This window comes from Homo sapiens, chromosome 7, assembly GCF_000001405.40.
Source record: "Homo sapiens chromosome 7, GRCh38.p14 Primary Assembly".
NCBI lineage: Eukaryota > Metazoa > Chordata > Mammalia > Primates > Hominidae > Homo > Homo sapiens.
In genome coordinates, this window is record NC_000007.14 from 80680585 (window position 1) to 80968942 (window position 288358).

The following is a 288358-nucleotide window of genomic DNA, read 5'->3' on the forward strand; positions in this document are numbered from 1 at the left end:
GAAACCCCGTCTCTAAAACAAAGAGTCAATGAGGCCGGTATGAAAGAGCTGAGCTTGGAACTATCTAGGCTTAAAGTGACAGTTTGGCAGCTGTTCCTCAGCCCTAATCTTGTCTTCATTCTACATGGTTGAGGACTAGGGCATTTGTGGAAAGAGGAACCTACGTAACAGAGAAGGCTCTGAAGTAAGTGGTGAGTAATTTCACATACTCTGCCACATTAGCATTAAAGAATAGAATTCAGTTATTGGAGACTTCTGTGGAATCATCTTAGAATGGAAATACACACGAAAAGGATTTATATATCTTTGGATATAGACTAGGGAGCAGGACTCTATTTGAGAGTAGAACCAATTTGAAATACCAATGTAGGTTAATGTTGGATATGTCCTTGTAGATACTTGAAAAATTATTTTTAAATGCTGCTGTGATGAGTTTGTGAAACTATATCTATACTGGCTAATTTAGGAATGTTTCTTTATCCACTTTCATTGCCTTTCCATCTTAGCCCTGCAGCCAGCATATTCACAGTTTGTTTAGTAGAAGTACAAGTCAGCCACAAGGGCATCAGCAGAGTAATCAAATGCACAGTAGGATTACTTGGATTCTGAAATTTCTCTTGCAGATAATCTCTTGCCAGAAAGTATTGCTCTTCTATTTCTGTTTTCCATATTATTTAAGGACATTTAGCTTTGCTAATAAAGGAAACAAATGACAAACATAGATGAAACTAAGTTTAAGGAAGTAGAGTACCATGTCAGATATCAAGGAAAGCATTTATTGAACACAGGAAGAGATGGAATTGTCAAATATACTTAAGCCACTAACTGTACATAACATACTACATTTATATGGGTCAAAGAGGTGTCCCACTAGTCCCCCTGCTGGCAATATGAATAAAACAAATGACAGACATGTCTGTTCAGCAGGCCTCTGGTTCTCTACAGCTGTGGCCAGGTATACTTTCCCCTGTGTCTCTCCAATATAACAAGAATTAATTTTGACACCAGTCCCCTTCTGTATTTTGGACTCCCTTGCTTATACTCCAAATCTGGTTTTAGTAACCCCACCATTAAAAGAGAAAGTTGATGCAACAGAGAGACAGAACATATGAATATTGTGTACTTCAGGATTCATATATAGTGGGACTTTTACCCTCCTTAGTACTCTGTCCTAAACTTGTAAATCTATCTTTTCTCTTTGCCCTAGCTTCTCACTGTGCATTTGAAGTTGATCAATAAATTGTGATATTTAATAATCTTGAATTGTTCTACAATTTTTTTGTTCCTTTAGGACAGAGCTCTCGGATAGTGCCTGGTAGTGTACTTGGAGGCTAACATTCCCTTTAAGTAATTTACAGTGCAACACTATGGTTTCCATGTTGGGTTTAAATACAAAAGGTTTGTTTATAATAATTCAGCATGCAAAATATGAAGTTCAGCAGGCTTGCTAACTAAATAATGAATTATAAATATCATATGCAGTCTAAGACCTGAATGGCAAATACATTTCTTTTACCAATCATTTGATAATTGCTTGAAATCATTTAGTTGAAAAAGTCTTGAATTGGTTAAGAATTATGCATAGACAGGTCTAAGATCTGTGTGGACAAAAGGCCAAAAGAATTAGCAAGGTCTGTCTTGGGAAATGTAATAGAGAAAATCTATAGTCCTTATGGGAAGGGAAGTCTCTAAAGGTAATTATGAAATGGGCGAATTGATGTGAGGGTTTAAACATTGATACCATTAGATGAGTTAAACTTTTATAGTCAACTATTATCATTCATTGCCAGACTGTAGAACTGTCTAGTAACAAAAACTCTGTAAGTTCAATATGTATTAATAGTAGGGTTCACTTCTAAACATTAAAGCTACATTTGACTCAGTTTAATACACACGTTGAATAAAATATTTATCTGATAAAAATGTAACTAAGCAAGAAAACAGTTATTGGCAAATTTTCTGTAAAGGACCAAATAGAAAATATTTTAGGCTGTATAGGCCATACAGGCTCTGTGACAACTACTTGGCACTGTCATTGTGGCACAAAAAAATATAGCCACGGACAATATATAACAAATGGTCATGGCTGTGTTCCAATAAATCTTTATATATATATGTGTATATACACATACGTGTATATATACGTGTATATACGTGTATGAACACATACGTGTATATATACGTGTATACACGTGTATGTACACATACGTGTATATATACACGTGTATATATGTGTATGTACACATACGTGTATATATACGTGTATATACGTGTATGTACACAGGTGTATATATACGTATATGTACGTATATGTGTATATATGTGTATATATGTGTATATATACGTATACGTGTATATATGTGTATATACGTATACGTGTATATATGTGTATATACGTATATATACGTATATGTGTATATATGTGTATTTATACGTATATGTGTATTATGTGTATATATACGTATATGTGTATATATGTGTATATATACGTATATGTGTATATGTGTATATATACTTATATATGTGTATATGTGTATATATGTGTATATGTGTATATGTGTATATATGTGTATGTGTATATATACATATATGTGTATGTGTATACATGTGTATGTGTATATATACATATATGTGTATATATACATGTATGTGTATATATACATATGTGTATGTGTATATATACATATGTGTATGTGTATATATACATATGTGTATGTGTATATATACATATGTGTATGTGTATATATACATATGTGTATATATACATATGTGTATATATGTATATATGTATATATACATATGTGTATATATGTATATATGTATATATACATATATGTGTGTATATATGTATATATGTGTATTTATATATGTGCATGTGTGTATAAATATGTATATATTATATGTGTGTATATATACATATATGTATGTATATATACATATATACATACATATATACATATATACACACATATACGCACATATAGACATATATATGTATATATACACACATATATACATATATATGTATATATACACACATATATACATATATATGTATATATACACACATATATACATATATGTATATATACACATATATATGTATATATACACATATATATGATATATATGATAAGCTGTATTTGGCACACAAGACACAGTTTGTTGGTTCCTAGACCAGAAAGTGCTGGAACTTTGTAGATTTTGATACAATGGATAATTATTTGAGTGACTGGATTAGTCTGAAACTTTCCTATTGTATTAGCCAATCATAGCTATATAAAGGATATGCCATTCAGAATTGGGGCTACTAAAAAACAGATGTTCTTTAGTTGATTGAATTTCCTTGCCATGTCAGAAATGGAACTCTTCACTTTTGGGGATTAAAGTCCAGGTTACCATCCAAATGAAGCTATTCTGCTTAATATTATCTCAATGATTAAGAACTGTTTCAGTCATGAAGTCCTTGCCCATGGCTATGTCCTGCATGGAATTGCCTAGCTTTTCTTCTAGGGTTTTTATGGTTTTAGGTCTAACATTTAAGTCTTTAATCCATCTTGAATTAATTTTTGTATAAGGTGTAAGGAAGGGATCCTTTCAGCTTTCTACATATGCCTAGCCAGTTTTCCCAGCACCATTTATTAAATAGGGAATCCTTTCCACATTTCTTGTTTTCATCAGGTTTGTCAAAGATCAGATGGTTGTAGATGTGTGGTATTATTTCTGAGGGCTCTGTTCTGTTCCATTGGTCTATATATCTGTTTTGGTACCAGTACCACACTGTTTTGGTTACTGTAGCCTTGTAGTATAGTTTGAAGTCAGGTAGTGTGATGCCTCCAGCTTTGTTGTCTTGGCTTAGGATTGTCTTGGCAATGTGGGCTCTTTTTTGGTTCCATATGAACTTTAAAGTAGTTTTTTCCAATTCTGTGAAGAAAGTCATTGGTAGCTTGATCTGGATGGCATTGAATCTATAAATTACCTTGGCAGTATGGTCATTTTCACGATGTTGATTCTTCCTATACATGAGCATGGAATGTTATTCCATTTGTTTGTGTCCTCTTTTATTTCGTTGAGCAGTGGTTTGTGGCTCTCCTTGAAGAGGTCCTTCACATCCCTTGTAAGTTGGATTCCTAGGTATTTTATTCTCTTGGAAGCAATTGTGAATGGGAATTCCCTCATGATTTGGCTCTCTCTTTGTCTGTTATTGGTGTATAGGAATGCTTGTGATTTTTGCACATTGATTTTGTATCCTGAGACTTTGCTGAAGTTGTTTATCAGCTTAAGGAGATTTTGGGCTGAGACGATGGGGTTTTCTAAGTATACTATCATGTCACCTGCAAACAGGGACAATTTGACTTCCTCTTTTCCTAATTGAATACCCTTTATTTCCTTCTCCTGCCTGATTGCCCTGGCCAGAACTTCCAACACTATGTTGAATAGGAGTGGTGAGAGAGGGCATCGCTGTCTTGTGCCAGTTTTAAAAGGGAATGCTTCCAGTTTTTGCCCATTCAGTATGATATTGGCTGTGGGTTTTTCATAAATAGCTCTTATTATTTTTAAATACATCCCATCAATACCTAGTTTATTGAGAGTTTTTAGCATGAAGGGCTGTTGAATTAAAACACCAAAAGCGATGGCAACAAAAGCCAAAATAGAAACATGAGATCTAATTAAACTAAAGAGCTTCTGCATGGAACAAGAAACTACCATCAGAGTGAAGAGGCAACCTACAGAATGGGAGAAAATTTTTGCAATCTACCCATCTGACAAAGGGCTAATATCCAGAATCTACAAAGAACTTAAACAAATTTACAAGAAAAAATCAAACAACCCCATCAAAAAGTGGGCAGAGGATATGAACAGACACTTCTCAAAAGAAGACATTTACACAGCCAACAGACACATGAATAAATGCTCATCATCACTGGCCATCAGAGAAATGCAAATCAAAACCACAATGAGATACTATCTCACACCAGTTAGAATGGAGATCATTAAAAAGTCAGGAAATAACAGATGCTGGAGAGGATGTGGAGAAATAGGAACACTTTTACACTGTTGGTGGGAATGTAAACTAGTTCAACCATTGTGGAAGACAGTGTGGCGAATCCTCAAGGATCTAGAACTAGAAATACCATTTGACTCAGCCATCTCATTACTGGGTATATACTCAAAGGATTATAAATCATGCTGCTATAAAGACACATGCACACGTATGTTTATTGCGGCACTATTCACAATAGCAAAGACCTGGAACCAACCCAAATGTCCCTCAATGATAGACTGGATTAAGAAAATGTGGCACATATACACCGTGGAATACTATGCAGCCATAAAAAATGATGAGTTCATGTCCTTTGTAGGGACATGGATGAAACTGGAAACCATTATTCTGAGCAAACTACCGCAAGGACAGAAAACCAGACACTGCATGTTCTCACTCATAGGTGGGAACTGAATAATGAGAACACTTGGACAGAGGGTAGGGAACATCACACACTGGGACCTGTCGTGGGGTGGGGGCATGGGGGAGGGATAACATTAGGAGAAATACCTAATGTAAATGATGAGTTAATGGGTGCAGCACAACAACATGGCACATGTATACATATGTAACAAACATGTGCACACTGCACATGTAACCTGGAACTAAAAGTATAATAATAATAATAATAATAATAATAATAAAAAGGACTGTTTAAATCTTGAATTGGCAGGGCACTGCCATCTCCTCAGATATTCTATATACTTCTTGGACACTTAAAATTTTGATTTACTTCTCTTTTTATAGGAAGACATTTGCAAATTTAGGTTTTTGTATTTTAAAAAATGCTTCCTCAATTAGGTCTTTTATTATTACATCTATAATAATTGTTCTGGTTTCTACATTGACTAAATATAAAATCCCTAGGTTACATTTCTTTTTTCTTAGTGTGATGGATACAAATATATTTCTTGTGGCTGGGTTTGAATTCCAGGCCCACACCTCACTATGTACTTTTGAGAAAGTTAACCCCTCTGGTGTCTTAGTTTCTTCCTCTGTAAAATGAAGATACTAGCACCTTCATTACAGAGTGGCTTTGAGGATTAAATTAGTTAATGCATTTAAAGTGCTTCTAACAGTGAATGAAATAGAGTAAGCACTCAAATGTTAAGACCATGCAACTTTGATGAATCATAGCGACTATGAATTGATTGCTTAATAACCCACATTTCTCCTTTCCCCAAATCAGTAGCCCTAGAAAAATTGCTCATAGTGCTCAATCTTCAGGAAAGTGGTGAATATTGAATACTACCATGTTGTGATGATAATGGATGTCCCGGATTTGAATTTACCCTACTAATAAGTTAGTCTGCACTGTGTCATGGATGTTGGCAGAATACACATGATAATCCCGGGACAAAAACAGAAGACTTTGTTATTTACAGCACAATAAAAACATGAGTATCAGAGTCTTTTCCATCAGTTGCCCCCACTTTAAGTCTTGCAGGGGCTGTGCAATAGGGCCCAGGTGGATGCTCCACACCTTGTGGGTTTGTATCACAGCTGAGGAACACTGAGGTTCCAAAATCCACCACTTTGAGAAAAAGCAGTAAGCAAACCATCCTCTTGTTTAAGAGTAGGGCTAAGACATTGCTTCATCCCTCCTAGCTTGTCACTAGAAACATATACCTAAGAGTAGGCCCATGCAAGGAGAAATTAGGACCTTCCTTTATGGGCATACCCAGCAAGACATGTAGGAAAATAAGCCCAGGGACAACTGTCTTTTCCAACAGTATTCCAGGTGTGATATTTCATTAAAGGTTAATTTTTTTGCCCTTTCTAGATTTATGAAAAAAGTTTAGTAAATTCAGTTAACAACATTAAATTGATGTCTTCTTAGAAGGCTTCTCAGCGCCTTTACTGTATTATAAATATCTAAGAGGAAAAGTTAATGTTCAGTGTTTAGTAAAGTTTTATGACCATGGATTCCTTTTCCTTAAGAATAATTGCTTAGGAAGGCAGGGTACATTTTTTAAAAGAACAGTCTTGCTGTTACTATTTTTCTTGCTTCTATTTCCTGACTTCTCTTTTTAATCACTGTAAGATAGCCACACATTTATTCGATGCATGATTATAAAGTACCTATGCCAATAAGGGTACATATAAAATACCCAATATTTGAAATGCTGATGGTGTTCCCTATTCCGTGGCTTTCACTGACATGCTTACCTTAATCATCTGACCATAGTATTGACTGCATTGTTTTATCTTTGTGTACCACATGATACATTTCTGGACTACACAGATACTCTTTGTAAACAGAACACCAAACTTTCCTTTAATTGTCTGCTATACTATTCTAAGATTCTTCTCTCACTCTTATATGTCAGATATCTTACTATTTAATCTTTCTTTATATTCAATACTTCATTCTCTGGCAAATTTTACTCAACATCTTAAAATGTTGGTGTTAATCTATCATTACTTACAGGAGTCATCTGTTAATGCCATGAAAACTTTGCTCATAAAAAGAATTTAAGTAGGACTGTTGGCTGTTGCAGAGACAGCGGTTGTCCTTAAACATCTTTTCTGCCCCCTGCATATTTCAGACCCCTACAATTAAAAAGAATAATGCTATAAATTCTGGCCAGTTTCATGTGGATGGAAGTATCAGGCAATGAACATCAGGAGCATTGAAGAGCTTTCACATCTTTGTCAACTGTTGCAATAACTGACAGTACAGAAGAGATCACAGACTGCCATCAGCTTGGCTTCTTGAGTGACTGTGTAGAGGGCACCGCTAGGTCACACATTTGAGACATGAGATATGAGAAGAAGGATTTTCTTCAGTTTCGAAATGAGTCAGAAAAAAGGAAAAAATGAAAAAGAGTAAAGACACCTATGGGAATTACAGAACACCATTAAGCAAACACATATTCATATTACAGGATTTCAAGAAGCAGAACAGTTAAAGAAAAGGACAGTCAGATTATTTAATGAAATAATTGCTGAAAACTTTCCGTCTTAGGAGAGATAGGGCAACCGGATCCATGAAACTCAAAGGTGCTTGAATAGATTCAATACAAAGCTGTCCTGAGATGCATTATAATCAAACTGTCAACAGTGAATTACAAAGAGAATTCTAAAAGCAGCAATAGAAAAGTATCAAATCGGGCACTTTGGCAAGATGGCCAAGTAGGAACAGCTCTGTCTGCGGCTCTCAGCAAGATCAACACAGAAGGTGGGTAATTTCTGCATTCCAACTGAGGTAACTGGCTAATCTCATTGGGACTGGTTAGACAGTGGGTGCAGCCCACAGAAGGCGAACCAAAGCAGGGTGGGGCATTGTCTCACCCAGGAAGCACAAGGGGTCAGGGAACTCCCTCCCTTAGCCAAGGGAAGTCATGAGGGACTGTGCCATGAGGAACAGTACACTCTGGCCCAGATACTACACTTTTCCCATGGCCTTCACAACCCACAAAGCAGGAGATTCCTTCAGGTGCCTACACCACCAGGGCCCTGGGTTTCAAGCACAAAACTGGGCGGCCATTTGGGCAGACACCGAGCTAGCTGCAGGAGTCTTTTTTCATACCCCAGTGGTGCCTGGAACAGAAGCAAGACAGAACCGTTCACTCCACTGGAAAAGGGGCTGAAACCAGGGAGCCAAGTGGTCTAGCTGGGCAGATCCCATCCCCATGAATCTCAGCAAGCTAAGATCCACTAGCTTGAAATTCTCGCTGCCAGCATAGCAGTCTGAAGTTGAGCTGGGATGTTGGAACTTGGTGGGAGGAGGGGTGTCCACCATTATTGAGGCTTCAATAGGCAGTTTTCCCCTTACAGTATAAACAAAGATGCCTGGAAGTTCGAATGGGGTGGACCCCACCACAACTTAGTAAAGCCGCTGTAGCCAGAGTGCCTCTCCAGATTCCTCCTCTCTGGGCAGGGCATCTTTGAAAAAAAGGCAGCACCCCCATCTCCCTGGGACAGAGCACCTGGGGGAAGGGGTAGCTTCAGCAGACTTAAATGTCCCTGCCTGCCAGCACTGAAGAGAGCAGCAGATCTCCCAGCACAGCATTCAAGCTCTGCTAAGGGACAGACTGCCTCCTCAAGTGGTTCCCTGACCCTCCATGTATCCTGACTGGGACATGCCTCCCAGCAGGGGTTGACAGACATCTCATAAAGGAGAGCTCTGGCTGGCATCTGCAGGGTGCCCCTCTGGGATGAAGCTTCCAGAGGAAGGAACAAGCAGCAATCTTTGCTATTCTGCAGCCTCTGCTGGTGACACCCAGGCAAACAGGGTCTGGAGTGGACCTCCAGCAAACTCCAGCAGACCTGCAGCAGAAGGGCCTGTTAGATGGAAAACTAACAAACAGAAAGGAATAGCATCAACATCAACAAAAAGGATATCCACTCAGAAACCCAATTCAAAGGTCACCAACATCAAAGACCAAAGGTAGATAAATCCACAAAGATGAGGAAAAACCAGCGCAAAAAGGCAAAAATTCCAAAAACCAGAATGCCTTTTCTCCTACAAAGGATCACATCTCCTCACCAGCAAGGGAACAAAACTGGACAGAGAATGGGTTTAATGAAGGGACAGAAGTAGGCTTCAGAGGTGGTTAATAACAAACTCCTCCGAGCTAAAGGAGCATATTCTAACCCAGTGCAAGGAAGCTAAGAACCATGAAAAAAGGTTAGAGGAATTGCTAACTAGAATAACCAGTTTAGAGAAGAACATAAATGACCCGATGGAGCTGAAAAACACAGCACGAGAACTTCGTGAAGCATACGCAAGTATCAATAGCTGAATCAATCAAGTGGAAGAAAGGATATCAGAGATGGAAGACCAACTTAATGAAATAAAGTGTGAAGACAAGATTAGAGAAAAAAGAATGAAAAGGAATGAACAAAGCCTCCCAGAAATATGGGACTGTGTGAAAAGACCAAACCTACATTTGAGTGGTATACCTGAAAGTGACAGGGAGAATGGAATCAAGTTGGAAAACACTCTTCAGGGTATTATCCAGGAGTACTTCCCCAACCTAGCAAGACAGGCCAACATTCAAATTCAGGAAATACAGAGAACACCACAAAGATACTCCTCGAGAATAGCAACCCCAAGACACATAATCATCAGATTCACCAAGGTTGAAATGAAGGAAAAAATGTTAAGGGCAGCAAGAGAGAAAGGTTGGGTTACCCACAAAGGGAAGCCCATCAGACTAACAGTGGATATCTCTGCAGAAACCCTACAAGCCAGAAGAGAGTGGGGGCCAATATTCTACATTCTTAAAGCATTTTCAACCCTGAATTTCATATACAGCCAAACTATGTTTCATAAGTGAAGGAGAAATAAAATCCTTGACAGATAAGCAAATATGAGAGATCTTGTCACCACCAGGGCTGCCTTACAAAAGCTCCTGAAGGAAGCAGTAAACATGGAAAGGAAAAACTGGTACCAGCCACTGCAAAAACATGCCAAATTGTAAATACCATCAACACTATGAAGAAACTGCATCAACTAATGGACAAAATAACCAGCTAGCATCATAATGACAGGATCAGATTCACACATAAGAATATTAACCTTAAAGGTAAATGGGCTAAATGCCCCAATTAAGACACAGACTGGCAAATTGGATAAAGAGTCAAGACCCATCAGTGTGCTGTATTGAGGAGACCCATCTTATGTGCAAAGACACACATAGGCTCAAAATTAAGGGATAGAGGAATATTTACCAAGCAAATGGAAAGCAAAGAAAAAGCAGGGGTTGCGATCCTAGTCTCTGATAAAACAGACTGTAAGCCAACAAAGATGAAAAGAGACAAAGAAGGCCATTACATAATGGTAAAGGGAACGATTCAACAAGAAGAGCTAACTATCCTAAATATATATGCACCCAATACGGGAGCACCCAGATTCACAAAGCAAGTTCTTAGAGACCTACATTAGACTCCCACACAATAATAGGGAGACTTTAACACTCCACTGTCAATATTAGACAGATCAACAAGAAAGAAAATTGACAAGGATATTCAGGACTTGAACTCAGCTCTGGACTAAGAGGACCTGATAGACATCTATGAAACTCTCCACCCAAAATCAACAGAATATACATTCTCCTCAGCACCACATTCCACTTATTCTAAAATTGACCACATAATTGGAAGTAATACACTCCTCAGCAAATGCAAGAGAACAGAAATCATAACAAACAGTCTCTCAGACCACAGTGCAATCAAATTAGAACTCAGGATTAAGAAACTCACTCAAAAATCGCACAATTACATGGAACCTGAACAACCTGCTCCTTAATGACTACTGGGTAAATAACAAAATTAAGGCAGATATAGATAAGTTCTTTGAAACCAATGAGAACAAAGACACAACTTACCAGAATCTCTGGGACACGGCTAAAGCAGTGTTCGGAGGGAAATTTATAGCACTAAATGCCCACAGGAGAAAGTGGGAAAGATCTAAAATTGACACCCTAACATCACAATTAAAAGAACTAGAGAAGCAAGAGCAAACAAATTCAAAAGCTAGCAGAAGACAAGAAATAATTAAGATCAGAGCAGAACTGAAGGAGATAGAGACACGAAAAACCCTTTTAAAAAAAAGCAATGAATCTAGGAGCTAGTTTTTTGAAAAGATTAACAAAATAGACCGCTAGCCAGACTAATGAAGAAAAGAGAGAAGAATCAAATAGGCACAATAAAAAATGACAAAGGGGATATCACCACTGATCCCACAGAAATACAAACTACCATCAGAGAATACTATAAACACCTCTATGCAAATAAACTAGAAAATCTAGAAGAAATGGATAAATTCCTGAACACATACACCCTCCGAAGTCTAAACCAGGAAGAAATTGAATCTCTAAATAGAACAATAACACGTTCGGAAATCGAGGCAATAATTAATAGCCTACCAACCAAAAAAAGTCCAGAACCAGATGGATTCACAGCCAAATTCTACCAGAGGTACAAAGAGGGGCTGGTACCATTCCTTCTGAAACCATTTCAAACAATAGAAAAAGAGGGACTCCTCCCCAACTCATTTGATGAGGCCAGCATCATCCTGATACCAAAGCCGGGCAGAGACACAACAAAAAAATAAAATTTCAGGCCAATATCCCTGATGAACATTGCTGTGAAAATCCTCAATAAAATACTAGCAAACCAAATCCAGCAGCACATCAAAAAGCTTATCCACCACGATCAAGTCGGCTTCATCCCTGGGATGCAAGGCTGGTTCAACATATGCAAATCAATAAATGTAATCCATCACATAAACAGAATCAATGACAAAAACCACATGATTATCTCAATAGATGCAGAAAAGGCCTTTGACAAAATTCAACACCCCTTCATGCTAAAAACTCTCAATAAACTAGGTATTGATGAAATGTATCTCAAAATAATAAGAGGTATTTATGAAAAACCCACAGCCAATGTCATACTGAATGGGCAAAAACTGGAAGCATTCCCTTTGAAAACTGGCACAAGACAGGGATGCCCTCTCTCACCACTCCTATTCAACATAGTGTTGGAAGTTCTGGCCAGGGCCAGGCAAGAGAAATAAAGGGTCTTCAAATAGGAAAACAGGAAGTCAGATTGTCTCTGTTTGCACATGACATGATTGTATATTTAGAAAACCCCATCGTCTCAGCCCAAAATCTCCTTAAGCTGATAAGCAATTTCAGCAAAGTCTCAGGATACAAAATCAATGTGCAAAAATAACAAGCATTCCTATACACCAATAATAGACAAACAGAGAGCCAAATCATGAGTGAACTCCCATTCAAAATTGCTACAAAGATAATAAAATACCTAGGAATACAACTTACAGGGGATGTGAAGGACCTCTTCAAGGAGAACTACAAACCACTGCACAAGGAAATAAGAGAGGACAAAAACTAATGGTAAAACATTCCATGCTCATGGATAGGAAGAATCAATATCATGAAAATGGCCATACTGCCCAAAGTAATTTATAGATTCAATGCTATCTCCATCAAGCTACCATTGACTTCCTTCAAAGAATTAGAAAAAACTACTTTAAATTTCATATGAAACCAAGAAAGAGCCAGTATAGCCAAGGTAATCCTAACCAAAATGAACAAAGCTGGAGGCATCACACTACCTTACTTCAAACTAGACTACAAGGCTACAGTAACCAAAACAGCATGGTACTGGTACCAAAACAGTTATATAGACAAATGGAACAGAAGAGAGGCTTCAGAAATAACACCACACATCCTCAACCATCTGATCTTTGATAAACCTGACAAAAACAAGCAATGGGGAAAGGATTCCCTATTTAATAAATGGTGTTGGGAAATCTGGCTAGCCACATGCAGTAAAATGAAACTGTACCCCTTCCTTACAACTTATACAAAAATTAACTCAAGATGAAATCAAGACTTAAATGTAAGACCTAAAACCATAGAAACCCTAGAAGAAAACCTAGACAATACCATTCAGGACATAGGCATGTCCAAAGACTTCATGACTAAAACACCAAAAGCAATGGCAACAAAAGCCAACATTGACAAATGGGATCTAATTAAACTAAAGAGTTTATGCACAGCTAAAGAAACTATTATCAGAGTGAACAGGCAAACTACACAACGGGAGAACATTTCTGCAATCTATTCATCTGACAAAGCGCTAATATGCAGAATCTGCAAAGAACTTAAACAAATTTACAATAAAAAATCCCATCAAAAGGTGGGCAAAGGATATGGACAGACATTTCTCAAAAGAAGACATTTATGCAGCCAACAAGCACATGAAAAAAAGCTCATCATCACTAGTCATTAGAGAAATGCAAATCAAAACCACAATGAGATACCATCTCATGCCAGTTAGAATGGTGATCATTAAAAAGTCAGGAAACAACAGATGCTGGAGAGGATGTGGAGAAATAGGAACACTTTTACACTGTTAGTTGGAGTGTAAATTAGTTCAGCCATTGTAGAAGACAGTGTGGCGATTCCACAAGGATCTAGAACCAGAAATGCCATTTGTCCCAGCAATCCTATTACTGGGTATATACCCAAAGGATTATAAATCATTCTACTATAAAGACATATGAACATGTCTGTTTATTGCAGCACTGTTCACAATACCAAAGACTTGGAACCAACCCAAATGTCCATCAGTGATAAACTGGATAAAGAAAATGTGGCACATATACACCATGGAATACTATGCAGCCATAAAAAAGGATGAGTTCATGTCCTTTGCAGGGACATGGATGAAGCTGGAAACCATCATTCTCGGCAAACTAACACAAGAACAGAAAACCAAACACCACATGTTCTCACTCACAAGTGGGAGTTGAACAATGAGAACAATGGACTCAGGGTGGGAAACATCACACACCAGGACCTGTCAGGGGATGGTGGGGTAGGGGATGGATAGCATTAGGAGAAATACCTAATGTAGATGCTGGGTTGATGGGTATGGCAAACCACCATGGCACGTGTATACCTATGTAACAAACCTGCACATGCTGTACATGTATCCCAGGACTTAAATTAAAAAAAGGTATCAAATAAAATATGATGAAGTCTGCATTAGACTATCCGTAAATTTCTCAGCAGAAACCTTGCAGACCAGGAGAAAGTTGGATGACATATTCAAAGTTATAAAAGAAAAAAAAAAACCTTTCAGCTAAGAATACTATACTCAACACAACTGTCAATACCGATGAGAGCAAACTGAAGGATTCATTACCAGTAGAACTACTTTACAAGAAATGCTTAAGGGAGTTCTTATAGTGAAAACAAAAGGACAATAATTACTGTAATGAATACATATGAAAGTATAAAGCTCACTGGTAGAGGTAAATACATAATCAAATCAAGAATATTTCAATACTGGAATGGTGTATAAATTATACATTTCTGTAATATAAAGATGAAAAGTCAAAGTGGTCAAAAATAGCTAAGACTATCATAAGTTGTCATTAAATACACAATATAAAAAGATGTAAATTTTGACATTAAAAACAAATTGTGATGGGACGGAAAAAAGTCTAGAGCTTTTATGTTCAACAGAAATTAAGATGTTATCTGCTTTAAAAAGTAGATTATAAGGACGGGTGTGGTGGCTCACACCTGTAATCTGAGCACTTTGGGAGGCTGATGCAGGCAGACCACCTGAGGTCACAAGTTCAAGACCAGCCTGCCCAACATGGTGAAACCCCACCTCTACTAAAAATAAAGTTAGCTGGGTGTCGTGGCATGCACCTGTAATCCCAGCTACTTGGGAGGCTGAGGCACAAGAATCACTTGAGCCCTGAAGGCGCAGGTTGCAGTAAGCTGAGATCATGCCATTGCACTCCAGCCTGGGTAACAAGAGCAAGACTCAGTCTCAAAAAAAAAAAAAAAGTAGATTATAACTACAAGATTTTATACATAAGCCTACTGGTATCCACAAAAAAAATAAAAGATAGCAGATATACAAATGATAACTAGAAAAATCATAGCTTAACACTTCAGAAAATTATCAAATCACAAATCACAAGAAAGGAACAAAAAATCTGTAAAACAAAATCAAATTTTAAAATGTCAGTAAGCCTTTACCTATTAATAATAACATTGACTGTAAATGGATTAAAATCTCTAATCAATAGAGTAGATAAATAAATTTTAAAAAGATCCAGTTATATGTTGTCTACAAGATATCCACTTAAGATTTAAGAACTCACATAGCCTGAAAGTAAAAGGATGGAAGAAAATATTTCATGAACATGATAATCAAAAGAAAGCAAGAGCGGCTATATTTACATCTGAAAAAAAAAATTCAAGTAAAAAACTTTTGCAAGAGACAAAGATGGTTATGATTTAATGATAAAGGGTCAATTCATCTAGAAGACACTCTCAGTGTATGTACATGCCACAATTAAGCACCTACAGACATAAAGCCAATATTAATGGACATGAAGGTAGAAACAGATACAATACCATAATAGTAGGGGAATTTATTATCTCACGTTCATCAATGGATATATAAACAAGACAGAAACTTAAGGAAATACTGGACTTAAATTGTACTTTTGATTAAATAGACCTCACAGGCATACAGAGCTTTCCATCCAACAGCTGCAGAATATCCACTTTTCTCCAGTGCACATGGATCATCCTCCAGACCAGATCACACAGTCCACAAGACAAGTCTTAACAAATTTAAGAAGATTTAAATTATATCTAGCATCATCTCAGACCACAATGGTAAGGAACTAAAAATCAGTAACATGAGGAATCTTGGAAAAGTCAAAAAATATGTAGAAATTAAAGAACATGCTCCTGAACAACCAATGGATCAAAGAAGAAATCAAAAAGGAAATTTATAAATATCTTGAGACAAACAATAGAAATATAACATATAAAAACCTATGGGATACCAGCGAAAGTAGTTTTAAAAGGGAAGTTTATAGTAATATATGCTTACATTAAAAAAAGATTCCAAATAAATAGCCTAGCCTTACACTTCAAGGAACTAGAAAAAGAACTAAACACCAAATTTGCAGAATAAAGAAAATTTTAAAAATCAGAATAAAAATAAATAGGAATGGAAAAGCCATAGAAAGAATTGATAAAACTAGGAGTTTGTTTTTCGAAAACAAATTGACAACCATTAGCTAGTCTAGAAAAAAATAGAGAGAGAGACAGAAAACAAAACAGTGGTTACTTCCACTGTAGGGTGTGAATAGAAAGAAGGAAATACAGAGATGTAGGTCAGAGGATACAAAGTAGCAGATACTTAGGATGAACAAATCTAGAGAACTAATGCACAACATGAAGACAATGGGAAATAAAGTTGTACTGTGTTTAAGGGATTCATGCTATGAGATTTTTATCATTCTTGCCACAAAACAAAAATGGGTAACTCTGAAATGAAGAATGTTAATTTACTTTACTGTAATAACACTTTTACTATGTATATGTATCCCATAAGATCATGCTATATAACTTAAATATATAAAATAAACTTTTAAAAATAGCAGAAGGGGACATCAGAGAGGAAGTGAGAGCATTTTATGCTTGGTTAACTAAGGTAAAGAGTTAAAAATAATTCCTTTATGACAGCACCTCTCATTCGTTATGAGAATGTGCTGAGAATCTCCATGAAGAAGCTATGTTATGCAATATTTTTCAAACATATTTTTGCAGAGCAACTTGCAGGACTGGTGTTCTGCAGGGCAGACTTTGGGAAATGGTCCTCCAGACAAATTATAGTCCATACGCCATATGTAAGGGGGGAAGTGCTATTAAAGAGCAGAAGACCAACAGACAGGAGCTTCAAATTTAGTCCTGTCGATAATTTTCTTATTGGACTTTATTGCTTCATCTATAAATTGAAGGAACTGAGCTAAACAAAGTGTTTTGATCTTGAAAATTCTAAATATTTTAAAAAGCTTGAGCTAGTTATAATACACTGTCATAGAAAGTTTTCCCTAAACAAATAAAATTGTATTGTTGCTCTGGAAAGGCACTGATTATATTTTCAAGTCTGAAATTATTCAAGACATTTTAATATTTTGCATATAAGATTTATTTTGAAATTTGTCCTCTCACTTGAGACGTTTTGCCCTATTTAAGCTTCTGTTCAGATTAAAATTGAAACTCTCCTCCAATATTACACGACTGGCTTTTGATATCCTGGGCTCAACTGATGCTTCTCAAACTTTAATGGACATCCTATCACCTGCGTATGTGGTCAGAATGCAGATTCTGATTCCATAGGTCTAGAATACTGTCAGATTCTGCACTGGCCACAAACTCCCAGGTGATCATGCTGCTGTGGGTCTGCACCATAACACCAACCTGAGTTTTAATTCATTTTCTACAACTGCTCATCACTATGAGATTGATCAAGTCAATAAATATTTCTGTGCCTCTGTTTACTCATTGTCAAATAGTGATAGCACACTTGCTTTAATGGCCTCACAAAGCTATTGTGAAGAGGAATTAGATTTTATGTGATGATCTACTAAAATTTATAAACATATCCACGTTGTTCTTTTTTCTTTTTTTTTAAACACAAATTCAATGGTTCACTCAATGGGCATTTTCAAATCTTTTTTCGCATGACATATGTGATATATGTCATTATTTTCTGATTTTTTAACATAATTATGTCACCCTAGTAACTCACTGATCCATAGGAATGCTCTGATTAGGGGTTTGGAATAGTTAGATGTGGGGGAATAAAGGGAAAATATAGATGTTTAAAAATCATAGTGATTTTTACTGTATTAAATAAATACTGTATTTTACTATACTATAAATACTTTACTATAATAAAGGTAGAGTCAAAAATTTCATTGCTGAAAGTGACTTCACTTGTGCTATCCCATATGTAAATGACTTCAGTGTGTGATAGAGAAAACAAAGTTTTTAAAAGATAATTTTCCTAGGAAAAGATAATTGTCCTAGGTCACACAGCATGTTAGTCAAGAACAAGCTTGTACCAAATTCAGGATGACAGAAAACTTACTAATTTTTGAGAAAAGAAAACATCTGCCACATAAACGTGCTTAAATAAGGTGAAGATGAAGACTTTGATTATATTTCAGAAACAGTTTGGACAACCTGATGCAGGGAATACGATTTTAACATGTAATTTGTGAAAATTCCACTAGATGGCAGATGAAATCCAATGTTAGATACAGGAGCGTGACAAGGAGGAAAAATGGAAACGCTATTTCTTTATTGAAAGACTGGGCCTCTGACTTTGGCACATTTATTCAGTGTATTAATATAGTGCCTATCACTGATTTAACATATAGAGATATGCTTCATATAAAATATTTCCTACACATTTTTTAAATTGAACTAATGGCATGGCTACATACGCATGTTACTAAATGGGAAATTGTTCAATATAGTGAGAAAGCATGAAAAAAGACTTGAGTCCTGGTCATAGTTTTGACACTAAATAAAGAAGTGACCTTGAGTAAGTTATCTCACTTGTCTGAATCTCATCTTCTCACCCATAAAATGTAGACAATAAATAATAATGCACTACTAATTTGTAGGGCAGTTGAGGTTGTATGGAAATTGGCTTTATAAACTACAAAGCACAACACAAGTGTTGGTTACTGTTATTTCAAAGCCCCTTTTCCCTTTCTTGACTGAGGCGGTGGGACTGTGAGCCTCAAATCAGGTAAGCCCTCCTTCACCAACCTTCCACTCTGCTAAGCCCTCTCAGTGCCCTCAAGCTCCGGGAATCAAAATCTTTCACTCATTCTGGCTAGTGTTTATTTTGGCTCCTATATGCCTTTGGACTTCTGCAAGTTTCTCTGCTCTGGTTAAAACAGTCTGCTGTTCTATTACTGTGTGTCACAAGGACTTTCATTCCCTCTGTGGGTTAAAGTGTCACTTGGTGCTCATGGGAGAAAGATGGGGAAACTTCTTCATTTTGCTGGAGTCACTTAATTTTCAAATCTATGTGACAGAAGCCGCATAGTGTCCTACTTGTTCCTTCATACTTCCTCTGCCCTTCTAGGATTTTTAACAGCAAGTTTATGCCTCTCTGCTGGTACAGTCTAAATTCCAGTAATTCAAAGATTCATCAACAGTCCAAACTCTGTTTATATCTCCATGAATACTATTGCAAACCACATCCCAGCAATAACGTTTAGTTTAAGATTCAAATTAATGACTACAGTCTGAGACTACATAGAATATCTATTGCAGGCAACACTTGAAGAAAATTTGTGCTATCCCATATTTAAGAGGGGATAGCATGTGACTTGTCAGATCTGTAGCTGCTTAACAGAATCGCTGTAGAATATTTCCCAACGAAGGGTGTATCCAAGGCTTATTATTGGGGGATAATTCGTCACATCCATTAATCAGAGGTTGATCTAGAGACTGCATGCAGAAATAGTGAGAGTCTTGGATGATCTATGTAAAAACATATCTGCCACTTACAGGCTGTTAGAAAGGTGTGTTCTATTGTGGAAACTTTCCCCCTTCCTTTTGCTAAGAATTGTTCACAATGCAACTTAAGATCCTCAACTGTGAACATTATTATAAACACATACTTGCCCTCATTTTTGAGGGGGTGAAGTTGATCCACTGTGATTTCTCTCTGGTAGCATGCCATTCCCAGTTTTCCAGGAGTGACCCTGTATTCAAGCTTTCCACTTTTTCCTACCCATCAAATTCTACCTCCTGAACTTGAATTTACACTGAAGCATAAATACCTGATAATTTCAGAGTAAATTAATTACTTCTACCAAAGCTTTTCACATTTCAAAGCAATCAGAACCGGAAAAGGCAGGAAGAAAGGTAGAGGTTTTAACTGGCCTATAAGGCCCCTAAAATTCCTGCTGCCCTCCCTCCCACCTCCCCCAGTCCTACCCCACCATACACAGAAGACTGAGGTTTCCTAGCATCTTCTATTCATCTATATATAAACACATTAAATTTATTTTTGTTACTAAATGGTGACAAATAATTAGACAGAGTTGCAAGAAACCGAACGATTATGTTTGGAATGATTCAGTCTGAAACATAGGCCATGCTTGTACACTTAACTTTAATGGCTTCAGGAACACATCAAGGATATAAGTAGCCAGCCTTCAGAGCAGAGGCAAATGGGCTACAAATAAAGGCCCATATGATTTTCAACTGCACACAGTGCCCCATAAAATTTAGGACACTACAGCCGGGCGCAGTGGCTCAACCTGCAATCCCAGCACTTTGGGTGGCCGAGGTGGGCGGATCACGAGGTCAGGAGATCGAGGCCATCCTGGCTAACAAGGTGAAACCCTGTCTCTACTAAAAATACAAAAAATTAGCCGGTGTGGTGGCGGGCGCCTGTAGTCCCAGCTACTCGGGTGGCTGAGGCAGGAGAATTGTTTGAACCCGGAAGGTGGAGGTTGCAGTGAGCAGAGATCGTGCCGCTGCACTCCAGCCTGGGCGACAGTACAAGACTCCATTTCAAAAAAAAAGTTAGGGCACTCCATATAACAAACTGTGCTTTTAATTGAAAACTCTGAAGTTGAAAATGGTAAGAACAGATCATCTAAAATGCAAGGGCTAATATGTTATTAAACAGCTTTTCCCTTGAGCAACCCTAGAATGAATGGCAGCAGAATCATTTACATAGAGTGAGCAATAGAGAAGAGGCTAGGTCTTGAATATAGGTGGTTATATATTAATAACCTTGTCTATTACAATACTACTTTCAAGCTCAAGTTAGAGAAATGCTTTGGGAATACTCTTAAGTTTAGCAGGGTCTAAAGCAACATAGAATGGGGCTTCTAATAAGTTGAGAGAGAACCTTGGCATATTCTGCTCACCCCTCTTAACATCATTGTTTGGAGACTGAAGGACAGCTGTCATCCTGTCAGGACCATGCCCAAAGAGCCCACAAGTTTCACCCTGTAACTCACAGAGCAAACAGGCTACCCTGTCAGCAATTTCTCAGATTGCTTTTCATCCACCAGCAGGCTTATTTTCATGTATTGCCATCTAAATCTCTCCAATTTTGTGTCAGTGCAGAAAGTATTATCCTTTTTATCTAAGGTTAATTCTTCCACCTAAGCAAATGAGTGTGCTAAAATATTTTCTATCCTTAAACTAAAACAAAAATCCCTCTGCTATTGGAATTCTAGGCAAGTGGTCATAACCACCACTATCATTCTTATGTGGAAAGGATGTTTCTATCTTGCCACCCTCCTCACCCCCTACACCACAGTCTATTCTCAACCCAGCAGTGAGTGTCCCTGTTAAAATATTGTTCCATGTCACTCCTCTGCCTAAAACCCTAACTCAGGGTATAAGCCAAAGTTCACAAAATGTCCTTCAAGATCACAGGTAATTGGTCCACCTTCCACCTTTAACTCTGATCTTACTTTCTATTCCTTTCCCTGTCCATCACTCAGTTCCAGATTCCCTGATAAATTTGTCCAGTCTTGCATATGCCAGGCACACTCCCACTGCGTGGTCTTTGTGTTAGCTTTGCCCCCTGCCCAAAGGGAAGATCTACATTACTATATATACTCATGGCTTTCTTCTTCATCCCATTCAACTTTTTTGCTTAAAACTAACCTTCCCAGGCTGGACGCAGTGGCTCATGCCTGTAATCCCAAAACTTTGGGAGGCTGAGGCGAGGGGATCAACTGAGGTTGGGAGTTTGAGACGAGCCTGACCAACATGGAGAAACCCTGTCTGTTAAAAATACAAAATTAGCCAGGCATGGTGGTACATGCCTGTAATCCCAGCTACTCGGGAGGCTGAGGTAGGAGAATCACTTGAACCTGGGAGGCGAGGTTGCAGTGAGCTGAGATCTCACCATTTCACTCCAGCCTGGGCAACAAGAGCAAAACTCTGTCTCAAAAATAAATAAATAAATAAATAAATAAATAAATAAATAAATAAATAACCTTCCCATGAGGTCATCCCTAATCACTATTAAATTTGCATTCTACCTCAAGTCCACCCTTTCCTCTTTTTTCTGCTTGTGCTTATCTCCCAACAAGGTGTGCGCTCACGCTCTCTCTCTCCCTCTCTCTCTCAATAGATAGATAGATAGATAGATAGATAGATAGATAGATAGATACAAGTTTGCATGCAATTAAGAATTGTGTTTATGTGCTTGTATATGCAGAAAGAGAGGGAGGAAGAACAAGAGAACAGACATTTTAGTCTATTTGTATATAAGACCCAGCTCCTATGGCAGTGATAGGCTCATAGTAGGTACTCAGGAAATATGTGTTGAATGAAAGGAATAGTGATATTGGCATAGAGTAAGAGAGCTGACATTGGAGATGGAGAGGAGTGGATAGATTTGAGCAATATGAAGGAGACAAATGTCAGGATTTGCTGAGTAACTGGCTATGGTATGTTAGAAGGTGATGAGCTGGAAAGCAGACTGAGAGGAGACAGAAAACCCGGGAGAGGAGTGATGCAGTGGGAGTCAAAGGATGGACTCCTCCTGGGGTTTAGGGTAATGGTTAGTATTAATAGTATCAAAGTGAGATAAGGACTAAAAAAGCATTTCATTGGATCTGGTGGCTTGAATAACACTGTAAGAATAAGTTTGATATAACTCAAATGTTCTATGATCACTCTCCCACCATGCTGCTTCTTACCCAATAAGCCTCCTTTTTCCTCCTCTCTCTGACCAGCACCCATATAAATGCAGGCAGATACTTCTAACTATTAGTATGCAGCAGAAGTGATGTTGCATGACTGCCTAGCCAGGTCATAAAAGGTGACGCAGCTTCTGCCTGGCTTTGTCTTTCTATTCAGACTGTCCCTTTGGAGCACTGGTCATTATGTAATCAGCCTGGCTATCTTGAAACCACCATGCTAGACAGGCCATATAGAGGTAGAGAAATGCCTGCAGAACCCCATATCTGGTCTCCAGCTGTATGAATCTTCTCAACCCACTTCAACATGTGAGTGAGGAAGCTTTTGAGATGACTTCAGCCGCAATCACCACCCCATTATAACAACAGACTCCTGTGCTAGTCAGCTCAGCTTCCATAACAAAATATTATAGACTGGGTGGCTTAAATAATATATTTATTTTCACAGAGTTCTGGAGGCTGAAAGTCTAACATCAGGGCTCCACCGTGATTGGGCTCTGCGGAGGGCTGTCTTCCTGTCTTGCAGACAGCTGTCTTCTCTCTGTGTCCTCACACGACAGAGGGAGAGAGCTAGCCCTGGTGTCTCTTCTTATAGTCAGTACTAATCCCATTGGACCAGAGTCTCACCCTTATAACTTCAACTAACCCTAATTACCTCCAAGAGGCCCCATCTCCAAATACCTTACATTTGGGGGTTAGAGTTTCAATTATGAATTTGGGGGTGAGGGATGGACACAAACATTCAGTCCATAAACAGAAACTCCCATCTGGAATACCTACCTGAGTCCAGTCCACACCAGAACCATGAGAGATAATAATGATAAAGGATCATTGTGGTTTTATGCACTAAATTGAGGATGCTTTGATATACAGTAGAAAACCAGAACTCTTGCCAGGCATGGCAGCTCACACCTGTAATCCTAGCACTTTGGGAGGCCAAAAGGAGAGTACTGCCTGAGTCCAGGAGCTCAAGACCAGCCTGGCCAACATGGTGAAACCCCATCTCTACAAAAATACAAAAATTAGCAAGGTGAGGTGGCGCACGCTTGTAATCCCCGCGACTTGGGAGGCTGAGGTGGCAGGATTACTTCAACCCAGAAGGCAGAGGTTGCAGTGAGTCAAGATCATACCACTGCACTCCACTGTCTCAAAAAAGAAAAAAGAAAAAGAAAAAGTAAAACCAGAACTGCTGTTCATCTTTCAGACTTCTGCCAGCTATTTCTGCAGAGAAGAACTTTCTGCCCTTCCCCACTTCTTTCACCCAGGTACAAGGTAACTATACATCCTTTGTGTTCCCCCAAACATTTTATTTTGCTTTAACATGGAGTTTTCACAAATGAGAACAATTGTCTCTATTTCCTACAAGAATTGCTGGAGGCAGACAATATAGAAGTCATAAAAAATGTTGAAAAGATAAATAAGCGTTTAAAACCTACACATATCATGTCTGAAGAATAGACTTGTGGGTCTATTGCATCAGACGTGGAAGGGGCAATAGGGGCAATATTTTATACCTAAAGAAAATCAACATCAGTTTTACCCTTCACCTTCAGCCAGCCCATTAAGTGTGTATGAGAGAGAGAGAGAGAGAGTGCACGTGTGTGTGTACAGGGTTGCCCCACCTAAGAGAGAGAGAGAGAGAGAGAGAGAAAAAGAGAAAGAGAGTGTGTTTACAGTGTTGCCCTACCTGAGAGAGAGAGAGAGAGAGAGAAAGTGTGTGTGTGTGTGTGTGTGTGTGTGTGTGTGTACAGGGTTACAACTAAACTGACCCACAAGTCTCTGAATTTTAGTGAGGCACAGACCTAAAGGAGAGCATCATCAGAGTAGTGTGCTTGCTTTTCATATTATATAATGATTTAATGGAACCACAGATGGTGATTAACACTGCAAACATTAAACAGAAGAAAGATTCCAAATGTATTAACTTAATCAAAGCATATTTATTGAATATCTGCTATGTGTCTGGAACTATCCTATTTGTTTTAGGAGAAATGAGAGATGTATAAATAAGGAAGTCTTCAAGGAAGTAATTTTCTAGTTAGTGAGATAAGACAAACACAAAAGAAACTTAATAGAGGAGATAAATGGCTTATTTGAGCATATTAAGATATAATACAACCCAGCAGGAAATAATACATGTAAATAGTTTCCAAGGCTATGTTCAGAAATATTTTCTCAATGTAGTTACCAGGGGTGGGGGAAGGCAGGGGTGGGCAATGGGGAGATGTAAGTTAGAGGATACAGAGTAGCAGATATTAGGGTAAACAAGTCTAGCAATCTAATGCAGATGAGGTTTAGAGTTAATATATTGGCTCACGCCTGTAACCCCAGCACTTTGAGAGGCCAAGGCAGGCAGATCACCTGAGGTCAGGAGTTTACTACCAGCCTAGCCAACATGGTGAAACCCCATCTTTACTCAAAACACAAAAATTAGCTAGGCATAGTGGTGCACGCCTGTGCTGCAGGCTGAGGCAGGAGAATCGCTTGAACCCGGGAGGCAGAGGTTGCAGTGAACTGACATTGGGCCACTACATTCCAGCCTGGGTGACAGAGTGAGACTCCATCTCAAATAATAATAATAATAATAGTAATAATAATATACTGTATTCAGAAATTGTGCTAAATGAGTAGATGTTAGCTGCACTTGCCACACACACTGAAAAAAGGGTAACTATGTGAGATGATGGATATGTTAATTTGCTTCACTCTAGTAACCATTTCACTGTCTCTATGTATCCCATATCATGTTACATACCTTAAATATAGACAATAAAATTTATTAAAATATTTTTTTCAAACTTGGGCATTTAAGACTTGGTAATATGAGTGATACCAAGCTGAAACACAAAAGAGATTGTTATATTTACAAATTTTTAAAATATCACAATTACAAAAACAAAGATATTCCAAAATAAGAACTCTCTTGAATTTTCTAATTAAGAGAAACAGCAGTGTTCTCCTATGGGCTCTAACAACGCATCTGCATACTGATTTTCCTTTCTCAGCTTTTATATTTAAAGGACATGTATCGGCTTCTCCTTGGTGTTCTTAAGTCCCCAACACTTTCAAAAGTTGTATGTGATCTATGGGGAAATATGATTGATACCAAATTGTATTCAGGCCATCAAGTAAAATCTCAACATTTCTTACTGTTCCTTCTGAAAGTCACAATTCCTATTCCAAACAGTTATTTCTTATTCTTTTTTAGGCTTTGAGGCCCAACTTAATAACTTTGCTCAATAAAAATTGTGCTGTTTTTAGTTTTCCATAAAAAGTTAATATAAAAGTAGAAGCATAAAAAAATACACCAGAAGCATAATGGAGTATAGAAATGTGTAAAATGAATTACTTTTCTTTATCCTGTTCTTTTTATTCTTTATATTAGTGGATGGCTCCTTCCCTTACCCAGCTGTGAATAAGATCAACTTAAGTTGCTTTCAATTTAGTGGGGATACAAACAAGCAAGTAGGAAATTGTGATACACTGTTATAATCAGGGAAGGGCAAGAAGCCTGTGGAAAAATCAGACTGAGAAAATTGAAAAAAAAAAAAAAACAGGAAACATCAGAAAAAATAGTTGTTAATGAAACCAAATCAGAGGGAATTCTAAGCAGAATTAACATAGTATGAAAAGACTTAGAGAGGAGTGAGATTCACTGGAGGAGCAAAAACAAGTTTCATATGGCTGTAGTTTCCAGCACAAGTTAGGGACTGGCAAGAATGAAGCTGAGATGAACAGTGGGGTGAACAAGGAAGGATTCTGTAAATCAGGCTAAGAATCACTGAACTTGTTGAGGATGAGGTGTAAACATTGGGGGTTTTAGGAAGGAGGATGACACAACCAGATAATATTTAAAAGATCATTCTGGCTATTGTGTAACACATTTACTGAAGGATGTTATAACAAGTTCCATAAAATATATTAGTGATCAGAACAAAGGCAGTAGAAGTTCACAGTGAAAGTGGACAGTAATCAAGAAACATTGAGGGAGTTGAATTGACAGGACTTGTTGATCGATTTGTAGGATATAAGAGGATTTTTATTTAGATAGATTAGATATTTAGATAGATTAGATAGTTGGGTAACATGACATAGGCAACACAGAAGTAGACATGGTTTTGGCTGGGTGAAGTGATGTGTTCAGCCTTAGAAGTACTGCTAGGTGCATATAGAATGTAGAAGTATAACTCAAGAGAGAAAGAGACAACTGGATAAAGACATAACTGAAGCCATGGACATGAATGAAATCATGCAGGGGAAGAATATAGCATAAAAAAATAAATAAATAAATAATAAAACAGTCTAAACAAAGTCCCAAGGAGCGTTAACTTTAAAGATGGGGCTGGAAGAAGCAGCATTTCCAAAGGACTTAGAAAGAATGCCAGGAAGAGGAAGAGGAGAACAGTCACAAAAGGTAAGAGAAGAGTGTGCTTTAGGGAGAAGCATTGGTGATGAGCAGCCCCCATCCTTGTGAGAGACTGTGGAGGGAAGCAATTGCAGTAGAGTCATGGTCAAGGAAACCAGATTGCTAAAGAGTGAGTGAAGTGTTAAGTATTTAAAACATATATGAAACTCTTTCAAGAAGTATGGCCACAAAAGGGAAGTCATCAACTAATTTTCATCATATATGTAAATTAAAACACTAAAAGAAGGTATCCAGGATATTGTGACATGGAGAAAGTCTCCTAACTGTTCCTCTTTAAGGGCAACCTAAGTGAGCACACTTTATCTTATCTGCAAGCAGACTATCTTGATGAGCGTTAGAAAGCCTAAAAACCCAACTTAGCACAACCATACAAGAGTATGCTCCCACACTGTGTCCGTCTCACCCTTACCCAAGTGAAGCTGCAGTTTCTAATACCTTTGTTTTTCCTCTCCACTCATAATCAACGTAAAATTGGATCCTCCATTGTGACTGAGGTGAGGTAGTATGTAAACAGAGATCATTCAACCTAGGGGTTGGTAAGAGTCCCTCCTTTTCTTTCTTGTGGCACCAGATAGGAGGAATTTGGACTTGAACTTCTAGAGATCTCAGGACAATCACCAGAAATAGACTTAACGTGGCCAGTGCTTCATGGCATTTTAGTACTTTGAAAGCTGCAGTCAAGAAGGGCGGTGATCTCTTGATGAATTTCAAGGTTCATTTTCTGATCAGGTTGAGTAGTATCTTTTATGGACACAACTATATCTATTCCAGGAGCTTCCTCAATTGAGTTTCCTTCCTATATTTTCTTCTGGATGTTATGAAGGTGATATGATTAGGTTTTTGTCCCCATCCAAATCTTGTCTTGAATTGTCTCCATAATCCCCATGCATCATAGGAGAGAACTGGTGGGAGATGATTGGATCGTGGAGGCAGTGTCCCCATGCTGTTCTCATGATACTGAGTTCTCACAAGATCTGATGGTTTTATAAGGGTCTGACAGTTCCTTCTATACACACGATCTCTCCTGCCACCATGTGAAGAATGTCCTTGCTTCCTCTTCACCTTCCTCCATGATTGCAAGTTTCCTGAGGCCTCCCCAGCCATGTGGAACTGTGAGTCAATTAAACTGCTTTCCTTTATAAATTACCCAGTCTCGGGTGTTTCTTTATTGCAGTTTAAGAACGGACTAAAACAGAAGGCAAAGCTACTTTGGAATCATAATGTATTCTGATACTATAATCACTCAGGATAACCTATCACTGAGACAAACGTGTGCAGTGACCCTGTCTTTTCTGGGATGAGTCCACCTTAATCATTTTGATTGAAATGACTACCTACAGTGGCATTTTACCAGGTGGGAAAAAAAAAAACTATTCAAGATTGTTAATCTCCTTACAGATAACAGAAGTTTGATATCTCAAGGACATAGAAAATGAGCCTAATTTGAGGTTCAGTCACAATATCTCAATTTATTTAAAAACCAGTCAAGTTTCAGTTCTTTTTTGATGAACACTCTGTGTGATCTGATATACTGCTATGCTTGTGTAAATGTCCCTTCTCAACTTAAAAGCTTTTCTGGCCTGGCATAGGTCACCAAAATAGATGGATTTACCAGAATTAGCATCTTTTTCATATCTTTGACCAACATCAGAATATTTCTATTGAGAACATACAATCAGTATTGAATCTTTATCTTATAAAACACACACACACACACACACACACACACACACACACACACACACACTCAACTCGAAATGGATTGAAGACTTAAACATCAGACCTGAAACCATAAAAATCCTAGAAGAAAACATAGGCTAAAAGCTTCTTGATCTTGGTCTGGGCAATGATATTTGGGATATCCTACCAAAAGCTCAGGGTACAAAAGTAACAATAAAGTGGGACTCCACCAAACTAAAAAGCTTCTACACAAAAAAGGAAACAAGTACCAAAATGGAAAGACAGTCAAGAGATTGAAAGAAAATATTGCAAGCCATGTATCTGATAAGGATTTAACATCCCCAACATATAAAGAGCCTACACAATTCAGTAGCCAAAAAAAAGAACAAAAGAAAAAAGAAAAGCAATCTAATTAAAAAGTAAAAAATGGACAAAGGATCTGAGTAGACATTTTTTCAAAGGAGACAAAAATGGCCAACAAGTATATGTAAAGGTTCTCAACATCACTAATCATCAGGGACATGCACAGCAAAACTACAGTGAGCTATCACCTCACACCTGTTAAGATGGCTGTTAATGAAAAGATAAGAGATAACAAGTGCTGGCGAGAATGTGGAGAAAAGGGAACTTTTGCATGCTCTTAGGGGAATACAATTATGGGAAAAAGCATGTAGATTCATCAAAAATAAAAAATTAACAATTAATAGAACTACCATATGATCCAGCAAGTCCCCATCTGGGTATATACCAGAGGAAATGAACTCAGTACCTCAGAGTGATATTCTGCACTCCCGTGTTCATTGTAGTATTATTCATGTTAGGCAAAACAAGAAAACAACCTAAGTTTTGTAGACAGGTGAATGGATAACAAAATTACAGTATGTAATGAATATAAATAAAACTTATATAAGTTTAAGGCTACATAATACCTCATTTTGTGTGTGTGTGTGTGTGTGTGTGTATATATAAACTTGTGTGTGTGTATATATATATAACTTGTATATAACATATGTAACTTATATAACATACACACACACACACACAAAATGAGGTATTATGCAGCCTTAAGAAAGGAAATTCTGCCACTTACAACAACATGGATGAACCTGGAGGACATTATGCAAAATTAATAAACCAGACACATGGAAATTTTCTAAGAGAACATTTCAGGTGCTCTCATGACAATAATAAAGTAAGTGAGGAAATGAATATGTTAATTTGCTTATTTTATTCCATATATGTATTAAAACATCATGTTGTACATGTTAAATATACGGTTTCTACAAAAAATAAAAAATATGTGTTAAGCAAAGTGAATTATTTCAGAACCTCAATTGGCTTACATCATAATCGAATTGCACTTCATTGAGGATAAACTCCTGGAGGGAAGAGTTCTTTCCACATGGTTATCTCCCGTTTATTGTCTGGCATGTTTGCTTGTACACAGTAATTTCTCAATAAAGTTTTATGGATTTTAAATTGCTCCATAAGAACAAATGCCTAGAAACTATTGGAGAATTAGAACAAGAGAATTTTCTAGCTGTGTGCCAAAGAAGATAATATTGTCTTCTTAATATCTTAATATTATCTTATTAATATGGGAGGTACTGCAAGAATACAACTTTAATAATTGTACCATATAATTCTGATAATTTCTAGTCAGAGCTGTACTTTTTATGTTAATAGCAAGCATTTTCAAATGCTGAAAGTATAATAAATGCTGCAGTCTTGTCTGTTGTAAATGCATGTTTGTTATTACCAAGCAGCTCTAGTTTACAAATGAATTCTTACAGTGATCTAACTTCTTATATGCACAATTAACTCTGATTGGCTCCTCAAAATCCCTGGGGCACCCGTTGGCTCTCTGCTCACACTTGGTCCCCCTGTGGTGTAGTCATCACATCACACACTTCATTGTTAGGCAAACCCACATGAACCCTTTCTTCCCCTGAATCACATGCAATACTGCCAACCTCTGTGTCATCTTCTTGAGTCGCTACTCCCTAGTGGTCTTGCATCTGGAAGAGGAACTAGGAGAATCAGCAGTCAGGCCCAGAATTCCTGGATATCTCTTGTTGCCAACTGGGATTCACATTTGGGTTGGACTAATCATGTTTTTGCCATCCCTGAACTAAGTGCAGTGGACCTAACTGTATCCTGCCAACTAAATCTTAAATCCCCAAGCCTCCTGCCGTACACAGCCAAAATTTACAATTCCTAATTTTTATTCCTTATTCCATTGTACTAGGTCACTCCCATTTTCTTTATTTTAACCATTATTCAATAGGGGTAACAATACTAAATGTATCTCAAAGAGCTTTATCTTGTCAGAGGATTGAAAAGTGAGGTAAAAGAATTTTAAGGCAATAAAGAAGCTTTATTTTTTATTTTTATTATTATACTTTAAGTTCTAGGGTTACAGGTGCACAACATGCAGGTTTGTTACATATGTATATATGTGCCATGTTGGTGCGCTGCACCCATTAACTCGTCATTTACATTAGGTATACCTCCTAATGCTATCCCTCTCCCCTCCCCCCACCCCACAACAGGCCCCGGTGTGTGATGTTCCCCACCCTGTGTCCAAGTGTTCTCATTGTTCAATTCCCACCTATGAGTGAGAACATGCGGAGTTTGGTTTTCTGTCCTTGCAATAGTTTACTGAGAATGACGGTTTCCAGCTTCATTCATGTCTCTACAAAAGACATGAACTCATCCTTTTTTAATGGCTGCATAGTATTCCATGGTGTATATGTGCCACATTTTCTTAATCCAGTCTATCATTGTTGGACATTTGGGTTGGTTTCAGGTCTTTGCTATTTTGAATAGTGCCACAATAAACATATGTGTGCATGTGTCTTTATAGCAGCATGATTTATAATCCTTTGGGTATATACCCAGTAATGGGATGGCTGGGTCAAATGGTATTTCTAGTTCTAGATCCTTGAAGAATCGCCACTGTCTTCCACAATGGTTGAACTAGTTTACCTTCCCACCAACAGTGTAAAAGTGTTCCTATTTCTCCACATCCTCTCCAGCATCTGTTGTTTCCTGACTTTTACTGATCGTCATTCTAACTGGTGTGAGATGGTATCTCATTGTGGTTTTGATTTGCATTTCTCTGATAGCCAGTGATGATGACCTTTTTTCATGTGTCTGTTGGCTGCATAAATGTCTTCTTTTGAGAAGTGTCTGTTCATATCCTTTGCCCACTTTTTGATGGGGTTGTTTGATTTTTTTCTTCCTTTCTAACTTTGCAAGGCCAATTTTACTTTGGATGTGACTGAATTTTAAATTGTCAAAAGCAGGGGGAGGAGCCAAGATGGCCAAATAGGAACAGCTCCAGTCTACAGCTCCCAGCGTGAGCGACGCAGAAGACGGGTGATTTCTGCATTTCCATCTGAGGTACTGGGTTCATCTCACTAGGGAGTGCCAGACATTGGGCGCAGGTCAGTGGGTGCATGCACCGTGTGCGAGCCGAAGCAGGGTGAGGCATTGCCTCACTCGGGAAGCACAAGGGGTCAGGGAGTTCCCTTTCCTGGTCAAAGAAAGGGGTGACAGACGGCACCTGGAAAATCGGGTCACTCCCACCCGAATACTGCGCTTTTCCGACGGGCTTAAAAAACAGCGCACCATGTGATTATATCCCGCACCTGGCTCGGAGGGTCCTACGCCCACGGAGTCTCGCTGATTGCTAGCACAGCAGTCTGAGATCAAACTGCAAGGCGGCAGCCAGGCTGGGGGAGGGGCGCCCGCCATTGCCCAGGCTTGCTTAGGTAAACAAAGCAGCCGGGAAGCTGGAACTGGGGGGAGCCCACCACAGCTCAAGGAGGCCTGCCTGCCTCTGTAGGCTCCACCTCTGGGGGCAGGGCACAGATAAACAAAAAGACAGCAGTAACCTCTGCAGACTTAAATGTCCCTGTCTGACAGCTTTGAAGAGAGCAGTGGTTCTCCCAGTACGCAGCTGGAGATCTGAGAACGGGCAGACTGCCTCCTCAAGTGGGTCCCTGACCCCTGACCCCCGAGCAGCCTAACTGGGAGGCACCCCCCAGCAGGGGCACACTGACACCTCACACGGCAGGGTACTCCAACAGACCTGCAGCTGAGGGTCCTGTCTGTTAGAAGGAAAACTAACAAACAGAAAGGACATCCACACCAAAAACCCATCTGTACATCACCATCATCAAAGACCAAAAGTAGATAAAACCACAAAGATGGGGAAAAAACAGAACAGAAAAACTGGAAACTCTAAAAAGCAGAGCACCTCTCCTCCTCCAAAGGAACGCAGTTCCTCACCAGCAACGGAACAAAGCTAGACGGAGAATGACTTTGACGAGCAGAAAGAAGAAGGCTTCAGATGATCAAATTACTCTGAGCTACAGGAGGACATTCAAACCAAAGGCAAAGAAGTTGAAAACTTCGAAAAAAACTTAGAAGAATGTATAACTAGAATAACCAATACAGAGAAGTGCTTAAAGGAGCTGATGGAGCTGAAAACCAAGGCTCGAGAACTATGTGAAGAATGCAGAAGCCTCAGGAGCCGATGCGATCAACTGGAAGAAAGGGTATCAGCAATGGAAGATGAAATGAATGAAAGGAAGCGAGAAGGGAAGTTTAGAGAAAAAAGAATAAAAAGAAATGAGCAAAGCCTCCAAGAAATATGGGACTATGTGAAAAGACCAAATCTATGTCTGATCGGTGTACCTGAAAGTGACGGGGAGAATGGAACCAAGTTGGAAAACACTCTGCAGGATATTATCCAGGAGAACTTCCCCAATCTAGCAAGGCAGGCCAACGTTCAGATTCAGGAAATACAGAGAACGCCACAAAGATACTCCTCGAGAAGTGCAACTCCAAGACACATAATTGTCAGATTCACCGAAGTTGAAATGAAGGAAAAAATGTTAAGGGCAGCCAGAGAGAAAGGTCGGGTTACCCTCAAAGGGAAGCCCATCAGACTAACAGCAGATCTCTCAGCAGAAACCCTACAAGCCAGAAGACCGTGGGGGCCAATATTCAACATTCTTAAAGAAAAGAATTTTCAACCCAGAATTTCATATCCGGCCAAACTAAGCTTCATAAGTGAAGGAGAAATAAAATACTTTACAGACAAGCAAATGCTAAGAGATTTTGTCACCACCAGGCCTGCCCTAAAAGAGCTCCTGAAGGAAGCGCTAAACATGGAAAGGAACAACCGGTACCAGCTGCTGCAAAATCATGCCAAAATGTAAAGACCATCGAGACTAAGAAGAAACTGCATCAACTAACAAACAAAATAACCAGCTAACATCATCATGACAGGATCAAATTCACACATAAAAATATTAACTTTAAATGTAAATGGACTAAATGCTCCAATTAAAAGATACAGACTGGCAAATTGGATAAAGAGTCAAGACCCATCAGTGTGCTGTATTCAGGAAACCCATCTCACGTGCAGAGACACATATAGGCTCAAAATAAAAGGATGGAGGAAGATCTACCAAGAAAATGGAAAACAAAAAAAGGCAGGGATTGCAATCCTAGTCTCTGACAAAACAGACTTTAAACGAACAAAGATCAAAAGAGACAAAGAAGGCCATTACATAATGGTAAAGGGATCAATTCAACAAGAAGAGGTAACTATCCTAAATATATATGCACCCAATACAGGAGCACCCAGATTCATAAAGCAAGTCCTGAGTGACCTACAAAGAGACTTAGACTCCCACACATTAATAATGGGAGACTTTAACACCCCACTGTCAACATTAGACAGATCAACGAGACAGAAAGTCAACAAGGATACCCAGGAATTGAACTCAGCTCTGAACCAAGCAGACCTAAGAGACATCTACAGAACTCTCCACCCCAAATCAACAGAATATACATTTTTTTCAGCACCACACCACACCTATTCCAAAATTGACCACATACTTGGAAGTAAAGCTCTCCTCAGCAAATGTAAAAGAACACAAATTATAACAAACTATCTCTCAGACCACAGTGCAATCAAACTAGAACTCAGGATTAAGAATCTCACTCAAAACCGCTCAACTACATGGAAACTGAACAACCTGCTCCTGAACGACTACTGGGTACATAACGAAATGAAGGCAGAAATAAAGATGCTCTTTGAAACCAATGAGAACAAAGACACAACATACCAGAATCTCTGGGATGCATTCAAAGCAGTGTGTAGAGGGAAATTTATAGCACTAAATGCCCACAAGAGAAAGCAGGAAAGATCCAAAATTGACACCCTAACATCACAATTAAAAGAACTAGAAAAGCAAGAGCAAACACATTCAAAAGCTAGCAGAAGGCAAGAAATAACTAAAATCAGAGCAGAACTGAAGGAAATAGAGACACAAAAAACCCTTCAAAAAATTAATGAATCCAGGAGCTGGTTTTTTGAAAGGATCGACAAAATAGATAGACCGCTAGCAAGACTAATAAAGAAAAAAAGAGAGAAGAATCAAATAGACGCAATAAAAAATGATAAAGGGGATATCACTACTGATCCCACAGAAATATAGACTACCATCAGAGAATACTACAAACACCTCTATGCAAATAAACTAGAAAATCTAGAAGAAATGGATAAATTCCTCGGCACATACACTCTCCCAAGACTAAACCAGGAAGAAGTTGAATCTCTGAATAGACCAATAACAGGATCTGAAATTGTGGCAATAATCAAAAGCTTACCAACCAAAAAGAGTCCAGGACCAGATGGATTCACAGCCGAATTCTACCAGAGGTACAAGGAGGAACTGGTACCATTCCTTCTGAAACTATTCCAATCAATAGAAAAAGAGGGAATCCTCCCTAACTCTTTTTATGAGGCCAGCATCATTCTGATACCAAAGCCTGGCAGAGACACAACCAAAAAAGAGAATTTTAGACCAATATCTTTGATGAACATTGATGCAAAAATCCTCAATAAAATACTGGCAAACAGAATCCAGCAGCACATCAAAAAGCTTATCCACCATGATCAAGTGGGCTTCATCCCTGGGATGCAAGGCTTGTTCAATATACACAAATCAATAAATGTAATCCAGTGTATAAACAGAGCCAAAGACAAAAACCACATGATTATCTCAATAGATGCAGAAAAGGCCTTTGACAAAATTCAACAACGCTTCATGCTAAAGACTCTCAATAAATTAGGTATTGATGGGACATATTTCAAAATAATAAGAGTTATTTATGACAAACCCACAGCCAATATCATACTGAATGGGCAAAAACTGGAAGCATTCCCTTTGAAAACTGGCACAAGACAGGGATGCCCTCTCTCACCACTCATATTCAACATAGTTTTGGAAGTTCTGTCCAGGGCAATCAGGCAGGAGAAGGAAATAAAGGGTATTCAATTAGGAAAAGAGGAAGTCAAATTGTCCCTCTTTGCAGACGACATGATTGTATATCTAGAAAACCCCACTGTCTCAGCCCAAAATCTCCTTAAGCTGATAAGCAACTTCAGCAAAGTCTCAGGATACAAAATCAATGTACACAAATCACAAGCATTCTTATACACCAATAACAGACAAACAGAGAGCTAAATCGTGAGTGAACTCCCATTCACAATTGCTTCCAAGAGAATAAAATACCTAGGAATCCAACTTACAAGGGATGTGAAGGACCTCTTCAAGGAGAACTACAAACCACTGCTCAAGGAAATAAAAGAGGATACAAACAAATGGAAGAACATTCCATGCTCATGGGTAGGAAGAATCAATATCGTGAAAATGGCCATACTGCCCAAGGTAATTTACAGATTCAATGCCATCCCCATCAAGCTACCAATGCCTTTCTTCACAGAATTGGAGAAAACTACTTTAAAGCTCATATGGAACCAAAAAAGAGCCCGCATCGCCAAGTCAGTCCTAAGCCAAAAGAACAAAGCTGGAGGCATCACACTACCTGACTTCAAACTATACTACAAGGCTACAGTAACCAAAACAGCATGGTACTGGTACCAAAACAGAGATGTAGACCAATGGAACAGAACAGAGCCCTCAGAAATAATGCCGCATATCTACAACTATCTGATCTTTGACAAACCTGAGAAAACCTGAGAAAAACGAGCAATGGGGAAAGGATTCCCTATTTAATAAATGGTGCTGGGAAAACTGGCTAGCCATATGTAGAAAGCTGAAACTGGATCCCTTCCTTACACCTTATACAAAAATCAGTTCAAGATGGATTAAAGACTTAAACGTTAGACCTAAAACCATAAAAACCCTAGAAGAAAACCCAGACAATACCATTCAGGACATAGGCATGGGCAAGGACTTCATGTCTAAAACACCAAAAGCAATGGCAACAAAAGCCAAAATTGACAAATGGGATCTAATTAAACTAAAGAGCTTCTGCACAGCAAAAGAAACTACCATCAGAGTGAACAGGCAACCTACAACATGGGAGAAAATTTTCGCAACCTACTCATCTGACAAAGGGCTAATATCCAGAATCTACAATGAACTCAAATTTACAAGAAAAAAACAAACAACCCCATCAAAAAGTGGGCAAAGAACATGAACAGACACTTCTCAAAAGAACACATTTATGCAGCCAAAAAACACATGAAAAAATGCTCATCATCACTGGCCATCAGAGAAATGCAAATCAAAACCACAATGAGATACCATCTCACACCAGTTAGAATGGCAATCATTAAAAAGTCAGGAAACAACAGGTGCTGGAGAGGATGTGGAGAAATAGGAACACTTTTACACTGTTGGTGGGACTGTAAACTAGTTCAACCATTGTGGAAGTCAGTGTGGCGATTCCTCAGGGATCTAGAACTAGAAATACCATTTGACCCAGCCATCCCATTACTGGGTATATACCCAAAGGACTAGAAATCATGCTGCTATAAAGACACATGCACACGTATGTTTATTGTGGCACTATTCACAATAGCAAAGACTTGGAACCAACCCAAATGTCCAACAATGATAGACTGGATTAAGAAAATGTGGCACATATACACCATGGAATACCATGCAGCCATAAAAAAGGATGAGTTCATGTCCTTCGTAGGGACATGGATGAAATTGGAAATCATCGTTCTCAGTAAACTATCGCAAGAACAAAAAACCAAACACCGCATATTCTCACTCATAGGTGGGAATTGAACAATGAGATCACATGGACACAGGAAGGGGAACATCACACTCTGGGGACTGTTGTGGGGTGGGGGGAGGGGGGAGGGATAGCACTGGGATAATACCTAATGCTAGATGACGAGTTAGTGGGTGCAGCGCACCAGCATGGCACATGTATACATATGTAACTAACTTGCACAATGTGCACACGTACCCTAAAACTTAAAGTATAATAATAAAATAAAGAAAAAGAAAAAAAGAAGAAAAAAAAATAAATTTTGTCAAAAGCAGTTAAATTGTCAAAAACAGTCAACACATGATCTTGGAACATAATTTTCAAAGCATGTTAATAGTATTTACTCAAAGAAATTAAAAATTTCAACAAGGAGCTAAGTGGGCTGTGAGAGTAACTGAGCAAAGCTGGATGGAATACACAAAATTAAATCAGTTGCTTTATTGCAGAATTCTTTAGCCGTTAGTAAACAACAACACAATGTGCATACTTAAGAAGACAGGAATGCAGCGTGCAGCATTTCTTGCTTGAGCTTAGTGGGTGAGATGGGGGTTAGTGTTTCACAGAACATGGTTAGAGGAAATATTTTTCTGAGGGCATCACTACTGACAGGCTCACGTAAGTCATGCATATACATGAACTATCCAGTTGCTCATCATTTTAATTTGCTTTAGCTCCAAGACTGGGGAAGACTATCACCTGCATTATTCTCTGGTGCCTTTATGGACTCTAGTACAATAGAATACTAAGTAGTTAATTGGCTAAAATAGGTCTTGGGTCAATCAGTTAACATGTTAAGATCAATGTCAATTGGCAAGTTCTATCCAGATTAAGATGTAAAGCATTTCTACGGCAGGTTAACTAATAATCTTTTTGGTCCTACCTAGCACTTTAGCTAGTTAGCATTATCATTCAAGTAATCCATGTAAATAGGAAACTTAATAAGGAATATGTGCCTATAGGCCTAAGCAGGTGTAATTTTCTTTAAAAATTAAAAGGTTTGTTTGTTTGTTGTTGTTTTTGAGACAGAGTCTGGCTCTGTCACCCAGGCTGGAGTGTAGTGGTGCGATTTTGGCTCACTGCAACCTCCGCCTTAGGGGTTCAAGCAATTCTCCTGCCTCAGCCTCCAGATTGGGATTACAGGCATGTGCCACCGTGTCTGGCTAATTTTCTTGTAATTTTAGTACAAAAGGGGTTTCACCACATGGGCCAGACTGGTCTCAAACTCCTGGCCTAAAGCGATCCACCTGCCTCGACCTCACAAGGTGCTGCGATTACAGGGATTACAGGCTGGGATTACAGGCATAAGTCACCACACCCAGCCTAAAAATTAAAAGTTTATACTGTATTGTTCACATTGTGATGCAACTTTCCATATGTATTTCCAGAATCAACTATGTATCAAGGAATATTGAAAGCATAAAATGAGATCATGGTGAATTCTCTCCCATTGTCATTCTTGTGGTAAGGGAATGAATGGTGGGGAGAGAAGCTAAGAGGAGAATTTGCTCTGTCTCAGTGCTGTATTGCCTCCTGAAACAGAATATCAAGTTTTCTTATCTACATGTGAAAAGGCTTTCAATACTTATAAATAAGGGTATCACATTAGTTCTAAAGGATGATTTTGAGTGTTCTGCTCATCTCTTATGTTTGAGGAACAGCATTATCTCTGGTTTTGTGAGCACTACTATTTCAGGACCAGGTGTCCTGGTACTAATGAGTTGCCACACTCTGAGCAGTGGTGATATTTAACAGAGTATGCCTTAAAACAGCATCTATGGCTACAAATTGATGAGGGTGTCAATCATTCCTGAAAGCCTAGTATGCAAGGAGTCCAATTTTCTCCTTCCAAATTTAGGGAGTATAATATCAAAGAGATGGGAAGTGAAAACTTTCAGACTCAGCAATCACTGAGGATGGTTTCATCTAGACAATTCATTGAAGCAAGAAAGTGAGGACTAGGAGTAGTAGTATTACGTAAAATATTTACCGATTTTGACAGAAGTCATATAATAAAAATATATCTATGCCATACATTTATAACTTACAAAATTTTAGTGTACTCCTTATAAAATATTTATAATAGAAAATATTAAATATGTAATTCAAAGAAGTGTAAATTGTAAACATACCTTTGGATACAAATTTTAGAAAATAAAGTTAATTAACATAAGGTTAATATGACATGGACCTTTAATGAATCATAAATAATGAAAATAAAATACTATTTGATCATTGTAAAGTTCAACCTCATATATGTACACAAATTATCCATAAAACTAAAAAGTAGAAACAACTCAAATATCCATAAACTGATAAGTGGATAAACTTAAGGTGATACATCCATACAATAGAAAATTAGGCAATCAAAAAAATGAAATACTCCTATGTGCTACATATATGAACATTGAAAACATCATGCTAAGTGAAAGAAACTAGTCACAGGTGACTATATATTGTGTAATTCCATATATCTGAAATGTCTAGAATGAGAAAACCCATAGAGATAGAACATAAGCTAGTGGCTGCCTAGAGTGGAAGAAGGGGAAGAGGATTAAAACTGACTGCTACACAGTACAGGATTTCTTTTTGAGGTGATAAAAATATACTAGATTATGGTGGTAGTTGCACAATTTATGTACATCTACATGGGTGAATTGAATGGCATATAAATTATATCTCAAGAAAAGCTATATATATAACCCCGGACTAGTGTGCCTTTGAGTCATAATATTTGTACGCAATTTTTAATATGCTAATTAAAAGCAATTTATGCCTCTATACCAGTTGAAGGAAGAATGCTGAGGTATTTTAACTCCAACTATTTCCTTCTACCTTTTTATTCTTCAAATAATCCCAATTCTCCTTTGATAACTTTGGGTAGACAATTTTTTTTAAACAAGGATAACAAATTTTTATTGGCAAGAGTTGTATTTTGTTTCAAAGTACACTTTCCAGTTTGTTTTCTTCTTTCTTGGTTCATGCACAGTCAGATGCAAAAGTACCAAAAACAGTTTCTGTCATGTTGAAATCCTGTTGATTTGGTAAATCTAATGTCTAAATTAGAGAACTTTTCTTTCTTTCCTTATACTGCAAGTTACTCAATGTGACAGTACAGTATGACTCATAGAAGCACAGATCTGCCTACGACTGCAGGCTGTGGGTGGATTGGAGTCAAGGAAGAAAAAAATGGAGTAAGAGATTCATATGCTTTGAATTCAAGGCATAAGGGTGAGATTTCCAAATGTCAAAGTAACCTGGCATCACAACAAAATTGTATGTAGTTTGCAATACAAAAATGTTTTAAAATAATTTAACAGGGACAATTTTCAGAATACCAGCCTGGCAGTCATCACTGTTATTGCAACTGCACAGGAATCTGGGTGCTACTCCAGTCAGGATCACTGTGGATGACCTTGTTTTCTAAGCCAGGAGGATTCTTGAAATGAGCCTCTTCTGTCAATCACATGTCTAGTACAGCCAGGGTCTTTGACTGTCTGAAAGCCCCATCATTGTCACCTTCTTAGTCTCTGCTACTCACTGGGAAGCCAGAGAGATTCCCCGCTGCTCTAGGACCAGAAGACTTTCTTCCTTTCCTAGCCTCTAAAAATCTCCTCCCTCATTCTTCCTCCCAGTTATTGCTCTCTTCCGATTCCCCAGCATGGTCCCCTGAAAGAATTCAGGCACTAGAAAACTAAAGCCCAGAGGCAATTTTGTCGAAGCAATTTAATTTTTAATCAAGCTATGCAAAAATCTCAAGGGGCAGGGGAGTACTATGGCCTGGGAGGAGGAGAGAAAACAGAGTGAGAGCAAAGTAAATTATCTCTAATTTAACCTGCCATACTAGGACTTAATCTCTAACAGTTCACTCCAAATACTTCTTAGTTATATAGAATAAACCATGTCATCCAATTTGCTGCTGAATGACCTTTCACCATCCTGGGCTGATATTAGTCAGAGGTGGTGATTGCTTAAGGCTCAGCTAAAGGAGCTCATTTTGCTCCTTTGCTGCGTCTTTCAGTCATTCCATCAGCATGAGCCACTGCACTTTGTGCCAGTGTACTCTGTGCCTCTTCCCACTGGGCTCTGCATTACGCTTTCATCTCATCCCAACCACTGGGCTTCTGTTAGTCAAACTTGCATTCCACATGACACATTTCCCCATCTGTGTCTTACTGTGAATATTTTCTGCTGCTCTCATAAAATCTTTCACTACCCTGGGTTACTCTCATCTCCTTCATTTGTAGACTGCATGATGGTTAATGATTAGGATTACAATACATTTCTGTAATGTTAACATGGTATCTCCAACAGTCATTGTTTTGTGGCTACAATAACACATTCTGGATATATAAGATTGAAGATTAAGTTAATTCACTTTTATTTAAATGGGCTTATTTCTTTTTGACATTTGTAGTCCAGTTGTAGAGTATGAGTATGTGTATATAGGTGTGTGTGATGATAACAAATAATGGGGGAAATATTTGAGTCAATTCTCACTTGGGAAGGGAAGTTAAATCCACAATTGTCAGATAGATTCCTTAAAACCTTAAAAAGCTTAAATTACATGTCTGGATTAGCTCACCTTGGTGTAAAATGGGACATTCAAATTCCTGTCTCATTCAAGCCACATCAGTTACATCTGCATTTTAGAGGTGTTGTTTTCTCTTCCTGAGCTAGTTGTAAGTAATCCTTTAATCAACTGAACATACTTTTTTTTTTTTTTTTTTGAGATGGAGTCTCATACTGTTGCCCAGGCTGGAGTGCAGTGGCCAGATCTCAGCTCACTGCCACCTCCGCCTCCCGGGTTCAAGAGGTTCTCTTGTCTCAGCCTCCCGAGTAGCTGGGATTACAGGCATGCCACCACACCCAGCTAATTTTTTGTATTTTTAGTAGAGATGAGGTTTCACCATGTTGCCCAGGCTGGTCTCAAACTCCTGACCTCGTGATTTACCTGTCTCGGCCTCCCGAAGTGCTGGGATTACAGGCGTGAGCCACCATGCTCGGCCGAGAGATGTTTTTAAAAAGAGTAATCGCAAAAAAGAGTAGGAGAACAGGAGTAAATGCAGGAAACAGAAAGGGAATGAAGCAGAACTGAAAGGGAAAGAATAAATGAATATGAAGCAAGAGAGAATGTCACCAATAAATATCATGCTGTGAAGTTACACCTGTACCACAGAGCCCAGGTTACCCTCCAGAATGAGAAGGAACATGGCAGCTTGAATGGAAACCCAGTTTATGTGAGTGCATCACTTAACTTACCTTAGTTTCATTTTGCTTTTCTGTAAAGAAAGGGACAGAATGACCCCAAGGTTCAACAAGATTTCTTTTTGATTTAAAATTTGAGAACTCTATGAAAGGTCACTCTGTAAGCCAGGTAGCAGCTGGGCAATTCAGTCAGGCATGTGTTTACATTCCAAACATATTCCAGAAGCACCCTGTAGAGTTTGAAAAGGCCTCTGAATTTGTCCTTAAAAAAAAAAAAAATCTTCAACATGAGCTGCTCTTTGGACTTTGTTAAAGTGTTCTTTTCTTCTTTTGTAAGAGACCTCTGTCTGCAAAAGCCATCTGGGAAATATTCACCACAAGTTTTCTTGTAGGATGGAAACACTGCTGCACGCTAGCTGCCTAGAATGAGTACAAATCTATCCGATGGTCACTAACTGCCCTCAAAGCCCTAAATCACTTTCAGCTTTGAGGAGACATATGTGTTGGGATGGGTCCCATTCAATTAGTCTTTTCCAGTCAAACTCCAGAGTGAATCAGGGTTTTAGCCAACACTTAATAAATATACCAGATTTTAGCATCTGGAAGGAAGCCGATCCAAAACAAATTATATGATCCACATAGTATGTAGTTCTGGTGTGGTCATTTGATTCCTGAGTGGTGACCATACCCTGGATGTGTAGGACGAACTTTTAACCCAACAAATGACAATTTAGCAAACAACAGCTGCATAGCCCTTTCACCAGTGGAATGACAGAAACTCATATTAAATGAGTTGTATTTACAGTGATATTAGCACTTCAAAAATGGCTTTTTTGTCAGCAAAAACATAAGAAGGCCTACAGCAATTACAGGATTATGTTCCTCTTCAGGATATAAGTCATGTCCCAGAAAGGCAGATAAAATTAATGTCTCTTCTTCTGCTCAGTTGAATATTTGCTTTTATTTTTACCTCTATTTCGAATCTTTGCTAAGGAAAGGAAGACTTTGTCTTGGATGGTTTAGTTAACAACATGGCTTATGTTATGTTTTATGACTAATTAAAATGGAACTGAAACTTGCAGGATGGTGTTACAAATTAGTATGCTCCCATTTGGACCTCTCGTCTTAACTCAGCAGGTTGTGTCTTAATCCTGGAGCTCTAGGCACTTTCACGTGGTTATTGATTGAATCCACAGATTCAGTTTCATACAGCAAATGACACTATGTAGTCAGCCTCTTAATTACTTAATGCAGTATCTGTGTGTCATGACAATATGCACATTAAAACAAGTAGTGTAAATATAGCTGAAATGAGCCTGGCTGAGGCAATTTTTATAAAAGCTACTCTACGTGAATGGAAGGTGTCTCAAATTCAGTTAGGCAAAGTGTTTCAGTGAAAACGATGCACTATCCTAAAAGCCATTTGGATGATGTAATCTCTTATGACAAAGAGATTACAAAATGACAAAATGAAAAAATAATCCATAAATGTCTGTAGGTTGGGGTCTGTATGAGCAAGATAGTACTTTGCTTTGCAGCAAGTCTCCTTTTTAAACTAGAATGGGAATAATCATGATGTCTAATTACTAAGCAAAGATTGGTGGGTTCTTATTAAGGACTCTCAACATGTCCTAAACATTGAAACACATCTAAATGCTAGATATAGAAAATGAGCAGAATAACCCACAATGTAGGAAACCAACTACATAATCTGTCAGTTTCCTGTGATAGATTTAATCTTTCATTATTCTATAAATCAATTCACTTTTTAAAATTCATTGTGATTGGAGCTGATTGGCTAATTGTTAACCTTTTCTCTCTTCTTTTCCCTTTCCTCCTTTCATCTACTTTTCTCCTTCCTCTTTTCCTCTTTTCCTTCTGTTCTGTCCAAAAACATTTTAAGGAGCCAAGGGTCAAGATTTTTGAAAAACTCCTGAGCTCAGGCAGTCAATGGGTAGGAGTGGTCTTCAGTTCTTAGGATTCTAAGATTTTTAAAACATTCCATGAGTAATTGAAAGTTGTGCATATTTTCTTTTTGATTTATCATTTTATACATATGTTACCATTAGAACTTACATGTATTTTCATTAGGTCTTTTGTCAACTAATGGGTCTTAATTTTTTTTGAACTATTAAGAATTAAAACACAGTGCTATGTCTTTCAATATCCTACCCATTCCTAGTTTTTATGTAAAAAAAAAGTGCTTCTGAAACGGCAAAAAAAAATCCAGATTGTTTTATTAAAGGTTAATTATTCCCAGAATATATGATTGCTTTTATAGTCTCATTAATCCAGCACTTGAAAGTATAATACAGTCTTTTGTTATAGTTCTATTTCACATTGATCCAATGGTATGTGACAGAGGTAAAAGAAAGGGATGTGTCTACCAGCAAGAGTAAGGCAATTACCTCTGAAGGAAACTAACCCAGTTTGTAAGAATGAAAAAAATATACTAAAGGAACTAGTTTTTGATAAGGAATTTATTCATGGTACAGACATAGCCAGCATGACTTTTCAGGCTTGACTTTTGAGTCAAAGACAAGTTTTGAAATGTCTACTCTGTTGCTAAAGTCTAGCAGCTATGCTCTCTTTGCCACGTATTCATCAGTCTCATGAACTCTGAGATCATGAGACTATAACGTTTCTTTAAAAATAAAAGAACTTAAAGAATTCTCTTGTGGCATATGCAAATAATTCTCTTGTGGCATATACAACTTCTGTGCCAGTTGAATTATACTGTTGACTAGTTTCATCTTCAATAGCAGTGACGGACAAGTTCCTCTTCACTGACCCCACTGCCATCTGTCATCCTGGATTCCACCTACAGTGCATTGTATGAGCTACACTGAACAGGTTTCACCCTGGTCAAGGTCACTGCCCAGCCAATCAGAATTGATGGGGTCACTGCAAATATCCAAATTACTTCCAAATGGAGGTGCTGACAGACACTGTTAATGAGTACTGTTTTGTCAGACTTGTTGATGACCTTTGACAACATCCTTCTTCCAGACTGCTGAGATTAGTCTTTTTTTCCCTCCTTCTGACATTTAGGTGGTATCCGATACTTAAATGCACATTCGAGGGTAATCTGAATCTGTGTCAGAAGATGAATTTGCAGAAGTGATAAAACTGATGGTGTTGTTATCAATCCATTAAGGAAATATTTTATTTGCTTAAGAAAGGTCTAAGCCTGCACCTTTGGGTAACTGCTATGGAGAACCGGATGTGAGATGCACAAATCTATATTATCATACAATTACGATAGCAGAGCAAATGATCCTACTTCTAAATAGTATCAGGTACCTTACTTTTCCACTTGTGTCCCATGCTGGCCAATGAGGTGCAGAATACGAAAGAGAATAGATCACTCATAGTTGTACATTGTCATTCTAAAATAACAGTATCTGCTTACACTGGTTGGGTATTATGACAAAATTATCAGGTATATTATCAAAGAGACTCTTGAGATCATTGTCTTGCTTTTTTATATTTCTGGTTATCCTCTGTGATGAATCAGCCAAATCCCAACACCCTCAAGAAGCTACTTAAAATGATGAGGTATTAGAGAGTGTGGGGGACTGTGCAGGTAGAAACCCTATGAACAGGTAGACCAATGGGAAGTCTGCAGTTCAATAAGGGTAGAAAAGTTTAATACATCACTTTGTTCTTTAAAAATTCTTCTATCCAGCAGCTATTTCTGTTCTATATTTTCAGGTACTAGCACCCGAGGGTGTTTTTGTTAAATGCTACTTTGTTCAGCACTTCTCTGTTACAGCAACTGGATTCTTTAATTGTTCACAAACTTAAATTATGTGAAGAGAAGTCCTATCCCTTTAGCTCTATTTCCTTAGCCCCCAAGGAAATTTTTATGAGATTCGTTTTCTCTGCTTCATGGATTAGATTTAATTTCCGTTCATAAGCAGACCCTTACTATCTGTGGTCTCCCTCAGGATTCTATTGTTCACCTTTCTTCCAACCTAAATCTCAAAGGCTGCCTTACAACTAATTTACAACTTCCAGTAAAAGTACTTTAGAAATATAGGCATTTGCTCAGAATATCCATAAGTTACAAAACATTGCCTTTATTAAAAAAACTACAGGTGGTCATCGTAGAGATTTACTCTATTAGTATTCTTATTTTTAATTAACAAGACACACATGTGCTGTCTTTTTTCCTTTAAGAATCATTTTAATGGAGTCAATTTTTATGCTCCCCTCCATTTGCAATTCAACACCTATTTAAAATATTTTACTGCAAATAAAAAGGATCAAAGATATTTAGAACAGTCTTATAATCTAATGTCTAGGAAACAAGTCTGAAATTAAGTATGAGACAAAGATAAATGAAATAGAAGCCTTAATATATATTCAGTGTTCTAGAAGATGATAGAATCCTCAACATACTTTCTCTGTAATTTTTCTTGGATTATGTCATCTTTCATATAGTTTCAACTATCTCTTTGTGGAGAGTCTCTCAGTGGTTCCTCTGGAGGCCAATTGTGTAAATCTTTTCCTAGTTTTGTATTCAATGACCTCTTGTTGGGTAACTTGAACTTAGCCATGAGGGTACTTTTGTATTTATACCATAAAAATGGGCAGATGCTACACCTCAAGACTTCTTTGCCCCTCACCCTTCTCCTGGAAAGCCAGTGGTTAAAGTATTACCAATTCACCACCAGTCTTGACCCTATCCTAATTCAATTCAGGTTAAATCTCACTAAAAATAATTTTATTTTCTTTTCCCTTTGTCTTTAAAATAAGCATACCAAAAAAAGTCATTTTAATTTAGTGAGTAATTGCTATTAAAAGCAAACAAAATTAGGTTTCTTGCATAATTCCTCTCCATATATCACTCTACGAAAGATATGTAATTGTACAACAAAGAAAATTATATATTCTTAGAGTTTGCCTCACCTGTCCCAATTGACGAGTGTTTCTGTTTGCAGAGAAAGGAAATACTCGTTTCACTGTGAAGGATGAGGAGAAAAGAAGAAAGAAATTATTCTCTTTTCTGTCTCCCCAAAATCTACCTTCATCCTCTCTATCATAAATTATACAAGTAAAATAGAACCTTGTCACTCAAAATGTGGCCTGCAGACCAGCAGCCTGGGCATCTCCTAAGAGACTGTTAAAAAAATGCAGATCTCCAAATCAACCTCAGACCTCCAGAATGAGAATCTACCTTTTAACAAGGCTCACAGATGATTCAAGGACACCTGCAAGTTTGAGAAGCTCTGGATTTGCGGAGAAAAAGGCAAGGGGCAACTAGGAGAAAGAAGGGATTTGGGAGGAGAGTAGAAGATGTTGGGTTAGGGCAGAGGTACATCCATTCAGTTATCAGGCCCCAACATGCTTGCTTCTCTACAAAGAAGAGGCACAACGGAGGACACACTTCACCCCTTTAAATGAGTTTATAGATGACTTTTCTATCCTCTTCACCTGTGGCTGGTTGTCTCCTAGCACCTGTTACAAAAGACAGTGATACTGACAAGATAATTCTAAACTACTGCTAAGAAATTTGGAGAAAGTTATCATTATGATCCTGAGGATGAAGCTCTTCATTTCTTCACCAAGTTGAAAATGTGGCTTGAGGAAAAATATTTCTGCTTTCACTTTGGCCTTGTTTGCCCTGAGGCCATGTGTAGCTGAGCACAGCCAAATGAGACTGACTGAAAAAATCTGGTATAGACAGTGCAGTTGAACAACAGCCAGGCCATGAAATGGAGTCCCAGAAATTCAAGCTCTTACTTAGTTGATGCTGACAGCTGAAAAGAATAGTTTTTTTGGTCTTGCATGCACTTTTCTGCACTATATAAACCATATCTCTAGGTCACTTACGTTGACCTGGCTTTGTTACAAAATGTGTGACCTCTTTAAGTGTCTCAGTTTTGTCGGTAAAATGGTTGTGTATGACAGCTCTTGGGACCACCCTGGTCTTTCCACCTGTCCTCACACCTTTCACCCCAGAATATTCTGCCCTGTAAGAGCTATCTAATTAAGACACTTTGTTCTCTGGCTCCAGCTGTTTCAGAGAATCCTGGCAATATGCTGCCCTCATTTTTTTGAATTCTTAAGTCCTACATTTATTAAATTTGTCAGATTTTCTCAACCCTGTACAGACATAGTGAATGTGTGTACACATGGGTGGTATTTTTAACCTAGTCTTAACCACTGATTTTTCTTGTGATAAAAGTGATGTCCTGAGACATTTCAATTGTTGTGGTATCATGCTAGTTAATAAATACTCGGATATCATATGACAAAATTATATTATTGGCAAAGGCAAACATCTATAGATAGGAAGATGATGCTGGAAGTCCTCATTTACACATGTTATGCTAATATTTTCTACCAAAAATTATCACTGACATTGAAGATCACTTGAATCTCAGAGCATTTATGGATGGCACTTCATAATTTCAGCGTCGTAACTTAGAATACTCTATTCTTTTATTAATTTTGAATTTCTTAATATTATTCATCAGTTTCATCATCTGCAAAAGGCAGATAATAATAATACCTATTCCTAGGTTTGAACATGAAATTTAAACAAGGTAATCCATAAAATCACAGTTGCTGGCAATTAGTAAGCATCCCATTAATGTTAGCTTTATTGTCATGATATTTTTACTTATTCTTTTATAAAGTCTTCAAACCACAATGTTGACAATGTTCAAATGCATTCAATAATTGTTTAATTAACATCTAAATATCAATCAAGTTGCTTCTATGTGTTTTAACACATACAGCCTAATCTCAGCATGCCAGCTGAATTACTAAGAAAAGATAAACTCTCTTTATTATTGTGATTTCTATTGTTATAGCTCATTTCTAACTTGGTCTTGAGGCCTCTCTCTTAAAAGTGGCCATAACCAAGATAGCCACTCTTTAGGAAAGCTCTGACTAGTGAAAAGTTAGGCTCAGATTGAAATGTGTTGGTCAGGCAAGACAGAATGAGAAGGTAAAACCAAATGCATGGAACATAAGAAATGTATTACTTACAGGTCTCAGGGAGGTTAGGGGTGCCAACGGGAAGCTGACGGAAGTCTGGAGGTGGTAGGGAACTCAACCAACAAGCGAGGAGTTAGAGGGTGAGAAAGAGCCAGGGAAAGGATCCGTGGAACTGTGAGTTTGTAAGGTCCACGGGCACAATCCTTTAGGCTTTCCTGTGGGGGTTGTGGATTGGCTAGTTTAAAAACAAATGTTTGCACAGGGGGATCTTATTTACATGATTCTAGTGTTAACCATTGGGTTCTATCATGGGCAGCAGCTGTCGGGTATGTTGGGTTTTTTTTTTTTTTTTTTTTTTTTTTTTTTCAGTGATTAAAATGAGGAACAAGTGGCTATTTGTAAGCACTCACACAGGGAGAGGATTTTTTTTACCACACTGAAGGTGACAGGGTACAGTTGCATTTCAAACAACTTAAGTCAGGCCTAAAAATGGATGTCAAGGCAGAAATTATATTAATCAATTTTATGACAATTATGGTTCCACTGCTTTAACCTCATTGACCCCTAATTGTATTTCTCACTTCAGATTCCTTTGCGAAGCAGCCAGGGCATCAATCAACTAATCAATCAAGTAAATACTTGCTTCTCATCTCCTTCTTCTTAAATATATCTACATTCTCAAGACATCTACATTGATCAACTCATCTCAAAAACTAATAGCAGGTGTTTATTTCATTATTTACTGCATTCAAATGCATATATATCTGCCTCAATCTCTGCTATTCCCAAGCTTCAACTCTTGGAATCAATCTGTGGATTCTTTTTTGGATATTATTCATATGTTTCCACCCCCAAACCTATAGAAAAGTCCTTCTTCTACCACATTAACCTTTCACAATTCTATACTACACAGTCCATTCTAGGCTCCTCCTAGAGCAGAAGCCTCCCCTGATTACTACACTGAAGTCTCCATTCTCTAAAGTTCTGACGACTTAGGTGGCATAGGACAAAAAGCAGACGTGTTTTTTTCAGTCCTAAACAAGCTGCTTGCTAGCTGCAGAAACTCTGAGCTTATTTTCCCATCTGTAAAATTCATAGCAATGTCTACCAAATATCACTGTGCGAAATAGAGGTGATAATGAATGAATAGGACTGAAATAGCATCTTAATAGAACAAGGTAGATTTTTCATCACGTTCTCTTGTGGCCATTGTGATAGAGACCAAATTTTTTGACTGTTGTTGAAGTGTCATCTTGTATTAGTAAGTATTTTATATTTGCCTTAGCTTCCTTTTGGAGAATAGATATGATGTTATTCATTTCTTATATGGGAGTACATGGTATAATTTTATTTGCTTGCCTGATAAATTTTAGTGAGTGTTCTACTTAATGGAAATTCTATAGGTATTCAAAGCAATAAGTGTGCATTTTCTAAAATCTGTATTATTTAACAGATGATGCCCTATTCATTACATATTAGTGTCTATAAAGATTCATTATATACTATCAAAAAGGGAAGGCCCCAAACCAATTCCACACAGGCTTATTAAGCAATTAAGCACCTGTTTGGGGGCTGGCACTGTTCTAGATATAAGGCATAAAAAAGCGATTGAGATATGAAGTTTACACTCTACCTGTGCTTTTTTTTTTTTTAATGAAAATATTTCAAGGCAGCCCAAAAAGGGCTTTTATGGTTTCTTTGTCTGATTGAAAATGAAAAACAAGTGCTGACAATCTCAGAATCCGTTAAGCACGCCCCCTGCTGTTCATTGGCTACAAATATTTTTGTCTCCACCCACCATAGCCACCATCGTGGTGGCTATGGTAGCGACAGTGGAGTTTAACACTCTTTAAGGAGAGGTAAAGACATCAATCAACCCTTTCCTCGTTTTTCCTCTTCATCAAATTCATCTTCCATAAGTATTTTTATCCAAAAATATCCATACTTACTCCATTCCTAAGAAGGAAACTCAATGTGCCACCATTTTCAAAGCCTCAATGCCAGCTTTTGATGAAGGCATCTCAGGAGAGTTCAGAAATCCCCTTTGTAGGAAAAGTCTTCCTTATTTTACCTGGCATAGGAAAGCAGTTATCTGTGGTGTAGGGGGTTCCATCGTGAGGAGTTGGAACAGCTCTGGAATCACTGCTTTAATGCTGACCCCATTGCCCCAGTTAAAGACTAAGTTCCCACATAAACTGAATTGTGAATTTCACTCTTCTGAAAAAGGATATTTTACCACAAACTCCATTCTCTAAGCTTTCCTCATTCACTTAGACAGCTTGTTTCTAAATGCGGGATAAAAGTGCCATCATTTTTGCAATAAATAAAATCAGGATTAAGTAATAGAGTCATTAAGGCAGCTGGTCTTTGCAAATAGTTGGTCTTAATCATGTGGCAATTTATCTTTAGTAAGGTTATTTACTGTGGACTCTCATCCATAAAAGCAGTTTGCATCCTCAGTTGTTTAGAGTCGCTGTCCTTATGACCCAGCCTGACTTAATCTAAAGCATCCATGCAGCAGGGTCTTTAATCACTCTTTGATTTTCATCTATGATTGTTTTAGTTCTCAATATTGAAACCTATGCTATTTCTTCTTCTGGACATTACTGGGTAACAAATCCCTTGTTCTGACAGTTTCTGCATATTGTATAATAGCTCCAGCACCACCTCTAATGCTCTCTTCTAGCTTCTATTTGACCTCATTTGGTGTTCTTTTTTCCTTCTGGACCACACTACTCCCCCAATCCGTCCTTGCTGTAAGGGGATGAATACTGCCTTATAACACTCCTTCCCCTTATTTCAGAAATGCACTCCAGGAGGGAGCTATTGCTTATATTTCTGTGTGAATGAAAGTCAATACTGAAGTCTACTAGACTTTAAGTCTAAAAGAAAGTCTACACTTTTAAAAAATATGTTTCGTACTGCTAGTTGATCTTCCTATTTTCTTTATTTCCATTCTTCCTCTCAAAAAGCCTCTAAAATATAGACAGAAATATGTTATGTTGAATGAAAATCGCTCGTGTCACATCATTGGCCTCCAATAGTTTTTATAACCCTTAGAATCAAATCTGAACTTCTCACCACGGCCATCAGGGGCCAAGGGACTTGGTTTCTCCACCTTCTGAATCCCATCTCCTCCATATCCTTTGCTTTCTCACTTATATCCAGCCACACATGTTTTCTTTTCTTTTCTTTTTCTCACATCTGCCAGAATTGTTTTTACCCTGGAGCCTTTTACTGGCTTGTCCCTCTGTCTGGAATGCTCTGTTTCCTAATTTTTGCATGATTCCCTTACCTTTCTTTAATTTTCTTCATAGCACTTTCCTGAACCTAACCGATTACATAATTATTTGTTTGATTCGGTTAACTTAAAGAAAAAATACAAAATTTATAACTTTAGGTAAGCAGAAGGGGATACTTTATTTCTCACCAAGGGTTGCAGCCTGCAGGGTGTCCATTCTGAAAGGGTGGGAAATATAGCCTCCAGTCAGAAGCCAGAATCAGATACTTCCATGGAGGGGCAGAGGGAACAGGAATTTATACCAAGTAGCTAATTTCAGAAGACTGGCTACTGGACCCTTACCTTTTACCATATACAAAAATCAACTCAAGATGGATTAAAGACTTAAGTGTAAAACCTAAAACTACAAAGATCCTGGGAGAAAATCTAGGAAATAACATTCTGGACATTGGCTCAGGCAAGACTTCATGATGAAGACTCCAAAAGCAACTGCAACAAAAACAAAAATTGACAAGTGGAACTTAATTAAACTAAAGAGCTTCTGCACAGCAAAAGAAACTACCAGCACTGTAAACACACATCTACAGAATGGGAGAAAATATTTGCAAACTATGCATCTAACATAGGTCTAATATCCATAATCTATAAGGAACCCAAACAATTCAACAAGCAAATACCAAACAACCATTTAAAAATGGGCAAAGGACATGAGCAGACACTTCTCCAAAGAAGACATACATGTGGCCAAGAAGGATATACAAAAAATGCTCAATATCACTAATCATTAGGGAAATGCTAATCAAATCCACAATGAGATACCATCTCACACCAGTCAGAATGGCCATTATTAAAAATTCAAAAAACAACAGATACTGGGGAGGTTATGGAGAAAAGGGAATGCTTATACACTGTTGGTGGAAATGTAACTTAGTTCACTCCTTGTGAAAGCAGTTTGGAGATGTTGGGAATAACGCTCAAAATCCTAAGGAAATTGAACACTCAAAGGATTCTTAGCACAGCAATTATACTTCTGCGCAGAGGGGTGCTTCTCCTTGGCCAGTTGCCATGAGAGCACCCCTGAACCAAGGGGCATGAGAGCCTTTATTCCTGACGCAAGTCCTGCCCCTGTACCCTTTCCCCATTGGCCGGGGTCGGGCCGTACAATCTAAACTAATTCCGGTTGGCTAAACATTGGAACTTTTTTTTAGATAAGGTCGGCACGTAAGGGAGAGAGGGGAAAACGGGACGGGGTGTCTCCAATGAGCTAGAGAGCTAGTCTTCTTTCCACATAAGGAAAGGAATGTGAGCTGGTACTGATAACGCCTGGTACTGTGGCACGTCTGGGCATGTAACAAAGGCAGAAAGGAAGAAAAAAGAGAAAAAGGGAAAAGGGATGGGGGGTAGTATGAATAAAAAAATAAAGGATTGATCGGGCTATTTGAAGAGAAACCTCATCATATCCCACAGGAGATTTCTCAAAGAAACTACAACAGTACTACCATTTGACCCAGCAATCCCTTACTGGTTATATACCCAAGGGAAAATAAAGCATTCGACCAAAAAGACACATGCACTTATATGTTCATCGCAGCTCTATTCACAATAGCAAAGAAATAGAATCAACCTAGATGCTTATCGATGGTGGACTGGATAAAGAAAATGCGTTAAATAACACCACGAAATACAATGCAGCTGTATAAAAAGAGATCATGGCTCCATGGATGGAGCTGGAGGTCATTATCCTAAGTGAATTAACATGGGAACAGAAAATCAAATCATGTTCTCACTTATAAGTGCGAGCTAAACATTGAGTAGACATAGACACAAATAAGAGAACAATAGACACTGCGGTCTATTTGAGAGTGGAAGGCGGAATGAGGGTGAGGATTGAAAAACGACCTATAGGGTACTATGCTGATTACTTGGGTATCAAAATTATCTGTACACCAAATCTCCACAGCACAATTTAGCCACTTAACAAACCTGCACATGTACCCCTTGAACATACATAAAAGTTGGATAGAAAAAAAGGAATTTATGCCAAGTAAGGTGGCCAAATATACATATTCAATAAGCTATGGAAAGAGTCACGAATACCTGAAAGTAGAAAGGTGCACATGCGCAGTTGAGCTTCCTGCATCTCCATGTTCATAAAATGGTGATGTAAGGGTGGAATTTTTGACCCTCTGACATCCAAAGATGAAGCAGAGGACACAAAATCCCTTACTGTGCAAGCTCTGTTGACTCACCAGAACCACTCCATGACTGTGGTCTCTTAATCAGGCAAAACAAAAGAGAGGCAGCATCAGGTAGTTGGTTGATATCAATAGTGGAGTCACTTAAAAGGGTTGGTTCCTGTTTAGCCCTTAGGGAAGATAGGCTAATCGTAGTGAGTGAGGGAGGGGCCTAACACCCTCATCCCATCAAGACTGAGAATTTCATTTTCAAGTTTACTCTGGGGTCCCCTTTGTCAAGAGATCGTCTGTTTAGTCAGTTGTAGGGTTTAGGATTTTATCTTTATTTCTCATTTCTTTATTTTCTTCTCCTCTAGAAAGGAGGCTTTACAACAGCAGGGACTTCACTTTGTTCCCTGCTATGACCTCAGTGACTGAAATACTGCCAGGTGCATAGGAAATGCTAAATGACTATTTGATGAAATCATGAATAAATGATATTTCCAAAATCAGAGGCATGGTAATAAAAACAGCCAACATTTGTCTGATACTCATATTATGTCAGGTAAGTTCTAAGCACTTTACATGGATTATCTCAATTAATCTTGACAGTAGTCCCATGAGATTGATATTATGATAATGATCTCAGACGTGCAAAACTAGGAAGTACTAAGAAAGCAAGCTAAAGCAAGGTGTTCTGACTTCACAGCCTGAGCTAGATGCTACCTAGAGTCCTAGAAATCCTATTTCAAAGGCTGCTGTATATAGAATCTGTCCAAATGATCTGACTTTCCTAATAGATATTCCTGAGGGGGACTCTTGATGATGAAGTATAGAAGACGCATAAAATTTGTAGCCAGACTCATTGTTTTTCACATTTTTTGGCCTGTAGGAAGTTATTAAACTCAGGCAAAGTCTCCAAATGCTTCCAACCCTCATTTGTAAAATAGATTAATAGCATATCCTTCAGAAGATCCTGTGAAAGAAGATATTATGTATAGTGTGTGTGTTTACATAGAAATGCTCACTAAATGGCTATCTTTATGAGGAGGATGGTGGTGGAATTTGTGGTGGTGCCATGACTGCTGCAGATGAGAGGTGCATAGCACAGTGGTTAGCATCTCTACCAGACTGACTTCGACATGCTTGACCATGCCTGAGGACTGGCCAGGATAGAACTGACAGGAGGCTATGGTATGGGGTATCCAGGAGTCTTAGGAAAAGCCAAGCTCCTCATGTGGAGGATAACAGCTGACATCCAGGATGAATAAGTCTAAGCTCCAGAGAAGTCACCTCAAGGTTTCTAGGCAGATGGAGAAGGAATTCAGCTTGAGGAAGGAGTCAAGAGCCTTATCTTGGTTTGAAAAAAAAAACAAAAAAAAAACAAAAACAAGTAAGACCCACAAGGTTCATGTCCTGATAATGATTATCAGATCATCTGCCTGCCAGTGCCAGGGGGATAAGGAAATAGGAGCAATAAAAAAGATAGCAAATGGTCACTGGAACTTCTGGATGAGCTAAGGGGCTTTGTAAAGCATGTAATAATAGCACCAATTAAACTAATAATAATATCTTAATCACGTGGCAGGAATGTGATTTTATCATCACAACCACCATATGAAGGGAATAATATTATTATCCCAATTTTTCAGATGAGGACCCCAACAGGCACAGAGAAGTTAAGTAACTTTCCCAACATAACTCAGTTAGCAAATGGCTGCTGGGAGTCTGTATAAATAGAAGAAACAGAGGATTATCCTGGGAAAACCAAGGAGATGGCCTCATTGAGCCAGAGAGCCCAACAAAGGCACAAATGAAAATATTGGTACAAGTATTGAGAAGAATGATGATTTTCAAATCTTTCCTTTGAATAATATTGTAAGAGAAACTAATCACATTGCCAGCTCATTAATTAAAATAACATTTGATGATAATGCTGTGAGATATAGCCTTCAAAAGATACTTATTTGGACAACAGCTTTATAATGAAACTCCCATCTCCATTTAATTATGTAAGTACAGTTGCTTACTGTTTTCATATCTACAAAAATTAGAAATAGCATTTTCATTGAATTTAGTTTCATGCTCTCAAGTAAACTTCATCCACAAATAATTTAATTAATGGACAAAGAAAGAAGCTCCATTTATCTTATTAAATAAATATATTTTCATTTAAGATTTTTACTTTTTAATGATTTTCAAAATTTGGAATATATTTATGTCCTTTGGTCAAATTGTGATGATTTATAATTTTAATTCCAAAAAAAATGTTAATACTTAGAGGGTTATATTTCTTTTTTTTTTCTTTTTTCTTTTTTCTTTTTTTTTTTTTTTGAGAACGAGTCTCACTCTTGCCCAGGTTGGAGTGCAGTGATGCAATCTCGGCTCACTGCAACCTCTGCTTCCCAGGTTCAAGTGATTTTCCTGCCTCAGCCTCCCGAGTAGCTGGGACTACAGGCACGCACCACCACGCCTACCTAATTTTTGTATTTTTAGTAGAGATGGGGATTCACCATGTTGGCCAGACTGGTCTTGAATTCCTGACCTCAGGTGATCCACTTGCCTCAGCCTGCCAAAGTGCTGGGAGTACAGGAGTGAGTGAGCCACTGTGCCTGGCCTACATTCTTAAATAAGAATTAAATATGCATATTTTTGTTGTACATATGTATGATAGTAATCAATAAAAGACCTTAAAATATAAGACTTGCTGTATCAGGATAAAAATTTTTGAAGCAAGTAGAACAGAAATGTGAATAAGAATAAATAGAAATAGTATAAAATTTCTGGCTGTTAAAAAATTGTTAAAATTGGATCTTTTTTATTATTTTAAAATATGTTGAGTACCAAATTCCTATACTATTTTGATTTCATTGTTGTCATTTAAAAAGAGATATAACTATGTTATTTTAAAAGTTTGAAATTGATATGTTATTTTAAAAGTTTGAAATTGATATTTTACTGAAAGTTATATTCTTTGCAACTACTGACACATATAATAAGAAAGTTAGTTTTTAACTTAAAAATTATTTAGTGGCTACGTAACTTTTCAAAATTCTCTTTGAAGTACTTGAATGACAAAGGTTGAAATCTTCTCAAGCTCATGGGTGATGTTCAATGGATAATCCTTGCTCCAGAGAACCAAGGCAATGAAGAGTGAGTTGGTGGAGGTGGATGGTAAGCATACAGGGATTTGTGGGTTCTGTTTCTACCTCACTTCTGGGTTTGTGTCCTGGGACGGTACAAGATCTCCGAGGGGCAAACAACACAGACATATCTTGGTGGTTTTAGGCCGGAGAGGCTCAAATTGTCTCCCAGAATGGTGCAGGAATAGCAGAAAAATTCCTATTCCTCTAAAGCGTGTTTGGACATAATGGAAAGCTCACTTGCCCTGAACAGGCTTTCATTAGGAACAAGAGACAGCAGAAGACCTTTGTTAACTGGTGACAAAGTTAAACAGAAAAACCGATGTTATCATAGATGCCAATATGGATAAATGACATGAAATATCAACTGAACTATGTAGATGCAATCTGATGAAAAAGAGAAAAATGCTCAAATGAAAAAAATGGTTTTGCTCTCCTGATTGAAAAATAATAGCATATGCTGGAAGAACTCCACATATATTATTTTATTCTCACAACACAACTACTACATGGGATAGACATTATTATTATTTCCAATTTTAGAGAAAGTGACAATTCATCAAGAAGGATTAAATAACTTTTCCAGTTTATATCATTTATAAGTAGAGAAGCTGGAATGTGAACCTGAAGCAGAAATTGGGGCTCATTTTGGAATAATGTATATACTGAATATAGCTGGTTTGTGAATTTGCGGGCATGTAATCTGTATATACACATACACATACATATGTGTACATAAAAACATCACTGGGATTCCGCTGAATGTGCCAGGCTGGTGTGGCTTGGGTAGCATCTCCTTCATTTTATTGTTTTCTGTGGTCTGCTTTTCCTATACATGAGACAAACTGTCAATACAGAACCACAGCTTACAACACTTCCAGTTCACATCAGCTCAAAAGAAGGTAATTTATAGGTCTAATTTCTCTGTTTGACTATTCATGATTTGACAGAGAGGTAAAGATGATTATAATTTATCCCCAGAATCAGTAATAAATGGAAAAATTAAAACATATAACTTCTTTTTCTTTTGAGAAGTCCTAAGAAAGTGAGAAATTCCTTTTATCTCATGTATACTGAAAAATATCCAGAGAAACAATTGGAATGACCTTTTTCATAATTCTATCATATATTCATTTTGCCTTGCAGAAATAATTTTGTGTATGATCTCATAAAATCTTTGGGTGACTTTCTTTTCTGTGCATAATTCAGAGGAAAAAAAAACACTAAAGGAATAGAACTTCACACTGCTTTTGTACTTGGAGGTTGAGAGGTAACCTCACATAAACAGTTTTAATGTGTTTGTTATAATGTCATTCTTTAATAGCATTTTATGTAAGTAACACTCAAGCATGGCAACATAATAGCCCTGAGAAATACACAATTTAAACTATGTGGAAAGTAGTATTTTATGAGGTGAATAGACAAATACATTAGAGTCACTAGAATGAAGATGGCATTATTGTTATTTTTTTAATCTTGGAGCTAGTTCTTCCACCTCTCAATACCTGTGTACTATGAAGGCAACACTGTTATGAAACCATAAAAATTAAAACATATACCAGAGGTCCCTTAAGGAAAACAACTTATTGACAATGAATTTCACCAATTGGCATGCATGCCAGTAGAATGTGTTGTGGTTTCAATTTTGCAGAGGGGCCTGCATTCCTGTGCAAAAGGTGCTTGGCTAAAAGGATACTAGGATAAACTCTTAAGAAAAAAAAATTCCACAGTAATCTGCAGCTTTGTCATCACGCATGGAATTCAATAAAATTCTCAATGTCTCTGGTTAAATAAACATTTTTTCTTACTTAGTCTGCTTATTTTTTTTGTCTAGACTAAAGCTTTTTAACAGGCTGCAAAACAAGCTGAATGTTTCTTTTGACTTTAGCTAGCAGAATATGTGTAGGAAACTTACCATTTTCTTAAAAAATTTTTCACTTAGTTAAGACATAAATCAGCAGTACATTAAAATTATAAGAAACACATCAAATATTTTAAGACTCAGGTTAAGGTGAAATATAAGCAAGGGAGATACTGAGAAATAATGAAGCAATTAGGGAGTAGTGCAGAATTGTTAAGTTGGAAGACCTGTTAAGACAACTTTTAATTTTTGTGGTTTCTTTTTTCTTCACTGACATTATTAAACATTGAAAGCCCAGAGGTAGCAGAAAGCTGTAATAGGTCTGCCATTCAAATGTGTTAACTGGATTTTGAATTAATTTATGGTTTCTTTCCTCTAATTTATTAAAGGCTCATTTTACATGATAAGGTGTTACCTGACCCAATGACTGCAGTTTCCCCACCTAGATCATTGGCATTTAACTTGCCATAGAACACAACTGAAACATTCCTTCTTGTTCTAGCAAAATGATACCTTCTAAATAAGGCAATTTTAAGACATTTATTGAATACTTACCACGTAAAATGTTCTGTCCTAATGCTTTACTGGTATGAACTTGTATAGCAAAGGAGGGCAGAGAGAATTGTAAAAATTTCCCAGAATAAGACACTTAGCTTGGATTCAAATTCAAGCAATCTGACTCCAAAGACCATGCATTCCTAAACTGTGTATTTCTTCCAACGTAGACACAACATACTCTGAATAAGTATCTATAGATGTGAATGGATGTACAATATTAGGGAGAAAACAAATATGTATTTGTTTGGAAGTATACACAGAAAACAGATAATATTGGATGTCTTTTGGGTTGGGACTCAAATAAATAAGTGCTATTGGTACTGGGAGAGCTTCATATGTGCATTTTTCCACAATTTAAATTTTGAAATAGTGATGCATTACCTTCACAAAAAATGGATAAAGGAATCTTTAAAAATGATATGAATTCAGTAGATTCTATCATGCTAACAAGTAAGTTAACCCTACATTAAAAATAAAAGCTAGAAACATAACTGGGGAATTCAACATGTTTTATTTTGCCAGGCCAATGATTTCATCAATATCCAATTAAATTTTAGTGTGACAACTACATTTAGTTTGTTTTCTTACACAGATTGAACATTCACCATTATGACAGTTTCATCATGCTAAAATCTATTCACAAACTTACACTTTGGAAAAAAGTGTATTTCTAGAAAATTTTATGTACAATACAAATGGAATAGATATTAAGTCACTGAATTGTCAAGCTACATAAAATAAAACCAATCAACCACCAGTAGTATACATTAACAGCATTTTTGAAAAAAAATTTTCTTTTACATTCAGCAGAGTTATGTTCATGAAGAATTTCTACATTTTTAAAAGTAATGAAAGTGTACACAATTTAATAATTGTGAAAATAGAAAGAATTAAATAGCACAAATATAGTATAAAACTAAACACCGTTACTGTCTATCAGTTTGGGCTTATGTGAAATAAAGGGAACTGTGACTCTGAAACAATTTTACTTTTAACTTTGAGAATAGATTGGCCATAAACACAGAAGATGGTTTTGGCTTTACATTGACACATTTCTGTGTGTCAATGTAGAAGAGAAAAGAAGTTTAATTATACCTTTTAAGCAGGCAAACCATTATAATAAACTGCTTTAGAAATTACTTTAAAATTATACACATTTGGAACAACAGATTTTTTAAAAAATGAAGTTTGGTGTTATGTCAGCATTTTAACTATTTTTGCTATAGCGAGGCCTCCTCATATATTATCATAATTTATCATAGTTTAAATAGTGAATCATATTCTGATATTCTGATTAATAATCATATTAATTTTGACAATGATTTTAGTTTTTGAAGTTTTAGACTGCAATACTTAAAAAGGCCATAATCTACTTTAATTACCTTCATCATAGATTATTAACTATAAATAAAATGTTTATATGATATTTGGATTAGGTACATGGTACAATATCTGTTTTTACCTGGAAGCATGAAAATGTCTTAAAAGGTAAATAAAAAAGCAAAAGTAGTGTTTTTAAAATATATATGAGAGCATGAATAATTTTTTTCACATTTTTCCATCTAATTTTTATTTGGAGAAAATAATTTCAGTATGAAATTATTCTAATAAAATTATTCTAACATACAATTAGGAGATAATTATTTTATTCATCACAAAATTTACTACTTTTACACTTAGAGACCAGTGAACGTATGTACCATTACCTTTTGAAAGACAGAATGTCTCCTCATATTGTTTTCTTACTTTCTAGACATAACAAGCACCTTGCCATCACACTGAAAAGATCATAAAATATATAGTGTTGACTTAAAAATCAGTATGATATCTGAGACTGGTTTTAATAAAAGGAAGAATCATTGAATTTGAGTACTGAAGTTGAAAACTAGCCATATTTGTTATAAATTCCTCTTAAAAAATTAGTAGTTTCTACTTTGATTTTTCTTTTTGATGATTTCACACCTTATTTAGAAGTCTAATACTTCAAATTTTTCCTTCTTATATTGTTTAATTTGCCACACAGACTAGGGAATAAGAGAACAAACAGTAATAACTGAGTAGTGCCAGATTATATTCTTTGAGTCTAAAATAAATAACTTCCAAAAAAAGTAAGTGCTTTTGTTTGGAAGGTGATAACATAAGAATATAAACCAAACTGCTTCACTGATATAACTCCCACCAAATATCTTCATGGGGTAGGTTACTGATTTTTATCTTCCTGAATAAGGAAACAAAGGTCAGTGACAGATACCAGTAACTGATTATTTTTACAATCTTAAAAAAACCCCAACATATTTCATTGGAACCATAAAAACTCATCATTTTCTCTTTATGAATAACTCATGTTTTTATACAACTTTAAATGCTGTCTTCCTTTTCTATTTCTTTTGATAGCCATTCTGTCATATGCATTTATGACTTTTACTACGTAAAAGCTGTGGATTTGGAACTTGTTTTCATATACAAAATCACTGACAATTAGAATTCTAAAGCCCCAAAGCAGGAAAGGAATACCACAGGGATATGGCCCTCATTCAATTGAGGGATGCAACAATTCTAGTTTTGCAGCCACCATATCGATTTTGAAGAAAAGGTGAATAAAGATATAAATAAAATCTGGGTTAAGTTAAATATATTTATATGCACCATGAGGACCATGACATGTCTAGTGCTAGTCACTATCATACAAGAAAATGCATGCTCATTTCAGTTCGTGTAAAACTCACTTCAGGAGTAATCACCTTTTTCAGTAATTCCCCTTGGTAAAGCACAAGTTTCTTTGCTCAAAATTTGATCATTGAAGACAGAGCATTTGTTAATGGAAGCATAAGACCCACATAAGAAAATATTATGACTCTGGCAACTGATTCCTCCTGTTTCTACTTTTCCGACTATTGATGAGGGCCTTTAACTTGCCATAGTCCCCTCTCATTTTCTGTGATTCATCTCCCTGCTGATGTTGCTGCCGAGTGTCTTTGCAATATTGGTTAATCATCTGCATTTCTGAGTGGCTGAATGCCCCCATGATGTCCTTCGGGTGGAAGGGTAAAGCCCTCACAGAGCTGGCCCAGGTCCATGGGGACCATTTGTCCGTCACAACAGCCACCATTTCTGAATCTAAAACTTTGAAGTTGATCTTGGCTATGGTCTGCTTGAAACTATTTTCTGTAGCAATGCAGTGATAAAGTCCTTGGTCAGAACCCTGAACAGAGCGGATCAGGAGTCCCTGTGAAGTGGCTATTATTCGTTCATTCAGCTTAACCTAAAAGAGAGACAAATTAAAGTTACTGAAACTGAACATTATATTTCCTTAGATTATGACCAACATACACAGAATAGTCTCAACTTTCACAGATTTGGGAAAAAAGTATTGAGCACTACTTAGCATCCTTCTCAGTGGACATGAAATTTTGGTCAGTTCCATTGCCTTTTTTTTTTTAAACATGGGAGATCTTGTCACAGTCACAGGGGTATTGAATCTAATAGAGGGTGAAGATATTATCCATATCAGCAAAAATAGCTTAAAGTGCTTTCCCCTGGATAGATGTTTCTCCATATATAAGCACAAAACTTTGGTTGCCTTTGAAATTGGAATCACAGTCAATATCTGTAAATGAAACTCATAGATACTTTAAAATATCTATTCTATCCTGGTGTTCTAGTCTTTTATATTTATAAAAAATACTCGCCAGTGAAAACATGAAGCCACAATTAAAGGGTGAATTTTATCGTTTTGTTTCAATAAATGAATGGTCTTCTAAATAAAAAATACACAAGCAGAGGTAGAATTTTGAACATTATCAAGGGCCTTTTTCAATTATCCCAAAATAAACAATGTCTAAAAATTAGCTGGAATGTCATCATCTTTTAAGTCCTCTAAGTGGTTTTACTTTACAAGGAAAGGTAATAAAAAGCTATGAATTAATATTTAATTACTTTATAGGTTTTACTGGAAAAAATGATTGTTTACTGGGTATCAGTAAATGCTTGAAACCTTCCTCACAGTTCCACCTGTAGTACTGCCAATGAATAGATAAAAACCTAAGTGGTAAGAGGTTCTTTGACATGTATACTCTAGAATACTCTTTCATTGAAGAAAAAATAAATCTGACCAAAACCAAAATTAGATAATGCACGTTAAATGTTTTCCTAAATGATAAAGTTCTGTGCAAATGGACAAGATATTACTAATAATATCTAAATCAAAGATGAATTGGTTTGTGCACAAAAAAAGCACAAAAAGGCAAGTATAGTATTAAAAGATAATAGAACAGAACTAGAAAAGAGAGAATCACTTGGAGGAAGAAAACAAAATTTTGACATTAATTAATTTTACTAAGTTTAAATGTTCCTCAAAAACAAATTGTGTATAAACACATTCAGAAATTAAAGAAAGAAGAAATTTTATCCTATTTGTGCAAAATTGGGAAAATATTTTGAGTCCAATATGGTAAATCCATTAAACATGTATATAATATTTGGCACAATTACATTTTAGGAATTTAGACTATATACTCTCACATGTGTGCAGGTATTTTTGATAAGAGGAAAACAAGAAATTACCTAACAAATAGATGGCTTTGAAAAAAAACACTTAAGGTATATTCATACGATGGAATATTATGCAGCCAGGAAATATGAGCTGGAATCACATGTACTGATATTGAAGTGGGGTGTGTGTGTGTGTGTGTGTGTGTGTGTGGAGGGGAGGAAAACTATAGAACATATTTGGAGAAATATATAACTCTTGGGAACCTTACTCTGGGCAGTGGGAATAAAAACTGAGTAAGTTTTATTCCATAAGTATTAGTATTATTCAATAGATATTAAAAGTGAGAATAAGTATTGAAGTGGAGGAGGGCTTTCAGTTTTCACTTTATGCTACTTAGTATGAACTATTTGCCTTTGCTCTGTGAGCTTTTATCATTTGTCTTACTTAAAAAAATGATTAATGTTTACACAGTAGTATGAGTGAGAAGCATGTTTTCTTAAAATAGAAAGGATCAGAATAAGTTTAGTAAAATATTAATAGCTTAAAAATAAGTAAAATTGTGCTCTGCTTAAATTCTGAACAAAACAGACTTTCATACTTGTGTTAGAGCTAATGTTATGCCACTATTAAATTATTACATTCTTATGTTTTTGAGATTGGAAAAAAAGTCAAAATAGTAATATTTGAGTCTCCATATTCTTGAGCATTCTGAAACAGAACTTTGGAAATATTATTAGAGAGAATAAATCCTTAACACATTCCATTTTAAATTTTACTATTAATTTATATGGCAGATATTCAAACATATGTATTTATTTTAAATCATAGATGTTATATTCACTTATATATTATTCTATTGAACTTTCTACTGAATAAAAGAAAATTACATTTTAGTTGATCCTTGTTTAAGTATTACTTACCCAATTCACATATATACATATAGGCTTTTTCTGGAAGGATTGTTCACGTCCTTGTGTTCCTGCCCTGGCCTAACAACTCACTTGTATATAGTAATCATCATCACTTATGACTTCTAATGCAGCTTGCTCTGCAAGGTAATTATTATAATCCATATCCATTCAAAATAATTGAAAATTAATTTGACTCTAGAAATGTCAAGACTTCTTTGATAACAGATTTTACAGCAAAGAAAAGAGATCTCAAATAAATAATAATTTTCATTATTAAAATCTTTCTAAAAGTATTGTTAGCATCTTAGGCTTTAGAAGAATGATGGGGCTCTGATGTCCATCTAGCTCATCTTTCCTCCAAATAATTCAGTTTCCTCCTGCAAGTAGTCATCTGCTTATGGTTTAATATTCCAGTAATGAGGGACACACAATTTCCTAAACAGCTCCTAAGATCTTTGGGTAGACAAGTCTGAGAGTCGGAGAGTATTTTTCCATATGAAACCAACATTTATTTCCGTAACACTGATGCAGTATCTGTGTTCTACAGCTTAGGGTGGTACTCAGTCTACATACCCTTAATTAACTTAATATGTAATAACCAAATTGCCCACAACAGAAGAATACACATAAATGCGGAAGGCTCCACTTCCCCCTTGGCTCCATCAACTTTATGCTGCACAAATGGTGGTACATTTTAGACTTCCCTAAGGCTTTATATATACATATATATTTTTATCTTCTCATTTGTCAGGACAACATGACATCAATATTATGAAATTAGTTATTTACAAGGTATCACCCTATGTCATTTTACAATGTCTCCCTTATTTAAAAAAACCCAGCTCTTTCTAATCCACGAAAAGTTTCAGTAAGTGTCTTTTTATTTGAAAATCTAAGGACTTTTTCCACATCACTAAATACAGACAATGCTCCCATAAACAATGATTCCATATATTACCTAACCAAAGCACAAGAGTTATGAATAATAAAACAATGGAAACAGATTACCACACAGCAGAAAAACGCTCTTTGTCATGAAGGTTATAGTTCAGTGTAATTTCTTGCTGAGGAAAACTGAACTTTTTTTTAAAAGCCTCCTTTTATCTTGTGAATCACACAAAGGTGCCGTTGTGTGAAAACTTGGCTTCTGGATTTGCACACATCTTGTTTCTTTTACGAACGTTTCCTCACATCAATACTACCGTCTTAGCACCCAAGCTCTTGTTTCAATCACCATGTTACAGAGGTGAGCAGGCAGAGAGAATTCCTAATTAATCCATCAATTCTTAAGGACAAAGGATTTTAAGGAAAGTGGCACTTGTCATCCCAAAGACGTAAAAGATGATCATATGCCTTTCCTTTTTCCTTTGATCTGAGCCTCGCTGAGGGACAGTGATTTAATGTTCTCTCTGAAGCCCTGATGGATTGCTGCTGTGCTGCTTTACTCACCTCTTTCCTCCTGTCTTTGTCTTTCTGTAACAGCCACTTGATAGATGCCTGCGGAGACTTGGGGGCACACTCCAGAAAAGTGGTGTTATTTTTTACTCCATACTGGACAATTTCAGCTGCATTTCTGTATGCTAGCAGGCAAAAATAAAAGGCGAGAGAGAAAGAAAGAACACAACTGAATTTAGAGCACATTCTCCTGTAGAAATGCTATATACATGTTTATTTTTATACAAAATTGTGAACAACTATCGCAGCCAGCAAAAAACAGTGGTAATCATTTAACAAGCAAAATAGGATACGTTGTTCACCCGTTTTGTTTGTGTAAGGGGAAGGAAAGACTGTGAATTAAGGCAATGTTGATAAGAAAATCATGTTTATTCAAGAATTATTCCACACCAACAACTGTTCTTAATATTACTTTGTTGACTTAATTATTACAATACTCCTGGCCACATTTTCTCAGCTTTTCACAGCTGAGCAAACTGAGGCTGTGAGTTATGAGGAAATACACTTTAGTGAATGTGTCAGGCAATACCGAAGCCAGGTTTATCCCATTCCTAAAGTCCATACTCAATGTTATATAGAGGAAATAGGTAAGCACTGGGAAAGGGCAGAAAGTATTGTGGCCTTGGTGGAATGTAGTGGTTGAGAACACTGTCTTTGGAATCAGAGGAACGTAGGGCAAAATCCTGACCTTACTACTACTGGCTGTGTAACCTCAGACAAGTTACTTGATGTCTCTGTGCTTTAGTTTTACTCTTCTCTAAAACATGGATTATAGCATTTTTACATAGGTTTCTCAACGAAAGTATTAAATTAGGCAAAACATGTAGTATTGCCAGGTGGTAGCTTAGACATGGACAGAATCCTCACTAATAAAGCAGGAATAATAAGACTCTAGTATGGCTTCTTGAGCATTGAGTGAAATAATCATAAAAAAGCACTTAGCTCAGGTTCTGACACAAAGTCAGCATCAATATTTGTTTGATGTTACCTCCACTGCCATTATTCTTACCACTATGACAACTACTACTATTAATGGGAACTGATACACTTTTATAAAATAGCAAATGGAGAAATGGTAACTTGAATTTATTCCCTCAACTAGATGTATGGAACAAGTAAGCAAAATCTGTCTTAATTTGCTCTTTGCAGTTAGAATAGTTAGTAAAAAGAATGCCATTTTTTACTAAAGGAAAGCACAGACTCAAAAGGATTAGAAATAGGAGTCTCACTGTTAATTTTTGAAACAGCACACCTGTAGCACCTTGACGAGCCACAAGGAAGGTCTGCTTGGAAATACTTTTACTTGGTGGGACTGAGGCAGGAAAAGTATTGTAACATGGTAACTTCATGTCAGAATGGGAAGGAAGGAATTAGTTTAATTGAGGGACATAAAGCAGGATTGTCAACAGGCACTATAGTACACCCATGTTCATAGCAGGATTCTCACTATATCCAAAAGATGGAAGCAAACCAAGTGGCCAGTGATGGATGAATGGATAAACAAAATATGGCTTACCTACATACATACGTACATATATATATATATATATATATATATATATATATATATACACACACACACACACACACACACACACATACACACACACACATTATATATATGCACACATGATAAAATACAATTCATCCTTAAACATGAAGAAAATTGTAATATATTTTACAATATAAATGGACCTTGAAGACTTTAGGCTAAGTGAAATAAGCCAGTCACAAAAGGACAAATATTGTATAATTCCACCTATATGAGGTATCTAGAGAAGTTGAATTCATAAGAATTCATAAAGAAGTAGAATGGTGGTTTCTAAGGGCTGGAGGGAAGAGGTAATGGTTAGGTGGTATTTAACGGGTCTAGTTTCAGTTGGGGAAGATGAAAAATATCCAGACGTGACTGGCAGTATGTTGCACAACAATGTAAATATGCTTAATGCCACAGAACTGTAAACTTTAAAATGGTTAAAATAGTAAATTTTATGTTATGTATATTTACTGCAGTAAAAAAATGCTGTTCTAAGGGTTCTTCAGTGGTAAATCTTAAAATGGAAAATAGGTTTTCTTCAGAAAGAAAATAGTAGCTAAGAAAATCTGTAATTACGATCTGCGAGAAAGACCTACCAGCTAACATACTTGAAGTATGCGTGTTCCCAGACATTTGTTTTACACGATTCTCAGTATACATACAAAAAGCCTTTAAGTTTTAATTACCCTATATAAATACCCAGAATTGTTATAATAAATATTTTTGAAAGTGAAACGCCTGAATCTATGACAATGTTTCCCCTTACTGAAATGTGATACGGAGCATTGCTACTGTTCACTGAGATTGGCCATTGCTCACTTTTAATACCTTTTAGATTAAATCCTCTGCATTGAGTCAGTGGGTTTCCATGTCTCACATCTTGTCTTCGGCTCCTCCTGCAAGTGCAGAAATACATAAAAGTGACTGAGAATTATCACTGCCAATTACACCACTCTTAAAACACTGTAATTTTAAACTTTGCACCCTTTTTATTGCTAAGCTTTCATAAAATTTTTTAAAAAGAGTTCTGATTGATGCAGCTATCTCACATTTCTTATACAATTTATCAATAATGAGGGGGGGTACTTATCTTTGCTTTTCAATCTGAGTAAGTTTTCCCATCTACCATTCATGATGAAATGGCTATGAATCGCCTGCTGCATGCATATCCTGAGTAAATGCTACCTTCTCTAATTAATAGTGTAAATTTTTAGTTTAGAGAAATTCAGCCTAAATTTTCTAAAACAATAACATCCAAAGTATAAACTCCGTAGCATTTTCCTTTTTATAATAGCTTGTCTTAAATAAACATACTTGTTTCTTACAAAAGTCAATGTTTTCTGTTTCTAGATATATTAAAACTTTTCTGAAACAAGCAATAGAGATAAAAATAGGGACATTTAATAAAAAGTTAATTTCATTTACTAGAATAAGCATGTTGTCCCCAACTTTTTATTTTGAAAATTTCAAGTCTACAGAAAAGTACAGATATGAGTAAAATGAATACTGGTATACCTAGATTCACAAATTGTTATATTTTGCCACATTAATTTCTTTCTCTCTCACATGCAAATATATATCATGTATATGCTGTGGATCCACACCTATGAAAGCCTTTAGAAAATAAGTTACAGATACAATAATGCTTCACCCGTAAGTGCTTTAGCATGTGTTTTTCAACGACAATATTTCAACATAACAATATAATTATCTAAATATATTGATATTTAACAACATAATCTAATGCATATTCTATATTAAAATTTCTCTAGTTGTTCCCAAAATATCTCTTATGGATTTAAGTTAACCAGCTTCCAGTCAAGTTTCATCCTTTGCATTTAGTTGTTACGTATTATTAGCTTAAGCATTTCAAAAATTTAGTTACATTGGGCCAGGTGCGGTGGCTCACGCCTGTAATCCCAGCACTTTGGGAGGCTGAGGTGGGCGGATCATGAGGTCAGGAGTTTGAAATCAGCCTGGCCAACACAGTAAAACCCCGTCTCTACTAAAAATACAAAAATTAGCTGGGCATGGTGGTGCATGGTAGCATGGTGGTCCCAGCTATTCAGGATGCTGAGGCAGGAGAATCGCTTGAACCCAGGAGGTGGAGGTTGTGGTGAGCTGAGATCACGCCACTGCACTCCAGCCTGGGTCACAGGGTGAGACTCCATCTCAAAAAAAAAAAAAAAAAAATACAATATTTGCAAACTGGTCATTATTTAAATAAGTTCTAAGTTGTATTCAAATTATTTAATTTCGTGAGTCTTAGATTCACTAAGTACCTGACTTTCAGTGGTATTATGTAGTCTAAGAAGTCGACGTAGAGCAGCTGCAATCCTCTGAGCATCACACATTGTTAAAAGTCAGAAGGTGACTCTTTAAATATTGTGAATACCAGCCTAAATCGATTGCTTACTATCAACACCGAAAAGTATACTCGAGTGAGCATATCACTTAATTGGGTTAAATGCTAAGTCTTTCTTCATACTTTTAAAGATAAAATATTCAGCAAGAACAGAAATATTAAAAGCACACAGTAGATATTAAACTTACAAAGAAAAATTAATCACAAAGTCATTGATAGTGAAAAAAAGCTCATTTTCTAGCTAAAGAAAACACTACTTCATGTACACAATGGACTGTAGAAATCTACTTATGGTAGAATAGGTATAAAATTTTGTACCACCTAAGTATTCCTTTTCCAAAGTCACGTGACCCGTACCGATTGTGTATTTCTGTACACACGAAAACAGTGAAAGTGTTAGCCACTTTCATCTCAGGAAATATGATTAATATGGTAGTGTATTCTAGAATAGCTCGCATATCAAGTTTTTACTGCATAACATTTGCTATATTTTGAAGTCCAGCATTATTTTCCTACAGCCAACTTCTGAGTATATATTATATGAGCATCATGAGAGCGTTTTCAGCCATCTAGGCAAGCAATATCATCCACAATGGCTAAATTTATTGTCCTGTGATCAACACTATGTAATGGTTTATTCATGTATACAAACTCTCAAGCTGGGCAATCTCAATTTACAGTATCACATAGCTTCTAGACATTGAAATGCAGAAAAAAACATTGTTATGGCTTGGCTTAAATCATGAGATCAGCAAGGCAGCCATCTGAGCATTTTTTATGTGTAGATTCCCTCCATGGCACTCACATAGCATCAAAAAAACATGCTGGTAGGCAGAGTAATATTGTATTGCATGTAGAACTTGGAATTTGGTTCAAGTTTCCCATGTTTCATCCACAACAGTAAATTCTTTTGGATAAACAATGAAATCATTTTTTATAGAAAAGACATTTATTTGAAAATTGGTCTGATTATCTTGTCTTAATAAAGTTTCTAACTACTTGTCTGAATCCAGAACAAATACTGTTAGAGACTATACTGCAATATTTGATACAAATCCACAAATATTTAAGAGACTTGAGAGTGAAAATGAAAAAAATGCTTTTATTGTTTACTAGAGTTTTGTTTGTTTGTTTGTTTGTTTGTTTTTTGAGACAGAGTTTCACTCTTATTGCCCAGGCTGGAGTGCAGTGGTGCAATCTCGGCTCGCTGCAATCTCCGCCTCCCAGGTTCAAGCGACTCCCCTGCCTCAGCCTCCTGAGTAGTTGGGATTACAGGCATGCGCCACCATGCCCGGCTAATTTTGTATTTTTAGTAGAGACGGGGTTTCACCATGTTGGTCAGGCTGCTCTCCAACTCCTGACCTCAGGCAATCCGCCTGCCTCGGCCTCGCAAAGTGCTGGGATTACAGGTGTGGGCCACTGCGCCCGGCATGTTTACTATAGTTTTTTTTAAAAACGGAGACTATTGAGCCAATGATATTTACCAACTTCATTATGTCAAAGTATGGATTCCACCAATTTCCAAGTATAACTGTATTTCTCTGTTTGTACACAAAGAAAATAGTTTTTTGCTTTTTATTTCTATGAAATCCTCTAAGTGATCTTCGTGTTTTGCTTAGAGAGTGGCATCAGCACAAAACTAGGTAAATTAACACTACTAAAGAAAATAAATGTGGAAAAGTACTCCAAATCCATTATCTTCAAAGGAAAATGAAAAACTCATATGGGAATTTACAAAATAGTTAATTCATTCACTAACATGTTTTGTATTTACTATAAATACTTGCTTAACTAAGTTAGGACATAATTTGGAGAATGTAAATACCGTAGATATTTTTAGTGAAACTTCCAATATGCTAGTCAAAGATAAATACGGGTAGGCTCAGGCATATTTTTTATATATGTAGCATTTTCAGGCTTTTCATGACAGAATTAAGGCACTGCTGGAGATAATCAAGATAGCTGTTTGTTGTTGTTGTTGTTGTTGTTTTAGACAGAGTCTCACTCTGTCTCCCAGGCTAGAGTGCAATGGCGCGATCTCAGCTCACTGCAATCTCCGCCACAAGGGTTCAAATGATTCTCCTGCCTCAGCCTCCCAAGTATCTGGGATTACAGATGCCTGCCACCATGCCTGGCGAATTGTTTTTTTTTGTTTTTTTTTTTTTTGTATTTTTAGTAGAGATGGGGTTTTGCCATGTTGGCTAGGCTGGTCTTAAACTCCTGACCTCAAGTGATCTGCCTGCTTCGGCCTCCCAAAGTGCTGGGACTACAGGCATAAGCCACTGCACCTAGCCAAGATAACTCTTTAAATAGCTACTACTTTCCTTCTCTATCCATTATTCATAGTTTAATATCAGGCATGATATTGTAAATGCAAAGAACTGCATGATAGACTCATTTCTTTGTTTATTAAAAAAGTATGATTAAAATTATAATTTGTGGTGGTAGAATGACAATGTATATTTAAGCACACATCTTAGAAAGGATACCTGGGGTTGTAATAGGTGGGAAAACATGCAAACAAATGAGCTAGCCCATATTGAGCATAAACTTCTAAAATGTAAAAAAGTATATCTAGTATGCAATGACAGTCTATATACAGTATGGACTTTTACTTGAGAAATATTATTTGTTATACAAAAATGCTTGTTGGTCAAAACAAGTCTTTGCTGAGAAGGAGTACTGATGTCCAGTTTCCTTACATTATATAATAACTGGTATACCTATACAACTATGGTAAAAGTCCATTTATAGTCCCTATATCCCTTTCTTCCTTGGAAGGTATAGTGCTTCAGCTTCCTTCAGTACTATATCTGCTTAATAGATTGAAGATTATATTGCAGGTGTTAGAGAGGCAAATTTTTAGAACATCTTGCTAAGTAAATAGTATCACCTTACTAAGAGCTATGCTAATCTAATATCACTACTATCATATTTGGCAGTGAAAAACAAATATGGTTGAAAAATACCAACAGTGGCCACAAAAATCACTTATGTGAGATTACATTTGAAATTTGCCTCCCTCACACTGTCCAGGTTTAGGCCTCCAGCCCCATATTAAGATGAAAGATCACAGAGTAATGATGTCTAGAAATTCTAGATAGACATCAAAAGAAGTCAGGGACCTCCTCACTAGCGCCCAAATTAACATGGAGGAACACAGTCTTGGAACGCATCTACGAGACTCCTGGTTTAAAGAGTGGGAGTTCTCTTCCTATCTCATGCCATTAAGACTCTCAAGTGATCCAGCCCAGGCCACTCCTCTCTACTCCAGATTCATATTTCTAACTGCCTACTCAATATCCGTGTGTGAACATCTTATAGATACCATTCATGTAACATCCTCTTTTTCCTCACAAACCTGCTCCTTTCACAGTCTCTTCTTTCTCAGGAAGTGACATCTACATAAATCCTAATGTTCAGTTCTGACAACTTGGATCATTTTTGACTCCTCTATTTCTCTAACCTCCCACATCCAAATATATCAATAGATTCTGTGAGCTGTCAAGCATCAGACCATTTTTTTTTTGCCACCTCTTCCTTTATTATCCCTCTACAAGCCACCATTATATCTCACCTAGACGAAGACAGTAGCCTCCTGTCATGCAGCTTCTGCCACCCCTTCCCTTCTGCCTCCAACCTCTTCCTACCCCAGGGCTTCAATGCAAGCCAAATCCAACCAGTTATCTTTTGAAACCAAAGCCAAACAGTATCATTCACATGGTCACAGCTCCTCAGCTGTTTTCCATTTCACTTTAAATAAAAACTTTTCAATTACTTACAAAGTCTGACATCATGTGGCATTCTGACCTCATTTCTTCCTATCGTTCCTTTTCTCATTTCAGGGCAGCCTCACTAGCTTTAGGGCTGTTTCTTGAGCAATCCTGACATACTCCAGTATTAGAGATTTCTGGTCCCTCTTCCTGGAATGTTATTCTGCTAGATAACGTCTTGGTGCCATTCCACATGAAGTCCTTGCTCACACAGTATGTCCGCAGTAACGCCCTTTCTGACACCCACCCATTTAACATCACGACCTCCTGCTTACCACTTATTGTACCTACCTTCTCTGCCCTTTTTAAATTCACAGATCGTGTTATTATTTGATATACCAGAGGTTTTCCTTATTTATTTATTATCGATCTTTTCTCTTTAGAATGCATTATCCCTGAAGACAGAGATTTTTGTCTTTTTTCCTGTTATATGCCTAGCTTCTAAAACAATGCCTGGAAAATATATTTCCAGTGAAAATATTTGTTGAACTAATGAATAAGAGGATCAGAATACTTTTAATACACAAAAGCTCTAGGGTTGTTACAATCTGTCAAGGTCCTCAAAGGAATGTAGAGAATAAAAACCATAAAGCACCATCACCCCAGTGCTTTACTTGAAAGATCATTGGTGCTCATGGCTGCTACTATTTGCTCCCTCTGCTAACCCTAATTTTCAAAGGTTTTAGCCTTGTCACCATCATGACCTATGTCACTGTATGACTGAAAATACCTATGACCTTGGTTGACTCTGAATTCTGCATATTCCTTTTCAATTTCTCTACTCATGGTTCCTTCCAACTTGGTACAAGTCGATGCAGTTTCCCACCTAGAATTCTACTTGGATAAAAAGTACCCTGCCTCAGACTGACTTTCTTTCTTAACCTAACCAGTAATCATGCACTCACCACTCCAAGGATAAAGCATGGTCATCAAGGTTTTGAAAGCAAATCAAGGTATCCATGCTGAAATAATACTCCTGTAGCTTGAACTAGAACCAGCATTATAAGATAATTATATTGTATCCTTGTTTACAAGATAATTAAGCAATGTAGAGAAATCCTAGGAAGGTGGGTTTTAAGGCTACACTAAAGCATATAAAATAAAAAAGACGGCCGGGAGCGGTGGCTCACGCCTGTAATCCCAGCACTTTGGGAGGCCAAGGCAGGTGGATCACGAGGTCAGGAGTTCAAGGCCAGCCTGGCCAAGATGGTGAAACCCCATCTACTAAAAATACAAAAATGAGCTGGGCATAGTGGTGGGCACCTGTAATCCCAGCTACTCGGGAGGCTGAGGCAGAGGATTGCTTGAACCCAGGAGGCAGAGGTTGCAGTGAGCCAAGATCGCACCATTGCACTCCAGCCTGGGTGACAGAGCGAGACTTCATCTCAAAAATAAATAAATAATAAATAAAATTAAAAAGATATAAATTAGGTGATACAAAAAATGCAAAAAGCTAAATGCTACTTGAAATATTTGATGAGTCCTAGGGGAGTAGGTGTTACAGAGGAGCTTTGAAGGGAGAAAGGACTCTTTCCAAAGTACTGTACTCTGGATTTACCATATCTGTGAGAATCTCAAGTTATAACACATTACCATTTTCTTCATTCAAAGACTATGTGTGGTGTTAAACATAGCTTCTACCTTTAATGTCATTTAAGGAAACAGCAATAGAACTAATTCTAAAGATGTGAAACACTTCTGTATTGTCTGGTGTCCTACATTTGGATGTTGAGCCGAGTGTTTAGTGCTCACCGTTTCCCAGTTGGGTAGAATCTGGAACAGGAATGGCCATCCCAGGCGCAATAAGGGTCCCGCGCCAGGCAGCAGTCAGCACAGGCTGTACCATAGATGTGGCAGCGGTGCAGAGATACCTGGGAAACCCCTTCATTGGAACTCACATACAACTGTTGCTATTAAAGGAATGATGATGATTTATTTCAGATGTGGAAGTTAAAAGAAGACTTTCAGCAGGAACACATTATAATATATGCCCACAAACCCTTGGATTCATTTTGGAACCGATTAAAAACATGAAGCAAAGCACAGAAGGGTATGAAGCCAAAATAAATAGAATTTTCCTACATTAATATGCCTATAGCATTACCACTTTTCTGTTAAAAAAGAAAAGCTCAAAGCACCATATAGAATGGTAATGTGTTTTAGACATTGGGATTCATTGTTCTCTCAGATTGGAGCTAACATATTACAGATTTAAGTTATGACTTTTTTTCTTTGAATGCTGTATCTTAGCAAAGCACAAGGAAGCATTCTTATTTTTCAAGTGGGGCAACACGTTACTTTGTAAATTTGAGAAAGTCTGGTTTAAAATAAAGGGCATTTTAAGTTTAGAAGGAAAAAATGGTAAATAGTAAGTACTGGATGAAATAAAAAAGAATATTTTGGTCACATGCCTTTGAAAGTTGCATGTTACTCATTAAAACTACTTAAAAATAATTATTTAGAATAATATCGGTATTTATATTTAAACGTCTTAAAATTCTGCTTGATCCACTGATCTTCATCATCCTAAAAACCTCATGGATGAAGATTTCATCCTCCTTCAATTGTAGGATGTCTACTGCTTCCAAGATAATGGTTTGATTCCTTTAGCTGTGCATAATATGGTTCTCAGGAGCTGAAGGAATGAGTCTCTAATTGATACTCCTTACTTTCCAAAGGACTGATATAACTCAAGTTAGCACAGAATCTGTAAGCTGAAACCTGATGCAGTTGTATGGGTGTGTGTGTACTCCTCCATGTACAGATACACACACATGCACATACATATACATTTAAAAATTAAATCTCTGGAGACACCATGGGCCCGCCAGGCTCTGAAACTCTGGAACCAGACTTCCTAGATTCAAATCTCAGCTCACCTACAAATTTGCTGTGTAACTTTTCTGAATCACAGCCTCCTCACTAGTAAAATTAGGATAACACAGCACTTACCATATGGAGTTTTTGTAAGAAATAAATGTTGTAAGGTTTTCCTCCACATAAAATGCTTGGAATAGTTTCTGGCTCACAAGTTGCTCAATGAATGTTAATTAATGGTAAAAAGTACAGTAAAATACCAGTTAAACTAGCAATACATGTTTTCAATTCTAATCAATTATTTGAATCACATCTCACTCTACTACATCTAATAATTTTATTCACATCAATTGACTTTTCAGAAATTGTGCTGAAATTGACTGATCTCCAGTTGAAACATTCAAACTACAAGAAAACAACTGCGTGTTTTCACAATAACCATTTGTCCAGGCACATTTGAAATAAATGTTTATCGAGTAAATTAGTAAATAATACAGCAAATTTATCAGCTTCATTAAAATACTTTAAGGATACTAGTATATTTGAGTGTAGGACACAGGTAGTTTCATTCTAGATAGTATACTTTTTATTAAGCGTACTATTTTCTGTTACATGGAGTAAAAGAACAAATTAAAAAATAAGAGAGCATAAGATGGATAATAAAATGGGAAACACTGAGAAAGTTATTTAAATACACATAAGATGTCATTAACAATTTGTAGTCCTCTCGCACTGAAAAAAATGATGCAGTATGCAGTTGTACAAATGATTTCCAAAAAGTCAAATAATTATCCTTGCCTTGAATCTCACTGTTTTAATGAGACATTTTAAATTATCTACAATTTAAGACGTTGAAGACAGATGTAATACATAACTAAATATAGTTAAAACTTGCATACAGGATTACTATGCCACACAAATGGCTTTGTGTCCATTTTGAATCCTGCCCTGCTACTTTCTCTTTCCATTAACTACTGTAAACAAAGGGCTTCCCTGCTGACTTCAAAGACAATCCTGACTTGAGATCCACTCCCTAGGACATTAGACAAAATGACGAATGGCTTCTCGTTACTTGGGAAAATGTTTGTTATGCACCATACAAACATTTTTACAGATGAGATCGTTAGCTCCATTGTACCTTATTTATTTTCCCTCATAAAATTCAGTGATGTCAAAAGAGTGTAAGACTGACTATAAAATACCACTTCATCTGTAACAAACCAAATATGGTGAAGAGCTCCAGAATCATGTAATCGGTTGTGCTAACACATAAAACCTTTACTGTGTATTCCAAGAAAAATAGGTCTCAGGCTTTTACAGACAGCATTTACTGAGGATCCACTTTATTCTAGGTAATTTATATAAATTAACTTGTTTGTGAGAAGAGCATTACCTTACAAATGTAGAAACTCAGGTCAGTGAAGTTACATGATTTGTTTGTACATTATGGTCAGATTGGGATGCAAATGCATGCCAAGCCTATTTGGAAGCCTACTCCATTCTCACTATATTACTCTGTACCTTAAAATTTGTTTTTTAAATAATACCTTTTGGAAATGGAGAGGTACATGGTTTGCTCATGTATATATTGGAATTGTACTTTTTATTTCAATGATCATTGTATATTTACATGTGTAGGGACAAATCAGACAATTAATTTGAGGATTTCAATTACAATCAAATATTTCTTTTCCAATTCCTGAACCCTTAAATTTGAGACTTTTCTTTTTTTTGACATGTTTAAATCCTAGGAAATAATATTTCCTTAAAAATAAGCATAAAAGAATACACTGTGCATTTCAAATATGTGACAACAGCAGGAACTCAGGATTGATTACTCATTCCAAGCCTCTAACAATGTTGTGATGTTATAGAGTAGCCCAAACTTTATGCTAAATTCTTCCCAGAAAGATTATTTTTATTTCGGTTGGCTTCACACACCGTAATATTTGAGAAAATCAGATATACAAAATGTTGGAATATCTTGCTGTATATATGTTCTGCTCCGACAAACTTTTATACAAAAATAAACCTATTCGGTCTTTCACTAATACCTTGTAAGTTCTACATCAAAATTAAAGGTGACTTTGCGGTATACTTTAAGTAGTACTCTTTATTTTGTTAGTACGATAACTAATTATTCAGAAGTTATAAAATATAATTTTTCATAACAACAAAACATTTCAATAAGCAAAGAACATAAAATAGCTTAGTTTTTACCTTTTTAGATGAAATTTTCATTGTTGTTATAGGAGCATGATTCTAAAATATTAGAAAACAACATGTTAGTTGCTCAAATATTGCTTAAAAGGATTTTACATTCAGATTTTTTTTCTATTAAATCTCAAGAAGAAATCACTTTTCTTTATATATACATCTACTTTAAAATTACTTGTTATATAAAATACATTTGCATATACTTGTCTATAAAGTACACTTCCTCTTTAGAAACTAAGGATAGAGTTGTTACACAGATATATACCTAAAATTTGAGACCAGCCTCGCCAACATGGTGAAACCCCAGCTCTACTAAAAATACAAAAATTAGCCGGGCATGGTGGTGGGCACCTGTAATCCCAGCTACTCAGGAGGCTGAGGCAGGAGAATTGCTTGAACCTGGGAGGCGAAGGTTGTAGTGAGCCGAGATTGCACCATTGCACTCCAGCCTGGGCAACAAGAGCAAAACTCCGTCTCAATAAAAAAAAAAAAAAAAAAAAAAGAGTGGTAATTAAAACACATGTATCAATATAGGCATTAGAACAAAAAATGAAAATCTGAGAAGGAAATTTTTGGAATATTCAATCCGACAAATAATTCAGAATTGGATCCACGGACTCAGGTGGAGAAAGATGTGGAATGGTACACCATCTAATTCCTCCGCAACACAAGCACTCTGCATAAGACACTATTGTTCACCTGCCAGTGCTGTTTCGGAAAGACAATATATTAGGCTGAACCATACTAGTTAATACTCATTGTTGCAAACAAAAAAATATTGTTAGAAAAGGTTCTCTTTTGATAAAATGTGAATGAATGAAAGAACCTAAGAATTTTCTGGAATAGTACTATGCTTGCAAATTATTCATAACTTCACTTCTTAAAAATTATTAGTTACTTTTAATGATTAAAAATTAGACTTCTGGTGGGGTGCAGTGGCTCACGCCTGTAATCCCAGCACTTTGGGAGGCTGAGGCGGGCGGATCACCCTGAGGTCAGGAGTTCGAGACCAGCCTGGCCAAAATAGTGAAACCCTGTCTCTACTACAAAATTAGCTGAGTATGGTGGCGCATGCCTGTAATCCCAGCTACTCAGAAGGATAAGGCAGGAGAATTGCTTGAACCCAGGAGGCAGAGGTTGCAGTGAGCCAAGACTGTGCCACGGCACTCCAGCCTGGGTAACAAGAGTGAAACCCATTTCAAAAAATAATAATAATAATTAGACTTCTGGTAAAGTGATTAAGATTCATGAGCTTTATTTGAATAACTCAAGTGGCAACAAGCTCTCAAAATCAAATGTACCCCCGTTATTTTGTTTTCTGGAGCTGCATGTATTTACCAACATTTTAAAAGGGAAAACAGTGATATCTTTAATTCTCCATTGTGACAATTTTTGATCATCCCTTATAAATATGTACACACACATGCACACACACATACAAATGCTGCAACCTATAATCAGTTAGGCAGCTACTAGTAGTTATACTTCTAATTCTAGTTAAACTCAGCGGAACTAGACTTATTGTCAGAAAATGTGGAACAGAGGACTAAAAGAAGAGATTATGGTCCTGCACTGTATAAAAACAAAGCTCCTGGTTTTTCAAAGTCACATTGAATTTTCTGCAGTACATCAGTGTGACACTTAGCTAAGAAAACTTTTCAATTTAAATGCATTATTTCCTCACATGCTCATGACAGTGTATCATACACACCCAATTATTTTTACCTCACCTCAGAAATGTGACACAAACACCATGCTGAAGACAGTAACTGTATTCAGTAACTGTGTTTCCTGACTTGGCCATATCAATCACTGGCACACACATCAGTAAGAAAACTCAGACTTTTTTTGGTGTCTCATGGGCTGATGTCCCCCACGTGCATTCTGACTGACTCTGTTTTTCCACTGAGAGTTTATTATTCAAGATGATAACACCAGCATAACTCATATGACAGACCATAAGTAGTTAGCATGTGATCAGACTAACTCATGTTTCTTTCCATAACATGTATGTTTAGGTTTATGTCATGCTCACTTAATTAACATTTCCTGATAATCAAAAGGAGATATTTCAGTATTAAAAATGAAGTGCTGCTATATGACATTTTTGCTATCTTCAAGAATACTCCAGAATAAGGCACTTCGTATTATTTTAGCAAGCCAAGTTCTCCCTACTGAGTTGAATGAGAAAAAAAATATGTTCTATATAATGTGATTCTGGTTAATCTAGTGAAATAATCAATTTCTTTATAAAACAAGGCATGAAAAAGCACTTGTCTGAATATCATTGACGTCATTTTATGAGCCCGATTTTAACACACCAATCACAAAGAACCTGTGCCAAAGTTAGTCTAGCATTAAAAATTACAAATTTAATAATATAGTAGGAAACTTGCCAGAGTTCCTCAAATTTATTTGATTCTATTTTATATTTCTTTACATTTAAAATGTATTACCTAAATCTAACAGCACTGCACCCTACCCACTTACGTGCTTATAAAGTCAGTATTTTTGGTGACCGTGGGAATGTCTACTAATGAGTCAATACATTCTAAGTCTACTCAACTAAGCAAAGCAACTTGCTGGACTAGCAAGAGTCTGCTACTGGGAGTTCTCAAGTGCTACTTTTACTCAGTCATAGGCTGACTCTGGTCTTTTGTTGTGTCTGGGCCATTGTTTCTTAATTGGTTTAGTTGGAAATAGTGTTCTGCAGCAGGACTGATTCCATGCCAAACTTTCTTTGCAATTCTAATAGCTCCTCTGCTGCGCTTTACCCATCTTTCCAAATGCAGATAAAAAGCACCACTTGAACTACAGTGACTGACACTGTGAGTAGAGAAGGGCACAGCAGGACACCACAAATCCCCTCTCCTGGCTCACAGATACATAAAGAACATGCACTCTGCCCTGACCAGGTGAGATCTTACAGTACTGAACTTCCCTTGTGTATGTTTTTTTTTCTGTCCTTTTTTTCTTTTTTTATCCCAAATTCAAGGACAAGGAGAATAATACAATGAAATCTCAAGTTCTGAGTGGTAAAGAGACAACATTTGTTTTATTTAACTGAAGTGACATTTGAATTAAAGGCAATAAAATAAGAGAAAACAAAGTCGTTTTTCTTGAAATTACTGGCTAAAAAAATATAAGAAAGCTTATCTAACAATCAATAATGTGAAAGTATTTGGGTTTCAGTGGCTTGTGAAGCAAATGATAAAAGCCCTTTCATGGCAAAATCTTCCAGACCTTGACAACTAGAACTCATTTTTTAAAAATAATGATGACCACAATTCTTCAAGTTGTGATGATAGCTTAAAAACAGAAAGAATCCTTTTATCTTAAGATAACTTGAAATGTAGGAAAATACTTTGCAAAAATATTTGTTCTGTATTTCTTATTTTATCTGGTGTTTTCCTACCCTCAAAAATTCATAACATTCATTTATTTGATCTTTTATCAAATATAGTTTCCTCCCAAGTGGCTGTAAGATTAAAGAATTCCACTCATCATGCATGTTCTGAGATTAATAGAAGAGATGTTCAAACCTTAAAGACTTCCAGCTCCTCCAGAATGAGCTCGCCACTGACAGAGTTGTTAGTAGGAAGAACAACCACTTTTTGCACAGTACCCCGATCTAAATTAAAAAAAGAAGAAATGAGATGTTACAATACTTTTTAAAAGAAAGCTATTTAGACATAGGACTACTGACTTGGACCATTATTTACATAAGTATTTAGTAATCAAAAAACATTGTATGTATTAAGCCACTGCCATGTGCTGAATGTATTCCAAATCTCATAAAAATTGAAACACATACAATTCAAGGGGAACTAATATGAATATCTTATATTTTGCACATATTGGGTGTAGCTACAACTATGAGAGAAGGAAAGAATGTTAAGTCAAAAGTTCGGAACCAAATGTGTATTCTTATAATACAATACATAAGTTTTTTTTGTTTTGTTTTGTTTTGTTTTGTTTGTTTGAGACAGTGTCTTGCTCTCTTGCCCAGGCTGGAGTGCAGTGGCGTGATCTTGGGTCACTGCAACCTCCACCTTCCGGGTTCAAGCGATTGTTCTGCTGCAGCCTCCCGGGTATCTGGGATTACAGGTGCCCGCCACCACGCCTGGCTAATTTTTTGTATTTTTAGTAGAGACGGGGGTTTCACCATGTTAGCCAGGATGGTCTCAATCTCCTGATCTCATGATGCGCCCACCTTGGCCTCCCAAAGTGCTGGTATTACAGGCGTGGTGAGCCAATGTAACCAGCCAATACATAAGTTTAAGTTTGATCATTAATATTACTTTCTCCTCCACACCAACATTATAAAGTGACAATCTCATTTTGTTAACATTAAAACAATGATTTCATTATCTGAAGAAAGATGACTGCAAATGAATTTTTATAATAACTGTATAAGTCACTAGGATTGGAAAATTCACATTTGGTCTGTAACTGTGATGGACTTTCGACATGGTGAAATGTTTCACTCACCATTCAAAATCATCTTCAAAAAAGAAACACAACTGATTTTATTTCAGGTGTGGACACCTATTCATAGAAAAGTTCTACTATTTACACAATTTTATTTGTCAGTTTGTTACAGTACATAGCTAGTCAGACATGAATAGGTGAGCAGAGTCCCCCACCCCCAACCAGTAATGTCAGGCGACCAACAGGTGATGGTCAGGCAGTTATCACATGTCATGTCTCTCTAAAATAATAACTGGTTGCAGCTGGTGCTGAGGCAGGAAAACAGGGTATGGAGGCAGGGAACATAAAGCCGATTCAAACTTCAGCTATGACAGGAAATATCCTCTCCGCAGGCATACGCCGGGTAAATGACTTTGTAACTTTACTTCATCTTCTTCCTTTACATAGGGTGTACCCCAAATAGAGGGTATTTAAACTCCAAAAAATTCTGTAACGGGGCCTTTGAGACCCTATGCTCAGGCCTGCTCCCACAATGTGGAGTGTACTTTCATTTTCAATAAAACCCTTCATTCCTTCCTTGCTTTGTTTGTGTGTTTTGTCCAATTCTTTCCTCAAGACGCCAAGAACCGGACACCCTCCACCGTTAACAGTGCCAGGGAAACACAGTCTCCCAGTAGATGGAAACACCTGAAACTGGTGATCAGCAGCTTCCCAGTAAGATCTCAGGAGCTGAGTGAGTGAGCTCAAGCATGTCCATTAACAGGCAAAATGGGAGAGTTTTACTGGTATATGACCTTCCTTTAGGAATGCTAGACTGGTAAGGGAAAAACGCCTCAAGTGAGCATGGGCACAACTCCAGTAAACACACTGCGCATGCTCTCCTCCCACGTGCTGGCAGGCCACCATGCCTGCGGACAGCTCACCCCAAGGCAGGAATCAGGGGAGAAGGAGTCCAAGACCCCAGAAGTATGAGAACCTGTAACACCCTAAGTCAAAGGTCAAAACTGCAAACTTGATCTCTCAAGTCGCACAACTGTATTTTTCTTCCTTCCATTCCTGCTCTAAAGCTTTTTAATAAGCTTTTACTCCTGCTCTAAAACTTGCGTTGGTCTCTCACTCCGCCTTAGGCCCCTTGGTCAAGTTCCTTATTCTGAGGAGGCAGGAACTTAGGTTGCTGCAGACCCATACAAATTTGCTGCCAGTAACAAGTTGGCAATATGTTTCTTTGGATATCTCAAAATGTAGAGGAAATTTTGAAATTAGATGATCCAAATAAGCTGAATCAAATCAGAAATTTACTCATATGTCCCAATTACAGATAGCCAAAAATTGAGATGCCAAAATAAATATAAGAATACAGGAAATAATATTTATGTCAAGATTTATAAATGGTTTCACAAGTCATGTAAACATTATGCATATAATCATGCCACTCTACCAATCACATAAATTTTAGGTTTAAAAGACACTAGTTTAGATTTAGCAATGTGGGGGTTAAAGCAAATTTGTGAGTAATCTGGCAAAGTAAAAATATATTTACTTAAAATGTTTTTATTAACTAGTGAGTTGGATCATAAATATCAAGTTATTCTTCTTTTAAATTATAACTAAATTTATAATTTGTAAATATGCATTATCATCAACATAATGCACATTTTTAAATTCTACTGAAAATGTCATAAGAAGAATTAACTTGAACTGAATTGTACAGGACTTTACAACCAGAAATCATTTAGTGAGTAATACTATAAATTTCAAATCTCACATCTCAAGTTGGCTTCTATTCCACAGGCACGAGTTACTCTGACATAAAAGATTTTATCTCATGTTTATAGTTTGTGTTTTATGAATCCAACTGAAAGAGTCAAAGTAATTCTTAATAAAAAATAAACTCAACTTTAAAACACAGCAAACTGAAAAATAAAAATCCACTAAATTAAAAATAATGTTTATACAAAAGAGCAAGACAGAGTTTGCCAGAATAATGCCTGAAATTTGTAAGGATACAAAGTATAAGCACATAATCTTAGAAGTTGCAAAGCATACTCTGTAATTTAAAATTCACTTCTTAAGCCACACTCAAAAAAAGTGAAAATAATAATCATCCCAAAGATTTGCAGGCTCTAGTTTTAATTAAAAGGCTCTGAAATATCTGCTTTGCAGCCGCTTCCTTAGAATTACCTCTGATAGCCGGGCGTGGTGGCTCACGCCTGTAATCCCAGCACTTTGGGAGGCCGAGGTGGGCGGATCACGAGGTCAGGAGATCGAGACCATCCTGGCTAACACAGTGAAACCCCGTCTCTACTAAAAAATACAAAAAATTAGCCAGGCGTGCTGGCAGGCGCCTGTAGTCCTAGCTACGCGGGAGGCTGAGGCAGGAGAATGGTGTGAACCTGGGAGGCGGAGCTTGCAGTGAGCCAAGATCGCGCCACTGCACTCCAGCCTGGGCGACAGAGCGAGACTCCGTCTAAAAAAAAAAAAAAAAGAATTACCCCGATAACAACTTAGATGATTTTCTTGGGAGATAAATAATACAAGTAAAGATTAGAAGTGAAAAAACATTTGGGGATGGGGATGCTGTGCAGAGACCTGTCACAACTGAAAATGGATGCATGTGGTTGGAGGTGTTCCTTAATTTCTATTAACAACCTATTGGAATTAGCAGTGGAAACTTCTAGGGAAATACAACATACCAAAACACTTGATCTGAAAGCCATGAAACTGTGATAGCTAGGGCAAGATTTGTGTGTGTGTGTGTGTGTGTCAATGACCACAGGCATGTGTGTGCATATACGTTCCTGTTGAATATTTGTTGAATTAATTTGTAGGCATGAAGGAGAGAAAACTCAGAAGAATACAGATGTAAAATCTTTGTTATATGAGCATGTTATCATAGAAAGCATTTTTTTAACAAGTCTTAACAGTTTTATGGTTCCCTGCTGCAGTTTGTAAGAATCACTACCATTCTATGTGACAGCATAATCTACATTCTTTCTTGTTTGCAACTCTTTAAATTTTTTTATCTTTAATCATTATGGATATATAATAGTTGTACTATTTATGAGGTACATGTGGTATTTTGATAAAGATATACAATGTGTAATGATCAAATCAAGGTAACTGGGGTACTCATTATCTTAGGCATTTATCATTTCTTTGTGTTAGGAACATTCCAATTCCACTCTTTTAGTTATTTTAAAATATACAATAAATTACTCTTAACTACAGTTGCCCTATGAAAAGAGACTGAGTAGAGGCTGTGTATAACACAGCTCCAAATAAAACTGCATAAAAACAGGTTTTGCTTAGAAAGGTTCTGATAGATAAAACTATCAGCTCTGAAAAGAAATAAGTACTCTCAAATGAGACAACTGACTCCATATTCCCCAATGTTTTCACTTACTATGAGAGCAAAATTTTACAGAAATCCCCATTTTCTGACAAGGCTCACAACAAACATACTTTATGCATACCATTTTAAAAATATTACACAAAGAAGGGCTATAAAGATGAGCTAATAAAAAGATAATGCAGGCCGGGCACAGTGGCTCACGCCTGTAATCCCAGCCCTTTGGAGGCCAAGATGGGCAGATCACCTAAGGTCAGGAGTTAGAGACCAGCCTGGCCAACATGGCGAAACCCTGTCTCTACTAAAAATGCAAAAAATTAGCTGGGCATGGGGGCAGGCGCCTGTAAATCCAGTTACTGAAGAGGCTGAGGCATGAGAATCGCTCGAACCTGGGAGGCGGAAGTTGCAATAAGCTGAGATAGTGTCACTGCACTCCAGCCTGGGGGATAGAGCAAGACTCTGTCCCCCCCCCAAAAAAAAAAAAAAAAAAAAAAAACCACAATACAAAAGCTGCTTTTTATCCATTTGCAGTAAAAGTTACAATACCACTTTTAGTCATTTCTCTTTTCCTTTGTTATTTTTGGTCTTGATGGTAATGAGTTCCCTGTATGAGGAATACTTCTGAGGTATCCTTGCGCTGTATCATTTACTAATAATTAAGTAAGTAGTCTTAAGTTGTGTTCTATCCATTTTCACTCATTGATTCAACAAGAAAGTACTGAGTGAGTTGGGCAGTATGGATGCAAACATACATAGGCATTGGACTCAAGAGTTCAGAATCTAGAATTTATGGTTTTCTGAGTAGTAAGTGTGTTCCCATTAAAATGTTAGTCATTGAGAGACAGGCATTCCAGAATGGCCATAAAACTCCCAATTACTTATGTCCACATAAAGCCATCTGCATGCCCTTTCGTTTGAAGATGATAATATACTTATCAAATGTTTTCCTTCTGGGGGTGGTGAGAATGGTATTCCCTGAATGTATTCACAACTATAAATCCTTTTTAGTGTTCTGCAGAATTGGACTATTGCTTTTATATCCTTGGGGAAGGCACCATGTCTATGATATGGTTACAGCGAAGCTGTCACTTCTTTTTTTCTTTAAACCTCACTTTGCTATTGTGTAAAACGTAAATAATAACCATGCTTTTCATAATGGCTATCTAAAAATCCATTAAGCTAAGGCTAAAGCCTAGCCAGAATCACTTCCCTTCTTTTGGCACTAACACCCTGACACATCTTTCGGAAACACCACCTACCTCATTTTCAGTCTACCTGGTTAAGGAATGGTTTACCTCTCTTCCGGCTCCAGGGAGGCCCACATGATGTAAGCCTGGCCAATAAGAGCATACCCTTGCCCCTGTGATTCACAAAGGAACTGACCTAGAAAAGAGTGAGGGCCCTGCCCTTCCTGGGAATGAGGTAAGTGAGCCTCTTCTTCTTTCTGAAATCAGGAGCATTCAAGCTTGTAAATCTGGAGGTGCTGGAGCCATTCTTGCTACCACATACAGACTCCATTTGAGAACAAGCAATGCAGAGGAAGTAAAACTGAAAGGTTGTGAAGTAAGTTCCTGACCACATCATCTTAGCACAAATTCAGCTATGTCTGAGGCTGTGTTCTGGATTTCTCAGTTAAACGAAGAAAACAGTTATTTTGTTTTAAGTAGTCTGAGTAAGGTGTGTGGTCACTTTCAGTTGAAAGAGCTCTGACTAATAAAAATTAAACAAGTAAGACATGGAAATTGCTTAGCATGGTGTCTGGCACATCAATAACGTTCTCAGTAAATGGAAGTTATGTTTTAGTTTTAGCTCCATCGCTGAGTACACTTTTGACACAATTGTAGTCACTTTCTTTGACTGGCCCTCAATTTTCTCTTCTGTGAGGTACAGATAATAGAGATACTCTAAATACATTAAAGCACTGTGGGAATAAGCAAGACAAATCTGCAAAGTCATTTGCATAATGCAACTCTATGCACAAAGGTAACACAGCAGACTCATCAATCCATATGAGATATTTTTATTTTCTTTTGTTTTATTAAATCATTAAAGAAAATTTCCTAGACAGTCTTCCTTCCTGCCTTATTTTATACTATCTAATTTTTTTCTAATATAAGGGAGCACAGCAATTATCCTTAAACCTTTCCACTGTCTCTAGCCAAGAAATCAGCTTGCATTTATAAGTACAGTAAGTGTTGGCTGCCTCATGCGAGTGATCAAACACAGCTCACTACTAAGCAGGTCATTGGAATAGTCATTTGTATATCTATCTCCTGAGTCTTATGTAAACAGTCCTAAGGGGGTTTCCCTGGAAACTCATGTGCCAAACTGTCTGCTTTCCCCTGCGCTTCTGAGGGATTTGGGGGAACACTGCCTCCTTAATGAGATCTGGCCAGTCCCTTCCTCCTGGTTGCTAACCTATAAATGTATTCTAGTCAGGGCCAGCTTCATGGGTGTGTCACCCACAGTCACACAAGTTCCTGTGCTCTTCTTGCTCCTAGGTGTCAGCCTAGGCAGCCCCGTACACGATATTAGGGGTAAATTACTGCAAAATGATTAGTTCTAGTATTAATTTAAAGTACTATTATAAAAGATAAAATCACCATATTTACTAAAAGGCATCTCTTCCTTTTTAATAATTTTCTGAGACAACTTGCTTATTAAAATGAGGAAACATACTTTGAAAGCCCAAGAAAGAACTGCAAAATATTTGCTTGGCAAATGAATGCTTAATAGAGATGAGGGAGGTATGACTAGACACATCAATTATTAATTTCTATAATTACATACTGATAATTGGCTGCCTTATTTTATGTTAAAATACCCATTCCTAATACATTTATTTTCCTGTTAGGTAATCAAACTGCTGCTAAAATCTTTTAATAGTGAGTTTTAACATTTCAGAATAAAACTGAATCATGAGTTTATAAAATCTTTATTAGTTCACTGAATCTACTTTTAAAAGGTAGCATTCTGTGCATGTGTATGCCTTGTTACAAAAAATATGAAGTATTTCTAAACTGACTTATTTAGCACAATTTCTCACGTTTAGCAGGGTTTCTCACATGGTAAGCTTTGAATTGGTAATTGGAAAGCTGTAATGTTGACACCTTCAGCCTCAGCCCTGGGGGTATTAGAGCCCCAGTTGGTCATCGAGGGCATCTCAAGTGTCTGTATTTGAGGGGAGGCCCTTAGAAAGGCTGTCTCAACAAAAGCCATCTAATCATCTTCCCAAGAGTGTTGATGCTAAAGAGTTTATAGGGTCATATAAATTTGGAAGTACTGGGTTAAACTAGGTTAAACATGTTTTTTTTTTTGTTTGTTTTATTTTTTTCCTGCAGAGCCTTTCACAAAAGTTAAAATACTTTGTTGCATTATGAGGAAAATAGTGTACTCAGTGCCTTTCAAGTTTATTTGCTGATACCATTAATTTCACTTGGCTCCTTAGCACCTAGAGTCATGTTCAATTATACAAACAGTTTCTCAGAGTCTGGCTTTCAGATTACCTCACTCAAAGTCACCTTGGGAGTTTACTAAAAATACAGATGCTGGCTCCCACATCACACCACAGACATAATGTTTGGAGGTGCTGCATATTAAATAAGCTTTAGAGAAGAAACATGTGTTTGCTCAAACATTAAAGAATCGTGAGAGAAAAACAGTATAATTTTTTAAACCTATTTCATTTCTTGGTAGTTGTCTGCATTTAATCAAAGAGAAAGCTAACAAATTAGTTTTTAAAATAGAAATGTTACAATTTTTTTTCTATTTTTAGCTAAAATAACACATTTTCTACCACTATATTAAATTATTGACTTACTTGCAATATATTAAAATATTCAGGGGAAGTCTTCAAGCAGAATTATAATAAAGAATTTTCATATGTTTTGAAAATTAGAGTATATACGATTTATGAAATTGTAAAAATAATGATCTTCAGCAAAATGAATGATAAAGCCCAGAGTTGGCATAGAAACAAGGAAATAGAAATTTTCAAACACTTTTGGTAGAAACGTAATCAGGAAAATCTTCTGGAGGGCAATATGACCATTAACCATGATGGAGTAATTGATACTAGAGTACTTTCCTGCAGCAAGCAAATGAAAAAACTGGACAAAATGTATGAGGCCATTCTTTTTAGGTAACAGATAACAGGCAGTGCAAGACTAGAAGAAAGGATACTCACAAGCTAATATTCATGATCATTCCACACTTTCTGTCTGGGAACAATCTCAACAGAGGTTCAGAGAGCTTGTGTTTAAGCATGGTGGTCCCACTAAGATGAGGAGGCAGATATGAAAATGTGGGGCAGCAGAAAGAAATCAATTCTGTGGTACAGAGTGTCAGAGCAAGGGAGGTGTCCAGAAAGTGGGTTTCAGAAATTCACGTGGAAACACTCTGTGAGTCTCTGGTTGAGTCCTGGGCTATATATGCAGGATGAGAGCACCAGAGGCTTACCAGATTGCAGTTGCTACTCGCAAAAACTGTTCAGATAAATTACAGGTTTGGCAATTCTGGAAGAGAAAAGCTGGATGAAGTTGTTCTTGCCTCAGTCAGATCTCATTAACACCTTGTTAAAAACCCTGACATCCAGCTGACACAAGAAAGGCTGAGATTTTAAAAGTGTTGTATTCCAGAGGAAGACCTAATTTAGGCCTGCTCTAACAAAACCCATAACCTAATCTGATAAGATGTGGAAGGGAGAGATTTTGGAGTTTGAGTCCTGTAAAACTGGAGTGACATGCTTTAAGCATATGCATTCAAACAAAGAGTAGTACAAGTTCAAACAAGTGCAAAGTGATCAGCTAATAATAAAGTGCTTGCTATAATAAGAATGAACACCATTCAGAGGAAGAAAACAGAACTCAAGCCCAGGGCATTATCCATAATTTCCAGGATTCAACAACATAATTCATTATGTATAAAAAAGAGAGAAAACAGGACCAAGAGTCAAGAAGAACAAAGTTGAGATAAACCAGATGCTGGACTTAGCAAATAACAGCATTAAAGCAGTTATTATAATTAGTATAAAAACATTCAAATAATAAAACAAATATATTCAAAAACTAAAGGAAGACATGGTTTCAACAAATTAACAGACAGGAAAATTCATTAAAGAAATAAAGACTATCAGCCAAACAAAATGGAAATTTTAGAACTAAAAGTATAATAACAGAAATAAAATATTAACTCCATGGGGTTAATAGCAGATTAAAGTATTGGAGTTGAAAGAGAAAAAAGTCAATGAACTTGAAGACAGATTATAGAATTTATGCAATTGGAAAAACAGAGGGAAAAAGATTGAAGAAGGTGAACAGACCCTCTTGGCCTGTGTGTTATCAAACGGTCAACATATATGTGACTAGAGTTTCACAAGAAGAATAGAGAGATTGGAGAAGAAAAATACTTGAAAAAATGGCCATACACTTCCCAAATTTGATGAAAAACATTACATTACAGATATAAGGATTCATTAATAACCAAGTTGAAGAAATGTTAAGGGAGTCAAACCCTGGCATATTTTATGTAAACTGCTGAAAACAAACCACAGAGAAAAATCCCTGAAAGGAACAAGAGAAAAAATACATTGTCATGGGAACAAGGAACGTAATTATTGGTAAGTTTTTATGAGAAACAAGGGAAGCCAAGAAGATAATGGAATGGCATTTTTTTAAATGCTGAAAGAAAAGACAAAGTGAACCCACAATTCTATATCCACAAAAATACTCTTTTAAAAAAAGTGAAAACAATCAATAAAAGCATGGAAATTTTGTTGCCTGCAGACCTCCTGCATTTGGAGAAATTCTAAAGGATGCCTTTTAGTCTGAAGGGAATTGGTACAAAATGGAAACTCCAAAAGGAATGAGAACCCGGTATGATTCTCTTTTTGTTAGTGCCAACTGGTTTGTAGGTAGAAGTTTTGGAACTACTACAGATATTTGAGAACATGATAAAAGCTGAAATAAGAACAAAGCTGACCCATTTCTGAAAATCTTAGTGACAGAAAAATAAAACTATTTACTCTAAAAAATAAATAAAAAAGCCAAACAGACCTATATGTGATATCTTACAGAGTATTAAAAAATCAGTATTTACAATCTAATCCCTGTATTAAGTAGGGAATTATATTCTATTTTTAATGCAGGCCCATTATCTTTTATCTACAAATCTAAAAATCTTAAGTTTGTTTTCTTTTTTCTTAAATTTCTTTGGTGGCAAAATCTGTCCTGACTTGAACTAATTTGGTCATAAAACCTGACCTGCACTGACTCAGGCTATTTATGGTGGTGCTTTTTTTTACACATGGTTTGAAGATTTCTGTTTCACTGCAGAAATAGTACTGTGCATTATTATAGGGTGTGGTCCAAGGTTCTGCAAGTCATTTTACCTAATATATATGAATACATTACCTTTTCCTATTCAAATACTTCTGAGGCACATTTGGTTTCAAATAAGGGAATATAAACTGTAATTGCTTTTCTTCCTTTTTTTAAAAAAAATTATTTTCTAGATTATTTTTACAATGAGCATATGTATCTTAGGCAATAACAATATAAGAGACATAGTTAAGTGAAGCTATAGACTGAAATATATGTTCCTGTTTTTACTAAAATGATGGAGTATACATCCTCAAAAGCAGATCTACAAAGATTACTTTACTAAATCAGGATACCACTATGACGTCTGCCCAAAAGCAGTTATGTTAGAAGGAATACAACTAATTTGCATTGTTCCCTCACATGCTGAACACCGTATATGTACAAGACCGTGCTCTACAAAGGTTCTCTTTTTGCAGTTATTAATAGCCCTCAGGAGTAGATAACAATTGCTCATTAACAGACCAGTTAATGGCAGTCCCTACAATACTGCCAAGTAAATTACAAAAAAAAAAAAAAGAAAGAAAATAAAATATACCACCTTCTCCAGAATCTGCAATAATGTCCTCTATTTCCATTTTATTCATTCTCGTTTTGCACTTGCAAACAGTATAAACTAGAGTAAAACCTGCCAACTATAATCCTTTCTGTTTCTTTATAAAATCTGAATATAGTATTTGCCCTACACACCTGACAAGGTTGTTCAAGATCAAAGAAAAGAGCCTACGTGAACCTTTCTTGTAAATTCTACAGATTATAACTAATTTTACTCCCCGTAGTCTGAAACTGCCTTTCCTTATTTGTCTCTTCACCTGTTACATAAATTATTTATATACTTTTGTTATACACACCAGTGCTTTACTTTTATCTACAAATTCCAAATGAAAGAAATGCCACCAACATATTACCAACGGATTCATCTATGATGTTACTGAAGTTTTAAAAATATATTTTCTTGTTTTTGCTTTCAGCTTTTCCTAATATAGTGGGTACTCAAATGTAGGTGATGCTGGAAAATAATTGCATGCATATTGTTCATTACCATTTGTATTGCTTACAAGTATCTGAGCTCTGTGAAAGGAGATGCTTTTTTTGGTTTTGTTCACTGCTTATTTCTAGTGAACAGAACAGTATTGGACACGTGACAAACATTCCAAATACTTATTAAATGCATAGCTATATACTAATATATATGATATATATCATAGATATGTGTGATTGATTTCAATAACAGATATTATATAGGTACATGTGTGTATGTCTCTATTGAATGCTTACTAATCGCTAGGTTGTACACTCAGGCTTATACATATTTTATCTCATTTGGTCTTTAAAGTAAATCTATAAAGTCTACTTTAAAATTCTCCTATAAGAAAACTGGGCTTAGAGATGTTATATAATTTCCTCAATGTAATATAACTGATAAGTGATAGAGGGCAGGATTTAAACTTGAATGCTAAAATATATTCCCTAACCTTTCATCCAGGAATGACACTAAAAACCATTCTAATAAATTATTTTTTATTTGGGGTTTTTTTTTTAGACGGCGTCTGGCTCTGTCACCCAAGCTAGAGTACAGTGGCACAATCTCAGCTCACTGCAACCTCTACCTCCCGGGTTCAAGCGATTCTCCTGTGTCAGCCTCCTGAGTAGCTGGAATTACAGATGCGTGCCACCACGCCTGGCTAATTTTTGTATTTTTAGTAGAGACGGGGTTTTGCCATGTTGGCCAGGCTGGTCTCAAACTCCTGACCTCAGGTGATCCACCGACCTCGGCCTCCCAAAGTGCTGGGAGTACAGGCGTGAGCCACTGCACCCAACCTTGTATTTGGTTTTATACAAGGTTTTGGTGAAGTCACAACCAAAATTAGAAATGGTGACTATGGGAATATCTCTTGATCTACATACCACACTGCCATATGTTGATATAGAATTTTACAGGTGCACACACATGCTTGCATCCATCATGGCTGTAGAAAGTTTCAGAGTTAAACCTTTAGGCAGGTTAATTGAAAAATAGATTTCTGGGACAAAGCTGAAAGAGACATCTTAAGGCCAGTGGTTTTACTAAACTAGAAATTGTATAATGAGTGACTAAGTTATGTTTTGATTTAATTGAAGCATACCAAAAAATCAGAAAACAACAAAATGTTCCCTTTTAAGATGTGACTTCATACTTTATTTATTCAACTAAGGTGTCTGTCCTCATAAAAATATCTGCTATATCTAATGTGTCAAAAAGTGTTTAATAAGTTTGTATATTCTGGTTCTAGAAGCAAATTTTCTCTGTGAGGGTTAAAAAAACCCCCATAATATGGTATTGGCTCAAGTGATAATCCATCAAAAAATGAATTATTACCATTATTTCCTGTGATATAGCTAAAGAATATTCACATAGGGCCTCAGCAATCACTAAAATTAATGTTTTAGGACTTTGTGAATTACTAAAAATTACATATCACATTTTAGTATTCCTGTTTCTTTACATTAAGAATTGTTTCTATTTATATTTTAATTTCAGATAAACTGACACACCTTCAATAATGCAGGTTTATTATGTAAGTTTTTACTGATCCTACAAAGGATACAACAACTACATGTCCAAAGATGTAAATTCGGGGCTAATCTTCTCTATTTAATCCTTTACTGTTTGGGGAGAAGAATTACTCATCTGGGATTCATGAATTGTATGGTCACTCAACCTGTTTTCTTGCACCATTTTTTATCATAAGATAGGTTCTTCTGTGTTAGTTTTCAAAGTTTAAACCACATACATAAACTGGCCTTGAATATCTATCTACATTTCTAGGTGCCTGGGTAAGGAAAACATCTTTCCTCTCAGAATGTGGTCATCAAACAACCCATTTACTTGCATTGTTAACCTCTTCCTACTTCTTTCTGTTCATGTCTCAGGTCTTTCCATCTGGAATGGTTATTCTCCTGGCAAATGTTACTAGCATGTAAGAAGATAGGATGAGGAAAATAACCTACTACCAGGGCACTCAGCTATAACAGTGCCACATCTGATGATCTTGACCACCGCATCTTCCTTCCTTTTAGTGTTTGTTCTCAAGGCCACCACAATATCACATTCTTTTATTCTCCTGTTACTTGTATGATCACTCTCCATTTTCTTGGTAAATATTCTTTATTTTCCCACCCCTTAAATGAGCTCCAAGAGTTAAATTCCTTATCTGCATGGTCTCCTAGAGTGACTTCAAGCATTTTCATGGATTCAGCTATCACCCACATTGCTAATGACTCCCAGATCTCCAGCTCCAGCACAGTGCTCTCTATAACACCCTCTTTGACTTATCTGTCTGAATAGTCCACCAAATCTTCAACTTGATGTGAGATGGAACTGAGCTTGAATTTAATTATTGTTCCTACTAGCTTTGCCATCCTAAGCAAGCATTTAATGTCTCAAAGCCTCAGTTTACACAACTGTAAAATGGGGATAATGATTTTCATTGGGTTGCTGTGTGGTTTTAATGAAATAATGTATTTTAAGTGATCAATTTAGACTCTCATGCATAGTAGGTCAAAAGAGGAGATAAGTGTGCCATTTATTTTAAAAAAAAGGAATTCATTACTCTCCAAATCTGATTGCTGATTCTCTCTTACCTTGATCAGTCAATGCTATTTCTTTCCCCCATTTGCCAAGTCATATATCTACCAATCAAGCCACAAATCAATTTTTATCATCAGGTCCTTTCTTTCTCCCAAATACCTTTTAGATCGGATAATGTCATTTCTAACCCCTGTCTTAATTTATAGGCTCTCATCATTTCTTACCTATAACAGAAAAAAAGTCTCATTTTCTTTTCTCTGTCTTTAATGTATCCTCTACATCATCGTGAAAATGATCTACCTAAAAATGTGTATGGGTCATGGCTGACACACTCTTAGGTGACCCTTAATGAGTCATGCTCTTGTATAACTCCTCCTCTTGAGTGCAGGTGGAACATGTGGCTTGCTTTTAAGCAACAGAAAAATATAAAAGTGATGGTATGTCAATACCAAGATTATGATTATATGAGACCCCATCTCAGCAGATTGAAGTGAGAGACTCTACTAGCCTTGAAGAAGCAAACAACCACATTTTAAAGAGCCAATGAGGAGATCTATGTGCAAAAACCTGTGGGTGGCCTCAAGGAGTTAAGGACCTTACTTCTGCAAAAGCAAGGAACTGAATTTTGCCAAAAACCAGGTGGGTTTGGATGAGGACCTTGAACTTTAAAAAACAATGCAGCCTGGCTAAATTTTGATTACAACCTTGTGATACCCTGATCAGAGAGGCTAGCTAAGCAATCATCCTTAGGAGCTCTAAGATAATAAATGTATGTAGTCTTAAGCCACAAATTTTGTGGTAACTTGTTATACAGCAATAGAAAACTATCTCAAATATGTATCAGGCAGCCACTCCCATGTGAAATAAATATTCATTGAATTGGATTAAATTGTCTCCTCCATTGGGTCAAGAGATTCTTAAAGGAAAGTGATGTTGCCATTTTTCTTTATATATCATAAGTCCTGGAGTGCAATAAGCTCAATAAATTCTAATGACTGAATAAATGACATCTTTGTGATATATTACTATGTTATTCTATACTGGTTGAGAAAGAGCTCTAGAACATAACATGTTATCTTTTTGCATAAATCACTAAGGACATTTCCAGAGTTTTAAACATCAGGATTGATTAATCTTTGTTTTAAAAAATTATTAAAAGAAGCATAGATTAAGCCATAACTCAAAAGCTAGTTGTATTAAGTTTCTATTGCTGTCATGAACAAATTATTACCAATTTAGTGTCTTAAAAACACACATTAAAGGCCAGGTGCAGTGACTCATGCCTGTAATCCCAGCACTTTGGGAGGCTGAGGTGGGCAGATGGCTTGAGCCCAGGAGTTCAAGATCAGCCTGGGCAACGTGCAGAAACCCCATCTCTACTAAAAATAGAAAAATTAGCCAGGCGCGGTGGTGTGCACCTGTAGTACCAGATACTCCGGAGGCTGAGATGGGAGGATCACCTGAGCCCAGGGTGCAGAGATTGCAGTGAGCTGAGATCACACCACTGCACTCTGGCCTGAGCCACAAAGCAAGACCCTGTCTCATAAAACAACACAAATTTATTACCTTAGAGTTCTGTAAACTAGAACTCCATCACAGGTCTCACTGCACTAAAAAAAGATTTTGAGAGGGTTCCTTTCTGCATGCTTTAGGGAGAATGAACATACATCCTTGCATTTTCCAGCTTCTAGAGACCACCCGCTTTCCTTGGCATATGGTCTCATTCCTCCATCTCCAAAGCCAGCTAAGTCACATTTCTCTGACACTTCTTCCACTATCACATCTCTAACAATGGCCAGGAAAGCTCTGCTTTTTAAGAACTCATGTGATTAGACTGGGCACACCCAAGCAATTCAGGAAAATCTCCCCATCTCAAAAGTCTGTAACATTAAACATATCTGCAAGTTCCTTTTCACAAGTAAGATAACAAGTCCCCAGTTCCAGAGATTAGGACATAGAGATCTTTTGGGACAGAGGCATTATTCTGCCCACCCCATTAGTGGAAGAGAAGAATAAGAATGCAACTCATTGCAACACATACGACTCTAATACCACAGACTTCCTCAGAAACTCTGTTTTCAGATCTTTTCATTCCAACTTAAACTATATTTCGCATTCTATAATGAAACATTTCCTTCTATTTTCTAGAATTTGAACTTTCCCAAGTTCAATAAAAAATTTTAAAAGCCAGCTTTCTGCAAAAACCGCCACCACAACTGGCAGCTATAGCCTTCCTATGGATATTCACATAGGGAAGGCCTGGCCTGGCTCAGCAGCAGGCTGTGAATTCTTCTCCTTGGGACAAAGCCTGCCAAGTCTGCCTCAGGGAAACTTGGCAGCACATCAAGAACAAAAACTTAGTGTGGCTGTTTATTCTTGACACACAGACAATAGACTGCATCATTTAATGTCTTCAGGCTAGAAAATTTTCCTTACATTCCTATCACCAGAGGGTTAAATAGGGGCAACACTCAGGGATGTGGTCTGACTGTAATTGTTTTCAAGTCATCTAGAGAAACATCAGGGATTCAGTAGTAAATGAGCCAGTGGTGCAAAGTGAATCACTGCCCTCTGTCCTCCTGCTGAGAGCCACTAGGTCCTTGCATGATATTCCAAACTCTCCAAATATATGCAGAATCCATTTTAATTAAGAAAAAAAAATGCCAAAGAGTTTGATGGGTGTTTTGGTGAGCATGCAAGACATTTTGAATATAGATATGAGTCCCAATTTAAAACAAATTTTAAATGGGCAAAAATTTAGTGATACATCAAAAATGAAGGTAAAGTTCTACTCCCTTTCCACATCTTCCCCTCTCACCCCCAATTTTTATCTCCTTTCTTCCTAGGCATAATGTAACTGACATAAACATATCAAATTCACAGGTTAAATTCGAGCACATAAGTTAATTCACACACAAAAATTCAGTCGGTTCCAAGGTGCAGTTCGTCCAAGTCTTCTCTGTCACCTTGTTCAAGATTAATCTTGTTCACATGTAAGACTTGGTAGTAACATATGGATGGGTTAAAATGAGTGCTATCACTCAAACAAAGCAATGCCAATGCTAACGCTGACTGTCAACACATCAGGGATATTATCATGATATATGTGGATGAAACATTTAATTCATAGTAAAATGAGAAAATATAAATGAAATGAACTTCATTTAAGGAAAAAATGTAAAGTAGTTATGGTAAATGAGGTAAAAATGTGAAGAGAATAAATGCTCAATATATGAAATCAGACAGCATGGGTTTATATTCTGGTTGTATTATATATTAACTGCTATCTCTATGATATTAACTTATCTGTGATTCTGCCCAAAAACAATGACAAATAATAAATGCAACTCATTCATTCAAATAATACCTCTTGAGTGCACACTCTGAGTGATGCACTAGTCTAGGTACTAAGGATACAGCAATAAATCAATCAAACCCATATCCCTGCCCTCCATGGCACCTACATTGTTACAATTCTTCATATGATATTTATAAGGGTTGGATGAAATAATTTATTTAGCATTACTGGAAAAAGATAAGCACTGCAGATAAATTTAATTAGCATCATTATAATAGTAATAAAATATTTTAGAAATCTGTAAATATATATTTATTTGCCTAAGCCAGAATACTAAATAGTAAATGGGTAATTTGAGCAGACTAGAACCAATTATCATATATATTAACATATATATGACACATTATATGTCTATATCTTTATACAATCATTACATGAGATTTTACGTTGTCCTTAAAATAACAGGTCTCTGAAGAGTAGCTTAAAGAAAAATAATGCTGCTTTTTGAAACAAATTTTTTCAGCAATGAGCTGTATTTTTATTTTTAATAAGTTCTCTTTTTAGAGTAAAATGTAAATGACAACATTTGCCTCTAGATTAGCATTCACTCAGGGCTATGTTCTTTTCTTTCCCTGTCTCTTCACATACCTCTCTTTGCTACTCTTCTACATGATCAAGTAGTCATGACACCGTGACTTATCATCTATCTCCCATCAATTCAGCCATCGTTCCACTCTGTTCCATTAGTATTTCCTGCTGTGAAAATCCCTGTAGAATCTATGGTAAACTCTCAGAAGTTTCCACATTCTGCTTTGGAAAGCAGTGACCCACGATGTTATTAAAAATCAGTAACTTACAAAGGGTTTTTTCCTTACGCCAAAGCAAAGGAGACGTCTAGACATCCTCAGAGTGACATTCACACACAACTTCTAGCTGACAGTCATCGTTTCTGAACTCACATGCACTGCTCCAGCTATCAAATTTTACATGGGGTATTTTAAGGAGTTCTTTAAAAATCAAAATTCCTGGCTCTGCAGTTCATTAAGTGTGCCATTCCAAGAGATGCAACTGCCAGAACTGGTTAGTTACTATGAAGGCAGTTATCCTCTAATGCTACAAGGCAAGCATTTTAAAGCTTTATTCACATATGTGACACACACTTCAAAACTCCACACTTTCAGAGGACTTCCTGGAACCAATGTTCCAACTTAGTACTCCTCCAGTTAAACGGAAGCTAATAAGAAGCATGAAACAGTATACACTATATAAGAATGTTAGCAGAACACATGTATTGACCCTACACTAAAAAATCATAATAGCATTAAATCATCTTAAACCTCTAACACCCATTCATAAGAATACTCTCACTCTTTCATCAAAAACCACGTCATTCTGATTCATGTATAATGCTAAAAATATAAATTTTACAGAATGTCTCTGAACCTGACCTAGACACTTAAATATTTTCATAACTCCAGAAGCAAAAGGAAAACTGGCAAAAATCTCTTGACTGTGTTACACAGTCTGCTTTGAACAAACAGCCTGGATGTAAGCAGTAGGTGGCAAAGTTAAAATAGAAATGTTAATCCTATGAGAACCCTTGCCTGCTGTTTTATAGCCCTTCCTCAAGATTAAAAAAAAAAAAGAGAGATAAAGAACATAAAAACACCTAGAGCCCTAATGCTACAGAATAAAACCAAGTGCTGATTTTAAAATACATTTTTTCAACCTGTGATTTTTTTTTTATAGACAGTAGTATCAGGAATGGGTGGGAAAATAAATAAATGTAGTTTCCAGCTTAAATTTTAACAAAGTAGCAGCATTTTTTTTTACTCAAGATAAAAGAAGAAATATTAATTTTGGGCAACATAATGAATTACTGTATTATATCTACATATTAGAAAATAGCTTCTTGAAGAAGTATTAATTTTTTAAAAAATTTACAATTATCAACCAAAACAGTGACAAGCAAACTTTTTCTGTAAAAGGCCAAAATATATATATTTCTGGCTTGGCTGGCTAAAAGGTCTCTGTGGCAACTAATCAACTCTGCTTCTGTAGTACAAAGGCAGCCACAGATGAAATGTAAATGAATGGGTGTGGCTATATTTTAATAAAACTTTCTCTATGGACACTGAAATCTAAAAATCATATAATCTTCACTGCTCATGAGATATTCTGCTTTTTACTTTTTCAACCACTTAAAAATACAAAACAACATTATTAGTGTATGTACCATACAGAACATATGGTGGGCTAGATTTGGGCCATAGGTTATATTATTAGTTTGCCAACCCATAGACTAGATACCAGTAATGAAAACCATAAGAAATAAAAGGTCAGAGGACAACGCTCACTTTTCCTTCCTTACTTCCTCTTTCCCTTCCTCCCTCCATTTTTTCCTTTTCTTTTTAAATTAATTAATAATTAATTTTGCTTGATATCTGGTAACACAAAAAATAATCTGATGCAGTTTGATGGGAGTAGAAGGTCAGTATCTCAAATTCAGCCAGAGTTGTACACGATAATGGTATTGGGCTAACTGTAACAGTTACCAGGCACGGAGCCCACACAACTACCATGGAGATTCTGTAAGCTACAAAATCATTCATAATATTCAAAGTGAATATCATTACATGAAATCCTATTTGCATTCCAATGAACTGTCACATAAGTTTCCCCTATGGCATCTTCTTTGACAAATAATATCTTCATTGAGTTCCCCTGAATTTTCCATGATGATACAGAAGAAAAGCCAAAAGAGAAACTTGCTTCACTGTGCCAATAACTGGAGCATCATCATTCATTTATAACAGCTGAAGGGCTGTCTGACACTAGGGGACCTGGAAACACCCAAGAAATGTTTTCTCCTTCCCAAGACAGTTAGATATATAATGCTAGGAAATCCTGGGACAATGACCTGTGATTCTCCCCTAAAAAAGCTATTTTGTCCCTTTTAGTAACAAACAGGAAGAGAGAACTCTCTTTGGGAGAAATTTCACCAGAGTTTCACTCTTGTTGCCCAGGCTGGAGTGCAATGGCGCAATCTTCACTCACCACAACCTCCACCTCTCGGGTTCAAGCCTCAGCCTCCCGAGTAGCTGGGATTACAGGCATGCGCCACCATGCCGGGATAATTTTGTATTTTTAGTAGAGATGGGGTTTCTCCATGCTGGTCAGGCTGGTCTCAAACTCCCGACCTCAGGTGATCTGCTGGCCTTGGCCTCCCAAAGTGCTGGGATTACAGGCGTGAGCCACTGTGCCTGGCCACAGTAAATATTTTATACCAATATACTGGTTGTTAGAGACTCAGGTAAATTGAAATCATTGTTTAAAAATTATAATGCAGCCGGTTATGACAATAAGGTCCAGTGGCTAAGCGCGCTACCATCTCTTCAGTAAGATGCTGTTGGCAGGGGCAGTGTCACAGCACACACTTTCCTATTAGGATGGGATCCTCAAGAGACTCCTGTGGCTTTGTAAGCAATCATCAGTGCAGCTTCCACTACAATTAAAAACATATGCCTAAATATTGTTTTTGAAAATGACACAAGTGTTTAAATACCAAAATAAAAATTCTATGAAATGGTGCCAGAAACTTATGTGGTAAGAAAAGCCAAAGAATTTGTGCAAAAGTATGCTTCTTACTGTCTTCTATGAATAAATACTGCTGAACAGTTCATAATGGCTTAAAATTCCACCCATGAACTCTACATCTTTTATGGAGAAAATACACATATTTCATGTAGATTTTCATGAAAAAAAAAAAAACCAACCAACTTGGCTGTGGCATCAAAGTCCACCTTTAAGACAGGCTTCACAAGAAAAAAAAGAGAAAACAGTCATCTTTTCTGGGTAATATGAGACACTGTGGAGAGGTAATATTCCAAATTAACACGTAGCCTCAGGAAAAAGAAAACTGTTTTTCTAACACAAACTCTAAGTTGAATGATCTGAGCTAAGGCTAAAAGCAAATCTTTGTAGTCACTTACATGAAGGCTGTATCTGTAGAGAACAAACTTTATATGCAAATGAAGATTAGCTTTTACAGTCACATTTATGAATTCATATTACACGAGTAACAATGGACATAGTTATGATTTTCAATTTATCTTGACAAATATTTATTGAGTTTATCAGGTACTGTGATATGCCTAGAGAGAAATTATATAGCAAAGAGAGATTGAACTTTGAGAGAAATGTGCAGTAATGAATACAAATATGGGAGATTGGATTAACTGCTCGGTGGAGAGTTTTCAAAGAGGATAAACTGAGTTTGAAGCATGATGTTTGAAATGTTAATGGGTTATACAATGTGTGTTATCCAACAGTCAACTGTACATGAAAACACTGAGCATAGGAAATGGTAAGGAATAACAATATACATTTGGGATTTGTTTGCACAGAATGGATAATTAAAGCCAAGTGAATGAATGAGATGGACATGGAGTATCTTAAAAAAGGGGACCATAAGGCCAGGCACAGAGGTTCATGCCTGTAATCCCAGCACTTTGGGAGGCCAAGGTGGGTGGATCACGTGATCAAGAGATTGAGACCATCCTGGCCAACATGGTGAAACCCTGTCTCTATTAAAAATACAAAAATTAGCTGGGCATGGTGGCATGCGCTTGTAATCCCAGCAACTTGGGAGGCTGAAGCAGGAGAATATCTTGAACCCGGGAGGCAGAGGTTGCAGTGAGCCGAGATCGTGCCACTGCACTCCAGCCTGGGTGATAGAGCAAGACTCCGTTTAAAAAAAAAAAAAAAAAAAAAAAAAGGTGGGGGACAATAGACAGACCCTCAGGGAATACCCACATTCATGGGCAGGAGGAAGCCAGCTAAGAGGGAACCACTAGGAGGAGAGGAGAATCCTCTGACACATGACTGAAGCAATAGGTAAAGTGAGATTCTCCAATGCCAACTGATGCAAATAGGAGAGAGAGGTATTTCAGTGGTTAAAAGCCTATATTTTTCTTATCATGAGACCATGTAAGACCTTGACAAAATCTGCAATACAGCAGAGGTGGCAGTGGGTGAAGATGGATATTTAGTTTCATAACCTGGCAAGGCTTCTAAGTTGAGGATTCAGTGGAGGATGAAATGGAAGAATCAAGTGAGTAAGAATATAATTGATAACAAAAGTCCTGGAGATGGTAGGATGAGATATAAATTGAGAGCAGAGTGAGGAACAGTTATTCTGGGAAGGAAGGATTATTCCTCAGATGTCAGGCAGGCAAAGAGAGGAATAGTGAAAACTCAGATATGTCCAACCCGTGGGAAAGGATGCCAACCTAGGATGCCAAAAAGGATAACAAATGTAGTAGCACATTTTAGAAGATTCTCAGTCTCAGACCATAAAGCTGAAATTATATGAAAATGAAACATTCAGATATGGGGTTTTCAAGAATAAAAAAAGGATAAAATAAAAACCTTATCTTAGCACACTTTGGAAATTTTATTTAGCCAAGAAAAAGTACCCACATCTTAAACTGATTGAAGTACGAGTGCAATTTATCCCTTGATCCAGAACACATATTCCACCACTGCCATATTTTATAATGACTTTTACAGACGTGTTGTCTCTTTCCTAATAAACTACCTAATTTCATAAAGTATTTCTAAGATTACAACAAGACGTTATTGTAAAGAGTGTTATTGTAAGTGAAGAGATTTCATCAGTTCCTATAAGGTAGTTAGGGATGTTTGAAAATACATTTTAAATTACTGCCCGACCGACAAGCCAGGGTGTGAAAGACGTGAGTAGTGGTTCCTAACTTTAGCGTGCATCAGAATTACTTAGAGGGCTTGCGAAAACACAGATGAGTGGGTTTCATCCCTAGAATTTTGGAAGAAGCACCTCAGAATTTGTATTTCCAACAAGTTCTCAGTGATACTGATATTACTGGTCCAGGGACCACACTTTGAGAACCACTGCTCTATAACATACAATGCTAGTTATTCCCTATCATGTGGGTCTATAAACAAGCACATTTTCATTCAACTTCTATCAGAGTAAACTGATAGAATTTGTAGATGTATTAAAAGAGTGCCATCAATATTTTCAAAAAACCTGTCTATATTTGAGTCACATTCACTTCCAAATGTTATATTGAGTATGTTATCTGTCATTATCATTATCCTTAGAAAATGGCTTCATGTATTGATTAAGAAGTCACAGAGTCTGTTTCAGTTGAAAGGAACACTTACCTCCATGGCTTATTAAATAAGGGCTAAACCAGCTTCGGTTATGTCTAGATGCAACTCTAGTACTTAATCATTGCTTTTTTCTTTTTCCATTGAGACAAGAAGAAGTTTTTCACAAAGCTGGTTCATTTCCAGTTTGGATGGAAAGTGCAGCAGAGAAATCATACAAATATCTTGTAATGACAAATTGCCAAGAAAATCATATAGCCCTACCTACATATATATATTATATAATGTATATATCTCTATATATATTCCTCACAAGAACTCTATAATTTACTTTATTAGCTTCATTTTACAGATGTGAAACTGAGGCAAAAAGAGATTAAATATCTCACTAAGGGCTAGACAGACGTAATTATTGGAGTTTTTCTAGTTTCAAGATCATGGCCCTTACCTACTACCTATATTTAGTACATTCTTTTACTACACATTAAAGCATATCTTGGGCTCAAATATTTACCTGTTCCGAGAAACAGGACATGGTATCTCCCATCAGCAGCGTTCACTCGATCCACAGCTATCTTTGTATACTTGTAGTCAGTGCCAATACGAACAATCAAAGGCCTTTTGTGGATTGGGTAGATGGAATTGTACATGAGAGGATGGTTCCGAATAAAAGTGACAACATCATCTGGGAACTCCTTGGTGGTTCGCATATTGGGTGTAAATGCTCCTCCTGGACACTAGAAAGAAAGTTTTAAAGAACCAAGTTAATAAAATAGTTGTCTTGTTCTAGTAATAATCAAAAACTCTCTACTTTTGAAATCACTTAGAAGCTCCAGTTGTTTTAAGTATATCTGCTACCTATGGAAGTGAAAAGAAATAACATGATTATGTTTTACTATCTGTAGATGATTAGTACAGTGTGTATTAATTTTGAATCAGGCTAAGTCATTGTATGTTATTCTGTTTTCAGAGAAGAGCTGATGCCATCTTGTATATGAGATAACTCTTCACCCTTCTCACTCACCACTTTTCTATTTATTTTGTCCCAGACACCATTTTGTTCAGAAAACAAAAACTAGTGGACACAATCTAATGCTGCCACTTGTTAAAATAAATTATATTATTATCATTAAATTCAGTCAAACTCTGACATGTAAAAGTTTTATTTCATCTGATCTGCCCTCCCAAAAGAGAGCTCAGAAATTGGAGCTTAGGGGCTTAGGTGGCTCAGGCCTGTAATCCTAGCACTTTGGGAGGCTGAGATGAGAGGATGTTGAAGCCAGGGGTTCAAGACCAGCCTGGGCAACATAGCAAAATTTCATCTCTGGGAAAAAAGTTAAAAATTAGCTAGGTGTGGCTGTGCATGCCTGCGATCCCAACTCCTTGGGAAACTGAGGCAGGAGGATCTCTTGAGCCCAGGAATCTGAGGCTGCTGTGAACTGTGATGAAACCACTGCACTCTAGCCTGGGCAACAGAGTGAAATCCCACCTCTATAAAAAAAGGAAGAAGAAGAGAAAAAAGGAGGAGGAGGAGGAGAAAGGAGGAGGAGGAAGGAGAAGGGGAGGAGAGAAGAAGAGAAGAAGAAGAAGGAAGAAGACAGCTTAGATTGGATGTGTTAAATTAAATCTGGTAACTCCCCTCTATCAAAGATCCCATTCATTATCCTTAGAATAAAATACCAACACCTTAGAATGGCCTACAGGCCTCTGCATGATCTGGCCTGAGCCAGCCCCTCCTACTGTAGGTCTTGCTGCTCCTGAGCCTCAAGCATACTTCCCCTCCAGGATCTTAGCACCTGCTCTTCCCTGTCCGGCATACTCCTCTCCAGAACACCCCATTTCTGTTACCTCACATTCAGTTCTCAGTTCAAAAGTTGCTTCTTGAAAGTGATGACATATAAAAGTAGCTCCCCTTCTCCATCTTTACTTTCTGTCTCCTTGGCCTGCTATTTTTCTTCACAGCCCTATTTACCTAACAGTATATTATGTATCAGTTGCTTGCATCTTTATTGTCTGTTTCTCCCTCTAGAACTGCCTGTTTCTCCCTATAGAATGTAAGCTTGTGCTGACTGTAACTGGGTCTATTTTGTTATTGTTTTGCCATCAGACTTATAACAGAGCTGGTTAGTAGATAATCACCAAAGAGTAGTTGAATGAATGCATTATATCATTGATTGTATCTGGCCTGAATGAATGCATTATATCATTGATTGTATCTGGCCTGCAATTTTGGTGCCGGGTCTGTATGAAACAGGGGCCTCAATTCTGGCCAGGAGGGAAAAGTTTCAGAGCACTGAGTCCAAGGGGGCAGGCAGAAAACAAGAACGAGATCTGGAGAAAGGACTGCTGAACAGCGTCAGCAGTTCTGGCAAGGGAACCTGACAGGGCTTCTGAGGAGAAGATTCCATTCGTAGGGCACCTAAGGCCAAACTTAAGGGTAGGCTGGGAACTGCTGAAGCCAGAACTCAAACTCACTCACTAATTGGATCTGAGTGTTAAGTTATATGAGAAAAACCATTGGGTATAATATTTTAATACATACAAACATTATTACTATTAATAATGTTATTAAATACCTGTCAATATTAAATTCCTGTCGATATCTCTACTTCCAGAAACAAAAACACTATATTTTTCTTGAAACACACAGCACTATCGTGTTGGTTTTCATTTATCCTCTTTAGAGAGGTATGTGATAAAAGGAAAGTAACAAAGCAAGCTGCCTGTTTGATAGCAATAGGCACAGCATCAGTCATAAATAGCAGGATGCAATGGGGACTGTGACAAACTGGGGAGTTACGTGTTATCCAAAGATGGCAATGAACACTTATCCAGCTGACTGCTTCTAAGCAGGAATAAAATCCTCGTGCTTCCAGACCTCAGCAGAAGATAGAATGTGGAATTTTATGTAAAATCTGCCAAGTGTTTAATGTTGACTCAGTAAAAAAAGAACAGCAACATGGGGGGCCAAACAAAATATGACAATCTCCAGGTTAAATCCCTGCAACAGCTGTCCAACAGTATTAGTGCCTTTGGGCCAATGTTGTCAGGCAGGCCTCCACGTGCAGCTAGATCTCAGCAGATTACTAATATTATCTCACTCATTTAGACTGCAGCATCATGAGTGCAATATTGAGACTTACTTTGACCAGTTAACATTACCAGACTAGAACTTTTTACAGATCTGATAAATATAGTTCCCTTTTTGTAGAAAGGTACAAGGAGCAATTAAATGACTTAAAAGAGTAGCAGTAATGAGACAAGTAATAAAACGAAACCTCTCATTCTTTATTCCATTAACTAGACTTTCATCTGGAGTTCATATGTTTTTATTTTTTAAAAAGTATTATATTTAAATACACATTTACAAACTGCTCACAACAAAGACCAAAATGAGGACAAAAAATTTAATTTGAGGTTGTTCTAAGCTGATGAACGTGTTCCATACTTCTGCAAAATATAGAATTATGGGTGTTTTCTAGCCTCAATCTTCACACAAAGTGGAAAAAGGGAAATACATTGCTCACTGCATGAAAACATGGAAAGAGCAATGCATGGGTAATTTAAATAGTTCCAGAACTTTATAAAACACCGCTAATGATGGCTTGCTAAACTGAAATGTCTCCTTAAGTATTTGCAAGCATTCTCGTTTCTGAGTTCTGGAAAAATCAAAGTTAGCATATATTACTAAACAATTTACATAATTTCCAGTTAGTACAGTTTGATGTGAGACAAGCTTATTAAATGACCAGTGCCTAGTCTCTGGCTTTTACTTAATGGTAAATGAAATCCAGGTTAACAATTATGTCAAGGTTGCTCAAAACCATAGTTATTAAATAGGTAATCTAAACAAATCAAATAAGTTACTTTGCATTCATTAAAATATTCTCCACAAGACTTTTTTTAATACTCCCATGAATTTATCACCTAGAAACAAGTGTCTCCTAGTATATGTTCAAACTTACCAAACAATTCTTTTTGATAATAATTATTCTATTGATTCATGCCATCAACTCTGCTGATAAGACAGACAATGAGTGCTAATAATGTAACACAAACACAAATTGATTGCCCTTTGTAGACTCTGTCTGCACTGAGTTTGCTCAGTGTCATACTGCCAAGAATAAATCAGATGTGATTAACTTTTCTCTCACCTTGCAAAATAATAAAACATGTTTATTGAAACTTCAAGATAACATAACATCTATGTGCTAACGTAAAATATTTGTCCACTAACTAGGCTGGTGTTTCATTCTTTAGAACATTAATTTTACTCTGCAAATAGTCATTAAGTAATTTTGGTTAAACTTCTCCTTTAAATGTTTTTCCTCAGTTCTTCCAGCTATTTGTTTATCAAGCAGTGATAAGCCCTCCTTTTTTGAGTAAAGACATTTCAAGTGCTCTGATTACTAAAGTGTGATATGAAATGCTAGGAACAATAAGAATGCCATGTTAGGAAAGTAACAGCAATTGTCCTTACCAAACTTGCTTCCTATACTCAGGTATTCATAAATATCTGCTGCCTTCTGAAGTTTCTAAATGTTCTCTTAATCTTCACGTCCATTAGGTCAGTTTTCAGAATATACTTATATGTTAATATACGTATCCATTACTTGAGCATATTTTATCCAAAAAGCACTTTGATGTGCCCAGTAGGGGACACAAGAATAAAAAATTACTGTTATCTTCAGACACAAGTATTCTAGTAAGAAAGATAGACATATTCAAAGCAAAATAACAATATTATGACAAAAAGTAATAATTTGAAACAAATGTAAGATAAACAATCAATTTTGGTTTAGGATCAATTTCCCTACATACTCAAGAGGCAATATTTTTAAAACAAGTTTATAACAGTGGAGAACTTACAGCTGCCAAGGTCAGTGAAGAGGTTTAGGGATGATAAAACAAAATTTAGAGTATTTAGAGAACTGTAATTCGTAGGGCATGGCTGGATCATGGAGCCCAAAGTGAAGGAAGGAGGTAGGAGGTGAGGCTGAAGACAGATTGCAGAAAATAAATGCAAAACTAGGCTGAGAAAGAGTGACTAGCACGGTCGAGGGGATCTTAACCTAACACGTGGGGGATGAGTGGTATATAGATAAATAAAGGGTCTTGGTGGCACTCTAGAATCTATGCTTATTTCTAGTACTGGTCTATGAAATTTGTATACTGAGAAAAACTCATTTTATGTTTCAACCTTGGTAATCCAAGCCCTTTGTCTGAAGCCAAAAAAATTACATAGTTGAAGACTTGTGCTTATGTATTAGCTGACCCTCATCTTCCTTATATTTGCCTCCCCTACATATAAAAGCCCACTGCTCCAGTCCTACTAACCCACACAGAGCTTCGAAAAATCACTTATTCATTTCCATCTGTGTCTTGTAGTGTATGCTGTACCCTTCATCTGAAAACCCCTTCCTTCCTTACTCAATTTATCCACGTCCAATCACCCTAGGGCAAGCTCAATCTCACATTTTTTAATCCCTTTTCAAATCAGACTGTTTTACTACAATCTCTCTCTCCTCTAAACTTTAATAATATTTATTTTAAAAATTTTATTCACGTTTTGAATAATGATGTGAGACGATGTAATTAATTTTTCATGTCTATGTCTTATGCATTCAATTTTCTTAGAAACATTCCTAACTGAATGTTTTCAAACATCTAAGAGAAAGAGAAATACTCTAATGTAAGCACAACCAGAAGACGTATGTAATCAACAAAACTGCCAACAATGAACTTCTCGTATCCTTGCCACTACTGACTATGTGGCTCATCAATTTTCTGTGATCCTTTGCATGTACCCGACCTGTCCAAGGCATGATGATGGAAGCACATGACTCTGTTATACTTATAAAGAGATGTTAAAGTTGAACACTTTCATTAAGTTCTGCTTTAACAGGATATACAACTATACAAACAATCTCCTGCAGAAGCTTTATACATGTTGCAGCAGAATAATGTAATATGTTTGCTCGGCCACAGAGTTTTCATTCTTTGGCTGCCCTTTGCAACATACCAAAAGTGTCTTGTTTCTTCCACAAACTTGAATTACTTACGGAAAAATATAATGACACAATTGGCAGGCTTCTTCCTACTGACTTGGGCTTGCTGGTGGGGTCGTTTGCTAACAGAGCTACCAACCGTGTTTTAAAAGAAGCACCTACAGGGAACATTAGAACGAGGGTATGAGATTTCTGCCAGTCTCATTTCTTTAAGAACACAGCCATATATTTATGGGGTTGACTGGGCAACCATACTACTGTAGGGGGAAATAAAGTAGGAAAATCACAGTTGATCCTTCATTGGGAGGACTTCAGAAGCAACATTCTTAACCTTAGAGAAGAGAGAATACTTTGGATTACTTGGCTGCAGGTGGTTCGGCTACATGAGACGATATTAAACCCTGGAAGTGCAACGAAGAGACAGACACTGCCACTCTTGAGTCAGAGAGCTGACTTCATGGTGTTTTGCTGGTTGAAGGGTGGAGGGACAGAATCTTCAGGGAGGTACGCTTTTCCAGGAGGAGTTCCAAAGGTCACTCCTACCCTGCCTCTTTTATTCTCTAAGGATCACTCATCTGACAATTTTTTGATTTAAAGGAGCTGCTCTGGTCTCAACACCAGATGTAAGAAACCACATTATAGAAATATTTCTCAAATCCTGACTACTCCCTTTTTTCACGGAGTCTGTTGCAGATGTGTGTTGCTAACCCTGGCTTACTCTACACTGCTTTGGAACAGGAAACAAATGGTCATTCTTGAGAGCTAAAAAACAGTGAAAAGTGGGACTGTTAGCAGAATTTTCTAATTTAGCATTGGTTTATTCTGTTTTACTAAAAAGGGTTTAGTATTCCTACATTTTATGTAGAACAATTGCTGCCTGACATGAATGGTTTTCTCACAGTGATGCTCTGAGTTCTATACACCTGTTAAGGTGCCTTTTAAGTTGTCACGTGGGTGAAGAGCCTGATGAGAGGTAAGGTCAGAGGTCACTTTGCATGAGGAAAAAAAAAATCTCCCTGATTTGTAGCATTTGACAATTTCCATGGTGTAGATAGTTCCATGATGGCTGATTTCAAGTTACCACTCTAATGTTCTTAATTGAGAAGAGGTGTACATTATCTGCTCTTGTAACCTGGGTCCATGCTGGCTCCAGCACAGACTGCATGAGGCTCTGAGGCCTCAAACCCTGATTCAAGCAGCATGGCTCTCTTTTATCTTTTTAATATCTTTATTTGAAGGGTTTCTCTTAAGTTTTTTTAGGGGGAACAGAATTTTGTTTAGTTTGCAAATCAACTGCTCCTGTACTAACCCCATTTATATGCTGCTCAAAAGAATCACTGATGAAAGCACACGTAATCACAACCACCTCTTAATTTTCCATATTAAGATGAGTCTATGACTAGGTCAATTTCAAATAGCAAGTCACTCTCAAAAGTATATTTTTCTCTGAAAATGCATAAAATATGTTGAGTAAAATAATAACAGCCTTTGATATATAACGGAATTTGAAAGTTGTTCAGCCTCCCCTTCCTTTTCTCTTAAATAATCTCTGCTTCTTATCCAGCACTCCCCAGTCTTTTTTTGTTTTTGTTTTTGGAGACAAGAGTCTCGCTTTGTCGCCCAGGCTGGAGTGCAGTGGTGTGATCTCAGCTCACTGCAAGCTCCCCTCCCGGGTTCACGCCATTCTCCTGCCTCAGCCTCCCAAGTAGCTGGGACTACAGGCGCCCACCACCACACCAGGATTCCCCAATCTTAAAACGGCTGTATCTGCTGATGCTTTTCCCTGTTTTATACAAGATTAATGTTCTGTCCATCTTCTTTAGAGCTGCGAACATCAAAGAGAGATCATCTTAAAGGATAATATAAATTCTGTGACAGGACTTTGTTGTCACTTATAATTAAGAATGACCTAAAAATTTAATCTTTTTATGAATAAGAAGCAATTCTCATAATTTTTCCAAAGTTAATTAAAGATCAATTGTTCCACACAAAATACATATAAATGATTAAACTTTGAGCTTCCTAGCCAGGAACAAAACTTAAGCTTTAAAATTTTTGGAATAAAATATGCTCTTTAAAGGCTTAGCAAACTGTATCTTCAATTTTCAAAAAATTAACATTGGTATAATTTAAGAAGAAAATAAAGGAGCAAACAATATTGCAAATAAACTCTAATAAGAAAAATAAAATGAATCAACAATTAGTAAAAATTATATGGGATAATTATTTGGAAGAATATTAGCAAAGATAATTTCAAATTCAAGAAAAAAGGAACACCTTGTTTACATAAATGTATCTTTTGATTTTTAAAATAAATTCATTGTTCATATTTATCCATTTTATAATTATAGCCCTATTTTATGAAATACAGAGATATAAGATTATATTTCTCTTAATGTTCAATTATATAACATCTCTCGGTGTACTGTCTGACATTTTAGAAAAAAAAACTAATCAACATTCTAGAAGGCAGCATTATTATAGGCCAGATGAGAAAGAAAGAGTAGGACTGTTATCAATGGACCCTTAGAAAAATTCCGGTTCTAATATTCCAGTGCACTGTCTGTATCTTCAGCTGGAAAACTGAGTTTTCAATGTATTCCTAATACTACTAATATTGCATGATATGGATATAGCTACCAGCTTTAATAACAGTACTTCTAGTTCAGACCATTCCTAATTAGAAAGCTGCCTATAGTTAAATAGTTCTAATCTGTGTTACTTCAGTTACAAATATTTTATTTTAAAAATTACATCTCATTTGTTGTAATTATTTGCTTACACATACATTTTCTTCCTATGAGATATATGTAACACAATTTCTATCTAAATAGATTCCTAGAAATGGAACTATCTCTATGTGAAGTATCTCTAAATTATTTCTCACATGGTTATTCCTTAATTAAAACAGATATTCAGGCCGGGTGCGGTGGCTCACGCCTGTAATCCAAGCACTTTGGGAGGCCAAGGCGGGCGGATCACGAGGTCAGGAGTTCGAGACCAGCCTGACCAACATGGTGAAACCCTGTCTCTACTAAAAACACAAAAATTAGCCGGGCATGGTGGTGCATGCTTGTAATCCCAGTTACTTAGGAGGCTGAGGCAGGAGAATCGCTTGAACCCGGGAGGCGGAGGGTGAGGTGAGCTGAGATTGCACCACTACATTCCACCCTGGGCAACAGAGTGAGACTCCGTCTCAAAAAAAAACCCCAAAAAACCCCACAGATATTCATTACCTGTTAAATGAGTTTTTATAAAGCATCATAACAAAGAATTTTCCCTGGATACTTACAGTTCCAGGGCGAGGATATGGAATTCTGCCCTGATAGGAAATCAGCTGATGATTGGGCCCTTCTTTGTGGGCAAAAGGCCCATTAAACACAGTCTGTATATCAGATAAATGATACACACACACGGCTGATCCTTTGAAAACTGAGCTAAAAAAGAAAACAGAAAAAGGCATTTTCAAATTTTTAAAATTAAAATACAATTTAAAAAATATATGGTAAAATTTATGATAAAAAGTTAATATAATCCACCATAGAAAAGTTAAATGTTATCGAACACATGTGAAAAGCTGAAAAACTTTGAAAAAAGGTATTGATACATAAAGCATTACAATACTCAATTCATCCATGGAGTCAGTAGACAATAAGTTATAGTAAAGTCCTTTTCAATGTTTCCAAAATACAGGACAACTCAAAAAAGTTTCTAACTAGTTCATCTTAGCAGCAAGAAAGTATACTGATGATTTTATTTAAAAATATGAATTTGAATTCCAAATCACTATCAATATAACCTATCACAATTTAACTCAAAGAGATGAATCTCATTAATAATTGAACACCATATCTTTTTGTGTTATGATTATTTTAATATGAGAGTGTTCTCACATGGTATCCTGAATACTAGTTGGAGAAGTCTATGTTGTCACGGTTTAGGTACTTCCCCTGTTGGTCACAGAACAAAAAATAGGGGCCCAAAAAAAATTCATTAAACCATCTTTAGTCAATGACACCTCATAAAATTTGTTTGAATCTTTAGTAAGAAATATTTCCATTGTCCTATGGCAGGTTGGCTGAAATCAGTATTTCTCTGACTCACATATTTATTTCAAATTAGACGTCTAATGAAAAAAGGTGCATTCCCATAAAAACAAGTAAGATACATTGTTAATCATTAGTATCAATAGGCAGAATGATGATTTTGAATTTTTTGATATTAAAGTTACAGGTACTGGAAAAAACAAAACAAGAAAAATCGTTTTATTGAAAACAACATTTTCTTAAGAATTTGATTTTTTTTCTTTGTTCAATTCTTTGTGAGTTAAATCAAGACTACTTAGAACAGGAGTTAAACTCATCCTTAAAGACATCTTTTTAGACATCTTGTGGGGCAACTGCAAATATTTAAAAACAACTTACTTGTAAATTTCTTTTTCTTTGAATAGCTCATTGCAGTTTACAATTATACTATGTTTTCCCATTAAAGAAAAAAAACAGCTAAAACCTTTAGATTTTTGCTTTGTAGTTGATTGTCTAATCAAAGGGACCCATTATCTTCCACAGTGGCTGAGTTACAGCTTAACTCTAAGGAATATGCCTACTATAAAATTAATAAAGAAAAATATGAGCAAGATTAAAAAAAAGATTTTTTATCTTGAAATACGTACTTTAATTAGCTTGGGCATCCCAGAGAAGTGAGAAAACATTAAACTAATTTTCAAATACATAAAATAATCTCACATAGAATAAGAAAATTGGCCAGGCACGGTGGCTCATGCCTGTAATCCCAGCACATTGGGAGGCCCAAGTCAGGCGGATCACGAGATCAGGAGTTTGAGACCAGCCTGACCAACATGGTGAAACCCTGTCTCTACTAAAAATAAATAAATAAATAGAAAAATTAGCTGGGTCTGGTGGCACATGCCTGTAATCCCAGCTACTTAGGCGACCGAGGCAGAAGAACTGTTTGAATCCAGGAGGCGGAGGTTGCAGTGAGCTGAGATCATGCCATTGCACTCCAGCCTGGGCAGCAGAGCGAGACCCAATCTTAAAAAAAAAAAAAAATGGCCGGGCGCAGTGGCTCATGCCTGTAATCCCAACACTTTGGGAGGCTGAGGCTGGCGGATCACGAGGTCAGGAGATCAAGACCATCCTGCCTTGAACATGGTGTAACCCCACCTCTACTAAAAATACAAAAAATTAGCCAGGCGTGGTGGCGGGCGCCTGTAGTCCCAGCTACTTGGGAGGCTGAGGCAGGAGAACGGCATGAACCCCAGAGGCGGAGCTTGCAGTGAGCCGAGATCGCACCACTGCACTCCAGCCTGGGCAACAGAGCGAGACTCCATCTCAAAAAAAAAAAAAAAAAAGACAGAAAAAGAACATTGGTTCAGTGTTTTGTCAGGTCCTAAATAGTCATCACTTTACTTCAGAAGTAAAAAGTATTTTTACTGAAATGCGTAATTGTTTCCAGCTTTCCTAAGGTATAATTGGTATACAAAAAAATACTGTACACAATTAATTAATGTATACAATGTCGTAAGTTCAGACATATGTATACACTTGTGTTACTGTCACTACAATCCAGGTGATAAACATTTATTACCTCTGATAACAGCAACCAAAAAAATGCCAAAAGTTTTATTTGCTCACAAGTGCTCAAATTATTTTATTGAAAAAATCACGTATTTTTTCCTACATTATAATTCATTATTTTGATTTGTTTGATAAAAATATCATGCAATCATTACAAATACTCTCTACAAAAGTATTTGGAAAGCATTAGTTTAGCTCCAATATATTTTGGTAATCAGGCAAAAGTAAATAAAATGGAAGGATTACATCCCAAATGACATGTAAAATTAAAAGTTGCAGAGAAGAATGCTTTTATAATAATTACTGTTACTCCATGAAGTTTATTGTTTAACTCATAAAATGTAACTGTTGAATAATTACCTTGATGTTGTAAAAATGCCATACACTAGTGTTGTCCTCGGGTTATCAGTTTCCAGCAGAAACACATCCTCTATAAAAAGGAAAATATTCTTTTAAAGTTTCTAAATATTAACTTCTTTGTTTTGAAAAATTTACCCTAAGAAAATAATTTCAACTCTGAAAAGTACTCTGCAAAAAGATATTCCTGTACCATTATGGTAATTTGGAAACAAATAATGATAGAAACACTAAATTAAATTAAATTAATACAGATACTAATGGAATTTATGAAAATTTTGTATCCTTGTGAAAACCATGCTAGTAAAATAATATTATGGGGAAAAAGTACAATGATATATTACATAATATGGACTAGAACCATATTAACCTTAAAAATATCCATCAGAATATAAGAATAAGATTAACAGTGAGTGTTACAAGAGGCAAAGCTGTAGAAATATTCTGGTGCTTCTTTCTAAATATCCTTTAATGTTAATATATTACTGTTTTAATTAAAAAAATTACAAATCTCAATTTCTTTTTGATCTAATCTTAGGAGCTGGAAGATGGAATAAAACTTTTTCACGGTAACTCATCTTACCATCAAATAGAACTTTTTGTGGCATATGGTCAAAATTGCTAGTGATACTTTTATTTAATGATAGCTCCTCTAACAAAAAGATGTTTAAAGTGTAGTAAGGCAAAAACAAAAGTATGCACAGTGAAGTGATAAATAACAGAATATGAAAGTAGATTTCTGATAGAAAACTCCAATTAATAATCAATTGCCATGATTATATGAAAGGCCCAGACATAGTGACAATCTTGCTAACAGAATTATTACTGAGAAACACAAAGAAATATGTATTTATTTTAAATTAAAAATGAATTTAAATGACCTCATAAGCAATAAATTTATAACCACTCAAACAACAAATTAACAATCACTAGTCCTTCCATATGTGAATAAAGGCTGACAATGTCTAGCTCTCCCTAAAAAAAAAAGAAAGACTGAAACATAAAATATATTCCCAAACATTCAGGGGAGTAGAATGAGCAAGTAGCCTGTTTCACAAAATGATACTTAGAACTTTTCTCTAGAAAAGCTTATCTAGAAACTTTTGTTCCATAATCAACATAATGGTTTTTGATCAGAAGAACGATATAGTTCATTACTATTAGAATCAGTAAATTTTTTCCACATGGTAACACAGATTTATAACTTATCACCTGTCTCAAAATCTGAGAATGACCATTATTTTACCTTCTAATGAATTAAGGTGAAAGAAAAGTCATTTACAAATGACATTTAGTAAATATGATGTGCCCTGGGATATTCAGATTAAAAAAATAAAAAAACTGTTCCTTGGCAGAGGGAATCAGACTGTCAGTCCTTATTCGACCTGGAAAGTGTAAGCCTCCTCATGTCACATTGAGAATATCTAATCTCAGAGTCACCAAGCAGAACTAAGAAGGGAACACAAGTCTCCAAATTTCTACTCTGACACTTTTTTCCATCCAAACTCTATCCTGTCCATTAGCTACAATAGTAAAAATATATAGCTGTATTTTCACACAAAATCAGAATATTAGATATTCTAATATACATGAAATAAATATTCATTTATAAAAACACAAACATATCATTACCTATACACACATTATACAAGTTACACCCCCAAACACACACATTCATTCATATATTATGGTGAATTCAATGAGCTAAATGTTTCAGCAGTGCACTCATGGGCGTAACAGATTACAAAATACTTAAGAAAATTTATGAACAGTATCTAGATAATTATTTTAAATTAGCATATTATTTATGCTGAAAATATGGAAAGTACATCTTCTTTTGAGACCTTATTTAAATATATAAACTTTACAAGCCTTCTTTCAGAAGCATTTTTCAATCTCATATGTATGTACCTAATTCATCAAAGTGTGTTTCTGGGCCGTCTTCATCTGTTACCGAGCACACCAGCCTCGCCTTTAAGAAAGTGGTCCACTTGTTGACAAGGCTACGCAGTCCACCAGTGTCATTCTAAAACCATTTTGTAAACATAATTCAGATTGCTTAAGTAAATATTGAAGCACATTAAAAATTCGACTTGTACTCTAGTTGCTTGGAGGATGAAAATCTGAAGAATGGATATGTTAACCACTTCTGCACATCAGTTGTCAAAGAGGAATATTTATGACTTATAGTATTTTATACAATAGTTATACTATTATTCTCTTATAGCATGATGTCAGCTGAAAATACATTTATTTGATAAATGTGTGACATAATTATTTCTAATTTTAACGATGTACAATGGAAGTATTTATATAATGTTATAGAAAATAGATCATTTAATCTGCCTTTCCTTGATAATTTATTGTCTTCAATTTGAACATAAATTATTATACACAGTGAGTTTTGCAGATTGTGGTCAGGAGAGTGATTATATCTTTACACAAAATGGTCCCCAACAGTTTTACATTCACTCCTTCATTTATCCAAATTATCACATAATTTTCAGTATTTCTAATCTGATGCCTAATTATACATTATAAGGAGAAATGGCATTTGGATCATTCACAAATAGTCTCCAGTGAAGACATTTTCTTCCTGTGTCCAAAGGCCTTTTACCCCTTCTGCTGACTTCGCTGCCTTGTTGCAAATGACTGAGAAACAGTTGAGCTCCATGATCAGTGGAGTATTATAATATATAAACTATTTTAAACACTAAGCACTTTAAGAAACATTTTTTCACAAAGGATGCTAATCATAAATAAGTCAGGATAAGTCTGTAAAACTCTATTATAGAAAGGACATCACAAATTTTCTTGTGTTGCTATGTATACTTATTGTTTCTACACAAGAGCATTTTGGTTACTGTTTTTAATTAGAATTTTATTAAAGCTTTTCTTAATTTTCACTATTTATAAATGGTTCCTTAATAATCATCTCTTACTGAGATATTTACTGTATTTTATTGACAACAATCAGTTTCTTTAGGTAATATGCAATTTAGCTATTGGTTTGAATACCAATGCATTAAATGAATATGCAAAAATTTGTCAGAAGTGTTTATTTGTTCAAGAACAAAAACAAAATATTTTCTTGAATTAAGATTTTTACTAAAATAGGGTATGTTTATCTCATATAACTTATTGAGGGTTAGAATTTGGGTTGGGGTTATAAACACTATATTCAATATAAAATGATGAATATTAAATATAATAATGATGATGAATAAATGTTACATTAAATGCTTCCCTCAATATTTTATTTATTTGTAATGGTTGATAATAAAAGCACGGAGATAAACCATAATTTGAATTTCTTGGTCTTTCTTCAAATCGGAACAGCATTAATACTTACAGGACATATTCGAGCAATCATGGAATGAATCTGTTTCGTGCTCCTGTTATTGTCAGTCAGTTTTTCTTTGAAGAAGAAGTACACCTTAGCATCATTTGGATCAGTACCATCTGGGATGACATGTGCATCTACAAACATAGGTTCTAGAAAAAAAGGTAAAAGACTAGGTATATATTCATTATGAAAATCCATCTTCTGTCATCCAAGTAGACCACAGGCAGATGCCTTCCCCATCTTTGGTAGAAAAAAACAATTCAACATTTACAGGCACATTTCTAAAAGCAGTAATTGCATTCACACACCATGCCACATTTGGAATGTCGAGTACCACAGGAAGTGCAGGAAATGTGAAAATTATTTGTGCACCAATGAGTTTCAAAAAATTGAAAAACTTTTCTACCAGTTATTTCCTAAGGAATCTGATGGCTATTTTATTGAAAAAAAATATTTATTTTTCAAAGTATGTTTTTCAATCTAGCACATATAAACTCAAATTTGTTGAAGCAGAATGAGGAGTTGGAAGTCCAAACTCTGAAAAACATGACTTTTCTTAAAATGCAACATACGAAATGAAGGGGAAACTTTTCAAGGAAAAACAGCGTCATTAGTCATTTGGAGACATACAGGGTTTCCTTATTTCAAGAACAAAACAACTTTTAGAATATTCTATTTCCAGATGTACTGGAGGAATAATCTGAATAAGTAAATGAACAATCAATGCTTTCTTGTGCTGGCCTATCAGCGAAATAGGATGCTTCACTGTGGTGATTCATGCTTAACTCTGCAATGTTAAATGAATTGCCACATTTAGGGTCAGCTAAAAATTTTCTCCAGGGTGAAATGACAAGAATCTTCGTTTTTTGTTTTTGTTTTTGTTTTTTTAATTGCTCTAAACAACAGCAATTGATTGGAATAATACGGTAAACCAAATGAGCACCTTTTTTGATGTGAATTCCATATGACTCCAAGAGCTGGAGGCAACTGAATATGGATAATCATAGTTATCATTCCTATGATTTCTACTGAATATTAGTCCATTTATGAGAAAATACATACCAGTTTTGTAATTTTAGAATCTAAGTATAAAACAAAAAGAGAGGAGGCCCCGGCTATACTCTGTTCATTGCATCTCAATGTCATACATTTGGGATAATTTTTAGATTTGGTATTGTTAAAACATACAAGCAGATTAAATGAAGTAAAAAGCATATTTAATTGCAATATGTTACAATTAAACAACTGGAGAAGATGCTTGGGTACTGAAATATAAATTATCACTGTCACTTTTATTTATTCATATTCATATGATAACTGTAGGATGATTAATAGAAATAAAGAATCGAAATATGGACTATGAGCTATTCAATTGTTTATTTTCCCCGAATATTTTAAATCATAGGGTACAGAATTACCATTATTCATGTAATAGCCTGCTATTTTAGTTTTTAACCATTTTCCCTAGTTGTTAGGATAGAATTAAATAAGTTAGTTTAACACGATACTAAAAAATAAATGCATCAAATGCTTTCTTACCACTTAGCCATTTGGAATTATGTTGATCAGTTCTGACCGCATTCCTCTTGGTTAAACTTCGAAAAATAGCAGCATCTGTCCCCATGAAATCTATATACATTCCAGAGAAAAGCTCCTCATCTATGAAAAAGAAAATATCAATGAAATGTAAATTTTTAAAGCTATTTTGAAATTCTAGGTGAGTTTATTTATTAGGAGATCACCACAGGTATTACAGTGTTATGATAATTGGTTATAACAAATATTAATTGGTTTGCATTGTCCAGCAAATCAATAAATTTTATAAATTTTAATCTTTTCTCATTATTGCCTGAATGATAATTACTATGTTTTTTAAAAAATCAAACCTCAAAACAACTTTATTCTATGTAAAAGTGAGAGTTCCTCTACCTGTACTTAATTATACTATATATTAATTTTTATATAGAGTCTATCAGAAATGGCAGACGTATAATAGATAACAAAATAGCTTAACTGTTTACCTATAATACATTTAAAAGAAAAACACTGTAAGAGTCAGAAAACATGGTTTCTAACTTTGGTAATCCCTAACAAGCTGGGAACTAGTGCTAAGCTATTGAACATCTAGAGTCTCAACCTTCTAATCTACAATGTATGGGAATTAGATTATGATCTTAAAAGTTCTTAACACATATTAAAATTTCTAAGATCATCCTAAATGGATTGAATATAATAGTTTTAAGAATTATTATTATGACATGACAAGGAGGCCACATTATAACTGTCAAAACATTATCAGTGACTAAAAAATGTAATCACTAAAAGTACATATTTTGATCTTTAGTGCTAGAAGTTTCCTGGTAAGGTAAACAAAGTGCTACTTTTTCAACTGCAACTCAGCCATAAAAATAGAATACGATAAGAAAGAAAAGATACTTAAAATTAAATAAATTTTCACTATTAACAGAATCAGATGTATTAATCTATATATACATAACATTCAACATTTACCTTATTGTTTGAAGATCCATATTACTTTTCATCTAGTAAGGAGCAGTAAGCATTGAATTGGTAACAAACGTGACCCCTGAGTATAAAACAGTAGCTAAATATCTATTATAAAAAGCATGAAATTTATCAGCCTGGCCCACTGAACTGCCATGCAGCTGCGTTCCTTGACTGTTGTTCTAGGATTACTCCCTGGGCTACCTTCAGACCGTGGTCATTTTGGCAGGATTGGAACATTTCAAAGTACTCTAAGCTCACTGTTTAGTAATAAGCAGTACCAGTCGGCCCAGCATTGAATGGAGAATGGAATGTATCTAATATGTGCTCGCCAGGTTATGAACTGGACCCCTACCAGTTAGCAAGCTGGTGTGGCGGGCATTTTGTTGCTCAGCTCTGCTTCCTAGTAGGGGTTCTAGGCCCAGGGAAACAGATTATAGGGAGATAACAAAAATGTGTATGAAGGCTTTTTTTTTTCTTTACCATTTTAGCTTCTTTAAAATTCTAAGAACATTTGTGAGGCTTATATACACACAGATCTAGCTATTAAATTGTGGCAACTTTGTAAATAATTATTTCACATTTTTGTATATTCAATTAACCATTAAACTGTGGATTATACATTCCTGCTGTTCAACAGATTGATTGGCACAGCTATCAATTGTCATATCTGTTTTCAAGCAGAAAAAGAAAAAAAGATACTAAGAAGTTAGTGTATGGCAGAGAGGGCTAATTCTAATCCTACTTCATACCACCTTATTAGTCATGTCTCAAACATTACATAAGCCTGCACATCTAATTGGCTTCATTTCCTATCTTAAATTCGCAGTAATTTTAACAGCAAGTAAGGAACTTTCTGCTTCATTTTATATCAATAAGAAATTTTTGATAAATGTCACTTTGGTAACAATCTTGAGAGGATTTTTTGCATGACCTTATGCAGAAATAAACTTGTGCCTTTTAGCTTTATTTCAAAAACATTTTGCTTTCCAACTGTATTTCTACTGACTAGAAAAACTTCATAAAGTTATGTAGGCTCTTTAAAAGATAACATCTGACTTCGTTGTTGCCTACAGCAGTGACTGAAAATAGCAAAAGCACACTGAACTTGCAAAACTACATCATGAAATTTGGAATTCTAATTCTTCAGGTTTCTGGTCATTTAATAGATATAAATATCTTAAGCAATCTGTGCTTTTATTAGCACACTGCGCTTGAATGGAAATGATAAAGTACTATTACATGGTTAAGGGAGATGACCACAGAAATCACAGGAGATAATTTGAGAGGGATAATCAATTGGATGAATAAAATGATAACTACAATCTTATAAAGCTTTTTGTTCTTTTTACTGTCAGTTTTCAAGGCAAGCAAATTGTTTAGTGACTTTCATTTGATTACAAAATGTAAAGTTACTCAAATGTTAAAAGTAGTATAGGAACATGAGCATAGGAATTCAACTCTCAGGTCCTTGAAAAACAAAGAAGGCCAATGTCTAACTCCTATTTTGGAAACAAATCCAATTCTCTAAGGGCAAGACTATTAAATGACTTAAGATAATTTAGCAAGAAAATTTATAATGCCTTGTTCTAATCCTTATTATTCTAAAGAATATTCAATGAGATAAAACTCCAGTAGCAGCTATGTGAACAGATCCTTGAGGTTTATTTTTGCAGCATTTAAAAGGAAACAAATGAAAACTATATATATATTTAATTACTATCAAACACACCACATGGTTTCTGAAGGTGAATAAAGTTTCCTTCCTAATGGAGAAAAGAATTTCCAAAACACTGCTTCTATTAAATATTTGGAAACATGCCTTGCATAGGTCATAATTGGATAACTTTGTAGTTTCAAAGCTAACTTTATGTCCTAAATGATATACTTTTGGCTCCTCCCTGTCCGACTTGAATGCCGATATTCAAGCAATTCACTGAATAACTTCCAAGGTTTACCTGTCTTAATGTAATTTCCAGATATGAGAAAGAAAGATGAGTTATCTATTTAAATGAACCAAAGCAAGCATTTTGAACACAATAATTATTTTTTACCTGTTCTATGGTTGAAAGATGAAATTTTAATGCTGGCAATACATTAAAAAAAAGCAAAGAGGAAAAGACGTCTACTATACGTATGACATACTAAAATCCAACATTTGTTACTTGGTCAACACATGACAACTCAGAGACAGAGTTTCACTCTTGTTGCCCAGGCTGGAGTGTAATGTCGTGATCTCGGCTCACCACAACCTCTGCCTCCCAGGTTCAAGTGATTCTCCTGCCTCAGCCTCCTGAGTAGCTGGGATTACAGGTGCACGCCACCACGCCCGGCTCATTTTTTTGTATTTTTAGTAGAGACAGAATTTCTCCATGTTGGTCAGGCTGGTCTCGAACTTCCAGCCTTCGGTGATTCACCCACCTCGGCCTCCCAAAGTGCTGGGATTACAGGCATGAACCACTGTGCCCGGCTAACTCAGACATATTTTTAAAGTGTCTCAATCAAAAGAGAATGTTGTTTAAGTGAGTCATAGGTATTCAATGACTGAGGTTTAAAAATCGTCTTGTCAATGTGTGGATCATTAAGCAATTAGGCCCGCTGCTTAACTGATATTTTGTGTAAAGTGAAAAAATGAAAAAATAGCTTTATTACCATCTCCTTTTTGGCATAGCAATTTTTAGACAATCCACAGAGAATGAACTTGGCTAACACGTGCACTTTGTTCATCTTTCCTTTGAAAAAACACCCCTTTAACCATTTCTAAAAGATTACTAAAACACAGGAGTGCAGACAACTCTTTGACATACTGGTTTCAATTCCTTTGGATATATACCCAGAAGAGGAAATGCTGGATCATATGGTGATTCTACTTTTAGTTTTTGGGGGAATGTTCATACCATTTCCCAAAATAGCTGTACTAATTTACATTCCCACCAACAATGTACACAATTTCCTCTTCTCCATATCCTTCCCAATGCTTGTTATCATTTGTATTTTTGATAACAGCCATTCAAACAGGTGTGAGGTGGTATTTCATTGTCTATACTCCCATGTTCATTTCAGCATTATTCACAAAAGCTAAGACATGGAAGCAACCTAAGTGTTCATCAACATATGAATGGATTTTTAAAAACATGGTACATATATACACGATGGAATACTATACAGCCTTAAAAAAGAATGAAATTTTGTCACTTATGACAACATGGATGGAACTGGAGGACATTACACTAAGGGAAATAAGCCAGGCACAGAAAGACAAATAAGGTGTGATCTCACTTACATGTGGAATCTAAAAAAGTTGATCTCATAGAAACAGAGGGTAGAAAGGTTAATTATCAGGGGCTGGAGGACAGAGGGAGGGGCAAAAAAAAAGATGTTTATCCAAGGAATCAGTTTTAGTGATCTACTATACTGCACAGTGACCATGGTGACAGTAAATAAAATTTATTGCATATTTCCGAATTGCTTAAAAATAGATTTTTAACATTCTCACCACAAAAAAATACGTGGGCGAGGTAATGGATATGTCAATTGGCTTGACTGAATTCTTCCATTATGTATACATAGATCAAAACACCACATTGTATCCTATAAATATATACAATTATTATTTGTCAACTAAAAACAAATAAAAAATAATGAAAGGTAAAGAAAAAAATACTAAAACATGAGAAAAAGTGGGTGTAGTTAATACTACAAACAATTACAGAAAACACTGAAAACTACTTTATGATAATATATAAGTATACATATACACACTTATAAAAAATGCTTGGCCTACTCTGGGAATGACAAAACTGTCATAAGTTACATGCTTATTATTTAATCATAAATATTCTTACAAATGAGAAACTGAACTCTCTATTTCTCAGCTCACAACTTTCTTCATATTATTTTACTCACATACTATCATCCACACAACCATCAAGAATAGGTATACCATGTCAAGCTAATTTTCCATGTTATTTTATGTTTAATCCTCCCTCTTTCGTTGTCTACTTACTGATCATAACAGACACCGTGTTCACGTTGGGGTTGAAAGAGCAGCGTCCTTTTCCAGATTCACACTTGGAGTCAATCATGAAAACTTGGTCCTTTATTGTAGATAAAATTTAAAATGTGGCAATGATAACTTATTTAGTGAAGACAATTGTTCATTAGTAAAACAAAGCATCATTAAAATTAATATGCTTTCTAGTTGGTTGCTTATTATGCCTTCCAATTTACTACATTAAGATTTACTCAAACTATGAGAAGAATCGATCTGTAATTACAAGCTAACCTCAGCAGGGCTAGCCCTCTTTCTATTGCACTCCCCAGAGAGCTGATCCAAGAAGTCGTTCTCCTCAAATCAACATCAGCAAAAATCACTTGAAAACCAAGTATTATTATAAATCTCAACTAGATGCGTTGAACATCAGCCAAAAGAAGAAAACTGTCCACAGAGGAACAATCTATGTAAGGACTATACTATTTTCAAAATAATTAAGATTTTTTTAAAAATAGCATTTTATGTTACTGTTTAATTTTATCATATAAAGCATTGTACAAGATTCAACAAAATAATTCATAATTCATATTTAAAATGTGTCATTTACTCATGACTTTATTTAACAAAAATTCACTGAGCATCTGCCATGTACCAGAAACTGACTAAACACTGGGGATATTGCAAACAAAATACACTAAAATCTTTGTCCTCAAGTAATTTATAACCTAGTAAGAAAGGTAATAAATAATTAAAATATGGAAATATGGAATATGTTAGATAGTGCTTGCTACTGAGAAGGAAAGTTAAGCAGGAAAAGGGAAGAGAGAAGACTATAGATTGGGGGCAATAGATTCAATGGTTTTAGCCTCACCAAGAAGAAATATCTTGTCAGTATAAATATGTACCTTTTTCTTACATAAAGTTAGTACAAGCCCCCTACCAAAATTCAAAGTAAAAAAAAAATGACCATTTTAATAAGGTCAAATAAGATGATAAGGAATCTTAATTATCAAGCTAAGATTTTTGAAAGTTATCCTGAAAGAAATATGAAGTCAATAATATTTTTGAGTGTGGAAATGGAAAGATCAAAACCTTGCCCTAGAAAGTTGGACTTTATCTTGAGCTTTAAGGAGATTGGGAATGAAATGTATAAAAACAGGCACTGCATTCAGGAAAATTGGTTAGTTTCCTATTACAAGAGTCCAGAGATTAGGAGGTAATAATCTGACATGGCATGTTTTCAGTGGTCAAGGTAAGAGCAGCAGAGATGTAAGAAAATTTATATAGTCGCAATCAACAGAGGTGGGCATCAGTTATAATTCAGTGGTTCTAATTTCATTGTACTTGTTGTCCTTTTCACATTGCCTCCACATCCTGAAAGGATACATCTATTACATTCTCTGTACATGCCTCCAAACTACTGTTTTGTAAAAGGTAACCTAAAAAGGTAAATCCAAACAACTATATATTTGTGATAATCAATCACAACCAATTTCTAATTGATCATACTCAGGAAAACAAAGATGATTCTAAAGTTTTGACTCCTTGAAAAAATAAAGCTAATACATAGTTGTTTGAGTTTCTATACTACTGCAGGACCTCCCTAAACATAATAGAGAATAATAGAGCCTAAAAAGAATCACAGTCCTCCAGCCTAAAAAGGTTCTTTCTGAGCATCCTAAGATCTTCATCAATGAAGTCACTCTACAGGTGATGAAAAAATATGACTTGTCCAGAAGACCACGTAGTTAAAGGCTGATAATAGCACAATTTGAATTCAGTCTCCTGACTCCTAGTGAATCCGATTTCCAAAAGATCTTCATTCATGTAACCACTAAACTAAATCAATAATCATAAACCAGAAGAAAAACAAACAACAAAAAAAATAGTAAGCCTTGTTGCGGTTCTAGAGCTGGAGACTGATTTGACCAAATAAGTGAGAGTTCGTCTTGCAGGAATTGGTAAGGTTGTTTAGGTACCATTTGCTCTCAACTGACCTACTCCTACATTGCACAGCACTCTAGATCTAGATCACCCCCACCAGGAGCAGATGTGGTCTACCTAATAACTATCTCAAGCACCCTGAAATAATTCCTAAAACTTGTCTCCTGAGAAATCTTCTCTGTTTCTCCCCAGTTCGTTAGGCTTTTCTCTTTTTGACTTTGATTGCATGTTTTTGTTGTTGTTGTTGTTTGTTTGTCTTTTAAAGACAGGGTCTAGCTCTGTCACCTGGGCTGAAGTGCAGTGGTGCGATCTCGGCTTACGGCAACCTCCACATCCCAGGTTCAAGCGATTCTCATGCCTCAGGCTCTGGAGTGGCTAGGACTACAGGGAAGCACCACCACGCCTGGCTATTTTTTGTATTTTTTTTTTTTTTTTTTTTTTTTAATAGAGACGGGGCTTTCGCCATGTTCCCCGGGCTGGTCTAAAACCCCTGGGCTCAAGTGATCTGCCCGCCTTGGCCTCCCAAAGTGCTGGGATTACAGACATGAGCCACTGTGCCTGGCCAGATTCCATTTTTAATTTCAATAAATTTTTTAATTTCAATAAATTTTGACACAACATTCGATTCCTTGAATGTATGACTTTTTTCATTGCATCCACACCCTAAAGGAATACATCTATCTACATTCTCCATACTTGCCTCCAAACTACTAAACATTTTGTAGAAGGCAACCTAAAAAAGTAAATTCAATACATTACAGATTTGTGATCACCAACCACAAGTGGATCCCCTACAATGTACAGTGGCCTTTCAAAGATTCTCTTATCACAACTGGTTCTGTCATCAAAAATTTCAGGCCTTTGCCACTAAAGCCAAATCCTGATTTTTCTGATCCCCTAACTTATTCTCAACTCACATTATTGCTACTTTGCAGAGAAAGCAAAGCCCTTAAATGATATATCTTCAACTCCTCACTACTAAACACACAAATATCATATTTAGTAATGTAATATTATATTGATATATCCACTAATACATGAGACTAGTTCTCTTACTTTGAGGCCAATTCTTTGGATTTCATTGCTTTGGATTTCATCTTATCTCGTCTTTTTAGGCACCTTAGATTTCCATTATTCCTTGTGTTTCTTTGATACATACTTTCATCTTAATAATTGGAGGCTTTATGCCATTATTTAAACAACCCCTTCAGCTCCCATATACCATTCTCCTTATAAACCACACTTCTCAGGGAATTACGTACATCCTCACCACCATTTTCTGACTTGTCATTTTATTTTCAATCCACTTTAATTCAGCGTCTAACGTCAATTATTGCATTGAAACACTTATTGATAAGATCTTTAATGACAATTATGGTACAAAACTCAGTGCTTATTTTTTAGACCTCATTTTACTTGGATTCTCAATGGCGCTTGGAATAGTTGAAAACTTCTATGTTTTTACAATGACTTATTTTTATTTCCCAGAACCAACATAGTCTTTTTTTCCCCACCCCTCTTTCTCTGTTCCTTTTTTTTTTCTTTTTTCTTTTTTTTTTTATTTAAGACAGAGTCTCGCTCTGTCGCCCAGGCTGGAGTTCAGTGGCCACGATCTCAGCTCACTGGCGAGCTCCGCCTCCCGGGTTCACGCCATTCTCCTGCCAGCCTCCCAAGTAGCTGGGACTACAGGTACCTGCCACCACGCCCAGCTAATTTTTTGTATTTTTAGTAGAGATGGGATTTCACCATGTTAGCCAGGATGGTCTTGATCTCCTGACGTCATGATCTGCCCGCCTCGGCCTCCCTAAGTGCTGTGATTACAGGCGTGAGCCACCGCGCCCAGCCCTGCCTGTTCTTTTTAGGCTTGTTTGTAAGTTCATGTTCCTCTAATTGGCCATTAAAGTTAGGAGACCCTCAAGTCTCAACCACCGTCATTCTTTTCTTTTTACTCTAACTCCCTCTCTGCATAATTAAATCCACACTTTTCTTGGGCTCCAGTTACTCTTATAAAACAATGACTCACACGTGTATATACTCAGTCTTATATTTAACGGCCTACTTGATATCACTAATTGGATCTTTCCATGGGATCTCTCATTCAACAGACCAAACTCAGGCTTATAATCTTTACCCTATACATGGTCTCTTCATTCTCATCTCAGTTCATGGCAACTACACAATTAAAGAGGCTGAAAATAACAAACAAGAAAAGTGTCAGCATTTATATCATTTCCTTTTCCTTATCCAAATCCATCAACATCATCTATACTATTTTATACTTCATACCATTTTATACTCTCTGTCACCATTGCTATCACCTGAGTACAACGATCTCTTTTGTGGTCTTCTATGTCAACTCTCAAACTAATCTCCTACAACTTTTCCACCCCCCACGCACCGTGCCACAAATCATCTGTTACCTAACACATAAGTGACAACACAATTCTGTTCCTGCCATTTTCTGCTGAAGATTGTTCCAATTTACTTCTCTGTTGACATATAAGTAGCCTTTAAAGCTTTTAAGGTCTTTAAAGCTTTAAAGTAGCTTCAACATGATTTTGATTCTGCTTTTATTCTCATTAAATGAATATTTCTGGATTGAACAATGAGAGAAAATAATAGAGAGTAGGTGGTGAAAAATTAAAAAGTAGGCATAGCAAAGTGTCCTATGGTCACAGACGTCAATAAAGGCAATGAAAAATACAGAGCATGAATGGTGGAATTTAATGTCACAGATCGTTCTAGGAGAAGGGATACAAAATGAGGGAGTCAATTTGGTCACTGAGGAATCTGCCATTAATTAAACAGTTTTAGTTAATGTGTAGGAGTGAAATATTAGAAAGGATGAATAAAGGCATAGAGATTAGGAGCACAAAAGCTGGAAATTCAGCCTCCTACTCTGAGAAGCTTAGTAATGAAGTAAAAGAGAAAGGAGAAAATTAGAAAAAAGAAGTCACAGAACCAAAAAAAGGATTTTAAGGGAAAGAAACCCAATCCTTTCTTTAAATGGGCAAAAAAAAAAAAAAAAAAAGTAAATGTAGAGGAAAGGGAATGAAGATATAAAACAGAGTGATGAAGGTTATTTATCAAAGAACTTAATACAGAAAATGTATAATTTTTCTTCTGAAACAGAAAAAATCCTACAAAAAGATACTGAAACAGACTAGATTGGTGGCAAATTTCATTCAAAAAGCATAGGGGATAATTTTGATACCTATGACACTCTTGGTCACCTGTGATATTCTTGGTCAGTCTAAGGTAAAGTTATCTGCTTGATAAGGGTCAGGGTCAGGGGAGCTTAATTGGTATCTGGGTGTTGAAACAGATGTTATGAAAACATCTGATGAAATCAAAGATAAGATGTGGTAATATTCCAAGAATTTGTTGCAAAATTAACCAATCACCATTTTTGTTGATGTTTTATTCATTCATTTAAAGTCATGATTCACTTGTATTGCTTTATCTTTTTCCAGGAACAGAAGACAAGGAGTAAAGATAGTAGACACAGGAGAAGAACCGTGGTTAGGTCTTCATGTAGCAAGGATTCCAGGCTCTTTAGGTGAGTGAGTACTGTTGAAATCTCAGAAAGCTCTGAATCAGTCTCGCAAATAATAGAAGAGAAATGGGGTATAACAAAAGCATGTGATGCTCCAAACACGAAGTAGGCTCATCAAATATTCCCCTAGAACCAATGAATATCTATGAACACAGACCAATGAAGGATGGTAGGTAATGTCCCAGATATAAAACTGAATAATTAAAGTAACTCTGCCAACCTAACTTGGTTCACCTTCTATTCAAAATTAGGTTTGAATAGATGAAAAATGTCATCTCTTAATAATAATACAAGAGGGTCAGCAGTAAGTATCACCCATGGTCATTACAAAATACAATCTTAGTGATAGAGAAGAATTCTCTCAAAATAAAACTTTCTGCATCACGTGGTCATTTTATGCTAGGAGATCTTTTATCCTAAACTAAAAGAAAACAAATCCATTGTAAGATTGATTAAACTGTGTAGTTCTATATTTACAATATGGCTTTTATACTACAAATATATAAAAGTGATGTTATGGTGAAACTCTCCGACTAGAGTGAACTATCAAGGACTACATTTTATAAAGCTTAAAAATCATAACCCTGTTCATACCTAAATTGGCTCTTAAGATGTTCACGTATTATTTCAGAGATTCATTAATGAAACTGCTTCTCCTTTGAAACGTATCTTTTGAAGTGAGACTAAAGTAGTTCATATTTAGCAAAGTGATTAAAATGTATTCCATGCTGGTTTTCCAAAGGAGATTATTTTTTTGGACAGAATTTCCAATTAAGCTTTGAAGTGCATAGTGGGCAATTCGTACATGGGAAAATAATTTTATTTGAAATCTGTGCTCTGAAAATGGCTATGCTATTGTTGGCCTGTACAGTGACTGCACAGACTTCAGGGAAGTGTCTGACAGATTGCAGACGTCTAAGGCAGTAGTTTACTTAATCAATTGATCACAGGCATGTGGTTTTAATGACAAGCTCAATGCAGCCAACTGTATTCTTCCAAAAAGCATAACTTTACTTTTCCTGTAAGAATTGTAATATTTCATAGCATCTTGAACCACATTAAAAAATGTCTCATTTTGGGGTCAAATTATAATTAGTTATTTTTAAATGACTTTTTATTCATTAAAAGATACTTATGTATAAATTACATGTCTGAAAAACAACTTAAAAAAACATTGTTCAGTCATATTAGAACTAAAATAGATTAATCCTTGTTAAAGGAAAATAAGCTTTAGATCAGTAGACATATTTATTTTTTTCAAAATTCTAATCTCTAAAATCAAATTAAAATATTATTTAAAAACTGGACTTTCTATATTTAAGTTGCATAATAAAACCAAACCAAGTTTGAAAATTCAGTTTTTAAAATAATTATGTTAAGTAAAACAACATGTTTGACTAAAAGAATGAGTAGTAACTCTCTTGGTGTAATGTACTTTCCTTAGTCAACAGCTGTGGACTGGGATAACAAAGACAGGCTTAAGTAGCACAGGTGAAGTTCAACCAGCCTCATATTTGACTATACATTAGCTATATATTTGACTAGTGTTTAGCAAACATCATACCATAATGCCGCATATCACCTTAACTAATTTAAGAATAAGGCTGGAATAGCCTAATGTAGGATGATGTTGGTCTAAGATAAAAGTATGATTTGTTAATTACATCAAGTTCTTTTCAGCAGACACTTGGCATCCCACTTTATACATCTTTTACAGATATATATTTATAAAATTTTATTGAATTTGAAAGACAAGAAATTACACTAGATTTGAGAAGGTTAAGTTTATGCTACAATATTTCTATAATTTGGAGCAAATATTATTACTGTATTACATTCAAGTAATCTTGAAATTATAACATTTTTCTTTCATCTTTTACAGCTTTACAAATAAAATAGATATACTAAAAATATATACATATACACTAAAACTATATAGTTGCCTCCAACTAAAAGTATACACACACACACACACACACACATATAATACACATAAAAATATATATACTTTTTTAGCTGAAGGCAAAAGGTGATACTTCAAGTAACTTGGCAGACAGGAAAAAATGTAATATAGTTTGTATTTAAAGGGCATGAAAATATTTTATGAATATTGATATGTCCAAGTTTTTACTCTAAAATACAGTTTCAAAAATCCTTGACACTAATATCAAAACTAAGAATGTTAAATAGTTATACTTACCTCTGATCTCCTCCCTCTGTTCAAGTAAGTACAGACAGGACTGAAAGCGCCACTCCCACAGACATACAAATGTGTGCGATTGAAAGTCTGAATTACACGGACAAAGTTCCCACAGCCGTGCTAAAAGAATCAGTAAATAAGCAGTTAGTAACTCAATGACTTTCATTGTTATTTCAGTTAGCTATGTTAACCTGAGATCTTGTATGATAAGTAACAATGAGGTGACATAAACTTTTGATGTATTAGTCCAGGGGCGTCCAATCTTTTGGCTTCCCTAGGCCACACTGGAAGAAGAATTGTCTTGGGCCACACATAAAATACGCTAACACTAACAATAGCTGATGAGCTAAAAAAATAAAAATAAAAATAAAAATCCCCCCAAAAATCTCATGTTTTTAAAAAGTTTACGAATTTGTGCTGGGCCACATTCAAAGCTGTCCTGGGTTGCATGAGGCCCTTGGGCCACAGGTTGGACAAGTTTGTATTAGGCCATATCTTTGGGGAACTATTAGTATATTTGCACCTCTTAAAGGTAATTTGAGAGTACTTATCTAACTTGTAGAAGTAACAAATCAAATATTAAGAAAAACAGTGGCTCAGGAATAGTCAAAACATTATTACAGAAACAGTCAGTCAACAAACATTTACTGATTACCTACTATTTGCCAGGGTATAGTCAAATTCTCTGGGCATCCTTACTGAGAAAAACACAAAAATCTCTACCCTTGTAGAATGCAATTGAACAGAGTTGTCATACATGCCCTGCTTTTTCTATTTCTGTTTTAATCTGGACTAATTCTAATACTTCATTTGAAAATGCTCTCAAATTTATACATATCAATGCAAATATTATTTGGCAATACTTTGCTATACATTTTCCTTTCTGCTCCATTTTTTTATTGTTAAAAGACGTGTTTCCAGAAATATTAAAACAACATGGCTTATTCCACTGATTTATTTCAAGAGAAATATAATCCACCGCAGATAGTAAGTAAAATGCTATATTTCATTATTCTTGTATTACAACACTGTCTAAATTTTTACATCCTGAAACTTTATAAATGTATTCTTTACCTGAGAAAGTTTACAAATTAACACACAGAAGTTATTTTTCCTTAAGTTTTCCTTAAAACATTGAACACACACACATTATACAAACATGTTCTGAATGCACCTGTGCCTATACAAGTTCCATATTACCATTAGTGCACAATGGCAGACACTATTCACCTTAAGAATTGGCAAATAAAACTAATCTCCAACAAAATGCCAGCATAATGATTGCCTTCTATGAGGAATGACATAATCAATCTCTTTGCCCTGGATCTCCTAAAATACTCCTTTCTTCTCTTGTAGAAACTCCTTTCTCACTTGCTCCCAGTTCAAGTAAAGGCAAGGCTGTCATTTATTCACCCAATGAAACAGAATAATTATTGTAATTCTCAATTGACTGTGACCTTGCTGGAGCACAGAAACAGTCAGCCCTAGATGCAGATCTCTGTGACCAAATTAACCACCAAATGTTCCACAGTTACTAGCTTCACTATCCTTTGCTGACTATAATTCAATCAAGCCTGAGATTGAATGACTTCATGAAGTCATTCTCTCAAAGAACATTAATAAAATGATTGTATATTAGAGACAGCATTTTTATAAAAAACTATAAAGAAAGACATCAAAAGTTAACAGTAATTTTTCCCTGGGTGGTCAGAAAATATATGTTGCTTTTCCCCCTGCTAGGTACCATGTATGCTCCTTTTTTTTTTTTTTTTTTTTAGAGACAGAGTCTTGCTCTGTTGCCCAGGCTGGTGTGCTGTGGCGTGATCTCAGCTCACTGCAACCTCTGCCTCCTGGGTTCAAGTGATTCTCCTGCCTCAGCCTCCCAAGTAGCTGGGATTACAGGCATGTGCCACCATACCCAGCTAATTTTTTTTTGTATTTTTAGTAGAGACGGGGTTTCACTGTGTTAGCCAGGATGGTCTCGATCTCCTGACCTCATGAACCACCCGCCTCGGCCTCCCAAAGTGCTGGGATTACAGGTGTGAGCCACCATGCCTGGCCTCTCCTATTTTTTTATAAACCATATCTATTATTTATATTATTTAAAACTAAAACAAAATAAATGTTGCTAAAATAGAAGTTAAAATTAAAGTCAATATTATTTTACATTTTCCATCATTTTTTCCTTTTATATTCATTATTACTTGCCAGCAAATATATACTTTTATTTATGCAGTAATTTTATACAGATGTTTCTATGATAGATTTTTATTATTAAATAATCAATCATTAACTCTAGTCAAAGAAATTAATCCTTATAGACCAGACCATACACTTTATTTTTAAGACATTAAGGATTTTTGTTAAATACACAGTGTCATTTTATCTTGACACCTGTTTATAGAGGTACCTGGAAATTGATTACATAACTACAGATGATAACATGTTTCTGAAGAAAACACACAGATGAGATATGTGTGTTTATAATATGTCTATGTAAAGGGAATCTATGAGGAATGAGACACATGCATATTTTTTTCACATTCAAGTTTAGTCATTCTGGGATTCTGTATACAATATTTCCCCATAAGATATAAATAATTCAATCCAATTCCTTTAATAACAGGTTATGTCTCTCTCATCTTGGGTCTTATGGATGTCAATGTACTTTCATGAATTACTGGTATTGGTAAAATGAAAGAAGTCAATAACATCTCGTTTATATTTCAAATGCCAACTATACTCATTTCATGTATATATCTATCTGCTTATTATGACTAATATTTATTTAGAGTTTATTACATCCTAGACTGTGAAATAATCATATTGTATATTTTACCTTTTATTTTTACCTCTAGAAAGTTTGATTTTTACCTTTATAGCTGACATTTATTTAACACTTACTGTATGCTACTTAGGCACTTTACACATATTCATTCAGGTTTTTACCATAACTCAGTCCCTTTTAGAAAAATAAACTTGAGTTTTTTAAAAAAATAACCTGTTTGAGACCATATAGGTAGTAACTAAAGCAGATTTACAAACACATACGTCTCTAACATTGAATCCTGTACTTTTAGCTGCTTTATAATTTGTCATTGGACGAGAAGTCCACAGTTGTTTTTTTTTGGGGGGGTGGGCGACAGAGTGTCGCTCTGCTACCCAGGCTGGAGTGCAGTGGTGCGATCTCTGCTCACTGCAACCTCCGCTTCCCGGGTTCAAGAAATTCTCCTGCCTCAGCCTCCCGAGTAGCTGGGACTACAGGCATGTGCCACCACGCCCGGCTAATTTTTTGTATTTTTAGTAGAGACGGGGTTTCATCATGTTAGCCAGGATGCACAGTTGTTTTTATAAGTTAATACTGATATAACTTTTTAGTTTTTGTAACATTTATTAATATTCACAGAGCTCTTAATCCTTTGATGTCGATTGCTTAATTCTCATAACAGTGCTCCAATTTATCAATACTCCATTTTAGTGATGAGGAAATTTGAGTCCCAGAGAGGTTAAATAAAGAGTTCTAGTTTTAATAAGTAACTAAACTGGGACTTGAACCATGGCCACTCTCCACTGTGCAGCTTTTCTATAAGATTCTGATTAGCAATGAGCAGATTCCCACACTATCTGTTGCTCAATGTGCTCCCTGCCCCTCCCCACACACAAGACCACAAAAGGAAAAACAATTCAGCTGAGTTAACTATTGAAAATGATTATCCAGGTTCTTTCCATTTCCATTGTGCTGCCTTCGTTTCTGACCTAGACTACTGCAATAGTGTCAATTCCATCCTGCAAATATGTGCTGAAGTCATTCTATGCGAGGCACTACATATGGTACTAGCAACAGTGGAATGAATAGACTCAATCAATGCCTGCTTTTAAAGAAAGGAGAGCATAATGTATCAGGCTGTGGTAGATACTGCAATAGGACTGTATTTTTAAATGTACCGTAGAAGGAAAGAAAGGCATTAAGTAATGCTGATCTAGGGGTAAAGATTTGAGTAGAGGTGACATTTGAGCTGAGTCTTGCAGAATAATTTAGAGATTTTCACAGGCAAAAGCATAAGGAAAGAACATTTCAGCAAAAAAAAATAAATAAATAAAAATAAATAAATAAAAATAAAAAAAAAACAGCATGAACAGAAACACAGACATGAGAGTGCAGGATTTACTTGGGGACTAGTGCCTAGAAGGGTTAGAGGATAACTGTGTGATGAAATCAGAGAGGTAATTACAGTTGGTCTGCCATCCTACCATAGTCTTCAGATAGGCAATAGAGAATATTGCAGAGAAGACAGAGTAGATTTAAGTATGCAGGTCTCAGAGCCAGATGACCTAGGTTTAAACCTTGGCTTCATCTTTTACTAGCTTTCAGAACTGAAGACAGTTACTTGGCCTCTGGATGCTTCAATCTTTGCATTCCTAAAATGGCAATGGTAATACTTGTCATGGACAATATATTAATAAAGCAGTAGAAATCATATCTGGAAAATAATACACACATCCAACTGTCCAATATTAGATTTGTTTTATTTGCATTTTAAAATTGACATTGTCTCTAAACCCGGTGAAATGGTCAGGGCATCTGTCCTGCATAGAGCTTAGTGCAGGTCCTGACCACAGTAAAAATCCACAAAAAGTTTGGAGTATGAATGAAGCCTTAGAGACTTCAGCGGAAATAAATATGATGCATGCTTTCTTTTCATTGTTTAATTCTCTTTCAAAATGATTTCCTGGCACAATGTTAGTGAAATATAAAGCTGCTAACATTATACAGCATATAATAAAATTCTATTTTTATACACATTTATGTCTATATAACAAAACCCTGGAAGAATATACCCTAAATTGTTAAGAGTGATTATGTTTCAGTAGTGCAATTTACTTTCTTTAACAGCGATATAGCATTAACTGTGTACTATGCACTGCTCTAAGCTCTCTGCAAATATTAACTCATCAATCCTCTTAACAACCCAATAAGGTTAAGTGCTACGGATTAGCACATTTCACAGATAAGAAAACCAAGATGTACAGAAAGTTTAAGTCTCCAAGGTCGAAGAGCTAATAAGAGATGGTTTATTTTCTGTTGCTTTCTATGTACTTTTCTAAGTCTTCAAAGATTGTTGTATTGAAAATATATTACTTTTATAATATAAAAATAGATGTTTAAAAAATATATCCTGGAGCACAGGTGAATAGGCCTTTAAAAATATTGACTCATTATGGTCCATAATCTGCAATGACACAAAAATACTTCATACTTTCTTCTTCTTGGTCTATACCTCCTTGATCTAGGGAAATGAATCAAGGTATTTTGAAAAAGAAAATATATTTTTTAGGAGCTTAGGGTTGTATGGTCACAGAAATAGGGAAACTGATATTCTACAATTAATAAATCAAGTTTGACACCATGTGCATGTAATGTATATATATCTAAATATATATAATCCTACTTAATTTTTCAACCGTCTCCTATAGTATTTACATAGTACATCCATTAAGCCCTATTTCATGGATATGTTTGACAGCATGTGCTATTGTTTAAGCTCAATTTATTTAGAGTATGAATAAAATATTAACATTTAGAAATAAATGGAGCATGTAGGAATGTGAGTACATAGGGGCAGAGAGAGAAATGGGGAGTAGGTTATATTCTTTTTAGCCAAGGCAGAAAATCCGACCATGAAAATTTATTTTCTTTAAAAACGTTAGTTTATTACAGAATTATGCTGTATTACTACCTAAGACCAAATTTTAAATCACATTAAATTTTCTTCTTATAATTGTTATCTTGTTATAACGTCAATTAAAATTTGATACAACCAAAAAATCTGAAGGATTAAGGGATGCTTAACTCTGTTTTATTTTTGCTTTCAGTTGTTATAGCAGTATGGATTTTAATTGCTAACACTTTATGTTTTGCTTAGATGATTAACAGAGCTAAAAGCAGAAAGTTTTAGCTTAATGAAAATATACTTCTAAAATATATATATAATAAATGCACTACAAACATAATTAATCTAAAAGCATTAATAAACTCATCATCTACTGTGTCCTACCCGCAAGCCCTGACAATCAGTTGGAACGAGTTCACGTGCTTGTATGCACTGTGACCTGAAGGGGTGAGTAGATATTTCCCAGGCTGAAAACACCGGAAGATAATTGAAGGAAAAGAGAATCAATTGCATGCAGCACATACCAAAGGCTGGAAGAGAGAGAGGGTACAACTTTTTCGAATTTCAGTATCATTGAAATAAAAGGTTAACAGAAGTTCTAATATGATTACTACAAAATCTATCAAACCTTTCTTAAATAACCCAGCTGTGCTTTGTGTGTGTCCCTTAGCATTTATCATTTTCTCTCTGGAGGGATAGCATGTTTTAGTGGCTAAGGGTACAGAATCCAGAGCTGTATGTGACTTAATCAGACAAAGACCATCCCACTTCACAGCAGCACAGCTTAAGTTTCTCACTTTCTTAGTAATGCAGTTATTTTATCTTAGAAATACAGGTGGTGACAATAATGTCCACCTTGCAGTATTGTTATGAGGATTAAAATAAAGCACTTAGAACAGGACCTGGCGTGTTCCATTAAATGTTGGGTATTTTTTCTGAATATCAGTGTATATATGTCTCACCATATCTAGCACATTGTAAAGACTTAAATGTAAGGACTCCATCTAATTCACCTCCAGTTTCTTCACAACAACTAATTTGTGCAAATTGAAAGAATTCCTGTATTTTAAAAATATTAGGTTATTAGATAGTATTTATTCCAACTTTTAAGAAGTTCTTAAGTATGTCGTTTCATTGAGAAATGTAAGAAGGATAGGTTGTTCTGTACAACTTTCAAAGATCTATTTCACATTATTTTTCTGCTACAGGACTTTTTTTTCCCATAGCCTAAGTAAAGGACACTTCTATAAGTATTTCACATGTATGAAATGGGATGGATTTGTCAGACATTCTTTTCTTGCACAGACCAAACATGTATTTTTTGATTAGTATTTCCCAGCACTCAACAATGTTGTATGGACAAACAAAACCTGTCCAGCCGAGTCCTAAAAATACATAGGAAAGAGCACTCCATTAGATATTTCCCTTGTGTATAACTGGCCATATAGTAGAATTTAAAATATCCACAAATTACAGCATGACAAAACTATGGGAAAATGTCAGCATGTATTGAAGATTTTTATCTAATAACGTTTAATTGTCAGAAAGCAAAACAAAAACCCCAGAGGGTTTCTACTTTGACAAAGGAAGTAAGAAACCAAATGACTTGTCTAAGATTCTTCAGAAACTCGGCAGCAATTTTTGGAAATAGAATGTACAAAGGTACCTAAATTCTGCACATTCTGCCTATGGCAGTTCATATGAATGAGAAATGCAAATCCTTTTGAACAAAGGACAATGCAATTCAGTATAGCCACGGGATATTATTGTGGCAAAAGGCAAGGCATGATCAGACACACATCAATGGGAAAAAAATCTCATTAGAGAATAAAAGAAAACAGTTTAATTCATCCACAATTATTAAAATAATAAGGAACAAAACATCATTCTCTGCAACATTATACTTCATTCTACCATTGGTTTCCTGGAATGTCATTGTAATGTATTTGTTTAAGTGTTTCTTCTACATTTTTCTGGATTTTTTCCCCCAAGATTGTGGTCTAACAGATCCCTTGGATAGCAAATATGCCCCTGCAAATTTCTCCTGCCCACTTTTAAATTTTTTTATTGGATAAATCACTCCAAGAACCCTCTAGCAAGGCCAGAGATCCTACCCTCCAGAGTCTTCCATGGCCCTGCCTTGAGCCAAAAACTTTTGCAACTTTACACCTGGGGCTGTTAGGAGTCAATGAAAATAAATGTTTCATTTCCTCAATCCCATATTTCCACTTTCCACAGGATTAGTATTTTTCCCATGTTCGGTCTTGTCTGATCCATCTCTACTTCCAAGACTCAGGGCAGTCTTCACTCCTGAAATCAGCATCTCTTGACCCTACCACAAAATAAATGCTTAGACAACATTTTTTAACACTAAGGTGGTCTATTACTTGTTATGACCTGAGACCTGAATGTATGTGTACGTGTTGACTCGTCTGTCCACCCAATTACCATATTTCCAGCTTATTTCTAAATTAGTTTGTATATCTATGCTCATTTGATTATGGCAGACTTTTCTAACAAGGTAATAAAGTTGACTGGAGTCAGAACTGTTTCTGTCTTTGCACCAATTATGTCTTTGGCAACCAGCTCCATGCTAGATATATAACAGGTGCTGAATCAGTATTTATTGAGCAAATAATGGAAGGAATGAATGAAGAAAGGAACCTCTTTACCAAACTATTTTTGAAAGACAGGGTGATTTTGATGCTTGGCTGTATTACATTTTCATTATTTGAGGCAAAATGGTGAGATGACTTATGTGCTCCATTATAAACATTAAATGACGTGTACACATTAAAGATCTGCTCCACGTATTTGTTTTAGAATATTCAAGAATGGCAATGTATTACTTTCAGCAAGTCATTTGTAGAAATCAATATAGATTTCTTCCTTGATTATTTTGAATCTCACCTAGAGGAATACAATTTGCACAGGTATTGCATACTGAACATATATTGATACTTATATCTGCCTCTATTGCTGTTTCTGTGGCTATTTTTAATTAACAAAGGTACCATTTATCACTGGTGATTTGTATTTATGGAATTTGCTGGCTAACCACTACCCTTTTGCCAAGAATCTTTGTTTGGAAAAGCCCACAGGGTATCTGGGAGCTGCTCCAGACACTTGCATTATCATCGTTTCAGGAGCCTGCTGAGAATTCTGCAGGTTGAATCCACTAGGAACAGAGGTTATTAATGAAATCCATCATGAAATGTATCTGAATGAAATAATGAAAGCAAGGCAAGCAATTTTTACCCAGTTAGGAATTCTGAAGTTACAGAGAGCCCAAGAGTTCCAGTCTCCTCAAGGTTTAGGTTTTTAGCCTGTGTCCAGCAAAAATTTAAAACACCACCATCCTTGTCTCATTTTTGGCTTCCCTCAAAGTACATGGATTCGAAAACCAAATATTTAAGTTAGTGTTTTTTTTTTTTTTTTTTTTTTTAACACTTACTGTGGGATCTTTGCCAGCCATTTTGCATTCTTCAACTTTGATTGTAGATGCTGGCCAGAAAACCTGCTCAGAAAGAAAAATAAAGGTTGCATAATCTCACCTGGACATATGACAGCCCAGTGCTCTTCATTTACTTTTTGTTAACAGATTTATTTAAGGTGATCTTACACTAAGACTTTAAAATTCTTTCTTTTTTATCAATTCATTAATAAAGATTCTATTATTTTAACAATTACAATTATTTTTATTTCTTCCAACAGTGTTTCCTTTCACAAATGCTTTTCAATAACATATGTTCATTTACTAATTGTATATTAAAATAAGATCATTATTAACATAAATGTGAACAATACAATTTTTCACTCCTTTTGACATAGTACACTTTTCCCAACTGCTTATATGACAATAAATCTACACTTACATATCTTTCTCAGTTAGTATTATTTTTGGTAAATCACACAACCAGGCTAGTAGATTTACATAAGATGGGCCCCTGGGTACTTCAATAGCTAAAATAACTTGGATGAAAACCAAGAGATTCCCTCTCTCTGAAATACTGTGCTAGTACTCTAAGTAGTTGCAGCCTTGGGTCCAGTTTGGCAATAATCATTAATTTTTTTTAGTTGTCAGTCCATTGCCTGTGTTAACACTTCTGCAAATGCAGAAGTCTCCTTGTTGTAATAAATTTATAATTAATCTACATGTATTTTTTTCACTACAGTGAAGCTCAATTTTATTTCCTTGTGAAATGGAATGATAAATATAGGCCATACTGGATCAAGTAACAGCGTATTTAATAGCTGTTTTCCTTTCAGGCCCTTCACTGGTTACACAGAGATGACAAAGTAGATCTTCCTTTTCTCTGACCATTTCTTTCATGCACTACCCTATAATCCCTTTTTTCTTTATATATTTATACACAGGTAGTATTTTTTCAGTTAGCTCCAGGTTTTGAATTGTTAAAAACTATGGAACTAGACGATGAGAACTGAACTTAATACCTTTTCAGTCCATGAAATAAGTACTAACTTTCATAGTAACATGGGACCAGTATTTTCTATTGTTCTAATAAAATGCATATTATTTTTTACTTATTTATTTTTTTTAAAAAAGAGACATTGAAAAGGTGGACACTGTCCTCGTGAAAGTGATAAACTTACACTCAAAGCTTCTTGACTTATATTGTTAATATTCAGGGAAAGAATGTGATCTTTGCTTCCCACATATATCCGGTCCTGATCTTCATCCATTAATAAAATCCTGTAGTCTAAAGGATGGTGGGAAAGGCTGAAGTATTCAGAGGTCTTGGTTTCTCGAAGTTCTGAAAGAGTGAACAGCACAAGTGTAGATACAGTATCCTGGTTCTATAATTCTATTATTTTAATAAAAACTATTATGCAAATATTCCAAAAAATGTCAAGGTACATTTTCTTCTACAGTAAGAAATTAATTTTAAAATAGAGTTATGGGCTAGTTCCCTGTAATCTCAGCACTTTGGGAGGCAAAGGTATGATGGTCACCTGAAGCCAGGGGTTCAAGGCCAGCCTGAGCAACATAGTGAGACCTTGTCTCAACAAAAATTGTTTTAGAAAATTAACTGGGCATGGTGGTATGTGTCTTTAGTCCCAGATACTTTGGAGGCTGAGGTGGGAGGATCTCTTGAGCCTAGGAAATTGAGGTTACAGTGAGCTATGATCATGCTACTGCACGCCAGCTCTGGCAACAGAACGAGACACTGCCTCAAAAAAAAAAGTTATGTTAATGGGCATTTTAATTTATATTTGTACTGAAGTAAAACATAAACCACTAAGTGCAATGTTAAAGTTTATGGTAATAGTATGTGATTACAAAATCAGTCACGTTTGCAATAATCTCAACTCTGTTTTATTACTGGACATCATCAGCTCAAAACAAGTTAAAATAAATAAACCAAAAAAAATACAGTGAGCAGATTGAACAGAAAACAAAACCAACAGCAGTGTGATTGTCTTCTTATCCTCTATTAATGTTTTATTTTTGGACTCTATTTATTCATCATTTTAGGATTGTTATTTCCTACTACAAATATTTGCCTTGCTTCCCAACGTAATTCTAATTAGTCCGACTTATTTTTCTATAAATTACTTGAAAGTAGACGTATTTTCAGGAGGCAATGTTATTTTTAGCAGCATAACTATTCATATATCTAAGGAAAATATATGAATTTTCAGGTATCTAAATGTTCATATTTCCAGGATCCTCAGAGGTTAGTGACTCACACTCATTTAACTTCTTCCACATTGCCTAACTGCCTGTATGGCTGGCCTTTGAAGACAATCAACGTATCGTGACATTCATGATACATTCTCTGGTCAAAATGCTCCTCTCAAGGAGCATAACTTTAGACTTTTCTATTCAAATGGTTCAGGATTTATTTGTTCTTTTGATTATAATCTGAAGAATGACAAACTCTAAGAAAGAGTCTGCTTTCTGGGATGACTGCTTCCATGATGAACTGTTTCTAGATTTTTAGGCATTGAATGACAAACACATTTCTAAAAATTCTGATAGAGCTGTAGTTTGACTTAAACCGAAATCAAAATGATACAAATTCTTATAGGAAGTCATGGACTATATTCCATGAGTACTTGGGCCATAGCCCATATGAGAAGATACAGAAGTCACAAATTTAACCTATTTTCTGGGCACATTTGTTCAGAATGTCTGCCATAATATCCTGCAAGTAGTTTCAGCCAATAATCTGAAAATGCCCTGGAAGAAGCAGAGTGATAATGAAACCAGGTTCTGTTGCCAAACTTCCTGTGAAACTGAACAAGTTACTTAACCTCTCTGTGCTTTAATTTCCTCATTTGTAAAATGCAACAATAATAGTAACTTCTGCCAAGAGTTCCCATGGAAATCAATTTAATTGACACATATAAATACGTGAAATGAGTGACAAGAGATAGTATTCAATAAATTCTAATTACTGTTATTAAGTTTGGATCATGATTTTTAAGAAAAACATGAATTTAGATAAAATAGATGTATGTTTTCCTACTTTTTAAAATTTAGGGAGCTAAATCCCTAAAATTATTAGGACATAATCTTATAGCCTCAAATTTACTGTTCATACAACAATAGTAAAATACAGGATTTTTTATGTTGGAAAAAACAATCAAGAGGTTAGAAAAATATTTCAGAAGAATCTTAAAATGTAAGATCATGACAGCATACAAGAACAAAAGACAGGTCATTAATAACAAGGGCCTGGGTGAAAGGTCTTTGGAAACAGGGGGCTTGGGTGCTGAGCATGGTGCAGCCTGATAACCTTCCAGTTACTGAGTCTCCCTAGGAATCATGGACAGAGAGGTGACACAGCTGGCAGGTGGTGCCACAGCCCAAAAACTGAAACAGCTTCCTTCATGAGGAGAGCACGTAAGGGGAGAGGGAAGTCTTTCAGGAAAAAATCAGCCCATGCCAGACTAGAGGTTAGGGCTAATAGAAAAAAATCCAAGAGCTGAGAACATGGGAGAGAATATAGAATCAAAGCAAGTATCACTCAAAGGTTGGAGAGGACACAGACTGCCTTGATTCTGTCTAAAATCCAGGTGTTTTATAACGCTTACTTTTATCTCAGGGCTATGATTCATGGTTGTGTAAGTCTTCTGTAAAACACCAGGGGTAAGATATTGCTTGGGCTGCTGGAATACACATTCAACAAATACCTCTTAATAAATAATTGTGGAGTGACATACACAGACTAGCGCAGTAAAATATAACTGAGTTCATGGCCTCTGGGGTTCAACCACTGGAGTCTGGATTCTGGCTCTACCATTTCACTTCTAGATGTACTTGGCAAGGGCCTTTATCTCTCTGAACTCTAGTGTCCTTATCTTTAAAATCAGTATAATAATAGCATCTACCTCATTGGGTTGTTGTGAAGTTTAAACTGTTGTCAAGTTTAATATACATAAAGTTTTTAAAAGAGTCCCGGAGCTATACTGATGCTGGTTACATGGGTTACCTATTATTATAACTTGGGGCAAGACATCAATCTTCAGCAAGCAAAGTCAGAACAATTTCTTATGCAGGGAGGATAAAAATGACTAGAATGCCTAATTTAGAGTTAATATTAATATATTCAATTTTTTTACAAGTAGCATCTACTCAAATTAATCAGGAGAACACAATAATAAAATAAGGCATTGTTAAGGAAAATAATTTGAGTATGCAGGGTAATTTTTAAAGTATATAAGCTGAAAAGACTAAAAGACATTGTTCTAGTAGTTGAGATAGTATATTGATGAACACCTGATATGCTAAAATGGAAAAGAAAAATTGATGTGAGAAATGCCTAAAACAAAGAATTTGGAATGATTTTATGTAGGTTTTGGCTAGGGGTAGAGGAAAGATTGGCGTAAATTCCCCTTAACATTGTAAGCTAAGTATAGGAGAAATGAATATGCCCTTACTACTTTTGGGAGATCTGAAAAGGAGATATATTTGGTAGAGAAAGTACTTAGGTATGGACAGATTAAATTACATTCAAATCAAAGCAGAAATGTTCCACAAGAATGTAGAATTAGATAATTAATTTAATTTTGTCATTAGAAGTAGCAAATCTTCAGGTAGAGATGTTCAGTTATTTTCATGGATGATTATATGGAATTCTGAGAGTAGATACACTCTCTGGGGAAGAGTATATCTAAAAAGCAAAGCAAAGCAAAGCATAGAGATGACTTGGTTGTTAGAAACAAAAAGGGAGCCAGAAGGTGATTCATGATGTATAGGAAACAGTTTGACATTGTGAAGAGAGTACTCAACTGGTGTCACAGTTCTGAGTTGAATTTCAGTTTCATCACTTACTAAGTATATTATTTTGGGAAAACTAGCTCATTTCTGTTTTAATTTCCTCATCTATACATTGGCAATAATAATACTGAACTCAAAGTATGTTCCACCAGCCCACAGTAGAGGATCAATATATGCTCCTTTCATGAGGAGACACTGTAGATTATCTATCTAATTAGATACTATTCTTTTCTTCCACCTTGACAGGGCTGTTCAATGACAACCATACTGGCCCCATTCTTCTAGCCAGTGAGTGTTTTAAATACGGCCATATGAACAACTTTAGCCAGTGAACTCTGGAGGGAGGCCTTCTGCACGGCTACTGAAAAAGGCTTATTGAGTCTTAAAAACTGGCACACACAAAAGAAGAGGTGATTTCTTTTTCTGCCTCTGGACATTGGTATGTGAGCACATGATGATTGCAGCAATTGCATCTACCAAGAAAGTTCCTTGCTGAGAATGGCAAGCAGAAATGTAGAAAAAAATCTGGATCTTTTAAGAAATCATTGAGTTACTGAATTAACCGGAACTCCATTATTACTGGAATATTCTGTTATATGAAATAAAAAGAAATCCTTGCAGTTTTTAGGCACCTTGAATTGAGGTTTTCTTTTTCTGCTGTAGAAATAAATACTAACTGATATTATCTTTTGAGGGTCCACAAACCCCCATCACGACTTTCTCACACTTTCTATCATGAAGAAAGTTTAGTTTTGATGTTTTTTCCAAACCATTATTTTTTTCTTTTCCCTTTCTTTTTCTAATCTGTACTGAAATAAAACCAAGAGTGTGATCTTAGCTGGGAAAATAGGCTCAACTAAATTTTATGTGCAAGTAACAAGCAAACAATTGCAGTTCTCCTCCTTGCCTGTTTCATTAGAAAATCGTCAATCCAGGCCTGGCACGGTGGCTCATGCCTGTAATCCCAGCACTTTGGGAGGCAGAGGCAGGTGGATCACGAGGTCAGGAGATCGAGACTACACTGACCAACATGGTGAAACCCCATCTCTACTAAAAATACAAAAATTAGCTGGGCATGGTGGCAGACGCATGTAATCCCAGCTACTCAGGAGGCTAAGGCAGGACAGCCTCAATTCTCCTGCAGAGGCAGGAGAATCACTTGAACCTGGGAGGCGGAGGTTGCAGTGAGCCAAGATCACGCCATTGCACTCCAGCCTGGGGTGACAGAGTGAGACTCTGTCTAAAAAAAAAAGAAAGAAAGAAAAGAAAAGAAAATCGTCAATCTATCGCATTAATTCAAATACTGCAGGGAGCAATAGCTACATCAACTTAAGACCTTTCTGGTCCAGGGATTTTTATCTAGTTTTCCGAGCCATAAAGCATCTTCAAATTTAATTACCTATGGCTTACTGATAGTTGACAGCTGTTAACCAGGGAGATTTACTTCAGAAGTGCCCTTGTTGTAAAAAGCCTAGGCTATTTTGTTAAAATGCTATTTAAATTGCTGTTAGTAGTCATAATTGAACTATACGACTTGGGGAGAGAAACGACCATTTTTTTTTTTTAGAACATAGAGATGAGCTCAAAGCAATGAGAATTTTATTTATAAAAAGAATGACCCAAGAATCTATCATTTGGTTTCACATAGATCCAATTTAAGTAAATGAATGATCCAGTGAATTGGCCACGGTTATAGAAAGTGACTGATGTAATGATTTGGCTACAGTGAGAGAAAAACATTACAATTACTAGTCCATCATCTAAACAAGGCAAAGAATGGCATTGTCATTCCTTTAACCTCACAATGATGTCATCCTTTTTGAAGCATATGAGGTACAGCTATTTGTGTTGTTTCTCAGGACATGCTCAATTAACGAATAAGGGACTCTGGCTGAGAGTATGTAGTATTAGAAAATGCAGTGGCTCCACAAAGGGCAGCATAGGTCTCCTGGCCCCTGGGAAAATCTCCCAGGAAACAGCATTAAAAAAAATTATGCATGTTTGTTTTCTACAATCTACATTATTGTAGAGCTCCATGATGGAAAATTACTGTAATGTCTTCTATGCCAATGTTCCCTGGGGTAAAATTTGCTGCACAATATGCTTACCTAAAATTCATGTATCTACATGAACTTTTCTTTGTAATAGAAACCACTGTGAAGCTTTGAGAATTTAACCAAAGCTGGAAGAACAATAGGTTTCCCCAAAATCTAAGCCCTGCCAACAGAAGCTTCTGGAGCTACCTAAGTATAGTCAATATATTGTTACAGCAATTATAATATAGTTCAAAATACAGTAACATATTATGTCCATCAATAACACTCTATTACTATTCATATAAGAACAAACGTTTGTTCTCTGTTAAGCCAGTCAGTGATCTTAATATTTTTGAGTTAACTAAGTCACGAAGAATCTCATTCATGCACTCAAAAATGTGAACTTGATAAAGGAAGGTAGAGAGTTTAGGGTTTTATTTTATAGTTGTCCCTTGGCATCTGTGGAAGATTGGTTCCAGGATACCCTACAGATAGCAAAATCCAGGATGCTCAAATCTCTGCTTCAAAAGGCCAGAGTATTTGCATATAACCTACCCACATCCTCCCTATACTTTAAATCATCTCCAGATTACATAAAATACCCAATACAATGTTAATGCTATGTAAATAGTTGTTATACTGTATTGCTTTTAAAATGTGTATTATTTTTACTGTAGTATTGTTATTTTTTATTTTTTTCTGAATATTTCTCATCAGTGGTTGGCTGAATCCATGGATGTGATACCTACAATTCAGAGTGCCAATTGTATACCTGTCAAACTACACAGTAGGGTAACTCATTCATTCAGAATACTACATTGTCTTCAGCCTTTTATAAAATTCAAAAATAGGTAAAAGACTCCTTGATTGAAAATCAATTCCCAGGAGTCCCTAGATTAGAAGCATATGCAGTAACTACTCATGAATTTAAAATTCATGATGTGTTATTAATTTGTTCAATATACATTTATTGAGCCCTTATCCCAGCAGGCTAGACACTTTGCTGAAATAAGAGGATAGAAATAACGAAGATACCATGTCCTAATTACTATTTCACTGCTTACCTAACATTCTGTTATTCTGTTTGGCTAGTCCATCAAAACATTCTTCTCATCATAAACCTCAGATCTCAGGCAGAATGCACATCTACAGATTTCAAAGTAAATCTGTAGGATATCTTTTACTTCAGAGATATTGCTACTGACAGGATAATTTCCTCTTTTGAATGTCTTATCTCAGAAGAATTTTAAGCAGAGTGGGCTCAAGTGACCCATCCTCTCCCTGAGGCTTATTGTTTTGAAACTGGATTAGAAAGTGAATTTCACCTGTCTGTTTAGAAAAAAAAATAAAGAGCAGTGAAACTTCAGCGGACTGAAACTACAGCTACTAATTCCTAATGTGAACAAAGACAATAGAGACCAGAGGGCATGTTATTAAAACCATATTTGCTCAAAAATAATAGCCCCAAATAGCAGCCACTTGTGGGCTTACCAGTAGCAGCAAGTGTTCTAGGTGCTTTATAAACTTAGTTCACACAATTTCCATTCAAAGTCTTTGCATTCGGTTCTAATATTACTCTAGTCCCACACACAAAGGAATTAAAATTGAGCAAATTTGAGCAATCTACCCAAGATCACACAGTAAAGACTAAAAGAGGCAAGATTTCAGGATTCAAAGCAAAGCCAGTCCTTAATCTGTGAACTCAATCAGATGACCTCTTGCTTTTCTAATCAGACTGACAACTTCGACAGTTACTAGTTGGGTTTCTTTCATGTTCTTGCTCTGGACATGGGTCTGCATAGTATCAAATGTAGTATAAGAAATGCCTCAGCTTCCCAAATTTTCTTTGCCAGTCGGGGACGAGTAGATACCATACTCTAAACAACTCGAGAACTATCAACATCTCAGTGATGCTCTTCTCACTAAAGCATTAAAAAAGGTGTGAGAGGCAGCATGAAAATGGTATCAGACATAGCTTCATCAAGGGCACAGACACAGCTTCATGTAGAAGACAGAAGGTTCCCCTTTTCTTTGCTTTTTGACAGGCATGATGGGATAAATGGAAGCAAAATGCCAAATGGATTAAAGAAGGAATGAGGAAACAACTATACGCAGGGAACCCAGCTAAAGAATGACAGCAGTGCTGGGCGCGGTGGCTCACGCCTGTAATCCCAGCACTTTGGGAGGCTGAGACAGGTGGATCACCTGAGGTCAGGAGTTTGAGACAAGCCTGGCCAACATGGTGAAACCCCATCTCTACCAAAAATACAAAAATTAGCCGGGCATGGTGGCAGGCATCTGTAATCCCAGCTACTCGGGAGGCTGAGGCAGGAGAATTGCTTGAACCTGTGAGGCGGAGATTGCAGAGAGCAGAGATCATGCCACTGCATTCCAAGCTGAGCAACAGAGGGAGACTCCATCTCAAAAACAAACAAACAAACAAACAAACAAACAAACAAAAACAGACAGACAGCAGTGAACACAGAATGTATCTCCCACGCATTGCATCAGAGGGAAGATTTGCAAATGCACAGGTGTCTTGAAACAATGATTCTCGCCCTGGTTTGCCCCAGACAGCCCCAGATTGTGCCCATTTCCCCAGCATAATTATCACTAGTGCCCTCTTTCATTCTCAAAAGATTCATGTTTTGGAAGTTAAATTATATGGCTGCTCTACTTTTAAGCAACCTCTTAATTACCTTGAATGGTTTTCTATTAGTTTTAGTAAAAATTTCAAAATTTTAACCCTTTCCCATTTAGAACAAAAAGTGGAGCATGCTGTCAGTGCTCCTTTAATTTTTCATAAACGCACTGTTTGGGGCTGAAGCAAGTCTGACTGATTTTCACTATGAAATAAAATATAAAACTGTTCTTGCAGTTATTTCTACACAGAACTAGCATCAGAATCATCTGAATCTTCAGAATCATCTATTTCACAAACGTCGGATTAATCAAATCAATCTTTGGCCAACAACTGTTCAAGAAGATGTTAACACATAGGAATGCTAAGTTTTCTGGGATTTGACATTTTCAGGAATCGAGAATTACCGTATTTTGTGAATTGAAATACCACTACTAAAAACAGAATACTATAAATAGAATAAGTCTTTTGTTTCCTAAGTCGATATACTAGAGTGATGCGAAAATAATAATGAAAGCGAGATATTTTGTGGCAAAGTTACCTTGGGGTAAATGCTGCAGCTGCAAGGATTATTGGGGCAAACAGGAAAGGGTTAACATGGCCCTCCAGGCCTCCTATGATCTAGTTCCAGATTACCTTACCACAAATCTTAATCATCACTGTTGGCCTATTCTTTGTTCTTGCTCTGCTGGCCTTCTTTTTAAAACTTCAAACTTGCCTTGCTCCTTTTTGGCCTCAGGACCTTTGTACATGTTGTTCCTCTTGCTTATAAAATTCTTCCTGCCTTTTTCTAATTCCTACTTATAATGTGACCAATAGTTTTGATGTAATTTAAACAGGGCTGTCTCATAAAAGCTTTCTCGATCCTTTAGACAAAGTCAGGTCTCAGGTTCGCTGATAAATTTGCTCCTTTCCCTCCTTGGTTTTCTTTTCTCTTGAAGGCTGCCTGGAAGGTCATCTGAAATGGTCTACAATGTCCTGGATTGTGGGGTAGGGGACTACACTATGACTTGCTGAAACCTACCTTGTTTCTGTACAGTTTTCAAGTGGAAATTGACTCTAAACATGAAACACAGGTCTTTGTTCATTCACATTCTACCATTTTTTTGTTTGCTATATTGATTTTTATTATTTTTAATCATGGTGAATTAAAAATATGAGCATAAACCAATCAAATGGAAAAAATGCCATCAAATTTCAGAAAATCATGGTTTACATGAAATATTAATACTTTATCACTATTAAAAAGTAGGGTGTGTATGGCTGGGGAAGGCAAAAGGCTTGGCTTTGGAAATAGTAGACCAAGGTTAAATTTTTAGTTTCACCTTTTGCTGGTACAGGGTTTACCCCAACACCACCCTCCAGAGCACTCCCCTTAGGTCCTGCATCTACAATATAAAAAAAGAATGAGAATATTTTGGAACCAGAATAATCTCTAATGTTCTGTATAGCAACAAAATGTCTATAAAAATAATTCCTTTTTCACTGCTTACACATATTATCTATTGTTGTGGGATATCTGTAAAGCTAATGTAATCCTTCATATTACTATACATCTTGTAGGAAAAAGGGGTCTATGTAAAAACCAATCTTAGAAACATAGCCACAGTAATACAACTGTGTATTTTCTAGAAAAATGAAGCTAAACCAAAAGCAAGGCTATCTTGTTCCCCTACTATATTAGTCCATTTTCACACTGCTACAAAGATAGTACTTGGGACTGGGCAATTCATATACAAGAGGTTTAATTGTCTCACAGTTTCACATGGCTGTGGAGGCCTCAGGAAACTTACAATCATGGTGAATGGCAAAGGGAAAGCAAAGCTCCTCTTACATGGTGGCAAGAGAAAGAGAAAGAGCAAGAAAGTGCAACACTTAAAACCATCAGCTTTCCTGAGAACCCCCTCACTGAGAATAGCATGAGCAAAACCGCCCCCATGATCCAATTACCTCCCACCAGTTCTCTCCCTTGACACGTGATGATTACAACTGAGATGAGATTTCAGTGGGGACACAGAGCCACACCTTATCACCTACAAAAAACATATTTTACTTGTGTTGTGTAATTCAATTAAATAGAGAATTCTAAACTCTGACTTCCCTTTCTCTAAGCTCACTTGGAAGACATGGCCAATCTTTTGTTCCTTGTATGGTAAGTACTGTCTGGATTCTATCTCAGGGTAGGAAGAATACACAATTAGGGAATATCTCAGATGTCATGAGAGACTGAACTGGCAGTAACTTACTTCTAAAAAGTAGAATAAAATCTGAACTTATCACTAATCTATATAAGGACAACACAGATGAGCTATCAGTATCAATGATATTCATACTTCTAGGAAGGCCTCAGTTTCAGAGTGTCCACTTGAGATATAAACAAGGCAGATAAACTTGTAGAGGAGGAAACACTTCATCTGACACCTGCTTTCTAGACCTCTTGGCACTTCTGAAAAAGCTTTACTTTGAGGCAAGGTGTTCAAGAACAGTGGTTCCAGGATGGTTAACAAAACAAAAGCAGATACCTGACAACAGACAGAGAAAAAAGTGGGCACAGAAGAGAAATGTGGTATCAGCTGGAGCTCAGGGTAAATAAGTGTACCTCTGCTAAATAAACTATTACACTGTCATTAAAAATTTTTTTTGTGTAAAAATGTTAAGATACGGAAAACATTTTCTCATGTGCTAAAGTCATAAAAGCAGGCTATATTCAATATGGAAACAAGTGTTAAAGGTCATTCACAAACAATAAGACTTGTAGGGATATATTTTAAAACATTTATAGCAAAGTCCTTGGATGGTGGGACAGAAATATAAAGACAGTCAATATTTCAGACCAATGTGTGTGCATTGGGGAAGGATGATGACCTGACATGGTATATCATGTCAGCAAAACCCCAGAACACCGAGAATCTAATAGACGCCATTCCCCAAGCACATCCCTTAAGTGACCACACTGGAACCACATATGGAAAGAGTCTTAAAGCAACATTTAACACTAGTCTTTCACAAAATTTATACTATTTGCTGGATTTGGATGCTTTCAATAAAACTCCCTTGACCATATTGTGGGCTTCCAGTGGGTACTTTTAGTCAGCACACTTAATTATAGCAAGAATAGGAGATCCTATGTGCTTAGTGAAGTCTCTTGTCCCTCTCACCCTCATAAAGTTCTGAACACAGCCCATAGCTCTCTATAACACAATGCTTGTGTTTATACATAACACAGCCCACAGCTCTCTATGACATACTGCTTGTGTTTATACATAACACAGCAGGCTGTATACAAAACAGAAATATTCTTTGAGACATATATTTATTCATTCATTCAATAGATGGTAAAAAGGCCAGGTGTGGTAGCTCATGCCTGTAATCCGAACATTATGGGAGGCAATAGCGGGTGAATCACTTGACCCCAGGAATTAGAGACTAGCCTGGGCAACATGGCAAGACCATGTCTCTACAAAAAATACAAAAATCTGCAGGCTTGGTGGCATGCACCTGTAGTCCCAGCTACTCAGGAGACTGAGGTAGGAGGATCACTTGAGCATGGGAGGTAGAAGCTGCAGCGAGCTGTGATTGCACCACTGCACTCCAGCCTAGGTGACAGAGCACCTGTCTCCAGGAAAAAAAAAAAAAAAAAAAAAAAAAGAGCGAGAGAGAGAGAGCGCGATGGTAAATGCCAGGAGCTAGGTAAAAATATGCAAAAATTTGGTCTCTCTTTCAAACAGGAGAGTCTAAAGTGGAGGTACACGAGCAACTGCAGTGTAAAAAGATGACTCCAAAAATTGAGGAGCATTAAAGAATGAAGAATTAAGTCTTCCTGGAAATAACAGAAAAATATTAGACAGAAGGAAGTACTTGATCTTGTTTCTCCATTCAATAAATATTAACTAAGCCACTCAATATTATACTAAAATCACAGTAATAAATGCACAAAGTATAGTAAAAGGGAGGGTAAGTGTTTAAGACAAGGGCTTTACATCATGGCTGTGGAAACAATCATGTAAACTTTGACCTGAAGGATAAAGTTGAGCTAATAAAGAAATAAGCATTTTCCAGGGAGTAGAAAAAGTTTGCGTAGAAACCCTCAGGTGGGAGATTCAAAGGATGATTAGAAGTCTCAGGGTTGATCAAGAAGCGGAATGGAGTGGGGTTTTCTCAGCAGAAACAAGGAGCCAACCAACACAGAAAGATCCAAATTTCTTGACTGTCAAACCATAGGGGTTGAATTTTTCCCAAGTCACTTCAGATGCCAATGAAACAAATCCGAGCAAGTACCCGCCATGATCACATACAAGTTTGCTAGAAAGATAATTCTGCTTAATGAAGAGTTCTTGAGAGCAAGATTGCTTCATGATACAATATTAAGTGAGTAAAGCAGAATAAAAATATTTTGTATTCTTAAACTATTGTGTGCCTGCATAGTAATAAATAAATGTAGAAAAAAGTCTTGACAAAAATGCAACTTATACATATTCTCATAATCCTGGGGGCTCATTTCAATGCCCTGTCAGTTAAAAGGACTGTAATTACCCTTTGATCAAGAATCAGGCTATGCAAACTTTCCTTGCAGACCACTGTAATTTACATATATTCTTATACAGGAGTCTAGCTGCACTGCACCTAATAAAATGCTGAACTAGGCAATGACAGAAACATCAGCATCTAACTGGAAAACAGCTATATGTTGGCAAAAAATCCCCATCTCTAGATTCCTTCAGAATGATGGAGGACCACCCACAGCTTTCAGTAAGACAAACTATTTGATATTTAAAAACTCAGCTCTCCCCACCAGCAAAAATTCTTGAACTATGCTTTCACTTGATGCATTCTTAAACTCATTTTCTTTTGAACACAGGAAAAATATTATAAACTATATACCATAAAACCTCAAATTTAAAGGCCCAGACTTTATGAACAAAGAGATGGGGAGATGTTTTCCTAAAAAGACAGCTACTTTATCTAAATATTATTTATTTCAATGTGACTCATTGTTTAGCCAAGTTACTACATTTGGCTTCAAAACAAAAAAACAAGTCTGCAGAACTGCAGAGGACAGTGAAGACATGTTCATTTAACTTTAAACACATTTGTCAGTCATTCTACGCAGAAGCTCCCTTTTCTCCTTTTTTCTTGTCTCTCTCCCTCTGACACTGTCTAAAATACAAGGTCAGTGACTCTGCAGTGCTCAGCGGCTGGAGCAGAGATTTAAACAGTCCTTGGGAGTGGGCTTCTACATAGTAATAGAGCCACCCTTTAATTCTTTTCAAGAGAAGCACAAAGGATGCAACCATGTTTCCTGCAGCTTTGAAAGCCCAAGACTTATCATATACACAATGGCTTTTCAATGTATATCCAAGACATTTCTCTTTCCTTTGTGCTAGACTGCGAAACCATTTGTTTCCAAATTTCACGTGATGGTATTTGGAGATGGCATCACTCAAGCTTTCAAAAGAGATCAGTGTTGCACTTTGCTGTTTTTGCTCTGGAAACATAATATTTATCATTCTTGCATGTACTTCAAGAAGAATAGCAGAATATGAGACTCAAAGTTTATTTATTTTACAAAATGCTGCTACCCCATTGAGACAAACATTAGCCATGACTTTCTTTTTAATTTTCAGTAAAATCTTTTGGTGGAAATAAGGCGCACTTAAAAGAGGAAATGAGAAACCATGAGAAATCCAGTTTGACCTAAGTATTAACAGCTCATGGTCACCTTTTTAATGCAGAGGGAAGCTTCACTTCACTGACTTACAGACATTTTCATTCCTGAATCTCAAAAAGCAACACATTTTACTAGGCAAAATGAGTTATAGATAGCTGGGGTGGTGTTATTTGAGGGACTGAACATTAAACAATTTAAGTAACTTTACAAGATTAAGTCAAACAAGCCACATTATGCCATACAATCAGAAGAGCAAATAAACAGGGTTCTAGTGCAGAATCTGTCTTTCTGTTTCTTTTCATCAGAGACATATAAACTGTATTCCCTAATTTTAAAACTCTGCAAGCTTTGTTACTTCATCGACAATGAATATGAAAAGAACAAAATTATATTTTCACATCCAGGTGTAAAATTAATTCAAGTTAGTACATTTCCAGTCCAAAAATCAATTTAGCCTAAAACATGAAATTAGAGGTTAGGAGGGGCGTGTGGGTGGGGGTGCAGATAAAGAGAAGTTGGTTAATGGATACAAACATAGAGTTAGATAGAAGTAATAAGTTCTAATGCTCTATAGAAGAGTAGGATGACTGTAGTTAACAACAATGTATTACATATTTCAAAGTAGCTAGAAGAGAGGACCTGAATCGTTTCCAACACATTCAAATGATAAGTACTCAAGATAATGGATATTCCAAATAACCTGACTCTATCATTACACATTCTATGCATGTGACAAAATATCACATGTACTCTATGTATTATCTATCAATTAAAGCACAAATTAAAAATTAAAATGAGACTCTTTTTCTTTGTGTTGTTTTTTTTAGCTTAATGCATTTTCCTGGAACAAAGTCTGGCTTTTGAAGACAAATCTATTCTAAAATCTTGGCACTGCATCTGACTAGCTGTGTGGCTTTAGGCAACTTACTTAAATTATTAGTGCCTAAGTGTTCCCACATGCATGAAGAAAAAAATACCTATCTCATGGGACCATTGTGCTAATTGAATGAGAAAGTAAGTGTGAAACACCTGGAGCATAATAGCTATCACTCACAACTGGTAGTCTAGCCATGCAAAGACAAGAGTTTCAATTTTAAACAGGATAATTGTACACTAGCTTTAGGGCATTACTCCAGAGTTATTTTCTAAATTAATCCTGCTAAATAAAAATCTATTGAATTAATATTAATTTGTATTGAAATATAATGAGTGCACCAATAAAAACCATTATGATATCTCAAGATTCTAAGAAAAATAATTTTTATTACAACACAAAAGTAAATGAGAGGAAAAGTTTTCTTACTCTTTACCCAGTCTGCCTAATTTAAGTTACCACACACTACCTAATTCCTACTGAGAACATACAAAGTACCTATAAAGTGTCTAAGAAGAGTTTACAAGCACTACCTCATTTACTCTCTACAAAAATGTTATTAACCAAGTTTTATTATTTTCTCCATTAAATATATAAGAATACTGCAGATGAATCATGGGTACCTTTCCCACATTTTGAATTTAAGTGCCAGTGTCCACACTCTCCTGTCCCCATGGAGGATGAGAATATGCTCAGCTGAGGCACTTGGTCTCCATCACTTTTCATGAGTATAGCTGCAGTCTTCAAATTTTAATGCACATACGAAATATGTAAGTTGCTTATTAAAAATAAACGTATTGGACAGTGCCAGTGTTATGCTATAAACTGAGATCCAACAGTTCTCCCAGCAAAACCTATCTGACCAATTGTCATATTAATATTACTAATGATTATATTGAATCAAACATTTGTCCAATAATATTTTCTAAGATTTTACATAAATTAACATTTATCCTCATTACAGTCCTACCTGGTATACAGTGGTTCAGAGTGTGGGCCCTGAGCTTGACACTTACTTGTTTTATCATCTAGCAAAGTTACTTAATTCCTTGGAACCTCAGTTTACTTACTTGTAAAATGGGGGTAATGATATTATCAATCTCATGGGTTCCTAATTAAGATAAAGTAAATTAATAAATTAAAGCAGAGCAGTTCCAGGTACATTACATTGCTCAGAAAATATTGACTGTGATCATTATTCTCATATTTAAGGAATAATAATAATATTCCTCAGAGAGGTCAGATCTATCTTTCTCAAGGTCACACAAGTAAAAATGGCCAGTGGGAGAAAATTAAAATGATGTGTTTCTGGCTCTAGAACTACTGCCCTTTCCAACACAATACATCACCTTTCTACTCTGTCAGTGCAAACTCGACCATCAATGAACCATGTCTTTTTGAGAAAATGCATGAAATGTGCTAAGGAGTTAGCACATTGCTGCAGTAGTTTTCAAGGTGTGTAACACAAGCACCATGGAAGTGTCCTTCTAAATCTTTGTATCTTTGTGAAATGTCTTTCCTTTGTCAGGGGGTTCATGATCTCGCCGCTTGAGGAGAATTTTCCAAATGAAAGCAGAATCCAGAAGTGTGAACTCATCAGTGAGAAACCGCTCTTGTTGAATCTCCAGCAGGGCCTCCCCAACCCTGTTGATACGACCTCTCCCCCTCCACTGTTTACAAAGGGTAGCCACATGGCTCAGCTTTTTACTCAATCTAAGAAAAGTTCCCAGAACCCTACTGTTCCCTCACGCAGACTGAAAACTATTGTGAGGCTAAAACTGACAGGAAATTTGGAAATGGGAGACAAAAGGTAAACATTTCTGTAGATACTGGGAAGTTGATCACACCCTCTGTGTCATCTTTCACTTTTTTTGAAACGTGCATTTCCTGAGTACTTCTTAGGTGGACATCAGTAAGCCAACTGCTATGGAGGGTATTAAGACTTTTTAAAAATAAAACCATCTTCAAGGAGAGAGACAGCATACTCACAACACTAGAATACAAGGCAGTATATGATAAATGCCTGTAAAGACAAGCAGCGAATGGCACCAGCATCCATATTCAACCTACAAACAATAAAATCATGCTCCATTCCTCCCTCCCAGCCTACCAATCAGCTGCTGAGCCTTGCTGATTTTACCTCTAAAATGTCTCTCATATCTGTCATTTTCTCTCCATTTCTATTATCACTCAATTCTAGACACATATCAATTCTAGTCATCTCTGATGGAAAATGGCATGAGCCTTCTACTTGCTCTTCCTGTCTTTAGTTTCCTTCTTTGTTCAAATATTTATTGAATGGTGGAAAACCATGGGCACTAGGGGCAGTCTGTGTGCTGGGAGTACAATGACTAGGACCCTACCCTACAAGGCATGTGGAATTCTCACATCAGCTTCGTGCTTCTATCTGAATTAATTTACCACCCAAACACTAAACATGACCATGCTTTCACACATTTTCACTCTGTCCCATTTGAAATCAATTCAATGACTTCCTGTTTTTTAACCAATAGTTCTGAGAAGTCATGCCTACTTTAAGAAAGTAGCAAATGCAATGGACTTTCTTTTTCTCAAAAATTTCATATAGGTCATAGTCATAAAATATTTCATGCAAATTCAGGGTGTCACTGATATTCTGAAATTCATTCAAGTATCCCATAAGGGTAGTCTATGTGCCTAGGAGAAAAATGTCTCATCTAAAGGGAAAATTTCATGCCTACAAATATGTTAAACACAGCCCTTCATGACCTGACCCTTGCTACCTCCTCAGCCTGATGCCTGGTATTTTTTCCTTGATCTTTATGCACCTACAATAGAGCTATCTGTATTGTTTGGAAAACATCATGCTATGTCATGCTTCTCAGCCATATTCATACTAGTCTGCTGTGCCTTTTTTGCTTTGCTAACTTTTCGTTGTTTGTATGTTTGTTTGTTTTTGAGACAAGGTCTCACTCTGTCACCCAGGCTGGAATGCAGTTGCACGATCACAGTTCACTGTAACCTCTAACTCCTGGGCTCAGGGGATCATCCCGCCTCAGCCTCCTGAGTACCTAGGACTACGGGCACACAACACCATGCCTGGCCAATTTTTGTTTATTTGCTCAGCTGGTCTAGAACTCTTGGCCTCAAGTAATCCTTCCATATCAGCCTCCCAAAGTGCTGAGATTACAGGTGTGAGCCACCGTGCCCAGCCCCTTTTCCATGTTTTTAAGGCTTAATTGATACTACTATCTATATAAAGACTGTCCTGATTCTCCTGTGAGAAATGACGAAAATGGCTCACCTTTATTTAATAATACACTATTTTACTGGTGCCAAGATAACTAATTGTAATTACATACATTTAAACTTTGCAACAGCACTATGACGTGCATACACTGTATTTCATATCTTATACATAAAGAAACTACACTTAAGAGGAGTTAAGTATGTGTTGATCAATTATAGCTGAAGAGCAGCAGAGCCAGGATTAGAACTCCAGAAAGCTGAACTCTAAAGTTCTTTCCACGGTAACACCTCCCTCCAGTACTCCTTTTGTATACTGAGTACATGTCCATTCTTACACACTTTAGATACAACCTCAGACTAATTTACCCCACAAGTCTGAGTGTGCTGGACAAAATTTATTATTTATTTCAGGAAACTTCAGAATAGTTTAGAGAGACTGGAAGGCTGTGCCTGTTCAAAGAAAACTGTTTAGGTTGACCTGGCTAAGACCTTCAATTTTCTACCCAGTTTGGATGAGGGAGACAGAAACAAGGAGAGAATGGATTATTCATCTCAGCATTTAGTGCTGCCATATTTTGGGTATTTGTCACTCACCACAGAGCAAATTTGATGAAAGAATGGTATAGATCACTCTCGAATGCTCAGTGGTGAAGAAGTGTTTCTGTGTCTTCGTTTTGTTACTGTAGTATACAATAAGAGTAAATTTCCAGGTAAATAAACATTAATTCAGCCACGCAAATACAAGCCCAAATTTCTTAACATTAGATTTGGTAGATATTACTTTGTCAAATTGCTATACATGTCCTAAAGATACACTATCATTTTCCACATTTATTGTATTATGGACTGGTAATTACTGTTGGCACTCTCTGCCAGCTACAGAGGAACATACTTAAACAACATTGGCATTGAGTAGGTTTTTTTTTCCCCTTTCCAAACGTAACAAACTCGCTTGGCATCCTCATTTTGCTTTTGAAGCATTTAGGACAGACAATGAATCCACAATATAATTTGTCAGCAAATCTTCCAGTAATAAGAAATCTATATAGGGCTGACTGTGGCAACTGGTGTTAAGAGCCACTGGGGCTACAAACAAGCAAGGTGTCATTGTAGAAAGCATACGCTAGACAGAGAGGGGGCACAACAACAACCTTGTTCATACAATCAGCTTTTTACTCTGAGGCAGATCATCTCATTCAGCCTCAAATTTAGCATCTGCAAATGAAGGGGTTGAACTAAATAATCAGTAAGATCGTTTCCAGCATTGGTCTTTTCTGATTTCAAGATTTTCTAAAACTACCTCTAACTCCTACCCCAACATAAACTTTGAATGCTTTCAGATTTTACGTATAATATGCTGCTCCTTCTTTCCTGATATTTCCTTTGCTATACATGCAACTAATTCTAGTGTCTCAGAGTTAGTTACGCAATTTCTGAATAATGGTTAAGCATGTAAACTTAACTACATCTGAATTTGAGTATGTCTAGTTTGCTGTAATTAGATATTCAGAATGAAAATCAGCACCAATAACTAAAGTTCAGGACAATAAAGAGAAAACTATTCCAAGTCATGTCTCCCTTGAGATTCTGACTGGGACTATGCTCCCTCCTTTTAGTCTCACAACTGAACTGCAAGCTCTAATTTTTGACCTTAGGAAAGTCACATACTCTCTTGATTGTAGTCCTCTACCTACAAAAATAGTGCAATAGTAAATAATTGCCTCCTCTATCTAGTACAAAACAGTAAATAAAATCTGGCAATGGAAAAATACTATCTACTAGACGATAACTTGACCACCTTCATGCCTACATATGCTGGACATTGAATAACACTGAAGGTCACGTCATGGTGCCCCATGTTCCACCCTGCTAAACATTTCTTCTCCTAGCAACATTTGAAAAAATAAAGTTAGCCTTCTTTATAAAAGGATAAAACAATTATTAGTCCCATCCCTCTTCCAGTTTTTGATGTTTTTATTCTTCAAAGGATTTATACTCTGTTTCTCCAGCAAGTATTTTTAGAAAACATAAGCAAAACAGTCCAGTCCAAAATTTTCTTGAGAGCATCTTTCTCTCCATTCTTTCATCTCATTTTAATTTAGTGTTTCTTTCCTACATATTATTTATGCAAACTATGTATTTTATAGAAGCTAGTCTTCTCAGTCTATGTTTTCGTTTTATTTTTCAATTTACGGTGGTTTTATTCATGGTGATTTTGTTATAAAATTTAGATAGAAAAATTCTTTTTCTCACTTTGGATGCCCTCTTTTAAATCGAACGCAGACTCTAACATGGAGAGATGATAAGATCTCTTATAAACCCACTTCAACACCCTTTCCCTCCTCAAGTTTCACAGCAACACGTTTCTTAACGCAAGAGATTTTACTGCCTTTTAATCCAGCTTTTGAATGTCATACAAAACATCATTTTGCAGCTAAGTTTCTAAATTTAGCCTTAAGTATGTCTACCTAATTCTACCATGAGTGGATAATTGCTTAATCTTCTACAGTAATCTTCTTTACTGTTCTGCATAAAAAGAATACAAGAATATATACTTTGACTTCATTTTATATAATTTACACACAGCTTTCCACCTACAATTTCAAACCCAACAAGTAGCAACACTAAGTTTTAGCAACAGTGGCCATTAGTAAAACTCCGATGCTTTTGCTGAGTAGACAGCTACATAAAAAGAAAATCACCATTGCTGACAAAATACTTTTCCTTAATTGTAAATCCTTAATATTTTGTTTTTAAACTGATCAACTATAAGTTTCTTTTATCATTATCTCTATTTCATGCATACAAATGTATATGCATAAAAATACATGTTCTTAAAGACGGGCATTAATGAATATATTAGATAATGATGCACCTTTTCATAACTGAAGGATCAAAAAGAAAGAAAATAAACACTATAAGTGAGGGTACAGAGTAACAGATATTCTTGGTTGGTGCAAATATAAATTGGCATATTGTTTCTGGAAGGCAAGTCTATCAGAAGTTTAAGTATAAAGTTATACAGCAAAACTCTTGGAGAATTAAATAGGAGACAATCTTTGTGGTCTTGTGATAGCCAAATGTTTCTTAAATAGGGCAAAGAAGTACAAATCATAAAGAAAAGAATGATTTGTTAGAATACATTACAATTTAGAATATTCATTTATATAACACTACCATTATATGGTGAAAAAGCAATACAAATAATGAGAAAAGATTTCTAAGCACATATAATCTATAAAGGGCTCATACTGAGAATGTGTAACAAACTCCTAGAAACTAATTTAAAAAAATACAAACTAAAATAAAATGGGCAATGCTTCAAATAAATGTCTTACAAGATATTTAAATGACCAACAAACTGAAAAGTGTTCAAATATAATCCAGAGAATATAAACGAAAACTATGATACACTACTCTATAGTTACATGACCGGCTCAAACTTTGTTTTTAAATAATGGTAAAAAAGAAAGCTGTTTATTTCCAAGATTTATCAAAGACACAGAACAACTAGAATTATCATATACTTTTGGAAGGAATATAAATTTCTATAACCATTTTGGAAAATGGTTTGGCTTTATCTACTCAATTTGAATGTATATATACCAATGACCCCACAATTCAATTTCTAGTTATATACCAAAAGATGTGTGTAAAATGTTAACAGCAGTCTTATTCATGATAGTTCTAAAACGGAAATGGTATGAATGTCCATCAACAGGGGACTGGGTAAATAAATTATTGCATTTTTCTTACAATGCAATAAAAAAGAATTAATTACTTCTACATATAAAAATGCCAGTGAATCTCTCAAGACATTAAGCAAAATAAGTCATACACAAAATAACATATACTATGCAATTCCATTTACATAAAGTTCAAAAAAAGGCAAAAGTAATCTATGGTCATAGAAGTAATCCTGGTGGTTATATTCAGGGAGAAGGGAGGAGACGGTCACCGGAGTGACAAAAAGGGTCTAGACATATTTTTCAGCCTGCACGGTAGTTAGACAAGTATGGTATCTTTTGCTAACTAGTGTGGTATGTCATACATACTGAAGATTTTTGTACTTTTTCTGTATCTATGCTCATTTGTTGATAATTATATTTTCTAAAAGAAAGAGTATTAAATCGATGCATGCATAATCTCTGAATCAGTGTATATTAGTTTTCTGTGATTGTTGTAACTAATTACTACAGGCGTGGTGACTTAAAACACAAAATTTTTTCTCTCACACTTCTAGAGACCAGGAGTATAAAATCAGTTAACACTGAAGTTGAGGTGGGCTGCAGTCCCTCTGGAGGCTTTGGGGATCTGTTTCTTGCTTCTTCCAGCTTCTATTCATTTCTTGGCTTGAGACCACCTCCCTCCGATCTCTCCCTCTGTGGTCATGTTGTCTTTTCGTTCTCTTCTGTGTCAGTTTCTCAGCCTCTCTCTTGATAAGTACACTTGTGATTCCATTTAGGGCTCACCCAGATAATCCAGGATAATTCTCCCATCTCAAGAGCTTAAATTTATTCACATCTGCAAAGTCAATTTTGCCATGTAAGATGACATTCGGCCTGGCACGGTGTCTCATGCCTGTAAACTCAGCACTTTTGGAGGCCATGGTGGGTAGATCACAAGGTCAGGAGATCGAGACCAGCCTGACCAACATGGTGAAACCCCATCTCTACTAAAAATACAAAAATTAGCCAGGCGTGGGGCAGGCACCTATAATCCCAGCTACTCAGGAGGCTGAGGAAGGAGAATTGCTTGAACCTGGGAAGCGGAGGTTGCAGTGAGCCGAGGTCGTGCCACTGCGCTCCAGCTGGGTGACAGAGCAAGACTCTTGTCTTTAAAAAAAAAAAAAAAAAAAAAAAAAAAGACATTCATAGTTTCTAAAGATTAGGATGAGCACATCATTCATGGGGCCATTACTTAGCCTACCACAGAGTATGACTGACAATACTAACTATGGTTTCAAAGGAGCAAGACCTAACTGAGTGCCAGAATCAGCTGAGAGGGCATCATTAAGCAGGAGGGGAAAAACTGCCTTTTATGGATAATGGTATCATAACACGTAGACAGCGATAGGCAGTCACAGCACAAAATGGCCACAAATGATGTCAAGTGATAAAGAAAAAAAAAGTTGAATATAATCCACTACTAGTAAAAACAAATTGAAATATACCTGCCTAAAATGTGGTACATTTTCATGAAAGAAGACAATGTTAATTTTAGTTGTATTTACATTAGAAACTATAAAAGTAAAGATATTAATTTTAATATGATAAAAATATGATGGAAGGAGAATATCATGAAAAACGTTTGTTTTGGTTTGTTTTTCCACACTTCTGAAACCCTTGATCTTCTCTAAATGCCTGAGCTTGTTACTCTTATACAGAGTTACTCAGGCTGCTAATGCAAACAATGACAGAGTGTTGCCACAGATGAGGCATTTCATCACCACTCTGGAACTAGAAGACTCTTGGACACATTTGGTTGGAAGCAGACGAACCCCTTTATTATATCCCCTCAGTAGGTATCTGACAGAAATCCCTATGGAGAGTCAGGACACTCTCTCATACACTGCTTTTCACATTACTGCTACTTGTAGCAGCTTCAACCCTGACCTTATTCATGTTACTAGTTTGAAATGCATGGTTATCCCCTTGATACAGTAGCCGGTGTCACTTGTTATTCACTTGTCTCTTCAAAAGAAAAGATTCAAACTATGAAACTACTAAAATAAAACATTAGGGAAACTCTCAGGACACTGGTCTAGGCAAGGATTTTTTGAGTAGTACCCCATGAGCACTAAGCAAAAACGGGATCATCTCAAGTTTAAAAGTTTCTGCACGCAAAGGAAACAATCAACAAAGTGAAGAGAAAACCCACAGAATGGGAGAAAATATTTGCAGACTATACACATAATAAAGGATTAATTACCAGAATATATAAGGAGCTCAAACAACTCAATAGGAAAATACCTAATAATCCAATTTTAAAGTGAGCAAAGCTGAATAGACATTTTTTTTTTTTTTTTTTTGAGACAGAGTCTTACACTGTTGCCCAGGCTAGAGTGCAGTGGCGCAATCTTGGCTCACTGCAAGCTCCGCCTCCTGGGTTCATGCCATTCTCCTGCCTCAGCCTCCCGAGTAGCTGGGACTACAGGTGCCCACCACCACGCCTGGCCAATTTTTTGTACTTTTGGTAGAGACGGGGTTTCACCATGTTAGCCAGGATGGTCTCGATCTCCTGACCTCGTGATCCGCCCGCCTCGGCCTCCCAAAGTGCTGGGATTACAGGCATGAGCCACCGTGCCTGGACTGAATAGACATTTTTCAAAAGAAGACAAACAAATGGTAAACAGATATACATAAAGGTGTTCAACATCACTGATCATCAAAACTACAATAAGATATTATCTCACCCCAGTTAAAATGGCTTTTATCCAAAAAACAGACACTAACGAATGCTGGCGAGGATGTGGAGAGGGAATCTTTCCATACTATTGATGAGAATGTAAATTAGTACAGCCACTATGGAGAACAGCTTGGAGGCTCCTCAAAAAACTAACAATAGAACAACCGTAAGATCCAGCAATCCCATTGCTGGGTACATATGCAAAAGAAAGGAAATCAGTATGTTAAAGAGTCATCTGCACTCCCATGTATACAGCAGCATTATTCACATCAGCCAAGATTTGAAAGGAATCCAAGTGTCCATCCACAGACAAACAGATAAAGAAAATGTGGTACATATACACAATGGAGAACTATTCAGCCATTAAAAAGAATGCGATCCTGTCATTTGCACAACATGGTTGAAACGGGAAGATATTATGTCAACTTAAATTAACCAGGCACAGAAACACAAACTTATGTGTTCTCACTCATTTATGGGAGCTAAAAATAAAAGCAATTGAACTCAGGGAGATAGACAATAGAATGATGGTCACCAGAAGCTGGGAGGGTAGTGGCAGGAGGGGTTGGAGAGGAAGTGGAGATGGCTGATGGGCAGAAAAATACAGTTAGAATAAATAGGATGGAGTATTCGATAGCACAACAGGCTAACTACAGTCAACAATAATTTATTGTACATTTAAAAATAACTAAAAGAGACTAATTGGACTGTCTGTAACAAAAAGGATTAATCCTTGAGACAATGGATACCCCATTTATCCTGATGTGATAACTACACATTGCATACCTGTATCAAAATATCTTATGTACCCCATATATATGTGTGTGTGTGTGTGTGTGTGTGTATACACACCTGCTATGTACCCATGAATATTAAAAATAAAAAAAATGTAAAAAGGAGATTCATTTTGGACATCATTTCACAGAAAAAAAAAGAAACAAAGTTATTGTTATAAGCTCCATAAATAAAACTCAGGTCATTGAGAAATGTAAAAATTATTTTGCTCTAATTAATATAGTATGTTTATAAGTGAGACATCACAATGACCCTGAAAAATACATTATGTGTTTTAGGTAAGGTTATTGATAAAAATATTCTCATAAATCTGGAAGACTCTATGTACCCCAAAAAGATGCTCTCAAAGAAAATGACAAAAAGCCTTTTCAAGGATCTCCATTTGTTCTTCTTTGCCCAGAGACATTTAGATCAGACTCCATATGAACTTGCACTAAATGGCAGCTCATGAAGGTACAGGAAAAGGGGAGGCTCGCTGTTCCTTTAACTGAGCATGCTTTGGAAAGCAACAACTCCCTCTTGCCAAGTGGAGGTGCTTAACAGCATAGGTAAACAGCATAGGTATACCTCCCATTAGAAAGACGACAGTCTTAAACTAGAACTCAGTTCTGGAGCCTCACTACTGGGCTCACAACTGAACTTCTTAGTTGTTAGATCCTGGGTGAGACCAAGGTTTTTGGGTAGGGCTGAGGTAATTATTGTGAGAGTCACCTGGGGTTTTCCAATATTTTAATATTAGTACAGGTATACCGGTGCCTATCAGTTGGGTACAAGACCTGCATCCATTATATTAATGAGCGGCCATCTGGGCTCTTTTACATCTTTATGGAGAGGGTATTTATCCAACAACGAAATCCAGTTAGCTTATGACTAATACCTAACTTACTGTTCACCTAAAATATTTGCCTGAAAGACCAAGAACAACTTTTATACCTATTTCTACCAATAACATTGTTTTCTATGTTTGCATTTCATTACTATAGTGGTTTGAAACTTTTGGAATGTGGATCCACAAATGGAACAACATTGTTTCTGTATTTAGATATTAGATAAGATGTAACCAGATTTTTGCCAACAGACATTTTGAAGCTATCTTGGAAGGCCATGCTATTTAAAGCATGCATGCTCTTTGGATTTCCCTTGTCAATTCTTTTATTGATATTAGAATAATATACAATATAATAATCTTATATTCATAAGCAATATTTCTCTAAGCCCTTTCCATGATTACGGATCATCTCATTTAACATTCACAATAGCTATGTAAATGAAAAGACTATAAGTTATTATCCAAAATGGAACATATTTTAAAGTGAAAGGAGAAAGCTAGCAGTAATTACTTCAGGACAATTGGCACAAACAGGGACTGTCCTTGGAAAACTATAATGGATGGTCATTCCACATATGAAAATTATTATTATTGTCATTTTATTATTATTGAGACAGTGTCTCACTCTGCTTCCCATGCTGGAGTGCAGTGACATGATCATAGCTCACTGCAGTCTTGAACTCCCAATTCAGCCTCTGGAGTAGCCAGGACTACAGGTGAGCACTACCATTCCTGGGTAATTTTTAAATTTTTCATAGAGACAGGTCTCGCTATGTTGCCCAGGCTGGTCTAGAACTCTTGAATTCAAGCAATCCTCCTGCCTTGGCCTCCCACAGCACTGGGATTACAAGGTAAACCACTACGTCTGGCCCCATGAAAATTATTTTATCCTAATCTGAGGAAACTAGGGCAGAAATGTTTCAATAATGTGCCCACATTCACGGCAGAATCAGGGCTGGCTCCCTGGCAGTCTGAGTTCAGAATCTCTCTTCTGAATCTCAAGGCTGGATGACTCTAGTGGAGTCAACATGATACAAAACACAAGGCAACTAGTAGTGACAATAAAAGGAGATGACAATTTTAATAATTTGCCTTCTTTGAAATATTCACTCCTAACACTAGTTTGAGCTGGGGAGTTAACTTTTTTGCTTGTGTTTAGATTTCACTTCAACATGCAGCTCTTTAAAAAAATAACGTCCCTCAATCATTCATGTTACGTTTTAACTAGACTCGGCAAGGAGTTAGCAGTCTCAGAATCATGAATTCATGAAAAAGATGAGCTTTTGTGAATGTATTTCTTGCTTCCTAAAAAAGGTCACATCTATTAAATATAAGGAGATAACATCGTTTTTAATAGTATTTCACACATTAGCAAAGGAATTTTTTATTAAACATAGTTATCAAATTTTTTGGAGTATTTTTAAATTTTTATTATTTTTTTGAAGGGCTCACCATAAATATGCAGGTAAAAATTCACTGTTCTTCCAATTCTGTAAAGATATCAGGATAACAATGGATTTGACAGATTATCTGAATTTTTTTAAATGACCCCTTTGAGGATACATTTTAGAACATTTGATGTTTTCTGTTCATTCTCTTCTACATGTAGCAGGCAGGCAAACCACGTCCACTTCTTATATATAATAATACATCCACATCTGAACAAAAAAGCAACATGAATATGAAATAACTGTGAACTAACGAAATGATAACCCGGTAGGAATGAAGATTAGCACAAGCAGAGAAAGGCTGGCACTGCCATGCAGCACAGCATTCAACATCATGGTGACAGCCCAGCCAGAGATTTTCAAAGTGTACACAATTCTGCATTGGTTAAGGAAAAAAAAAAAAAAAAAAAAACTAGGTTGGAATAGGAATTTATGCTGAAAAAAAAAAAAAATCCTTACACCTCAGGCTTGGAGTTTAAAGGATTAATAAACAAATGAGCTTTGCGAATATAAACTCTTTTCTGGAAAAAAAATGTTATAAACATTATTTCATTATCTTACCAACACTTCTGCTCCTAGATAAAACTCATCCACTACAAACATCTCTGCTGCTGATGAGCTAGGCTGAAAAGAAACTGGACCTAATCTTAAATCTGGGCCTAAAGGTCCTGACTTGGGAGAACAAGGGTAGATTCTGCCCCCTGTGCCACCAAGTATGGCTGAAATTCAAGGTGCTATCATCCTAAATGGACATTCCATTTGCCTCCCCCATGATTTGGAATGAAAATTACAGTTCTCAGGATTAACCTTGAAGTGAAAATCAACATTATCCCCATCCTCCCCTTCCTCCCTTCTTCCTCCCTCTTATTTCATTCTAACAACCACATGCGACTGCATAATGGGAGGACCAGTCACTACGGTCCTAACCTCACAAATTTCATCACCAATATCTATTTTTTAAAAGTGTCTCATGACCTCCACCTTTGCCTTTCATTAATTCCCGAATTAAATGTGTTTTATTTGCCTTGTTATATGTGTATATGTGTTCCTTAACAGGGTCAAATTCATGATTTGCACAATTTTCCCAAGAAGAGCACATAAACACTCTCATGCAGGTTTTGGCATCAGTGACACGGGCCCTTTAATGAAGGAAATTTGAATTTTCAGGATGTGCTCATATGCCACATATTCTTAAACCTCCCCAAATTAATACTGTGTAAGAATTTAGCAGTTAAAATAAAGTTTTAAAAAGGCAAGAAATTACAAAAACGAGAAAAAACAAAATCCAATGTATAAATTATATGATTCACTGCTAATTCAGCCAGGACATCTCAGAATTGCTTATCATTAGACAAAATATTTGCTTCAGATATGTTAATTTTTGAAAATTGCTTATCAGGATTTTGTTTTAATTAGTAGCCATAAAGTGCTACAAAGGGGTCTCTCCCCATTCAAAAATACTTTGTAAAAAATTAATAGAATATCTTTATAAGCATTTAAATCGATCAAAACTTATTTTCTAGGTAGCACAGTCAGCTATTTCATTTCTCTAGACCCTTGATAAAAGGAGAGTAATATTGGGGAAAATAGTTTGATCATATTAGTTACAAGTTAGAATTGGTATGAAGAATTTGTAAAAGAGCTAAATATTCTTTGCTAACTAAACAAACCAAGAATTTTTACTAGCTCAAAATTTTGCTAAAAAGACTTACAGTGTCTTAGTTGCATGTCATGCTTATTAATGTTTTGTTATTGTATGTGATGTTTCTAAATATAGGCAAATATATTCTATGTTCATAAAGTGGAAAACTCATTCAAATAGACCTTTTTTTTCCATACCAAAACTTCTATAATATTCAGATATCAGATTATAATATGGGGAATCCTGTTATGTTATGATATGGCTTAAAATTTACCTTAATATTTTTATGTGTCTAAAAGACTCAATCACACTTCTAGCATTGACATATTGAAAATAAATATTAGGTATTTGCTATCCAAGATGGCTTATACTCCTAGTTATTTGTATAAGGAGGAAGGCTTTCAGGTGAGTTTTACAAAAACAGGTACTCTAAACTACTAGATCACAGTTTCTTTGGGTGCGGCTCAAAATGCATACTTTAAAAAATCTCCCGTATGATACTGAGGTTCAAGCAGGTTTGAGAAGCACTGATATACATCATGACAGACCAAATATGTTTGCCTGTATGGCTTCCATTTGGTTTAACTGATGACCAGATACCAGATCCCAGAGGAAAATGTTTAGTTATACAGATGTCCAGATATATTCCAAACTGAAAAAAACTGTGAATAATTTACAATAAGCTAGAGTACTGCTCTTAAGATAGTTTGAGATTAGAGTTTTAGGTTGTAAATTTGTAAAACCACAGACATTTTGAGGAGGAATTCCAGTTCCTATTTTTAAAGATGAGGAAATTATTAAATAAATAATAGGCATTAGTTTTGTGTGTTTACAAATCACACATGCTCAAATGAGAGTGCACAAAATGAAAAGGCTATTTTTAAAATACCTAAGATAAACAGAAACAAAAAGCTTGAGTTATATCAGGTTGAGTCATTCAAAATGCATACATATTAGAGGCCATGCTTTTCACATCCTCCTTTGTGACCTTGGAGTGTTTAATTACAGCAAATGTACTTTGGCCCAGACTAGTTCCCACTTTAAATAGAGCAAGTATGAATTCGAGGTAATTCTCCATATGAATAACTGAACCCAAGATGTGTAGAACAGAATGGTATCTTAAAAAGGATAAAGTTTGGGCCCCTCGGTTAGAGGTGCATCATTTGTCCTCTTTATTATAACACTCAGACTTTACAAGAGTTTTCAACTTTTCAGGCTTTTCTTTTCTTTCCTTGATCTTTTCCTATCGTTTGAAACCTTTGAAACTCCCTCGTGAAACAGGCATTCATCATACCTTAGTTCTTAGACCATAAATCCAAAAAAAAATAAAGTGGTGAAAACTCAAGAAAAAAAAGAACGGTGTGTGTGTGTATGTGTGTTTGTGTGTGTGTAGGTGCAAAGAAGCATATTTATTTTTCCTATAGAGATGAGCCACTGTAATGGTTTATCCTAGTTATATGTTTATGCATACATACATATTTATATAACTTTTTGTTTTCCTTAATGCCTTTAGATGTAGAAATCATTTCCTTCTGTTTAGAACAAGTATATTATCAAGTTTTGTTATGCCTGTCTTACAGCTTGTGGTTGTATTGAAAAAGTACCCGATGAGCTCCCTAGAGAGGATACCTGTTCTGCTCTATCATTTTCAAGTTCATCCTAAAGATTTCTACCAAGTGTCAGGTGATCCAGTAAGCTCACAAATGCTCAGAAGAGCCTCTCTAAGTCAGGACAGCAACTAGTTCTCTTAATCACTTCGAGACAACTGCATAAACTGAATTCCATATGTTGAAAACAAAAAGAAAAGATTTAAGTCAAACGCAAAGTTTAGCTGATTTCTGTATGTGTATTCTATATTAACAATAGTTTGGCGGCACACATTTTCAAACTTAGCACCCTCCTGTTGCCACAGTCTGCTGACAGCCTCCATTTAGCTGTCTTTTGAGTCCACTGCATGGTAAGCTCCTCTCTGAGGCAAGCCACGAGGCCTTATTTGGTGATGACAGCTCAGTGGCTGGCTGGCTGGCTGGCACAGAAAATGTTTCTGAACTGAACTGAAATTTAGCAATCTCTAACACCTTTCACATGTGTTTTGGTTTAGGAGTCCCTTTGTAAGTCTGCTAGACACTATTTTTTTTTTTAAAATAATCGGGTTTCAAAAATGTCTCATCTGTGTGCTATAAACTCATTTAAACTTGGGAAACAATATTCTAATTAATAATAGGCATAAAATATAAAAGACTATAGAACGACCACTTAGCTTTTATTCAAATATCTTAGTTCTTCTAAAATAATCCTTTTAGTAATATGTATGCTTAGCAAATACGTATAGACTAGTGTTTTTATCCTACTTATTCAGCAATAATACTATTTCCAAGAATAAATGAACTATTGGTTAGTTTTTATGATTAAAGTAAACTATACCTATGACTATAAGTAAACTATGACCATGGTTTAATGGTATAAATTTATAATCATAAAAATATTTTTAATAAAAGATTATAAACCTTCTCCTAATGGCCAACTATTTTTGAATTTCTGCCTTAATATTTTGATGATACTTTTATTTCTTCCTCAAGACACATTACCATGTCTATCATGTCTCCTTTCACAGTGCAGCACCATCATATTTCCATTAACATGTGGCTCTGGACATACAATAGATCCAACTGCACCCCTTAAAACACAGCGGCAATGTGGTAGAGAAAACTGACTTAACATAGTAAAAACTATAGCCTGAGCTCTGCTCACCAAGCTGAGTATTACAGAGACATTATCCTGTTTCCATTTGATAGAGTTAAAGTGATCTCAATCAGAGAGCAAGATCTAAGCTTAATGGGTAAAAATTCAGAGTTGAGGTTTGAGATCCCAAACTGCCAAGGTCAAGGGCCCATGGTCATTACTCTTCTAGCAGTGACAGAAACAGAACGGATAAGTGCATTCAATCAAAAGGCATGAACAGCGAAGACGAGGCCACCCACACAAACATCTGTTTGCTCATGAGGTCCTTTTCATAGGATACCATAAAGACAGGTGTGGGGTTTGAAAAATTCTGTTTGGGGAGACCTACTGCTTGGTGAGTGCTTTTCTTCTGTAGTTACCTTCGAAGCATACTTTCAACAATTCTTCTTTAACTCATGTTTGTTTATTGAGTGCCAGTAATGTTGACATAGTTTATGTGTGACTTTAAATCAAAGGCATATTGAAAGAAATAATATGGATTTTCACTTAATTAACAAAGGCCTTTATCCAGTTGATCAAACATGAGAAAATGAGAACATACCAATATGAACATTCCTTTGCCATCCTGTTCCCTCACAACAGCACTACAGGGCAGACTTTCAGTATAAAACGCATGAAAAAAATGTTTTCTCCCCTGTTCAGAAAAACTTCGATTATTAAGAATTATTCCTAAAGCATCAGTTTATCTATTATTGAAAAGAAATACATATTTTTTATACATATAGAGTATTTTCACAGGGCAACAGCTTCTAGATCAACTAGTTCTGAAAACTTACTATATATATTACAAAATGATTCAGTTATTTATAATATATAATATGTTTCAGTTAAATTTGCCACTTAATAGCATGATATTACATATTTGCTTGCCATGGTTTTCAATATTCTAGACCTTCCTTTAAATAGTCCATAAAATGTCCAAATTTTAGAAGTTACTTCATTGTATATCTAAATCACATTTAATAAGAGGTTATTTGTGGCAATATGTCAAGTCAAACATATAACAAGGTAGATTTAAAACAAAACTGAGCACTGTTCACACAAATTAAATAGCTATGAATTTAAACATTTAAAGCCTTTAGAAGACTGATCTCAAAGGTTATAGAATGCAACTATGATTTAAATTGCAACATTTGTTATTTCAAAGAATATTTTTGCGTAAGTATTCTTCACCAACCATTGTACTAGGCTCTAAGAATACAGTGTTGAATTAAACAATGCATCTCAGATGATTTAACACATGCAAGTCTGGTTTAACATATGCAAGTCAATAAATGTGATACATCACATAAACAGATTTTAAAACCAAAATCACACGATCATCTCAACAGATGCAGAAAAAGCATTTGACAAAATCCAGCATCCCTTTATGATTAAAACTCTCAGCAAAATCGACATACAAGGTACCTACCTCAATATAATAAAAGTCATTTATGACAAACCCACAGCCAACATAACACTGAATGGGGAAAAGCTGAAACCATGCCATCTAAGAAATGGAAAGAGACAAGAATGCACACTCTTACCACTCCTCTTCAACATAGTACTGGAAGTCCTAGCCAGAGCAATCAGACAAGAGAAAGAAATAAAGGGCATCCAAATAGGTAAAGAGGAAGTCATACTGTCACTGTTTGCTGATGATAGGACCATTTACCTTGAAAACCCTAAAGACTCCAGAAAGCTCCTAGAACTGATAAAAGAATTCAGCAAAGTTTCCAGATACAAGACTAAGATACACAAGTCAGTAGTAGCTTGTGTACCAACAGCGACCATGCAGAGAATCAAACCAAGAACTCAACCACTTTTTCAATAGCTGCAAAAAAACAATAAAATACTTAGGAATATACCTAACCAAGGAGTCAAAAGACCTCTACAAGGAAAACTACAAATCACTGCTCAAAGAAATCACAGACAACACCAACAAATGGAAACACATCCCATGCTCATGGATGGGTAGAATCAATATTGTGAAAATGACCATACTACCAAAAGCAATCTACAAATTCAATGCAATCCCCATCAAAATACCACCATCATTCTTCACATAATTAGAAAAAACACAATTCTAAAATTCACATGGAATCAAAAAAGAGCCTGTATAGCCAAAGCAAGACTAAGCAAAAAGAACAAATCTTGAGGAATCACTCTACCTGATTTCAAACTATACTATAAGGCCATAGTCACCAAAACAGCGTGGTACTGGTATAAAATAGGCACACAGACCACTGGAACAGAATAGAGAACCCAGAAATAAACCCAAATACTTACAGTCAACTGATCTTCAACATAGCAAACTAAAACATAAAGTGGGGAAAGGACATCCTTTTCAACAAATGGTGCTGGGATAATTGGCTAGCCACATGGAGGAGAATGAAACTGGATCCTCATCTCTCTTCTTATACAAAAATCTACTCAAGATGGATTAATGACTTAAACCTAAGACCTGAAACTATAAAAATTCTAAAAGAGAACACTGGAAAACCCTTCTAGACTAAGGCAAGAATTTCATGACCCAGAACCCAAAAAGCAAATTCAATAAAAATAAAGATAAATAGTTGGGACTTAATTAAGCTAAAGGGTTTTGCACAGCAAAAGGAACAGCTGAAGCTGGAGAATTGCTTGAACCTGGGAGGCAGAGGTTGCAGTGAGCCAAGATCGTGCCATTGCACTCCAGCCTGGTGACAGAGCGAGACTCCATCTTAAAAAAAAAAAAAAAATAGCTCAACATCACTAATGATCAGGGAAATGCAAATCAAAACCACAATGGAATACCACCTTACTCCTGCAAGAATGGCCATAATCAAAATATTAAAAAAAAAAAAAAACAGTAGATGTTGGTGTGGATGTGGTGAACAGGCAACACTTCTACACTACTGGTAAGAATGCAAACTAGTACAGCCGCTATGGAAAACAGTGTAGAGATTCCTTAAAGAACTGAAAGTAGGACTACCATCTGATCCAGCAATCCCACTACTGGGTATCTACCAGGAGGAAAAGAATTCGTTATAGAAAAAAGGTACTTGCACAGGCATGCTTATAGCAGCACAATTCGCAATTGCAAAATTGGGGAACCAACCCAAATGCTCGTCAATCAACGAGTAGATAAAGAAACTGTGGTATATATATATCACATATATATATATACACACATATATATACACACACATATATATGTGATATATATATCACAGATATATATATCACATATATAGTAGTATTCCATCATATATATAGTAGTATTCCATCATATATATAGTAGTATTCCATCTGATATATATGTGATACATATATATGTGATATGTGATATATATATCACATATCACATACATATGTATCACATATATATGTATCACATATATATCACACATATATTACATATATATCACATATATATCATATATATCACATATATAATATGTATATCACATGTATATCACATATATATCACATATATCACATGTATATCACATATATATCGCATGTATATCACATATATATCACATATATATAAATGACAGACTACTACTCAGCCATAAAAACGAATGAATTAACAGCATTGGCAGCAACCTGGATGAGACTGGAGACTACTATTCTAAGTGAAGTAACACAGGAATGGAAAACCAAACTTTGTATGCTGTTAGTGATATGTGGGAGCTAAGCTATGAGGATGCAAAGGCGTTAAGAATGAGACAATGGACTTTGGGGACTTGGGGGGAAGAGTGAGAGCGGGTGAGGGATAAAAGACTGCAAGTATGGTGCAGTGTACAATGCTCAGGTGATGGGTGCACCAGAATCTCGCAAATCACCACTAAAGAATTTACTCATATAACCAAATATCACCTGTACCGCAATAACTTATGAAAAAATAAAAAATATAAAAAAGTAAAATAAAGAAGATAAAAACAATGTATCTCTTTCCTTAGAGTTTTTATTCAATATTTAACTTAACACAAGGGTTATTATGTTGTTACTAAAGTAATCTTAAATTAGCTAGTAATAGGGAAAATATATTAAGAAAAATAGGACACAATGTAGAAGAAAAAAATAAAGAAAAACAAAAGCCCCTCACCAACACCTTACAAGAAAGGTGTTGTAAGGAGGCTCTTACAAGAGCTTCCAAAATATGACAATTAGATAAAACTCAACTTACTCCCATAGATTCACATAGATGCAGATGATTCCTAACATATCACTCTAGATTCTCCATCTCTCCTGAGCTATGAAATTCTCATTTTCCCAAATGCCTACTCAATACCTCTTCTTGATTTTTCAAAGTTTCACTCCAACTTTGCATATGTTGACCAGAACTTACTAATTCAACTTCAGATCAGCTCTTTGCCTTGTCTGCCTTCTCCTGCAGAAGGTACCTTAATTTTCCCAGACACCCTGGTCAACATCTTTCACTTCCTCTCATTGTTTTTCCAGCTCTCCTCACATCTTTTTTGTTGCATTTCTTATTACCCTACATCACATATTAAACGGTTTGTTTTATCACTTGAAATGATTTCTTAAATGTTTTTACTAACCAATCTTAATCATTTGTGGCATTTACATACACTCTGGTGCAGTATTAATTTTTCTAAAATGAGTTTCTTTAAATCCTCCTTTATAGTTAGCTTTGTGGTCTTAAAAAGGTCACTTAAAGCTCTGAGAAATAAATGTATGGAAGTAAAATGGTATCTAAAATCTCCTTGTTCTTTAAAACTCAACGATTCTGTATCTGTCAGAGATACAGAAACTTTTTTTTAAAGCTTCACTCCTATGTATATTAAATATACAATTAGACTTAATAACACTTAGCTAACATCTGTAGCCATATCCTCCATGACACCCCTAAATGGTACTGGCCTATTAAACTACTTACTATTCTACTAATATATTCCAATCATTGTATCCTTATGTCTCTGTTTTTACTGTCTCATTTATCTGGAATATCCTTTCTCAATCATCTTTCCATCTTTAAGAATGCATATCAAGTCCGGGTGCGGTGGCTCACGCCTGTAATCCTAGCACTTTGGGAGGCCAAGGCAGGTGGATCACTTGAGGTCAGGAGTTCAAAAGCAGCCTGGCCAACATGGCGAAACCCCGTCTCTACTAAAAATGCAAGAAAAAAAAATTAGCCGGGTGTGGTAGTGGGCACCTGTAATATCAGCTATTCGGGAGGCTGAGACAGGAGAATCACTTGAACCCGGGAGGGGGGGTTACAGTGAGCAGAGATCGCGCCATTGCACTCCAGTCTAGACAAAAGGGCGAGACTCCATCTCAGAAAAAAATAAAATAAAAAAGAATGCATATCAAATACCAACATTCTAATGAAAGAATTCTTGGTTTCTTTCTTCAATGACCAGAATATTTTGTTTATATTTATTTTGTGGCATTTGATCTTTCAGAAGATAATTCCTTACATTATAGTTAACAACAGTAAATATATTAAGAGGATGTACCATAGTTTTCTTCTTTTGTCTATCACTTGTAGTGCCTAATTCAATGTTTTGCATAAAGTATTAAATAAGCATCGTTTAAATAACCTTTATGTAAATATTGGAATGATATGACTTGTCTTATTAGAGCAGGATAAAGATCCAACAGTGTTTTCAGATATGTGTTTTCAATTAATTTGCATAAAACTCTATTATATAAATCACAGATTTAATTTGCATATAAGGAAACTGATTCTCAGGGAAGTTAAGTAATTTGTCAAGATTATATCCCTAGATGTTACCACTTAGGCCTGAGACTAAAAGACAAACTATCTTCTGAGGGGTCCAGTGTCTTCTATAATATTATGGTAAAAATTCAAATTAAAAAAATATTTACACAATAAAAACCATACTTTAAGAGTTTCCTAGTTTAATGAAAGAGCTAGAATCAAATCTTTCAACACGGTAATTTTTACTTTTAATTATCACATTTTTATTTTCTTAAGAAGTAGCTCAGCAGCATAAGACAGGGCAAAAAATAAATAAATAAAAAATAAAAAAAAGAAGTAATGTGTCACTTGGTTAAGGCATGATTTCTCAATGAAATCTGTAATGACGGCTATGCATAATTATAATCTGCACTCCAGAAAGGTGCCACAATAGCTGGAGAAGGTGTTTGTTTTGACTGAAAGCTGTCTATGCATTCCAAAGAAGCAAATAGTAACTTGGTGTTGAGAGAGCTCATTCCCAGAGCTTCTTACAACTTAATAGTAATTTTAAAAAAATCATTCAACATAAGGGCATTTAAAATATATAGAACATTTCATTTGCATTTACAGGCACTGCCATTTTGCCATAAGATTTTTCTGATGAAAAAATTAAGAATATAAGCTTCCCATAAAAGGTAAGTTGTTGAGCCTATATAGCTTAAAAACGGACATATTTTCTGACTACATGTGCGTACAGAAAATACAGAGAGCAATACGAGGCTGAAATTGTGGAAACAATGGAGCCTGTGAGTCAAGAAAGTTGAGCAAGTTTTAGGTAGAGAAAAGTGAGAGAGAATTCTAGGGAAGAGTTTCGATTGCACTGCCTATTGGGATAATCCCTATTTGGACAGCATTTGTTTAAATATACAAAATACACAACAAAATTACCAATTGAACATGCAATTATGGGTGTTCATAATAATATTTTCTGATTAATGGTTGTAGAAAAAGACTTTATAATAATCAAAACATACCTTTTTAAAACAAACAGAAAATATCTATGTTGAAGTATACATAAAATAGATTTCTTTCTTTTCTTCTATTTTTTCTTTTTAACTTTTTTTTAGAGACAGGATCTTGCTATACTGCCCAGACTGGTCTAGAACTCCTGACCTAAAGCTATCCTCCTACCACAGCTTCCTAAAGTAGTGGGATTACAGGCATGAGCCACCACTCTCGGCCTAACAAATTTCTTTATATTGGGCCCCACATACTGAGCAAAGTGCCAATATTTCAAAATATTACAGTTTGGAAATCCCTAATAAGTAGTGATGTTGTAAAGTTAACTCTGTCCTCTTTTTTCTTCAATGCTGAGTCCTTTGACCTCTTCGTGTTTCCCTGTCTTGTCCTAGATGCTCAGTGAAATTTTGGAAACTGCTAGTACAGGCAGGGTGCATGCCATAGTACTAAAGTCAGGGAGGAACAGCAGGGCACACAGTGGTATCATATAATGCTGGGTGAAAGTTTATCATTTCTTTCTATATCGATATGTATAAATCATACACACACACACACACACACATTAACCTCTCTGTGTGGAAAAAGTCATGAGAAGGAAACACTCAAAATCTTTACAGACAAAATATGTAATGCAAATGAGTCAAGCAAGCCAGGAGAGACTACAAATTGATGATCAATTGGAACTGAGTCTTGGTCTCAACATCAGGGAAATGATAGGGCATGACAAAGACAGTTGAAACCAGAAAGCATATGCTCTGTCTAAAGAGGATGGCCATTTTTAGCTATTGTAGTATCTTGTGCTGCTAGATTTTCTAATTTTTAAAAGAAAACCAGATGACTTAATTGTATTATGAAATCTTGCAATTTAAAAGTATTGACAACAAATTCCTTGTTTTTAACAATGTAGATCAAGCTACACATGTCAGTGGGCCAATATGTCTGTAAGCAGGGATTGCTGACTTCTGGAATAGAGTATGGTGCATGTCTCTCTCCCAGGAAGACAAAAATAATGGCAGACTTGAGAAAGCATGAAGAATATATTCCTTTCCTTCATATATCCTTCCCTTATATTTTATTTCACTTTATTTTTATTCATTATTTTTTTCTGAGACAAGATCTTACTCTGTCACCCAGGCTGGAGTGCAGCGATGCAGTCTCAGCTCACTGCAACCTCCACCTCCCAGGTTCAAGTGATTCTTGTGTCTCAGCCTCCCGAGTAACTGGGACTGTAGACATGAGCCACCACACCTGACTAATTTTTGTATTTTTTGGTAGAGATGGAGTTTCACCATGTTGGCCAGGCTGGTCTCGAACTCCTGACCTCAAGTGATCCGCCTGCCTCAGCCTCCCAAAGCCTTGGGATTACAGGTGTGAGCCACTGCACCCGGCCCCTCCCTTATATTCCAAAATACAATGCTGATTATTAATATATTATTTAATCATGTTTGTAACCAGAGGATGACCATATACTTTCCTTTCTCTATAAGCAAAAATATTCATGAAATTCATACCAAAATTTGTTGTTTGGGGTAGGGGGAGGAGGGGGATTATAGTCTGGAGAAATTCCACAAGTAGCAGATTGCAGGAAACCACAGCTGATTACTGTGTGGTTATACAGCCCATTACTGAGGATATACCAGGTGTCATGAAAGGAACTGGGGCAAACAACCAAAAACATTTTAGAAAACAATTTATCTGTAAATTAGGACTTGCCCACATTAAATGCATAACGAGGTTTTCTTTTCAAAGGAAATGCTGCATTATAATACCAAAATGCATACTTAAAATTAGACATCTCAGCAAAGATTATTTACTAGTCCTAAAAACCTAAATTAGGTATATATTTAAGAGCATAATATGCCTTACATATTGTAATGGAATAAATTATGGGTAACTACAATTTTAACTACAATGAGGATTGTGGCGATTTATTTAAAATCCTGGTGTTCCAAATCAGCACAATTTTTAGTCGCTGGAATGAATGAACTAGAATACCTCCCTACTCCTCTTCCACACACACAGATTTGGCAGTGCTTGTAAGTGATCACTTATGAATTTAATGTTCATAATTAGCTGTAATTAGCTAGCAAGATGTTAATGAAAACGTGTTTGTTAGCAGCAAGGAAAATCAGCATCTCATTACAAGACAAGCAGGGATTTCTTGGTGTGTAAATCTATTTGCTCGTAGATTGGTTCTTAAATGTTAAAGATACAAATTTGCTGTGTGCCCTTTAATATTTATAGCCCATAACAACTCTCACAGAAGAAGTAAAAATGTGTAGTAGGTGATGTTTGTCTACCCAACCCCATTTCCGTTTCTTACATTCTTCTTTGCTTTTCCAGAACTCACAACAGAGCCATTCAGGGTTAATGGGAAAGGAATTCATATTTATTGATATTCTCCATGCCAGGCACTGTGGCAGGAGTAAAGTGAATCAGAAGAGCCATAAGCACCTAAAATAGCTTTTTGATTAACATGTTTTCCTCCTGTCAGTGTTTAGAATTATAAAATTGTATTGCTAGATTTTCTTTCTCCTGTTCCTGAGAGCACTATTTGTTTAACAGCATTTTTCTAGTTTCTGGGGTTCAGACCTCAGTATCACCCTCAACCCTTACTCCCTCATTCCTCAAACCAAAAAGGGCTGGGTGTCTTATGGAAATCTCTTACTCATTCTGGAATCTTCCTGACTTTAACTCCAACTTCAGGTACTTCTACTTCCTGGCTACTTTTCCAGACATTACTTTCTCTGCTCACCAATTCTTCCTTTGCCTTATTACCAAAGTTTATCTTCTTATGGAACAGATGATCAAAAACTTCATGCTCAAAAATGTTCAGTCTCTTTTTCTGTCTCTTTCTCAGGGTAAAAGTCTTGCCTATAATTGGTAGGGTCCACTGTCCTCCATGCTCTGTCTGAACTTCTCTCATCTTATGTTTCCACTGCACGGCTTCTTACTGTGTGCTACATGAGCACTCCTAGTCATTATGCAAACAGATTACCCAGGGCCTTCTTTCCCCTATCTGCAATTACCTTGCCCCACCTGAGTGGGAAGACAATACCCTTCTCATGTGTCCAAAGTCCATCTGAAAAGTTCCTTTCTCTTCCATGCCTTGTCTGATGCCACCAATGAATCATATTAACCATACTGACTTTTTAAAAAAGTCATCATTTATATTCAGCACATCCATTTGTTAAACAGATTTTCTCCCTTTTATCTAAAGCAAGATTTTGCTTCTCTTTTTAAACAGATAAATCAAACCTTGGGCATGCTAAATGACTTAATTGGGGTCTCACTGCCATTTAGCTGCAAAGCGAATCCTCCTTGAAACTAGCCTCCTATGCTACCATAACGACAAACACTAACACAGACAGGGCGTACCACGTATCAGAGATGTTCTAAGTATTTTTACATGTGTTACTCAATTCTCACATCAAATCTGGAGGAACACCTATTTTACAAATGCTTAAACTGACGCATAGAGACATTCAGTTGGTTGCCCAAGGTCATGCAGCTTATATAACATTGAACCAAAATGAAGCATGGGGGTTTAGCACCAGAGCCCACATTCTTAACGTTTTGCTCTGAGATTTGTATTTTAAATGAGCACAGCAGAAAGAGACACTTTAAAGAAAGTCTCTCTAGAGGTAGAGTTTAGACACTTGTGCCTTCTGGCTAGGAGGGAGAAAGAACTCCCCTGAGCCCTTCAAATCGCTCCAGAGATGCCACACCTCCCTGCTTTATATGAAAGGACTGCCTTAAAGGAATGTGTATTTTTGCCTGACTGAGTTTAGACCTTAATACTGGCCCTCTGAACAAGATTTGGCCACCTTTAATTTACGTTCCTCTATAAAAGTCAACAGAGTTTCTGGCTGTAAATTTGTCATGCCTTACTAATGAGCTAAATTGTGTTTTCTGTCAGTGTTCCATTTAAATTGATGTGACCTCATTCATTAGCACATATGTATTTATAGTTGTAAGAAATGCACGAAGGTTTCAAAACCTTCTGCCCAATAAAAAAGTCAAGAGGGGAGCGAGTAGGAGAGTTGGTAAAGATATGCAGGAAAAGAAAGAAAAACTAACTTTATTTCCTCTAACCTTCAGTACAAAATAATCTTTCTAATACACAATTTTAATCCTGTTACTTCCTTGCCTAGAGACCTTTAATTTTTCTGCCTTGACTGCATGATCTGTTTCATATTCATGGCTTTGTATGTAAAGCTTCCTATAAAGCTAGCTCAACCCTATCCTTCTAAATATAACTCCCATTCAAACATTATGCTAATTTATTGATTTGCTTATTCTAAAATGTATACTGAGTACCTACTGTGCTTCAGACACTGCTCGAGGTGCTGAAGGGTATTAACCCATTTATGCCAGACAAATTTTTGAATTTTTCCTATCAGACCTTGGCGATCACCTTGAGCAGTAGGATATAAATAACTCCCACCTGCTTATCGTTCCAATAATGGAACACTGGGCATAAATGCTTAAGGTGGAAGTCTCTGCCCTCATGGTGCTTATATTTTAGTAAACAATAGGTGAGATCATTTTAGTGTTTGATATGTATTTATAAAGCAACAGTTCTCAAAAATTTCGGTCTCAAGACCTATTTGCATTATTAAAAATTGAGTACCTCAAAGAACTATTTTTTGGTCTATGTTTATTATTTATCATAGTAGAAATTAAAATTGAGGGAAACCTTAAATATGTATTAATTTATTAAAAATAACCATAAAATGCATTACATAGTAATATAAATATAAAAATTTCCTTTTTCACTACAAAATAACCTAATACACCATTTTAATCCTGTTACTTCCCTGTCTAGAGACCTTTAATTTTTCTGCATGATAATTTGACTGCATGATCAGTTTCATATTCACGGCCTTGTATGCAATGTTATAAAAATAAGGGTATTTTTACAAAATTAGTGAGAAGAGTGGCAATATTTTACGTTTTTCTCAGAATCTCCTTTTGTTGTTGTTGTTTTCAGACAGAGTCTCGCTCTGTCACCCAGGCTGGAGTGCAGTGGCGCAATCTCGGCTCACTGCAACCTCCGCCTCCCAGGTTCAAGCCATTCTCCAGCCTCAGCCTCCCAAGTAGCTGGGACTACAGGCACGCACCACCGTGTCCAGCCAGTTTTTTTCTATTTTTAGTAGAGACAAGTTTTCACCATGTTGGCCAGGCTGGTCTCAAACTCCTGACCTCAGGTGAACCATCCACCTCAGCCTCCCAAAGTGCTGAGATTACAGGTGTAATCCCAAGAGGGGGGTGAGTAGAAGTTATATTTAGAAGGATTACATCTCTTTAATGTCTGTTTTAATAGAAGATTGCTGAATTCTCGGCCGGGCGTGGTGGCTTACGCCTGTAATCCCAGCACTTTGGGAGGTCGAGGGGGGCGGATCATGAGGTCAAGAGATCCAGACCATCCTGGTCAATATGGTGAAACCCATCTCTACTAAAAATAGAAAAATTAGCTCAGCATGGTGGTGCGCACCTGTAGTCCCAGCTACTTGAGAAGCTGAGACAGGAGAATCGCTTGAACCCAGGAGGTGGAAATTGCAGTGAGCCAAGATCACACTACTGCACTCCAGCCTGGCAACAGAGCGAGACTCTGTCAAAAAAAAAAAAAAAAAAAAAAAAGATTGCTGAATTCTCATATTGCTTCTGTGTTCAGTATATTGCAATTTCACCTGTCACATAGCTTTTGGAAAACTCCACTATACATTCATGAGAATGAGAGTGAAAAAAAAAAAAAAAAAAAAGAAAGCCACATCTTACTTTTGTTGTGAAACTAGTTTTGACCTTGTGGACCCCCTGAAAGATCCTGGGGGCTTCAGGGATCCCCAGACCACGCTTTGAGAACTACTGGAAGAAGGGAACAAAGGGCAGGTGAAGGGTCAAAACTAAGTAAAAGCTAAGCTGAGTTCAGAAGAGTTGGAAGGACCAAAAACAACTCTAGGCATAAAAAGCAAAAAGCGTACAGGGCCCAAAGTAGGCACCAGCTGGAAAAATGGAGAACTTGAAGAGAGCCACTGTGGTGAGACTGTGGTGAGCAGGGAAAAGTGTGGTATAAACTGGTTGCAGAGCAGGCACAGCCAGACTGTGCAGGGCAAACGTCATAAACTAGTGGCCTGTGGTTCTAATCTGGACATCTGTCTTGCAGATGTTTCGAGTTTGTTTGCACAGTGCTTTATTACTATCTTTATGACAATGATGATGATGATGACAATGATGATGACGATGAGATACTTGAGTCAATTTTTAAGTGGAGACTTTGCCTAAAAATCTGGATTTCTGGATTCTCTTAAACGAATCAAATCATCAGGCAATACTAGGCCCATTTCTATGTGGGGCAAGGAGAACTGAGTAACATCTAGTGCATTAGAGGAAGCCGTAGTCTCCACCATCCCTATTGCATTTTCAGAGTTGAAGCTCTCTTCATTGCCATTCCTCTTGGCCTAAGTCACTTATTAAAGTCACTATCCTCACTGCACAAACTTGTCGTATGCATCAGACCTCTAGGAGGGCCTTTTGTAGTGTTTCGTTTTTGATTTTAAGTGAAATGAGAAAATCTTTGAATTGTGGTATGCAAGGGAGTGATACTCTCATTTCCATTTTTAGAAGACTTCCAGTTGTTGCATGGAAAACAGTTTGTGCACAGGGGCAAGGGTAGAAGCTCTAGTTAGGATGTTCACTGTGCTCTGGCCTCTCCTAGCCTTATTTGCACCATTAGGAGTTATGTTGTTGTTCCTGTTTTTCCCATGCTGAAAGCTCTTCCTCCCTCTTGCAACTCAACTTACCTTCTCTTCTTTCAAGATCACCTCAAAGCCCTTTTTTGGAGTGGAGACAAAGGTGTAAGGTGTCCCAAAACCCCAAGTGTTCCTGGCCTGAGGCATTTACTGTACTCCTTGTTTATACTAACAACTTATAATCAATGGTTTTGGAGCTTTTCACAGTAAGTTATCTCATCCATTAGACTGTAAATTCCTTGAGGGCCTGAACTCAACTGCTCTTATCTCCTAGAATTGACTGCTCCTAACAACCCCAACAAGATAAATCATAACAATTAGCAGTGGTGTTTACAGCATTCCAATTCCTTAGGTGCTTTTCTCACATGGTCTAGGCTTTCAAAGTCCTTTGCATACTGGTTGTTAGGCAGGGTTTTGAGAAATTATCAGAATTATATCCATGTGATAAGTAATTGTTTTTACAGCAAGGGTACGACCTTTTCTATGTTCAATGCATTATTTAAAAGACCATAGCAAGTTATTTATTTATTTATTTATTTATTTATTTATTTATGAGACGGAGTTTCACTCTTGTTGCCCAGGCTGGAGTGCAATGGCACGATCTTGGCTCACTACAACCTCCGCCTCCCAGGTTCAAGCGATTCTCCTGCCTCAGCCTCCCAAGTACCTGGAATTACAGGTGTCCACCACCACACCTGGTTAATTTTTTGTGTTTTTAGTAGAGACAGGGTTTCACCAGGTTGACCAGGCTGGTCTTGAACTCCTGACCTCAGTTAATCCACCCACCTCGGCCTCCCAAAGTGCAGGGATTACAGGCATGAGCCAGCGCGTCAGGCCCATAGCAAGTTATTTACTCTTCTCTCTTAGTTTCTTCATCTGTAAAATGGTGTTTTAAAAAAATAGCACTTTAGAGGCTGAGGCAGGTGGAGCACGTGAGGTCAGGAGTTCGAGACCAGCCTGACCAACAAGATGAAACCCCAACTCTAGTAAAAATACAAAAATTAGCTGCCAGGTGTGGTGGCAGGTACCTGTAGTCCCAGCTACTCGGGAGGCTGAGACAGGACAATTGCTTGAACTTGGGAGGCGGAGCTTGCAGTGAGCAGAGATCACGCCACTGTACTCCAGCCTGGGCGATGGAGCAAGACTCCGTCTCAGGAAACAAAACAAAACCAAAAAAAAAAAACACCTTCCTCATAGGTTGTTTTTTCCTCATAGGTGAGGAATAAATTAGATTGTACATACTAAGTGTTCAAGTCTTTTTAACTGGATGGTTGCGTGACAAATACCAGCAACATGATTCTTAGATGCTTGTCCCTGCATACAAAAGAAATAATGACTATGTCTGCATTATTCAAAATCAGAAAAACTGTGACATTTCCAAAGTTCTCCCTACTAAAGGGCATATAGAAGCTTACTTCCATTTGCTATATTAATTTTTTAGTATCAAAACTAGTTTCAGTGCACTCAGTATATATATTACTTAAAGACACATTTCTGGGAGAAATTTATGATTAACCAATTAATGTGGAGTAGTCCCTCCTTGTTGGTAGTTTGGCTTTCCAAGGTTTCAGTCGCCCTTAGTCAAGCACAATCGGAAAAAATTAAATGAAAAATTCCAAAAATAAACAATTTACAAGTTTTAAATTATGTGCTGCTCTGAGTAAGGTCATAAAATCCCCCTCCATCCAACTCCATCACACTAGGGAAACATGCTTTTGTCGAGCATATCCACTACCCGCCTATTACTCACTTAGCAGCCTTCTGGGTGATCAGACTGACTGCAGAAGTATCTCAGTGTTTGTGATCTAGTAATCCGTACTTTACTTAATAATGGCCCCAAAGTGCAAGAGTAGTGATGCAGGCAATGTGGATATGACAAAAAGAAGCTGTAAGTGCTTCTTACACGTGAAAAGGTGAAACTTCACAATAAGAAAAGAAAAAAAAATTATATGCTGAGATTGCTAAGACCTACAGTAAGAACACATCTTCTATCGGTGAAACTGGGAAGGAAGTTAAAAAAAAAAATGTGCTAGTTTTGCTGTCACACCTCAAACTGCAAAACTTATGGCCACCGTGCATGATAACTACTTAGCACGGAGAAGGTATTAAATTTGTGGGTGGAAGATGTGAACAGAAAAATATTCCTACTGATGGAAATCGAGTTTGCCACCATGCACGGTCTCAGGCATCTGCTGGGGGTCTTTGGAACACATCCCCTGCAGATAAAAAGGGACTACTGTATTAATAATTCCTCTAATCTATTTTTAGTAACTTTAGAATTTTAGATATTCTTATATTATCTGGTTTAGCATCAAGCTCCATAATAAGTGTATTTAAGTATATACTTATTTAAGTATATTAAGTATTTGCATACTTAAGCATTTAACTTAAGTATTTCAGTATGGTGCCACTCTTCTATACAGGCAGGTTGAGTGTTTTAAAGAGGTATATAAGATGGCACAGGGAAAAGCACAATGATTAAGAACAGAGACTCTGGCACCAGATGGCTTGGTTTGAGCCCTGGATGCTCTACCATTTGTTTTGTGTCACAGCTAACTTCTCTGTGCCTCATTCGCCCCATCTATCAATTGGAACTAATAACAGTATCTAATTTACTGAGTTGTTTTAGAGATTAAACAAGTTGTAGTAAAACATTTGCAAAGTGTGTTCCCAAATAATGAGAATGTTACCAAATTATTTAAGAAACAATTAAAATATAAATTATACTGCTTTCTCATCATTAAAATATTTTTCAAAATTACTTAAATCATTAAATAGTTGCCTCTGCATTATAAAATAAAGCCCTTTGATAATATTTAAATTAGGCCACAATGAAAGTCCCATGAATTCTTCAATTTGTCAATCTGATTTGTCACATGCAAAATACGTATTCTTAAGCAGCGTGAAAACACTTGTCAGTAAATTGAAAATGCTGCTGGTCTCCCAAACCTCTCCTTTCTCTGCTCTTTCCATCACTGCATTGCTCCCAGCAGTTCTCGGGGAATTGCTTTCAGGGTCACGCCAAACTGGACCCAAGAGATTCCAATAATTACATCCCAGTGGTGTTGACATTCAGCTTTGTCCCACAAGCTGCTGAAGACAGGCAGGGCGCCATCTGTCATGTTAGATGGTCACTAGTTAACGATAAGTGGTGGAGATTACTTTTCTGACATTCTACAGTTTGCTTCTGAGTCAGCCTTGTAAAGTCTGGAGCAATTAAGAGTTATCTTGGGAAAAGATCATAGCAAGACTATGAGTACACATTGATAATATAGAATTACAAAATTGAAGGCACAGTATCACAGGAAACATGCATACATCACTCCTAATCACACTACACACTTTTTCTACAGTGGCAACCACATACTTTTAACAAGTGCCCTAATTTATTATCTATTCTGAGACACAACATTTGTTAGTCATGCCTACTGAATTCTTCAAATTTGGAATGCTTTGCCTCGTTCTCCTTTAACTGCCAAGCTCTTTGTAACCTGAAGATCTCTAACTTCAGCAGAAACACTTTCCTTTATAGTGAAAAAAAAAATTAATCTCTGTAAAGATTAATCTCAAGTGTGATTTAAATTACCATACTCCCTCATGTAGTCTCATCTTAATGTTTTCATGCCATTTGGCAATAGTGGTCACTATACTTCAAACAGTATTTTATCTACATTTCTTTAAAATATACTTATCAGTTGAAAGATGGAAAAAAAGAAAATACATTCACCTGGTTTTCCCCCTTTCTTGTCCATGTGGACACAGTTGTAGTGACCATATAATTCAATATTTTCTCATCTAGTCTTTGGTTATGCAGTGGTAAGAAAATTGATTGTAATAAGGATTTTATATTTTTAATTTTTTTTTCAGAGTATAACTTTTGAAATGGAAGAGATAATTTCTGACGTGTGAGAATGGATGCACTAGAGTTGGAAGCAATATGACTGAAGAAGGCAAAACTCCTCCCAGGTGATTCCACATCATGAATTCCCACTCAAGGTGAGCTTATTTATTACTTCACTTCAACTCACACCTTCAGTTAAAGTTTTGTATTGACAACTTAAAATTTATCTCCTTCATTTAAATTTAATTACACTTTGTAAGTTGAGCCTCTTCCATTTACATGAATTTCTTACTTGTTTCAAGTCCCATAGAATAAAAAAAATGAGGCCGGGTGCGGTGGCTCACACCTGTAATCCCAGCACTTTGGAAGGCTGAGGTGGGCGGATCACCTGAGGTCGGGAGTTTGAGACCAGCCTGACCCACTCGGAGAAACCCCATCTCTACTAAAAATACAAAATTAATTGGGCTTGGTGGCGCATGCCTATAATCCCAGCTACTTGGGAAAGCTGAGGCAGGAGAATCGCTTGAACCTGGGAGGCGGAGGTTGCGGTGAGCCGAGATTGCACCACTGCACTCCAGCCTGGGCAATAAGAGCAAAACTCCGTCTCAAAAAACAAACAAACAAAAAAGAATTAAAAAATGAATATAATTTCACAAAGACTGACACTGGGACACTGAGGTAATCTGGAAAGTTTTATATTATAAGCTATAAAGGACAAAGTAATTGAAAGTATGGGGGTGGTGAGAGAGGAAGTTAGCTTGGGCACTGGGATACAGGACTGTCATTTACTGGATACAAAACAAGGAAGAGAAAGGAGTTTGGTGAAAGGAGTGAGTGGGGATCCAAGTTAGATATCTTAAGTCTGAGGGTGCCTATGGCTTGTGGATGTTCAATTAGGTGTCCAGTACACCTAATACAATATTTTTCTTGCATATAAAAATATTGGGTTCAGGAGGGAATTAGGGACTAGAAATACACCTGGAAAAGATCACAGCATAAAGATAGTGATGGAAGCCTTGGCAGTGATGAGATTGCCCAGAATGTGGAGTGTGATCCTAGAGACACTGATATTTAAGAAGATACATAAAGATGAATTCAAAAATATTAGAAAAAAAAGTTGTTATAGAGGTAGGAAATGATGTGAAAGAATACTGTAATTAAAGCTAAAGAAAAGAGTATTTTCAAGAACAGTGGCCCATGTCAAATGTTACACAGTAATCAAATCGGATAAGGGGTGAAAGTATTCTAATGTGGCAATGAAGATGCAGAGGTCCCTTCATTGAGGTAGTGGTGAAGAACCCCAATTGTAGAGGCCTGGAAACCAATGAAGAGGAGAGGATGTACAAATACCAGATACAGAAATGCAGCCAAAGTGCTTGCTACCAAACAAGAGAAGGCAGCAACTGCTAGAAAATTGAACCTAGGAAGGATTATTAAAAAAAAAATAAAGAAAAACAATGGGAGATGTCTGAGCATACATTAATGGAAAATGGAAATGGGCATCTGAGCAGGACTTCCTGGAGGTAGACAAGAGGGACAAATAAGTGATGGAACAAAGTTCTTTTAGAGACAAAGGATGAAGAATTCCAGAACATGAGGAATGAAATAACCTTCACAAAAGGGGCATGTGATTCTTTTCAGTCAGCAGGGTAAGGGGCAAGAGAGATGTGGGTGTAGTAAGGTTGTAGGCACCTGATTGTCCTCTCAAGATGCTGCACAAGAATTGGGAGGGGAAGGAACACAGATTCTAACATACAACATTCTGTGAAACCCTCCCTTCAGTCCATGCATTCAGTTATTCATGGAATTTAGCTACTCATTTCCCTGAGTTATGCTATAGAGTCTATGTTACAGCCTGCAGCTATATATTTAGTATCTTATACTTAGCTTATTAAGCTTTAGCTTAATAGCTTTCATATCATATTCAATATCTTATATTTAGTGATATATTAGCTTTTGTTGAGGTAATATATAACTAAAGTTTTAGTGTAAAACACCAACATAGAATAAGCATAACAGGAGGCAAACCACAGAGGTTAGGTGGTATTTAAAATTAGTTTGAACAAGTGACCAAACCTCTTCAGGGTGACATGGAGCAAACAATCTTACAAGGTTTCTCTGTGACGTTTATAGAATTTCCAGTTCTCTTCTTTATAGGAGACCCATCACGGTACCAACGAAATGAGATGTGCCTTTCAACCCAATTCCTCTTTTACTTTAGCTCCTACTACTCATTCTCTCACTCACTCTGCTGGCGTTCTTCCCAGAATATGCTAGAAATTCTCCATCACACCTTTGGGCCTTTGCTCTGGCTTTTTCCTCTGTCTGGAATGCTCTTCCCACAGATATCCCCTTGGTTAAGTCCCTTATTCCATTCAAATCTTTGCTCAAATCTCAACATCTCCAGGAGGCGAACCCTGACTACCATTTAATACCACAGTCTGCCCTTTCCCCATCCTTGCAGAACACCATTAACCTACTCTGTGTTTTCTTGTCCACAGTACCTATCATTGTTTAAGATAGTGAATAATTTATTCATCATGTTTAGTGTTTTTTATCTGTCTCCTTCCACAAGAATATAAGATTCACTATAGTACAAGTACTTGTTCTGTTCAAAGATGTATTCTGAGTCTCTAACTCAGTATCTGGCACATAGTGCTAAGTATCTGTTAAATGAATGAATGAATTTGATGCTGTGGTGATTCTCACTATGTTTAAAAATCATAGTGGTTGCTTATCTTAGAAATACATGTTGGACAATTTACAGAAATTTTTCAAAATATCTATGCCTGGGGGGAAATGCAACTGAAATGTGTTCACTTTTACTTCCCTCCATGTATACGCCATAATCTTACCCAAAAGCAAATCACAGGCTGGGAGTGGTGGCTCACGCCTGTAATCCCAGTACTTTGGGAGCCCAAGGCAGGCAGACCACTTGAGTTCAAGAGTTCCAGATCAGCCTGGCCACCATGGTGAAACCCCATCTCTACTAAAAACACAAAAATTAGCCGGGCGTGCTGACAGGTGCCTGTAGTCCCAGCTACTCAGGAGGCTGAGACAGAAGAATCGCTTAAATCCTGGAGGTGAAGGCTGCAGTGAGCTGAGATCACATCACTGCATTCCAGCCTGGGTGACAGAGAGACACTCTGTCTCAAAAAACAAAAACAAAAACAGAAGTAAATCGGATCGCAGAAAGAAATACCTCATCATACCCTTTAAGGGAGTCTCTTACATTGCAAATATTCCATCACAATTATTCTTATAAAATTACAATTCTGATGATAATCTACTGAAGTTAATTTAATTGCAAGGATGTACGATGTTGTTTCTGATAAAGAATGATCTTCTACCAAAAAAATTCATGCCTGTTACTTTTGTTGCCTGGAGAAAGAAACACACACACACACACACACACACACACACACACACACACACACACTCTCTCTCATGTAAAGTTTTTCAATCATTTTAACCAAGAAGTCAATAAGACCAATAAGATTATTCTTCCAAATGAATCTCAAATATTGTTCTACTTATAGTCTCTTAGCTGGTTTTTTGTCATTTTCATATACCTGAAAATAACCTGTAAGTTATATGGAAATTTGCAATGTGTTTTATGGTGAAGTCATTTTGTTTTTTATCACTAACATAGCAACACTAGTTTCTAAGAAAACAGAATTGATACTTCCTCTGAGTGCACTCTGAGTTTTATACAATACTTACAAGAAATAATGAACAATTTCTGGCATCACTGGAGGGGTGTAAGTGATTTTACATGTGTAAGTGATTAGGAAACTGAATGCTGAATTCTCCCAGAGCTTATCTTTTGTAATATGGAAAATCAAACCTCTCCTACATGTGATATTTGTCTTAGTAATCATGGGAACAATTAACTGTGCTTACAATTGGCTTCATAGCAGCAGCAGCAATGAGTTGAAGTAAGGTTAGAGAATTAGATTCATATTGTTCCTTATGGAGATAACCCATTAGTAGGGCCTCTAAACAGGCAGTGCATTAATATGAAGACAGTGTGAGGGGGAAAATATCAAGCCACATAAAATTTGTTGTGATAGAGAAAGCTTGCTGAGTGTCATAAAAGGCTGAGGAGGTTTATCCACGTATGGATACAAGTATCATCTATTGGGGGACAAAACACAAAATAAACTACTCATGCAACGTTGTTGATTTAATAATAAATATTTTGAATGTATTATATTTAAATAAAACATAAATATCTCAAGTGAAGGAAAGATGTTGCATATAGAAGTATTTGCGCACACAAGAAGTGCCCACGTTCCTTCACTGTCCATCCACGAAGTACAAATTTTACCATCAGCATATAAAAGAACTACAATCACAGCTTATTGGTCACTATAAATGTAGCACAAATCACTACACCTCATTCTCAAAATGCCACTGACTCAATACTGTGTGGATCAGACCACTAAAATGCCTCCACACAAAATCTCAACCTCAATTAATAAAATGAGATGTTAATAATGTCTGTTTTATTGGCCTGAAATGTAACACACCTTCTGGCATTTTTATTTTCTTAGAGACTAAACCATAGCAAGGAGTTTGTGATCACTGTATAGCGCTGAGTGAAACCTCAAAATACATTCTGGAATTTGTAAGGGATGCTTTTTTTTTTTTTTTTTTTTTTTTTTTGGTATTTTCACTGTCAATTATGCCTCGTATTATTTATTTATTTGCCAAAATACGACTGTATGAAAAAAAGCTACCTCATAGAGCTCATGACACATAATAGGTATTCACTGAGCATTTGGTGATTTGTTAAGCACTCACATCAATAAAATATTTCAGCTCAACAGGCACACTAGGGGCCAGATGAGCACTGACTTTCCCCATTGAGGAGTCTCGATTACCTCATGTCTCACTTCAAACAATTTATTTTTCTTGTATGCATAGCTGGGTTCAAGAGTTCTTTCTTGTTTTAATTGGATATATTCTTTTTCTTTTCTTTTTGTAAGTCCTATAATACAGTAAAGACATCAAATAGAACCCTTTTAGAGTTATGTGGAAAACTTTTATATATAAATATTTTATTTGGACAGTTTTCACATAAAAATAGACATATGAAAATTTAAAAAAGAAAAGGTCCTGATGAGGAGGCTCCTATCAGAAAGTGACATTTACCTAAACCCTCTTATATAACAACAACAACAACAACAACAACAAACTAAAGGTAAATACACCTGAAAGATACAAAAGAGGATGCCATGAGATACACCTGAATCTCTGAGGAAACACGTTCTCTCTCTTTCATTAGGTAAATTGCTTTGAATGACTTCTTTCATGTTTTACTGTTATATACCTTTATATTTTATCTCTCAAGCATTTGTTAATACGCCACAAGCTATCCTATATGTGCTTTTTTTATACTTAGCAATGAACACAAAATGCATTCATTAACAAATAATTATACCAAATCAACAGCCTCCTTCTAAAATTAAAGGAAAGGGGTCTGAAAATGTTGCTTGTGACTAAGCAGGTTACGTCACACATGGAATTTAGATTCTGTTCCAAATCTGAGGACAGAAGCACACACCTTAGCAGGACCCCTTATTCCAATCACAAAAAGCAGAACCAGTCCCAGGAGTGTCTGTGTTTGAACTGTGCTTGATCTGGGATACTTTCAAACTGAATCAGAGGTAACTCATCTGAATTATCAAACAAAACTAATTATATAATCATAATCTCCTAAGATAAAAGTATGGGTTTTCCCTTAATACATGAACTTTTAAGATCAGGCCTCTTACTTCCCCAGTTGGATTTTTGCATACTCAGACATAAGGTCACCACCCTGTCTTTGGAATGACATTTTGTGTTTTTGTCCTATGACTCACCCATGCTTCTTGCTGTTCCTTCCATTCTGGACACAAATGAAGGCTCACAATTTGCCCTAAGGCATGTTTCAAAAGCAGCTTTACAGTGATTCACTGCCCTTTGGTCCTTCAGAGTATCAAAGCACATCTTTAAATCATGAGCAAAAAAAATGAGCACATCTTTAAATCATGAGACTTCAACAAAATGCAGTCATACCATTAATTAACTCATAATTCACAAGAATCATTGCTCAACTTTCATTTTTACTTAGCAGTCATTACTTCCCACAAGAAATGTTTTTAAGAGTCTGAACTAAGAGTGAGGCACTGTGATAAATCCAAGAGGTCGTTTCCTAACATCTAGGGTTTAAGTCACTGTCATGGCCACTTTATGAGCAGAAATTCCATTTTGGCAAAAATACTTGTTAACATGGTACATTTTCTTTGAATTGCATTAGTTTTGAATTTTAATTCTAATCTATTAATAAGCTCATTTTCATTTTATTGTTATAAAAAAAGTGAAAGCCCAAGAAATTTACCCGATTTTATATGCAGACAGATGTAAATGAAATCTCATACAATCAACTTGTTTCTCCTAAAAGATGTGAAATATTTAAGACATAACTATCCATCTGAATTTCCACATTTTATAGGTAATCTCAAAATTGAGATTAGTCCAAAATCATGAGTCTCTTAGTGAAAGCATCAAGAACAAGTTTCTTGACTCTAACATAGAGGACTTTTAACTACATTGTCTCTTCCTAACCGCTACAAAAATGTGAGACCCTCATAACTAACTTATCAAACATTAGATACTCTGTAAATATATCCGATTTTTTTAAAAGACTCCTATGATTCAAAAGGATGAATAAATTAATGAAACTTTTTACAGACTTCTGTATTGACAATTCTGTAGTGAAGATAAGTAGCAAATATTTTCCATCAGTCTAAACAGAAGAGGCAAGCAGAGGGAAACTTCAGCTTTTGAGGGAAAGTGTTGATGCGAGAATGTAAGCAGTTCACTCTCATACAAACAACGGCTTTGTCTGCCATGGAAGCTAGTGCAAGGTAACCAAGATGTAAACTCTAAACACATGTTCAGCAGAAATAGTAAAGTGACTGTTTCTTTGTAGAAGAATTTCTTTATGTGTTTATTACTGCTTTGATGTACACCATAAATTTCTGCTTAAAGGTCACAAGATTGTGATAACAAATCAAAAACCAGGTTGTGATAATATGTTGACGGTGTAGGAACACTGTGTAAAGAACTGGAGAATAATAAACATTAAGGCCAGTACCGGCATTTTAAAAATACAGATTAGATGCTCTTAAAAAATCTTCTAAAAATATTTGGTTCCCACAAAGTACAAGCAAAATATTTTACTGTTGAGTAGAATTCATTCTTTTTATGAAATCCTTGTACTTGAAAGCTTTCATAAGATTATCGTTTTGTGATGACATTTCTCTTTAGAATGAGACAAGAAAGACAATTCTTATAATTAAACGTGTTAACTGGTTTAATAGTTTTGCAACTCAGGATTTTTCCCAATATATTGTTTCTGAAGCAGAGTATCACCTGATGTCTGAAATCTAATACCTTTTTTTGTTTGTTTGTTTTCAGACATTTGGAAGATAGCTCTTCTCTACATTTTCCCCCTCTTTTATCCCTAGGTAAATTGTTTAAGGAATAGTTTTTGCCTTCTTAAAAAACCTGGATGACTGGGCTTGGTGGCTTACACCTGTAATCCTAGCACTTTGGGAGGCTGAGGTGGGCGGACTGCTTGAGCTCAGGAGTTCAAGACCTGCCTAACCAACATGACAAACCCCATCTCTACAAAGAAATGAAAAAATTAGCCAGGCATGGTGGTGCATGCCCATAGTCCCAGCTACTTGGGAGGCTGAGGTGTGAGGATCCTTTGAGCCCACAAAGTAGAGACTGCAGTGAGCTGAGATTGCGCCACTGCACTTCAGCGTGAGCAACACAGTGAGACCCTATCTCAAAAAACAAAGAAACAAATATCCTGTATATTGGTTGTTGGTGAGTTCACATGAAAATACAATTGTTTAAGGTAAAAGCTTTAACAGCTCTTTCATAATATAAGTTTTAAACACATGAGTCAAAGTGATGTAAATTTATATTTAAAATCAGTTTTCAAAACAATATCCAGCATAGGCACCTATAAACTATGTACATTCCACCGCTCCAAAAATACTGCATGTACATATTTGCAACCTCTGCTGCTCCAGGCCAGTGACTGTGCCTGTGCAGTCCTTTAATCTAACTGTCTTGTCATCGCACAGTATGTCATTAGTTTATACAAACCTGCTGTGCTAAGCATCTATTACAACAAACCTGCTGATGACATATTGATTTTTTAGTTTCAGTTGTCCCCTTTGAGACCTTAGGACAGCTGTGTTTTTTGTAAGATTCCACTGAGTCTAAAATATACTCACATTATCCATTCAAACTAACTCAAATAGAGACATTGTTAATTACTAGTGAATGCATCTACTGTTGAAGATTCTATCTAATAGAAAAGACCAATCAGCAAATTAATTTATATTATTGCACATATCAAGTCTACCTTTTTTTTTTACTTTTAATTTCTAAGATCTGCTAATGTGGTTATGACATGGTATTGGTATAATAAATATATACCATATATGCAGTATGTATTCATATATCTGTGCATTTATGAAACAGGCTCAGCTGGATGTTGTACAACTGGAAATTAAACTTTTTTTTTTTTTTTGGAGACAGAGTCTTGCTCTGTTGCCCAGGATGGAGTGCAGTGGTGTGATCTCAGCTCACTGCAACCTCCGCCTCCTGGGTTCAAGTGACTCTCCTGTCTCAGCCTTCTGAGTAGCTGGGATTACAGGCACGCACCACCATACCCAGCTAATTTTTGTATTTTTAGTACAGATGGGGTTTCACCATGTTGGTCAGGCTGGTCTCGAACTACTGACCTCATGATCTGCCTGCCTCAGCCTCCCAAAGTGCTGGGATTACAGGCATGAGCCACCTTGCCCAGCCAGTTAAACTTCTTAAAAGTGACTTGCATTCTCAAGCTCTCCCATGACATATCATCTTAGAAGTTGCTTGGTTAGCAAAAATTCAGATATCTAAGGAGTTAGTTAAATGTTGCATCATAAAATTATTAAACCAACCTTGTGCTAAAATGTCACCAGCATTTATTCTAACCTTAAATTATGAATAATATGACCGAATATATGTAGTTAATAATCTCACCAAGTCTATTTTTTTAAATAACAAGACCAGTAAGAAAAGAATTAGGGTATTGCTAGGTAACAAATATTGATCAATTTTTCTTTCAATGCTAAACACTAAAGTCTTGAAATGTGTGCATGTTTGTATAAAATCATTAATATGTTATATAAATTAAATTAACTAAAATTTCAGCCTCTCAGTTCTTGACATACACATATAGTTACCAGGGAGTGAAATTAAAATATTCCCTTAAAAGATTTCTATTTTAATGTATCAGTGCCATTTTACAAAGCAGATCCAAAATTTAAGGCATAATACATTAAGCACATTTAAATTTTCTCACATGAAATATTTTAAGTGTCTGCAAAGTTTTAACAGTTATTAAATATCTAAACAGATTATGCTCACCAATTTTAGTATTCAAAACAATTAATTCAATTTGGTATAACAGAAATAGTATGAGGAAACAAGTCAATAAATAGAAAAGCACGATTTATTGAAACTTTATGTGAGTTTCTCTGTGAGTTTCTCTCATGAGTTTCTCTCATAGTGAGAGTGAATGCCTCTCACTATGGTTCTATCTTCAGTAAATATATTAACTTTAGAGTAAAGCAGAAAGATTAAATCAATGATTCAAATCCCTGACCCAAGATTAAATGGATGAATCGAATCTCCAAATCAAAGCATTGGTAGTATGTCTAACAAATTACAGTATTAAACAATACAGTAGCCTTCAGGCAAAGGTTAAAGACTATTACCATCTATCTGTCAAACCAGTTATTTAGATGATGGTTACAGGCTTTACATTTCTTAGAGTTAATTACATCACAGATTTTTTAAATGAATTGAAAGAGCTGCTTATCCTGAGTAAAAAGCATAACTAAGATTGGATACATACTGACAATTACCTGTCATGGGAAAAAATCTTAAAAGACTCCAAATACGTTCAACTCTTTAAGGCAATATTCTGGTGTTAGACATAGTCTAATATAGAGGCTTTTAAAATATTGATTTTTATATTATCTTAGACATCTCTGATTGTAATTTTGATTTCAATTTATCAACAGTAAATAGTCTACATAAAGAATATAGCTGGAAGGACAGAAATGTAGATTTATGCTACTTGTCTGAAAAGGTCTCTTATTACATGTTTTAAAGATTTAGTGATTTTTACATTAAAAAATAAAATGTTTTAGAAAGAAGTCTCTGGCAATTTTTCCCCTTAAACTATGAAAACTCAGAAATGATTCCTGAGTCTCTAGGCAACTTAAAAAGAAATAATTGGCCAAGTGTGGTGGCTCATGCCTGTAAATCCCAGCACTTTGAGAGGCTGAGGCAGGAGGATCCCTTGAGCTCAGGAGTTGGAGACTATCCTGGGCAACATGGCAAAACCCCATCTCTACAAAAAATACAAAAAACTAGCCGGGCATGGTGGAGTGTGCCTGTAGTCCCAGTTATTTGGGAGGCCGAGGCAGGAGGATTACCTGAGTCCAGGAAAATGAGCCACTTGGGAGGCTGAGGCAGGAGGATCACCTAAGCCCAGGGAGGTAGAGGCTGCAGTGAGCTGAGATGACATCACTGCATCCCAGTCTAGGTGATGGGAGTGAGACCCTGTCTAAAAATAAATAAATAAATAAATAGATAATAATTACATGGTTCTTACAAGGTTGTTGACGTGAACATTAAGTCCAATAATAATGTAGCAAAGAAACATCTAGGAGACATACATAAAATATCTATCTACATTGTAATTAACAAAGGACAAGGAAGACATTTCTACTATCGTTCTCAAGTGTCTGAATTTTCATTTATGTCATTACTTCTGTTTGTGTCAAAAGTATGAAGATTTTTATACCAAGATTTTATATACAGTTTTCCTTATAGACATTATAGACATTTAAAATATTATAACCACAATAACAAAAAAATATTGAGTCCAACTAAGAAGATGGTATATTTTATCCCATAATTTAATGTTAAAATGTACCTTGATTTTATCTTTTATTTGAAATGCATTTTAATTTTTTTTTCTTTTGAGATGGAGTCTCACTCAGGAACCCTGGCTGGGGTGCAAGGGCGCGATCTCTGCTCACTGCAACCTCTGCCTCCCAGGTTCAAGTGATTCTCCTGCCTCAGCCTCCCGAGTAGCTGGGATTAGAGACGTGTGCCACCACGCCCAGCTAATTTTTGTGTTTTAGTAGAGATGGGGTTTTACCATGTTGGCCAGGCTGGTCTCCAACTCCCCACCTCAGGTGATCCACCCACTTCAGCCTCTCAAAGTGCCAGGACTACAGGCGTAAGCCACCACGCTCGGCCATGTTTTGAATTTTATATTACAAATATGAATGTCTTTTTTGTTTCATTTGACTTCGCAATAACCTTATTTGAGAAAGGGCAGTTATTATTATATTCTTTTAGGTATAATAAATGTAAAGATTGTGAAGTTTACAGGAATAAGATGTAGTAAAATTAAAACTAGAATAGAGGTCTCTGTATTCCTAATCTTATATACAAACTTTGTTACATATAATCATCTTTCTGCGTTATGAATAAATCTTCAAATAATTACTTATTAAACATAATTTACTATCAATATAGAAGATGTCATTATCCTCTTTGTTGTATTACAACACATTCCTGTGAAAGACTTAAGATATCTGTAATATAGGTTCTAAATTATAATTTAATCTTTAAAATATATTGTCCTCAAAGAGGTATGGTTACAGATGTATTATGCATTATTAGTAAAAGTATAGATTATTTTGGGTAACATAAATACAAATCAAAGTAATTATATACTTTTCTAAAGTGCCATGTTTTCAAGGCAGAGATGTGGTTATTACAAACATAAATATGACAAAATAAATGATGACACATCATATATTGTAAAAAGAAAAAAAAGATTCTTTTTTTCTTTATAGCATCCTCCCAAATAATGCCTAATGATATAAATTTGTTTCATCCATGATAATTTTTAGTAACAGAATCACAAATAACTAAGTCAAGTCAGGCAGATGGAGTCAGATGTGGGCGATCAATCATTCAGATTATACCTTTGGTATCTTTAAGCAAATTAGTCAAACTATTGTTTCTGGGTGTTTGCTTGTTTGATATGTAGTCTATTATTCTTATAATTGGAAAACTAATTAAAATGTATAGAAGTAAATCAGATTAGATGTGCATTAAGAGAAACCATTTGTTTTCAGAAGTCCAACATATTGAAGGGACTGATGTTGTGGCTAAAAGGTCTATTGATTTTGAAAATCTGGGCACTTGTGTAAGTTAATCTATCACATTTTCAGTACATAAATCTTTGACATCTGTTGCTATCATTTTTTGATAAAATATTACTATGGGTCAATCAAGGACAAGAAAAAAAGACAGCTTGTTTTTATAATCTCCTCAATGACATATACAGGCAAATATTTTCTGAAGGAAGCTGAGGGTCTTCCAATGCTGCAAGCATTCCCAAATATTTCTCCCTTTGGTTGTGGCCCCCTTTTCAACATAGGCCTTAAAACTCAATGAAAAGACTAATGTCTAAGTTAAAAGTGTATAAAGAAAAATAAAAATATATTCAAAAAACTTAAAATCTTGAAGGGGTACTTAGTAAAATAAACTTTAGAAACCACTTCTAAACAACCAAATCTAAAGGCTCAAAAATGAAAGTTGCTTTTTACTTGAGGTTTGGCTGAGTTTATATACTTTCTACTTTTTAAATCTATTGGTCTGGAAACTGAAATACACATGTTCAGTGGTGGCTGAACTTTCCCCAACTGGCTTGACACATGATAAACTACAAAGTTCATGGAGCTCCAAAAATACCCAAGAAGAACGAAGAGCTCATGTCAGAGAAATAGTCCTACAAAGGAAGTTTAGATTCTGGCAAGGTTTTTAAAATAACGTCCTAGCTAATATGATATTATTTGCATATTATCACTTTCTGAAAAATCTCCAACAGTCAAATGTGCTGTGCCTTAAACTGATGCATCATCTGGCTACAAAGCCAGTAATTTATGATCTTTGTAGTGCTGTATTTTAGCTTGTTTCTTTGAGAAGCATATGCACATGTTATCTGCATGTCCTCTGACCTCCCTGTACTAATAAGATTTAATGAATATTGGTTCAGATCTCAATTCCAGGGCCTAGCACAATTAAAAGCCTTCCAGGAATTCCATGTCTAATTCCTCTGTACTTTTCTCTGTTTCACTTCTTGATTTATAGCAGTCTGCTCGCTTCTGCCCTTAGTAATAGAGGACTTGCTTCTGCTCCATGTAATAGAGGTCTACCTTTTTACTGGTTTCCGTATAAATTTCAGACACACTCAGCATTTTGTGATATTTGGTTAATTTACTGATTGTCCATAAGTGAAACAGAAGGAAACTCATCAGACATTGAAGCCCTCCTGCCATCTTCCGTCTATATCCCGTCTTGCGTCCAAACTCCTGACATAGGTCCATCCTCACTTTGCAAAACCTGTTACTGAGTGAGTTCAATTCCACTCACTCCTTATCCCTCCCTCCCCCATAATACTTCTACTGCTTCCCTAGTAGCAACAGCCTAGAGGAAGAGCTTATCTTCTCCATCCCCCTTAAATTCTGAGAAATGAACTTTATCCATCATAAAATTCTTCAAACAATTTGAAATATACATGGAGGGATAGGAATCAGAATGGTAACAAAAAAAAAAGTAAGGAAAAACAAGAAGACATACATGCCCTTTCTTTGCACACCTATCTTTGTTTTAAATGATTAAAAACATGGGAAATATCAATTAATTAAAAAATATTTTCAAATGTTTTTAAAAAAGAAAAATGCAAATTATTTTATTGAGTCCTGGGGGAAAATAGTCTAACCCTTCCTGCTGAATTTAATAGTTAAAATCAAACTAAAAGTTACAAAACTATGAGGACTAGTGATTTCGTTCTCTTAACTAAAATTCATTCTCCAGATTATATAAAGTATCTTAATTTCCCTAAATGAAGATTGTTTTTCCATGCTAAGCAGAAAAGTCATATTATTATAAAATTTACTTTTTAAAGTAAAAAGCATTAGCAATAGTTTTATAATTCAAACAAGAATAATCAACCAGAAATATTTATTTTCTTTCCCATTATTTTATAAGATACCTACCCATACGCTTAGGATACTATCTTCCCCAAAAAATCTGAAACAGTAGAAATAGTAAATATCTTATAAACCATAAAATCTTTCATTCTTATATTACTAATAGGCTAGTTCATTCAGAGATACAGCTTTGCAATAACTCTTTGCATAATGGTAGAATTGTAGGATCACAGACAAAAATCATTGGCTTCTGTACAGTATCTTTACAGGAGGCAATAAACTACTACTTGCCAAATTGACTAGGATCATTTTGACATTTATCCTGCAGTTCTCTATAATGTTTTATAATTAAAAGTTAAATGCACATTAATATTTTCCTGGGAGACCTAGCATAGATTATTAAAATGTATTTACAGAGAGATCATTATTTACTTTAACAGTCAGTAGGAATTTCTTTGTTTTTTTCTAAAAGCAAGGTGATCTGTGATATTTTCGTCCTTTTGTATGATTCTCTACTTCTTATTCAAGACCTGTGATTAAGTTGTGTGTATATTGTCTGTAAAATGAAACAAAAGTAGGTCCTAAACATTGTAAGAATATGGTATACTAAAAAGCTTTGAAACCAAAAGAAAATTTAAAAAAACAACAACAACAACAATGTAGAGTACCTCATACCTAACAGACACTATAGAAAAGCTGATATTTTTTTCCGTTGAAGTTAGGACATTAGATCATTTTTCACAAAAATAGATTCCTTAAATAAGACATGTTGTCTAACAGGTATTTACAAGGCATTTCTAGAAATTCAGGCGTAAGTATTTTGCTCTTTGTCTACTCAAGTTTCTAACTAAATTCCCACTTTGAACAAAAAATTCCTCTTTTAAAGGTTGGAACATGTGGTTGTATTTGATGTTTTTTTCCTTCATTTTTCATGGCTCTAACAAGAATAATCTTTTCTGGAAAACAAAAGACTGTGTTTCTTGTGATTTTATTCTAAGGGAATACAGGGTATTGGTTATTCTTATTTTCTTATTCTTTCTTCATTGATAAAGATAGAAGCTAGGGATTGTGTTACATTGAGCAACCTAAAGTTGTGCTTCAACTTCATAAAACCTCTTGTCCTTAAGCTCCTTCATTAGCAGATGACTAAAAGACGAAAGGTGGAAAATGTGAAGCCCAGAGTTTTTATTTATTTTTAGTTATATTTATCCCTTTTCATTAGCTTATTTATATTGCTTTCCTTATCTAGCCCTCCTTTTCTCCTAATGTACCTTGAATTCCAAACAACTGCCCTGTCAGGGCAACTTGTCTCATCGTTTGGACAGTTCATGAGCCAGGTTAGGTTTCTCCAGCCCCATTTGTCTGAGTCTCCACCATCAACATTGTTCAAATCCATGACATGGTGTCTTAGACTCGAGGCAGAACAAATTGGGAAATTTATGTCTACACCATTGTTCTATCAGATACACTCTCTGCCTTCTTTCCTGACCATATGTTCTTAAACTGTACTCTTTCCAGGTACAACTAAGATTTTACACCCCTTTTCCTTTATCTCTCTAGCCTTCAACACTGATTGCTAATAATATCATCTGTTATATAGTTATTATTCTCATCATCTCCTTATGGGATTGTAAGTTCATGGCAAGAAAGAAATTTACCAATTACTGATGTCTGTTCGATACAAAAGACAATGCCTCAAATACAGTAGGTGCTCAAGAAGAATTTTAAATTATTTTATTTAAGGGAAATATATTGGAAGGCTTGGGTGGAGGGGTCATATTGATACGTGCTACTGTGTATTTGGTGTTAGATGTCATCCTAGATTTACATAGACTCTGAGGTTACATAAATAATTCAGAGAATACATTAAGGATATTTCCAAGGTATATACATAATTCCTGGAAAAGAAAAACCAACCTATAAAAACTTCAGTTAAATTACACTTCAGCCATTTTGAAACAGACAAGCACTTTTAAAATGTAAACAACGTTACAACGTTATGAGAGTTTTCATGCTGTATCATGAATGAAAGGTAACTGAAGACATTCCTCTACTTTAATTACCATTTCTACAACTCACTTGAATTTTAACCCTTGACACACATGAATGCTGTGAAAACTAGTTCTATTTCCCAAGGATAAACAATCTACTTTGCCATCGTTAAAAAATAAATATCCAATTTATCATACAACAACCAAATGCTTTCTTTTGTAGATAATACTGTCTACATACTACTACCAATTCATCCATGAATACTGTAATTACAATTTTAATTATAGCAGGTGCATAAGAAAGTAGAGTATACCATTTTTCTTATTTAAATGTAGAGACCTCGATTTTTAAAGAATATAAAGAAAACACAGTAAGTTAGATCTGTATATTTGTAATTAGGAAATAAAATCTTTGTACCTCCCTAATAACTGAATTATTAATAGTTCTTGATGTGTTACACAATGGTTTCACATTGTCATGTCAATACAATGTTCACTGGAATTAAATTTTACATGATTTAGTTTTTCAATATTACAAGAATTTTTTTTAATGTAGCACTCATAGCCACATGTTTCTACAAAAAAATTTTTTTAATCACACATTGCTCCAAAGAAGCTGTTTCCAAGGTAACGGGATTTGAACCCAGTCTGATGCATTAGCACTGGGGGTTTGAAGGCAGACGACTGACTATGACTACACATTATTACTTTTTCTTCTTTTCTTTGGATGCTAAGAGCAAACAGTGGATATTTTAATAAATCAACTAATTTTTGCTTGTTTTAGGTCCCCAAACTCTTGCAACTGATCCTAATTTACCTTTCATAACTATTTTTTTTAATGCCTGATTGGACCCACTCTTAACCTATTTTTATCATCCTTCACACTGCATTATCTCAATTCCTCCATTTACTTCTTAAGTGGTTAGGTAGAGAAGAGAGTGATGATGGGGGAACACCATGGATGCACAAGTAATAAGTATATCCAAGTTCTAGTTACGCTGCCTAGTAGCCAAGATTCTTCATCTCTTTGGGCCTCCCTCAGCTGTAATATAAGGGGCCAGATTAGATGATTCTAATGTTTCTTTTAAACTGTGAGAAATAACACTGTAAAATAAAACATGTCCCAGTCACTAATGGCATCCAACTATCACCACCTGATTTCTTCCTTACTGATTTATCCCCACACACACGTGAGCATGCACGCGCATGTACACACAAACTCCATAAATCCACCTTCTCTTTGAAAGTGCCATTTATTTCACCTAAAACTGTTCCTAAACTAGTCTTTACTAATGGCACTTAATCTCCATGTGGCTTAAAGTAACAAACCAAGGAGTATGTGTGTGGTGAGCCTGTGGTCATGAATAAGAGGAAATTTGAATGTAAAGGGCAGAAAGCAATGGAAAATGGAAGCCAGCCGACTACCACTGTTTTTCCAGCTGTTTGTTTCACTGGTCAAAAATTCTAGTAAAACAGATAGTATTTCTTTACAGCCTCATTAGTTTCTCCTATGTAAACTGACAGTGCAAGGCAATGTTCACTGCATCTAATGTTCAGATGCAGCAATCTTTTAATTTTTAAAAATTATTTCTTGACTCTAGACTTAACAAAATGACTTTCATAAAGGTGTTAAAAATCTGCAAAAAATTCGAATCCTTGAAAAATAAAACAAATTCAGTCCTTATATACACATCACACTACACATGTGCACGGAATGATTAGAATGTTGCAGAGATTATTAAATTTAAACATAAAAGGGTCTCAGGAATACATGTCATCTATTAATTATCTAGGTGGAAACAATTATGAGCTTTATAATGAGGAGAATGCCTTAAAAAATCTTGTTAAAGATACAAACAGCTACTTACTTTTTAAAATATCTCTGGGATCTGTAAAAATTAAGGTGATGATTCAATTTAGGGCTGTCTAAAGCAAAATTTATTCTATAGCAATTAATTACCTTTATTTCATCCATTTTAAAAGTTTTCTTCTATAATCCTTTAACATCTGACAGATATTTAGGCCTGTGAATAAAATTTGTAGTTGCTCCTTAATTTGTTTCACAATATTTTCTGAAATATTGTGAAATAAAAAGAAAATATAGATAATACAGTAATGTGAATGAGAGTTGTGTTTAGTTTATCTTATCAATTGTACTTAGTAATATCCCCATAGTAGTCTAAGCATGATATTAATATCTAATATTGTAATTCATATTACAATATGAATTTTTAAAATTGCTTTTTCGATTTCCCCAAAATAATCAATGATTGTCTTTTAAAATAGCCCTACAACTGTAAACATGGAATTCATTCATTAATTTACAATAACTGATTCCATTGTATAGAAACTGAAAATGCTTCAAACCTCAGTAAAATCAGGAAAATAAAGTTGATATAACCATTTGTGTTAAATCACAGTTATGTAAAAACTTGTGTTGTCTGCCCTCTAGTTGCTCCAACTCTAGGAGTCCTTTCTCATTTCTCTATTACTGTATGCTGTTATTTAGCTAAGCCTTAGTCATAAACCTGCTATCAAGAAAAGTTATATCTCAGATTACCTTTAAAGAGAATGCATTAGATATATGCAGGATAAGGTACATGCAATATACAATTATTTGAGATAATTAAATATATGAGATAACGTAGAAAGGGAAACAGAAAAGTTGTCTTAGCCTCCTAAATCAGCCTAATGCTTAACTGGAACCTCAGGTGGAATAGGCTGTTTAGCTCTAATAGTTAACAGGATCTCTTGTGACCCTCCATCAGTCCTGGTTGTTGTTTCTTCACAACTTGCTGTCTCAGAATTGTCTGTTGGGCCCTATTCTGGTCCTTGCCATGCTATGAACCAGCTAGCCTACATCCTAACTTCTCTTCTTTCTGAGACAACTTTTCTAGAAGCCCCTTCAATGGGGCTTCTCCTTTCCTTGGGGCTTCTCCTTTCCTTAAGTCTTCTGCCCTTACCCAGCTTCCAATGTCTGCTTTCTCCCTGTGTATCTCAATTTCTTCACCCTCTCCTGATGCTCCGTCTCGTGTTCCGATCTCAAAAGAAAGGAAACCCGGTGACAGTGTGTGGCAGGGTAGCAAGACTTGTGTGGCAGGGGTGTGGGGGCAGGTAGGCGCCGGAGAGCATGGGGCTGTGGGATGGGCCAGCAACTTGCATGGCCTGACTCAACCACTGGCACACATTTTTGGAATGTTAGCAATTCTACTCAATTCTTCTCCCTCTAATTTCCCTTTTAGTAATTATTAGAAAAATAAAGATCTAAAATAAACTAGAGCTAGACAAAACTATTCATTTTTGCTGTCTGAGTTATGAGGCAGCATGTGGAAACATTGTATTTGGGAATTCCCATCAAAAACACAGAAACATAAAACCATAAAACACTAAGAAAAAGGCCATAAAAACATTAAAATATCAACATCCTTTCCTTGTTCCTTGAATAACAAGTGGATCTCCAGAGGGAAGTAGTGCCTTCTTTTGGGGGCTGGGAACTACAGGAGAGATTCAGTAGTAAAAGAGCTGCTTTAAGTAAGCTTTAGTCAACAGACCACACTTGCCTACATGCCCTGGCCAATTCTGACCTCCCTTCTTGAACACCAGAGAAGAAAAGCAAAGGATAAGTAAAAATGAGAGGAGATGTTCATGATAGGAAACATAGAAAATAGTGCCCAGATACGAAGAGGGATAGTAGAAATAAGAATTAGAAAAACTGAAGAGAAGAAAGATAACCTAGATGAGGAAAACATGCTTAAAAAAAAGTTTGAGGCTGTTTAATTGACTGCAAGGTTTGATACTGGCATAAGCAAACAAGTAAATAGAAATTCAGAAGGCTTCATTTACCATTTAAAAGATTAAAGCTACTGTTCAGCTTTGCTTAGTCATAAATTTTATTGTTTACTTTGTTGTGAAGTGTCTTTATTGATACTACAGTCAGACAATATAGAAAAATGGATCCTAAATACATTGGAATAAATACATAATAAAGCTATTTTTCTAAATTGTTTATAAACTTAAAAATATAGGGTTGTTTTCTTTGTAGTTAGAGCCTGGCATGCCTTATTAAAACTCTTGCCAATTGTCCTAAAGGATAACGAGATAATTTAGGGGCTGTTTATATTGATCAATTCCAGATTCTTTTTTCTAAAATATATCGTAGATTAAAAAACAGAAAAATAAGCCAGGCATGGTGGCTCACCCCCTGTAATCCTAGCACTTTGGGAGGCTGAGGTGGGCAGATCACCTGAGGTCAGGAGTTTGAGACCAGCCTGGCCAACATGCTGAACCCCGCGTGCCGACGAAAAATACAAAAATTAGCCAGGCATGGTGGCACATGCCTGTAGTCCCAGCTACTCGGGAGGCTGGGGCAGGAGAATCGCTTGAACCCAGGAAACAGAGGTTGCAGTGAGCCGAGATCGCGCCACTGCACTCCAGCCTGGGTGACAGAGCGAGATTTTGTCTCAAAACAAACAAACAAACAACAGAAAAATATAAATCTAAGTACTAAAATGTGAAATAATTCTTATTGAAGATGAGTAACACTGAATTCCATATATAATAATAACAGAAACAAAGATGAGTATATAGCAGAGTAATTGTATTAATAAGAATTATTGTATGTATAAAAATATGCATGTGTCAAGCAATGTTTTTTGTGTTAATATTTAGCAAAGTATAGGCAGAACCAAATCACACTAGTCCTGCAGCTCACAGGACATGGGAATCAGGCTTCCATAATCACTCTGTATTGAGAATCAGGACACGCAGGTAGGGAATCTCTTTCCTTAAACATACTTGCATAAAGGTAGGATAGGTTTTCACTGAAATTACAGAATAATTTTTTCACAATAATTATGCAAAATAGTATTAGCCCACATTGTCTTATTAGTAGCCACAGCCTGTCCATAATTTTTGTTTGACCAAAAAAAAAAAAAAAAAATTGAGAACTGTTGGTCATAGTAGTGGCTTGATGAATTCTATCCCAAAGTCTTTCAACATGGCCTAAATTGGTTTATAGGTGATTTGTAGCTTCATACAAACCTCAACATACACACCTATGTACACAAATGGATAAAAATGAAGTAATGCTATTGTTGAATCCCTTCACTAAATAAACATTCTTATGTGCCCTACTTTATCAACATTTTTTTTGTTTGAGACAGAGTCTCGCTCTGTTGGCCAGGCTGAAGTGCAGTGGCATGATCTCGGCTCACTGCAACCTCCGCCGCCCGGGCTCAAGCAATTCTCCTGCCTCAGCCTCCTGAGTAGCTGCGATTACAGGCGTGTGCCACTGCGCCCGGCTACTTTTTGTATTTTTAGTAGAGACAGGGTTTTACCATGTTGGCCAGGCTGGTCTCGAACTCCTGACCTCAGGTAATCCGCCCATCTTGGCCTCCGAAAGTGCTGGGATTACAGGTGTGAGCCACTGTGCTCGGCCTCAACTTATTTTTTCGTAACAAATATGTTCGTAGACAAAGACAAAAGTAAATGCATTATTTTATTCAGTTTTAAAATGATATGACATATTGTTAGAAAGATATGATATACACCTTGTTTTATGACTTTAACTTTTTTCTAATTGTATTTTCATTGAAATAAACAGTTCTACTTTTTTTCTTCTCTGCCTTGATCAATACCACCCTGGAGACAGCATTCTTATAAGAACTTTTGCTTTAAATATAAATTAATTTTTTATCTGTCACTGTGCTTTACTCTAGACCAAGAGTAGAAAACTCCATGTTGTTGAGGTCAGGCAAGTAACATAAATTAGTAAAAGAAACCAGGCTAGAAGAAGGGCTCTTCTCAGCCCCCATCAGTCCTTGCCAGATCCTCTGACATTTCAAGAAAAAATGAGAAATAAAGACTGTCAACTGAAGTCTAATTCTTAAATGTTAGCAGCTGATTCATTTTTAAATATTATATGAACCAAGACTATCCTTTTCTAGGCTAGTGACAAGTTTTCTACTTCTATATTAATATTTCTTAATATACCCAGACAATACATTTCTTCAGGGTAGGGAGTCTATTCTAGTTATCTTTTAAAATCTGTGTAAATTTAAGGGATACAGGTGCAGTTTTGTTACATGGACAGACTGCAAAGTGGTGAAGTCTGGGATTTTCACATAACTGTCACTCATATAGTGTACATTATACCCATTAATTCCTAGTCATCTTTTAATTTCCTCACTTTATATAATCTTACATTTAGTATGTTTTTTTTTTTTCTTTGAGACGGAGTCTCGCTCTGTTGCCCAGGCTGGAGTGCAGTGGCACCATCTCAGCTCATTGCAAGCTCCACCTCCCGGGTTCACGCCATTCTCCCGCCTCAGCCTCCCGGGTAGCTGGGACTACAGGTGCCCGCCACCACGCCTGGCTAATTTTTTGTATTTTTAGGAGAGACGGGGTTTCAACATGTTAGCTAGGATGGTCTCAATCTCCTGACCTCGTGATCCATCCACCTTGGTCTCCCAAAGTGCTGGGATTACAGGCATGAGCCACCATGCCCAACTACATTTAGTATGTTTTTACTGTGTGTCACATCTTGATAAGTGTTTTACACATATTACCTAATTTAATATTCACAATGATATTATCAGGTAGCAACTAATATTATCCTAATTGTATAGCCTAGTAAACAGTTGAGGAAGTTGAGGCAACTGCCATGAGTTACATGGCTAGTAAGTGGTAAAGCAAGATTTCACACTCATGCAGTCAGCTCCTGAGCCTGACCTAGGCTTTCTACATTTGCCTCAGCTAGCAGAGGTTGTGCAGAAGGGAATCAATTGTTTCCATTTTGGTTTGAACAAGGCAAAGATAAAGGTTGGGAGGGCCCATTCACTACTGGCCTGTAAATCGTGCACAGACTAAAAAGTAACTCTATATAACAAATGAATCACTTTCATGACTAGTTTATTGTACAACACTATAAATACTCCATCACCTTTTCTTCCTGTGTACTGCTGAGATAACAAAGAGAAAAGAATGAAGTATGGAAAATATGTAATTTGTGTTTTAAGGTGTGCTCCTTAGAACAGAAGATGTTGGATATATTGCCTGAATGGCTTAAAAATAAATTGGGAAATATTGTGCCATAACACCTCATTTTGTACATTGCACTAAACAGTTCTGGCATAACTGGATGGAGGAAATGAGTCACAGTTTTGCCTGTTGTACAGGGTGGTACAACGAATTACTGCATCTAATTTTGGTGGATGAACTCCAGAAATGAATTGGGAACATAAAGATTATAACAAAGTCAAATAATTTTTCCAGTTGTCAAGTTAGTTAGAATTAATAATTTTGGTTTTATCAACAATATTCTAAAACAAAAAATTAAGTAAATATCCTGTGAAAAATAAAAACTATCCTTGACTATGTGATTCAACGATTTACTGATGTGGCTATTTTAGTGTTGTCCAGAAGTAATTTCCATTAGGCAAAACAATTTTTCTTTGTTCCATCCAGGGAAGCACCACAGCTGTGAAACTCACATTTTGACACACAGAGAGTTGTAGTCTTACAGTTTCCTAAATCAGATATTGATATTTTACACCTGCAACTATATCCTAAGCATTTCTTACTTGTCAGTTACTTCACTGTATCTATATACTTTGCAAAACTTACCGCCAAGTGCTAAGTAGTAGAAGCACACTACATTTAATCACTTCTTTCAAAGGGAAAATGTATCTTTCCATTAAAGATCAATCAGTAAAGTTGTAGGTAGAAGCTTGGAATCAGTATCTTTGTTTTCTGTGACTACAATTTTAAAAATACACAATGTCCTAGAATATCATCTGCTGTTTCATTTCATAAAATAGTTGTCTAATTTTCTTATCTTGCCTAAAGGGCATCCAATGAGTAACATGTGTGTCTCTGACTTTGCCCATATTAGGTATATTGTACATTATAAGGTATTAAATTTATACCTCCCACAAAAAAGTTATTTTTCCTTTTTTTCTATAATGAAAGACATTATATTGATGCACTAAAACAAAGAATGTTATAAGCTGTTGATAAAGGCCATGTAAAGTTTTTCAATTCATGTTGTTTGGGTTTTTTTGTTGTTGCTTTTGAGACTGTCTCGCTGTCACCCAGGCTGGAGTGCAGTGGCGCTATCACAGCTCACTGCACTCTTTGCCTCACAGGCTCAAGTGATCCTCCTACCTCAGCTTCCTGAGTAGTTGGGACTACAGGTGTGCACCACCGCACTCAACTAGTTTCTGTATGTTTTGTAGAGAAAGGATTTTACCATGTTACCTAGGCTGGTCTTGGACTCCTGGACTCAAGCTATCTGCCCACCTTGGCCTCTCAAAAGGTTGGGATTACAGGTGTGAGTCACTGCACCTGGGCTTCATGTTGTTTTAATAAGAACAAGTAAAGATGACATATCCTTTCTAGCCAACACTGACAATTTTCATAGTCCCTAAGTACTCAATTTGTGTTCTGTTTATTACTGACCTGTCCATAAGACTTCTTATTTCTACCTCCTATCAGTTACACAGTTTTTTCCCTACAAATTTTTTCAATTGTAAATATGTAGCTATGTTTATAAGCAAATGAAAGCATCTAACTGTGCATATTAAAACAAAGTTAATCTCTCATATAGCTAAAGAAAAATTATGTTCCGGAAAAAGCACAAATATTAAATTGATCACATAAACAACTATAAATTTCCATGGTCCAATTTTTCAACTATCCATGTATTTAAGACTAACTAACATCAATGATTCATTTAAAACCAAAACACATGTCGTCATGATATCACAACATCACACTAAAATAATATATGATTTGTAACTCATAATAGCAGGGGCAGTCTTGTTCCCATTTCCAGGCTCCAGTGAAGTTTCCACTATTCCTCAATGAAATCCCAGGTTTATTTCTAGAGGCCCATGGGTATTTACACTTTTCCTTGTGTGTTGTTGAGTATACCAAAACAGAACTGCCAGCCATTAGCCCATGGCTTTTCTGCCTACGTGAAAACAGCAGGATTATAGTACAAAGGGCAGAGACCTAAGCCAAGATTATGTGCTAAGAAGAACGGTAAGAGCATAAGCCCGCTGAATTACTGGCACCTTATGATCCTGGAACTGAGAGCCCTGACAGGGTTTGATCCACTATTTTGGTTCTTTCTGCTCTACCTCTGCCCATCCCTCCTAATGCAGATAAAATTCATTCATTCTTTCACTTTCAAGTATTTGCAGTCACGCATCCCTTAACAATGAAGGTATGTTCTGAGTCATTAGGCAATTTTGTCATTGTGCGAACATCATATATTTAACTTATACCAACCTAGGTGGATCTCTTACTACACACCTAGGCTATATGCTATAGCCTACTGCTCCTCAGTACAAACCTGTACAGCACGTTACTGTACAAAATTCTGTAGGTAACTGTAACACAATGGCATTTGTGTATCCAAACATATCTAAACATAGAAAAGGTACAGTAAAAATGTAGTATAATAATCTTATGGGGCCAGGCACAATGGCTCACGCCTGTAATCCCAGCACTTTGGGAGGCTGAGGCAGGCAGATCACCTGAGGTCAGGAGTTCAGGACCAGCCTGGCCAACATGGTGAAACCCCCGTCTCTACTAAAAATACAAGCACTAGCCAGGCATGGTGGCACATGCCTATATTTCCAGCTACTCAGGAGGCTGAGACAGGAGAATCACTTGAACCCAGGAGGCAAAGGTTGCAGTGAGCTGAGATCACGCCACTGCACTCCAGCCTGGGTGACAGAGCAAGACTCTGTCTCAAAAAAATTAAAAATAAATCTTATGAGACTACCATAATACATGTGGTCCTTCTCAATGGAAACATCATTATGCAGTACATTAGTGTGTTAAGTATCTACTACGTATCACACATCATTTAAAAGGCTAAAAAAAATGATATACAAGGAAACAAATGTAAAGAGCCAGAACCTGTTCCCACTTCCACAAGTGACATATTTTTGTGAGTGACAGGAAGCCTTCCCTATCTTCTACTTCCACTCCCCTACCCCTACCACCACTATAGCTTCTTCATCTTTTAGAAAGTCTATTATCCCACCATTAGACACAGAGGGCATCTATTGCACAAACCTGTATTTAATCCCCTATATGTTAGGCCTGATGATGTAACCTAAAGGCCTATTTAATTTTATTTTATTTGAGACAGAGTTGTGCTCTGTTGTCCAGGCTAGAGTGCAGTAGCAAGATCTCGGCTCACTGCAACCTCCACCTCCTAGGTTCAAGTGATTCTCATGCCTCAGCCTCTCCAGTAGCTGGGACTACAGCCGTGCACCACCATGCCTGGCTAATTTTTGTAATTTTAGTAGAGACTAGATTTCACCATGTTGGCCAGGTTGGTCTCGAACTCCTGGCCTCAAGTGATCCACCCACCTCAGCTCTCCAAAGTGCTGGGATTACAGGCATGAGCCGTCACACCTGGCCTAAATACCTTTTCATGTTGTTGAGATTCTTACAGATATGTCATTATGTTTCAAAATACAAAGGATATAGAAAATAGAACACAATTTTCTAAATCATGGCTTTGAAATGGATCTTCACATTCCACACAGAGTAAGTGAAGGGTATTTGTTCACTCTTAATGGGTTGTAGCCACTCAAACTGCGTTACCACTACACTGATGATGATTTACCTGGCTTTGAGAATCTCAACTGTTGAGTAAGGGGGCTAAACTTTAATTTTTAGTAACGATTGCAGCCTGAAAACTGCTAGAACACTAGATTGAATAGTGTTCTCTTTTATTATTAAAAGGAGTTCCCTGACACTTTCATGTTGTGTAACAGAAACTGCATTTTAGGGATTGGGGGAAGTGGTTTCTAAATATGGCAGTAGGTTAAAGTCACCTGGACAGTTTTACAACACTAGTGTCATCCCTAGAGATAGTGACTGAATTGGTCTGGGGTGTGGCCTTGGCATCAGCATTTTTTAAAGCTTCTAGGTAACGTACAGCCAAGGTTGAGAATCACTGCCCTAGGGTCTCAGGTTTAACCTTACCAGTCATTCCAAAAATTCAGAATTACAGTTTCTTTTTCCTGAATTTTCAGAATCTTAGCGCTAACTTTCTAACTTCAAGCCTTGTGGCCCTATAATAGGGTGGCAAACTGCTGATGAAAATGAAAGCACAGAGAAAAAAAAAAGCTTTTGAACTCTGGGTATGAAATCTGTCAAGAAAGACATTTCTTGAGGTAATGTTGTTTTGAACTCCTGATATTTAAAATAGCCTCTTTCATGCCTTTGCTGCAACCCTCAATTATGGCCATTTTTTTTTTTTTTTGAGGAGGTGGGAAGAGGGAGGTAGGGAGAGACAGGGAGAGAGAGGGAGAGAGAGGGAGAGATAGGGAGAGAGAGGGAGAGAGAGGGGGAGAGAGGGGGAGAGAGGGGGAGAGAGGGGGAGAGAGGGGGAGAGAGGGGGAGGGGTGGAGAGAGAGAGAGAGAGAGACACCAAGACCCCTACCACCACCACAGACAGTTTAGGATTTTAAATGCTCAGGGCAGTTGGATTTAATTTGACGATTAGAAGTCAGCCTGTTTGTCAGTTATCAGTCAGGCAGTCATAATGACTCTGCACAGTTACAGGCACTGTTGGGAATTTGGAGGTAAAGAAAACAAAATCAGCAAAAGCATTTTGCCCCAGAGGCCGGGAGACTCCTGCAATAAGTGTAAGTGCAATAAGCTCATCCCGGGCATTCCAGCTTAATTCCCCTCTCCATTCAGTTTGTAACTATGATAAAGCTAATCCCTGCTAGCAAAATGATTAATGCCTACAATGGGTTTAAAGCTGATGCTCTAAACTAGTTTAAGATAATTTTTGCTTTTAAAATGTCACCTTCTGTGAGGTGTCTATGCTTCTTTTATGGTATGCAGCAGGGTTTGCCTGGTGTAATATTTACATGGTTGGCTTATGCCACTTACTAGAGTAGGTGGTTGCTGAGGACCAAATTCACGCCACACTTCTTTTTGTACCCACAGATGTAGCACACAGCATTGTACAAGGTAGGCTCTGGAAAAGAGTCATGGAATTGAATGTAATTTTGTTTTGTTTTTTTTTTAACTGAATAATAAAACCTCTTTGTAAGGAAGCTGGGTGAGTAGAGAGCAAAAGAAGGAGAGACAGATGGACATAACAAGCTTTACAAAAGGGCCTAAAAGCTTTTTTTCTCTTATCGATCCATAATTCACCAACAATCAATTCTAACTAGATTTTCCTGCTTCCACTGGAAGATGAACAAAATTTCTATTGTTGGAACTTCATACAGATACGTATGTATCTTGAAAAATGTCTATGCTATTAAGGGACCTCAGCAAATTTATCTTTAGTTATTAAAAATCTAATATTCTTTTTACCCAGAAGCAATATTAGAAAAGGTTGCAACTATGCTTTACTATCAAATATTGTAAAATTTGGAAACCGAAGATGGTTATTGCAGAGGTAATTTCATCTAAGTGCTCATGGCACTGAATTTCATCTCCATAGCACAAATAAATGACACATCTTAACTCTCGGCCACCTTTAACTACATTCCTGCTACACATTCCATCAGCACCTGGGCTCTGAAGCTTTCACCATTTCATGAATAATTCCAGACTAAGCTTGATCATCTTTTTCTCATGTCAGTAAAAAAGAAGAGAAAAAAAAGAGAGGGAAGAAAGGAAAACAAATACAAGAGATCAATTGCTAGATAGTATATTTTATAAGTCTCTAGTGTAGTATCTGAAATGTCTACATATAATTATGCGTATTAAAAGTGTTGAATACATTATCAGAAGAGTAGAAGGTAGATGTCAGAAGAAATATACCAGTGTAGATCATTATAAAATATTCTATGCAGACAAGCTGTTGAAAATAAAAACATTATAAAAGGAATACTATAGATATAAGGGGAGAGGCAAGCATTTCCTTTCACCTAAAACCAGAATATTTCATTATTCTGTAGCCAAGCGGTAGGGGCTGCTTTTTCTTCCACAAAGTAAAGCTTACTGAATGCTTTTTCTTCTATCATAGAAAATTGATTATACCACTGTTGTCAATATAATTAAATGAATAACCAAAGGTTATAATACTAGCATATAGAACCCTTTGCTTACTGTACTTTAGATATCAAAATAGAAAATACAGCTGCATAGTTCATATTCATTATCAGTTTCCTCTGAAAAAATGTACATAATTAGATTTTTACACAAAAGTTTTAAAACTCCAGTCACATCAGCAGGTTTTGACTACTAATGGAAAATGGAATTGATGCAATTATGTGAAACAGTGGCAGGAAGCATGGCTTTTAAAAGAATCAGCTTAAAGAAAAAAAATTCCAGTTGCATGTGCATTAAAGCTGTCAAAACTCTAAGCTAAAGATCCGCTCTCTGTGCCAGCTAAACCCCTGCCCGACTCCGGAAAGTAACTTTCTGAAGCCATGCCAAGCCCTCTGCTTGAAAATAACATCTTAATTGGTTTCTTCTAATAAAATTCAAAATGCTCTTTTGGTGATGATAATACACTCATTGTTTTATTCCTGCTTAATGTTCTGGTCTCTTGGAATGTTTTGAGCATTACTGTTCAGGAGAAAGGAAAAAGCCCTTGAGCCTGAATTTATGGAGCGACAATCTGGCTGGATGGACCAACAAAGTTGGAGGCTTTTGATGCCAGAAAGATTGTTTTTATAAACAATCTATAAGGGTGGTTCTATTTAATGTCAGATTCCTATATAATGGCAATGAGACTCCAATCTCTTCCTATTAACTGCATCATTAGTATGTAATAATGTTTAGTTGTGAATACAGAACTAGACTGTTTAGAGAATACTTAGGGCTCTGACTGGCAACTGACACAAATTAAATTATTCGATAATTCTTTTCAAATCAAGGGGTAATTTAAGTCATAAGGTTTTTCTTCTGCTTGAGTTATGATAACTAGCGTACATCTATCTACAAGGGCAGACATGTTATTTAAAAGGCTCCAACGTATCCACCATACCATATCTAAACTTCTGCATGCCTTATCATCCTGTTAAGTTTCTTTATTAAAAGTTGTTCAATTCAGGCTGTTGAATAGTTTGTTTACACATGGACTCTAATTATGTAACGAAATTCAATAGAAAAATATCATTTGTATAATATTTATACAAGCCAATTTTATAACCACTTTGCTACTACTCACTAATTCCATTAAACAAGAGATCCCTGTCTTAAGAATTATAGTTGCATTGGAATTGTCTTTTCACATGTAATAGTCTGTATCATTTAAAATAAACTGTGATCACATATATTATTTCTACTTGACTCAATTACAAGGAAGGTCAAGCAAGAATACTAGGACGTTCAACTCCCCTTACTCTCAGTTTCTAATTTTGTTACTGCTGTCTTAAAATCTTCAGACCCGTTGTGTTCACTATCAAATTTCAGCGATGAATGAAGTGCCAGCTTGGTGTACTTCACACAGTTTGTACAAAGTTATGTCTATTTACAAAAGAGAAAAGGTCTTTTCTAATTTAACTTTTGTGAAATGAGGATTTTGGAAAACTGAAGCACATAATTAAAGACTACATTTCATATGCTATAATTGAGATTCTGCTCGCTCTTTGGCAACTGACGCTAACTATAGTAACACTAGCAACTTGGGTTGCAAGACTTCGCTGGCTGGAAAAAAAGAAAAGCAGGCGTAGAGAGCAAATTTAGGTACTTATCTTATTGATGCTTTACATATTATGTGCCCCATTGACTCCCTTTACATCCCCGTTATCTGTGCTAGGGATGGATTACTTCCTTTTTGCGGGTTGCTATTCAACAACTCATTTTGTTCTCACTATCACCAGCTGTCAGAAAAATGGGAGGGAGACAGGGCTCAAATTCACAAGTCACCAGAGTTTCTTGTCCTGGTCCTCAGCTTGCTTGCACTAAAAGCTGTCACTATATAAGTGTTACAATAATGTTTTAAGTAATAAAGTGTTCACCAAACTAATGATCCAATTATATAATTACAAATCTGTGGTTATTCATAAATTTAAAATAAGAAAACATATAAATAATGCATTTAAAATGATACCAGGAATACAACAGCTTTTTTCTGACTGAACAGTTTTTGTTATATGAATATACAAGAGAGTATACACTTAGGAAAGACTAAAACGGTATTCAAATATAATGTAATTTTACTCATAGACGATGTGAGTGTGTGTATGTGTGTGTGTGAGAGAGTTCTGCATTTATTTTTACTCAGATATATATCCTCTCTCCATAATTAATTCTATCTGTAGAAAGTCAAAATCTATAAGGAAATAAGTTTTTCCTAAAATAATTTAGAAGTTGCTTCTTCAGAGCTATTAATTCTACATAGAGTTAAGGTTTTCTTTCTGCTGGATCAACATTCTGTCTCCCTTCTCTGAGGAACAGAAATCTTCTGTAAAATTACATTGCTGTAACTCCCTGAGTTTATCTATTCCATATAGACTAGAGACTTTACATTAGCCATTATATTACAAATAAGGTTAAATATAAGAGCAATCTTGTATTCAAAATTCAAAGTCTGGTACCTGATCATTTTTATCAGAAAATAGTTGTACTAAGGTAGTAATTTAGAAATTAATTAGGTAGAATGTTTTATACTTTTATTATCAAGAATCTTAAATGCTAGCAAGCGTTAAAGTTGAGTAAGGCAAGAATATTTAGCATTTTCAGTGGCATCAGTTCAAACCAGAACATAAGATTACTTTAATGGATTTTTCACTCTAAGGCAATACATAAATGAGCAGAGTGGAATATTCTAGGGATTGACTAAGGGGAATATGGAATCCTGATGTACATAGCACATCAAACGAGCTCTTGATTACAAGAGCAGTAACTTGGGGAAGGAAAGACAAGACTAGTATGTTCATTAATTTGCATGAATTAGAGATAAATGAAAATATAAATTATTCTTATTTATGTATTGCCTCAATCTTCGCAAAGAGAATTGAGAGGCACTTAAAATATGGTGTTGAACAGATTTAAAGCCTGATATATAATGATCCTCAAATTACTGCTGAAAATCAGCAGTTAATTAAAAATGTAAGGTATGTTAAAGCTACAGTGTTGTACATACTTGGAGAAGAAATATCATGAAGCAAGTTGTTAATACTCATATTAATAGCCTTGCATTTCTGCAGATTTTGTAACATACATTTGCAGGGTATCTCTGATTCTATACAAGCACTGCTCATAATTAATTTTTCTCTTCTTATACCATTTTGTCTTCTAGTCTTGTCAATGCCACCATTAAGCTGTAGAACCTTAACCAAGAGCTTTAGCCTCCATGCCAATTTACTTCATAGGCATTCTATAATAAATTAAATAATAAGGGAATTATTTGAAAAGTAAAAAGCATTTTACAGAAGTAACATATCCCTATTGAGAGCTTAAAGACAGCTCATTCTCATTGGATAAGGAGGATGGGTTGAAATGATTGTTTCTGAAAAGCCTGCAATTTAAAACGTGGAACATACTTGCCATCTTTTACAGCTCAGCAAATTGTTTCATGGCTAGTGCTACCCTAAAATAGCACATGGCTCAGCACTTAGTTCTACCTTCCATGTGCCCTTCTTGCTAACTCATACTCTGAGCTACAGAACATCTTACCTTTCTGTTCCTTGCCTTTAAATGTGTTTTCCTTAACAACAGAGGTCTTCAGTAATATATAAATGAAAATGCAGAAGGCAAAAAAGTGCTGGAATCTGCCCAAAGCTCACAGCTCTATTTCCCAATGCTCGTTCTTTTTTTTTTTTTTTTTAACAGTAATGGAACTAAAACCAAAGTGATAGTTCTTTATTATAGCAAAGTGATAGTTTTTTTATTTAAAATAAGTTATTTTTTACAACCTCCTTATATAAAAGATGTTTATGAAAGAAAAAATTGAGTGTGTCTCGGTGCCATTTTTTTAATGCAATGAATGATATCCATGAAAAAGAACATCTGAATCTTTTGTTTTAAAAGACAGTGCAAGGTATAGTGAATTTATGGAGATACATCCTGATAAATTTGCATAATGAAATGAGGAGAGTGTATAATAATTTTTTTCTACTGTTATCCATCTAAGCACTGACTTGCTCGCATAGGCACAAAGGGAGATCTCAGTTACAGCAACAAAATAAACATGTTCCAGAGAGGTAATTCCCCTCATCTTCACCTTGATGAATCATAAATTAAAGGGGGAATTTGGGATGATATAGGGAATGAATTTTATTTCATTTTCAGGCAGGTTTGATGTTCTAAGAGCAATGTAAAATTCTAGCATGACATAGTTAACATGATATGTTTACAGAATATCTTACTGAGAAAAATTCTTTTCCTTTTTCCTTTCATTGTGATCTTTGTGGATCTTAAAACTAATTCTCATGGCAGCTACAGAAATGGCTGCCACAAAGTCAGTATTAATGTTAGTGTTTAATTGCCAAAACTATTTTAGAAACAAAGAAGACAAAAAGTAGTATACACCTAGGAAGAATGCGAAAATGTATAACTTTGGTTCTAGATATATCTTCTGAATCAAAATTGCAAATAAAGGCTAAGTAACATCGTTTTATCAATATATGTGAACAACATATCAACATATATGATCAACATGTGAACAAATTTAAAATAAGCTATCTAGGATCACTTGCACCATCTTCATTTGATAAAGAGTTCAATTTAGTAAACATGTTTAGGCATGTCTATTAATTCATAGAATAGGACCTTTTTTTTTTTTTTTGAAAGAGAGTCTCACTCTCTTGCTCAGGCTGGAGTACAATGGCTCAGGCTGGAGTACAATGGCACGACCTCGACTCACTGCAAGCTCTGCCTCCCGAGTTTATGCCATTCTCCTGCCTCAGCCTCCCGAGTAGCTAGGACTACAGGTGGCCACCACCATGCCTGGCTAATTTTTTGTATTTTTAGTAGAGACGGGGTATCACCACGATAGCCAGCATGATCTTGATCTCCTGACCTCGTGATCCACCCGCCTTGGCCTCCCAAAGTGCTAGGATTACAGGCGTGAGCCCCCGTGCTCGACCACATTTTTTTTTAATGGAACCGCTGTGTTCGTATGACCGATTAACAAAACACTCAAGCTCACTCTTCTAACTTCAGAACACTAAAGCATTCCTTCTTTGCTCCCAATTGTAGGAACCTTGTAACTCTGAATGGCTTAACACAGAATATCATTTATTGGCAACAGAATCAAGCTTATTATAATCTGATGAAACTCACCTGGAACAGTAATTACTTTTTTAAACAGGAAAATATAGGCTTACACATTTTTCTAAAATTTTTTCTCTAGGAGAAATCCACAGCATATCAATGTAACACCTTTTATCCTAAAATTTTCAAGAGATGTTCTTTGCAATACCTGAAATAAAATTTCCTCCCTCCAATTCAAGTCTACTAGAAATATTATTTTATTTTGATTACCAGAGCCCTATATCAATACATATTACAGGGGAAAATAGACATACGAGGCTACATTTCTTAGCAATTCTTCTCATCTTCCATTGCAATTGTATTTTATAACAGTTTTTACCTTGCTGCTTTACAAATTTAGTGTTACTCTATTCTAGACTCATGTTTCAGGTAATGTCCAACTCACAAGTGAATTCATCAATCCTTTGCTGAGTTCAATTAAACTCTCACAAGGGGGAGAGTAGAAGGAACTTTTTATTCACAGAGCACCCCTTGAGTTTGGGTTTACTAAAACACTCATGTGTGCTTCAAGATATTTCAGTGACATTTAATTGAAACCATCATAAGGAGACTTAAAAGAAAATGCCATAACACACACCTGAGAACTAAATACTTCTCAGTAACACAAACCTGAGAAGATTCAATACACCCAGAGTAAGCATCTTCCAAGATTAACGGAGAAATCAAGAACAACTGCTTTTATTTTCATTTCTTGGGCAACCACAACAAAAACTATTTCAACAAACGTGCCTTGTAATGCTAATGCTACCAGAGCTCATAAAGAGGCAATTTATTATTTTCAGTTTATTGTCCAATAACAATTCATCAGCTTTGGGGCTTAGTTCATTAGTTCACAGGGATTCTTTTATTTGTTGAGGGTGATTTTAAAAGATGTTTTATAAAATTCCATAGTCTTTCATTTACATACTATCAAAGACCTGGAGACTTTGGCAGCTTTATTACTAAAAATTCAGCACACACAAAAGGGAAAATGAATCACAAAGTAAATAAATAAAACAGGGCCAGGCGCAGTGGCTCACGCCTGTAATGTCAACAATTTGGGAGGCTGAGACAGGCGGATCACCTGAAGTCAGGAGTTCGAGACCAGCCGGGCCAACGTGGTGAAACCCTGTCTCTACTAAAAGTACAAAAATTAGCTGGGCATGGTGTCGCACACCTGTAATCCCAGCTACTCGGGAGGCTGAGGCAGGACAATTGCTTGAACCCAGGAGGTGGAGGTTGCAGTGAGCCAAGATCTCACCATTGCACTCCAGCCTGGGAGGCAGAGCGAGACTCTGTCTCAAAAAAAAGGAAAAGAAAAAACAGGTAATCCTATGCAAGTCTAGTGCTTAGTCATAAAATACCTATTTCCAATTCAAAACTCACACTCAGTTTTCTGTTTTTAAACCACTGTCATGCATATGCAAATGTAAATTCAGCCATGGGCTGCAAGATTGGCCAATATTAACTAAGGAAAAACTTATACTAAAAGCATTTGTGTGAACCTTATATTCACTTGCAAAGCTATTTGGCATAAAATAAGAGTTAGACCAATTACAAAAGAAAATATTAGAAGTCACAGGTCTCAACATAGAAGATTTAAGTAGCACAAATGTAACTAATTAATAACATCTGAAGTACATTCTCCCACAGGACTGATGACCATCTGGTTGACCTTGCCCTAGATCAACAGGGAAGGCAAACCTGTAAATCACTGTTTTACAAATGTTATTACTCCATTATTTCACCACAAGAAAAAGGGATGGAACATGAATGGGAGAAGAGACTCATTGCTCTACACACCTTGAAATTGCCTATGATGCTTATTGCACCGGAAGTAACACAAGACTGAGTGGTTTCTTCTCAAGTTCCACCCAGAGAGAGACAGGCAGAGGACCAAGTTACAGTGATGGAGAAGAATTCAAGACAAAAGAGCCAGTAGGTAAAGTAATTACGAGAGAATCTAAAGGTACTTAGAGATATAAAACAAGTAATGCAAATGACCTCTGTCTAATACAACTTGAAACTATCTGAATTTCTGCAAAACACCTTTCAGTTGCTGATTTTTTATTGGAAAACAGTAATAGAACTTTAGAAATACGAACTAGAAGTATATGCCACATGTATTTAAATATATACTCTTAAATACATTAACCCCATACAAAGCTCTATATTTTGATGTTGAGAATAAACTACTTTGGAGGAAACTTAAAAACCTACTTGGTACAATAGTCAATGAGTCATCATTTGACTAATGAGAAACTTTAAATAATAATAAATTTGAACAGGCATTTCAAGCAGGTACACTGTGAAATCTCCTAAGAAAACTGTATTGAACCAAGGTTTAAAATTTGTACATTTTGACAACTGTTTTCGCCTGATACTTTCCCTATAACTTGTCTATGTAGTTCATTGTAGGAATGTTTAAAATTATTGAGTTACCAATCGTGCAATTTTATTAGATGTATTCTCACTGTTGATACATCTCTTTTAAACAGTATTCAAAACAAGTGATTTTCTATCTCTCTGATTATTTGCTCTGTTTTTCTCTCACTTCCTAAGAGTACCAGTAATACACCTGAGAAGAACAAAATATCAGGAATTATAGAACTTTGAGATCAACAACTCATGTCATATTCTACATAAGTTACAAATCAAGGCAAGTCTTATTCTGCAAGAATCTGTTTTAAGTTTGAGTGCATTTAAAATATTAGGCATATATTATTTTAAATCCCATCATTACTTCTAGTCACTGTATAGCATAGCTGTCACTGTCTTACACAGTTCTGAAGTCTGGTTCTAAAAGATTATACTATGTAATTTCCTTCTGTAAAATATGAATTGCAATTGCTTTTTCAAATACAGAATTGGTTCATTATCTCTAGTAACACACTTTTTGTTGATATTTACATTAGTTTGGATTAATTTTCATGTAATGGAAAAGAAAGCAGGTAGAGACATCTAATCTATTAGGTCACTCCATCTCTATATATACTAGGAGAAATATAGAAAATAGAGGGGAAATTGCACTACTTCTTAATGCCCTTTCTCTTTTATTTGAAAACGTATTTCATAGTTCTAACTTGGGAGGAAAAGTGTGGGTAGTCTGTAAGATGCTTTAGTAATTAAGGGGCTAAAAAGGATACCTCAAAGGGTCTGTTTTTCCATTCTTCACAACTTAACTGCATAGCTATGGGTTTTAAGGGGAAATGCCTTGCATGGAGGCTAAGGAAGCAATTAGAAGCTCACACATTCTAAGTTCCAAATATGGCTCCTTCGGTGCTTATGACAACCTTGGGGAAAGCACTGGTGACTTAAAAAGAAAAAAAGGACAGCCATTTGACTGGCAAGTGTCAGTCATTCTGCTATTTGAAATTTGAGGCCAGGCGTGGTGGCTCACCTCGGGAGGCGGAGGCGGGCAGATCACAAGGTCAGGAGATCGAGACCATCCTGGCCAACATGGTGAAACTCCGTCTCTACTAAAAATACAAAAATTAGCTCGGTGTGGTGGCACGCACCTGTAATCCCAGCTACTGGGTAGGCTGAGGAAGGAGAATGGCTTGAACCTGGGAGGTGGAGACTGCAGTGAGCCGAGATCGTGTCACTGCACTCCAACCTGGTGACAGCGTGAGACACTGTCTCAAAAAAAAAAAAAAAAAAAGGAATTTGAGACAAAGTTTCAGAGACACTCTGCTATAGAAAGGTCTGAGAATATATTGTTTATCAAATGAAAGAAAAAGTACTTGCAATGACACTAAAGTTTATGCAGAGTTGAAAGAAGTAATAAAATTATAAATGACCTTGATTGGCAGGATGGTGTTCCTCATCCATGTCTTGCTCCATCTGTCCAATTAGTATGGGTTACTTGACTAACCAAATTCATTCATCTGTAAGTCCTTTGAACTATATACATTAAAGCTCATGCAAACCATTCCCTCAGAAGACCTTGCACCTTTTATGTATGTGAAAATCTGAAATCACACCCATTTCCCTAAGCTTCTGAGAACATTTGTATACAACAACCATCAAAAGCATATTTCCAATTATTCTTTTAGGTCCTTTTCAATTAATTAGGGGACTATGCCAATCTCAGGAAATCCTTGTGGAAAAAGAAGAAACACCATTAGAACAACACACGGAGTAACCAGTTTTGAGACTAATGCCCAAAAAATTAATTGGGAGAATTTTTTAGTAATTGAACCTGCATAGCTCTCTCTGCTGCTGAGGATTAGCACAAAGGGGCAATTTCTTAACATTACCAGGTGAACAGTAAGATCAAAGATGCTAGGCTTTGAGCTCGTGCCCATCTCCTCTGTGAGTACACAGGCAAGCACAGAAGAATTATTTTACAAAAAGCAGCATATATTATAAGCATTTTCATAAATACCTCAAATCCAACAGAGGATCTTTGTCTATTAACCAATCATTTAAAATAGCTATTGTCCTCCAAAACGCAGCCCAGTAAATATTTTTAAAATTAATATCCAGTAATATTTATACTCTTAATTTCTGAATCTGGATAAGGAAGATAACAAAACTTAAAATAACATTTTTCCCAGAGTGTTTATCAACTCTCTTACCATCAAATGTTAAATAAACTCTTGCTTGGGGCTGGGAAGATCCTTTCACACAGATAGAACAAATAAATACTCCAACCAACACGCAAATTGTCCGGAATGCCATTTCTTCAGATATGCAAGTTAATATCCAAGGGAAAATACCTTTAAGAGAGAGACAACATGTTTGTTATATCTCATTTCACATTTTAGGAGTAGGAAAAAACAGCAATCTAGACAAAACACCCTATTCACAAAAGAACCATCTGAACTTTTACAGTAATGCAAACAGTAGGAGGTGCTGTGTCTTTGCTTCTCAGATGTGAAAATGTGGATTTGATTCATTTGTGTCTGGAAGTCTTTGCAACAAGAGAAACTTTCATCTTCCAGCAAATTGATGCTACCATCAAAACAGAACAAAGCAGTGAAGAAAAACACTGATACCCAAAGGAAAGCCCAATATTTTAACGGATCTTCTCTCTAGAAATCCATTACATTAAAAAGACTTGAATAGAATTGAGCTAAAAGAATATTACTGGATGAGAACTCTTTCCCCCCACTAACGTAACAGCAGCAGCAAAATCTCACATGAGCATTCATGTGTACCTACTCACTTCAATAGTCATTAGCTCTTTTGGAGTAATTGTCTCTGGAAGTGGTGTTTCCTTACATAAATCTATGTGTGCTCAATCCTGGATCACTGAAGTCACTGGAATCAGTTATCTGCCATTTTATCCAGATGACCAACAGGCAGTTGTTAAATGATGCAGTTGAAGTAACCATGGACTAGTGCCAAATTCAAACCAATGACCTAGTGGTGAGCAATCCAGTGAGCCATGTATCCACCAATGCATATTTTAAATAAATCAACCAGAATGTGGGCTGTCAAAATTCCCAAAGATAAATCAAAGAGACAGGTGTCACTGCTTCAAACTATAGATATAAAATTGGTACATGCTATTAACTAATATCTGAATCCCAAGGAAGACCAGATAATGTGTTACCATAAACCTACAGGAGCTCTAGTGGCTACATCATGTAAAATAAACTCAGGACCATTAAAGAAACACAATCATTTTGCTTCTACCATAATTACACAATAAAGTGACCCAAGAGTCCAGTAAAGAAATTTATTTTTACAGGTTACAACAATGCTGATCTTCATTATTTGGCTTTTCAAATTAAAATTTCATAGTCAAAATTATTAAATTCTTTGTAAGAACCACTAACAACTGAAAAAGACAGCTTCATTAATACAGAATAAAAAGAATTAAATGGAATATGCAATTTTAAACAAAAATTGTAAGTAGATTTCCTAGGTGGTGCATATGTTATGAGAGTTAGAAATGAAATTGTACGCTTCTTTTACCACACAGATGGAGGAAACTCTAGAGATGTTTGTGTTGGTAATTTTCAAAAGAAACAGTTTCTTCCTGCTTCCACAACCTCTTCACCCTGTCATCCCTAAATTAACTTAGAAAGAAACTGATTTTATGGGTGACTTTCCCTCAGTAATTTACCCCTTGGTTCTGTTGACTTCATAGTTAAAGCCAAAAGAAAAAAACTATTAATATGCCTAACCTTTGTTATGTTTACTGAGCAAGTTGATATTATTTACACATTTTTTTTACATATTGGTATCTTACCTTATATGTTTCTCCCAAAAGTACATATACAACCAATTGCAAAGAATACTGGTGATACAATGGCAGGTGAAACGAAGATAGTCTACAGGGCAATTTGATTTACATCCCACCTAGTGATGAGGAGTGAAAGACTGAAAGCCAAGTGTCTTAAATACACCCCCGCCTCCCCAACAGTATCTTACAACTTCTTCCCTTTAACTCAGACACAGACGTTCCTCTTGGTGTTTTCACTTCTGCTGATCGCAAACTAACAACACATTAAGAAAAGAATTCTCTTATCTCCTCTGGAGCAATTTTGCCTTTGAAGGCACTGTAATACTCAACTTGAAACTCTCCGCAGGTGTCACCGCCTAAAGAAACAACTCGAGCAGGGCTCTCAGCAAGGGGAAAGCTTCCCTGACAAACCGCGTGTGTTCTTAAGAAAATGTCCAGGCTTGAGCATACCAATGTATGAAAAATCAATATACAGGCCAAAAAAGTTATACTTTGCTAAATCTGTAATGCGGAAAATGACCAATTTAGCTTACCGAGGTTGAAAGAAATCAGCACGGAAAAGTCATCAGTTTGCTACCGGGGTTGGATGCGCTTGTGTCTCCAGTCCTTTTCCCAGACGACCTTATTTTCTAGCACGTCGCAAAGGTGAAATTCTTTCTTCCCGGTCCTCTGAGTTTCTTTGTAAAGGAATCTCAGCGCTGCAGTGCCGCGGCACCCGGAGCTCTTCTCCGCGTCGCTCAATCAAGCACCTCGGAGTGAATGGAAAGTGGCCGGAGGCCGGGGGCGAGCGCTCTTGGTGTCCGATTACAGCGCCGCGGCGCGCGGCTCCGGCTGCCCCGGCGCGCCGCCCTGCAGGCTCGCATCACCACCGCGCAGCCCCGGCCGCATCTCCGCCAGCCGCGAGGCCCCACCCCGAGCGCGCCCGCGAGAGCCTGGCAGGGAGCCGCGGGGGCGGACCGGGCGGGGCCGACCCTTAGAGCTCGCGGCTGGCCAGACGCAAGAATGCGCGGCCGCAGGCTGGAGCCCTAGCTCCGCAACCCTGCTCCTTTCGCAGTCCGCGGCGGAGTGAGCAACTTGCTGGGTGCGCTCCACGGTTTTTGTTGCCGGCGGCTCTCGAAGACTTACACAGGCTTTGCCTGGCCGTAAATATCAAAGTGCAAAGCAGTTGTGGTTTTTTATTTTTGCCAGGGAAGGATCACTGCAGCCTTTTAAGGCAAAGAGATGCGTTTTTAAAAGGACGTGAGTTTTGTCCTTATTCTGCTGCGTTTTTTTTTTGTTTTTTGTTTTTTGTTTTTTGTTTTGTTTTTGGAGAGGGAATCTCACTCTGTCGCCAGGCTGGAGTGCAGTGCAGTGGTGTGATCATGGCTCACTGCAACCTCCGCCTCCCGGGTTCAAGCGATTCTCCTGCCTCAGCCTCCTGAATAGCTGGGACTACAGGCTCCCACCACCACGCCCAGCTAATTTTTGTATTTTTAGTAGAGACAGGGCCAGGATGGTCTGGATCTCTTGACCTAATGGTCCGCCCGCCTCAGCCGCCCAAAGTGCCGAGAGCCACCGCGCCGGGCCTCTGTTGCGTGTTTTCTAAAACAGGTCAAGATAAACGACAATCTTGTTGCACAAGTGTATCCTTTTAATGGGTATTGTTTCCTATTGAGTTTCCTTAATGCCCTGAAAGCAGTAATTCTGTTGACCCCTCCACGTTGACTCATATCCAGTACGTTGTCCCCAACCATACTCCCAAACATAATTACACGAAGAAATTATTTGACAATTCTATGTGGAGAGGCTGTTCTGAGTTATGCCAACAGATTGCCATAACCACACATCTACAGAAATACATCAGAGGTATTTTTCCAGCATTACTTTCAGGTACACTCGTTAAACTCTGGAACTGACTTTGATGTTTAAGTGAAAATTACTTCTCCGGACCACAATAAACTAGATGTTTAAACATCGGGAGAAATGAGCTTTGATCCCCATAAAACAAGCAGGCACTTGCTTAAAATCACTGTGGGGCACAGCCCAGCAGATGTCACTCTACAGAAGGAACGTGGAGTGTAATATCTCCACCTTATACCTGACAATTCACATAATGAAACAATCATTAAATTCTTATAAACTGTATCATAGAAAACCCCTCTGGGGGTGCAAAATCATTGTTCAGTGGGAAAGTTGAATGAAATCTCAGGTAGGAGGAAGAGGTGAGTGAGACACATCTTTCATGTGTCTGGGGCCCACCTCTTGTGTTCAGTAAACATACACGTGTCTCAGACTCACGCTGCATAGTCAAGGAACGAAGGATCAAGTCAAATAATGCAAATTTATGAGTTCAAAAATACTATTCCAGGGCTAATATTATCTCCAAACGTCAAAAAATTAATATAGTAACAACAGTTAAAATTATTTTTTGTGATGATGCGTGAGAAGATCCTTGACATAAATTTGTAATAAGGAATTTAACCCCCCAAAAACTGACAATATTAAAATCCAGATGTCAATGTGAATAAGCACTGTGCGTGCTTCTCTGAAATACTTCTGAAACTGAGTAAGATCCAGGTTATATACTCTCCACTATTATCCTCCTTCTGATATCTCATTCGGCATTTATATATTAAGCAGGGAGAAGAATAAATCATTAGAAAGATGAGTGTGTGGATTAAATTAATTTAGAAATGTGGAGCTGTTAGAAATTGATCAGCAAATTCACGTAAGATGGAATTCGTTTATACATTTTAAGTTTGAGAAAACCACGATAAAGAGTTGCAAGATGAAATGCATCTCAAACGGTGTATTTACAAAGGAGCTTAATTCCAAACTCAATTTACAAACACCAATGAATTAGCTCAATCTGTTACACATTCAGGGGTTTGGAGGCCTTGACAAATAGCTTAGATTTAATCACAGCCCATGAAATTTGTGCCGAAATTCCCTCAATATTGCTCAAATAAACCTCTTTTCAATGTGCTCCTGGGATTTAATGGTATTTGCTTAGCTCTGAGACGTTTACAGTTGGCCACACCTCAAAATGAATCATAAAAATACTGATAGGCTTTAGCCAAGATAGATTCAAGCGCAAGGACACAGTGCTCATGCTTGCCAGAGACTTAGGCCACAGAGTGGAATTTTAACAGTGGCACTAGAAGCCCCTAAGATTAATCTCTGCCCACATTTCCCCACACTGCTTAAAACACCTTGACAAAACAAGACTTGCCTAAGAAACATTTCTGGGCACTACCACTTTTTTAAGACTTCAGCTTTGACTGTCCTTACAAGTGGAAAACAACAGCTAATTGAGAACGCTGTTTTCGGTAAGGGGGACACTAAATGGATCTACAGGAGTAGTGGCACAACTAAATTTAGAGAGCACTAATTACAATGTTTGCACCCAGCAAAACGTTTCAGACGAGCGGCCAAACTAAAATACTTAGGATAACTTTTATTAAGACGTTTTAGAAATGGTGCAGTATCTTACACACTGAAGTGTCTCTGCCTGCCAAGGTGTAGTGGGCATATTTTTAATATTTTATGTTTTTGATGGTCCTGAGGAATGCTATTTAACTTAAAACTCTAGCACCGATGTTGAGTTACATACTTTTCTCCAGGAGTTTCTGCAGCTATACATTATCTTATTTCAAATTTAAAGAAAACAGATTTTTCCCTATTATACAGATGAGTCATGTAAATAAACTTTACCCTAACCAGAGAATATTAATCATTCAGAGGTTAAAAATTGTCTTATTATTTAGTCATAAAAACTGATATTTGTAATAGAAAATAGATTGTGTATTTGCGAGGTACTTTGCTTATTATCTGCATAGCATTCTTTAATGAAGTTACAATTTTCAATGAGAGAACGTTGAAGGTTTGCCCAAAGTCAAATGGGTAGTAAATATCAGAATAGGAAGAGAAACTCAAGCGTGATTGCCGTAATGTCTCAGGTTTTTCAATAAGTTTCAATACTTCCTCTTACCTTTTTTGCTTAACATTTTTCTCCTCTTTTCTACTTCCCTCTCTTTCTCCTTCACTCAACTTCCATATGCCATCCTTTTAAGTTTCCTGAACTGTATCTTTGGAAAGTCTCAACTTCCAATGGTTACTTACTTTATTTACATCAGCCTTACGTCTCCTTGGGTTACATTAGCAGCTCTGAGACCAAGCCGGTCAAACAGGTCTGGTCTAGAAATCTGTGTGTGAAACTGCTACCTGCACAGCAAATAGGCTTTAATATTTCCTCTATCAAATCATTTCTAATTTTTCAATAAGATGAGTGTATCTCTATTTTCATTCTTAATCTATTGCTAATCTGTATTGCTGACTGTTTTTTCTCTGTTGATATGTACCACTCTATGCTTCTCAAATTGTAGGGTTCTTGACATTAAACAAAATAAACTGGCAACAGTGGTTTGCTCTGGAGAGGAAAATTGGCTAGAAAGGTTTCATGGTTCACTCTGTTTTACATTTATAATTTTAAACGAGGTGAGTGTATAAGCTATTACAAAGTTCAAAGTTTAAGTCCTCAGTATTTCCTTAAACACCTTTAAACATATCAAGTATGTTAAGCGCAATATTTCGCAACTCAACCAAAATAAAAGCATATTGCCTCTAATGTTTATATATTACAATATTTCATGTAAAAGTAGAATAGTAAAGAATTTCAGTAGTAAGAATCCCTTAGTGAATTTACTTCCTTAGTACAAAAATGTCATGTGTGCATGACAAAGGTTGTAATAGAGTTATTATGATCATTCACATTTTCATCACAAGGACAAAATGTAAACTTTCTATTTGTTTTGCCTTCTTGGAATATTTCATGTGAAGCCTCAGTGAGGACAGAGTATATGTATTTGAGATTATATACAACTGCAGTTGCAGAGAATCCCACAGTTAATGTTTGCTAGTGGAGTATATGCACACCCATCCACAGTCACGTCTTGAGGAAAGCCAGCAGCTTTTATGAATCATATTGGATCTGAAGCTCTCTGTCTCTACACCTGGAAGACCAAAACCACTTCCCATATCTGTTCTCACAGGAGAGCCATAAGAGGCCTGCATAAGTGCCTCTGATTGTCAGACGCATGTAATGAGGCTCAAAAATAATAACCAGCTGGAGCAATGAATGCAGGACTGTTAGTTACGGCTAATTGACTCCCATCTACAGCCCTTCGAAATGGGCAAGGGCCTTTCCATGTAATCTTCAGATTTTACTATTGTTATCCTCTTCTTGGACTTTAAATGGTTGACTAGAAAGTGGAGTATTAAATTGTGCAAAGAACTTTCACATCCTAGCAGATGCATTCTCATAATGAAAGTCACATGAGAAATCCTGCTGTCTTCTCTAACAGTGATTTCCAGGAGGTAGAGGGGGCTGTGTAGGAAATTTGCAAAGAATCAACCACTTATTCAGTTTATTTGATTTATTTTTAGTCATGAGGCTTTGAAATTTTTTTCACTTTTAAGTTCAGGGGTACATGTGCAGGTTTGTTATATAGGTAAATTAATGTTAGAGGTGTTTGTTGTACAGGTTATTTCATCACCCAAGTACTAAGCTTAGTATCCATTAGTTGTTTTTCCTGATCCTCTCCCTCCCCACGTCCTCCCCTCTCTGATAGGCCCCAGTGTGTGTTGTTCCCCTCTATGTGTCCATGTGTTCTCATTATTTGTGGCATTTAATAACTTTAAAGAAGGATATAGAATTTTCATTATTCAACAAATATGACATAATTTAAGATATAAAGCTCTTGGAATATATTTCAATTAAATAGTTTTCCTTGATCAATTTTCTTCACTGCAATGGACTCGTTGAACTTTAGACCAGAGATGTACTAGAAGGAGCAACATGATTTAAAGGGCATGCATTATTAATAGACATTTGAGGAAGTGTATTTCTTTCATCTCCCTAACAGCCCTGAAAAAGAAGATATAAGTACCTCCATCATGCAAACAAGGAAGCCAGTCAGAAATTTGAGGTGCTTTCCCCTACTTTGGTCCCTAGGCAATAAATTCAGGTCTGCCTGTCCCACAGTCCATGTGTTTCCTGCTTTCTACCACCTCTTGGCAAACACATCTAATCAAAAGCTCAGTAAATAAGAAACGGGAGTGGAGACTTTTACTTTCCTCCTAGGCTCTTTAGGTCCTGAAGAAGGTTTTCTGTTTTACTTGGATGTTTATCACATTACATTTCAGATTTGAATGATAAATACAGACATTGTATCTTCACTCAAATTATAGACAGCTCGAGAGCAGAAACAGTGTCTAATTCTCCTTAGTATCCTTTAGAATACGAAGAACCAAGATGATTAATGAACAGCTTTGGCAGATAAATGGAGAAGGGGTTCAAGGAATATGGGTAGAAGCAAAGAGAGAATCAACAGCAAATTGACCACGTAAATGATTACACATTATAAAACAGAAAATCATACAAGTTATTTTATTACCCATCCAAGTACATTTATAGTTATATAAATTAAATCTATTCTCTTTAAATATCTAGTTTGTTACTCATGTAAATACAGTAAATGAAAACCCAGAAACAAATTTGCACAGTGGATTCAAGACTAAGTAACAGGAAGTTCATCAATATCAAGTGTAATTTTAAAATTAAAAGTCGCAGGTAACCTGTTTGCAAATTGTCACCAGGGTTACTGAAGTCTTTTGTTCATGTACTGAAGGATAAAGTTGCAGCTTATTTCCATGGCTCATACAGTCTCTTTCCACTGCTTGGGTCAAGGTTAATTCTTCACTCCTTCTCGCTCATTCCTTCCCCTGGCACCTTAAATTCTGTGTGTATCTGATGTCCTACCTGACCGTTGTTTGACTACACTATTCCTCCTCACACTTCCGTGGCTTTGCAAATGCTCCTCTATCTTTAATACATCCTCTCTATAGTATAATCCTTTTTTTTAATCCTAAGCAAAATTAATCAAGTCCTAGATGTCATATATAGAGTTGTAACTATATCAATTTTGATGTCAAATAAATTTACATGTAAATCACCAATTCCTAACCTACTAACTATATATGTTGGGTATTGTTTGATTTCCACTTCTAGTGTTGTTATTTGTAAAATGAGAATTAAAGCAACTACCTTTAGGTTTATTGGTTAAAAACTATAATGTGTTAGTTAAATACTACAATGTGTGTGAACACCTCTCTCACTTTTGTATTGTCTTAAGTTTTTCAGGTATATCATTTCATGTTACAATTATGTGAAAATTTTCTCCATTGACTCCCAACAGCTCCAGAGTAGGACATAGGAATCTTAGACATTGTAGCCAGCTAAAGCCAAGTCTTGCCACATGGTGACAGCTGAATAAATGGTTGATCAATTAATTAAACTGATCTTTTCTTTTAATGATGATTTGAGGACCTTGAAGATCCAAATATCTTATCGTCACTGAGACTGTGGCATTTCAACACATGTGATTTCTTATAGGATTCTTAAGTAATCACTTTCCAAGGTTCATAATTTTACTCCAAAGGTAATTATGTTTGTATTATCCCCTTTAGACCACATTTAAATTTTATTTTGAGTCTGTAAAAACTTTGGGAACATTTGAACTGGTTTGATTCTTGATAATCAGCTGCTACAGGAACAGGTGGTTTGGATTAATTCTTTTTTTTTTTTTTTTTTGAGACAGGGTCTTGCCTAGGCTGGAGGACACTGGTGTGATCATAGCTAACTTAAGTGCAGCCTCAACCTCTAGGGCTCAAGCAATTCTCCCACCTTAGCCTCCTGAGTAGCTAAGACTACAGGCATGCACCACCATGCCCAGGTATTTTTTGTGAGACAGTGTCTCCTCATGTTGCTCAGGCTGGTGTCCAACTCCTGCTGGGCTCAAGTGATCCTCTTGCCTATGCCTTCCAAAGTTCTGAGATTACAGGCACCAGCCACCGTGCCCAGCCTTAAATTCTCTTTTAAGTTTTAAAAATTAAGATTCAGAAATTACGTTTTTAATTTTCTGGTAACAGATTAGAATAAGATTCCCTCAAGATCGTATCACAGTAAAAATAAAAAGAAAATATGATTACAAAGAAACTAGTAGCAATTCCTGGCATAGAAAGGAAAAAAGTTTTCTAGTACATAAATTCAATATAAATTTATTTTTTCTCATGTTTCATTGTGGATTTCTTCTACTAAAGTCTCAATTTAAGGCAACAAAAACATAATTCTTTAAAACCTAAATTACCTAATTGTATTTTTATATTTTCATCTATTCTGTAAGTTTCCAGCTCAAGTTTTTTCTTTATTTTTTAGGTAGATAGCATTTAAAATAATCCATATATAAGAATCTGGAGTTACCTAATGCATATATAATAACATTGTGTTCAGAATTGGTTCCTTCTAGTGGGTTCTCGGTCTCACTGACTTCAAGAATGAAGCTGCGGACCCTCACAATGAGTGTTACAGTTCTTAAAGATGGTGTGCCCGGAGTTTGTTCCTTCAGATGTTCAGATGTGTCCAGAGTTTCTTCCTTCTGGTGGGTTTGTGGTCTTGCTGACTTTAGGAGTGAAGCTGCAGACCTTCTCAGTGAGTGTTACAGCTCTTAAAGATGGCACATCCAGAATTATTTGTTCCTCCTGGTGGGTTCGTGGTTATGAAGATCTTCACAGCTCATAAAGGTACTGTGGATCCAAAGAGTGAGCAGCAGCAAGATTTATTGCGAAAAGCAAGAGAACAAACAACAATGCTTCCACAGTGTGGAAGGGTGGCTTGGGTGGCCTGCTTTTATTCCCTTATTTGGCCCCACCCATGTCCTGCTGATTGGTCCATTTTACAGAGCGCTGATTGGTCCGTTTTTACAGAATGCTGATTGGTGCATTTACAAATCTTTAGCCAGACACAGAGTGCTGACTGGCGCGTTTTTAGAGAGTGCTGATTGGTGCATTTACAAACCTTTAGCTAGACACAGAGTGCTGATTGGTGCATTTTTACTGAGTGCTGATTGGTGCATTTACAAACCTTTAGCTAGACACAGAGCGCTGATTGGTGCATTTACAATCCTTTAGCTAGAAAGAAAAGTTCTCCAAGTCTCCACCCAACCCAGAAGCCCAGCCAGCTTCACCTCTCAGCATGACTTTTAAAACTTGCTTTACAAAAGGATTCTTCATCTGAAAGATTCCTTTAATGAGCAACTTACCCTAATACACTCAAATTTTAAAAATTATATCTAGATTTTCAGAAAATGTCTATGGTTTAAATGAGAAAAGAACTAAAAAAGTAATACCAGTTAATCAGTTTTAAAATGATAGGATGAATAGACCAATTTAACATGTTTATAATTATTAGCATATTGGTTTAAGAATATATGGTACATTGTACATATTTATTTGCAGATAACACATATCAACTAGGAAAAAAGAAGCGTGACCATAGAAAATGTAAGTTCTGCAAAAGTAAACCTTGTTGGGAGGTACTGCACTGTCGCCATAGAGTCGAGTCGAGTACTATTGTTGGCTATTTTTATCACTGGTCCGTTAGAAAGTACAAATGCATACCTATAACTCCAGGAAAATGTTCTTTATGGTTACTACAAAGATAATATTTTATTTAGAGAACTTCTCCTTTCAAAATGAGCTGTTACTCTTCCTGGCATTTTAAATCCCGCCTCTCACATGCCCATATACACACCTCTATTTTTGAAGAAGTGTCTTCTTAATTTTTTTAAAAAAAGATTCTTACTCTGATACTATAAAGTTTAATTTAAAACATTAAAATAAATTGCAATCGTATTACAACATAGGCACACTGAAGTCATGACCTTGATTTTGACAGTATAGATCAGATTTGTGTATCCATTTACTGATGTTGTCATCTGTCTCTCTGTTTATTATGGATCACATTGGAAAGCTCTGTAAAGTACAACAGACTTTCTTCAATATTTTATTGAGAAATATTTCATTATTTGACTTCCATTTAATTTGTCTCTTAAATATGCATAAGCTCTTTGGTCACAATATATTGCCTCTCCATAGGATTTATGTCCTTTAACATTATAAGATAAATATACTTTCTCAAAAAAAAAAAAAAAACAAATATACTTAAGTACTTTATCATTATATGATAAAGTCTATAAAGTATCCTTTAACATTACATGAAATAAGTACATTACATTAAATAAGTACATTTATCATGTAATGTTAAAGGATACAGACTTTTATCATATGATACTTAAGTACATTTATCATATAATGTTAAAGGATACTTTATATACCTCATCATATAATGATACTTTATATTCTTTATCCTTTATGTAGTTTATCATTATATGATGTGTGTATACACACACACACACTCTCACACATACACCAGGGTATAGGTGGTCTAGGCATATGACACATTTATAAAAAATATATATATTTAACTCTTTTAGTCTCCCAATTTCATGTAAGGCTCTTTAATCCCATAGCCATCTCTTGTCTTTATTCTTTTAGCAATTCCTTCCTTGTCAGTCTTTTTTTTAAATTGTGGGTAATTATTTTATAAAAGCAAAATACTATAAGAGTACCTGCAAATTCATTTCTTTTAATGAAGAAAGTAGCCTTTGGCAACACTTTAAACAATTACTGGCTAAATACTGCACTGGTTAACAATTTGAAGATTTGAATATTGCATTTTTTTTAATCTTCTAAGATTGCTGTATATTTTGATGGACAAAACAAATGTCTTCTTCTTTTAAAGCTTAACATTTCCCCCATATTTAGACTTCAAAAGAAATTTCTTCACCACTCAGTTTCATTTTAAAATAACTGTATATATACATAAAAATGATAAAAATACATATACAAAGTGGATATATATATAAAGGGGGTATATATAAAAGGGATATATATATATATAAGGGAGATATATATAAAAGGGACATATATATAGGGGATATGTATATAAAGGGAATATATTTATATAAAAGAGATATATATAAAGGTATATATACACATATTGTATATATATACACATATTATATATATATGTGTATATTTTATATATATATATATATATATATATATATATATATATATATATATATATGGGAGTTTATTAAGTATTAACTCACAGAATCATAAGGTCTCACAATAGTTCATCTGCAGGCCGAGGCGCAAGGAGAGCCATTCCAAGTTCCAAAATTGAAGAACCTGGAGTCTGATGTTCAAGGGCAGGAAGCATCCAGCAAGGGAGAAAGATGTAGGCTGGGAGGCTAGGCCAGTCTCTTTTCACATTTTTTGGCCTGCTTATATTCTAGCCGTGCTGGCAGCTGATTAGATGGTGCCCACCCAGATTAAGGGTGGGTCTGCCTTTCCCAGCCCACTGACTCAAATATTAATCTCCTTTGACAACACCCTCACAGACACACCCAGGATCAATATTTTGTATCCTTCAATCCAATTAAGTTGACACTCAGTTTTAACCATCACACTAAGGAAACACAGCTGCATGAAACATAGGGAAGACAGAAAGCTGTACTAACCATCTCCACCCCACTTCACTCCTGTCACACAGCTACGTGTAAGGAATCTGGCTTGGGGAATTAGTCACAGGTCGTCATCATCTAGCCCTGCCACATCCTCTGGGATGTTCTCCCTCCAGGCAGGCCATGGCCATGTCTCAACAATAGTTTCAGAGGCTCTGAATGATGTCAGCGTCACTTAGGAGGGATTATAGGATAAGTTGTGTCCCCCCAAAAGATATGTTGAAGTCCTAACCCCCTTGTACCTGTGAATGTGACCTTATTTGGAAATACGGTCTTTGCAGATGTCATTCATTTAAAATGGGGTCATTAGGTTGGTTGTTAATCCAATATGACTGGTACTTTTAAAAGAAGAAGGCAATGTGAAGACAGATGCAGAGATTGGACTCAGGCTGCCATAAACCAAGGAATACCTGTGGTTACCAGAAGCTCAGAGAGACAACAAAGGATCTTCCTCCAAAGCAGGGGTCCCCAGCCCCTTGACTGCAGACCGATTGAGGTCCCAAGCTCAACTGCCTGAGCTTGCCTCCTGTCAGATCAGGGGCAGCATTAGATTTTCATAGGAGCGGGAACCATACTGTGAACTGAGCTTGCGAGGGAACTAGGTCGTGCTCGCCTTATGAGAATCTAACCAATGCCTGATGATCTGAGGTAGAACAGTTTCATCTCGAAACCATCCCCCACCACCCTCCCCCCACACTCCCCTTTCATGGAAAAATTGTTGTCCTCGAAACCATCCCTGGGGCCAAAAAGATTGGGGATCACTGTTCCAGAGGGTTTGCAAGGGGCATGGCCCTACTAACATCTTGTTTTGGGACCTGTAACCTCAGATCTTTGAGAGAATGCATTTCTGTTGTTTTAAGTCACTCAGATTGTGGTACTTTGTTAGGATAGCCCTAAGAATTTAATAAATGTTAATTTTCTGCCCCCAGTCCCTGTATTATAATATCATCTTTCCCCTGGATCATAATACTATAAATTAACACTGTTCTCACAGAATGGAAAAATTCTCTTTCTTCTGAGCTTCAGACTCCCGACTTGTCAAATGTTATCAATAATGTTTTCCTTTCATAATTGTGTAGCTTAAGCCAAATAAGAAACATGAAGTATCTGACGTATAATAGGAGTCAATGATTCTTTAACTCCCTACTTCAATAATTTTTAACAACATTTTCTGATTAAATATCACCTTAAATTTCTCAATTTCATATTTGTTAGTAAAATTCCTTCAAGATGTGTACTGTCTTCAAATATTTTATTTAAAACTGAAGACTTACACATATCTATTAGACATTGGTATGAACTTATCTTAACACATAAATATATATGGTTATATAAATACATTTGGGTAAATACAGTTACATATATATCTTTGAGATGGTTAATTTTATTCTCAACTTGGCTGGGCCCCATGTCCCAGCAATTTGAATAAACATTATTCTAGACGTTTCTATGCGGGATTTTGCATGAGATCAAAATCAGTACATTTAAGTTGGTGGCTTTTGAGTAAAGCAGATTTTCCACTATAATGTGGTTAGGTGTGAGTCAATCCTTTGAAGGCCACTATAGAACAAAAAGACTGACCTGTTCTGAACAAGAAGGAATTCCGCAGCAGACCTGAAATGTAATGTTTAGTCCTCCCTGGGTTTCCAGGCTGCCAGCCCACCCTGAAGATTTTGGATTTGTCAAGCCTCCATAACTGCCTGAACCAATTCCTTAAAATGAATCTCTTTACACGGCCAGGCATGGTGGCTCACACCTGTAATCCCAGCACTTTGGGAGCCCGAGGCGGGCAGATCACAAGGTCAAGAGATCAAGACCATCCTGGCCAACATGGTGAAACCCCGTCTCTACTAAAAATACATAAATTAGCTGGGCGTGGTGACAGGCGCCTGTAGTCCCAGCTAATCGGGAGGCTGAGGCAGGAGAATTGCTTGAACCCGGGAGGCGGAGGTTGCCATGAGCCGAGATCACGCCACAGCACTCCAGCCTGGCAGCAGAGCAAGACTTCATCCAAAAAAAACCCCAAAAAACCTGTTTACACAACCACTCACACATACGTTTTGACAGACCTTTACACAGTATGTGAACATGGCATATATATATATACACACACACACACATATATATGTACACACACATACATGTGTATATATATATGTACACACACATACATGTGTATATATACACACACACACACACATCCTCGCTCCATTGAGAATCCCTAGAAGCAATGCCACCAGAGTAGTAACAAGCACCCTCAACACCCAGACCCTGGTGTCTAAATACTGTTCTCCAGTAAAAACTAATGAGAGTTCATTGAGAAAATGGCTAATTTTAGTATCGAGCAGAAAAATAAAAGATGGGTCTAGAGCATCTTGTAGTTTCAAAAAGTAAAGTAGTCAAAAACAAAAGAATGTGATCACTTAAAAAGGACATGAATAGGCCGGGCGCAGTGGCTCACACCTGTAATCCCAGCACTTTGAGAGGCCGAGGCGGGTGGATCACGAGGTCAGGAGATAGAGACCATCCCGGCTAACATGGTGAAACCCCGTCTCTACTCAAAATACAAAAAATTAGCCAGGCGTGGTGGTGGGCGCCTGTAGTCCCAGCTACTCCGGAGGCTGAGGCAGGAGAATGGCATAAGCCCAGGAGGCAGAGTTTGCAGTGAGCTGAGATCACGCCACTGCACTCTAGCCTGGGCAACAGACCGAGACTCCGTCTCAAAAAAAAAAAAAAAAAAGGACATAAATAACCTGAAAGGGCTCTCAATGGCCAAAGCTACAACAATTTGAGGCACAAATACATAATATAACATAGTACTGGATTATAACCTCAAGTATAAAGTAAGTATACATGAATACATGCTGATATAAAACAAATGACTGAATGTTTCTTTCAGAAGAATTCCAAATAATATGTGTAGATAATCCCCAGTATAGGAGGTGGAGCTTAATTCCTATCTCCAACTCCAATGACTCACTTCCAAAGAATAGAGCAAGAGAAAGAATAACAGTAACTGCACAATGGAGAAACCTGGAAAACACTACTTTAGCCTAATAATCAAGGATAACCTCATGAGTGGTATAATCTGGATACCATGTACTTCCATTGTGATATGAAGAAAAGGGGACTTCAACTCTGTTCTAATCTTTCCAAAACCTATAACCACAGTCTATTCATGAAAAATACAGAAAAACCCAGATTAGAAGACATTGTGCAGAATACCTGGCCAGCACTCCTCAAGATTATCAAGGTCATGCAAAGAAAGAAAAGAAAGAGAAACTCCTGCAGACCAGAAGAGACGGGGAAGACATGAAGACTAAATGCAGTGTGGTACCCTGGGTTGGATCTGGCACATAAAGAGAACATTAATAAAACACCTGGTGAAAGCCATAAAGCCTGGAGTTCAATTAGTTATAATGTACGATGTCAGTTCCTTAGTTCTGATAAATTTATCATGGCCATGTCAGATGTTAACAATGAGGGTAATTGCATGAAGGTTTTGAGAACTGTCTGTAATATGTCACCTTTCTGTAAATCTAAAATCATTACAAAATAGGGTTGTTTTGGAAGGTAGCATCAATCTAAAAAATCTAAATAGTAGAGATGGGCTTACAATGAAAAATAATATTTTCTGGCCATTGGATCCTTTCCTCTAGTCCTGTTCTCCACTTTTAAACATTTATAATGGTCTATATTAATATTTCTTAATTTTAGAGATTATCTTTGATGTTCATGGAATTATAGGTGGAAGTAGAGACCTCATATAACATTTGCTGTTGATCGTCTCTCCCTGTGAGAGATTATTTATTTGTTTAGTTTTTTGTTATAAATAATATTCTTACACTTTTATTTCATCAACAATAAACAAAATTTCTTGAATACACATTTTATAGGATGTGTATATTATTACTACCCACAACTTCTTCAGCTCTTATCAAACTTCCTCTCGTTAGTAGCTAGAATATTTTATCATGTGTTGTCAAAATTAGTTACATTTTATTTCATTTTGTAGCCAAAATTAACCCTTCTGTTGTTTTCTATAGCTAGTTTATAAAATTGAAAAGCAGTAAGAAGTACTGTTATGTCCATCTAAATGATGTCTATGTGGAACCAAGGGGTAGGCTGTGATAACATTTTCTTTCCTATCTAGTGCTATTCATTTCATCAATTTACTTTTTTCCTTTTTTTCTGCAATATAAAGGTGACTATCTTTTTTTTCCTTGTAGCTGATATCATGTTTCATGTTTTTCAGAATTCTCAAAAATAACAAACCTGTGATATCCCCCTTTTTTTTTCCCTCCTGAAACGATTCTTTTCTCTAACATTCATTCTTCTGCTTTGATCTGGGCTGATTATTCTATAAACCAAGTGGTACAATTCTACATGACTGTTGAGGGTTAGATTCTCCATTTTCCTTATTCAGTATGTCTATCTTCCTCTTTTTGTATATTTGTATACTCCCTGTTTTCTTCTGGAATGCATATTTCAGAAGCTTCCTAAGAAAGGCTGTGTGGAAAGTAATATTAAAATATCTTAATTTTGTGCCAGTGACTACTTAGTCCACCATTCTCTCCACACAGTCCAAGATGAAGATTGGTTAACTTTGAAGACATTGTAGCATTTTATTCTAGGATCCCATTTTGTTGTTAGGTAGTCTGATTCCAGTTTGATTACTATTCCTTTCTAGTTGACCAGTTCACCCTCTCCTTTAGGAATTCCTCTTTGTCATTGTGGTATTGAAGTTTCATAATACTTTGTTAAATGCATATCTTAAAAAAAACAGGAAGGAAAGCAAATTTTATTATGAGATCACATGTGTACAGGAGTAATACAAAATATAAAAACTCAAAGAAATGGCCAGATGGTTGATGCTTTTATACCCTATTGAGGTTACAGTAAGAATAGGAGCTGAGAGCATGCAAAACAGGTTATGGTGGCGAAAAAGGTTATGGGAGGAGGAGGAGAAGAGGAATAGTAAATGTGTATCTCTGCAAATACGGTGTTGAGAACTGGATTAGACCTTTTCATCTGTAAACTTGTGCCTGTATCTCTCAGAAGTGATTCTCTATTAATTCCTTTTGAATTATTTTCCTTGTATTTTCTCTCTTCCAGCTTTCCAGAACTTTTTAATTCATTTAATGTTAAGTCCCCAGAATTGATCTTCTATGTATTTTATTTATTTTTTAAAAATTTATCGGCTGGGCACAGTGGCTCACACCTGTAATCCCAGCACTTTGGGAGGCCGAGGCAGGCGGATCACCTGAGGTCAGGAGTTTGAGACCAGTCTGGCCAACATGGTGAAATCCCGTCTCTACTAAAAACACAAAAATTAGCCAGGCATGGTGGCAGGTGCCTGTAATCCCAGTGACTGGGGAGGTTGAGGCAGGAGAATTGCTTGAACCTGGGAGGTGGAGGTTGCAGTGAGCTGAGATCGCGCCATTGCACTCCAGCCTTGGGGACAAGAGCGAGACTTTGTCAAAAAAAATAAATTCTTTTATCTTCTAAATTTCTTAATGAATTATTTGAGGAACAATTAATTATTAATTTTTAAGAGATACTTTTTGTTCTGTAATGATTTATTTGTCATAGAATCATATTCTTATGTATAATTTGTATTCTTCTTAAAAACTCTAATGACCCCTACTATATTTGTGAATGTTTCCTAGGGGTCATTTATTTGTTTCATCTGACTTTTTCATGTTTCAGACTTCTCTCAACTGTCCTGTGAACTTCATTTATGCATTTACGTGGGTTCATGACTTGAGGTTTCTGAAGTGTGAGGCACGGGATTGCCAGACTTAGGATTCGGTCAAAGGGCCAGGTTGCTAAACATTTGGCTCCCTAAATATCAGTATATTGATGGTCTTATTTGGGGGTGGCTATTTCTACACACTCAACTACCCTTAAAAGATTAATTTTTGGCTGGGTGCAGTGGCTCACACCTGTAATCCCAGCACTATGGGAGGCCGAGGTGGGCGGACGACAAGGTCAGCAGATCGAGTCCATCCTGGCTAACACGGTCAAACCCCCGTCTCTACTAAAAATACAAAAAATTAGCCAGGCGTGGTGTTCAGCGCCTGTAGTCCTAGCTACTTGGGAGGCAGGAGAATGGCATGAACCTGGGAGGCAGAGCTTGCAGTGAGCCGAGATCGTGCCACTGCACTCCAGCCTGGGCAACAGAGCCAGACTGCATCTCAAAAAAAAAATTAAAATAAAAAAAGATTAATTTTTGACTATCGGGTAAAAAGGCTGTCTTCTGACTGTTCTGTATTCAGTCCTGAGAAATGGAGTAGGCCGCTCCTTCCCTCTACCTGCTTTAAATGCATTTCCCACCTTTTGTAGTGGCTGGTGCTTCCAGGCCTGGACCTTGCTGTGGTTTTGCAGTACATATTGACTCTCTTCTCACCAGCTGCTGCCTTCTCTTCATGTCCCCTGGGCCACAGATTTTCCTATCCTGTTGGAACAGTACCACTTTACCATCTGCTTTCTGCCTTCTAGAAACATGTTAAAAGCTTGGGAATAGCCCCATTCTACTCACTTCATTGTTGCAAATTCATACTCTTTACAAAACTCTTTAATATTGCTTTAATATACAGTTAAGTAGATAAAGATATAAATTCAAATGTTCCATCACTATTTTGAACAAAGCCTTCCCTTCTCCCCTTCAATTAGCACTTGATTCCCACTGCCCTCCTCCCTACTGTATTTTGTTTGAAATTACTGTTGCTCTATCCCACCTCAACATTGGTAAACATTTTGTTTTGCATTGGGAAGATTTGCTCACCAGGAAAAACATAATGCTCATATAATTGCTCCCCAAAGACCACGCTTATTAGACTCTGGCTGGGCTAAGAATTCACTACATGTGAGAAACTAGACAATTCTAAAAACGAAATACATTATATGTGATATGGAAAAGACTGGCTATCTTCCCTCATTTAACTTCTGGCCTTAATTTCTCATCTGTAGAATTAAAGAAAAAAAATTATACATAAACCGTGTGTTAAAGTTTGTCCCTCAATTTTTTTTTTTTTTTTTTTTGAGATAGAGTCTCACTCTGTCGCCCAGGCTGGAGCTCAGTAGCGCGATCTCGGCTCACTGCAACCTCTGCCTGCCAGGTTCAAGCAATTCTCCTGCCGCAGCCTCTCGAGCAGCTGGGACCACAGTCATGCACCACCATGCCTGGCTAATTTTTTGTATTTTTAGTACAGATGGGGTTTCACCATGCTGATCAGGCTGGTCTCGAACTCCTGACCTCGTGATCCGCCTGCCTCGGCTTCCCAATGTGCTGGGATTAGAGGCGTGAGCCACCGCATCCAGCCATTGTCTTTCAAAATTTTAAATAACCTCTCATTAGTATAATCAGATAACAATATTACGTATTTTATATTTTTAGATATTTTATAGAGGGCATTTTCAAGGCATTCTATAAAATATTTGCAGAAATTGTTTTGGTCTAGGGATGAAAAAGAATATTTTGGAATTTGCCCTCATGATTTTTCCCATTTAATGCCACTTATGAGCTTTATTATATATTATATGTTTTTACTTAATAATATATAATAAATAATATACATATTAAACATTTTCTTATAAATTTTTATGCATTCAGGAGTCTTGAACACTATGAGTCTTCATCCTCTTGTAAGTCACTACATCTTCTTGTAAGGATTGTTTTTATCAACAGACAGTATAATTACCTTTTCATATGGAGTGGATCGTTGACTTCAATGACATTTTAATGGATCTTAAGTGGATCCTGACCCTGACCTTATCTTATTTGTGTGTGACTTTCCATAAACCATTAGGCGTATGTTCTTTATTCACTTAAGTTGTGTGAAACAAACCTGGTACATTACTCACTTGCCTTTTATTCCTTTTGTTATGTGATAAAACAATATTTGTAAATCGCTCTAACTCATGTATTAATAACATGATTAGGTAGTTATTTTTAATTATAGACTAAAAAATTGGGTAAGCCAAGTTTGGATCAGTGCTTTTGAGCTTAACACTCAAAATGATGCCATTTCCAATGTCAGGAATGGCCTCTGTCTAATGTATGGTCATTTCAGTGATGTCTAGGACACCTTGTCTTTCTCCACTGAAGGTATTTATAGAATTTCCTTATACGACTAACTGGTCTGTTGGAACTACTTATTGTAAAAACCTAGCCATCTTTATTTCTGCATGTAACATAAAAAATTAAAAGCAAATACATTAAAGAAGATAATTTATAATCATGTATTTTGGTTATAATTAATGTAATTTTATACAAATTATAAATAGATACTTTCCTTAAACCAAAAGATTTCTTTAATTTTTCTTCTCAGAGGAACCAGTATTATCTTCTCTAAAACAGTTTTCTACTTGATTAAACTAAAATCTGGTAAAACCACCTTTTATCTCTAAATAATCTGCAATATTTAGAATTCTAGAATTAGAAAGGATCTTTAAGATGATTTTGTCTAATTTATTCATTATACCTATAGAAACTGAGGCTCAGAATAGTTGGTGATTGTTAGGGAATCAAAATTAATAGGCAGCAGAATCTCAAAGAGAACCGGTACCTGTTGGTCACCAGACCAGGGCTCTTTCAGTTGTTACTTTATGTCCACCACACTTCTATACCTTAGAGAATCAGATTGCCATTCTTCATTGGTTCAGAGAACTGATATGAATGAGTACATGTAGCAAAAGCTATTGTCATTTATCATTGTACAGGAATTTGTGAAGTCCTGGCATTATAGAATGAGAAGCATCTAGGAGGCTAGCTAATCTAATGCATCTGTACCCTAATACTGTGTATGTAATGTATATTACATAGGCATATGTATATGATTAGCTAATCTAATGCATCTGTACCCTAATACTGTGTATGTTATGTATATTACATAGGCATATGTATATTACATATAAATTACATATGTTATGTATATGTAATTACATACATAATTACATTATGTATATTACATATGTTATGTATATTACATATGTATATGTGTGTACCTATGTAATATACATATATTACACATATATATATCTCTGTATGACTTTTTTATTCCCGTTTGTATACCATATATATTTTTTAATCTTGACTTTTTCATTAAATTCAAACTATAGAGTGCTTATCATGTAAAAGATGCTTGGCACTTTACATATATTACCTAATTTCATTTTCACAATAATCCTGAGAAGTTTTCTTATGCCCAATTATACACCGTGAAACAATGTTAAGAAAAAGTTTCTGAAAGAGTGAACATTTCACTTCATATCCCACAGAGCGAGGATTCAAATTCAAGTCTGTCTTTCTCCACAATAGCTTGTATTGTTAACCATAATTTTCTCTGGCTTTTCACACTACTGTTCTTCAAAACTGCCATGCTTGTTCTCACTTTAGAGTCTTCAACCTAACGAGTCTATCTAGGAATGCTCTGCCTTCCATCCTGCCATGATTCACACCTTCTACAAATTGAGATCGCAGCTGACATATCAGTTCTTCAGAGAGTTGTTTCTTGTTCATTTTTTTATTCATCATCTATCTATATTACCTATTATCTATCTATCTATCTATCTATCTATCTATCTATCTTCTACTGTCCTTTCTCTCTACTAGAATGCAAATTTCATAAATGTGTTTCCTTTACCACTATAATATCCATTAGTCCAATACCTGGCATGGATTAGCTCTTGAAAAGTATGACTTGAATTAATTAATTGATTTACACAATTTACATACAGACTGTCCAGCATTTTCTACTTTGTTATCATCTTATCATAGGTGTCAACAATTTAAAAAAAAATAATTTTTTCAGTTATAGCATATTATTTAGTTCAGGGGATGCATTATAATTTATTTAATCTTGCTCTATTTCTAAATTTTTAAAATATTTGCTTTCAACTTTTTGTTACTCTACGTTAAAGTTTCTCAACTGTGCACTACTGACATGTTGGTCCAAAACGTTTTTGTTGTTGAAGGGGGGTGTGAGACTATTCTGTGCACTGTGGGTTGTATAGCAACATTTCTAGTCTTTTTTTTTTTTTTTCGAGACAGAGTCTCGCACTGTCGCCCAGGCTCGAGTGCAGTGGGCCGATCTCGGCTCACTGCAAGCTCCGCCTCCCGGGTTCACGCCATTCTCCTGCCTCAGCCTCCCGAGTAGCTGGGACTACAGGCACCCGCCACCACGCCAGGCTAATTTTTTTTTTTTTGTATTTTTAGTAGAGACGGGGTTTCACCGTGTTAGCCAGGATGGTCCCAATCTCCTGACCTCGTGATCCGCCCACCTCGGCCTCCCAAAGTGCTGGGATTACAGGCGTGAGCCGCCGCGCCCGGCCAACATTTCTAGTCTTTATGCACTAGCTGCTAGTAACTTCCCATCCCTGAGCTGTGAAAACAAAAAATGTCTCTAGATATGGCCAAATGTCCATTAGGGAACAAAATCACCCCCAGTTGGGGACCACATCTCTAAATTATGCTGCAATAAATACCTTTAGGTGTAAGGTTCTTTCCATATTTAAAGGTATTTCTAAGGGTTAAAATCTCAGACTCATTTTATAGATGGAAAATCAGAGGCTTAAAGAGTAAATTACTTTGCCTAAGGCTATACACTTGTGAGGTAGAAAAGTTGGAATTTTATCCTCAGTCAGTATGAAGTCAGGGCCTTGTGTTTCAGCACTATGTTTCAGGACCCCTAAATAAAGGTCCCATATACTATGGTGCCAGACAATAGTATCTCAATTCTTGATTCCCCCTTTACCCTATTTCCCCTCCTTTCTTTAAGGATTTCTTTGCTCCATCCTGCCTTCCAGTAACCTTTCATTTTTATCTCTCTTGGAGATTCATCTTTTCCCTGTCTCCTCATTTTACTCACCCCTCCCTTTGTTGTAGGTTTAGTACAAGCTGACCCTGAGCCAAGGATGTATGTGTAACCAATTTATTAAGGAAATTCCTCTAGGGCATGCAGGTTAGGGAGTTGGAAAAAGCAGAAGAAAGAAGGGAAGTAAGCCAAGCAATAGTGCAGGTGCAGAGGCATGCATCCTGTAGAGAAGAACTTTAGCCTGACTTTTCAGGGAGCTCTGGAGTGTGTGTCACACCTTAGAGTTGCCCCAACTAGAGGCAAGAGAGCTGTTTTCATAGCATCATACACTCTTGTGTCATTGTTATAGGATAGGAGAGAGAATATACACGAAACATTTAACATCCCTCCCTCCACACACAGAAATAACAAAAAAGGATAATAAGGGATTTGTGAAGAGCTCCCATATTGCTCACCACATACTTCTCAGTTATTGTGTTATCGCCACCATGAAATTTGCCATCTGCTGTTTTCTGTTGCTGTAACTGCTCTGCTAGGTCCCAGCTAATAAATAAGGAACACTGAAGCTGAATATAAATAATGGTTCTGGGAACCAAAGTTCTGAGACAGTCTCCTTATAGACCTCTTCGGTTTTTAACCCAAAAGGAAAAAAATGCAGGGTGCTCATGTGTGTGGAAATTCATTAACACTTTAAGAGATCTCTGGATCAAAAGTAACCTCTTAGGGAATGTGCATTTCAAGGCCCTGTCTTACCCCAAACTGGAATTTTTGGCCCGAGGAAAATAGCAAATTATCTCACTTAGGGACAGCTGGTGTCCTCACGGAGGTTTAAATTTAACTTAGCAGCTAGAAGCTAGTCATCTTTAGATTCAGAAATACGAATTCATTGCAATAAGGAGTTCACCAAGGGCAGGCCGAAAGGACAAAGCAAAGACAAGTACAGTCTTATTTCAGTGCCATAAAGGAATTGTCATATGAGCCTTGACACACAAATTCCACAACTGAAGATCATGCAACTATTGCCCAATAAATTTAAACAGAGTGATTGCACTTAGCCTTAATTGTCCAGTTTCTGTTTTTGAAAAAAAGGCAATGAGTAACACAATGTTTCATAACCAGGAAAGAAGTTTTTGAATTTCTTTATATCACAGATAGTGAACACAATCTAAAAATAAATATTAAATAATCAAAATCCCAATGTAAAATATATATCTATCTGTATATATTATCACATGGAGGGAAAATTTGCACCACTAATATAAATGCTATTTATTAGGCATTGCTTTTCTATAGATTTTCATCCACTCTTTCATTCTTCTGCTCTATTCCTTGGTCACCTTCCTTCCATCTCTTTTCTTTCCCCTTTTTTCCATCTTCAATTTAGTGTTTGTTTCTTAAGAAACAAGTTTACATATTTCTTAGTTCTCTGTCAACAGAACCTTTCTCACTTTTCAACTGCAAAAATCAAGGTATTTTTCTAAAGAATCCATCAAAATAGGAGTTCTAATGTCCACTGATTAAATAATAATTCTTCGCAAGGTGCTTCAAATGCATTGACATATTTGAGAAAGCTATTGCAGACAGATAGCAAATTTATTCCCCTCTTAATATGTTAGTACTAACAAACAACTCAAGTCAGTTTGTACAATCAGATTGCTATTTAGAAGTTTCAGTTCTAACTAAAAGGCTGTTTTTCATCTTCACCAAACACTGGCTAGTCAGCAACTCCTGCCAGCATTCTCATAGCTGCCCCAGACAGCCAGTTGCAGGAACTCTGGCTGAGTCATGTCTCTGCTCAGCTACTCAGTAATGAAATATCCCTAGGGACATTCCTAAGACATGTCAGAGATGTGTTTCTAGTCTCCACCTATTTCTTTGTCGTGCCCCAAGCTGTGCCCACATTAGTGGAATTTCCAGTGCATTGCCATGCTCAGTAGGCCAAAGAGAAAAGTCTGCAGAATTGCTACTTAATATTACTTAATAAATCAGTAACAGAAGCAATGAATGGAATGGAATGCAAAATTCTTGGCTCTTAGCCTTAGATAGAACCACTTCCTTCCTATGAGCAAATAGTGGTTCATAGGTTAGCTTGGGGAGGGCTACTTCAAAGGGATAGTGTCTAAGTAGTCAATTTTGCTTGAATAAATTATGGAAAATACAGTTTTCAAGAGGAGAGGCTATGCTACTTTTTTCCCTTTTGGAATACTGGGTATATCCTAGGTAATAGAGAGTCAGTGAACAAATCTTTGCTGATGCTAATAGTTAAACAAAATGATTCAAATAGTTACTGAGCAAACATTTGCTGATTAAATAACATAATGATTCATATATGAAATGCGTTAGTTAGGTTCTACATATACTGTATCATTTCCTTTCAACCAGTATTTTCTATTTGTCCCAGAATAGCCTCCAAAAGAAAATTGCTGCTGGCAATTTAAAAAGACAACCATCTAAAAAAAAGTAACAAGTTGACCGGGCGCCGTGGCTCACGCCTGTAATCCCAGCACTTTGAGAGGCCGAGGCGGGCAGATCACGAGGTCAGGAGATCGAGACCATCCTGGCTAACGCTGTGAAACCCTGTCTCTACTAAAAAAATATAAAAAATTAGCCAGAGCGAGACTCTGTCTCAAAAAAAAAAAAAAGTAACAGACGGTAGAGGCAGTCAAATGTAGAGAACGCAGAAGCAACTCTTCTTTTAGTCCCTATTTATTAATAACCCTTTCTGGACCAAAACAAAAGAACAGTAATGGACAAATTTTCTTGCAGATTCAAGAAAACTGCTTCATATCACTATTATCTAATTATCTTCATCAAGTTGCCACACTACTGTTCTAAAATGTCTCTTTGATCCAAGCACTCCATGTGCTCCCCACTGTCAATGTCCCAATGCTACAGAATCTGCTTCCTTCCAACCTTTTACCTGCTACCCACTGGGTTGATGCTCCTGGACTCATGACCAGATCTTATCTTCACATATGGCAAACATCGCTGTTGGATAAACACTTTCTGCAGAGATTTCCTTTTGAGACATGTATCTAGGTGGCCATGGGTTGCAAAAATTGGTGAAAAAGTTAAAATCTATTTGCTCTACTAACTGTGGTCAATTGCTGATGTAATAAATAACATAATGATTCATATATGAAATGTGTTAATTAGGTTCTACAATACTGTATCATATCCTTTGAACGAATATTCTTTTTTAGTCCCAGGATAGCCTCCAAAAGAAAATTGCTGCTGGCAATTTGAAATAACAGGCATCTTAGAAAAATAACAAGTTAATAAATATAATAAAGAGATGGTAGAGGCAGTCAATGTAGAGAATGCAGAAGCAACTCTCCTTTTAGTCCGTATTTTATTAATAGTCCCTTCTGGACCAAAACAAAAGAACAGTAATGGACAAATTTGCTTGCAGATTCAAGAAAAGTTAATTAATCCTTAATCCTTAATTTAGTTCATGCTTCAAAATACCGACAATGTTTCTTTTCAAAAAAAAAAAACCAATCTGAACAATCTGAGTATTCCACTTCCCTATTTAAATCTTGCACAGTTCCCTATTTTACAGAGGATAAAAGGTAAACTTACCATGGTAAAATGGCTTTCCAATGGGACCTTAACCAGTCCCTTCCTCTGCCTGTCTCATTATGGGATCCAGTCTCGATGGGCTCTAAATCACTCATTGTTCTCAACACGTGGCTCCCTCTCAAGCATCTATGTCTTTGCATTTGCTCTTCCCTTTACCTAGTATAACTTTCTCTCACGCACTGCCACTTTTTCTCAGTTGCAGGATTTGTCTGAATGGGGACTATGAAGATATTTTTATTTTACTTGTTTTGTATAGTCCACTGAACTCTGAGCTCTTTGAAGACAAAAATCATAATTTATTTATTTTGTTAACATTGAATGTAAAGTGTAAGCAAAAGTCATTGAGGACCCTAAGCAAATTGGCATCAAGGAGGAAACAGAATGGACACTTAAGAAAGAGCATTACAGGACCTTACAACTGCTAGTTAAGTATTGGCTAGAGTATTAAAGAGAAACATGTCCTGCTACCCCAGCTTACCAAATGGGCATCACTTTTTCAGTCTGCTGAGATGCGATGACAGTCGCAGACCCACCTGGGGATATCCTGGCTATTAATTATACTTAGTGCAGAGTTCAAAAAGGACTCAGAACCATCAGGCGATTAAAGGATGTAGATTATGGATATAATTTTAGAAGAAAACAAAGCCACTTGAGTCATTCTCCTAATAAAGCAAATTCTGTTAGAAGGGGTAACACATTAAGCAGCATGTTGGTATGTACTTATGTACGTATGTATGTATGTATGTATGTATTTATTTGAGATGGAGTCTCGCTCTGTCACCCAGGCTGGAGTGCAGTGGCGCAATCTCGGCTCACTGCAAGCTCCGCCTCCCGGGTTCATGCCATTCTCCTGCCTCAGCCTCACGAGCAGCTGGGACTACAGGCGCCCGCCACCACGCCCGGCTAATTTTTTGTATTTTTAGTAGAGACGGGGTTTCACCGTGTTAGCCAGGATGGTCTCCATCTCCTGACCTCATGATCCTCCCACCTTGGCCTCCTAAAGTGCTGGGATTACAGGCATGAGCCACTGCGCCCGGCCTATTTATTATTTCTTTAACAAATGTTTATTTATGACGTTCTCTGTGTAAAATATTGTAGTAGGTAGAGGTGACAACAGATTGATATAATCTTTTATGGAGCTTACATTCTGAAGACAAAGAAAAACAATAAATAACAAACATGTAATAACATAAATTACAAATAATAGGTTGATTATTTAATTATAATCTGAGACTTGGGGTGAAAAAAGCATAGAATGGAGAAATATAATCTAAACTTTGGGGTCAGGCAAATTCCTATGGGGAAATGATATTTATGATATGAGGATGGAAGGTGTTACTAAGGTGAAGAGGGGATGGTAGAGAATTCCCGGGGTTTAGGGTATAACCTGTGCAAATGCCCCATGGTTGCATGGTGTAGAATACATTCAAGGAAGAATTTTGAAAACGTTGAATTCATTAGATTTTCTGGCTACAGAATTATAGCTTGGATATGAATAATGCTGATGTGAGGAGTCCGGTTAGCATGTGAGAAGTGAAAATATTTGAAATACATTGGCATAAAATTAACAGGACTTGATGCTAGATTGGATATCAAATTTAAATGAGAACTAGGGAGATGTTGAAGCCCCTCTCTGCCAATGGAACACAGGAGAGGGCCGTGAGAATATCATACTTTCAGTTCTAGAGACACTAAATGTGATGTAGCTATGGGATGTCTGGGTAGAGCTGTCAAATGGGCAGGTGGTTATCAGTGTGGAGCTCAGATGACAGTTATAGTACTGAGGCTTCTATTTTAGAGTCTTCCATATATATAGGGTAAATGAAATCATTGGAGAAGACAATAAAGCCCAGGTAAAATATGTGGAGTGGTAAGGGAAGAAGGCCTAGGAGAGAGCCCTGAGGAATTCCGACATTTAAAAGTTTAATAAAGCAGAAGTGTCAGCTAGTCAGACTGAAAGTGAGTGTGAAGTCATTTGCCAGCTGGAACAGTTAGCAAGCTAGAGATTTTAAAAGACAAAGTACTTTTGCAAAGAGAAAATTATCCAAGCAAAAGGATTGGATAATTTCTTGGCAATAAAAGTTTTCGAAGGTCCAACAAGTCTTTTTTTCACATTCAAGTAATGTAAGTAAAGTTTAGAAAAAATTATTAGTAGATATCTAATAGTTGTAAAATTGAGATTGGTTCAAATGCAACAAAATCTAATATGGATGGATATTGTATGATTTTTTTTTTTCTGACTAGAAGCAAAAACATTTGCCTAGTGAATTGTTCATATGAATAATATTGTATTATTGGAAAAGTAATGTAAAAATAAGTGCCTAAGATCATCTGATAAATTTAAAAAGTTAGAAAGTGAGCCTTGGAATAAAAAAAGCAATTTATCCCCAGGATAAAATCTCTCAGCTAAAAATCAAATATCTATGCGAAACATCAACATTTTGACACTCTCCATTGTCTTTAATTTTGTTGTAGCAAATATCTAAAATCATCTCATTTACCTAAAAATGAGTTGGCATTTAAATTTGCCTTCCTATAATCTTCTTCTGAGAGCATCGTGATGTGTGGTCTTGGAACTCCCTGCAAGAGCAGTGAGCTGATGTTGGTAAGCATGTGTAAAGCAAATTTTATTTTATACAAAATTAACATGTGACGAAGCACAGGCCAGAATTTTAAAAAATATTTTTATATCAGAATTTAATTATGTATTTTAGAAAGTAGCTTACTAAAATCCAATTTTCAACCCAGTGAATTACTTTACAATAAAAAAAATACTCTTTGAGAATTAAATTTTCCTTTGTGGAAACAAGTCAAATGGCCTGAAGGTGTGGCATTGTCATTACTGTCTATTAGTACCATAGGAAAAGAGATTTAGACTGGAAAGTAAACTTGGCATTCATAAATCACTCTACAGCAAAATCAAATATCTTGGACTTCTGGAAAGCATTTGCAGTAATTCTTGAAACAGAGCACAATACAAGATCAGGGCAGACAGGACAAATGAATTTTCCCCAAGTCAACAGTTAAGAGGGCTTCTGAAATATTCAAGCAATGGGAAAAGACAACATTTGCTCTCAGAATCATGATTATATTATTGTTAAACCTTTCGGCCGGGCACAGTGGCTCACACCTGTAATCCCAGCACTTTGGGAGGCCGAGGTGGGCAGCTCACGAGGTCAGAAGTTCGAGACCAGCCTGGCCAACACGGTGAAACCCTGTCTCCACTAAAAATACAAAGAATGAGCCGAACATAGTGGCACACTCCTGTAATCCCAGCTACTTGGAAGGCTGAGGCAGGAGAATTGCTTGAACCCTGGAGGTGGAGGTTGCGGTGAGCGGAGATCATACCATTGCACTCCAGCCTGGTGACAGAGTGAGACTCCGTCTCAAAAAACAAAGCAAAACAAACAAACAAAAAACAAACAAACCTTTCATATTATAGTACATGGTTTAAATACTGGAGAGCCAGGGTGTTCCAGAAATTGACTTCTCTTCTAGAAGAATTAGCACGTGATGTATACTTAGAAGAATGGGGATTTCTATAGCCAGAGAATGACAGTAAGGCTGTACTGTCTGATAAAAGACATAAAGGATCATATAAAAATGAATGTGGATTGGAGGAAGCAGTTAGTATTACGGTCTGCCTAGAGCATTGGGTACCTAAAAGGAAGTATCAAGTAGGTAGGGTGAAATAGCAGCACAGGAGACATCTGTTGTTTGGCTTGTCTAACATTGACAGTGTCTAACATTTCCCCTCCTTCTGAGAAAAGCCATTGCTTCTTTCAATGGACTGCTTCCCATTTCACTCCAAATACATGGTTTTATTTGGGGCTGCCAAATATGATATGTCACCTAACTCTCAATCCCATCCGTCCTTACCATGAGAATGGGCAGGTGGCCCTTGCTCGGCTAATAGGAATTCTTCTCTAGGACTTTTGTTTTTAAATTGAAACAAAGGGCAGCCACTTGTCTTTTCTGCAGTTTGCTCATTGGAATAGAATAGTCTCCTCTTCCCTGCAACACAAACACATCCATATCTTAATCCATGAAGTCTGTGAATTTGTTAGGTTACATGGCAAGGGAAAAATAAGGTAGTAGATGTGATTAAGTTTGCTATTCTGCTCACTTTAAAACAGGGAGATTATCCTGGATTTAAAAAAAAGAAAAGAAAAGAAAAAAAACAAAGTAAAAAGAAAAGTGTTACCTTATTCCCATATTATCAAATGACTATTTGTACTCTAGAGGTTGTGCCATTTTTCTAGAGAAGCATCAGCTTTAAGACCCAACACAAAGGGCCTAACAGACACTTGTGCACAATTACACATATAAATTAATTCCATCAAAAAGAAAGACACACAAGCACACACACACACAGACACACACATGCATGGAGAGAGAGAAGAAGGCAGAAAGAATGGAAGAAAGAGAAGAATGGAAGAAGGGAGGAAGAAAGGAAGAGAGGGAGGGAGGAGAGAAGAAAGTTTCTGTGGTAGATTCCTACTTAGGACCAAAGACAGTCACTTTGATTATTCTTTCCAATACAATCCAATTTTACAATTAAGTTTGTTTTTTAAATTATTAATTCTGCATTAACATTCAACAATGATGATTATTCTGTTACTCTCTACTACTGTTATAAAGTTGGCTATATTCAGGCTGTTTTAATTGTTTTAATCTACCAATCTAACTGCAAACATTTTCCAAATAGATTAATTCACTCTCTTAACTTTTACATGTCTGCAGAAGTCTAATAAAATATATATAGTATTCTGTAAGTTGATTTCTTATTTTTTTAAAAAGGCATGAATTTGATCTTGTACTACTACTTTCCTGCTGCTCTCTTTGCTTTTCAAGCTTCTACTAACGGTGCTATTATCTGACTTTCTTTTGTAGATAAATTAATCCAATCATAAAATGTATTCAAATTATGATCCTTGAGAAAATTGCTTTCAACCCATCCAGCTTCTAGGGCCTTACATATTTGAGAAATTAGGAGGATTTATTAGAGCTCCTCTGCTTTATGGGTGGACTTGGTATTACTATAATATCTTTTCCTGTATTTTGGGTGACTTTTCACTCACAGCCGTGTGTATATGTGTGTGTGTGTGTGTGTGTGTGTGTTAAGAGACACAAAGACAGAGGCAGAGAAGGACAGAGAGAGATTAAATGGAGAATATCCTTTCTTTCATACTAAAGCAGTTGTTTCATATTCTTAATTTTAGAGCAACATGGCCGATGCTTACATTATCCACTTGGGTAGGAACCTCAAACCTGCATACGTACCTGCAGAATCTGAAGCAATCTAATGACTTCCACAGTGATTTCTGGGAATGTCCTCACCTACATGGTTCTAGCACCCCCTCCCTTTATGTACAATAGGCACAGCAAATGGTAATTTAGAGAATACATTACTTAAGAAGAGAAATTGCCTCTCAATCTGAAAGACATCATTTAAGCAACACAACGAAGGAGTAACTCAATGAGTGCTACTCATTTTTTGATTGGCAGTAGGCTGTCAGATCTGTATAGGCAAGGTTCCTCAAGAATAACCTATAATTTAGCCTTCTCCTCTAATAATAAATGGTTCAGTTTCCCTGTATCTCTACTTTCTAAAAACATTCTTCTACCCAAACCATGCATAAAGCTCATGTAATGGCAGTGTCAAAACATTAGACCATTGAACTCAGGAACCTTGAGAAACTATATGGTCTTCCAGTAATTTAGAATTTTAGTTTCCCATTCTCCTTCGCATCTTGTACTTCCTTGCTCAGATTTTCTTCCTTTGGTCTTCTTGTTAATACAGGCATCAATATACCATGTTTTCTTAGTCCTGAGACATAAGCTTTATATTTTTAAATATTTATTAATTTGGGATGCATAGTATAATCAATATGACATTTACATAGTACATATTTTTCCTTGAATACTGTTCTCAAGTCAAGGGTGTCTCTACAATGGAGAATATCTTAGAATTGAGGAAACGTGCTAATTAATGTCTAGCTGTTATAAGGATTAAATAAGTTAGTCTATGTAAAGAACTTAGAATAATACTTAGCAGATAAGAGTCACTCAAGTAATCTCAGGCATTATTATCATAAACATCATCATTATTACCTTAGGCAGAATAGTACATTTGTCAGGAGCATAGTTTCTGAAGCTAGACAGACCTGAGTTCAAATTTCACTCTGCTATTTATTACCTTGGGGGTCCTGGCATATTATATGAATTCTCTAAACCTTGGTTTTCTCTTATTAAAAATGAAGACTGACATTTGAAAAAGTAGTGAGACTGAATGAGAACAGCAGTTTTTACAAGCTTAGCGTAGTACTTGGATCAGAGCAAAATCTTAGTTGAGGAACTATCGATTGCTTCCAATTAGCTGTAGCCAATTATTAGAGCATTTATCTCTCTGAATCCTAGGCTATGCTCACAGGACTGGCTTTTGCCACTAGGTATTTTCAGGAATGAAGAAACAAGAACGAGCTGAATGTATCTGGATGTGTCTGGTCCTGGCTTGCAGCCCTTTTCTTAAATCCAGTATCACTACTTGTGGTTTTAAACTTGATGACATCTCTGGGCCTAAAATGATAGATGATCACAACTTTGTTGCTGCTGTGGTTTAGAGAAAGGGATAAAAACCATGATAGGACATCCTGATGGTGACCTTGGGCACGAGTTTTAGCAGAGTCATGCAGTGACCCTTTGGTGTCCCTCTGTGTAGAGGTCTCAGTTTGGTGTGTGATTCCAAGTGTTTCTATTACTGTCACATAATTGGCAGGTGGTGTAGGGGAAATTGTGGGGGAAGTTACTAGCATACAGAGCAGACTTGTACTGGCCTTGTAGAAATGATTGTTAAATTTTCAGGAGTTTTGCAAGCCAGTTATTAAATACAATCATTATTAAAATTAAATTATATAAATTTACAATTAATTATATTAAAAGCAAAGGTAATGTAAATCCCAAACTCCTCACTTCCTAATTATTCTACTATGTATTACTATAGCCTATGCTTTTGTGACTATTTAAATCTATTGTCTCCATATAGTGAAAATGCCCTCCAATGGTGTGCTACTGAGTGTAGCTTTTCAACTCTGTTCATTGATAGCATGTCCATAGCTTTAAATCAGCAATGGTGGGAGTATATACTACAAAATAGAAATCTATCTCCCTGAGCTGGTTCTTAAACATGTACCAGTAAACCACTTGAATTAGAATAGAGTTGGGTACATTGGACTATAGTGGAAATGGTTTTTAAGCAGTTATTTACTAGATTTCCCTGAATGCATTTGATGTCAAAGTAGTGACAGGTTTAAAACTGTGTGTTTGTGAGTATATGTATGTGAGTATGTCTTTCTGTTTTTACAAGACAAACTACTGAGTTTAGGGTGAGGACAGGTCATGTTCAGTAGGACATGATTCTCAACTATTCAGTATTTTGATAGCCATTTACTAAATGTTACTAAACAGTTAGTAAACTATTGGCATGCCAACAGTTGAAATTGTCTATGATGTGAGAATATTTGTACTACAATTTAAAGTGAATTTTGTTTCTTAAGAATTGGTTTATCAATACTCTGCCTAAAATCCTTATCTTTGCCCAAAGCTCCAACAAAATATTACCTGATTTATCATTGTATTTAGTAATTTTGGGGTTGTTCTTATTCAACTCTTTTTTTTTAAATTATACTTTAAGTTCTAGGGTACATGTGCACAACGTGCAGGTTTGTTACATATGTATACATGAGCCACGTTGGTTTGCTGCACCCATTAACTTGTCATTTACATTAGGTATCTCTCCTAATGCTATCCCTCCCCAAGACAGGTCCCAGTGTGTGATGTTTCCCACCTTGTGTCCAAGTGTTCTCATTCTTCAAGTCCCACATGTGAGTGAGAACATGTGATATTTGGTTTTCTGTCCTTGTGATAGTTTACTCAGAATGATGGTTTCCAGCTTCATCCATGTCACTACAAAGGACATGAACTCATCCTTTTTTGTGGATGCATAGTATTCCATGGTGTATATGTGCCACATTTTCTTAATCCAGTCTATCATTGATGGACATTTGGGTTGGTTCCAAGTCTTTGCTATTGTGAATAGTGCCACAATTAACATACGTGTGGGTGTGTATTTATAGTAACAGGATTTATAATCCTTTGGGTATATACCAGTAATGGGATGGCTGGGTCAAATGGTATTTCTAGTTCTAGACCCTTGAGGAATCACCACACTGTCTTCCACAATAGTTGAACTAGTTTACAGTCCCACCAACAGTGTAAAAGTGTTCCTATTTCTCCACATCCTCTCCAGCACCTGTTGTTTCCTGACTTTTTAATGAACGCCATTCTAACTGGCATGAGATGGTATCTCATTGTGGTTTTGATTTGCATTTCTCTGATGACCAGTGATGATGAGCATTTTTTCATGTGTCTGTTGGCTGCATAAATGACTTCTTTTGAGAAGTGTCTGTTCATATCCTTTGCCCACTTTTTGATGGGGTTGTTTGATTATTTTCTTGTAAATTTGTTTAAGTTCTTTGTAGATTCTGCATATTAGCCCTTTGTCAGATGGGTAAATTGCAAAAATTTTCTCCCATTCTGTAGGTTGCCTATTCATTTTGATGGTAGTTTCTTTTGCTGTGCAGAAGCTCTTTAGTTTAATTAGATCCCATTTGTCTATTTTGGCTTTTGTTGTCATTGCTTTTGTTGTTTTAGTCATGAAGTCCTTGTCCATGCCTGTGTCCTGAATGGTATTGCCTAGGTTTTCTTCTAGGGTTTTTATGGTTTTATAGACCAATGGAACAGAACAGAGGCCTCAGAAATAACACCACACATCTACAACCATCCGATCTTTGACAAACCTGACAAAAACAAGAAATGGGGAAAGGATTCCCTATTTAATAAATTGTGCTGGGAAAACTGGCTAGCCATATGTAGAAAGCTGAAACTGGATTCCTTCCTTACACCTTATACAAAAATTAATTCAAGATGTATTAAAGACTTATTCAACTCATATAATATTTAGTCTCATTCTGAGTGATACAGGGGTATACTTTCTGCTAAACTTTCAGAAAATGCAATAAAACTAAACACAGGCCAGGCGCGGTGGCTCACACCTGTAATCTCAGCACTTTGGGAGGCTGAGGCGGGCGGATCATGAGGTCAGGAGTTCGAGAGCAGCCTGGCCAATGTGGTGAAACTCCATGTCTACTAAAAATACAAAAATTAGTGAGGTGTGATGGTGTGCGCCTGTAGACCCAGTTACTGGGGAGGCTGAGGCAGAAGAATCGCTTGAACCCAGGAGGCGGAGGGTGCAGTGAGCCAAGATCATGCCACTGCCCTCCAGCCTGGGCAACCAGAGCGAGACTGTCTCAAAAAAAAAAAAACTAAACACAAAACAGTAAAATATGTTTTGACTCAATACATGTACTGTACACAAAGCAATTTTATATAGCTTTTCTGTTTCTAAAATGTTATTCTCTAAATTCCTCTAGCATTTATTTCATATGAATTCTGTCTGTTATCACGTACCCGAAAACATACGGGAATCGCTTTCATTTTGGTAATAGTTTTAGTCAATGAATATCTTTCTTCAGTAAGAGTCAAAAGGTACAATAAAATGTTTTTGCTCAATTTCTACACACTAATACTAAATCTGCATCTTATGGCACTTAAAACAGAACTCTTTACTTTCTAATATATATGCATAAATATCAAATTCTAGAAAATAATAAGTGCTCATAAATTGATAACTGGAAATTTTTGCTTCCTTTTATGTGTTTGGTTTGGGTAATTAATGGATGATTACATTAACTTGGGGGAATCTAAATTTCATTCATTCATGACCAGCCTAGATATGAAAACTAGCTTATCCTCCTTTAATTATTACTCATTTATCACACTCAATATGCTAAAATAAGTTATCACAGAAATATTGTTAACCCAATTAGTTTTAACCTGCCTGATAACAAACTAATTAATAAAAGTTATCGTTTACCAAAAATGTATTCGTACAGGGATATTTTTAGAGAACTTTGTGGAGAATCTCTCTTGGAACAGCTGTAAGAGAAGAGAGATAGTTTGATAATACAGAGGATCATCAGAACTTTATTACTGTTATCTTTTAAAGTCTCCAGTATAAGTGGCTCTGCCTTTCCTATTTTCAGTATGGTGCATCATTGCCAAGAATCACCAGAGCATGCCTGAGGCTTTTGAAATTTTATCCTCAAATTCCAGAGGGTCTGTCATGAAACCCTCTTTGACTTTGTCTATCTGTTAATCCAATGCCTGCCCAGATGACGTTCCCAGGATAGAACCAAGGGGCCCCACAGTTTGGCACTCAGTTCATATGACATAGCATAAAGGATCATAAAAGACAGTAAAGCTATATATAATCACTTATGAGAATTTACTGAACTTCAATGACAAAATGGTTGTAATTTCTACATGGTAGATATTTCACATGATTTTAGAATTTTCTCCATTTATGACATTGATCTTTAACGACCAGGAATCAGTGCCAAGCTGGTGTTGAGCTCATTTTGAGTAACAAAGCAAAACTATACAAAACTATAAAAATGCTAATTTATTTTTGTCTTCCTATTTATTCAATATGTATTTTTCTTGTACCCGAAATGTGGTGGATATTGAATAGACTCTGGATAACAATGATTAAAGAAAAAGACATTTGTTTTTCTCATGGAACTATGAAGTATTGTGGAAAAGATACACATTAGGGTATAAATATAAGTACAATTAAGTGTTACAAGGGGCACAAGTAAAGTGGGAATCAGTAACACAGGATGTAATATTGTTTGGGGAAGTCAGGGACACATTCCAGAAGAAGTGATGTTTCCACTCAAGTCGGAAGGAATAAAAGGAGTTAATTAACCAACGAAGGCAGGCAGCATTACCAGCCTAGAGGCATCTCCCTTTCTCATCCGTGTTCCATTCAGTTTAGTTGTCCTCCTACCACCTCTTGAATAATTTTGGAGAATATGACTGTAGAGAAGAGTAGTTTAATAGGGGAAGTGGAGGAGAACAGTCCTGCCCTGACACTTCCTGATTCCTCCCAACTCCCCACAATCTTTACTTTTTCTGTGATCCCAAAACTTGGGCAGGATTCAATTAATTCAGGAAGCCAGTGTAACTACCTAAAAGAAAATTGACTTCTGGAGGATAGACGGAGAACAGTGATACACAACTAACCACTTATCTTTATCCTCTACCCATTTATCGCTTCTGCTTATTTATGCATCATCTGTAATGACACGCAGCATGTTCTATGTGTGCACACGTTCCTTTCCTCTCCCCAAAGAGAGGTTATATAGCCATTCATTTAATTATTAAATGGATCTGAGCCAAAAATAAAAATTGTTAAAAAATGGTCTAACTTACCAATATCAGTTAATATTTACCTATATATTCTTCTTATTCTTTAAAAAACGCTTTGTTGATACATAATGTACATATTTTGGGGGTACATGTGATATTTTGATATATTCTTATGATGTATAAAGATCAATCAAATCAGGATAATTGAAATAACCACCACCTTAAATATTTATCTCTTCTTTATGCTAGGAACTTATTATTCTTCTATGGTTTCATTTTAAATTCAATTATCTGAATACATATACTCTGATTTTATATATAAGGTAAAAAATCAATTTCTCTTATACCACATGTTGAAAAATAAATGCCTCTGTAATTAATTCACAAGATACCCTTTGTTATGTATCATGTTCACGTGTAATATAAGATTTATTTTAGGACTATTCACAATAATCTTTGAATCTATGTGCTACTTTTTATAACAACCTCTTGGTGTTTTAATTGTTGTAATTTCATAATGAACCTGCATAGCTGAATAAAATCTACCATGTTTTAAAAATGTAAACTATTTTACATTTCAATGACTTTGTCAAGTTACCAAAAACAGTTCATTGAAGTTGTGATTTGGAGAACATTCAAGCTATGCATTCACAGAGAAGACTAACTGCTTTGTTAAATCCATCTTTCCATTCAGTGACCTAGTATATCTCTCACATATATATATGTATATAATTTTCGTATATATATTATCTACTCAGCCTATACATTCTGTACATTTCTTGTTAAAGTTATTCCCAAACACTGTACATATTTAGATGCTATTGCAAATGAAGTCTATTCCTGATTAGCATTCTAATAGGTTCATGCTGATGACTTAATTTTTTTATTCTGTTCAATTTATCAAACTCTCTTATCCATTCTAAAAGATTTAAACTTGATTCTTCTGCATTTTCTAGATAATCTACAAATAATGAAAAACATAAACTCTTTTTCCCTAAACTTACTGGTTTTGCTTTGCTTTACTCTTTATTCTATCACTTTTTGTAGAATTCTAGTATAATATTAATAGTACTGGTAACAGTGGACATCCTTGCCTTTGTCCTAATTTTATTTTATTTATTTATTTATTTATTTATTTATTTATTTATTTTTTTCTGAGATGGAGTCTCACTCTGTCACCCAGGCTGGAGTGCAGTGGCGCAATCTCAAGTTCACTGCAAGCTCCACCTTCCGGATTGACGCCATTCTCCTGCCTCAGCCTCCCGAGTAGCTGGGACTTCACGTGTTTGCCACACGCCCGGCTAATTTTTTGTATTTTTAGTAGACAGGGGGTTTCACCATGTTAGCCAGGATGGTCTCCATCTCCTGACCTCGTGATCCGCCTGCCCTGGCCTCCCAAAGTGCTGGGATTACAGGCATGACCCACCCCTCCCGGCGCCTTTGTCCTAATTTTTTCCTTTTTTTTTTTTTTTTTTGAGACAGAGTCTAGCTCTGGCGCCCAGGCTGGAGCACAGTGGCGCGATCCCGGCTCACTGCAAGCTCCACCTCTGGGGTTCACGCCATTCTCCTGCCTCAGCCTCCCAAGTAGCTGGGACTACAGGCTCCCGCCACCACGCCAGGCTAATTTTTTTGTATTTTTTTAGTAGAGACAGGGTTTCACCGTGTTAGCCAGGATGGTCTCGATCTCCTGACCTTGTGATCCGCCCACCTTGGCCTCCCAAAGTGCTGGGATTACAGGAGTGAGCCACCGCACCCAGCCCTTTGTCCTAATTTTAAAGAGAACTAATCTATAAGTGAATAATGGTGAACGATCCTTACTTGTGATTTAAGAAAAACTGTATTCCAGATGACAGAGAATGCTCCTCTTAGGATCATCTAAACTTTTGTATGTTTATCTAGGATTAAAATATTCATTCCAGCATAGAATCACATCCTGTGCTCTTTAATAACAGTTATCCAGTGTACTTGATGACCACAAACACAGCTGCATTTATTCTTGTTCAATGGTTGCTTTTTATATCTTCACAGAAAATGGTATGTCTCACCTAAAACACTTCAATGCATGAGTAACTGTTATACATAATTAAATAAGGTGGAGAGGGGTGTGTGTGTGTGTGTGTGTGTGTACTAATTACCATGCACATTATTAGCAGCCCAGGAATACAGTTCAAATTTCACTTCCTCCATGAAGTCTGTCTTGAGTTCCTGTACATAAATATTTCTTCCCACCTAAATTTCTAAAATATGTTTTCAGCATTCATGTGATGCTTATCACATACGATTAAATAGGGTAGATTTTTTTTTTTTTTTTTTTAGACGGAGGCTCACTCTGTTGCCCAGGCTGGAGTTCTGTGTCACGATCTGGGCTAACTGCAAGCTCTGCCTCCTGGGTAAACGCCATTCTCCTGCCTCAGCCTCCCTAGTAGCTTAGACTACAGGCACCCACCACCACGCCCGGCTAATTTTTTTGTATTTTTAGTAGAGACAGGGTTTCACCGTGTTAACCAGGATGATCTCGATCTCCTGACTTCGTGATCCACCTGTCTCGGCCTCCCAAAGTGCTGGGATTACAGGCATGAGCCACTGCGCCGGGCCTAAATAGGGTAGATTTTTAAAAATAGCTTTGCTTTCATCGTTTTCCAGTAAAGTACAGTGATTTCAAGCACAGAATCAGAAGTTAGACCAGCTAGTTTCAAATCTCAGCTCTACTTATTAACTTCATAACTTATCTTGACCTTCTACAGGTTTCTAGGGCAAATTATTTTGCCTCTCTGTACCATAGTTTCCTCATACGTAAAATGAGACTAAAAATATTTATTATATATTTAAAACTTTATTTTAGAGTGTTCTGAAAATTAATGAAATATATTAAAGCTTTTAGAATGAATCTTTGCTCAATTCATTACGAGTATAAAACAAGAGGAGCTATGTAAGGTCACTTTTGTGATGGGTACTCTTGTTAATGTTTATGTATATTACTTCTCATTTAATCATCTCAGTAAATTAACGACAGCTGAAGCTTGTGGAGATAAAATTATTTGCCCAAACACACAACTTTAGTAAGTCAGAGAGCTGAAATTTCATTGCTGTTGTTTCATGGCAAAGCCTTTACTCTTAAGCAATGCACAATTCAGGTTTCCAACGAGTACCACGAGGAAAGGGGGTCTCTTTTATATAGAGATTCACATAGAGCGTAGGGGAAGCTTCATATGAACTATAACTCACATATTGCAACTAAAAAAACATAGCAATGGTGCTCAACACTCTGCTGTACTTTAGAATCCATTGGTATTAGAGTTTTGTTTTGTTTTGTTGTTTACTTTCTTCCTCTTCTAAATTCCAATGCACAGGGTACACCCGTATCAACTAAATATGAGTCTTTGAGGGTGGGGTTGTAGATATCAGTTTTTGTTTTTTTTTTTTTGTTTTTGTTTTTTTGAGACGGAGTCTCGCTCTGTCGCCCAGGCTGGAGTGCAGTGGCGCGATCTCGGCTCCCTGCAAGCTCCGCCTCCCGGGTTCGCGCCATTCTCCCGCCTCAGCCTCCCGAGTAGCTGGGACTACAAGTGCCCGCCACTGCGCCTGGCTAATTTTTTGTATTTTTAGTAGATACGGGGTTTCACCGTGTTAGCCAGGATGGTCTCAGTCTCCTGACCTCGTGATCCGCCCCCCTCGGCCTCCCAAAGTGCTGGGATTACAGGCCTGAGCCACCGCACCCGGCCAGACATCAATATTTTTTAAATTCCCCAAGTGATTCCAGCGTGTAGCAATTATTGACAACCAGTGGTTTAGAACAGTGGTTGTAATTAGAACCAATTAGAATTTACTGGAAAAAAAATCCTCAACTCCTCCAGATGAGTCAGGGAGGGTTTTACAGAATAGGAGTCATTCTTTACTTGATATTTGAAAGCGGGAAAATTTGTCAAAAAAATCATGGGGAAAAAAACAAATATGGAAAGGGGAAATTTTGAATGAATAGAACGTTCAAAAAAACAACAATAGAGAACACGGTGTAGTACTCTCTGGCAACAGTTAGAATTCTGCATTCTTGGTCATCCTGAACCACCCCCTAAATGGTCTTGTTTGTATAATATTTCCAGTTCTTCACTGATCATGTTCATCTTCTACTCTAAAAACATGGTTCTTTGTTGCTTCTTTCTCAACTGCTCTCTGACAAGCCATCTATGGGGTATTTTCTTTGAATCTCCAAACCAGTCCAATGTGACCACATTCTTAGTTCCTGCTTATGATTTAGTGGTCTAAGTTTTCATTAAAATGTTCATTATAACATTCCATTTTTGTTATCTATTTATTCCTTTTTTTTTTTTTTTTTTTTTTTGAGACGGAGTTTCACTCTTGTTGTCCAGGCTTGAGTGCAATGGTGCAATCTTGGCTCACTGCAACCTCCACCTCCCGGATTCAAGCGATTCTCCTGCCTCAGCCTCCCGAATAGCTGGGGTTACAGGCTTGTGCCACCACATCCAGCTAATTTTTGTATTTTTAGTAGAGACAGGGTTTCACCATGTTGATCAGGCTGGTCTCGAATGTCTGACCTCAGGTAATCCACCTGCCTCAGCCTCCCAAAGTGCTGAGATTACAGGCGTGAGTCACCACGCCAAGTCACTTATTTCAAATATTGAATTATGTATCTGTTTTCTTATGTTATATGTATGTAAATATGTATATAAATATGTCTATTAGATAAAGTGGTAAGTTGAAAAATAAATGGCATTTTAAAATACATTAAAATTTAAGTCTGCAACAAGAAGAAATTCTATTCATGTAATTCATCTATGTATCTCAAGCTGCCTTAATAAAAAATCAGAGTTTATTTTTTAATGGTTACAGATGGGATGACAAGTTGGGTACAACAGGAATTTCTGTAAAACCTATTATTTCGCCTGAAACCATGTGCAAATGACTTCCAGGAAACAATTGGTCAGAATGTGATTTGAGTCATTACTTAAAATTCCAAAGAAGACAGTAATAAAAACAAATTAAAATGCTATGCAAGTCTATTTGGGGAAAAAGTTGTTTACTACAAAGCAGAAAATCCAAGTATAAAGAATTAAGACATTTCTTTTTCAAAGCGGAGTGACAGTAAAATGCAACATATGGCTTGAAATCACAATCCTGACAGTTTTTGGAAATTACTCAGTAGTTTCCAACATGAAACCAAATAATAAATATCATACTGGCTTTAAAATGTAATAAGCCAACATATGTCTGAATTGTTTAATGAAATCTTGGAGTGTTAACTGCCCCTGTGAAAAAAAAAGGAATGTATAAGTGGAATCAATAGATTAGAAAGTTGATTGACCAATTTGAACTGATACCTTCATAATCATGTGTCTGCCAGCCTTATACACTCAATAGATACAGCTGTTGACATAACATTTTAGATAACAGAAGAAATTTTACAGGTGCTTAGGAAATACACATGAAGCTTTGGAATCAACCTCTGGATGAAACTATCAGAGCATTTGTGAACTGCTCTGACACAGTACTTCTGGGAGCTGGTGGCTGCAAAATCCACTGTCACCCTGATATCCTGGTACACAGAAAAAGACAATCAAAACAATCAATTGTTCATTTCCTGCCACAATATGGTTCCTTATACAGGTCAAAGACTGAAAATCAGAATACAAATACAACTAAAAAGTATCCCCACCACAAGAAAATCATGGTGGACTTATTAAGACTTCCCAAATCATGTTACTTTCACAAATAGCACTCTAGAATTCTACAACTTTATAATCACATTAAGAGGTGACCAGGCACAGTGGCTCACTCCTGTAATCCTAGCACTTTGGGAGGCTGAGGCAGGCAGATCACGAGGCCAGGAGTTCGAGACCAGCCTGGCCAACATGGTGAAACCCTGTTTCTACTAAAAATACAAAAATTAGCCGGGCATGGTGGCGGGCACCTGTAATCCCAGCTAATTGGGAGGCTGAGGCAGGAGAATTGCTTGAACCTCGGAGGTGGAGGTTGCAGTGAGCCAAGATTGCACCACTGCACTCCAGCCTGAGTGACAGAGCAAGACTCTGTCTCAAAAAAAAAAAAAAAAAAAAAAAAAAAAAGGATAATCTAATCTAGGGATCAGGAGATTTGTGTCTGTGTTTTCTCTCACAATCCTTTTGATCTCGGGCAAGCTGTTGAAGTTTTCTGAATCTCTTTGCCTCTTCTGCAAAATGGCAATGTTAGACTAGAATGGTAGTTTTCCACTTTCTTTTTTATATATGCTGTGAAAGGCTCATTTCATATGAAGTCATAGAAACATTAGACATTAAGAATATGTCACCATATTCATCAACTTATCTTTCTGTTAATAAACCAATCAGGAAGTAGAACCTGGAGCTCATGCTGAAACCAACCCAATAGTCCCATAGACAGTTTTTTGGATAAACATAGAAATTGACCCTTCTGGTCATAAAGCTTGAAACTTATATTGGTTTTATCTGAGTTCCCTGCTCAGGAAAAGACTTTCAGTCCTCTCAAAAAGTATCGAAGAACTGAAACTCACCAGATCACCACATCCAGACAATGAGATGACAGACCCCTCATTCATCATGATTGCTTCCTTGCCCCTCTCTAGTTCCTGTTTTTTACACATTGTTTCATCTCTTTCCTGCTATATAAACCCCTAGTTTTAGTGGGTAAGGGAGATGTATTTGAAACAGCTCCCATGTCCCTGGCTGTAGCACCCAATCAAAGCCTTGTTCCTTGGCAATAATCATTGACTTAGTGATTGGCTTTCTGTGCGGCAAAGTGCAGGACCTAAACCAAATCCCTGGTGTTTAGATAACAATGTGAAGAGGGGGTGGGGCGGGGGGGCTATACAATCATTTTTGTGCTTGGAGAATCTTGCAAGGTTATCTAAGAATTTGTCTAACTTTAGGGGCCAGGCCCAGTGGCTCACACCTGTAATCCCAGCATTTTGGAAGGCCAGGGCGAGCAGATCACGAGGTCAGGAGATTGACACCATCCTGGCTAACACAGTGAAACCCCGTCTCTACTAAAAATACAAAAAGTTAGCCGGACGTGGTGGCGGGTGCCTGTAGTCCCAGCTACTCAGGAGGCTGAGGCAGGAGAATGGCATGAACCCGGGAGGCAGAGCTTACAGTGAGCCCAGATCCTGCCACTGGGCAACAGAGCAAGACTCCAATTCAAAAAAAAAAAAAAAAAAAAAGAATTTGTCTAACTTTCTTTTTTTTTTTTTTTTGGGAAAAATGGATAAGAACTATTGGTTTCAAAAAAAGGAGACATTATGTCTAACAAGGCATTTCAGGAGCTCTACAAACCTGAACTCAAAATTTGATGTGTTATGACATTGTTTTAACTCTGTAAAACCTATTATAAATAACTTTTATTTATCAGTTACTAAGTCCCCAGTGCTCTTCTAAGCACTCTACAGAAAACAACATAGTTTAACCTCATTACAGATGAGAAATGCATTACAGATGAGAAAACCAAGGCACAGAGAGTTCAACTTAGTTGCTCCAAACCACATAACCATTAGGTGCTAGAATGGGCATTTGAATCCAGGCAGTTTGGCTCCAAAGGCTACACTCCTCACACTCTAGTGTATTATACAATAAATTCAAATGTAGAAAATGAATAAAGCCACTTGTGTCTTCACTGTGCATCTTCTTCAACTCTGTAAATGTAGAATTTTATATCTTTTATTAGAAATATCTAGCCTTGAACATATCCATCCTGTAATGTAAAACTCTAAAAGCCAGTGTTAACCACCTGTACATGTATTAATGGTTTTCAGTTTATCCTTTTGATTTTTAGGCAGAGCTCTCCTTTGAAAGTCAATCTGAGCAGGGCATGGGAGATCACGTCTATAATCTCAGAAACTAGGGAGTGTAAGGTGGGAGGATAGCTTGATGTCAGAAGTTTGAGGCTGCTGTGAGCCATGATCATGCCACTGCACTTCAGCCTGGGCAACAGAATGAGATCCTGACTCAGATAAACAAATGAATAAATAAATAAAACCAAAGGTAATTTATTTCACTTATGATTTCACTCAATTCATTGTGAAACTTTTATTTATTTTAATGTATGTCAGTGAGAAAAATTTAGTTGTCTTGATGAAGATTTGTTTTGTTTTGTTTTTTGGAAATGCTTCTGAGCCATATTGATGGCTTTATAAACTCAAAGCAAGGGCTAAAAGACACCATTGCAGATAATATCCATTGCGGCTGTACTTGGTTTGATTGTACCATACATGGCACATTTTTATCAATACAGACAAATAGCTCCAAAGATAACTTTTTCCCAGTTTACCTCAGAATCTCAGGATAATCTTCTATTAAGGCTTGGGGGATGAATTGTGGTAGAAAATGTTGAAGCACTGCTTGTATTTCTTATCAGAAATATAAAATCAGAAAAAGAATCCCCCAAGTTGATTAGTAGTGATAATCTATTATATCTCGTTTATTATTTTTCCATTTGCACGTATTCTGATGTGTACAACTGCTAAGTGGACGTACCTGGGCCTTGCTAATTGAGCTTGATACAGGCACTTGTTTCTACAGATTTGCATTAACAGATATGCTCAGGTCTCAATTTAGTTTTAAAAAAATCGAGAAAAAGTACTGATTTGCACTTGATTAAATTACAACATCTTTACAGGAAGTTCAAATACATGCACAGAGGTGGCAGATCTGCACAAGACAAATTTACCCCAAAGAACAAGTTAATGCATTCGTGGTTCCACAGGGTTGCAACTTAACACAAAACACATTAGCTGTGGATGTTGTCTGTCATTACAGCTTTTAAAGATTTAAAATATATTTTAAGGCAAGGTATAGTGGCTCATGCCTGTAATCCCAGCACTTTGGGAGGCCGAGGCGGGCGGATCACGAGGTCAGGACATCGAGACCATCCTGGCTAACACGGTGAAACCCCGTCCATACTAAAAATACAAAAAAATTAGCCAGGCATGGTGGCGGGCGCCTGTAGTCCCAGCTACTCGGGAGGCTGAGGTGGGAGAATGGCGTGAACCCGGGAGGCAGAGCTTGCAGTGAGCAAAGATAGCACCACTGCGCTCCAGCCTGGGCGAGAGCGAGACTCTCTCTCAAACAAAAAATAAAATAAATAAAATAAAATAAAATAAAATATATTTTAAAATATTAAGCTGTTATTAGCTAGTTATAGAGCCCCCAAAATACCATAATAAAACTTGTTTAAATTTTGAAAACCATTCAACTAAACAACATGTATGTCAATTTCATAGCTGACATGTAATTTTTTAAAATGCAAAAATGATTACTGAGCACTAAATTCATTGTGGGATTGGTTTATTATTCATAGCTATTTTGCCACATGTGCTTGTTTATCTTCTATAAGAATTTTCTTTATAAGAGGAACATACAGAAAAATAAAGACAACATTTAAGCTTAGTTCCTCGTCATGCTATATTGTTGCATTTTTTTTTTTTTTTTTTTTTTTTTTTTGAGATGCAGTCTCACTCTGTCACCCAGGCTGGAGTGCAGTGGTACAATCTCGACTCACTGCAACCTCTGCCTCCCAGGTTCAAGCAATTCTTTTGCCTCAGCCTCCTAAGTAGCTGGGACTACAGGCGTGCACCACCACACCTGGCTAATTTTTTGTATTTTTAGTAGAGACGGGGTTTCACCATGTTGGCCAGGCTGGTCTTGAACTCCTGACCTCATGATCTGCCTGCCTCAGGCTTCCAAAGTGCTAGGATTACAGGCGTGAACCACTGTGCCTGGCCCATAGTTGAAATTTTATCTGGCAAAATTTGAAATATTTTTAACATGTATTGTTTTGATTGTTTTCCTCTCCTTTAACTATATATGTTATCAACTTCTGACAATTATTCCTTCAAAATATCTTGTGTATCTGCCTCTTTATGTTCATTACCGTTGTAAGCAACATAGTCCTGGCTGTAGTCTTCATTATTGCAAAATATAGTCTGTTCCTCCAATAATTCTTTCCACACATGCCTTTCCAATCTAATCTATTGATATTCCTTAGTGAAACCCACCCCTGCCTGTATGCCAGTCTCCTTACGATCTGTTTCACCTGTCCTCTCCTCTTTTTAAATATTCTTGAAAGTTGCTTAAGATTTAGAAAATCTAGGCCGGCCCCAGTTGCTTACGCCTGTAATCCCAGCACTTTGGGAGGCCAAGGTGGGCGGATCACGAGGTCAGGAGATCGAGACCATCCTGGCTAACATGGTGAAACCCTGTCTCTACTAAAAATACAAAAAATTAGCCAGGCATGGCAGCAGGTGCCTGTAGTCCCAGCTATTTGGGAGACTGAGGCAGAAGAATGGTGTGAACCTGGGTGGCAGAGCTTGCTGTGAGCTGAGATCGCACGACTGCACTCCAGCCTGGGCGACAGAGCGAGTCTCCACCTCGAAAAAAAAAAAAAAAAAAAAAAAGATTTGGAAAATCTAGTCTTCCCCATTTCAATAAAATGTTATTATTCTTAATAGTAAATGAGGGAATTGTGTTTCATTGTGATAATATCATCTTATTTTCCATTTATTTTCTCTGATTTTATTGTTCTTTTGAGGGTGTTGTAATTTTACCTGAGAAGTAACTTTTGTCTTAATGATTTTGCTTCCTTGTGAAGTATTTTTTTGCAAACTAACTGAACTTTTATTTCATAATATAGAAAATACAGTTGCCAGTATACAAGAGACAAGCCATTTTCTGAATATTCGTGAGAAAAATTCAAGCTGGTCAGATTGGTTCAAATTTATCTAAAATGATGGCCTCGTAAATGTCGGACCCAAATGCTATTTACTCATACATGCTGTATGATTTCTGTAACAATGTTCTATCACTGACATCCCTGTAATTAATTTGTTCATTTTTTTCAAGAAATGTGTACTGCACAGTGTTCTGGATGCTAAATATATAATGGTAAACAAAAAAGATCTGGCCCCCTACTCTTCCAGAGCTTAGATTCTTGTGGGGCAAAAGGGACTAATTCATAATCTTTCAAATGAACAGGAGAAGAGACCAAGAGGAACTATAAGAGCCTAAATAGGGCATTGGCCTAGAGAGGGATCACAGCAAATTCTCCCTGAAGGAATGATCTTGTACTGAACCCTGAAGCATGAGCAGACACTAACTTGCTAAAGGGAAGGAGGAGTGTTCCAGCACGGCTAAAAATCTTGTGTTAAAAAGAAAGCATGACTGGTTCGGGGTCTGAAAGAAGAGCGGAGTGGTTGAAATGCAGAAAGTGAGGAGAAATGAACTGGAAAATGAAGCTGGAGAAAGAGATGGCAACCATAGCAAGCCTGCTGCTAGTCATCTTAAGTAGTGTTGTTTCTCATCACCCTAAGAGCACAGGGAAGCCAAAGAAGGACTCTAAACATGGGGAGTGATATATGTGGAAAAAGACCCAATATCAACTGTCAACTAAAAATGTAAGATTTCTAGGTATTAAGCACTCACAATAAAGTTAACACTTGGGAACTGTTCAAAGGCACATTAAATACCATGCAATTGTGTTTATATGAAGTGCTTTACAATTCAAAAGTACATTGTGTTGACATTTGGAGACTATATGATATGCCTGAAAGTGGCAACTCAAGGTTGTTTCAGAAATAATCCATAAATTAAAGTCTAGGTGTATTAGTCCATTTTCATACTGCTATAAGAACTGCCCAAGACTGGATAATTTATAAAGGAAAGAGGTTTAATTAACTCACTGTTCTGCATGGCTGGGAAAGTCTTAGGAAACTTACAATCATGGCAGAAGGCAAAGAGGAAGCAAGGCACTTTCGTCACAAGGTGGCAGGAAGGAGAATGAACACAGGAGGAACTACCAAACATTTATAAAATCATCAGCTCTCATGAGAACTCACTCACTATCATAAGAAGAGCATAGGGTACACTACTTCCATGATTCAATTACCTTTATCTGGTAATTGATTCATGATTCAATTCCCTTGACACATGGGGATTATGAGGTTTATAATTCAAGATGAGATTTTGGGTGGGGACACAGTAAAACCATATCACTACAGATGACCAAGTGTTTTAAAATTAAAACACTGGAACTGAAAGTAGGACCAAAATGCTTACGTAATAGTAATCTGATGTGTTCATGCATTTTTAAGCAATTTTACCTCTATGTCCCTGGTTTGCTTCCAGTTTAGGTTGGAAATTACTTGGAATTGTTATCACATGACAGCTGCTGACACATTTGAAGTTAATCAGTTCTGAGGTTAGCTTCTAGAGCATGTGTTCACACGGTAAAGCCAACATCCTAATTGCCACCAACTGTTTTCTTCTGCAAAGTCAGTAAGAGACCACAGATCAAGTTGTTTAATGACATCAATAAGAAATGGAAAAGAACCCTTAGTTCACCTTTCCTTTTCCCTTGAGACCACAGCATAGCTGCTTCTTTTTTCTTCAAGTATTTTGCCCAGTCCTATCTAAAACAAATCAAATGGTATGAATTCTCTGCTTCCCTCTGCGATTCTCTCCAAAACCTCTAAACATTTTGCTTTCCCCCACCCCCCAGTTATTCTCCTTTTTGCTTCCTTAGTAGACATCTTCAGGAATCCCTGCCCTTGCTGTGTATTCCCAGGATTCAGAAAGCAAGCTGAGATGTTCCGTTAGGTCGTGGAGGAGGAATGAGGTGGAAAACTGAATTGCCTAATCACCTCAGTGGGTGGTCCTTGCGCATAGAGATAAAATTAATCCTAAGGGTGGGACTGTGGTAACTATAAGCTATCCACGACACAATAACATAGACCTTAATAGTATTTGATATTGTGATCAAATATTGGCCAAGAAAGAAAGTCACCAGAAAGGCTAAACAAATAAAATGCATTGAAGACTAGACAGGAAAAATGAAATATGTGCTCTGGAATATTCCATTTGTTATATTTTTAAGGCTGAGTAGAATGCATGACTGTAACAAATAGGTGTTTTATTCAACAACACAAATCTAAAAAGTGATCATTGGTGCGTAATGTTGAAAGTGGTTATCACAAATGTTTGGAAAAAAAGCATTTCTATTAGATGTTCTTTTCACATTATGAGAAAATATCTTTTAAAGGTGGTCTTTTTATGTTCTTATAATACGACCCTATAAGATTTCTTGTTTTACAGTATAGGAAATTGAAATTCAGCAGTTTAGTAAGTGAGAAAAAAATCTAGAATTAGAATTTAGGGTTCTTATTTTTCCAAGGCCTACTTATTTCACCATTACCATCTGTTAAGTTGTTCCTTTTATAGGAGGTTTTTATCATACACGAGGGCCAAAATGGAAACTTCTGCGTGATGACAAAGAAATCTTACAGTTATGGGGAGAGTGGTAAGGTGGAAGGGAAAGCTTGGGATGATGAACAAAGAGTTTTAACAGCTTAGTGTTTCACACATGGAGAAACAATTCTGAGGTCAGCTAACACCTGTTTTTCCAGATTCTGATATATCTGGCTTGTGTGAAAACTCCTTTA

General features: G+C 36.5%; 1 protein-coding gene and 1 long non-coding RNA gene across 4 annotated transcripts, besides 6 other annotated features; both read right to left on the reverse strand.

The window, feature by feature from the left end:
* Positions 42269 to 42563: a silencer, noted in NCBI's record as "tiled region #7331; K562 Repressive non-DNase unmatched - State 24:Quies". NCBI's record gives its function as "represses a minimal TATA promoter and a strong SV40 promoter by Sharpr-MPRA in K562 cells {active_cell/tissue: K562}" and the evidence as "EXISTENCE:reporter gene assay evidence [ECO:0000049][PMID:27701403]".
* SEMA3C (semaphorin 3C) lies at positions 61954 to 241805 on the reverse strand. 3 transcript variants are annotated; one of them, NM_001350121.2, is made up of 19 exons: positions 238244 to 238467; positions 236095 to 236235; positions 225245 to 225332; positions 148001 to 148161; positions 146841 to 146903; positions 137715 to 137834; positions 130027 to 130117; positions 125055 to 125174; positions 123522 to 123664; positions 122081 to 122195; positions 120173 to 120242; positions 117508 to 117652; positions 108722 to 108944; positions 84571 to 84659; positions 81032 to 81073; positions 77747 to 77904; positions 70685 to 70752; positions 68314 to 68444; positions 61954 to 64723 (listed from the first exon to the last, which is right to left on the reverse strand). In NM_001350121.2, the coding sequence occupies exons 4-19, from the start codon at positions 148088 to 148090 to the stop codon at positions 64310 to 64312; spliced, it is 2082 nt and encodes a 693-aa protein (NP_001337050.1). In that variant the 5' UTR covers positions 148091 to 148161; positions 225245 to 225332; positions 236095 to 236235; positions 238244 to 238467; the 3' UTR covers positions 61954 to 64309. The 3 variants fall into 3 exon arrangements, with proteins under 3 accessions (NP_001337050.1, NP_001337049.1, NP_006370.1); NM_001350120.2 differs by lacking the exons at positions 225245 to 225332; positions 238244 to 238467 and adding an exon at positions 241681 to 241805; NM_006379.5 differs by lacking the exon at positions 225245 to 225332.
* Positions 73040 to 73209: an enhancer, noted in NCBI's record as "experimental_100118 CRE fragment used in MPRA reporter constructs". NCBI's record gives its function as "activates a minimal promoter by MPRAs in K562 erythroleukemia cells, with activity observed for the non-introgressed 7:80383025 variant allele {active_cell/tissue: K562}" and the evidence as "EXISTENCE:reporter gene assay evidence [ECO:0000049][PMID:34662402]".
* Positions 83435 to 84171: an enhancer, noted in NCBI's record as "OCT4-NANOG hESC enhancer chr7:80393335-80394071 (GRCh37/hg19 assembly coordinates)". NCBI's record gives its function as "activates a minimal SCP1, AML or CMV promoter by ChIP-STARR-seq in naive H9 embryonic stem cells {active_cell/tissue: H9 hESC(naive)}" and the evidence as "EXISTENCE:reporter gene assay evidence [ECO:0000049][PMID:30033119]".
* Positions 111521 to 117199, reverse strand: LOC124901686 (uncharacterized). Its single transcript, XR_007060403.1, has 2 exons — positions 114270 to 117199; positions 111521 to 112909 (listed from the first exon to the last, which is right to left on the reverse strand). It is a non-coding gene; the product is annotated as an uncharacterized LOC124901686 (long non-coding RNA).
* Positions 202713 to 203912: an enhancer, noted in NCBI's record as "P300/CBP strongly-dependent group 1 enhancer chr7:80512613-80513812 (GRCh37/hg19 assembly coordinates)". NCBI's record gives its function as "activates an origin of replication core promoter dependent on BRD2, BRD4, P300/CBP, MED14 and CDK7 cofactors, with strong dependence on P300/CBP, by STARR-seq in HCT116 cells {active_cell/tissue: HCT116}" and the evidence as "EXISTENCE:reporter gene assay evidence [ECO:0000049][PMID:35650434]".
* Positions 237987 to 238056: an enhancer, noted in NCBI's record as "active region_26210". NCBI's record gives its function as "activates an Ori minimal core promoter by ATAC-STARR-seq in GM12878 lymphoblastoid cells {active_cell/tissue: GM12878}" and the evidence as "EXISTENCE:reporter gene assay evidence [ECO:0000049][PMID:35858748]".
* Positions 238604 to 238733: a silencer, noted in NCBI's record as "silent region_18334". NCBI's record gives its function as "represses an Ori minimal core promoter by ATAC-STARR-seq in GM12878 lymphoblastoid cells {active_cell/tissue: GM12878}" and the evidence as "EXISTENCE:reporter gene assay evidence [ECO:0000049][PMID:35858748]".

Coding starts and splice junctions, on each gene's coding strand:
- SEMA3C (NM_001350120.2), bottom strand. Junction 146,904..148,000: donor TAAGTCAAGAAGCTTTGAGT/GTAAGTTTATCA, acceptor CTTTCTGAGCAG/GTTTTCTGGCCAGCATCTAC. Junction 84,660..108,721: donor TGTCCTGTTTCTCGGAACAG/GTAAATATTTGA, acceptor TTTTTAATTTAG/ATCGGGGTACTGTGCAAAAA.